This window comes from Thermobia domestica, chromosome 16 (genome assembly GCF_964235325.1).
Source record: "Thermobia domestica chromosome 16, izTheDome1.hap1.1, whole genome shotgun sequence".
NCBI classification, from domain to species: domain Eukaryota; kingdom Metazoa; phylum Arthropoda; class Insecta; order Zygentoma; family Lepismatidae; genus Thermobia; species Thermobia domestica.
This window is the reverse complement of record NC_137469.1, coordinates 72,313,868-72,589,625: the sequence shown is the minus strand read 5'-3', so window position 1 is coordinate 72,589,625 and position 275,758 is coordinate 72,313,868. Positions and strand designations below refer to the sequence as shown.

The window sequence follows — 275,758 nt, the reverse complement described above, 5'->3', positions numbered from 1 at the left end:
TTTCCGCAGAGACGTGACGCTTGGTTGTTTCCAGTAGGTAGCTTGAAGGGCTTTTCACATATAAATTAATTAATTAATATTGCATATATAAAAGAAAGAAATATATATTTATTTATGCCACTCGCTGTTCCTTTAAATTACATTTTTTCTGTATACATCTCTACACACCCTATACATACTTATTAAATAGTGGAAAACCCATTCCTATAAGGAATAAATGAATTCATGTTCTGCCATGCAGTAAGAAGAATCTTTCACATTTTTAATATACAAATTTGCAATACACGAATTCGACATGTAAATTATACATCTATTAGATAAATGGAAAAGTTGCCATGCCTATCTTATATGTAACAACAGTGGTGTAATTCAACTGGTTGTCAGGTTCCTAGAACCTATTGTTAAAAGTCTCTCTTCACCTCTAGATACAGTACTTAAGAAAAAAAAAAATAGTTCTCCCACTACTACAATTTTCGAATACCAATATTCAAAATATCAATCAATATAAAGGTTCTATATGATTTAATCGTAGTCACTATTACTGGTATCACTGGAATAAATAATAATACAATCATATGGAACTTGTCATTACATTATTTGAATAACGCCAGTGTGTAACAGTCATATAAGTCGCACAGTTTCTGTAGATTCAGTTGTAGCCATTTTTACTATTTAATTCCGAACATTAAATCACGATTTCAGTTATCCTACGTAATCTAACTTAAGTCAATGAATACTTGTATTGTCCCTCTTTCTCTGAAGGAAGAAGAATAAAAGAGGTAAAATTTAACCTAAATCTAACTTACTAGTTAGCCGAATAATTTTGACTTTAGATTTTAAAGATATATGCTCCGTAGCATATACGAAATATGTTAGAAAAGTAATGAAATTGATTTTGTACTAACTAAAGTATTTATGTTTTTCAAACAACAATGTTATCCCCTTCAAAGTAGTTCGCTTAGGCAGCTATACACCGGTGGAGTCGTTCCCACTCTCGGTAGCAGCACTGGAAGTATTCAACTAGGGCTAGTATGGCTTTTAACTGGTAGGTCACAGTCTTTTGAATGTTCTCCAGAGCAGTGTTGGGTAAGTTACTTGTAAAAATGTAACGCGTTACAAGTTACTTTACTTTCTCTTAAAATGTAATGCGTTACTTGCCCCCAAAAAGTAACTGTTACTTTACTTCGAAAGTAACGCGTTACTAACGCGTTACTTTTAGGTCCGAAACTTTAAAAACGTGGAAAAAAATATGACTTCAATTTTCCGTACTACTATTTCTACCGCTATTATTATTATTATTATTATTATTATTATTATTATTATTATTATTATTATTATTATTATTATTATTATTTTAACAACACAGTATATAAAACGCAAGATAGGCGGTTTGTATTTGAATACCAAAAACTAATTGATTGCCAACCTCGGTAGTCGTGAAGTCTAGGAGTCAAGGACATTGTTCACGAGCTTCTGAATTTGGGTTGAGGGTCAAGGTTGAGTATTCGAGCTCGAGCCAAACACTGTTAAAAGTTAGAGGACACTGGCCAAATATCTTCAAAACAGCTCACCCCGGGTTTAGAATTGTCAACGACTCGAGCAGCTAGGGCTCGAGTAGCTCATTCACTATCGACCCGAACCGAGAAGTAAGCCCAGCCAACAGCTCACCCAACCGACTCGGCTAGAGCCCTCGGCTCAGTTGAGGCGAACCGAGCAAATGGCTCATCTCTACCAAGTCAGCTCGAGCCGATGGTTCACCCCGAGTGAGCCGACTCGAGCCATCTTCTCAGTTGAGCCGAGCCGAGCTGAGCTTGTTATAAAAAATCTCTTGTGGTCTCGCTATCGAGATGAGACGAGATGCAAGCCGTGTCCCTTCTCGTGAGCAACACTAAAAGTATTCCATATTACTGTTTAGCTTACATTTCTCATGACTTTCGTTTTCCAGTGTAATCAGGCCATGATTTCAGGACGACTTAAAACGAACAAGCCATTATTTAAACTCGACTGGAGTCGAAACTCGACACGAAAAACTGAATCGGCTTGGAACTCGACTCGAGGATATTACCCTTGACTTGACTAGAAACTCGACTTGAATTCGAGTCAAGTCGAGTCGAGTCTTAGCTTGACTCATGCTCATCCCTATACGTTAGAAAAAATAGTTGCTTTCTGTTAAACTAATTATATAATAATAACAATGTTGTCATGTAAAATTAAAAATAAAGAATATAGAGAAACATTACACTACTCTATAACCAACGGGACTCTAGGATAAGCGAACTGATCTGAAAGAACTCCAATATTACATACCATCAGCAAACTACTTTCTAGTAATAAAGTAGGCCTGCTCATCAGAACACAGTTTATTCACATTAACCCCTTACTGTAAATCGTTAATTATGGCACCCTAGTTGTTGATAAATATTTTCTGCCAGGGCACTTCAGACACTTTACTTTTAAATTCTGTCCACCATCATCCTCAGCTCTTAAGAAAAAAGTATTCTTTCAAATGTTCGAACGGTAAAATATTTTCGTTCTCCATGTTTATAAAAACAACACCAATCAAAGTAAAATACACTACCGGTATTATTGCACTCCTAGTTCACTCACTGAATGTATTGATTTGGAGCTATCAAAATCTACGACAAAATCTTCCAGGTTCTTGCAATCAGTACACGTAATTTCCCTAAGGCTGTCCTCATCTTCAAAAAACAGCAAGTGGCACTAAGAACATATCTGTTTCTCTGTGTGTCTGTGACTGTCTGTCACTGACATAGTAGTTCATGCTCGATTGTTTCATTCTGAAAAATTCACTTACAGGAAAGAAACATTTGTTTCCGAAAAGAAAATACATATATTGTAGTTACTCATCCGAAATGTAACGCGAAAAAAGTAACGCAAACTAGGTACGTTACTTAAAAATTTGTAACGCGTTACCGTTACAGTTACTTTGGGAAAAATGTAACGCGTTACTAGGAAACGTTACTTGAAAAGTAACGCGTTACTTGCGTTACGTTACTTCCCAACACTGCTCCAGAGTTCCAAAATGACGTCCTTTTAGGACATGTTTCAATTTTGGGAAAAGGAAAAAGTCACAAGGTCTCAAATCAGTTGAATAGGGGGGTTGAGGAACAACAGTAATGCGTTTTGAGGTCAAAAATTCACTGAGGGAAATGGCCGTGTGATGTTTGTGTGTGCATGTAGTCCGGGATCAAAAGTTAATACACAAAAATTTAAAGACCTGTAGCTGCTCCCAAAAGCCTGAAAAAAGTCGTAAAGTTGAAAAATTATGTCATTTAGCACATTTCGCTGTCCAATATCTCCGATGGGACTGGATAAAAAATCTGAAATTTTGGGAATAGTTAGTCCTTTGGTATAGGACTAACACACAAAGGCTCGTTGTGTGTTTTTGAGCAGAAGGAGGTCAAAGTATTAAGTAATGACGTCATACTCTAGGAGGTGTTTTGTTTATAAAATCTACTGGAAATTTGTTGTTGTGAAGTAAAATAAAGTAGGATGAATGGTTAGTCCCGTCAAGGCTCTCAAGGTCGTTTCTTTCCTCTAGTTGTGACACTGTCTTATCGCACCCACAGCAGCCCTGTTGAAGAATGCCGCTATCAGCAGAAGGCGAGGAAAGTCAAAATCAGGGCCCTGCCGTGGGGGGGCGAGCAGGGCGACAGCCCCGCGCGCCGAAGTAAGGGGGGCGAAGAATTCGGGAGAAAAAAGGAAAAAGATGGGAAAAATTGCTTGGAATATATGTATGGGGGCGCCGTCGTATATTCTCGCCCCGGGTGCTGATTTTTCACGGCATGGCCCTGGTCAAAGTGCACCCTTGACAAAAAGTCCGTAAGTACTCATTGCTGTTTCTGCTTGCTATGTCAATGATAGTCAATCATGTTTATTCTTATTTTAATTGTCAACTCATGCAGGAGACTGTTGTCCTTTCGTTTGATCTACATTCTCAAGACAGTGAACACTTACTCGCTCTAAAAACTGACTGCGGAATGTAAACGTCATTATTTAATACTCTGACCCCTTTCTGCTCAAAAACACGAAACGCGCTTTGTTGTGTGTTATGATATACTAAAGGACTAACTATTCCCAAAATTTCAGATTTTTTCCCCTTGATGCTGAAATTACCTTGATACTGACCCAGTTCTCTCTTTGTTCCAGGTGATCTAAAATGGGTCTGACACGTGAACAGAAGATCGAAATCATATCAGGGGAACGCAGCTACCGAACAATAGCAGCTGACTACAACAGACGGCACCCAGACAGAGAACCGGTATCGCACAGCACGGTGGCTCACGTGATCACCAAATTCCGGGAGACGGGCTCTGTTCAAGATAGGGCACGTAGTGGGCGACCAAAGACTGCCACCAATGAGAAAACTGCAACGGCGGTTGTTGCGTCGTTTGTGGAAAGTCCTAAACGAAGTACCCGTCGTGTGTCCCTAGCATGTGCAATAAGCCAATCCTCCGTTGTCCGGATATTGCACGCCAATCAGTGGCATCCTTACAAGCTGCACATGCAACATAAACTGAACGAAATGACCCTGATCGCCGGTTGGAGTTCTGCATGTGGGCTACTGAACAACACGAACTGGATCCTGCGTTTACCAAGGGCATACTGTTCAGCGACGAGGTGTATTTTACTTTGAACGGGGAGGTTAATCGACATAATTGTCGATACTGGTGTGACGCAAATCCGAACTGGGTTGACCCGAGTCGAGAACATAGTCCAGCGAAGGTGATGGTGTAGTGTGGCATATGGGACACCCGCATCATTGGGCCATTTTTCATTTACAACACCTTAACTGCACCACAGTATCTGATGCTGCTGCAGGACCTTGTGTTCCCTGCCACACTGAACGCAGACGGCATTTTCCCATCTTACTTTCAGCACGATGGAGCCAGTCCACACTATGGACTTGGTGTCCGTGAATGGTTGGATGAACAACTGCCAGGGAAGTGGATTGGTCGCCGTGGTCCCGTAGAGTGGCCGCCCAGATCCCCTGACTTAAGCTGGATCGCTAGTCACCTTTAGGGCAAAACTTTCTCACTAGATGGCAGAGCTCATTGCGATACATGCGATGTTGCCACATGAGTTACGGATAGAAAAGTGTTTAGACACGGCCGCATTTTATACATGATTTACAACAAAGAGAAATGAGAGCTTTTATTTCCATTTTACTCAATACTGCCTGCTTTAAAATATGAATTAATTATATTCTTTGATCAAAAGTGATTTTTAACTTATGAAACATTATGTGGATCTCTCAAACTAGATGTCTTTACAGTGGAGATTAAGAATGCCTATACTAATACAAAATAATTACATAAATTACATCTTTTGGACAAATCAGACTCTCAGTACGCTCAAAAATGGCGTTTTATACGCCTAGTTGTAATCCTTGGTGTAAAACTTATCTCTACTTTAGAGATTTAATATATCATGGCTAAAATCCCCTTGTTTTTTGGTCAAAGAGCAACTCAATTTGCATTTAGGGGGAAATCATATCATTTCTATGGTAATAGTTTTTTAGAAAACGGCAGTTAAACGTTATACATTTATTTATAATTAGATGCCTCTACGGTGCAGATTAAGGATACGTGTACAAATACAAAATCATTACGTAGGTAGATAGGACAAAACATATTCTTAGTAGGTTCAAAAATGTTATTTTATAGGCGAAGTTGCAATCCTTGGAGCAGCTTTACTTTAGGGGCTTAAATATCATAGCTAACATTCCAGCGTTTTGGGGGCAAAATTCGACTCCAACTGCATTTAGGGGTAACGAAAACTACTTGCATGGTAAAATTTTCTTGCATGTCCAAATACAATAATAAGTATCCAAATACAAAACCATTAAACAAATCCGATCTTTTCAACAAAACAGACTTAGTTCCTTCAAGCATGGTATTTTGTCAGTTGTATTCCCGTGCAGGTATTTTGTAAGTTGTGTTCCCCAGTGCATATATTTTGTAAGTTGAATGTCTTAGTGTAACTTTACTTTAGATGGCATAATCATCAGGCCCGTATCCAGGGGGGGTCTAGGCGGGCCGGCCCCCCCTAAAATTTTCACCGTAGGCTTGTAAATGAACTATAATATTGTTGGATCGAGCCCCCTCTAACTTCAGCCGAGCCCCCCTACAATTTTGGAGTGGCTGCCGGGATGATATTCATTATGGCTAAAATTCCAGCGTTTTCTGGACCAAACATGGCTACGTTAAATGAAAACTATCACCAACTTTTACTAGGTTCCTTACTTACATACAGATTTGTTCCACAATCCAGGTGGAATACGGAAACTGAGATAGGGCTTTATGCAAAGTCGTTTTGACGTATGATTAGAGTCATACTAAAGGCCTGACTACTGCAGGAAACATATATTAGTCGAACTCTTTAGTAATCACGCGTCAGAGTGACTCTGCATAAATTCTCGCAGCGAGTAAAACCACGCGATTAGCATGGGTGTTAGGGTGCCGAAGGCGCTATTTGAAATTTTCTAGTTTAATATTCCACGATTATAGTCTGAATCTAAAAGAAGCAGTGATGATGATTATCGAAATGGTGGACTGAAGGAAGTGGGGAAAAATCCTAGAAAATCCACGCACACTGTGGGTCCTACAGAAAGTCTTCCTGGCGAAAAGTGGGATCGAACCAGCGATCTTGTGCACCAGAGGTGTTCGAGGTGTTCTACCTACCAAGCTATTTACAGCTAATTTTATTAAAATCTACTAGTATATTTAACCTACTTCATTTCTCCATGTGTTTTGCAAGTATTTGCTTTTGAACCTTGATTGATGTACTTCATATATAACACGATCTTCAACAATAATAAGCTCAAACATGAATTCTGTGATTCTTGTTTGTAGTGGCATATATTCAAAACAATTTCACGCTATATTTTAGTATTGGTTCATACTTGATACTATGCACACCTGAAGATAACAACAGTTCCGAATAAGAACACTTTTATCCAGAAACACCCGCAGGATTTTCCCAAGGCCGAGGAAGGGGCAAAAACCCGACATACATTGATGCGCATAACGCATGATGCAAAACAGTTATTATTCAGGCATATTGTATATCTTTGTGGACTACATTAAATAGGTCTATATTAAATATTTTAGTAGGTGTAACGAAATATAATGTTCCTTCATGTGTGTTTCTGGGTAAAAGCGTTTTGAAACAACCAAACACCTTTCGAAAATGCAGGATAAAGCGATTGTCCCCTTGCCTCCACTGCGTACGCTCATAGTATGATCGTTGACAGAGCATACGGGTCTATTGTTTTACTCAATGGTGTCATTCACCTAGTTCGTCCGAACCGGTTATTAAAATTTCTCAGGTTCTTGGAACCGGTTGTTAAAATCGTATCTCCACTTCCATATCCGGTACTTACGGAAACAACAATTTTCTAGTGTTACGAGGTGTCAAAAAAATCTTTAAAACTTAAAAAAGGAAAATATTGAGAGAGCATGGAACAAATTAATTTCATTTTTCTACATAATCCACTCTACGCTCAATATAAGTTTCCCATTACTTCCAAAGTGTCCCAATGCCTCTAAAGATCTTTTATTATTATTATTATTGGATATACAATCAATCATACACCATTCGTTGCACCTCTTCATCAGATTGCAACTTCTTTATCTTTAGTGCCTTGATACCTCCCAACATGGAGTTATCATGTTGAAAATTTTCGAACGCCCTGTATAATAATGTAAAATAATATATATAATATATGATATGTAAGGATGTAATGTTGTCATTTCATTTTCTCGTAATATTAAAAGGTAGAATTGAGTTAGGACGTGCATTAAAATAGGTTTAGGATTTTTATTTCGTATTTAATGTCTATGTTTTGTTTATTTCTATCTTAATTTCCTATATTTCTTTAATAATATTCTGCTTATTTCTTTTATTTTTATCTGTAGAACGCTTTTCCTATCTCCGATCATTCTGAAATGATCCCCAAAATTTTCTTAAAAATTTTATTTTAAAATTATTCTTCATAAAATTCTTTAGACTTTCAGCCATTTTGATAGAAAATCGTCAAGATTCACTCGGTTTTGGTGCATCATCTTCAATCTTGTCTTGTGTGACGTCAGTAGCACAGATTTACAGAATTCTTTATAATTGGTCGCTTTCCTTTGAACTCTATGATAATTAGCTCATCTTCAATCTTCAGACTGTTACGTCACATTGTTGTCGTACTGTAATGGCGTCAGCCTAAGAAAGCAATCCTCAGTTAATGCCCGTCCGATATTATCGGCATAAAGTGATAAAGAAAACCGCTCCAGAGCTGATTTTTTACTACTAAAAGATTTAAAAGGGTTCGATTGCAAAATTTGCGATAATTTCTGTGCTATTGATTAAACGGAACGGAGCGAGTAGCGAGGGGAATTAGTGAAGCGAAGCAGCCCAATGTTGTAAGTTGCCTGTATGCATTATGGACGAGGTCTGATTTCTGTATGATTGGATCCTGAATTTTTTTGGAAGAACCATGATAGTTAAGGGTCTTTTAACTGGTTCAAAATAGACTGTATGTTGTGGAAGATGTGAGTGATAGTTGTTTATTCTGGAACTATGAAATCCATCACAAAATAAATAAGAAAGGTAAACAGGAACGGGTGCTTGTAAGGACAACATTGGATTCTGCTTGTACACAAACTCATCCGAACTGTAAGTAAGTTTTCTTTATTTCTAAAAGTGGTTTCAAGCGAAGTAACTTGGTAGCCTGGATTCATGGATATTTTTCTTTTAACCTCAAAATTCACCAAGTTATCACGTTGGAATATGGTGTTTAGTGAAACATAATAATATAACTATGTCTTCGTAAATTCCTTTCCCGTAGGATCTACACAATTACTGAGACAATATGTGACGGCTTAGGCTTATCTATAAAGGGGGGGAAATAACAGGCAGAGCAAATACTGACGGAATATACATGCAAGTGTAAAATTTTCATTTAGAGTGACCATCGAAATTCCTGTTATTCAAAGAAAGAAAAAAATCTTGTGAAAGGCTATATGCAGTATTCTTTATTATTGTTGTTATTTATTTTTTTTTTATTTGGCTATGCATCATTTGGCTGGACATTAGAACAACGCTAACCAACTAGGATAGGAATGACGTTCTCCAGTATAGAACATATATTCAATATATTTTATTCTTTTAAACGTTTTTTTTTAACCTTAACGTATCCGTGAAGTATGAGAAAGAAACCGAAGCTGTACTTTGATAAAAGAAGCACGATGGGTCGTTTTGTCATAAATTTCCGATAGGGGCAATTGGTTTTCTACACCGTGCGAACATTCATATATTTTTTTTTATTTTTTTTTTTTTGTAACAGAATCTCATTAAAGGAAATGTGGCCTGGACTGCCAACCAAAGCGTTTTTACGTGATAAAATAAATTTGTTGGTGTGAGTGTGTAGTGTGAATGTGTCTTAGGTTAGTGTAGGTTAAGGATTTAGTGATTTCATGTGTATTTTGTTGTAAAATATGTAGGCAAGAAATGAATAAATATAAGAAAAGGGTGCCTAGTAATTGTAGCTGCTGTGAACAGCTAAAACGTCAGATTTACTTTTTTTTAAATGAAAGATATGAATGCCAATGAGAGGCACTTTCCTTAAGATAGTCGAGAATGAGTAACTATTTAATAAAAGTAATAAATATTGGGAATATGTGAAATAAATTTTGAAAGTCATGAGAGTAGGTGTGCATGTGATATTGTAAATGGTTGGTCACGAATTGTGACACGCACGGTAAAAATGATTCGGTAAAGTGTAATGCGATGTATTGTTGTGCCCCTAAACTCAATGTAAACCGTCTGTATAAAGCTTCGGTAAAACAAGTAAAGCTTCAGGTGGACAATTATGTTTTATTCCATATAACAGAGATACAGTAGAGTAGATTTTTTTTTTATAGTAAAACATGATTTAGTCGAGATCAATAGTGCGTCTTCCTGTCAATCCGATAATGAATCATCGAGGGGAAAATGATATGAGTGAAACGTTACGGGGAACCCATCAGTGAATGTCACGAATCCTGAGATTTATTTTTTTATTTACTTTCCAAATTCTCGAGTTTATTTATATTTTTTTTTTTCCGTTGCACAAACTTCATTTAGATAATACACTTGTAGGGCAGGTCTTCTGAGTTCGATTCTTTCTCCCATGACTATGGAGCGAGTGAGTGCATCCCCGGTTGCGAGCTACTTTTCTGTGATGGCCACATAGACTTGTAGCTGGTTAAACTGGTGATATACTCAAATGCACCTTGGTCCCGAGAAAGCGAACATCTGAGAACAACAGTAGACACGAATACATAAACAAACAAATAAAGTTATTTTGCCTAACAAATTTGGCTACGCCAGCCAGGATGATATTCGGTGATGGAACTTGTAATGTTTCGATTATATCATTCTCAAGGAAGGATGGTCACAAAAAAAAAAAAAAAAAAAAAGCGAGTTGAAGAAAGTGGTAAATCTTTATAGATGAGCAGGAATAGTTGCATATTGTCTGAGTAATTGGTAGATCCGGGGAATTTTATGAAAGTTTGTAAAAAGGAAGAGAAAATATGTCGTGTAAAAAGTTAAGTGAGACCAATCAGTCTGTGGACAAGTATAGTTGTTGTGACGAGCTAATAGAAGGAGTAAGCGTCTTTTGTGACGATTGTCAATTGTGGATTCATTCCCAATGCCAGGGATTGTCGGAAACGGAAGTCACCGAACTGCAACAAAGTGTGGAACTGTGGTATTGCAAATATTGTACTGTAAAACGTGCGGCACAGGTAGACTTGCCGGCGTCCAATGGAGAAAATGACACAGAGAGGGGTTCACTGGTAGTTCTTCCGCAGGTGACCGAGGTAGAGAATGATACTGTAGTGCAGGAATCGGTAGAGTCACAGTCCACGTCTAACTTAGCTGAACTTTTACAGCAATTTACTCAAACATTAAGTCTAAAATTTGATCAGAAATTTGGAAATGTTAGTACTCAGTTAGAACAAGTCAATGCTAATATGAACACTCAGTTAGAACAAGTCAATGCTAATATGAACACTCAGTTAGAACAAGTCAATGCTAATATGAACACTCAGTTAGAACAAGTTAATGCTAATGTAAACACGAGATTTGAAAATGTAAACTTTGCGTTAGGGCAGATAAATGACAGATTTTCTAAAGTAACTGATAGCATTCAAGATCTCAATAACCGGTTTGAACAGTTTAAGGTAGAGACAAATACCACTATCACAGAGAAGTTTGAGCGTGTAAGTAAAGACGTGGAGGAGGTACGTCAAGACGTCCAGGACCTTCAGTCCACTTTCACCAATTATCGCGAAACATTGGATGAGCGCGTAACGGATGTGGGAAGGGAGTTGCGTCTGTCGGAATGCACCGTGAATCGTAGATGTGACTCTCTAGCTAAGGAAATATCACGTCTCGAATCACAACAAAAAGACGACTATCGGCAACTTGAGATCAAACCCTTACGAACCGCGTCATGAATAGAGTACCTAAGGGAAATAGGAAACGTTTGTATACTGGATCCGTTGATTCAGATGGCTCAGATTCTGATGCTTTAGTTAAGGTTCCAGTATCTTCGGTTGGGGAAACTGCAACCATCACTACAGTGACGGTGTCAGGGTGCCTGTCAACGGCCTGGGATACAATTTGTGGAAATGTCACCCAACTTTCCAGTCACATGCCAAATGAGGAGGTGAGACGGATGAATGAAAGAATTGATGGAAAGAGAAATGAAGGGGTAATTAGGCGCGTTCCTTTGACAAGTGTGACCTGTCTGCCTCATCAGTGTTGCCAACTCACGCATGTTCCACTAATGTCAGCTCAGGTTATTCCGAGTGGGGTGCGTACGAGCGTTGGAGTTCTGGAGGAAGGGCACAATCATGCGGGGACTACCATCTCCGAGAAATCTTCATTAGGTCAAAATTTAAATAACCTTGTAACTTTTGGACAAAATTCACCGACGGAAAGGGGCCCCGTATTAGAGTGTGGCACTCCTCAGAACACCAATGGACGTGCGGACACAGCAAACGGCAACAAACATATCAGCATCCGATTGTCAGAAATTCGGAACTTACCCATGTTTACAGGAGAATTCGGACAAGCTAGTTTATTCCTTGAAAACTTGGAACAAACTTTTCAATTATTAGAGGCTTCTGACCGAGAAAAATTATTACTATTGCCACGTTGTTTGACAGAGGGGGCTAGAGCTTGGTATAAAACGGTCGAAGAACAAATACCAACCTTCGATGATTTTGTTCGATTATTCAGAGACAGTTTTCTTTCTTTACGGATGGAGCGCCTACAGAAGAAATTTGTACAAAACATGCGATATGACCGGACGAAATACCCTCGTTTGAGAGACTTCGCTTGGAAGGTGATAGCGGAATATTATGCGGTCGTGCATCATCCGGATGAAGGGGAGCTAATCGAAATCCTGCTTGACTGTTTGCCTCCGAATGAGTTTAAGATATTAAGAGCTGTGGAACCCAAGTCCACACAACAGTTAATTTTAAAATTAACCGAATTAGAGGGTTACCCAGAACACACTGGAGCCGTGACTGAGAGAAAATGGAGGAAACCTTTCGTACGACAAGTAGTGGTCCAAAAGAGGTTTGGAAAAGGAGGGAAACAAACCAAGGAGTCGTCCTCACAAACCGAAGAGACTAAGGAAAAAACTCTGATGAGTAATTCACGAGATTCCTCCAGTACGGAAGATCGGAAATCACGATATCCTTACAGGAATCGATGGAGGAATGGAAATTCCTATAACCGAAACATGAGAGGTCGTGGCCCGGGAAGACCGCGGTATGACCCATACCGAGAGGGACCAGGAGTAGCCTATGGCTATGGAAATAATGGAGAATACGGGAATTATCCAAGTGGATCCCAGGTTTTCCCAAATGGAAATGGAACTTCTGGTGGGATGCGTGCCAGTCCGCCATATGCATCGGGTGTACCACCACCTGGAGGGGGTAGTGTACCCCAAACAACACCTTCCCCAGGGGTGAACATGGCGACTGTGGCGGGATCGTACCCATCTCACCCGACGTTCGCACCAACGTCAGTCGGAAGTCAAACGAGTGAAAACTGGACGGGAAATGCATATCGCAGTTCTCAATAGGGGAGATTGCGAACTGCGAGATGGATTTCCTGATTCAAGAAGAAGAAGACAAAGATGAGATAAAAGAAGGTATTCTCAAAATTCATGTTCACATATCTCGGACCATATTTGGTAACAACTTTTTAGGAATTCAGCTCAACTTCAAACATTATCAGGAGAGAATATTGGAGTGCAAAGCTACGACAACCTAAAACTTTTTCGATGTTCAGATCTCAAGCGACGACAACTTCTTGGCGAGGCAGAGAATCCATAAAAGCTCGAAGGCGAAAATAAAACATTTTAGGATTTTAATTAGGTTAAGAGATTTAGATTAGTATAAATGTCGTTTATTTTCTTTTAGTGTAGATAAATGTTGTTAGTGTATTCATGATGTAAGAAAAAAAAATTTTTTTTCTTCCAAGGACCGCGGAAGATGATACCTCCCAACATGGAGTTATCATGTTGAAAATTTTCGAACGCCCTGTATAATAATGTAAAATAATATATATAATATATGATATGTAAGGATGTAATGTTGTCATTTCATTTTCTCGTAATATTAAAAGGTAGGATTGAGTTAGGACGTGCATTAAAATAGGTTTAGGATTTTTATTTCGTATTTAATGTCTATGTTTTGTTTATTTCTATCTTAATTTCCTATATTTCTTTAATAATATTCTGCTTATTTCTTTTATTTTTATCTGTAGAACGCTTTTCCTATCTCCGATCATTCTGAAATGATCCCCAAAATTTTCTTAAAAATTTTATTTTAAAATTATTCTTCATAAAATTCTTTAGACTTTCAGCCATTTTGATAGAAAATCGTCAAGATTCACTCGGTTTTGGTGCATCATCTTCAATCTTGTCTTGTGTGACGTCAGTAGCACAGATTTACAGAATTCTTTATAATTGGTCGCTTTCCTTTGAACTCTATGATAATTAGCTCATCTTCAATCTTCAGACTGTTACGTCACATTGTTGTCGTACTGTAATGGCGTCAGCCTAAGAAAGCAATCCTCAGTTAATGCCCGTCCGATATTATCGGCATAAAGTGATAAAGAAAACCGCTCCAGAGCTGATTTTTTACTACTAAAAGATTTAAAAGGGTTCGATTGCAAAATTTGCGATAATTTCTGTGCTATTGATTAAACGGAACGGAGCGAGTAGCGAGGGGAATTAGTGAAGCGAAGCAGCCCAATGTTGTAAGTTGCCTGTATGCATTATGGACGAGGTCTGATTTCTGTATGATTGGATCCTGAATTTTTTGGAAGAACCATGATAGTTAAGGGTCTTTTAACTGGTTCAAAATAGACTGTATGTTGTGGAAGATGTGAGTGATAGTTGTTTATTCTGGAACTATGAAATCCATCACAAAATAAATAAGAAAGGTAAACAGGAACGGGTGCTTGTAAGGACAACATTGGATTCTGCTTGTACACAAACTCATCCGAACTGTAAGTAAGTTTTCTTTATTTCTAAAAGTGGTTTCAAGCGAAGTAACTTGGTATCCTGGATTCATGGATATTTTTCTTTTAACCTCAAAATTCACCAAGTTATCACGTTGGAATATGGTGTTTAGTGAAACATAATAATATAACTATGTCTTCGTAAATTCCTTTCCCGTAGGATCTACACAATTACTGAGACAATATGTGACGGCTTAGGCTTATCTATAAAGGGGGGGAAATAACAGGCAGAGCAAATACTGACGGAATATACATGCAAGTGTAAAATTTTCATTTAGAGTGACCATCGAAATTCCTGTTATTCAAAGAAAGAAAAAAATCTTGTGAAAGGCTATATGCAGTATTCTTTATTATTGTTGTTATTTATTTTTTTTTTATTTGGCTATGCATCATTTGGCTGGACATTAGAACAACGCTAACCAACTAGGATAGGAATGACGTTCTCCAGTATAGAACATATATTCAATATATTTTATTCTTTTAAACGTTTTTTTTTAACCTTAACGTATCCGTGAAGTATGAGAAAGAAACCGAAGCTGTACTTTGATAAAAGAAGCACGATGGGTCGTTTTGTCATAAATTTCCGATAGGGGCAATTGGTTTTCTACACCGTGCGAACATTCATATATTTTTTTTTATTTTTTTTTTTTTTTGTAACAGAATCTCATTAAAGGAAATGTGGCCTGGACTGCCAACCAAAGCGTTTTTACGTGATAAAATAAATTTGTTGGTGTGAGTGTGTAGTGTGAATGTGTCTTAGGTTAGTGTAGGTTAAGGATTTAGTGATTTCATGTGTATTTTGTTGTAAAATATGTAGGCAAGAAATGAATAAATATAAGAAAAGGGTGCCTAGTAATTGTAGCTGCTGTGAACAGCTAAAACGTCAGATTTACTTTTTTTTAAATGAAAGATATGAATGCCAATGAGAGGCACTTTCCTTAAGATAGTCGAGAATGAGTAACTATTTAATAAAAGTAATAAATATTGGGAATATGTGAAATAAATTTTGAAAGTCATGAGAGTAGGTGTGCATGTGATATTGTAAATGGTTGGTCACGAATTGTGACACGCACGGTAAAAATGATTCGGTAAAGTGTAATGCGATGTATTGTTGTGCCCCTAAACTCAATGTAAACCGTCTGTATAAAGCTTCGGTAAAACAAGTAAAGCTTCAGGTGGACAATTATGTTTTATTCCATATAACAGAGATACAGTAGAGTAGATTTTTTTTATAGTAAAACATGATTTAGTCGAGATCAATAGTGCGTCTTCCTGTCAATCCGATAATGAATCATCGAGGGGAAAATGATATGAGTGAAACGTTACGGGGAACCCATCAGTGAATGTCACGAATCCTGAGATTTATTTTTTTATTTACTTTCCAAATTCTCGAGTTTATTTATATTTTTTTTTTCCGTTGCACAAACTTCATTTAGATAATACACTTGTAGGGCAGGTCTTCTGAGTTCGATTCTTTCTCCCATGACTATGGAGCGAGTGAGTGCATCCCCGGTTGCGAGCTACTTTTCTGTGATGGCCACATAGACTTGTAGCTGGTTAAACTGGTGATATACTCAAATGCACCTTGGTCCCGAGAAAGCGAACATCTGAGAACAACAGTAGACACGAATACACATATAAACAAATTAAAGCAAAAAACAAATTTATTTTGCTAACAGCCTTTCACCACTGAGGCGAGGTTCGGTACGAAAGGAGGATGAAATGAAGATTTTCAATGATCGCAGCCATTGCACAGGCAGTAGTATGAGGTCGAGTATTGTTATGTTATAGAGGAAATTTGTTTTCAGAAGTCCGTATCGTATAGTAAGTTTAGGACCTTTTTGGCGATCGGAATACAAGATATTATTGACTATGCGTTCCCTATACTGTAACGCTCCAAAATGTCACCCTTTTGGTCCCAGAAGAAAGTACTAACTTCCCTGTAGATGGTTGTGTCCGATAATGGATATTGCCATTGCATGCTCGCTTTCTTACTTCCGGAATGTAGTAGTGCACCCATGTTTCATACCCAGTAACGAATCTCTTCTGAAAGTCACTACCTTCTCGTTTACGGCGTAGCAAAATCTCGTGACACATCAACACATCGCTGCTTCAGTTCGTCTATCAACTGGCGTGATACCATCCTGGCACACACATTCCGAAATCTGAGAACAGCGTGGATAATATTACAGATTGAACAGTGACTTATGCCAATGATTGTAGCTATTTCATCCAGTCATTCTGCATTGCCCCTTATCACACTTTCAATTTACATAGAGCAAAACGGTAAGCGATAACAAGAAATTATTTGTTGATATAGATTCAGCGTCCCAAGCATGGGTTCCATCTCCGCTCCTTATTCTTATGTTGAAACCGCAAGCGGTAAACGTATCACTTACAAATCGGAATTCACGGACAATATTCGTCAGAATATTGGATCAATAAGAGCTAGACATAGATCACTCACTTCTGGTGGGTCAGGTTTTTGGCTGGATCCCAGCTCGCGCCAAGTAAACTTTGTGGTGAAGAAACCATGAGTAGAGTTTCTTACGGGTCCCTCCCTTTCTTTCATTCAACAATTTCATTCGTTGTCATCATCACCTTCTATCTTTCCTTCGAAGCACAATGATAGGACGTTACAGAAAAAAACATTCATGTCTCTCGGTTATGCCATATAGGTTAAACGAGACGGTGATGATAAGAATGAATTAAATGGTAGAATGAGAAAGTAGGAGCATAAAGAGAAACTGAGAAAATCCACACACACACATGGTGTGTGTCCACCAAAAAGGTCACCTGGCTAAGCTGGGATCGAACCAGTGACCCCGCATACAAGATGTCAATGCTCTACCACGGGGTCACTGCAGCTCCGGAGTAGAAAAAGGATTTCTACATGAGTGGTTGCGTTTCTCAAGTGAAGCTATAGGGTGTGAATACTTTCTTTTCATTATAGAAAAAAAAATCAAGCTTTACGGTTTTATGAATTTTTAAGTACTAACTAGAGAAGGCCGCGGGATATTTCTCTGACTTCGTTTCGATATTATGCTCATATGAAACAGTTAGGCAACCGGAGAAATCCTCGATCGCAAGCGTATTCGAATTATGAGCGTTAAAAGTTCAAAATTGAACAGATTTTGCAGAAAGTTTGAAGAACCATTTCTTGAGATAGACGCTTCAGTTTTAATATCAGGGAGTTCTCCTGGATACCCAACACAGTAGTAAGTTCAAAACGTATGCATTTTGCAAGATAAGGGCAATTATTTGGAATGGTGTGAAGGGTAATGGCGTCTTACACCATGCAAATTGCCTCCCATTTGACATACTGGGCCAACCAATTGTAAAAGTGGATCTGAAAGGATGGGAGGACGGTAGGTAGCGGCATGACGCCACGCCGTTCCCCTGCCTATCTATACCCATTATAGTTTGTTTCAGAACTGGGGGACGCCTTAACTTTTTTTCGAGGTAGGGTACGGCGTCCGCGGATTCTCCTTCACTTTTACCCCTGGGGCCAATAGGCTAATAAAATGTATTTGATACTCCTATTCGACTATATTGTTATTCAAATATCACTATCCTGTGTGGCCACCTTCAAATTTAACAATCACATTTGTCTTGGGAACGCTTTGCCAGGCGTGCAAAATTCAATGAAAATATTCATAATTAAACTTGTGATGATCTATATTGTGGTTCTTCCCAGGCCCGTATTCCTGGGGATCTAGGGGGCCGGGCTCCCCCTAAATTTTTACTGCTCCCCTAAAATTTTCACGATAAGCTTGCAAATGAACAATAATATGGTGATGAACCTGGATCTATGGTTGGATCTGCCCCCTAACTTCTACCGCTCCCCCGCATTTTTGGACTGACTACTGGCCTGGTTCTTCCCCTTCTGCAGCTAGGTCCAAACAGCTCGAGCAGCGCCAGGCAGGCTTGCACTGTCGCGGTACTCCGAATCCTGTCGGCCTATGCTTATGCATCGCAGAATACGGTGTTCTAATACATCATCGCTAGCCATGTGCTTAGTTTTCAGCAATTAGAATATCAGTATTATTGGGAAATATTGGTCAAACTCCAGGAAATATTTTAAGATATTCAATGAGAAAATAGACCAAAAAATTTAAAGAAGAAAAGAATGGTTAACGGGAATGTGCGCTCAAAGCTGTGAACTAGGTGACTTTTATTCTCGAGAAAACCGCTGTTTCAATACATCACCTCTAGCCGATTGTTTGTTTTTTGGTCACATTTCTTGCGAAATACGTAAAATATTGTCTGAAGTTTGGCCACTATTTTCAAACAATCGCCATTGAAATCCGTTGAAAATTTTAAAAAATGGCTAGCGATGAAATATTGAAACACCGTCTTCCACAATGGATACCATCATGTCTATGGGTTTTCTCGGGGTACTCCTGTTTCCTCCCTTCTTTTCATTCCATCAATTTTTCCATCATCATTCACTTACCTTAATCATCGTCTTCCTTAGCCTAAAGGGTATAATCATCGGATGTTAAACTGAAATATTTTATTTTATCCACAATGCACAGAGGCCGGCTGGGTTGAGTGTGGCGTTGAATTTAGTCCCGCGGCAAAGCGTTTCGGAGACACATGTCATTGTTTAATGTTTAGATGGCCACACAGAAAGTGACATTTGAATGACAATACAGTTGGTTTCAAATAAATTTTATTAGCCCATTTATCCGGTGTGCCAAATAGGGTGCAATTTGCAAGTTGTAAGACGCCATTACCCTTTATCCCTTCCCCAATAAGTTCCCTTATCTTGCAAAATGTGTACGTTTTGACCTCACCATTCCGTCGAGTATCCAAGAAAAACACCTCAGTACCAAAAATGAAGCGTGTATCTCAAAAAATGGTTTCTTTAAACTTTTTTTCAAAATTTGTTCAATTTTGAAATTTTAACGTCCATAATTCGAACAAGCTTGCGATCGAGGATTTCTCCGGTTGCCCAATTGTTTCATATGTAAAAAGGAGTCGACTGAGCATAGTATCAAAATGAAGTCAGAGTAACACCCCACGACTTCCCTAGTAAGTGGAATTAATTACTATTTTCCACTAACGGGTTCAGATACTAACGGGTATGTGTGAAAGCTCAAAAACATACATAAATTATTTTCTAGAAGATATAATATTTTACCTAAGCAAAATGAGTTTCAGAAAAAATAAAGAAAGAAAGAAAGAAAAGAAAAGAAGAAAAAGAAAGAACACATATTAAATATTTAACGTTCAAAATGATCGTCAAAATAAACTATCTTCGTATTACACGTGTGTGTAATATTTACGTGGAAACAAACAGTTAAAAATTGAAAAGCGCTTAGCTGTTTCTTCGAATTATTCTCCCTTTCTCTTCGCTTCCCTTGGCTCTTCAATCTTTTACTTTGAGTTGGATTCTTCTTTTTTGTGTATGATTCCTTCCGTTTCCCCATTTTTCACTTTTAATATTTGTAATAGTTTTGTCACAGTTCACAGGTTCCACCTCTGGACTTCAAACGCTAACAAGGAATTGCCCTACTACTGTGACTGCAACAGTACACATGGGCGTCCTGCGTAAGCATGAGACTCAGCCGCTAAAACTATTTCCGTAAACACAAAATAATATTTGGATAAAATGTAAAACATAACACGAAAAACGGTAATATAATATTCATGTTCCGTAATGAGACAACTACTTGTAAAATAATTTATTCTTGTAAGTAAAAATTTCGTAAAACTGAGCACAAGAGTAGCAAAATCTAACAGCAAGCGCCATCTTGCGTACTCATCTTAAAACTGATCAAATTTTCCTCTTATATTTTACTTTTTAAGCTAACAGAATACATAAGCACAGAAAATAGTATCTCAAGTTGTAGCTGACGCATAACTCTATTTTATAGTGTAATACTTATAATATGTGCCATTTCTTTACGCGTTGGTTAAGGCAATAAACTAATGCTTATACTGACTTCCGGGTAGTGATCCACCTTAACGCCCCTTGATTTTTATCTATGGGGACATCTTAAGCAGATAGTGTATGCTGAGACAATCCGTGATTTGAGACACCTGGAGGAACGCATCCAACAAGCCTGTTACCAAATTTCAGGAGACATTCTTATCCGTGTGCAGTCAGAGTGGTTGCGGCGACTACAGTTGTGCATTGCACGGGATGGACAACACGTAGAACATGTGTTGTAGCATTCAGTATCAAGTTAATTTCCCACCTTTCAACATTAATAACTTCTAAACTGTACAAGATAGAAAAAACAAATTACACCACTAAATTCCTTAGCTTAAGCTAGTATTATTTCCCGTTTAAAGAAATTGACTTGAATCCAAAATGAGGATTTGAATATGGCGGCCATGAATGACATACACTCGAAAAGTTGAGGCCCCTCATCAAATCTCTGTTCCCATCATCACTTTTTACTTTTCCCGTCGATTTTCAAACTTATGCAGGTGTCAAAGGACTTTTGACTCACCCTGTATTTTCCCTTTCGTCTCGTATTGTTAACTTACTTACAAAATGAATGCCCTGAATTTTTAATTTCACTTAAAAGTGATCATAATCCTTCCGCGTTATGAGGGATCCACGAAGTGTGTGATACACAACATTTAAACAATATTTATTACTGGAGTGTATCGTGTAATGACTTACGTACCTTTAAACGTTGAAAAATACACTTTCATTATGTTCGTACAATTACTTCATCATTTTATTTCTTATACTATAAATTACGTAGCACTAAAACAGTGTCTCGTCTCGAATTTTAAAAGGTATTTAACGTCTCGTGGGAAAAATTATTCTTGATATGCTTGATACAGATGGTGATCAGAAAAATGGAAACACCTGTAGTTGGCAACACGTCAGATGTATGGGTTGGCAATGATGTCGTGGCGCCCGCAGCGCTGGATTGCTGGTGGTGGTGTGTTAGGTCGGTCTCCATACTACGTCAGGCGCAGTGGAACAGCAGTGTCCAGTGGCTGCAGCAGACGGAGGTAGTGTAAAATGGGAGACCTCTCAGATTTTCAAAGAGGCCAAATTATTGGTTGCGCGGTTACGTGGAGTAAGTGTGACGGCAGTGGCTACTGTGTTAGGTGTATCCCGTGGGACAGTGTCGAAAGTGATGACGGCCTACATAACACACGGGAAAACCACATAGGGGAAGCGGAACAGTGGGCGGAAGGAAATCATGAGTGACAGGTCACGCCGGGTATTAAAGCGCATTGTCACGCAGAACCGTCGTGCGACTGCGGAGCAAGTGACGGAGGAACTCAATCAGCACCTTCCACACCCTGATTCGACAATCACAGTCCGCCGCGAATTACATGACATGAACTTACGGGGTTGTGTTGCACGGGCCAAACCGCTCATCAGGGACCATAACGCTTTCACACGCCGTAAATGGTGCCGCGACCATGCAACTTGGACCGTTGAGGACTGGAAACGTGTGATATGGTCGGATGAGTCATCCTCCACCCTATTCCCAACCACGGACCGTGTTTATGCGTGGAGAACGCCCAAAGAAGCTTATGATCTGCTGTGTCTCCGCCCAACTGTGAAACATGGCGGCGGCTCGGTGATGCTGTGGGCCGCCATATCATGGTTTTCATTTGGTCCTGTAGTCACACTTAGCGGACGAATCACTGCCAACGATTATGTCGCAATATTAGGAGTCCACTTGCATCCTATGGTCCGGATGTTGTTTCCGGACAATGACGCCATCTTCCAGGATGATAATGGACCCATTCGCACAGCTGGCGTTGTTGCAGCGTGGTTTGAGGAACATCGGGATGAAGTTCAACACCTCCCCTGGCCCGTCCAATCCCCAGATCTCAACATTATTGAACATCTGTGGTCCGTCTTGGAAACACGACTCCGGCGACGATTTCCACTTCATCCTCTCTCACAGAACTGGCCGATGCCCTGCACGAGGAATGGTGTAAAATTCCACTTGCTACCATTCACGACCTCTATGTCTCCATCCCACGTCGCATCAAGGCTGTTCTGAAGGCGAAAGGTGGCCCGACATCATCTGGTAAGTTGCAATTTCGTTCAGGTGTTTCCATTTTTCTGATCACCATCTGTATATCACGTACTCATGATGAATTACAATGAATTTCAAGTTTCTTTTCTTTTTTTCTTTTCTCGTTTTTTAGTTAGAAAGAGGTTCAAAGTCACTAATTATATTTTAAACCCCATGCACAAAAGTCAATGAGAAACTATATGTTGTTTTCATTCCACATTCAAGTAACAAAACCAAACTGAAAACTTTTTTCTGCTAGAGTACACCATTAACAATATGACTATATCATTAAATGTTTCTTAAAGTAGGTAATTCAATTTGTGTAGATGAAAGTTTAACTCCTGTAAACTGAAAACATTAATTTTATATCATTATTTTTGAAAATAATTTATTGCATTACCTGGAACCTCTCTAAACAATAAATGACAGTACACAGCAGTAAGCTGAGAAGCAAATTGCAGATTTTTTTTTAAATAAAAGTGAATCAAATGTTCTTGTCATAGTTTTAAATAAACTTTCGTTTTATGGTGATTTGGCGGTCATTAGTAGAACGAATTCTTCATAATCTATCATCCCATCTCCATTTAGATCAGCCTTGGTCATCACTTCAGCCAGTTCTTCATCCGTGATGGCTATTCCAAACTTTTCAACAGTTGTCTTGATCTTATCTTTTGTAATAAATCCAACTCCATCTGTATCATATTCTTTGAATGCTGCGATTAGTCGCTTATGCAAAGATGTCTCCACTGTCTTTCCCTCCATTAGGGCAAGAAACTGACCCAAATCAATTTTCCCATTACTTTGATCATTTGCATTTTTAACAATTTGATCAAGTTCTTCGTCAGTAAGGGTTGTTTCACCTAAATGTTTAATTATTTTACCTAAATCATTCGCTGATATCATCCCATCATTGTCCTTATCAAAATACGCAAATACGGTTGTTAGTACTTCGGAGCGATCTTTCTTTTGGTCAGTCATTTTGATTCCAAGATTTGATTGCGTCTAGCTACCAAGGCAACTTACATTTACATTTTTCAACATTGTTTAAACAACAATATGCCTTGCTATGACTTATTTGCACGTTTCACAACAATTATTTTGCGACGCTGTAAAACATTACAAAAAATTATCTTATAATAAATTTTATATTATCGTTGTTCTAAGATCATTTAGTTGGTAACCATTACGAAACCAAAGCTAGAAAATAGACTGTCTATCAATTTCATCTACATAAAGAAAATAAAGGTGACAGGTTTAAAAATATAAAAATAAAAATATTTTTACTGTATTTGGATATGAATATAAAAATCGCACATACGATCTCAAGTGATAAGATCCTGGGTCTCGAACTTCCTTGACGAAATTCTGCATACACCATTGCGCAACACTACATACTTTTGTTAAGGGTGTTGACAATTTTGCCAATTGACATTACTTTTCACCATTGGATCACTCATTCACTTAAAAAGTGAATCTTTATAATATAAAACAATGGTCAATATATAGGTTATCAAAATAATAGAAACATCTAGAGTTGGAAACAAGCTGGATGCAATGCCGGACTATTGATGCTGGTATGTTTGAGCAAACTTCCGTACTACGTGAGGAGAAGTAGAACGAAAATATGGAGTAAACTTAGCAGACGGTGGTAATGGTGGTAATGTAATGAGAAAAATTGTTGGTGCTCTGTTATGTGATTCAAATGTAATGAAAGTGACAAGTGAATTGTGTCGCGAGGAACATTGTCCAGTGTGATGACGATCTACAAAACTCACTGCAAAACCACATGGGCGAAGACGAACAGGATCGGAAGGAAACGTTCAGTGACAGGTCCCGCTTTGCATTTAAGCTATTGTCGCTCACGGTCGTCAAGAACTCAATCAGAACCTACCACAGCCTGTGTTGACAATCACAGTCCCCCGTGAGTTACATCACATTGATATACAGGGTCGGGTTGCGTGGGCAAAACCACAGATAAGGGATCATAACGCATTAGCATGACACCAATCATGCTGTGACTATTGATGACTGGAAAATTGTGATGTAGTCAGATGAGTTATCTTTCACCTTTGATTCAATTCTAAGGCCGTGTTTATGTATGGGGACACCCAAACAGGCGTATGTCTCCGACCAACCGTGAAACATGGTAACGGCTCAATAACGGTGCTGTGGACTGCAACATCCTGGTTTTCACTGAATCTTATGCTACTGCTTACCGGTCACATCATTACGCGTAATTATGTCACCATTATAGGAGACCATGTGCATCCTATGATTCAGATACTGATCAATGACATCATATTCCAGGATGATAATGTACTCATTCACACACTGGAGCTGTTGTGATGTGGTTTGAGGAACATCAGGATGAAGTTTAACACCTTGAAACACTCTCATAATAAAAAAAATGTGTGTGAAGATAACGTTGACTTTCCTTCGGACCATGGACTGTGTAAATGTATCACTGACTGGTGGTCGCGAACCTACTGGACCCAGTGCAGGTATGCCACCAACAATCACTGATCCATTCACCAAACGTGGTCACCGGAAAATGGAACTCAAATTTGCCCAAAGAAGGTAATCCCCGAGCCTCTTCCATCACAACTCACAGCCCGGCATCCAGGCCTGCAGTCCGTCATCTGCAACCCCTCGTGAAAAAGGTTGCAAACCACAAACTACCGACACAGGATGTCAACCTCCAAGTTATGCTGACAATGAGGACTACGGAAAACATGATGTTCGTGTTTGAATACCCTACAAGAAAAATCATAACGTTCAAAACAGAATTTCTTTTAGCGCAACGAAAAAAAAAAGAAAAATCACCCAAATTTTGAAAGAATAAAAAAAAGGATTGAAGATTTTTAAAAAATCTCAGTATTCGGTCCTCTCTTATGTCGATCACTCCAAGAACCTTTTCACTCGAAACTTATAAAATATCATCCTCCACTGGAAGTTTAAAATACCTTTAATACTGCTCATGCATTTTGCACCTTGACTACATATCTAAATTTCACTATAAATGCTATTCGATATTACTTCATTCTTAAAAATTCCCAATTCTACTCGAAAGAAAACGTTCAGATTACAATTTCTACATTTTATTAAAGAAAATCTTTTGTTTTGTTCACACACATGCTACAGCTCCATCTTCAGCAATATGAAGATTTTTTAAAAAAAATCATTTCTTTCAATATTTCTGCAATATTCGATTTTTCAGTCGGTCCTCTCTTATGTCGATCACTCCAAGAACCTTTTCACTCGAAACTTATAAAATATCATCCTCCACTGGAAGTTTAAAATACCTTTAATACTGCTCATGCATTTTGCACCTTGACTACATATCTAAATTTCACTATAAATGCTATTGGATATTACTTCATTCTTAAAAATTCCCAATTCTACTCGAAAGAAAACGTTCAGATTACAATTTCTACATTTTATTAAAGAAAATCTTTTGTTTTGTTCACACACATGCTACAGCTCCATCTTCAGCAATATGAAGATTTTTTTAAAAAAATCATTTCTTTCAATATTTCTGCAATATTCGATTTTTCACTTAAATAGGAAAACTCTGACAACATAGAAATAATGTTTCATTTCATACTGAATTTCTTCTGAATAATTTTCAATGAATAGTACTACTGATAAACTATTGAAATATGTTGACATCTGAGAGTATTATAATACTTGGTATCTCGACTTCAAGTTGACATCAATACACTTAGTCCTTTCAATTTATACTAAAGTTTCATACAGTGGTGATTAGGCTAGAACTTCTCATATTAAATGTTTCTTATTTTGCTGCCTTTGGGCCTCTGAAAACAAATAGTGACTCCGGAGACAGGATTTATACACATTTGGTCACCTGCCCTCTGTGCACGAAAAACATTATCACTTTCTGTGTCTTTTCTCCCTAAAATTTTACTTTACAAACATACAGGAACACAGAATCAAGATATTGGCACATACAGTAATCTTAACCTACACCTATCCTAACCTACACTATTCTAACCTAAATTACCTTAACCTAGAACAAGAAAATATCACTCTTTAAACATTCACATTGGATTCATAGCCCATATCACATCTGAAATACAAAGACGTAGAAGGATGTCTAAAACTAAACAGAATAAAATTGTTGATTTCAGACAAAATAAAATAAAATAAGTTAAACTAACTAACTCTATGGTCTATGGAACCCGGAGGTTCAATGCCGCGTTCACAAAAGCTCTCTACTGACTTCTATCCTTAACTAACTGCATCCAGTTTCTACAATGTATTCTTATTTCTGCGAGATCCATCTTAATATTGTCCTCCCATCTGCGCCTAGGTCTTCCTAATGGTCGTTTTCCGATTGGTCTGCCAGTCAAGACTTTGAAAGCGTTTCTACTTTCTTCCATTCTAGCTACATGACCTGCCCACCTAAGCCTCCTAGACTTGACGACCCTAACAATGTTGGATAAACCATATAAATTATGTAGTTTCTCGTTATGAAGTTTCCCCCATTCCCCATCCCCGTTCCTCTTGGTTCCGAATATTCGTCTCAGGATCTTGTTCTCAAATACTTTCAGTCTATGTTCTTCACTCAGAGTAAGTGACCATGTTTCGCAGCCATACCAAACAACAGGCATGATTATCGTTTTGTATATTTTAAGCTTTAAATTCCTCGACAGAATTCGCGACGACAAGAGATTTTGAACCGAATAGTAACACGAATTCCTTGCTTTTAGCCGGCATTCAATTTCTTCGTGAATATGATTTTTCTCTGTTAATATTGATCCTAGATATTTGAAAGTATCCACTTTATCAAAAGTATTATTTAATATTTTAACGCATCCATAATTTTCTGTATTCCGGTCCCGACGCACTTCCATGTATTTAGTTTTCTCTACATTTACTTCTAAACCCATGTCCCTACAAACGTTTAATAAGATCTCTGCATTTCTTTCTATTGTTCTCCTATCCTCACCTATTAAATTTACATCATCAGCATATGCCATAACCTGGTGAATACCGTTCAAGTCTAGGCCCTGGTTGCTATCTTTGATTTTCCTTATAGCGTATTCCAGAACGAAGTTAAATAATAATGGCGACAACGCATCTCTTTATTTCAGGCCATTTTCGACGTGAAAGCTCGTGGACAAAAATTTTCCTAACCGGACTTTACTTTGGGATTCATTTAAACATATCTTAATTAATCTAATTAGCTTTCTCGGTATTCCAAGTTCTGTAAGAACGTTGTATAATGTTTCTCTCCTAACCGAGTCGTACGCCTTCTAAAATCAATAAATAGTTGATGTACCGGGGTATTGTATTTCCACTTTTTTTCGAGTATTTGGCGAATGGTAAATATTTGGTCGATAGTTGATCGATTTTGTCTAAATCCGCACTGATAATCTCCAATAATTTCATCTGCGTATGGGGTCAGTCTTGCTAATAGAATATTTGAAAGGATTTTATAGGATGTTGACAGAAGAGAAATGCCTCGATAATTATTACAGTCAGTTTTGTCGCCTTTCTTGTGAATTGGAACAATGATTGATTCTTTCCACTTTTGTGGCAATTTTTCCTTGTTCCAGATAAGGAGAACGAGTCTGTGTATCTTGTTCCACAATTTTTCGCCTCTAGCTAAAATTAACTCAGCCGGAATTTCATCTACACCCGGAGATTCGTGTTTCTTTAATTTCTTTATAGTGGTTTCTACTTCTATTCGGTTGGGTTCTGGAATATACGGTTCTGCGGTGTGTATCTCCTTTTCTCCACGCACACTAGTTTTTGGTTGCGTGTTAAGCAAATCGTCAAAGAAATATTTCCATCTATTTAAGAGGCTATCCGTGTCAGTGAGAACTGTACCGTCAGATTTCTTTAATATATGAGCCGAGGTCGATAACCTTTCTTAAATTCGTTAATTCCCTTATACATGTCCCGGATGTTTTTATTTTTACTATTATCTTCAAGTTCCTTAATTTTAGCGTCCAGAAAATCGCGTCTCTTTGTTCTAAAAGTTTTGGAAGTTTCCCGCCTGATATCTGCGAAATTTTGTGTAGTTGTTTCATTCGGATTTTGTAGCCATCGTAATTTTGTTTGTTTTCTCTTCTCTGCTAGTTTTATGCATTCCTGGTCGAACCATGGTTTGTTCCTACGTATTTCCGCGTGTCCCCAATTTTTCTTTTGCTGAAATTTTAATGCTCTCTCTAATTTCAATCCAGGTATCCTCAGAAAATATTAAATGTTTAAGTCGTATTCCTATTCGTAGGATAGCATAATTTCCGCGAGGTTTCGAAAGAAGATCTGTTGTCAGAAGTTATCAAGATGTACGTTCAAAGTATATCTGTACCAGGTTATTGAGGTAAAAATAATACATAACTGGGAATCGTACATGTTTTCTTCGAATTTCTTATTACCAGTGGCGGTTTCTCTTAATGTTTGCATGTTTTTACAAACCTCCTTCCAATATTTTCATTTTTTATTTGTGCTAAATCACTTTTCATTCTATTGTCAACATCATCTTTTCTTAAACAAGTGCGTTTGAAACGGGCTGGCTAGTTGCTTTCTGCTTGAGAGTTTGCCAAACTCCCCAGCTTGAACAACTTCTGGGCCATTGTGGGGGTTGCGCAGTAAGAGGGAGTTATCACGCCATGCACTGCCTCATAAGGATCCATATGCTTGCACATCTTTTGCAAACAAATCTACCAAACAAAGACAGCCTTACCAAAACATAACGCTTTGGAACTGGAACTTAACCACCGTCCCTTCCCCTGCAGTATTGGTTGACACGGTTCTCGCCTGAAGAGGAATAGTCTGTTCCTTTGTGACAATGTTACATATCGTAACCAAGTCGCTACAGAGGGGGGGAAAAAACTTGCGCCTTGCCTAAATGCGAGATTGCCAAGTGGTCATAACTATTGGTTCTGTCAATTAAGTAAGGTCAAGGCAGCTATGGAGACAGTAAAGGCGACCCCATGAAGAGTGAAGACAAATTGAGGGTGTCGATATTTAATACACTCGTATCTGAATAAGTAGAAATATGGCAGCATTGATACGTTTTCCTTTTCATGTGTGCATGAGTGAATGAGAAAATTGGAAAACAGTTTTTAGAGAAAGGGCGTTAATTGGGGAAGGGGTGAGATTTTAAAGCGAGTAGCGGACTTTGTAGTGTTGTATGTTTGTGTGTGTTTGTGTATGTGTATGTGCCGGTCTTTGTTGTTCATTGGAATATTGTTGCTGTAATTGCATAATTACGTGTCTGCACTGATATACGTGAACTAGCAATGCAGTAGCAATGAATTCTGTAACGTCTCTGTTGAATTACCCGTTTTCGAAAAGACTTCAGAAGCAAACCTACTTGTGAAAGACATCGGAAGACCAATTCCGACTCTCAATATAACGCAAGTAATTAGAAGTCAGAAACGAATATTTACAAGGAAGTTAAATCTCAACTTGTACGAACAGCGTAAGTGGTTATGTGAATGTGAAATTAAAAATGCTTTGTTTTGTTTTCCCTGTTTGTTGTTCGGGGCGTAGGAAGATGCATGGAGTAAAAAAAGGTGCGGATATGCAGCATCTGCACGAAAAAAAAAAAAAAACTCGTCAGGTCATATAAGACACGTTCTGATCTCACTGTGTTGGGAAACGTGAATATTGCTGCTCAACTAAATGCTGGTTATAGGTTGAGAATCACAATCAAAAAGTGAAAATGAAATCTTTAGGTTTTACGTCCCATGGTTATGCCGGTTAGACTAAAGGAGACGGTGATGATGAGAGATGAGTGAAATGGTGGAATGAAGAAAGTGGGAGGAAACGGGAGAACCTCGAGAAAACCCACGAGTACGGTGTTTGTCCACCACAAAGTCCACATGGCGCGAGCTGGGATCGAACAAGGGACTTGAAGCACCGGAGGTGAACGCTCTACCACTGAGCCACCGCGCCCCCAATCAAAAAGTGACTCAAAACAGGTACGTGCTCAATATAATCATCAATTGCATTTGGTTCCGTGGTACCTTCGAATTGGCTTTAAGAGGACATGATGAAAAACAGACTCTTCTTCAAATCGAGGCGTTTTTTGTAGATTAATTAATTTCAGTGCAGAATTAGACAGCGCTCTCAAGAGTCATTTAAAAAGCGCAATAATTTTCAAGAGTATGTAAAAAATTATACAAAATGAGCTTCTCCATTGCATGCTTGAAGCATGCCATGAAGTAATCGCTATTATTATTTATACTATCAGTGGCGTATTTAGGGCGGCTTCCAGGCTTAAGCCCCCCAAAATCTTACTTACTATAGTAAAGTATATGAAATATCTTGCAGAATTTTCACATTTTCAGGCAAAGCTTCCCCCTGAGTTAGCAAAGCCCCCCGAAACAAAATCGTAAATACTCCAGTGCTATTATTATTATTATTATTATTATTATTATTATTATTATTATTATTATTATTATTATTATACTATTATTATTTATAATAATAATAATAATAATAATGAAAAAGGAGAGGTCATCTATTGTGCACCATCTAAAATTCAAAGCACGAGCCGCCACTGCTTATTACCAAGTCAGAAGAGGTTTTATTAGATTTTTAAAATTTATACTTTATGAGCAGTATTTTGTTCCCAAAATCAATTGTAGTTCCGAGTAAAATTTGTTTTCTTTTAAAATTACATTACTGAAAAGTTGATACATGAAGTCGGGATGGGACTTGCACTCACAAGGAGCGCAAACCCATCTATTGCGACAATCAAGTCATTCTGTTTGTGATACTTTTACCGACTAATACGAGTAATATCCGGGCTCACATGACAGAAAAATGTGATTGCAGTCTCTGGGGAAACTTAACTTTAGTTTAAAACTGCATGATGATCTTGCACACGTACCATTTACACAGACAAACCATCATTGTTTTCCAAACCGAAATTTCTAGTTGATAAGACCAAACTGATAAATTTCGTTGAATCCAAACAGTTGCACTAAATCCTCATAATTCTAATTACTTACTTGCAATAGTTGCACCGATTTTTTTTTTTTTTTTTTTTTTTTTTTTATATCCAAAAATCAACATGGTGTGTAAAACACGAAAGTTCACCTTATAGCAGCTATCCCTGCATCAACTGCATCATGGTTGCCACCAATCAGCTTCCCCACGAGTTTTGCTTGGGTACTCTGCTAACTGTCCATTGAGCTTTGCAAAAATCAAATTTTCAACACTTAATCCAATTTAGTCAGTCACTAATAACACAATTTCCGCTAACTTTAATTAATTTTGGTGATGATTTTCGAATTTTGCACAATTTATGGACGAGGAACTGAAATGCTTGTCCTATTTTCAATACAGCTTCTGTAGAAAGACAAAGGAAAACAAGGAGAAGAGCTCTAATTGGCTCTCTCATGACACAACTAAAGGATAGCACCTTAAATTTCGACACATCAAAAGAAACCGAACCAATGATGATATCTGGAATGAGCCTCAAACGAAGCTGAGATTTCTCTGCTCCAATGAGAAAATAATTACTACCTAAACAAAGGGATGTGCCAAAAGACATCATGGCTGAATTTTTCAATGATAAATTTTGAAGAAATTTCGGAATTAAAAATTTTGAGTTTCCTTGCGAAGATTCCCTACGTTAAAATTTCCTTGAAAATAATACAAAACCTATGAGAACTTACAGAATATACACTTTTGAACCCACATAAAATGATAATAAGGACACAATATATAATATTACTACAATATCAGGTTATATGTAATTTTTATAGACATTACTTAACTACGATATTTTTTTGACTGAATATTACAATTAAAACTACACCTTAAATATAATAATTGATATAAAATAATTCTCGATTATATTTTCAACGCTAAGCAGGAACCAATATATATATATATATATATATATATATATATATATATATATATATATATATATATATATATATATATATATATATATATATATATATATATATATATATATAGAGAGAGAGAGAGAGAGAGAGAGAGAGAGAGAAGAGAGAGAGAGAGAGAGAGAGAGAGAGAGAGAGTTCCAAATTTTTACGAACTATAGTACATTATACTTGTGTATAATGTAACAACCTTCTTCCAATTCCCGGTCCTGAACAAAATTGAACATCTGTGGTCCGTTTTAGAGACACGAATCCGGCGCAGATTTCCACCTTACCCTCTGTCATAGAATTAAGTGGTCCGAGCTATTCTGAGGACGAAAGGTGATCCAACCCCATATTAACCCGGCAAGTTTCACTTTCTTTATCTGTTTCTGTTGATTTGATAATCATCTGTTTCCTAATAAACATGGTGTTGTAAATTTTTCTCCTGCAACATCACATACGCAATTGCAAAATAAGTTGATGGTAAAGGGCAAGCAGGAATATTGTGTTCATTACCAAACTAGTGATGAAAGTTGCGATAGTGGATGCTAGAGAACAATCTGTGAATAGCATTTCTTTGTCTTACCTTAGGCGAGAAAACATTTGAGTGATAATACTTACCTAACAAATTTCCAAATATATTCTATTAGCGTTGCTCACGAAATAAAATTTTGGACTGTCGAGTCTCAAAAAGTGCTGTCTTGTCTTGAAAAATGCTTACGTTTCTATTGGACTTTCTTACGTTTCTTGAATACGTAAGAACCGTCTTTGGAAATAGCTTATTCGATTAATGAAAACCGCATCGAAATATGGCCAACCGTTCTCGATATAATCGCGAACATAGGGGAGACCGGGGCTATTTGAGTCAAGGGGCTATTTAGGTCAAACTTAAGAAAAAATGTAACTGCGCGCTAAATATGCGCTTCAGTGCGCTGAATTTGCATTCATTTGTGAATTCGTTGGTAAAGGAAACTTTGTATGTGTCGTTGATCTGCTGCTTTCTTACCAGTTGCTGTAAATATGAGATTATTCTAAGCAAAGTGGATTGCAATACTTCGTATTTTGGCCTGATATAAAACAATGTCTGTATAAGTAGTAATCGCCCCACTTGAGGCAAATTTTGCCGCCCCCTGGAGCATGGCGCCCGCCGCCGCCACCAAATTTTGCGCCCCGGGCGCCCGGCGCCCATTTTTGGGGTTACGTGGCCCGGGGTCAATGACCTAGGGGCGCCCGCCGCCGCCGCCAAATTTTGCGCCCCGGGCGCCCGGCGCCCATTTTTGGGGTTACGTGGCCCGGGGTCAATGACCTAGGGGGCGCCCGCCGCCGCTAAAATTTTGCGCCCCGGGCGCCCGGCGCCCATTTTTTGGTGTTACGTGGCCCGGGGTCAATAACCTAGGGGTACATAGGACCAACCCCTCTAAATTTTGGTAGGGGTACCATAGCCCACCCCTAAATTTTGGCAGGGGTACATAGGACCACCCCCCTTAAATTTTGGAAATTGCCAAATCTAAAAATTTGGTGTGGTAGCCTAGGACCATAGTATGTACCTTTATCAGTATTGGGTATCTATGTCGTTCCCTTTCATGGGTAAAAAATTGCCAAAAATTCAAATTTCGGGGGTTTTTGACCTTATTTATCCCCTTTGATGAGGTATTATTACCCTATATAGTTATATGGGCGTATACAGGGGTCCATTACCTTTCACAACATATGGGTATATTAATGCACCCCTTGAAAAATTTGGGAGGGGTAACTTGGCCCACCCCTTAAATTTTGGAAATCGACCAATTTCAACGTTGGATATTATAGTACAGGACCCTAATATGTATCATGATAAATTTGGGCGGTCCATCTCGTTTCCTTCTAGGGGTACAAAATTGCCAAAATATAAACGTAAGCAATACGTTATACCACGTGTTTGGTTTTTGGTCGATTTTATCCCCTTTGATGAGGTGTTATTATCCTATATAGTTATATGGTCATGTATAGGGGTCCATTACCTTTCATAAGATATGGGTATATTTGTGCACTCCTTTAAAAATTTGGGAGGGGTACCTTGGCCCACCCCTTAAATTTTAGAAATTGCCCAATTTACATATTTGGTATTATAGTACTGCATCCTAACATGTATTATGATAAATTTGGTTGGTCCATCTCGTTCCTTTTTAGGGGTACAAATTTGCCAAAATATAAACGTAAGCAATACGTTGTACCACGTGTTTGTTCTTTTGGCCCAATTTATTTCCTTGGATGAGCTCCTATTACCTTATATGGTTATATGGTTATGTATAGGGATCTATTCCCTATCATAAGACATAGGTACATTTGTGCACGCCTTTAAAAATTTGGGAGGGGTACCTTGGCCCACCCCTTAAATTTTAGGAATTGACCATTTTACATATTTGGTATAATAGTATAGGACCCTAATATATATTACTATAAAATTGGGTGCTCCACCTCGTTCCCTTTCATGGGTACGAAATTGCCAAATTTTAGTACAACCACGTGTTTCGGTTTTGACCTAATTTATTCCCTTGGATGAGGTCCTATTACCTTATATGGTTATATGGTCATGTATAGGGGTCCATTACCTATCATAAGACATAGGTACATTTGTGCACCCCTTTAAATTTTTGGGAGGGGTACCTTGGCCCACCCCTTTAATTTTGGAAATTACCCATTTTATATATTTGGTATTATAGTATAGGACCCTAATAGAGATTACTATAAATTTGATTGGTTCACCTTGTTCCCTTTCATGAGTACGAAATTGCCAAAAAATATAAACGTAAGCAATACGTTATACCACGTGTTTGGTTTTTGACCTAATTTATCCCCTTGGATGAGGTATTATTACCCTATATAATTATGTGGGCGTATACAGGGGTCCATTACCTTTCATAAGACATGGGTATATTAATGCACCCCTTGAAAAAAATTGTGATGGGTACCTTGGCCCACCCCTTAAATTTTGGAAATTGACCAATTTAAACACTGGGTATTATAGTACAGGATCCTAATATGTATTGTAATAAATTTGGGGTGGTCCACCTCGTTCCCTTCTAGGGGTACAAAATTGCCAAAATATAAACGTAAGCAATACGTTATACCACGTGTTTTGTTTGGCCCAATTTCTCCCCTTTGATGAGGTTTTATTACCCTATATGGTTATATGGTCATGTATATAGGTTCATTTCCTATCATAAGACATGGGTACATTGATGCACCCCTTGAAAAATTTGGGAGGGGTACCTTGGCCCACCCCTTAAATTTTGGAAAGTGACCAATTTAAACATTGGGTATTATAGTACAGGATCCTAATATGTATTACGATAAATTTGGGTGGTTCACCTCGTTCTCTTTCATGGGTAAAGAACTACCAAAAATTAAATTTCGGAGGTTATTGACCCCTTTGATAAGTATTTAACACGTTATATGGGTATGTACAGAGGTTTATTACCTTCATATGTTTATGTGCCCCTTTTAAATTTGGGAATTATCAAATAACAAAATTCGGTAAACGTTTTCTAGGACACATTGGTGTTCCTCTTATAGCCAAATACTCAAATTTTGAAGGCTATTGACCTATTTTTTTGATACGGCTTTATTATTGAATAAGTACAGGATTTATTACTTTTTCGTAAGACACAGGTGTATTTGTGTACCAATCTTAAATTTTGGGAGGGGTACATTTCTTATTGTCATATCAATAATTGGTAATTGTTCTTAGAATTGGGTGGTATCTCTTTCTTTGGGTAAATCATTGTCAAATATTAGTATGATCACGTGATCAGTTATTGACCTATGATGGGATTGGGAGTCCAGGACATTGGTACATTTAACCTTTGTAGGATAATTTGAGAATGCGTCATTGGTTTTGATTATTCCAGCCTATGGACCAAATATAAACGTAAGCAATACGACGTACCACGTGATTGACCTTGATGAGGTAATGTACAGGGATTCATTTCCTTTGTTGTGGTACTTCTTAAGTTTGAGTACACACTTAAACAGTTGGTTCTACTCAGGTAAACAAATGACGGACATTATTGACCTTATTGAACATATAATGATATGATTAACTCTAAGACTTAGGTATATCAAGAGAAGTATTCTTTAAATTTGGGAATGGTGATAAACAGAATTTTAACATAAGGTGCGAAATTTGAAACAATACATTGAACTTTAGTCACTGCTCATAGTCTAAGATCATTGGTGGTGATTGATTTGAAATCTGATAGCTAACCTTATTGAATCTTATGACTCATAGACGAAAGGCAATACATGCTACAACAGTTTGAAATTTAATCATAAGGTGATGTAATCTGACACTAGCAAAGTTATTGTTAATGCAATTTGATTGGATGATCACTATCTTTCCTGCAATCTGATTGGTTGATCACTATCTTTCGTGCAATCTGATTGGTTGATGATTTTCAAATCTTTGCTGTATTCAGTTTTAAGTTTTGTTTAACATTTAAGAAGCTTGGTTTCGTTCAACATTTTGCACTCACTGATAAATATGATCAAAACCGTTTATTTGTTAATCGAATAGTTAAAAACCGGATAAAGTTTGACGGTTAACCGTGAAACGTAAAATTTTTAGTTTGAAATTTTTTTGTTTGAAACTTTGTTTGAAAATTCTTGCTTTCAAATTTTTGTTTGAAAATTTTCAAAATTTTGTTTGAGATTTTTTTGTTTAAAAATTTTTCGTTTGAAATTTTTTTCGTTTCAAAATTTTGTTTAAAATTTTTGTTTGAAATTTTTCGTTTCCAAATTTTTTGTTTGAAATTTTTTGTTTCAAAATTTTGTTTCAAAGATTTTTGTTCTAAATTTTTGTTTCAAAGTTTGGTTTGACATTTTTAAAAGTTTGTGCACTTATTAGTAAAGAACTGGAACTGTTTAGAACAAAAACCTCTGGCAACATTGTGGTGCAATAGTACACGTCAGAACATGATAATGCAACGTCATCAGTTTTTCATCATATAAGTATCGTTCGAGTTAGTATTCATGATAACGTCATCATGGGTACTTGTCTGCAGTTTCTAAACACGCGTGATGTGATGAAATCATTTACCAAGATTACTGATTTACAACAGAATGTACCTTATAGAATCTTAGCTAGCCAAATGATCCCTACAAAGTTTGGATTATGAATCGTAGTGAAGCTTGAAAATGATAAGAATATAATTTTACCAGCAAGATATTTACCCATGGAAGCATCAAAACAAGAAGAACTGTTACGTTTCTTAAATACTGGATCTGTATCTTTATGTTACAAAGGATTCTTGGGTCGAAGTCATCAACTTGAATTTAGTACACAGCCAGATTCGTCAGCAATTGTGATGAAATCATGAATTCAAACGTCAGCACGTCAGCCGTAGTTGTATGAATTTGGTTGGTCGGCATGACGTCAGCAACTGTGATGAAATCATGAATTCAAACGTCAGCACATTCCTTTCCAATGACGTCAGCAATAACTATAAACCAGCAAATACAGTGTCATCCCACGAAATCATTTGAGCAAGTGCTTTTCAGGAGGAAAGATGTGTACTTCTAACGATAAAGAGTTCATCTTCGCAAGCTATTATCCAATAAATATATTTCAAACAAAACATGTGATGATTGGTATCAGTGCTAGAACATTTGAACCAGTAATTCGATTGGGCAAAGCAGAACAATTTGGTGTACAACTGACCTGTGAAGAATGGCAAATATTATGTTCACGAATCGACCAAATGAACGATTATTTTCATGATGAGCTAAATGTGACCATAGTCAAATCATTAGGCTCAAATCATGAAGTGGTGCTGCGTACAGTCCTCGAAGAGAAGATGGTGCTGTTACGTAAAAAGAGTACATTGCATGTCCCTCGCAACATGGTGTATCTAACCCAAACGGAATGGAACAAATTCATCAGCGTATTTCAGTGTGCGAAACATGCAGTGGAGGTGTGCAACAAAACTAGTATATTCCTGAAAAAGTACTATTTTGAAAAATGTTTTATGCATATTGTACAACATGTATCTAGATATTGTGATGGTTGTCAACATCGTTCGTGGGTGCATACCTGTATTGATAAACAGTTTATTTGTGATCAAATGGACATTGAGTTTCCACCAATTGATATTGCAATAGACCTTAAAAGACTTCAACTGGAATTAAAATTATATGCTAAAGACAAACTAGTGCAAGAAGTTCAAAATACATTGTATCGACAATATCCAGAACCACTATCTGGTATGGATGTATGTGGAGTGTAATAAAATGATCCATTTCAATGAATTGTGTTTTTCATTTCAAGTACAACCCCAGGTTCTGACGTGTACTATTGCACTACAATGTTGTCAAAGGTTTTTGTTCTAAACAGTTCCGGTTCTTTACTAATGGGTGCACAAATTTTTAAAAATGTCAAACCAAACTTTGAAACAAAAATTTAGAACAAAAAATCTTTGAAACAAAATTTTGAAACGAAAAAAAATTCAAACAAAAAATTTCAAACGAAAAAAAAATTCAAACAAAATTTTGAAGCGAAAAAATTTTCAAACAAAATTTTGAAAAAAATTTCAAACAAAAAATTTGGAAACGAAAAATTTCAAACAAAAAAATTTAAAAATTTTCGAACAACAATTTTCAAACAAAAAATTTCAAACGAAAAAAATTTTCAAACAAAAATTTCAAACGAAAAAATCCCAAACAAAATTTTGAAAATTTTCAAACAAAAAATTTTTAAAACGAAAAATTTCAAACCAAAGTTTCAGACAAAAAAAAATTCAAAAACTTTTAAAATGTTAAAACAAAACTGAATGCAGAAAAAGATTTAAAACTCATCAACCTATCAGATTGCACGAAAGATAGTGATCAACCAATCAGATTGCAGGAAAGATAGTGATCATCCAATCAAATTGCATTAACAATAACTTTGCTAGTGTCAGATTACATCACCTTATGATTAAATTTCAAACTGTTGTAGCATGTATTGCCTTTCGTCTATGAGTCATAAGATTCAATAAGGTTAGCTATCAGATTTCAAATCAATCACCACCAATGATCTTAGACTATGAGCAGTGACTAAAGTTCAATGTATTGTTTCAAATTTCGCACCTTATGTTAAAATTCTGTTTATCACCATTCCCAAATTTAAAGAATACTTCTCTTGATATACCTAAGTCTTAGAGTTAATCATATCATTATATGTTCAATAAGGTCAATAATGTCCGTCATTTGTTTACCTGAGTAGAACCAACTGTTTAAGTGTGTACTCAAACTTAAGAAGTACCACAACAAAGGAAATGAATCCCTGTACATTACCTCATCAAGGTCAATCACGTGGTACGTCGTATTGCTTACGTTTATATTTGGTCCATAGGCTGGAATAATCAAAACCAATGACGCATTCTCAAATTATCCTACAAAGGTTAAATGTACCAATGTCCTGGACTCCCAATCCCATCATAGGTCAATAACTGATCACGTGATCATACTAATATTTGACAATGATTTACCCAAAGAAAGAGATACCACCCAATTCTAAGAACAATTACCAATTATTGATATGACAATAAGAAATGTACCCCTCCCAAAATTTAAGATTGGTACACAAATACACCTGTGTCTTACGAAAAAGTAATAAATCCTGTACTTATTCAATAATAAAGCCGTATCAAAAAAATAGGTCAATAGCCTTCAAAATTTGAGTATTTGGCTATAAGAGGAACACCAATGTGTCCTAGAAAACGTTTACCGAATTTTGTTATTTGATAATTCCCAAATTTAAAAGGGGCACATAAACATATGAAGGTAATAAACCTCTGTACATACCCATATAACGTGTTAAATACTTATCAAAGGGGTCAATAACCTCCGAAATTTAATTTTTGGTAGTTCTTTACCCATGAAAGAGAACGAGGTGAACCACCCAAATTTATCGTAATACATATTAGGATCCTGTACTATAATACCCAATGTTTAAATTGGTCACTTTCCAAAATTTAAGGGGTGGGCCAAGGTACCCCTCCCAAATTTTTCAAGGGGTGCATCAATGTACCCATGTCTTATGATAGGAAATGAACCTATATACATGACCATATAACCATATAGGGTAATAAAACCTCATCAAAGGGGAGAAATTGGGCCAAACAAAACACGTGGTATAACGTATTGCTTACGTTTATATTTTGGCAATTTTGTACCCCTAGAAGGGAACGAGGTGGACCACCCCAAATTTATTACAATACATATTAGGATCCTGTACTATAATACCCAGTGTTTAAATTGGTCAATTTCCAAAATTTAAGGGGTGGGCCAAGGTACCCATCACAATTTTTTTCAAGGGGTGCATTAATATACCCATGTCTTATGAAAGGTAATGGACCCCTGTATACGCCCACATAATTATATAGGGTAATAATACCTCATCCAAGGGGATAAATTAGGTCAAAAACCAAACACGTGGTATAACGTATTGCTTACGTTTATATTTTTTGGCAATTTCGTACTCATGAAAGGGAACAAGGTGAACCAATCAAATTTATAGTAATCTCTATTAGGGTCCTATACTATAATACCAAATATATAAAATGGGTAATTTCCAAAATTAAAGGGGTGGGCCAAGGTACCCCTCCCAAAAATTTAAAGGGGTGCACAAATGTACCTATGTCTTATGATAGGTAATGGACCCCTATACATGACCATATAACCATATAAGGTAATAGGACCTCATCCAAGGGAATAAATTAGGTCAAAACCGAAACACGTGGTTGTACTAAAATTTGGCAATTTCGTACCCATGAAAGGGAACGAGGTGGAGCACCCAATTTTATAGTAATATATATTAGGGTCCTATACTATTATACCAAATATGTAAAATGGTCAATTCCTAAAATTTAAGGGGTGGGCCAAGGTACCCCTCCCAAATTTTTAAAGGCGTGCACAAATGTACCTATGTCTTATGATAGGGAATAGATCCCTATACATAACCATATAACCATATAAGGTAATAGGAGCTCATCCAAGGAAATAAATTGGGCCAAAAGAACAAACACGTGGTACAACGTATTGCTTACGTTTATATTTTGGCAAATTTGTACCCCTAAAAAGGAACGAGATGGACCAACCAAATTTATCATAATACATGTTAGGATGCAGTACTATAATACCAAATATGTAAATTGGGCAATTTCTAAAATTTAAGGGGTGGGCCAAGGTACCCCTCCCAAATTTTTAAAGGAGTGCACAAATATACCCATATCTTATGAAAGGTAATGGACCCCTATACATGACCATATAACTATATAGGATAATAACACCTCATCAAAGGGGATAAAATCGACCAAAAACCAAACACGTGGTATAACGTATTGCTTACGTTTATATTTTGGCAATTTTGTACCCCTAGAAGGAAACGAGATGGACCGCCCAAATTTATCATGATACATATTAGGGTCCTGTACTATAATATCCAACGTTGAAATTGGTCGATTTCCAAAATTTAAGGGGTGGGCCAAGTTACCCCTCCCAAATTTTTCAAGGGGTGCATTAATATACCCATATGTTGTGAAAGGTAATGGACCCCTGTATACGCCCATATAACTATATAGGGTAATAATACCTCATCAAAGGGGATAAATAAGGTCAAAAACCCCCGAAATTTGAATTTTTGGCAATTTTTTACCCATGAAAGGGAACGACATAGATACCCAATACTGATAAAGGTACATACTATGGTCCTAGGCTACCACACCAAATTTTTAGATTTGGCAATTTCCAAAATTTAAGGGGGGTGGTCCTATGTACCCCTGCCAAAATTTAGGGGTGGGCTATGGTACCCCTACCAAAATTTAGAGGGGTTGGTCCTATGTACCCCTAGGTTATTGACCCCGGGCCACGTAACACCAAAAAATGGGCGCCGGGCGCCCGGGGCGCAAAATTTTAGCGGCGGCGGGCGCCCCCTAGGTCATTGACCCCGGGCCACGTAACCCCAAAAATGGGCGCCGGGCGCCCGGAGCGCAAAATTTGGCGGCGGCGGCGGGCGCCCCTAGGTCATTGACCCCGGGCCACGTAACCCCAAAAATGGGCACCGGGCGCCCGGGGCGCAAAATTTGGCGGCGGCGGCGGGCGCCATGCTCCAGGGGGCGGCAAAATTTGCCTCAAGTGGGGCGATTACTACTGTATAATATAAGGTGCTGAATCTGCGTAAACGCATATATTTGTAAAATTATTACCGTACGCGTAAAACAGAACGTCCGCATGTTATAACCGCTACTTTTGGCTCTCTCCTGTGTTTCATGTGAAAATAGTACGTTCCTACGTAAATATGTGCAAAACGGGGTTATTTGAGTCGAAAATATTGGGGCTATTTGAGCCAATGGGGGCTATTTGAGTCAGTGAAAACTTACGTGAATATCTTGGATTTATGAATTTTAGTTTTGTATTTATGGTTCAGCCTGCTATGCGATGCACGTATGTAAAACAAAACACTTCGTTTTCTTTTTAAATAGTACGAACATGCAAATCAAAACATAAATACAGCAAGTGGAATAATGAAGACATGGAAAAGGCCATGCAAAGTGTAACAAAAAGTAATTTGACTTTACGTGGAGCTGTGCAATTTTTCTTTTGACACTTTGCGAAGGACAGGGTGAGACTAGCTTGGGTGCTAATAATGGAACAATTCGATGTATAAAACCGAAAGTCATAGGACACTCCACAAATCTGACAGAAGTACAGGAGGAAGTTGGTGTTGCAAATTATGACTCTTACGGAAAAAAGGAAAGCTGCACCATGGGACGATTCGTAAAGCAGTGCATCGATATGTAACAATAAATCAAATTCTGCAACTTTTTAGATACTAGCTAGTGAAGATTGGTTTTTAAGTTTGATGAAAAGAGAACTGAATTTATCATTACGAAAGCCTGAGGGACTTTCAAGAGCTCGTGCTGAAGTCGTTAATAAGGAAGCAGGAGTCCGATTTTGAATTCTTAATATCCGTGCTTCAACGGTTGGTCTCAACACAAAAACAACAGCGTATATACAATGTGAATGAAGCAAAGTCATTGCCGAAAAGGTGGAAGAATGGGAGGTATTTACGTTGAGACAGGCGAAAATGTCACTGTGATAGTCGCTTGGATCGTAGTTGGACAATACATCCCACAATTTATTGTTTTAAAGATCAGTGTACGAAGGAAGAATTTTAAACAATCTACCACTGGCGTCTCAAATTTCCTTATCAGATTGTAGTTATGTTAATAAAGAGTTGTTTGTTCGCTGGATCAAGTTTTTTCAAACAAACTGGGCTGAGGGAAAATGTTTGTTAATTTTGGACGGACATATTTCTCACTATTCGCTACAAGCTCTCAAATTTTATGAGAAACATGACAATTTACTTTTGTGATTGCTACCTCACACCACTCATGCATTACAATATTACAACCACTGGATAGAGCAGTGTATTTTCATGACATCAGTTCATCAGAGCCCGGAAGTCCAAGTGATAATCGAATTTAAAAATCCAGTCTGGGAAATATAATTAAGGGTACATAGGATGTACAGCATATGATGGAGCAGAAATTTCATCGTATGCTGTACAGTGATGTAAATTCTTCGCACTCTTACATAAAATGTTAAACGTATCTCCACGAAGAAGGATCAAAGTACAGGTCTACTTACTTCTCCCGGAAATTCCAACAGCTTCGCACGAAACGGAAATTATAAACGGAGGGATCTGGTAAAGCTTGCTCCAAGACGAAAAGCATCAAGAAGACAAAAATAAATAGCCCTGCACCTTCAAATGTTACATATGTTACACGTTATGATGATAATTATTAGAACGGATCTGAGAACAATGTACCATGCGGATTCTGTAAGGTGAAATATTACTCTAAAGAATCAGTGAGAAAATAAGAATGTATTCGCTGCCAACATTGTAAACAGTGGTACCATGAGATATGTGAACCTTATGGGAAAAAACAGTTTGTGTGCAACAAGTGCCTCTATTTTACACATTCGTTGATAACTTTCATTGTCTCGTACTTCAGAAGTTTGAGAAATTAGTGATTTATCATAAGTTTGTATAAAAAAATAATGTTCATGCACCTTGCTTTCCCCAGCACAGGTTTTGAATTTTATCTTACTATAAACTTAATTTTAATTGACAAGACTACTTGTTAAATTGATTTTGAACATAAATCTTACTGTGAGTTCAATTTTTATTTTAGAAGTTAAAATTTAACTATAGTTTTCATCATTGTGTATTCTTTTATTTTCTGAAAATTGATGTAGAAAATGTAAAACTATCCGAAGTTTATTTTTATGTTATTCTGTCAGGAGTTCCTTTTTTTCTCATTTGCTTTTACAAGTGTATTTGAAAGAGAATAAGTCAAATCACTCTAAGATAAATGTATACGTGTAAGGTACTATATAACATAAGAAAATTAATAATCTTGTATTATTACAACGCTGAAGAAGCTTTAGCTTATCCTGAACACCCTTTCCTAAAGGATTGCTTCACTTATTTTCTTTCACTATAAAGTATTTTTTTTTTTTTTTACAAACTATATAGAAAACGGTATAATTTAAGAATATACATGAACACTAATGTAATTAATCTAAACAATGTTGATACAGTGAAGTACCCAAATAACCCCGTGAGAAACCCAAATAGCCCCGTGATTTTTACTAGTCTCGAATTCTGCCATTTTTATTGTAAATTCGTTTCCTGAATTTCCATGATTTAACAGGTTCTTTATTCTTTAATATGTTGTACTATAATCATGTACGTAGATTATGGCCTAATTATTTGAACTCTAAAGTGCGTAGTTTTTTGGAAAATTTGAGTTTTCCCTTACTATACTCAAATAGCCCCGGTCTCCCCTACATACATACATACATGCATACACACATACAAGTCGAACTCAGAGCCCCCTTTTTATTTGAAGTCGGTTAATAAAGTAACTAGGACCCCAAATTGCACTGTTCTTCCACTTGGCCCTCGCCCATTCCCCACAAGAAACTGAAGCTAGCGTTGTCACTGGTCATAACTATTAATACATGAAAGTGGTGAATGTGCGAGTAAATAAATGGGGAAGAAGATAATGTAAAGTCACTTGAGCAATGTACACTCATGTTCAAAATGATTGTCGCATATTCACTGTCTTCTTGTAACAATATAATTTGATAATGATTTTGCAGGGTACATTTAATACTGATACTATGTGTATAATCGGGAAATGTATAGGGTCTATTTGTGGGAAATTTCGTAGGAAAAGAATTATAAATACGAAAATTAGAGTGAGTAAAACAAAATGTTGCTAAATAGACAAGAAATTTGTATTGTTCTTATTCACTGCTCCTTTGACTTGAAATTTGCCACATACATGTCTTTGCATATTATACACATACTAACATTATAAGAAATACCGGGCGAATTCGTTATTAAATTATATTCCTACAACAACATATTTATAGTCATGCGACAATAATTTTGGACATGAGTGTACAAATTGATCAGATTTGACCCCGTACATCCATGTGACCACCATGATAAAAACAAACATTATTGCTCTGGTTCACTATCGCTGATCGTGTCTTTGCTTCCCTATATGTCCTATTATTTTTGAATACCGATGGTCAATTTATAATGATGCACTACTGGCCAGTGAAAAGTAAGAACCATAACTTGGGAGCTAATTCCCTTGCTGCCTGAGCTGGGGTTCGCTAAATGTGCATAAGTCGTGCATTTTATCAATCTTTGTGTTCCTTCCTGTAGTATCCTGCTTCTTGTTTCATAAGTCTGGGTCAAAATTAAATTAAAGAGCTTGAGCGACGAACATTTGAAAGTAACCACAAGAAAACAGCAATTTGCTTTAAAATCGGTCCAGTGCGAATGGCCTGACATATTTGCAAGATGGATTTTGTACCCAAAAAGCTAAAGAAATTACTTTCACAGTTAAAAGTCAAGTCTTGACTAAAGCTACCATATTTTCGCAGTATGAAATCGGGACTTTTTGAAAATCGCTTCCTGAGCCCAAAATCTAAAATTTTTTCGTCTGTCTACTTTCAATCCATAAGTAAACAACTTTATATTGGTCGTTATTTATTGACCTCTCCTACTTTCCCCATATTTTATTATTTAACTGGGAATATTTGGTGGCTATAATATTATTGTGGAACTTATCTCTCGTTTGGGTTTGGCACACTCATTAACTTGATAATCACTATATATGAATCGCTTTCTGTTAAAAGGGCGTATGTGCAAGAAACAAAATTTTCGGGAAATGATAAGAAAATCGATTTCTCACGATTAGGTTTGGTTTATGAAAAAGAAAAAAAATATGTGTAAATGCACATGATTACTGAATGTTTATTAAAGTTTCGGAGGATGTAACAGCAAGGTATCGTTAATCTACAAAAATAAATAAATAAATAAACTTTGTACATACGCTCTTTTAACAGAAAACACGGTGACAGGAAATGTGAAACCAGGGGGGTTTCTGAAATAAATCTAAAAACTGTGAGGGCAAAGAGAGTTTGATCTTAAGGTGGTCTAACACCAAGGCCAGTAATTGTATGTGTAAGTGTTTTTCATGTTTGGAGTAGGAAACCCATCTTAAAAGACAATTGGAAATGCAAGGAAGACGCATTCAATAACAAACCTTTTAATGGTAGGGTTTTCATTTCCAAGCTACGAACTAGCACAAACCAGCATTATACAATATAGGGAAAACAAGCAATGAATTATGAGTCACTATCTTCCATGTTACTAATTGGACGGCAGAATAAGACAATTGATTGATAAAAATGTTTATGTTTATCCATCACATAATACACGCACTTTTGCAAATCTTTGATCTTTTTCACCTTCAAAAGGAGAACTCCTGTTGGTTTTCGTTTCCGTTTACAAAGTAGTACATTTTTCGTAGTATTGAATGACATAATAAAAGTGCGTTTCATTACCCCACGATCACTTGAAAGACCTGTACATACTCCTGGTTTGTCCGCAGAATATATGAAGTGGTTGAGGTTGCTGATCCCGAACGTTATTTTATCCTCTCTCTGTTTGTTCCAGGGTGGATCCAGGACGGACTTCTGGGGTGGCGGGGGGTGGATTGTAATACTGCTACTTAGAGCTACTTTTGAGAGCTCCAAACTCTGGAATGGGTTTTATTTATATAGAAAATAAGAAAGTTTCCTCTTCTGAGGGGAGGGGGGAACGATCGTCCCGATCACCCTGATCGCCCCTGGTTGTTCTTTTGTCTCCGGAGACACTGGATTTTTATTGTAGTAGTAGTATTGTGACCACCATGATTTCAAACCGATAACATCTTCGCCACTGAATTTAACACAATTGAATTTATCTGACATGCTACTGTGAATAATCAACTCCATCAACTCATGTACAGTGTACAGGTGATCATGTTCCCTCAGATCTCGTTTTATGATGGCAAAATTCCGGTCACATGGAAGGTAGTTGTGACCGCGAACAGGGAAAAATTGTTGGACACATTTGAATCGGTGTCGGTTTGGGCCAGAAAAAAATTATTTACACAATGATTTTTATTTTGACAATACAATTATCAGAGTATACTTGGGGCTCATCATATCTTAGCAGCAATGCTTCCAGATAGTGCATGAGAATTGATATTCCTCTGTAATGTTCCTCTCCTGCTTCCTTAATTTTCAGTTAAAAGGGCATATGTGTGGATTTACGTTCTTATAACAGAAAACGCAGATTTCAGTGTCTTAGTATATTGTCAACACTATTCAAGTAAAAAGGGTCCTTTTAACCAAATGGGGCCTATACGCAAGTATACGGCGTATATCTACCTAATACGAGGGTCACTAAAAAAGTTTTGAGATGTGAAATAACTTACATACTTAAAATCAATTTAACACTTACATTTTCTCAAAGTATTCACCATTACACTGTACACACTTTTGCATACTCGAAAAACCACTTTTTCAAGCAGTGTTGCCAGTCTTTTTCTTCAAGTGTTGAAAGTTCATTCTCGTAAGCCACTACAGCTTCTTCAGGGCTGCAAAATCTCTTCCAACGCATGCGATCTTTGATTCTGGGGAACAGAAAAAAATCACACGGGGCCAGGTCAGGGCTATACGGCGGATGAGCCATACGTTTGACCTCCGTAGATTCTAAAAACTGAATTGTGATGTTGGCCGCGTGTGCGGACGCGTTGTCATGATGAAGCAGGATCCCATGCAATCCAGTTCTTCGACGCCGTTCAAGAAGCTTCTGGAACACTTTTGTTAGGCAAACAGTGGTGTACCACGGAGCAGTAACAGTCCATTGTTGCAACATGGCCAGATTTGGAGAAGAAAGTTGCGACCATCTTCTTCCCCCCCCCCCACACACACACTTCGCGGTCGCTTCACTTTCGTAGCTGATCCAAACTGTAGACTGGCGTTTATTTTTAGGGTCAAATTAATAGATCCAAGTCTCATCACCAGTAACAATGTCAGAGACGCGTTGAGAATTGCCTCCATAAAATCTTGCAAGCATTTCTTCACACCATTCCACACGCATGCGCTTCTGCTGTTCAGTCAAAGTGTGAGGCACCCAACGAGATGAAACCTTCCTAGCCGAAGATGATCATGAAGAATTTTTGTTACTGCTGGCGATCACTGTAGATTCAATGTCCTTGAAAGTTGTTCGAGGATTTTCTCGAATCATTTGTTCCACAGCGGCAATGCTTTCATCTGACACAGCTGTTGCCGGACGTCCAGCTCTCTCTTCATCTTTAAGCGATGTCTGGCCTCTTCTGAATTCACCAAACCACCGAAAAATTGTAGCACGGGAAGGAGCAAGGTCCCCAAATGCACCCTGCAAACGGTCAAGGCTTTGTGTCTCGTTCAAACCATTTTTAAAATCGTAAAGGATCATTGCCCGAAAATGTTCCCTTTCAAGCTCTATTCTAGACAGCCGAATACTGCTCACATCAACAAACAAGTGAAGGCGATACGGCCACGCCGATAAGCGAGGCGAGTTGAAACTTGCTTCGCTTCTTCGCTCTAGATACCACTACCGAACGCAATTGTTGGAATTCAAATACTGTGCCACAACAATGCGTATCTCAAAACTTTCGTAGTGACCCTCGTATTTTTGTAGTCAAGCTTATACTCACCTAAATTCACAAAAGAACGAGCGTATACGAGGAGTTTACACTATATTTTTGAAAATTGTCGAGCGCATATGCACTAAAATTTCTAGCATTACGTCACTGCTTTTAACACAAATCATTACATCTGCCTCTGAAATACTCATTTCTTTCTTTCTTTTTTTTTTTAAGCAATAATCGTAAACAAATATTACATACGCCCTTTTAACAGAAAGCAATTCATATGACACAGAATGGAGGGTGCGCAGGGAAGAAGAAGTGGAATGGCTAGATCGTTGGCAAAAATCTTTAAAAACGAAACTTAAAAAAAAAAACTATGAAGAATCCTTTTCTAATTCACAATATTTTCTATATGAAGAGCACTTAACATGTTTCAATGAATGTTTAAAAATTAAGGACATTCTTGCGCCCCGACTGCAGTCTGAAAGAAGTCGGGACAGGGGTTGAATAGAAAGGTCTATTTCGGCTAAATCGGGACGTCCCCCGTGTTATGTATGGACTTTTAAAAAACGAGCAAACACATCTTTTTAAATTCATGATCGAACTGAAACAGACTCACGGGTCGCCATTAGGTAGACACTGATTACACAACAATGAATATTTTAACCCTTTCAACATCCCTACAACAATTACCTTCAGAACAAGAGCACGCTTTCAACAGTCTATCCTCAGACCACCTGGTACCTTTTATGGATTACATCTTAAGTATTCCGGAAGATTCAACGACAACAATAATAATAACTAATCGAAAGCAATTCAACTCATTAAATATGTCTTTGATGAAGTATTTTATCTTTAAGCAAAACAGTCGTAATTTATACGTGTCTCGTTTTCAAACATCTAATTATTTCTGTGTCAATTGTGTTTTTCCTCTCTCTCTCTCTCTCTCTCTCTCTCTCTCTCTCTCTCTCTCTCTAATATCTAGCAACTAATTTCATTGGTTGGCGACAATTTCACCACGCACGGACCTCATTTTATCATTAAATACTAATCTAAATAAAAACAACCTGTCTTACTACTCCGTATACAAATAAAAACTAAAATGCGACAGGAAAATATTGAACATAATCTGGTAACTGATGCCAATGTTGTCGGCAAGTAAGAAAATATAAGTAGGTTTGTGTACTCTTTACATAGATTGGAATTTTCGTCAGTTTTCGCGTGATATCTTTAGTGTGCTTCTCTTACTGAATTATTGACTATTGAATTACGACGGCCGTTCGGAAAGTAACTTCCGATTGATTAAAAAAAGAAACATCAAAGTAAACAAAAAGAAATCATTATATGCATCTGAAAACTACTTCTTTGCTCTATTTTTAAACATAGTTTCTATAAACGTTCAAACACCTATCATATCTCTGCACTAGCTTAGAAATTCCATCAGCATAAAAATCCCCCGCGCCTGTGCCTTGAGCCACAGTATTTCCTCTAGCCCAACCTTTGTGTCACTACGTCATATAACACAGTAACGGAAAGTTGTGGAAATTCATCAAAGAGCTCCGACGTTATGAAACGTCGATTTTCACGAATTTTTTAATCTGAACGAATTCGTCAATGACTACTGCTCTTTTCGTCATAAATGTTTGTTCGTCCACTTTTAAATGAACGAACTCATTTTCACGAACAATTCCTTCACTCATCACACTTGGTCCATACACGGCACAAAGTTCCCGATGAATAGTTGATGCCGAATATTGTTTTGCTGTAAGAAAACGTCTAACAGCTCGCACCTCACACTTGGCGGAGTTTTCTATTGCAGCACATGCTTTGAAAAAATCAAATGAAATCTTCGAGTTTTACGTCCCACGGTTAGGCCGGTTAGGCTCAAGGAGACGGTGATGATGAGTAATGAATGAAATGGTGGAATGAAGAAGGTGGGAGGAAACGGGAGTTCACTTGGCGGGGACTGGGATCGAACCCGGGACCCCAAGCAACAGAGGTGAACGCTCTACCACTGAGCCACCGCGGCCCCTAGCACATGCTTTGAGACGCTACAAAAGTGGAACTAGTGATCAGGTAACCTTCACTCTGTCACAGCTGGATGCAGACTGATCTACTGCGCGCACGTCTGTGCAAAGATGGTAGAACTGCCCCCACTACTTCACGCACAATGACCAATTGGAAGTTACTTTCCGAACGTGCCTCGTATTTAATCTTGATACATGTTCGAAAAAAAAAACACCATCGTATTCAAATCGTCGTTGTCAGTCGAATGAGCGGGAGGAGGTTTAGAATATTGTATTCTGCGTTCTTTACAACAGGGATTGTGATTAACAGTACCCCAGTGGGGTCCGAAGCACGACTAGGGATGTAATCCAGTACAGTCGCCAGCTGCAGAGATTATATCATGCAAGAACAGCCTTCACAGTATATGCTGTTCCCCATTATAGTATCTTGCCTCCAAGAGAATTTGATTCCAGGACCACACAATCAGCACCGGTAGGAGGAAGGAGGATTCGTTGATTGAACATTAACTTTGGTTCGAAGAATTCCTGCTTTGTGGGCCACTTTAGTAGTGGTGGGTGGCATCATGTCCGTGTGTTTTCTTCTACTATTTTCATCCTATAAACTCACCCATCATTAATCGCTTTATTTGTCATCCATATTCTTTAGTCTACAGGATATAAGCGCAGTGGCGCCGATTTCTATGTAACTTTGTGTTTGTGGTAGGGAAGGAGTTCAGATAGCTTTAAGTGTGTTTCATTTAGTGGTGGGCACGAAAACGGTTTTTCGATTTTCACAGAAACCGAGTTCGGTTTTCTCCAAAACCGGTTCGGGTTTTCATCGGATCCAGTTTCAGTTTTCTTCAAAACAGGTTTCGGTTTTATTTCCAAAATTTGTTCTATTTCTGACCAGAACAATGTTTCATTGTTTTTCGGAAACCGATTCCGTTCCCACAGAAATAGTTTTGTGTGTTTTCCAAAAGTTTTCCAAAAGAAAACCGAAACCGATTTCGGTGAAAAACTAGCCGGTTTCGGTGAAAAACCCGACCGGTTTTGGAGAAAACCGAAATGTCGGTTTTTCGGATTTCGGTTTTTCTAGAAACCGGTTTCAAGTTTTCATAAAAACCGGTTTTGCCCATCCGTAGTTTCATTGTCAAATATCGTCTAACAAGATATCAATGAGGATTTTAATACTAATAGAGGGGCGCAAACAGACTTCCAGGGTCGAAGGAGCCCCTCGCCCGTGTATAACGTGGGACTCTAAATCAAATCAAAGTTTTTTTTTTTTTTAAAAAAAAAAAGAAGAAACAGATACATCGATTTTAATTTTTTTCAGGAGGTCTAAATCTTTACAGGGGATCCAAATTTAATATGAAGATAATTTATAAAATCACCCCTAAAATTAGACTAAAGGCGGATTTTCATGTGTCCTTTACCTCCGTGAGTTGCGAGCGATTGTGCTAAACAGCCAATGAAATCACGCATCGGAGATGGCGCGCTACACTCGCGTCAGAGTAGAAATTTGTTCAATTCTGACGGAAGTAGCGCGCGTATACTATTGTATTCACTGACTAACATGGCGGAGGTAAGAACAACGTTTGAAGAACTGCTCGTAGAACAAGTAAGAGAACAAAATTTGGAAAACCTTAAGTATCCGAAATACAAGGATTAAGTATTAAGGACAAAAACATGCCATCAAATTGCTGAAAATATTGGTATCGATGGTTAGTACTTTTATATTTGTGTAATTAATTAGTTGTATTACCGGGAACAATAGATAGTTCATACAATAACTGGTATGTACAAATTATCAATCCCTATATAAAGTAAAAGCAATGTAATTTGAAACATGCTTTAGTATGATTTATAAATATTTTTATTTGTTTTATAAAATTTATCCGGATCGGATTTTAATTCAAAGAAAAGGTTCCTGTATATTCCGTATTCTCGTCGAAGCTGGAAAATGGGGTGAACCCACCACATTTTCCTAACATACTTCTGACGGCGGCGTTTTGAAAAATAATATATTCCAGCTAAAACGATAGCTCTCCTTCGGGAATCCATTATCACAAACTAAAGTCGCAAACTTTCTATTTTACGCATGCGCATTAGCTAGCGAGTAGTAATTTGGCGCAATACACGCACGGATGTATGAAAACGAAAATAATTTACGATGAATACGCTACATGTGATGCTTCCGTTCTAACGCGGGCATGAAAATCCGCCTTTAATTTACAGAAAAGTTGGGATTTCGAGAGTCCTGACTCCCAGGATCCAGCCCTGCTTACGTTTCTGTTTTGAAGTACTAATACAGGGTGGCGCTTATTGTATTTACCATTTACACTTGGCAGCCCTGACCAAATGTACGTACGAATGTTACGCATGCGTATATCGCTGAATAGGAGGGAATCAGGCTATTAGTATACCATTGTCTGTGCATGGACCTGTGGTCTGTGTAGATGCGAATTGCAGCGGTGGAATCTTTATCCGAACTCGTTTTGTCACGGAGGCTCAGCGGATACTACGGCGGAACAGTCATGATTGCCATGGCTATACCTGAGAAGCACAATACCCTTACAGTGAAGGTCTACTGGTAGTGTTTTGAACCGGCAATACGAGCCCGGGGTTCGTGTGTGAAAGCCTGGAACGAGTGCATCTATCACTTGAATGCAGTCCCAGACCTTCAGCACGGCGATATGCACAAACATTACAACTGTCGCGACGTTCATTGGGCCGCTTGCTGGATGATTTGAAGTTCCATCCGTATAAATTGCAGGTAGTTCAACAGTTGAGAAAGTTAACGGGTAAGCAAAATAGATTCGCCAACTACACTGACATTCTTGCATTGATTAACTGAGAACCATTGTTTCTTCAACAACTGCTGATGTCCGTTGAATCAAACTTTTTCGTTACTGGACATGTTAATAAACAAAACGTCTGGTATTGATGTCAGGAAAATACACTATGTTTATATGAAAAGCCTTAGGCGAGTCCAAAAGTTATAGTATCGTGTGCAGTTGATATGTGTAGGATTTTATTTCCTTTTTTAAAGCATGACGCGTAACATTATGAATGCCGACCGCTACTGCAAAATGTTGCAAATTTCCTAGGGTTCCTGAGTACTATTCGGTTTTAATAGGATAGTGCAAAGACACACACACACACACAGTATGCCAAAGTATAGCTGTACCCCAACAAACTTTCCAAATTGTGTGATATCCCGCTTTGGTGATGTGACGTGGCCATCCCGTTTCCCAGATTTAACAGCTCAGAATTACTTCTCTGAGGTCATGTGAAGGAGAGGGGTTTTGCCAATTGTTTGCAGACAATTGACGAACTTAAGACTCCCATTCGCCGTTAAGTAAGCGCCATTTAGCAGGATATGTCAAGGCGTGTTTTGGAAGTTTTCCTGTGTCGCCAGGGAAACAGGAAACATTTGAAGGAAATTATTTTCAAGGTGTAGCTAGGTATATCGATATGTGTTACATCCTATAGCAAGCACGTAGCCAGGATTTCGAAATAGGGGGGGGGGGTCCGTAACGAAATACTGTGGTTATCATACCAGGAGCTCGATCGTTCTAAACTATTTTACTGGCAAAATATATTCGTTCGTTTATCCAGGATTTCGTAATGGGAGGGGGGGGGAAAGTGACATGAAATACTTACACACCAGGGAATCGATCAATCTAAACTATTTTACTGGCAATATGCCTATATTGATTTGTTAGGATAATAAAATGAGGATATGTTAGTATCTTAATATAAAAAAAAAGCTGAAAACTATGAAGAAATCTTGAGTAAAAGCATATAAAAAGTATTGAAAAAGATATAGTCTTCCAAGGTATTCGAACTCGGTTCTACTTGTCTTTTTTCTTTTTCTTGTTTTAATCTTCGTTTAATGACATCAAGGATAGCAAAGATCTCTCTTTCGGGAGTACCGGTAAAGACATCCTATAAAATGGATTAGTGTTGCCTCGAAATTCAAAATGGTTCATGTTATTGGTGATTCTGGGCATTTCTTAAGTTCTACTTGAGAGTCTATCTGATCGAACCGGTTTATCGATCATCATTTGTAGTCCATAGGATTAGCATGAAGCTAGATGGAATTCAGAATGCTTCCTTACAATAATATCCATTTTCAACTTGACCCCTCCCCGTTTCCACCACACAAACTCCTCATAAGAAAGAGTAACCAAACGCTTGCTGTAACTTTATATTTTTGACGCTGATTCATCTTTTGTTCGTTTGTTTTTGTTTCACCCTACCTTAATATTTTTCATTTCTGGATCCGAAGGGGGGGGTCCTGGCCCCCCGGACCCACCCCTTGGCTACGTGCCTGCCTGTAGTAATTGTCTGTTTATGTACTTGTATTTCATAACTGCACTAAATAACTACTTGCATTCACCATGTGCCTGCCTGTAGTAATTGTCTGTTTATGTACTTGTATTTCATAACTGCACTAAATAACTACTTGCATTCACCATGTTTCTGTTATCATTTTGATACGCATCACCAATTTAAAAATTTACAATAATTAAATAATATGTCCTAACTTGTTGTTTTATAGGAATTTTAATATATGAAAGTGCTATAGACACAATAAATATAGGGTGTTTCAAAACAATACTGACAACGTTTGGGAGGTGATTCCTGATACCAAAATAAGACGAAAAATGTAGACCAACCTGAGTCACAAATGCTTCCTTTCGGAGTTACAGGCTGCCGAAAACATGAAAAAATGAACTTTAAAGGTTCATAGCTCCAATACTATGGGGCCTACCGTAGTCGGGTCAAGACTTCATTTAGGAATTAATGTGCGCTATCCAAAAATACATGTTTCAGAATCCTGAAGTACTCACGCAACAATTTTTATACAGGCAGTTTGATTACGGGCATAGTACTCATCAACTACCTCTATAAAAATTGTTGCAGTAGTACTGCGGGATTCTGACACATGGATATTTGGATAGGGCACGTACTAGTTCCTAAATAAAGTCTTGACCCGACTACGGTAGGTCCCATTGTTTTGGAACTATGGACCTTTAAAGTTCATTTTTTCATGTTTTCGGCAGCCTATAACTCGGAAAGGAAGCATTTGTGCACCCAGGTTGATCTATACTTTTCGTCTTATTTTGGTGCTAGAAATCACCTCCCAAACGTCGGTGTTGTTTTGAAACACCCTGTATAATTATTCTATAGTTTTTCACTTATTTTATTCAGAAAAAGACATATAGCGAAAAAAATTCTATCCTTTGTCACTAGAGGGATTACACGCAAAATTAGCGATTGCGTTCTTACCTCTCCTGACATCTAGTGAACGTAAGTGGAACTACTATGAGAATTATTCTTACGTATTGAAGATCAGTTATGAAATAAAGTTTACACTTTAGGGAGACAGATTCCAAAAAAAAAAAAAAAAAAAAAAAAAAAAAAAAAAAAAAAAAAAATCAAATAAAAATTAAATAATAATGATAATTAAAATGAAATAAAAAATGATGGAAGTAGAAAAAATCTGAAAATATTTATATACCTTCCTGTAAGAATATTTATTTTATGTAAGATCTTAAGGTATACAATAGAATTGGATAACTCGGGCCAGAGAAAAGCTGTGTTACCATATTATTTTTATTAAGCATTCTGCTCGGGGTAGAAGTCAGACGGAATGCACAAGGACGTCATCCCCCACTTCCATAAATATTTATGGCGTTCCCCCACTAATGGCATTCTCAATATTTTTTTTGGCTTTTTCAAATCATCGATCACTTGTGTTCCTTCTCTTGTTCTTCTTCTTCTTCTTCTTCCTGCTCCTCACTTTCTTTCCATTTGTTTTCTTTGGCGTCATGAAAAAGACATTTAAAAAAAATGTGTCCAATCAATGCAATTCAATTTTAACGGGGATGAATTAGAACACATTTAGCTATCATATTATCTAATACTTAGGCCCTACCATAAATTAGCTAACTTCCGATATGTTTGCGTTTAAGAAAAAAAGTAAATAATGAATATATAATTGATTATTGAATAATGAAATGAAATAATTTTTTTCGGTTTAACGTTCCACGATTATGCCTGTTAGATTAAAAGGGGTTAAGTTCCAAAGTTGGGCGTCCGTTTCCAGCAATTTTTTTTTAAAATTTACAGGAAAGATATGGATAATTTGATCGTTTGCGTGCTTGATAATTAGTGATGAGCGCAAGAGTCTTGGTCTTGCAGTTTTTGCAAGAGTCTTGCATGCAAGACCAAGACCAAGACCAAGACCAAGACCAGGAATCCCGATGCAAGACCAAGACCAAGACCATACCTGCAAGACCAAGACCAAGACCAAGACCATATCTGCAAGACCAAGACCAAGACCAAGACTCTTGCGCAAGAGTCTTGCACAAGTAAGGTACTACTTGATTTTTTATAGAATGTAAAAAGGAAGGGGAAAAATCATTACATCTTTCACGTGAACTTCTTGGCTCCAGTAAAAATACTGCCGGAGTAAATTTGTTCCCAGTAGTTTATGCAATCCATGTGAGTCAATTTGCTCCTGTAACATATAGCTACAGTATGTCGTTTTTTGAATCGGTTGTTCACGAGACGACCGACAGCATAATTCTATGAATTGTTACAAGCTATAATAACTTCAGTGTCTGATTTACTTTGGTCATCATTTGATCATTCACGACGGCCCATGGTTGGATTTTGGGAAATCATACGAAGAATAGTTGTGTCCTTAAGAAGTGGATAAGCAAAAATAAACTAGAGCATGTTATGGACACGGTAACTCAGTGGCAGAGCGTGCACCTCTGGTACATGGGGCCCTGGTTCGATCGCAGCTTGCGCTATGTGAGCTTCTTTGGTGAACAAACACCCTGTGCGTGGGTTTTCCCGTTTCCTCGTACTTTCTTCATTCCACCATTTCTCATCATCACTGTTTCCTTTAGCCTCAGTGTAATAATCGTGGGACGTTAAAGTAGATATTTCATTTTATTTCAAAACATATTAATGGTGTTCTTCTTCCAAAACTAAAGAAATGTAATATTGAACATCGGCAATTCCGTACACCATAGGTGCCGACTACATGGCCTTGGCTCTGAGGTTCAAGCATCCGTTGGAAATTTTTAATGTGTAATTATAAAATTAATATTGAAATAACATTTTCATGACATTGACAAAAACTTAGCGCATGTGACCGCAAGTTTGATTTCATAGATGGATGCTTATACGTTGAATAATTGTTTATCAATATAACTTATAGCCCCCTTAGGTATACGGCATATCTAGGATTCAACGATATAACATTATATAACAATAAATAATCTATATTCACAACTGAGAGTAATTTCGTACTTATTTCAAATAACTTGAAGTTTGATGCCGTTATTATGTATTTCTAATGTAGGTCAAAAGTATTTATATAAATTGAGTTTACACAAAAGACATAGACAGTTGAGTCGTTTTCAGTTTTCACTCAAATTATTCTAAAATATTGTGGCCGCGGTGGCTCAGTGGTAGAGCGTTCAGGTGTTTGGGGTCCCGCGTTCGATCCCAGCCCCCGCCAAGTGAACTTTGTGGTGGGCAAACACGGTGTGCGTGGGTTTCCTCGGGGTTCTCCCGTTTCCTCCCACTTTCTTCTTTCCACCATTTTCATTCATTTTTCATTATCACCGTCTCCTTTAGCCTAGCCGGCATAATCGTAGGACGTAAAACTCACAAATTAAATTTCATTTCATATTCTAAAATATTGAGGTTTAATTATTATTATTTTAATTTTTTCTCTCTATTTTGGTCAATATTGCAAAACATATCATCATCGTCATAATAATAGCTATTCTGCCATTATTGGCAGGTCACTTGCTGCAGCTGAGAAGCTTCGATGACTGTGGTCCTCAGCTAGTCTCTTCGTCTTAACGTAGCAATATTCTGTCTTAATATCTTTCTTCAACTACAATCTCCTTCGTCCCCTCCTTCTAGCACGTCCCTCATAATACAGTTCCTCCTCAGTCAATGTCGTCCTCTTCATTACATCTAAAATTCTTCTTTTCTCCCCTACTGCTACTATTTCTAAAACCTTCGCATTCGTTTTCCGTTCAACCCAGCTGATTCTCTCCTTTTTTCTCCATGCCCACATTTCGAAAGTCTAACTGTTTCATCGTTTTTGCGTAATGTCCTTGTTTCTGCCCCATACAGTACATATTAGAATCAGTAAAACAAAATCTCAATATTTAATTGGAAGTTTGTTTAATACAAGGATTAGCTAATCGTGGTTGAAAAGAAAGATCTGACGCCTTTAGAGTGTAAAAATAATTTTGGAATTTATGGTATTTCAGTGATCTGTGCCGTCTTGGTTTTCTTTCATGCGTCTCAATGTCAGGGGTAGCCTCCCCAGTTTGGAAACCAGTGGAGTATTGGATCTGTTAAAACATAAAAATATTACGAAATGTTGTGATTTATCTTATAAGTAGTGAAGCGTGATCACCCATTGAAAAAAAAAGTAAAGGTCATCGCCTATGTTGTACAGTATCATCACACTTACACGAAGGTAAAATATATTACATTTAGAAACGTACATTGTATTTCCCTCACTATTGGCGCAATGTAGGATTTATTATCCCTTATATCCAGAGTAAAATTTACTTATGAAAATCATAGATTTCTTAAAAGCAAAACTTGCAAGACTCTTGCAAGCAAGACCAAGACTGGGTGTGCAAGACCAAGACCAAGACCAAGACTAGGTGTGCAAGACCAAGACCAAGACCAAGACCGAGGGTTCCAGTGCAAGACCAAGACCAAGACCGCATGTGCAAGACCAAGACCAAGACCAAGACCACCCGGGTCTTGGTCTTGGTCTTGCATTTGCTCATCACTATTGATAATATATAAGAGTCTCGAAAAGTCTGTTTATTTGTTATATATAAGCGGTTATAAACATGGGACTATACGGCGAGCGGAGGGAACTACTTGGCGCAAGGTAACCGAACAGTTGCATTATGGGAAAGTAACGAGCATTTATGTTATCAAAATGGCGAATGTACAAGGGCAATGAACGAACAATTTTAACATTTGTGAAGCAATAAGTCGATAACGAGCAAAATCTTTTAAAAATTTGTGAAGAACACGGAATAATGAACCTAATAACAAATTGCAGAAAATGTGGAAAGGAGATAACAGCGAAAAAAAACGTGGCCAAAGCGGACGCCCAACTTCGGAATAAATGCCGGTTAAGAGAGGTGGATGATTAAGACAAGTGAATGATAATGGAACAATTGGTGGGAAGAGGATGTGCGAGGAAATGGGAGTATCCCGAGAAAACCTACAGACACAATGTTGTCTACTGCAAAGTTACGTGGTCGGGAATCGAACCAGGGACTCAACGTACCAGAGGTAAGCGCTCTACCACTGAGCCACCGTGTCCCCGGCAGTTAAGAGTAAACGAAAGCGGAACAATTCTTTGTAAGATATATTGAAATACCTACAAATACATAGTAATACAACATTAAAAACAGATTCATGTGAGTCTAATCTGGGACCGATTTCTGCGTAAGATTAGCCATCATTTCAAAGGGTCCAGATGTTTTCCCGTGATTCGACCACATACAAGATTAGATTCACTTTTATAATTACATTAGGTTCCTTTTTTAAGATTTAGGTTCCCTGTGAGATATATAATTCACTTGACTTCTATTTTTTTCTGTCCTTTCTGGACTCATATTTTGACCAACGAGGACTACAAGAGTAGATGTCGAGGACCACAGTTAGAAAATCATTGGCATAACCTAAATTAACACTTACCTTGGCTTTCCTTCAGGTGGGGACGATCGTCAAGCATCTGCTAATTTTTATTTAACGTCTGTTAGATATGTTGTTCTTTTGTCATACGCCTATGTTGTATCTTTTATGGAAATTTGAAAGAGACAAGTTCGCTGAGAAATCTAGGCCTTATATCATATACGATCAACTATTTACAAATAATTTTCGTTGTTCACTTGCAGTATTAATATTTCTTCGTTCCATTGTTTATTCAGATAGCTAATTCCATAGACTTTATATAAACATATAGAGCCCCCTTTTTTATATCATCAATACTACCGAAGTGAAGCAATCACATTTGATACATAGAGAATACATACCGGTACACGAATGTGCATTCCACCATGTTGGTCTTTTGAATTTATTTCATACTTTAAATTTAAACGCTGAAAATACTTTTTCATACTCTAAATACACCAATATTACTTCTTATCAGTTTTTTTTTTTTTTTTTTTTTTTTTTTTTAATCCACCTCTCGGATAATTCTATGTCTGTGGAGAAGAAAGGGAATGGACGTGATGATTTAAATATTTTAATCCAAGAGCGATGCTGAAGATATTAGTTCTTTTGCGAAGCGCTTTTTGCATGTTTTCCTTGAAATAATGTTGAATAGCAACATAACAAATATTATAGAGATGTTCTCGGGTTATCAGCCAGGTGAAGTCCGACGATAGAGCCGACGTTTCAAGAACTGACATGACGAGACGATGTCAATTCTTGAAACGTCGGCTCTATCGTCGGACTTCACCTGGCTGATAACCCGAGAACATCTCTATAATATTCGTAGCTAGGAAAGCTACAATTCTTATAACAAATATTGTATGCAACTTCAAAAATGCATACAATTTAGCATCATATATGTTCAATCTTTAGTTTGATAATACCCTATCTTTGAGACACTACTGTATACGATGAGAATATGATCTTGTCTATACTACCTAAAGATGTTCATAGATCTTCAGCATAGCTGTTAGTATTACGCACAGATTGTGGGATAATTTTCAAAATATAGAATAATTCTTGAAGCTGTAGAGGGAAAGTTATGTCCATATTTCGCACTGAAAATCCTCATTCATCACACAGATGTTCTTCTGGCTTCTTTTCCAGTTGATAAAATAGGAGTGTTTTTTTCGATTTCTTATAGGAGTACTTCAGTAAATTTTGAGGTTAGTAGGGGGATACAGATGAATCACTGATAACTCCATAAGTTACTGGATGAGTATTTATTTTTATTATTATTATTATTTTGTCAGAAATTGTAGTTTTAGACACCTGAAACTGGAAGATTGATTAATTTGTTTGTAGGCTTGCATCCTTTATCACCAGCATAGACAAAGAATCTCAGCAATGTTGCTAAATGCATCAAAGTCACATGCACTAATCATTAGAATAGCTTAGGTTACCACACATATGGTCTATACTTTTAATTTTACCTTTACGACTTTTTATTTTTTCATACTGTGGAGCGAATATTTTAACAAGAATTCTTGGTACTAGAAAAGCAAATTGTTCTTCACGAAGCTCTACAGCCTTTGTAAACAATGCAGTCTGTAGCATAGAAGTGTTGCCAACTAATCAAATAAAAATATATGTTGTGCTAAGAAATGAAGAAACAAACCGAAGAGGAGGAACAAGGAAATTAAAAATGAAATGGCATGAACTTGTAATAGTAGGATCAGAAGCCATTTTCTCTCGCTTTCAGTGGCTCAATATGGTAAATGTTTACTTGTGCACAATACCTTGCTCAAGAGGGGTTAAAACCCTAAACATCTTGGGTACATCACTGCTCTCCTAGATCTTCGATCTAGTACATTGTAAGGTTCCATACCCTCATGTGTAAACAACTACTGTAGAAACATGCGAACAAGTGTTACTGTGTTCAAAACATAAACATCAGCAGACGATGGAAGGCAGATACGAAGAGGACACGAAGATGAGTCGGAGGAAACAGACATTTAAACTGGAGAAAGGAGTTGGTAGGTTAATATTCAGTTGTTAACTGCCGTAGCTCTTGAAGTCCTCTTTTATGGATGTCCTCTGAAGGGGAAGTCCGTGAGGTAAGGGTCGGCAATCTTCGATTTTCCTTCGATCCATCTTCGTGTCCTCTTCGTATCCGCCTTCCATCGTCTGCTGATGTTTATGTTTTGAACACAATAACACGTGTTCGCATGTATTTAGAGTAATTTACACGTGCAGGTATGGGACCTTACAATATAAACATAGACACGCGTCAGGAGTAAGAAGGGCAGAACGACACATTAAATTTCTTCTACCAGCGTAAATTACAGCTAATCGTGACTGATTATAATCCTTTATCCTTTGTGTATCATAGAGTTCACTTTAAAGGAGCCCATAGACGATCCACGGTTTGTGCAAACACTGTGTTTGCGCAAACATTCGGCCATACACGGTTCAACTGTTTGCACAAACTTCAGTTCAATTTTGAGTTTGATCGCGTAAACATGTCCACTGAAGGAGCTCGTTTAGCGATAGTAATTGCTTGAGCTTTGGAAGCAGAAAGACCTGCGAAACCAAAACGGAAGAAAAAAAATGAAAATGAAATCTTTGAGTTTTACGTCCCACGGTTATGCCGGTTAGGCTAAAGTAGATGGTGATAATGAGAGATGAGTGAAATGGTGGAATGAAGAAAGTGGGAGGAAACGGGAGAACCCCGAGAAAACCCACGAGCACGGTGTTTGTCCACCACAAAGTTCACTTGGCGGGGGCTGGGATCGAACCCGGGACCCCGAGCACCAGAGGTGAACGCTCTACCACTGAGCCACCGCGCCCCCCCAAAACGGAAGAAGAGGGTGTGGATGAAAGAGTGGTGCAAGAAATGGTCTAATTTTAGTTATCAAAATTTACCTAGGTAATATCCGAACTTGAGATAAGTTCGACTGTGGACTATAAAAATTATTTACGAGTGGATTCAACTACATGTGGTGAAATACTGGAAAATTGATTTTATTCCTCACTGACTCTCTATGCGCCTTCTAATCTATTTTCTTCATTTTATCCACAATTTCTCATAAGCCGCATTTTTCAGATTCCTGTTTTTATAATCTTCACTCTTTACCTTCCACAGTTCAGATAAATTTCGATAAAGTTCAATAAATTTCTCCAGAATTCTTGATTCCTATTCATTGACGCCATAACGCAAGAAATAAGCATCTGTACACTAGGCCTCTTACTCGGAAATAAAGCTCGTGTTTGCACAAACATGCCCATACACGGTCCACGTGTTTGCGCAAACATCATGTTCGTGTAAACAATTTTCGAACGAGTTCGATGTGGAAAAAGTTTGCACAAACGTTTGCGCAAACAGTTCATACAGCACCATACACGTTCAAACTGTTTGCACAAACAGCCTTGTTTGCACAAACCGTGGACCGTGTATGGGCCCTATAATGGCTGGTGCTAGGGGTCCCGGATTCGATCCCAGCCCCCGCCAAGTGAACTTTGTGGTGGACAAACACCGTGTGCGTGGGTTTTCTCGGGGTTCTCCCGTTTCCTCCCACTTTCTTCATTCCACCATTTAACTCATTACTCATCATCACCGTCTCCTTTAGCCTAACCGGCATAATCGTGGGACGTAAAACTCAAAGATTTCATTTCATTTTGCCCTATAATGGCCAAAAAGCTACAGTTTACCACAACTAAGCATTCATATGCCTACCCCAAGCGTTTCTCCTAGCTGCAAACCAACATAAAATGTTGGATTCAGACCCACATTTATATGTAGGCTTATTAGCCCAACTAACAGATCTATGGTTGGATGAATGAGTTAGAATTTAGCGCGCTTTTCAGCAACCAGGCCTATGAGGCGTGGACATACAACCTAACGGTCGATACAAACTACATGAACTCCTCCCTGGAATCGAACCCGGGTCTCCCGAGACTTTGATGTGTACGCTAACCATATACCCATGGATGAGATCATTATCAAATCTAAAAACATGCGCGCTTGTACTTACCATTTCCATTCAAAATATTGAGCTCGTTGTAATTTTCCATTACAAGCGAGCGACTGTTTGGAACAAACAATATTGTTCATTCTTTAAGAAGTTGAAAACTATTGGGTTTACTTATTTATTGAATAAAGAATTTATTCGTTTATTTCCTTTGTTATATGTAATATGTAGGTGTCTTCCCGTTCTGCCTACAGGCCCTCCAGCAGTTTGTAGAAAATATTTTTAATGATCTTATCTTTAGGTAGAACGGTAATTCCCGTTCTGCCTACTTCCCGTTCTGCCTAATCTTTCGAGACGGGGAATTCTGTGCAGTGAGGGATCTTTTCTAGGGAATTTTTCTTTAGTAATTCTAATAGATTCTGTAAGAAGAATAACTATTTCTTCAAGTTTCATCATAAGTTTAAGATGTTATTCTACTTGTTCTTCTCGGAAAAATGACTAGGTACAGTTCTGTTATTAGCAGCGTTATTCACGTCTACTTTAGTAAAGATGTGATTTTTTAATACTTACAAAGAAATGGAAAATTAATTGATTTAGTTACAAGAAAGTCGTTTGACATTGTAACTGAAACGAACATAAAATAAACTTATTTCGGTCTAATATCAAGTCATTTCACAACAAAATTTCATGGGGTCCATGGTTCCATCCCAGTTCGAGCCAGGTGAGCTTTGTGGTGGACAGACACCGTGTGCGTTGCTTTTCTCGGTGTTCTACCGTTTCCTCCCACTTTCCACTATTTCATTCATTTCTCATCATCACCGTCTCCTTTAACCTAGCCAGCATTACCATAGGACGTAAAACTTAAAAATTTCATTTCATTTCATTTATACTGTCAATGTAAATACTAACAATACTAAATAGGCCTCTTCCACATATCGTCAAGGTAGCCAATACAATTTAAAGATCTCATCATCGCTGTTCAAAATGTAAACAGTATGCAACCACATCTATGTAAGCCACCAAGCCTATTACACGTGGCTTCCCCTTCCTAATAATCGTAAATATCTGTGATTTTATTCTGTATGTGACCACACAAATAGCATTTTTATTTCGATTCTTTTACGGTAAAAAATATTCTGTGAAATTGTAATGGAAATTCAGAAGGAGCCTTCTTTGCGAATTTCTCAAAGCCTTCATTCTCACCATCGTGAGTAATCCGATTGGGTAGAGAAGCGTGATTATCTAAGCAAACTCATCACCAACAAAACGCCGAACACGTATTCCAAACTTTGACCGTTTCTGATTTTGAAAACACTCCTGCGTAAACTATGTCATTACTCGGCACCTTGCATATCACACTGACATTAACAAATCATATATAATAACTTTTTAATGTAACAAGTAAAAGCTTGCTGTGATTCTTATTGAAACGTTTACGTTGCAAGCGGAGCAAGCAAGAAAATTATCAAATCTATTTCTTTGCAAACTAACAACAATATTGATTTAATAGGACGCCAATACGTTATCAGGGCGACGCGTCGTTTACTGACTTCCAATATTTTTTCTTTCTTCTTGCTCGTTCGGCGACCCCTGCTGTTAGCGCCCGGGGCAACCGCCTCGCTCGCTCCCCTCTATTTTAGCTACGCCTCTGATTACTATAACAGTCTTATGAAATGGTGCATAGTGTCTTTAATGGAGTGCGGTAAGCGTAATTATTATTCTCATTCCATAAAAATAATTTCTGAGATCTGCATGCCAATACGAAATTTTAATCTGCTTATACCAGAGATCTGAAATTAACTCCATAGCTACTAGTGTAATGATTACAAAACTAAATACTTATAAATTTACCGTGTTACTAACAACAAACAACAGATATTATCCTTAGTCAAACATCCAATCGCTGTTGAATGTCTATTGTCAAGCTTTGATTTGTTTTATGTAATTAATGGTTCTCTCTTTTCCAGAGATATATGGAACCATTATGATAATGTTGAGGAAAGAACAACTAATGTTGTAGAGGGGTGGCACTCTAAATTAAACAGAAAATTGACAAGAGAACATCCGGATATTTTTACATTTGTACAGCTGTTGCAACAAGAACAAAGTGAGAATGAAGCTTGTATGCTAATGATGGAGGTAGGAAAAAAGCCGAATGAACCAAAGCTGAAATATAGGCGAATTGAACAGAAAATAAAATCATTGAAAAGACGTCTGGAATCACATGTAATAGACTTGATGGCTTACACAGATGCAGTTGCATACTGTTTGCATTTAGAACAGTGATGATGAGATGTTTTAAATATGTTGGCTATATTGATGATATGTGGTATTTACATTGACGATACGTAGTAGTTACATTGACAATATAAGTATATGTAACATTGCATGTAGTATAGAATTGTGTTAGAAGACAAATCACCTGTTAAGGTAATGCCGAAGAAGGAGCTGTGATGTACAAGACAAAGGCTCTTTTATCGATTCCTGAGTCGATACTTTAGGAGTTATCAACCTAAAAGTATTATGATTTTATACGTTTGCTTTTGAAAATTGCGACAGCAAAAAGGGATGATAAGAATATGTCTAAATTTGCAGCATTTGCACAGCATTTACGACATACGACCCATTGCAATTTCACTGGGATGGAACTTTGTCCTCAGGTCATTCCCCGGAATAGTACCGAGAAAGGGCTGATTAAGCAGTTTTTATGCAGTCAAACGTGTATAAGGGAATAGGAAACTTGTGGGTAAGTGTCATAATGCCTCATCGACCTCAAAGGACGCACAATAAACAAGTGATTTATTTGGACCTAGCCAGCTCACGGGAAAGTGGCATCTCGAACCCCGAAATTGGTGTATGCACAAGGAACACCGCAACGATAGAGATGTCTGTGTATGGAACCAATGGACGGAAGAAAATCGAACATAGTGACGGTTGAGCAATGAACTATGCAATGTGACCACACCTTCCGCTGTGATGAGAAAAGACGAATCTAATTAATCAATCAATAAACAGAACCATAACAGCCAGGCACGTAGGCAGAAATTTATTTCGGAGGGGGGGGGGCAAATTCAATATGAGGATAAATTATAATGAACAAACTCCATGGCTCTGGATAAGTAGAGTAACAAATAAAACACAGTTCTGACCAGAGCAGAATGAAATATATTAAAAACTATACTTATAATGTTTACTGTTTCAAGGACCTAACGTCCTCTTCATCAGACACAAACACATGACACGAGTGTTTGTGTCTGATGAAGAGGACGTTAGGTCCTTGAAACTGTAACACATTGTAAGTATAGTTTTTAATATATTTCATTCTGCTCTGGTCAGAACTGTGTTTTATTTGTTAGGATAAATTATATTAACATTTTTAAAAATCACTCCTAAAATTATACTAAATTTACAGAAAAGTTGGGATTTCGGTGGAGGTACAGACCCCCATGACCCACCCCTTGGCAACGTTCCTGATAATAACCCGTCGGAATTCACAGTCTCATGATTGAACGTGATCAAAAGAGAACCTATGTCCGAAAAATTTTGAATAGACCCAAGGGCGCCCATGTTGTGGTTTCCAAGGGGGGGCAAGTATAAGCGACTTTTAAAATGTAGTATCAAATTTTGTTGTAACTATTCTAAAATATCTATTGGGTTTTCGATCTTCCGAAGCACAATTTCCTCTAAAAGGGGGGGAAGACAAGCGCCTCCTTGCGCCCCTTGATGGGCGGCCTTGAATAGACCCACTCATATGCGTCACTATGGCCTTTTCTATTATTAACATGTCTCTGATTCATCCATAGATTAAATCCGAGTTATACAAATGTGTATACAAGAAATACAATACAAGAAATACACATATACAAATGTGTATATGTGTAAAATGTGTATGTATTTTATACAGTCTTTTGCATTTAAATATTCAAAAAAGATTCGAAGTTTGTTTATAAAATACTTAGTCTATGTTACAAAAGCAACCTATGTAGAAGTAATAGATTGGTGTGAATGAATTATTCACTCTAAGTGCGTAATTTACAAAGGATAAAAATAATAACTACAACACTGATTAATCAAGATAGAAAACAGGAAATTCTTAGCATGTGCGGGAATGCGGGAAATTCTGGTTGAAAATGGGAAATTCTGTCAAATCTTCTTCCTGTTTATGTCTTTTCTTTCTCACTTCTTGTCTTCATCTCTGGGGTACATGGAATAGTAGATGAATTAGAACCGTCTTTGAAGGTTAGAAAACAGTAAGAGAGGATAATAAACCGAACCAAATGGAACTGATTGTTAATCGGGCCAATATCCATTTTCTGCGAGAAGAAAGAAAGGAGGAAGGGTTTATGGCCCTTTACTTACTATATTTGTTACAGGCAGTCATTCACAGAATGTTAGGGAGAAGAGAGGGGAAGGAGGGAAGTATATAATGCTTGGAAGTAGCACACACTCACACACACACACACACACATTCACAGACACAATGTATATTTCTCTCTATACCAAATAAACTAAAGATAGAAAATGGAAGGATGGCCCTATAATAGATTTCTCCTCCCGCAGAATAAGATGTACTTCTGATTGATTGTTCATAGTTATTGAATTTTAATTTGAAATCATTAATACTGTATAATGACTAATTAATTAATCATTAATGATTAATTACCGTATTTAATTAATGATTGATATTCTTTCTTGGCGGGAAATTTTGCAAGCGATTGGGAAATTTCAGAGCCTTTTGAGCGGGAAGTCTGTTATTCTGAATCTGACAACACTGTAATAGCCCCACCTTTTGCCATCACTTTGCAATTGATTGGATTCCGAGACGTTGTACTGCCTGATCAGGGGAGATATTTCCTTTCAAGAAGTGATCGAGATCATCGAAGAGACGGTAATCGGTCGGATGCAACTCATGGAGAGCCTACCTGCGCCGTCCTTGTGCGAGATCTGTGCGTCCAACATGAGGACGCCATTTCTTTCGAACATTTCTGGATGCTTGCAGGCAAAATTGCGGTGCATTTAATGAAGTTCAACACTATAAAAATTGGTAATAATGGTTACGCCTCGACCAAGAAAAAATGGATCACTCTGACTATAAAGTACCATACCAGCAAAAGCACTTCTGTGCGGAAACCATCCTGGAAGTTGATCACGACAGGGGCGGATCCAGGGGGAAGGGGCGATCGGGGTGATCGCCCCCCCCCCTTAGAAGAGGAAACTTTCTTATTTTATATATATAAATAAAACCCATCCCAAAGTTTGGAGCCCTTAAAAGTAGCAGTATGACAATCCATCGCCCTCCCCCGCAGAAGTCGGTCATGGATCCGCCCCTGGATCGCGATCTAACCATTCTTCTGATCTTTTATGGTTGTCATAGAAGGCACATTTCTCATCTAAAGTGACAACCCGATGCACGAAACTTTCCCTGTTATTTCTCACAGAGAACTGCACACATCCAGATTCTTGTTGCCCGGTGCCAATTCAAGTGTCACCGATGAGCCCAATTTTTTCACCTTACATATGCCTATCTTTTCTACAATGGCAGGAACACTTTTCGAGGAGCACTTCCACAGTGTTCCTGAGGAGCACATCCGAACAAGATGTTAATCGGCCAAAGAAAAATTAACACGCAGTTGTGCGTTCTCCATGATTAACTTTCATAACACGCACTTCAACAACGCACTGTCTCATGTTTGCCTGATGTGTACGGAGTTTGTGAAAGGGTTACCATCCGTCATGAATTTTGTCGGGACAATACAGATGTCCCGACGTAGCTCTGTCGGGACTTTAAATTGTTTTAACTTTTACGTTTATTGATGGAGTTGGCGACATTATTATTATTATTATTATTATTATTATTATTATTATTATTATTATTATTATTATTATTATTATTATTATTATTATTATTATTATTATTATTGAAAATTATTTTCTACATTATTATATAAGGGGGTCTAAAACCTATATAATAAGTGGAAGCAGCGGCGCAAATCTGTCTTCAACAGTGGGGGGGGGGGTAAGACCGTTCCCATATTTTTTCCTCTTCTTTTAAGCGATGTTCAAAACAATTATTAGGTTGAAAAACAATCTTGTGGAAGATCAGGAGAGCAGAATTGTCTTCAGCATTGGGAGGCGGGCATATTTGAGGCTTATTCTAGGGAGACATGAATTTCATCTCACTTTCCTTTGTGGCAGCCGGAGACAAATCATCACATTTTTCCCCAAAAAACCCATTTCAAATCGAATTGTGGAGGGGGACAGTCCCCACAGTTCCAAGATTGGAGGAGACATGTCCCCCTTATCCCACCGAGATTTGCACCAGTGTTGCTAAGATGGAAGTATTTGTGGATGTATACGATTTAGGTGCATGTAAGAATGAGATAAATACGTGCTACAGCTAAACCTCCAAATTGTCGGTTTAGACTACTAGCCCATTTAAGAAATCCGTCTACTGAAACGTGGCGAGGCGATGATCACATGCCGATACGCTTTCGCAAAATTATTTCTATAAGGCCACCACGTCGCCGGGAAGAAGGACCGCCATCAAGATGATGGCATGCCTTTCTAGAACCGGCATTGCGGCTGAAAAGTGGTTTCATTACGGCAACATGTCGGCAGGAAGGTAGGCAGCCAAGTACATGGTTGTATGTAGTAATGTGGCCCCGAGATGGTGGTTCAAAGGGTGTGGTATCATTATCACTTTGACGAGCATCCCGACGGCGAGCGTCGCTGCTGGGCTCATTATAACAGCTAGGAGCCGGATGCTGAGACGACAACGAATTTCTCAAGGGGACAGCTCCCGACTTGAATATTGGTTCCCAGATAGTAATAATTGTAAGAGATAGCGGGAAACTTTTTTAAAATATGCATCAGGCTTTCATTTCTGATACAGCCATAACTTCTAGATCTACTTCTTAAGGTTTCAGCATTGAATTCAAATAGTTTAGAGATCTAGGGTAGGTACACAACATGAAACGAAAATCATTTGAATACCACTAAAAATCATTTTGTATTATTTCAAATTGTTATACAGCAATAACCTTTATTTAAATTGAAAATTTGTTAAAATAGAAAATGTTCATACCTCGAAATTTTTAACTATTTATTTTTTATTTATTTATTTATTTATTTATTTATTTATTTTTTAGAAATGGGGTTTATAAATTAACAACGAATTAAAAAAAATAACACCAACAATCAAACTGTTGCTAAGAGTTAAGTTTTTCTTATTCGTGTGACAAAATTCAGTGAGTGTATTCAGGTAAGTACTTTATTCCCCTATTTCCCCATTTTTTTTTTCTAGTGGCGTTGAGGTTAAAAACGTTACTAGGAATGAGGAAACAGCATATATACAAGAACTAGCATGAATGTTAAATCAATATGCTAGTTTGTAACTTGGCTGTTAAGATTACTTAGGGGTAACGGAGGGAAGGGGAACAGCGCCCCGGAACAAGACCCTCTATGAAAAGGAAGCTTTGACGGTTGTTTACCTTAATGGTATCTTCCTCAGGTTCCTTTCCCCTTTGTAATTTGCAGGCCATGGGCGCTGAGGGCCTATACACAATCAATTGGCATCTTTTCAGGCCCGGCAAATTCCCGAAAGATGCCTGGATGTTTATGTAAATGTAACAATTTATCTTCATATTTCTCAAACATTAGTATTTTAAAGCATGTAGATACTATTTAAGAGCACTGAATGATTTATTTTTAATATATATATCTTTTCTTTGTTTGATTCTTTGTTTTAAGCAATTTATTCTTTCAGCAACTTCTGTTCTTCATAGATTCATGCAACCTATAAAGTACTAAATCGAGAGTATACATTTCTGAGTTTTAAAAGAAGTTCTGTTTTGTTTCAAATTGTCACAGCCAGCGGCGCAAATCTGTCTTCAACATAGAGGGGGGGGGGGAACGGGTAAGATCGTTCCCATATTTTTTTTAAAGCGATGCTAATATTTATGAAGTTGAAAAACAATGCAGTGGAGGATCAGGGAAGCAAAGTTGTCTTCAACATTGGAAGACGGGCAGATTTGAGACTTATTCTTGGCGGGACATCAATTTCATCTGTTTCCTTTGTGACAATCGGACACAAGTCATCATATTTCTCTCCAAATAAACATATTTCAAATAGGATTATTGGGGGGACTGTGTCCCGTTCCAAGATTTGGAAGGGACATGTCCCCGTCATACCCCCGAAATTTGCGCCAGTGAGTGGAAGTCTTACAACGTCGGTAGGTAGGCAGGCAGGAACATATAGGCCTATATGTAAGTGGCATAGTATCTGAATTTGTCAATTTTTATTATATAGTTTATGATATAGGACCTATGCAATTTAAATCGTCTTTCCCTTTTATCAATTAAACAAACATGATATGCTCTTCATTAGAAGATTTATATTACATTATTATGGAAAAAGTACCACTAAAACTTTTCTCCCCTCAGTAATTGCATGAAATGTTCCTACATTTTATTTTAAAAAGATGTCAGACCTAGTTTGTGAGTTAGATTCCTGACTTTAATCTATCCCTGTGTTGTGTTACTGAGGTGAGTTTTACAACAGACGGGAAAGTGGACGTTTTATTCACACCAACCTAATATTATTAAAGTCTACCAGCAATGTTTATTCTTAAGTTGGAACTCATAACAAAAAGGGATTTAGACCTCCGGACACTGTCCAGAGTGCCTGGGTTTGAAATACAAGGGGTAATCAGAAAGTAAGGTTACAAAGCCTGCAGTGGAACATGTATATATTTTTTCATACAACCAATACAGCGAACAGATAGTACAACGTACATACATTAGGTTATTTTTCGACATAATCTTCATATCAGTTGAGGCACTTATCGCATCGTGGGATGAATTTGAAGATTCCTTCCTAGCAAAAAAATCCAGTTCTTGCGTGTTCATCCACATTTCATAACGTGTTTCACTTCCTCGCTGAATCGAAGCGACAGGCTCCGAGGTGCTCCTTCAAGTGCTGGAACAGGTGAAAGACGCTTTGAGTTAGATCCGGGATGCAAAAAAGGTGGTCGGTGATATCCCAGCGAAACTGCGCTCCTCCCCAATAACGTTTTCTCTACTAACCGCAAACTTTTGACACCATTCTACGACATGCTGACGAGACATCACAGTCTCTCCGTAAACCTCTACCAGCTGTGAATGAATTTCTGTCGCGGTTACTTGTTACACCCAAAGAAATCGAATAACTGAGCGGACTTCTTTGCGAGACCAGTTTTCCAAACGAGTCGCCATTTGCATTTAACTACAACTAGCGCCGTAGGTGGCAGGCAGCTGAAACTCTACAGAGTTGCTAACTCCATGTATCAAAATTCCTCTTTCCTCTTTAACAGACAAAACTCCAGAAATATCGGCAGTTTCGGATCCTTCTTCGTATATTCTTTCGGTCAATGAGCTATATATGGGCTTAAATATATACCTATAATTAATTATTTAAGCCATTTATGTCCTATAATGTATTTTGTACTTAGTTGTTAGTTATTTTCAAGAAATATGATGCTTTGATTATAACAGAAGGCAGGAGTGCTACGAAGAGGGTTACCATGAGCACAGAGCGTCATGAGTAATTATGAAGGACGGTACAGATATATTTCAAGTAATTCTATTTTCTGTCTCTAATGGGCGTGATCAGTGGCGGCGGTTGGACGTCAAAAGTGGGGGGGCAAGACATGATCTCAATATTTGTATATCAATGTTAGTTTTTTGGTTGCTTCTAACATTTTGTTTGACAAAAGGTTGTATAACTATTAGGATACTGTATTTTCCAGTTAAAATACCGTATATCTTGTTTTATATTTTACAAAGTAAATTGACTAGAGCAACGCAAGTAGATACTAGCTCTTTGTACTCTTAGACAACGAAAGTGTAAGAAGAGATTTGATTCCTTGCTCATGAACATCTTAAAATTCTGTCTGGAAAATTGTGTGGTCAGATTAGGGGCTTAATTCGCAAAACAAACAGAAAGGATAATATTAATCGAACAGTAATGAAAAATAAGGCTTGTTTCGCAAAAGTTATATTGAAACTGGGAATATAGGAACAACTTACATTTTTAATTCCATGCATGTTATTACTCTTAGAAAAACAGTAAATACTACAAGCATATGCTGCGACATTTAAAGAAATACTTTTGCAGCTTCCCGAAAAATGTTCGTTGCCATTAGGTACAGTTTTCACTTTCTTGGAATACATCAAAACTCAACAATACTTAGAATCACTCCACATTCCAGTTATGCAAAATAATCCTAAAACCTAGAATTCACTAAATTTAATTGTATATACAAAATTGTATACAGTATGTTTACCCCTAAATTCATATATTACACTGCAAAACAATGCCGCGCCTTTGACGTAGAAGACTCGGGTTCGATTCCTGGCGAGAGCTCATGTGGTTTGTATTCCACGTTAATCAGTAGGTCCACGTCTCATATAGCCTCACTGCTGAACGGGATGTTAAACTCAAAAAAATCAAATCAAAATATTCCTTACCATTAGAAAGAAGAAAAGACATTTTAGGAACTGTCGATTTTTGTGAAATTAAACAATAATAATTTGGGAACAGTGTTTCTTCCAGACATGCTTTTGGGAAGCACTGCCCCCCGAAGCTCTGAGAGTATCCCACTCCCCGAAGGAGACCAAAATAATACGTCTATAATATAATAATAAATAGAATGCGCGCCCCGGAACATTGTTTCTGAAAAAAAAACACTGCTTGTGAAGATTTATTTATTTTTTTATTTTTTATTTTATTTATTTATTTATTTTTTTTTTTTTTTTCGAAATGTTATCTCAATTAGTTCTAAAGCGACTGGCTAACATATCGAGCCCTTGTAAGAAGAAATGAAAGTACACTCGAATTGTGGCACTCCAATAGGTTAATTTTGGGGCCATTTTTCGTGTCAATTAAAACGCAATTCATATAGCTTTGTTCACTGTATGGGAAGACAACTAATACGTACTCAGGGAATGGCAAATATTTTATGGCACCATTTTTATTCTATGAACCATTAATACATACAAAAACTTTATATTTCCAAATGAAATTATATACATTAATGGGTCATTTCAAAAAAAGTGGGGGAACAACTGCCCCCCTTTGCCCCCCCTAATCGCCGCCCATGGGCGTGATGATGACTATTCATGGGAGATATTGTTTGATTTGGGAAGGGGGGTTGTAAATTCATTACTTCGAGCATTTTTACTAATTCTGGGCGATTTCTAGAAATACTTCATTTAATTTTTATTCATTATGGGTTGAGGGGAGATATTAACACTAAAGAAGAAAAAAAATATTGATTTAACTTAAAAGTGGCCACTACTTACGATTTGAAGAGGGGGTGCATTCCAGAAAATAAGGGAGGCGCTTCATGAGCCATGGAGTGTTGGGCAGCGCTGACAGAAGGCAAAGTTCAAATTATTTTAATTGTTGAGCTTGTATTATTACGTGGCACCAAAACTGTTTCCATTTAATGATTTGACAGAAATGGGGATGAAACTTAAAGTTAGTTTCGATGGAAATGAACTATACAAAGAGTCTTTATCAATACTTGATGAGGAAAGATAACAATAATTGTAGATTGTGGAGTGTTTTTGGAGAAAGAAGATGCGCCAAACATGATCCAAATCATGCAGTTTACACAATGGTATACGAGGGGCGTTCAGTATGCTCTAACACTCACCAAGAAAGCAAAATATAATAGAAATGAAAAATGTTTATTTTTCAACATAATCCCCTGCCCTTTCAATGCACTTAGTCCATCGCCGCTCCAAAGCTTCTATAATGTCTGGCAAGATAGCCCTCCCCCCACTTCAGAAAATTGAAACAATGACTAGGTCATTCGTTTGTACTACGTTTGTACCGTTTGTACCGAAAATACTTTCGTTTGTACCATTTTCCTTAAGGGGTTACTTGAGAGGTCAACTGGAAAGCTATCTTGCCGCCAAGATAGCCCCCCCCCTATCACAGCACAAAAAATGAAATACACCATTCGAAAGCAAATCGTTTGTACCGAAAAAAAGTTTCGTTTGTACCCTGATAGTTTTCGAGAAAGAAAGGATGACATTTGGGGGACTATCTTGGCGCCAAGGTAGCCCCCCGTATCACAGCACAAAAAATTGAAATACACCATTCGAAAGCAAATCGTTTGTACCGTTTGTATCGAAAAAAGTTTCGTTTGCACCCTGATAGTTTTCGAGAAACAGGGAATGACATTTGGGGGGGATATTTTGGCGCCAAGATAGCCCCCCGTATCACAGCACAAAAAATTGAAATACACCATTCGAAAGCAAATCGTTTGTACCGTTTGTACCGAAAAAGGTTTTGTTTGTACCCTGATAGTTTTCGAGAAACAGGAGATGACATTTGGGACGGGGGGCTATTTTGGCGCCAAGATAGCCCCCCTGTATCACAGCACAAAAAATTGAAATACACCATTTGAAAGCGTACCGTTTGTACCGAAAAAAGTTTTGTTTGTACCCTGATAGTTTTCGAGAAACAGGGGATGACATTTGGGTGGGGCTATTTTGGCGCCAAGATAGCCCCCCCCACTTGACATCTCAAGTAACCCTATAAGGAAAATGGTACAAACGAATGACCTAGTCATTGTTTCAATTTTCTAAAGTGAAGTGGGGCTATCTTGCCATACGTGCTTCTATACCGTTGGAAGAAGATGTCCTCTTGCTCCTGCATCCACGTATTAACAGCATCCATGACGGCATTGTCATCTCGAAAAACCTGTCCACGGAGACGCGGCTTCGAATGGGGAAACAAGTGGAAGTCATTTGGGGCTAGGTCGGGTAAGTAAGGGGAGTGAGGCACCAATTTAAATCCAGCTGTATGAATTGCAGCCATGGCAACACCGGACTTGTGAACGGGAGCATTGTCCTGATGCAGCAACACTCCACGCGCCAACATTCCTCGTCCCTTCTTTATTTCAGCTCGCAATTTTGGTATAAGGTCAGCATAATACTGGCCCGTCATTGTGGTTCCATGTTCCACATAATCCACCAGCAGTATTCCCTTGGCATCCCAGAAAACAGTTGCCATAAACATTTTGGCTGACTGTTGAACACGAAATTTCTTCGGGGTTGGGGAACTGGTGTGCTTCCATTGCATTGAGCTTTGTTGGATTCGGGGTCAAAGTGGTGTACCCATGTTTCGTCCAATGTCACAAATCGTGTCAAAAAGTCCTCTGGATCTGCACGATACCTGTCCAAAAGTTGCCTTGAAAATATCAGTCTGCTCCTCTTCTGATCAGCATTCAGGTTTCGAACTTTATACTCTCTGCTAAATACCTGATGGTAACTCGTCTGTCTGCCATAACCATGTCAAGGATCTCCGCAATGTTTTCTTCGGTGGTCACTGTTACTTGTGGCCCACCTGCATGGGCATCTTCGCATGATTGTCTGCCACGTCTGAACTCACGGTACCATCTCGCAACTGTAGGATATGATGGAGCAGACTGTCCTAATGTTTGTATCAAGTCGTCATGAATTTTTCTTGGCTGTAAACTTTTCAATTGCAGGTACTTGATGACTGCACAAACCTCACTATTTTCCATTTTCACAGAGTTCTTACAGATGCTCTACTGCAAACACCTGCAAAGAAGAAAGTACATGCTCAAATAACTTGCACTGGGGCATAAAGTCATCATAAGATGTCTACTTCCTACACATGTTAAAATCATGATCCTACATGAGGGGGAAGGGTATACTGAACGCCCCTCGTACCAGTCAGTAATACACATGTCGAACGAGTTTTTAGTATAATGAGAGCTTAAGTATCAATATGTCAAGAAAACTTGTGATATGCGTGTTCAGGTTAACTTGAAAATGATCTGATGATTTCCTCCTTGAAAAAGTGGTAAAAAAAAAAAAAATAGAATTCTTCTTCAGCAGGGAGGAATTCCAATACACTGAAAGTAGACGTCTATAAACACTAATGTTTTATGTTCGTTTTATTTAGGTTATTGTAGAATTTATTTATTTAATAGTAACATCAGTGTTAGTAGTTAGTACTAGTCAGTGGCGTATTTACTATTTTATTTCGGGAGGGGAATGCTTTGCTAACTTTGGTCCTGGAAATGTGAAAATTCTGCAAGATATTTCATTTACTTTAATACAGTAAATAACATTTCAGGGGGGGGTTTAAGCCCGGAAGCCTTCTTAAATACGCCACTGGTACTAGTGGTTTTAAGCAGGGATATATACTATTCAGGATATATTTCTGGGGGTTTCAATTCAATATGAGGATAATTAAAATTTATAAATGTTAAAATTTATAAATATTACCCTTAAAATTTGACTACATTTACAGAAAAGTCGAGACTTCTAGAGGTCCAACCCTTCCCCTGCGTACGTCCTTGCAGGCCGATAGTCAGCCCAAAACTGTAGGGGGCGGTAGAAGTTAGGGGGCCCGATCCAACCATATTAAAGTTCATTTGCAAGCCTACCGTGAAAATTTTAAGGGGGCTGTAAAAATTTAGGGGGTTCCGGCCCCCTAAACCCCCCTGGATACGGGTTTGCGTCCCTGGCTATAAGTGTTAGAAGTAACCAGGCACGTGTTTAGATATTTATTTCGGGAGGGATCGAAAGTTTTTGGGAGAATCCAAATTCAGCATGAAGATTAATTACATTAAAATTGGTAAAGTCACACTTAAAATTAGGCTCAATTTACAGAAAAATCTGGATTTTTCCCAGGCCCGTAGCCAGCCTCGAAATTTAGGGGGGGCTAAATGTAAATTAGGGTGGGCACACACACAGATATATATATATATATATATATATATAATGTCTGTCTCTGTGTGTGATGATGAATAATTTCTTATGCTCTTAAAACTAAAACTACAGCCTGAAGGAATTACTATTAAAATTTTCCTCTATAGCGTTAGTACAATTGTACCTGAAAGCTAGAATACTATGTGTTTCCTTTTTATTTATTTGTTATGGCAACAAAATATTTCTTCCGTTTTCTCATCTTCAAGGAAATAAAAAAAAAAAAGTATTTAAAAAAAATAGTTGGCCGAACGAACCAATCATTAAAATTTCCAAAGAATTAGTACAGGAAATACGTTTTTAAATTTTTGATGGACTGAAAAAATATTTGTGAAACTCGAAAACATCTAGAAAGTAATGAGATTTAATACTATCTTCAAAGAGATTCTACAGAGGAGGATCTCAAAATCTTAAATCAATATTTTGAAATACATGTGGCCTAAACAAATATATGCATATTGGAAAAATGAAATTAACATCTCACCTGTATTATTATTTACATGTTCTTAGATACGAAACTTTACATTTCTTCAAATATTACGGGCTTTATTTTACACTTGTACTTCTAAACATTTTTTGATCAGTTTTTTATGGTGATGTTCGAAAGAAATAATGATATGTTTATGGGTTTTTGCTATCTACAAATTTATAAATTTTATAAGATTAAGAAACACAAACACAACACGCATATATACACTCCTCATGTTGGCACAGTATAATAGAAACAAGTTGAACATTTGAACAATCACTAACAACACAATCACAGTATAAGTCTCCTTGTTTTGGATGCTGCCAATCTTAGAACAATTGTGTCCAGATCGAGATTTCTGGTTATGTCATTGTTGTAACTTAACAAAACAAGATCGGCACGGTGCAGTTAATGTACAACTCCTTTTGAGAAAATGCTCTAACAAAGAAGGAATTCCTCTCACCTGAAGTAGTCCTACATAACGGTTGACAGGCTTCAGGGCAGAAATTTAGAAAAGAAAATATTCAAATTTACAAACGTCGGTATAATTTCTAATTGCTGTCTTTTTAGTAACTGAAAAAATACATTTTGCATAACAGCTGTGAGTTCCATTTTATCACAACACGTTTCAATTTTTACACGTCGCGGACCCCGTAGCCAGGTCACGCGGACCCTCGGGGTCCGCGGACTCCAGTTTAAAAACCACTGCTCTAGACTCTTTGGAACATACTATCAACAATCATTTAGGACGATTGCTACTAAAGTCATGTTTAAGTAAAAATAATATGTTATGTTTTGGTACTCGAGCATTCAAATAAGAAATAACTCCAAAAATGTTCCCTGTTCTAGCGCAGTTACCTTCTTTCTCGAAACGAAATTGACAAGAGAAGTAACAATTTATTAAATTTTCTTTATATAGTACAATTCATATCAAAGTATACATGAAATTCTTCTTTACATTGTACAAATAAGAATTCGACATCAGTTGCTTTCGTAGGTACTAAAAAAGTTTAAGTTAAGAACTAATGATTTAAACAGCTATTTACTTATTTCTATTGAAGATATCTCTTCTTCAAAATGAAACTACATTAGCAAATTGTTACTTTTGTAGGCTACCCCGTAGCCTCATGGGTACAGCGCTCGCCTTTGGCGCGTCCGGTTTCGGGTTCAAACCGTACTGGGAGTCCTCGGATTCAAACCGATAGTGATTTGGATGTTACTTTAAGCTATAGGTCCTGTGTCTACATAGCCTCCCTGTTGAAGAGGGACGCTAAACTCCCCAACGCACCCTGTTTTAAGTCAAAGGTCAAATTTCAAATTTATAAAGCATTATACATATTATCATCCAATAAGGTTCAATTTTTAATTGAAAATTCTGTTTTTCCTATAAGTGCAACTACTACCTCCGTTTAGTTTGCTACATTTTTTGTTTACATACCAGAAGATTGCAAGGTATTCTTTTACAAAATAGTAACTTTGGATGATTAGGTTTACGTCTGATTATCTGCATGAACATTTGATTCTGGCACCAAAGATTGGCAACAATTATTAAATTATTTTAATAAAGTATCTAATAATTCATCCCCGAGAAAGATTAAGTGAATCGAACTTATCTTTAGTTTAAAGATATATTAAAAGTATTATTTATCTATTCCAAGTTATTTAACAAATAGTCAAGTTGCTGATACACTACAAATCTCATTCTTCAAGTCAACTTCGGTGCATCTTCAGAAACCTGTATAGATCAACTTTCAATTACAACCATGTTCAACAACACAACAAGAGTAAACACAATTCAGAAAAGGAAACTTTTCTTACTCCGTTATCACGTGACATAAAACGTAGTCAAAATTCCCCCCTCTCTCCATGTCCAATATACACAAAACAAACCCATACACCTATGTGATGATTAGAACGAAGCAGTTGCATCCCCCTGTTGAGGGATGCTGTCTTTTCAATCTCTTGCATATTGACAGAAAGCCAATGACTCACAGCAAAAGGATGTTTTCAGTTGCAAATTCCAAGAAGGACAGGAAGAAGTAAATCATAGCCATCTTTAGATAGCTATGAGTAGCTATGAGTAAACTCTTCACCCGCAGATTAAGGTAAAACTATGTTGTTTCTGAACACAAATGCATGTTTGCCGATAGAATAACCATAAATTATTTTTCTCCTGCAGCGAGGGTCGTTTGCACATGAAGCATTAAAAAAAAGATAAATAAACCAGTTTCACGCTCAAAGAAATTAAAGAAGCGTAGCGCATAAATAGGCCAATACTTTAAATGAGGATAATAAAAGTAAATTTTAATTTAGCACTCTAGTACATTTGGAAATACAATTTCTTCCAACATTTCAGTCAGGGTTCGAATTAAACTTTCGAACGAGAGGGTTATGTTTATGTATTATTGCTGTAAATGTAGAAGACGAAAATTTATCCCAGAAATGGATGTTATGTTACTTCTGTGATACGAGCCGGACATACATTTTTACCGAAGGGGAATTTCCCCGGCATCCCCCGTTAATTCGAACTATGACTTTAGTAGGGGACTGCAAAAAATTTAGGGGGGGCTGAGCCCGCCCTAGCCCCCCCTTGACTACGGGCCTGATTTTTCCCCTAAGAGTTACCCCCTGTGTACGCTCTTGGAAGTAACGGTAGTAATAACATGACAAAAAAAAGTGCGTGCCTGAAGATCAATGTGAAAGTTTCGAAAGTGGCAATTTTAATAACAACTCATAGTAAGTTCTTATGAACAATATTCACAGTAATAAAAAAAAAGTCAATATATTATATCATCTATTTGAATAAGAGTATTTGAAATGTGTCATAAAAGTAAATTTTTAAAATTTATCATTATTGTGTTTCTGGGCTTCAAAGCTATAGCGGTAATAGTAACGCGCTGTCATAATTCATTTGTTTTCACACATTGCATGATGGGATAGTTTACAGATAAATCGAGTGCGAAGGTCGGGAAGTGAAGTTCGAAAAGTGCGAATGCTTTGTGTAATGTGTTGTTATTACGTGATTATAAGTTTAAGTGTTAGTGTGTGTGGGAGATTTGTAAGCCAGGTAAGAATTAAGCAGTAACATACTTGAAATGTAAGTGTAATCTTAACAATATTTTGTTTTCACCTAGCGATAAATGGTCCACTGTTTTGTTTAGGTCTCCTTGTGTTGTCTGCTTCCTTTCAGTGCAAGATGACATTTTCCAAGCGTATTGTTTATTTTCATGTCGAGTTCGGAGGCGGTAGCATTGAAACATCAGAAGTAGATTCATTGATATATTTGTGCTTACAAAATTTATTTTTGACAAACAGTTAGTGTTTACTAAATACGAATGCGTAAATTAAGTTTTAAGCATTGCGAAATATAAACGACGCTGGATTTTCTCCCTAAAGTGATTGAAAGTCAGTTTTTTTTTTTTTTTTTTTCGTATAGCATTATTGTATAACGAACAAAAAGAAATACAACAAAACCATATGTTGACAATTGATAGCAGTCATTTGCTCTGTTGATACAACACAATATTCAGAAATCTTAATGTATTGTAGGAGCAAATTCCTTATTGTGTTCCAAATACGCTTTTGTCGGCAGGAGTACAGTACAGTATAGCCAACAGATGATCAGAAGTCAGTTATTGTTCATTTCTGTGTAAGACACAAGTACAACTCTACAAGTCGTTGTGGCGTATGTTTAGCAGAAGAGGTCCAGCAATTAAAAAAAAAAAAAAAATTCAGTAATTTCTGTTCATATAAGGTTAGGTTTCGATAGCTTAGGTTCGTTTGTATTAGATTATGTTAGGGTAGGGGTCCAGCATAATTTTCCAAAAAATGATAGAATTTCGCTTATTTCTACTAATATTAGGTTAGTTTAGGTTAGATTTGGTTACGTTATGTTCGGTCTAAGTACTTGCATTATCCATTTCTCATGTAAATTTTGTATTTTGTACGTGATTCTGGACCCCTTCTGCTAAACATGCGCCGAAGTTGTAAAGTAAAATTTCAATTCATAATTCACCACTAATAAGCCTAGCAAAATATTACAAATTAAAATTATGCTTAACTATATTAGAACATGAGTAAAATAAAGCAGACTAGATTTGATCTATTTATACACACGTTCTACGAATAATACATATAATTCAATTTATGTAAGTGCATAATATTATTAATTAACAATATGTAGTCTTAACGTAGGAATCAGATTTAACCAGTTCATTCAAGAGAATTAATCGGAGCAATTTAAATTTTAAATAATTATAATAATAATAAACAAGTACAAATATTTACATAATTTAGCACGAAACCTTGAAGGACGCAAGCCGACTAGCTCGTGATTTGAAATTCTGATGGCATAATAAATATCGCAGATCTTATCATCGTTATTCCTTGCTTCCTTAATTGAAGTAACCTAACTTTACCGAATTTTATGTTACCCTTAATTTAAATGACTGGTTCCAGTTCTTTTCGTTGGATTTGTTGCGCTATATTCTTGCGAAAATCTAATAGTAAGCAATGCTAATTAAAACTAATATATTCTTATATTAAACACGTCGAACAATAAATTATTTTTCTTCTAATTATCTTCAAAGGAGTGCCGATGACTATGCCAGCAAAATAACAATACATATTCAAACAATATGTGAATTGCAATATAAGTGCTTCGTACAGTTGTTTCACCAAAAGACATTTGCCATGTTTTTCTGTTGTATTATATGAATAGAATTCTATGTGAAGCTAATATTGGTTGTTTTCGAAAATAATCGTAAAATTAACTTTTGTGCTATATTTCTCTTAGTAGGACATTCCGATTAATTTATATTGTTTGATAAATCATTCCTAGCTATTCATAACTCACCCACATTTCGTACTTTAAAAAAAAAAAAAAAAAAAAAAAAAGCAAGAATTCTTTGTAAAAGATAAAATACGTTTTCCTTTCTTATTAGGCCATAGTATATAAGGATGTTGGTATGTGTCCAAGTGAACATACACATATTGCCATAACGATTCAAGTTTTCTGTATAATCAATGTAAAAAATAATTAATTTTGATACATTATGGTGTATATATTTTTAGAACATTTCAACCATGTAAATTGAAGTTGAAATCAGTCAAAGATAAGCGTGTAAAAGGGCGAATTTCCAAATGACCTTATTTCAATAAGATAAGAAAATAATTTTCACCGTTAACTTTTGTAGCAGATTTTGACACAGTATGACGTATATTTTCTTTCAAGCTTCCCAGTCATCCTCAGAGCGTAGAGTTGGAATGTATCAAGAATGAAGGAGGAAAGAATTGACCCTTCACTCGACTTTTCTGCATAAAAATAGATTCCACGATTATTTTCTTGAAAAATATATTCGATTTTGGCATATTTTCTTTGTGGCATCCCAGTTAACACCCATTTCGTGGAGTTAAATTTTTTTCTAGAAAGAAGATTTATCGTGTCCCTTTTCCCTGCTGTAACTATTGTACACGTTTAACTTGTTTACCATAATTTCCTAAAAAAAAATTCACAATTTTTTTATACATATTGCAAATATTTTCTTCCAGATTTGTTGTGGTGCCTATTGCTTTTGTTTGACATCGCTTCAGAACAAGAATGATGACATTTCCATTTTTTTTTTTTTTTTTTTTTTAACGTTCACTTCCTTCTACAATATACATGATCACTACGATCAATTCTTCGAATAATAAATTTAACCAATTGCTTGATTGTTTGATTGATTACTTAAGAGGATCTTTAAAAAGTCTCTGATTGGTTGGTTGATTTCGATTTTAGCACTCCATTTAGAAACAAGGCTATACGAGACGTTGGCGTAGAGCGTAATATGGGATCCGAACTACTTAAATTCCTACTGTGAATCTAACCCGCGTACACGCTTACCATATAGGCACGAGGGAGCTTCAGTGTCTGAGTATGAGCTTTCGTGCGTTATGTAACATCGAGGGTATGAAGGACGAGACCTATTAACGTATACTCTGCACCATGACTGGGACTTGAATCTGGTCAGTTGGCAGGTGTATAGACCATTATTGAAACCTTCACACTGAAAACCGTTTCCCACTATACTGTTTCATCTCCGAGAGGTGAATTTCGGATTACGCCACCGGCTTCAGTTTCAGGTGTTAATACGTAGCCTATTTTACTACTAATAGTGTAGTACAAGGAAGTGTGTGTTGGACAACGTCGGTTGTTGAATTGAAAATTGCCGAATTTATAAAAAATAAGCGTATTTTCAAATTTTTTAAAAAATGTACTCTATAGAGTATAATATAATGTTCCTAATGCAGAAATTATTTAGCTATTATTTTATATTTTACCAATCCATTTATAATACAAAAATATCTTAGTCTGTGAGTGATGCTAATTTATAGTAGATCCGCTACATTTAGTTTATGATTATCTGTCTGCCTCTCTGTATCTCCCGCTCTCTCTTTTTTTTTTTTTTTAAATCGATAGTGATGTGCTGAACATAACGTGCTTTGGCTTTTGATTATTAAAACAAATTCCGTATTAAATTTAAATAAGGTTGTAATTACTTATATAAAAATCAGTAAGTATTTATTCCATGTCAAGCATAACATAATTTAATAACTAAGCAATATGAACACAGTATGTAAAGTACAGACAGTTGTTACCGTTTACTTTTAGGACAATGCGGTATTTAACAAAACTTTACGGCTAACCCACATGAAACATACTTACTATTAACAAGCCATAACTATATTTAAATATTAGTATTAATATTTAAGTAGGTTGGACCAACTAAAAAAAATGTAAACAATTAAGATTTAATAAATCACGATTTTAACCTACATCGTATAGCCAGCCGAAAGCTTCGGGGAGGGGAAAACAACTAATAATATACAAGAACATAAGGTAAATGGTTCCACTCCATTCGGAATTGGCCGAAATAGGTGGTCAACATGTGTAGGGAAGACTCTCCGATTTCTTGACTTCGGTACGTACACTCATGTCCAAAATTATTGTCGCATGTCTATAAATATGTTGTTGTAGGAATATAATTTGATAACGAATTCGTCCGGTATTTCTTATAATGTTAGTATGTGTATAATCGGCAAAGACATGTATGTGCCAAATTTCATGTCAAAAGAGCAGTAAATTAGAACAATAAAACGAAAATAAAACTTTCTTGTACATTTATCAACATTTTGTTTTACTCATTCTAATTTTCGTGTTTATAATTATTTTCCTATGAAATTTACCACAAATATACATTTCTCGATTATACACATGGCATCAGCATTAAAAGTACCGTGAAAATCATTATCAAATTATATTCTTACAAGAAGACAGTTATAGATATGCGACAGTCATTTTGGACATGAGTGTACATGAGGAGACTTCATCATAACGCCCGGACTACCTTCATTCTCTCCTCCCAGGTACCCCTAAGCCGCTTTAAAATGATAGTTGAATGGGGACGGGGATCGAACCCAGAAGGTCTGCTTACCAGGTACACCACTGCTGTTTTGCATTAATTTATGTGCATATAAGTCTTAGTAAGAATTATTTCTACAGTATCAAAACTCAGTATCCTAGCTACTTATAAAGCGCTATAAATGAAAACGAAATCTTTGAGTTTTACGTCCTACGGTTATGCAGGCTAGGCTAAAGGGGACGGTGATGATGAGAAGTGAATGAAACGGTGGAATTAAGAAAATGGGAGGAAACGGGAGAACCTCGAGGAAACTCACGCACACGGTGTTTGTTGTCCACCACAAAGTATAAAGCGCTATATATCATATTCTTTATTCTTTTCTGCATTTCCTCGGAATCTCCATGCAGCTTCACCCTGCGACACGTGCAAGTAGCGCAGCGTGAAATGCAGTCCTTAAGTGTGGATTTGCAAGTATGCTTAATTCTTCCTGGTAGTGTTTTAACAAGGATACACTGGTATGAGACAAGGACACTTGCGTTGTTTTTTCTTCCTTCTTTATTTTAATAGCTTACTTTCGTGTTTGTTTATTGAAATCAAATCGTGCAATTTAAATTTCACACACGTCTATAATTTTGTACAAATACGTGGACTCGATGACAATAAAATATTTCCGCATCATACCGCTCTAGTTTATTGTTTTACTGTAAAATTAATTAAATGTTACAAATATATTGAGATTGTCCCTAGTAGCAAGAAAGCTTTGGGATAGTTGGCGCGTGCTTCGCTTTTGACTTTACATGCTTGCACTCGAAACGGATGCTTCCATACGCCTTTCATCTGCCTTTTGTTGTACTTGCGAGCGATGCTTTAGACCCTTCGCTGAGCGTTATAGCATCTTTGGCCGTTCATTGGCTATTGATTTGACTTGCAAAACGCTTGTGTTAAGCTTGAATGGATCACTAAATGCAAGGTTGCCTCATGTAACTTTGTTACTGGAATCCAGCTTGCGTCATGCTTGCACGTTTTTGGCCTACTTGCAATTCAAGCTTACAGCAAGCGGTTTGCAAGTTGTCTCTGCTACTATATAGGGGCATGTATGCGTAGGCTGCGTCGCTTAACTAAACATTATTTCAGTACCTACAAAATGGTTCAGTGCAAACTAATACCTTTGTGTGCCACCTTTAGTAGAAAAGGTAGGAGCTATTGCCTTCCATAACTTTTTCATCAGATGTTGAAAATCGACGTTCGTGTATGCATATACGTGCAAAAAGCGCAATAGTGCAATATATGTTTGTATTGATATTTTCTTCTTTTTAATGCATTTTATAAAAGCATTATTTTTAAAAGTGCATTATTATTACTATTATTATACTTCGTAACATGAATCCCAAACCACGCGCGCGTTAACCAATCGGGCACAAGAGATATATTTATTTAAGTGCACATTACATATTAATAATAAATAGCTTAAGTGGATTAATACAATAATTTCATCTTGTTGTAGTATTAGTCAGTTGTGTCTAAAATATGTATTTCCGGAATGTTTTGCACGCGATATTGATATTAACCTTCAGTGAGTTGGACTTCATAAAGTGGATATCCTCCTTTTCTCATGTCTTGCACATCTGCAGTTCAGAACCAATGGGGATAAAGTGATTCATTTATATTGTTGGATTCAAAAATAGGTACTTAAGTCAAGCCTTTAGTCATACTACAGTAATAAGAGAAAAGATCACAAAATAGTAAAGTGACAAAGTACATTTACGTATATATTATGTAAAACGTACAAAGTGAGCGGAAAGTTCCACTACCCTTTGTGTGTTTCACATATAGAAGTTGATGAATCCGAAGTGAACATACTGCACAAAAAAAGAAAGAAAAAGAAAAAAAAGGAGAAATATGAGGATGCCATAAATAACACCGGAAAATGTATAATCCAATCCAGTGGTTCTTAAACTTTTCTAACCTAGCCCTCCCTTGGATGAATGAGATTGACCTGAGCGGCCCCCGTGATCTTATCCCAATCCACAGATGTACAAGGTGTAAGACTTAGACGAAGAAGTCTAAAAAGCTTTTCTCAAAATCATCATGTATATATAAGTATAATATATAATATTATAAAATAAATATAATAAAAATAATATATATAATAAAAAGGAAATCGTGTTTCTATACATTATTTCTATTATTCTGTATTTGTAAAATGAAATGAAATCTTTGAGTTTTACGTCCCATGATTATGCCGGTTGGGCTAAAGGAGACGGTGATGATGAGTAATGAATGAAATGGTGGAATGAAGAAAGTGGGAGGAAACGGGAGAACCCCGAGAAAACCCACGCACACGGTGTTTGTCCACCACAAAGTCCACTTGGCGGGGGCTGGGATCAAACCCGGGACCCCAAGCACCAGAGGTGAACGCTCTACCACTGAGCCACCGCGGTATTCTGTATTTGTGTTACAGTGTTCATCTTTTCTCGTACATTTTTTTCGCGAAAAGTGCAATTTTTCCTTTCTTTTTAAACACCCAATGGAAAGGGACCAACGAACGTTTCATTGACCGATATTTTTAAAGGAATCTAAATCCATATTATATTATTATTTGTAAAATAGTCTACTAAACTTCTGATAATTTCTAAAATTCATAATGTATTTCGTTCCGTAATAAGAAAAATGTTTAAAGCCAGGTTGTCATTTTACAAGAATACAAGCTGTCAGTATAAAAATCTTGCAACTCGATCTTTGTATTTACTGTTTAAAGCAAGAAAGATAACTCCACCCATGCAGCATTTGCACTCTAGTGGACAAATAGTGAACCTTCTAATTGAAAACGTGTATTTTGGCGCGCTTCACCTCTCCTTCCAAAAGAATCCGTCGTTTCGGAAGCGGAAAAACGGTTTTTTTCTTTAAGTCAGCGGGAGGTCGATAGCAGGTAGCAAGCAAGACGATCCAGAAAGTTGCACATAAAAGGGGGGAAAAAAGTTGTATGTCCCGTTCAAGACTGTTTACGTGGAGAAATATGGTAGGGTTGCAAGATTTTTTTAATGATAGCTACATGATTCTTGTAAAATGACAACTTGACTTAACTGGTCATGAAATCTTAAACGCACCCTAAATAATCTGTCGCGCTATTTTGTTCCAGCACCCCTTTGGAAACTAGAATGCCTTCTAGAGGGCGTTAACGGTCACGTTGAGAACCAGTGATTCAACCGGTGGAATGTTTGGATGCCTGGTTTTTTCCATTCTTTTCATGGGCACGGACAAGTCATATAAACAACGGTCGTTTGAACAGAGATTCACAGGCTTAAAATATTTTCCAGCATTGCCATAAAGGGAGACATTAGAATAAAAGAAAACCAATAACGGCTATTAATTGGGCTTGTGAACCAAAAAATTCAGAAAACTTAATTGTTTCAATATGTTAAAAAGCATGTTTATAAAATCTAAAATTACAATAATACTTCAAAAGTGTAATTAGTTTCATGCAAGCACCATCTGTACGACAATTGTATTCAATACTGTAAACCTGTATAACTGTCCATATAGCCATTGTTCATCTGCTATGGATATTTGCTTACGAGACATTAGTTGAGGCTGCTCTGTCTCGAAGAATGAGAATGTTTCTATTAGAGGAACGCTTATTTCGTATCTCGTCAGGAAAATTCTGTCTCGTCTCGTCTCGTGGGGAACCGTAATGTGGTATCTGTTATTAGTGGTAATTTTTCAAACAGTACATGCGCGCTAGGAGGTGAATGATGGAAGAGTAAAGCTGAAAAAAAAATGAGGTTAGACTTTACCAGTACCACTGTTTCTTCCTTTGTTTTTCCACTATCTGCGAAAAAAAAAACTTGGACCTTTTTTGTGTTGATGTAAGGAATATAATAATATTTATTTTGTAAAATATCACCTTCTTTTCCCGTAATTTTTGCAGTTTAAGTTAAAATGTGTTGGAAGTAGTGCATTGAAGCCAAGAGCTTGTTTTAAGCCTATAAAAAAATGTAATATATATGCATTTTTAAAACAAGTTGAAGTTAATGGATATATTTCTATTTTAATTAGAGAAATTATGATTAATAAATGTACTGCTTCACTGCAAAAGGCGATTCGTGCAAGTGGATGATATAGGCATTGTGGCATTGGTTACCTCGTGCGTGACTTTCTCCAGTGTTATAAACGAACATTAGTAAGAATTAATCTATGTTATATAAAAAGCTTGAATATTGATCTTTTAAAATGTGTGGGCGTAGATAAGTAATAAGGGTTTTTGCTTCATAACCCGGAGGTTCGGGCTTCGATCCCTGTTACCGATCATCCTGATTATGTTTTCTCTCGGTACTAATGTTACTCACAAGACTAAAATTGGGTCTGTCTCATCTCGAAAAAGTGTAGTGAAAGTGCTTTCTTACTTCGAAAAGTATATTTATTTCTATTTGAAGGGCTTTTCCTCGTCTTATCTGAGCAACAGTCTTTCGCACTATCAGGCGGTCGTCAGGATAGTTCCTTTAAGAATGGGCCGTAAATACTTTCAATTCTCAATGAAAAAATGAAGAGAAATGAAACCTTTCAGTTTAACGCCCCACGATCATGTCCTTTAGGCTAAGGAGACGATGATTAAAACAAGTGAATGATGATATTGGAATGAGAAAGTGGAAAGAAACGACTACCAGGAGAAAAGCCACAAACACGATGTTGTCCACTACGAACTTACTTGGCTAGATCATACCAGGGACCCCACACCAGAGGTAAGCGCTCAACCACTAAGCCTCGTTCTATATGAAGTGTTTGGAAAAAGTTGCACCATAGTTCAATGTAAACAACAAATGCGTTAGTGCAGGAAGCTTCATAGGCATACTAAAGTTGTTATTTACTACAGGGTTATTCAAAAGGAAAGAACAGATTTTAAACATTTATTTCTTCCAAACTACAAAAGATAGAAACATGATTCGAACGTTACTTGATTAAGAAAAGTTTACAATTTAAACAGCCCGGATAGAAGTTCCAATCACGGCCGCATTGGCGCTGTTTTTTTGTTGTTTGTCTGTAGTGAAATGGCGGCGTCACCTCAGGAGAAGTCTTTTTGTGTGCTACAATTGGCAAAACTTGAGTCCATTGTTGCAGTTCAGCGAGCATTTCGCCGTCAATTTAATAAACAACCGCCGCATCATAAGCAAATTTACGAGTGGCATCAAAAATTCGTAGAAGATGGTTGCATCTGCAAAGGGAAAAACACGGGACGTCCACGCACATCGAACGAAAATATCGAGTGTATTCGTACACTTTACGAAAGGAGCCTAAAGAAACCCACATCACGAGCAAGCAAAGAACTTAACATTCCTCAACCAACGGTATGGCGAGTTCTAAAACATCGTCTGCACATGAAGCCATACAAACAGTGAATTCGATAACTAGAGACCAGCTGATTCATGTGTGGCAAGAAATGAGCCACCGTTTTGACATTTGTCGTGTAACACACGGTGCTCATATTGAATGCACACCATAATTACTAACAATAAATTGTAAACTTTTCTTAATCAAGTAACGTTCGAATCATGTTTCTATCTTTTGTAGTTTGGAAGAAATAAATGTTTGAAATCTGTTCTTTCTTTTTGAATAACCCTGTATATTAATAATCGAAAATTCATAACTCATGAGTTCGATTATTAGTATAAAAAATGCGTTACTTCTCACAATAAACTATATTGCATTTGACGGGTCCTGTCAACTTTTTTTTTATCTAAATAAAATTCGTACTTAAATTTAATAGCTTTTCATTAAATTCACATTTATAGAGGATATGGTATGAGAAGTTGTTTCTGTCCTCCGTTTAATATTTAAAAAATTAAATGTAGTTTTTGGAATAATCTATTTTATAACCTTGTTCATAGTGTTCAATGTTAGCTTCTAAAATTCAGCACTACTGTGAACTAACTTAAAAAAAAAAAAAAATCATCTACCAGTCTAAACTTGCTTTCTGGATCAGCGTTAAGAGTGTGCTTCTCATTTTGGATCTGTAAGTGTACCAAAATGTGAAAACTGCATATACAAGGGCTTCATTTCTTCGATTTCTTGGCTCTTATAAAAGTGGAGTTGGTCCTCCATATATTCAGTGCATGTGTAAAATGGAAAACGAATATTTCCAAGGCAATTTAGATGTAAAACTATTGTCTTTCGGAATATTCACTTTAAACGTTAATTCTTTTTATTTCTTTTCTCCCCTTCCGTACAGGATACCATTATTAGTCATTTTTTTCACTTAGTATTTAACATTTAATTAATATTTTGCTGTTTCCTTTGACAAGCCATTTTGACTCTACACTGGCTATTGTATGCAAAGATGAAGTTATTTCCTTTCTTTCTTCTTTCTTTTCTTTTCTTTCTCTTTCTTTTTTGCTAGTAGTTTTTTTTTTTTTGAGTTAATTATGAATTCTTAACTTCTTACAGATGTGCATTATACACTGAAAAAGTTCTGAAAAAATATAAATGAGAATATAATATACGACTTAAACGGAATTGTACTAGTAGTCAGTTACACATAAAATGGAAAATCCATTGATGTATTAACATGCATAAAAATCAAAACAGACAATGTAGGTGTGTCAAATGGTTCAAATCATCTCAGAAAGGTTTCATTGCTTACATTTCGTATTCCGTGTGTTGTAATCAGTGGCGTTGGAGCCGGGAGCAAGGGATAGATGTGGGAAAAAGAATACGAAATCAAGTGCGCAACACTTAAATACATGTCAGTGCTTATCTTATCACTAAGGGTCAAGTATTTCAACTGTTTCTTGCACTTAAATGTTCGTTCCGGAGCTCGGTTTGTAATCGGAAAATATATGTTTTCCATATTTACCAATTCTGCATTGAAATACAATAAAATACGAGGGCACTATCCAGAAATTTACTCACGTTTCGGCAGGATCCGCTAGGAGTAGGGCGAACGTCGCCATTTTAGCAGGGACTTAAGTGCATATCCAGCTGTGGATATAAGAAGTTCGTGTTGCTTCTACTCTGTTCACAGTGTATTGTTAACATAAGTGCTCCAATTGAAAATCCCGCCAGTTGTGAAGAGAGGCCGATCATACGCTTACTGCTGAAAAATATTTTGAAACATTACAGAAGTTGCGAAGAGCATAAAGCAAACGCCGAGTTAAATTGAGTGCGAAAGTTTTGGTGTTTTATGACAACGCTCACCCGCACTCGGCCAAGCGGACTTAGAATCTCTTACAGGCCTTCCATTGGGAAGTTTTCGATCGCGGAATCGGATCTCGTGCCAAGTGACTACCACTTGTTTACCCATGTGAAGACCTTGCTGACAACACAGCGGTGACGCAGATCTTTATGCTGGCGTACAGGAACGGTTGAAGTCACAGGCGGCAACTTTTATGACAGTGAAGCTTGTTCATCGCTTTGATGATTGCCTAAACTTGTACGGCAAGTATGTCGCTTCAAGTATATAATAAAAATGTATGCTTTTACTTGTCTTCTTTTTATTCCAAAACATGAGCTAGTTTCTGCATAACACTCGTATTTAATATTCTGAGGTTGCACAATGTAGTCCAAAGGAAACAGATAATACTTGCAAGTGAATAATAATAATAATCATAGTAATAAATATAAATCGGTGCTATGAACATTGTATGTGCGGGGAGAGACAGGAACATGATGTCCACAGCAAATCCATGTCACTTGAGACCAAAGTACGGATCCCTCGTGCTAGAGGTGAGCGTATTTCTACAAAGCAGTGTCGCCATTCATTTTGTTTCAGGAACTTGTGTTCGACTCCTGGTGGAAGGTTATATGGTTCAGATTCCCTCTATGCTTTAGGTCCACATTTTATATTGCTTCATTGCTGGAAAGTGAAAATGAGACCCATAACACGCCAACCAACAAACAAGCTAAGGCATGGGAAATAGGTAACATATAAAACGCTTGCACTTTCTTAGTCTGTAAGTAGTATATTCTGGTATAAGATTCCAGGAACAAAAATGATACATATTTACATTGTATAACTATAGGATAAATGACTATTATTCCTTGTAATAGTTAGTGTTAATGACATGTCTGCCCGAGGTACACCATTTCCAATGGGGAAAAATAAGCCGTATAATATTTGGTATATCATATTTTGAATGAAGCTATGATCTCCAGCCACACACTTGTGCCTTCTTCGCCCGTCCAACGATTGAATTCCGTGGCGAAAGAAGTCTGCGATACGAAGTCCTCAATCGCAAGTTGCACCGCCCGATCATCAGGGAATGTCTTTCCTCCCAATAAATGATAGACAGGCCGGAAGAAGTGGTAGTCAGTGGAAGAGATATCGGAAGACGAAGAGTTCTATTCTGCAAATCATAGAGAGCCTGCCCACACCGTCCTTTGCGCAATGGCATTGTCATCCAACGTGATGACAGTTAACGATCTGCATTGATGGTTTTATTTCGCCTAAGAAATACATGATGAATCACTCCCTGAATTGCCAATCCGGTGAAGGAAGCTTTCCTGGTTAGTCCGTACACTCAAGGTAACTACATACCTCCAGGCGGCGATTCTTCTTGATCGGTGTGTCATGTGACCCATGAATCCTGCTTTTTCACCTTACGGAATGTGCGCAGCCATATGGTGTATGCCACTAGCACAAACATTTTTCTGTGGGTCCACTTCCATGGCGTTCCTCAAGAACAGTGGTCGGTTCCCATGGAGCTCATTTAGCCATGCTGTGTAACCGGAAAGAAATTTGACAGACCAATCGCAAATGGTGCGTCGGTTGTGATTTTTATTTATTTATTTATTTATTTATTTATTGCGTCGCGCTGTGCAGAATGCGTAAAGAAAAATCACTCTCAGTTGTTTGTTCTCTGTGGTGCACTTTCATACAACTCTGTCCAACAATGCACCGTCTCCTGACTGTTTGGATACCGCAGGCTGTTTGCTGGATGTGTGCAGAGTTTGTGACGTTAGATACGTGACCTTAGTCTATCCCTGTGTTGTGTTGCTGAGGTGAGTCCCACCAGCCTTTAAAGGAGAAATTTTATTCGCACGAACCTAATATGTTGAAAACGGTTAAATACAGCACATCAATAAAATTATTTTTAATACAAGACATGCATTGTATTTTTTCAGACGATGTTTGTTTGTCGTAATTACTGGAGATTTAATTTGTCTCTTTTCTGAAAAAGAATTTTGCAAATCGAAAGGCCAGAGGTTATCAATTGTCTGCTCTGTAAGGCATCTGCTTGTGGAAAATAAGAAATTTGTTGATTATGACAGTTGGACAACACTATAAACGTCAGAATGAAACACTTCTTTTTTATGTCTGTATTTAAATGATGGATGTTTGATATGCTATCTTGTGTCTTTTGCCCTCCACATAGTAATTTGTACATTTTTATTTCGACGTAGTAAAGAAAGAAAAAATGAACTAGGTCATTATGTAGGTTGGTTTATTTTCTTTGCATTTTGTTTCAAAACATTCTGTGTGCTAATAAAATTGACCAAAGTGTTTGGAATTATTCGTTAATTATTTTATCTCTTGATGCGACTTCCAAATAAATTTATACGGATATGTCCATTCCTCAGTTATAATACCGCTATGTTTTGCTAAGTTGTCAAATATTCAGTTAGATTTCGTAATGTTTACACCAGAGATAAGTTATCATAGGAAGGAAAATGTTATTCTGAACCGTTGTGAGCAATGTAGATGCTTCGCGTTCTCTCCTTTTACACATATAACCATGATTCGATTCCCTGTTCAGGCATTTGTATTTCCTGTTCAGACAACTCTAAGCATTTTCAAACATCTAATTGCAATGGTATGCGACTTTGATTTGAGTATCTCAGATTCATTTTATATTCTTCGATCTTCACACTAAAATTATACTTCGATGATTCTACGAGGGCGGTTTGATAAGTAACTTAGTTCGTATTTCATTCATTCTCAACACCACCACCTCCTTTAGCTTACACGGCATACTCGTGGGACACAAAACTCAAAGATTTTATTTTTTATGAATAAATAATCTGCGGTCTCAAGTCATTGTGAGTAATTCATTATTTGCTTAAAGAGACGTGTTTCAGGTAACAATGAAAAATGGATAAAAATGAAGTCTGGTGTGATTCAATTATTTTTTCTGAAGTGGAAAGCAGCGAAAGGATTTAATGAGAATATTATGAAACTTCTGTTTGAGTAAATGAATTTAACCGTGACCGAACAAGCATTGAAGATATATCACATCCTTTAGGCCCAAAATAGCTTTGACATCCGGAATTGTCGATCAAGTCCGTGATTTGGTTTTATGTCCGTGATTTGGTTGTGAGTGAGTTAGCAGAAGTCAGAAGCATATCAACTGAGTTGATTCACTTAATTTTGCTTATAGAATTACACATGAAAAAGCTTTGAGCAAAAATTGACCGAGAGTTTTTTGAACTTCTATATCCTGTCAATTCACCAGATTTAGCTCCCATGGACTGCCATCCATTCCCAAAACTCAAAACTTTTCTGTTAGGACGAACATTTAAGTCAAATGAAGGGGCTATACAGAAAATGACAAGCCTCGAGAAAACTAATTTCCGCCGAAGGAATCGCGAAGTTGAAGGAACGTTGGGGTAAGTGTGTGAAGTTCGAGGGGACCATATCGAAAAACAAAGTACGTTTAAAAAAACACACACACACAAATTGATTTCTTTAGTAACAAACCACCCCTCATAATATGCATGTAAGATCTGAGTGACTCTTCCACTTTTCAATTTCATGAAGCACACTTTCTTGTAAATGGACAGTGACGTAACTAGGAAAGGCAAACGGGGTTGTACCCAGGCGTCGGATTGGGAGGGCGCAAAATTGGACATATATTTGGGGGAGCGTTTTGGTTTGGTTGGTCAGGGGGCGCTAAGTCGAGTTCTTGCCCCGGGCGACAACTAGCATATTTACGTCGCTGTAAGTGGATCGTCGTTACCAAATGAAGAGTTGTTTACCACATATTTGATGTGAAGCACATTTTAAAAGCTGGATTAAATTTCTGTTCTTTTTACTTTCGAGCGACGATGAAAAAATATGGTGAAGAGATGACATATTTATTTCTCGTAATAAGTACATAAGTGATATTTTATTCTTGGAGATGAGTTTTCCTTGGACAAAGTTGTCCGAAAATATCTATTACATACCATTGACCATAATTACAAGTATATTTACAATAGGACACTGTTCACTTGGATCATAATACTTCGTAAGAGTAACAATATAACTTCGTTGATCGTCGATACAACAGTGACCTTATTCATTTGAACTAGATGGAGAAGATGAAAAGGATGGCTTTGAATATTAGCACTAGAGCACGAGCGCGTTAACTTCTCTTTGGAAGTAGCATTTCTAACGGATAAACATGAAATGAAAATGATAATTTTCAGTTTTACCCTCCATGGTTATGCTAAAAAAGATGGTGATGATAAGAATGATTGAAATGGTGGAATAAATAGAGTAGGAGGAAACGGGAGAGTCTTCAGAACCCTCCCCCACATAAATGGCGTTTGTCCACCACAAAGGCCACTTGATGTGAGCTGGAATCAAACTCGGGATCCCACGCACCACAGATGAACGCTGTATCACTGAGCCACTGCGACCTTAATGAGTCATCATCTTACGTAGAATTTTCATATGTGTTGATACGTGGAGAATTTGTAACTCATATGTTTTAACATGGTTATTTATAGGTATAAGTAACAATATTGACTCATATTAACAGTGTGTTAACGGTTTAAAACTGGAAGAATAGGAGTGCATTTATGTTTTATGTACACAACTGGACTGTCACTTCATCAAGTAATTTGTTCGTACGAGGAACAAATTGAGACGAAAGTGAACTTAGGAGAATGTGTTGTCATTTTTTTTTAAAATAGAAAGTTAAGACCACGTCTGGAAAATTTTGTAAACATACACTGTGCGGGAGTGTGGTCATCATATGATTGCGCTTAGACCGTGGTTGTTAATTATTTGTGTCACGTGGTGTTTCTTGTTTTTCGTCGAAAGAGCAAAACTCCCACTGGTTGATATCCTGAGTTCGCTCGAAAGACGTTTTAAGAAATGTTTCTCAGAAGTAATTGCTATTTCTTGTTGAGGAAACATGATCTTAGGGAAGTGACCTCATTCAAGTTAACATCAAGTTAAGTTAAGATCTAAATATTATATAAATGTGGTAAGGAACTTCGCTGGGATCATGTAGAACTGACTGTGGTAATCCTGTTCAGTGGCTGTTTTCAGGCAAACTACGGACGGAATAGTAATTAATAGCCAGTACTCAGATCCCGTACTCGAACCCTTCAGTTGATTGTTTGGATTTAACATTCCTTTGCAGTACAGAGGCTAGCAGATTTGGATCTATAGAATAGATAGGAAATAACTTCCTATTGAAAATTGTCTATAACTCTTTAAATCTTTACCGTAGTCGGTAACACTCTTGGTGCGAGCTGTCCCGGGTTTGATTCCCTGTGAGGACTGATCGAAAAGGTGTAAAAGCTTTTTCAGGTCAGATATCCTGAGTGAGACCGTCTTCATTCACACCAGACAAATGCCGGGATTGTACCTAACAATAGTTCCAGGCCACTGCCTTTCTTCTTTGTTCCTTTTCATTTCCCAGGATTGTGTGATTGCCGAAGAACATTATCTCTCATATCTTAACGTGGCCATAGATGCCCAAAGCCCAGAAACCTAATGCCTAATCCTAATCTTCAGATCCTTAGTTAGACTTCATGAAACAAAAATCATTTTGCTCCTTACCATGGTAGAATTCATTACATAATATTTCATTAATGTCATTGCGTGTGTCAATGGCGGAGCGTGGTACAACATTTAATCTTGTGTGGGCGGACTCAGCTGGCATCCTGGTGCGAGGTATAGTGTGATCTGTGGTGCAAACTCAGAGATGATGGAGAAGTGTAAAATAACCTTATTGCTCGATAGATGCGAAGACTATTAGGAATTTCCATTTCAAACTAATGAACACAGGTTCTGTAGCAGGTAGGGAGACGCGGTCGTGTCTTTAACCCTTTTCCGACTGAATTTATTTTTTTACTATAATGTCATATTATAGTAAATTATAGTATATTGAGTGTACATTAGACTATATAAAAATAAATTTTGTTTCTATTGCTCAACAATGCTGAGGGGAAAGGGGACTCAGGAGTACCGTCAGGCGGTTAGGCTTCGACATTATAATACACAGGAGAAATAATGTATGTGCAAAGAAGACCCATCAGTCGGAAAAAGGTTAAGTTCCAGGACGCAGGAAAGCGGTTTAACCTAACACACAATCCTAACTGTTCTGAAAGGAAGATTGAATATTTTCTATGAAAGCCACTTTACTTGAATATTTTCTATGAAAGCCACATTACTGCCAGGAATTATCGACAGAAGACTGTGCTCATCATTCGGAGTATGACGACATGATGCTTGCTTGATATAAAGATTGGTCTTATTCTTTCAACAATTTCCTGTGATACAGGCGAGCAGTCTTTCATGTTGTTGGTTTGTTAAATGCACAAAACCAAAACGCTTGACGAAATGGGGAAGCAAATTAGAATGTTGCTAACGTACTGCTAGAGCCCGCTTACGCAGGATTAAAGGCTGCACCGCGCTCCATCACTGATACTTGCAATGTCATCAATGAGATACCGTGCAATAAATTTTACCATTGGAAGGAACAAAATGCTGGTTTCCTTCAAATTGATTAAGATATTAAAGACTAATAAACAGTTTTCAATAAGAGTCGAGTTCTATTGCCGGTGAGAGCTCATGTGGTTCGGGTCCCACGTTAAGCAGTAGCTCTACATTTCATTTAGCCTTGCTGCTGAAAAGAACACTAAACTTCAAAACCTCAGAACCAAAAACAATTTTTAATTTCCGGTCACCCTGTACAGTTAACGAAGGATGCGAGCTATATGTTCACACTGAAAGTAGAACGCAATCTCTCACACCAAAGCTAATAACGTCAACAATTTATTCACGAGTGAGCTCAGTCCAATATTTTGGTGAGTTTTTAGCATTACATACGTTGTTCCCGTGAATGAGAGAAGTTGAAGAACACAATACCCGAGTGAGAGAATGTACGTGTCTAATGTAAAAAGAACCAAGTTCTGTTTCAGTCTAGTTTCTTTCTGTGTAATCACCCCATTAGTTTCTTCTTTACTTACGTTTGCCTTACATTTATATTTTGTGTAAAATATGCCTTTGAATAAAAATTAAAAAGAAAAACGTAATATATTTTGTGTGAAGTATTGTACGTGGATGGGACAGAAACATGGACACTACAGAGAAATTGCAAAATTAAGACTTGAAGCTTTCGAAATGTGTATGTAGAGAAGAATGGAGAAATTGAGATGAATCGAACGAAAAACCTATGAAGAAGAGTTAGAAAAAAAAGGATTGGAGATAGTGATTATTAGATGTTCTGTAATTAAGAGAAAGGAAAGCACAATAGTTTGTCCATTGGCTAAGACAAAAATATTCTGAGTTATGTGATAGGAGGTACGGTTGAAATATGCTATTCTACGTAGAGACGGAGAGGTTTTCTGAGAACTTTGTTGCATGGAAGCTCCTTAGTTGCGGTAGATGGCATGTCAATAATGGTACAGTCTATGATGATGATGATATTTCCGTTAGCTTACATGACATAGTAGGCCATGTCACTTATTATTATATTATTTTTCTGTGAATGGATTTCGAATATACATTGGAAGTTAATTTTATATTTTGGAGGGGATTATTACATTCGTTTTTCATCTTCAAATTCTCAGCTGCGCATATTTCGACTTCCTTTCCAAGATCAAGGATGAAATGTGTAGAAAGGAGATAGACTGATCTGCCGACAGGGCATTGCCAAGCTCTGTTGTGGAACTATACAAGCAAAATTGGCGTCCGACAGATAGCTGCAAGTGCTGTAAACAGAATGAAGAGGAATGATGATCATCAATCACTGTTGTATTCTTTCAAACTGGTTCCAGGCAACCAAGGTCATTTACTGTGCTGTTGTCTGTAGTTGATTGTTGAATCTTCTCTCAAATATTGGAGATAGTATTATTTAGACATCATAATTACAAATCATCGTGTCATATGATTACGATTATAGAATTATGACTTGTTAAATGTTCTAAGTTCATCGGCATAGCGGCTGTCTCTACAACTACAAACTTTTGCAACAGGTCTGTAACGTACCAAATATTCTGACAACTGTCAGACGTCATGTTTCCGTAAACGCACAGTAGCTATGGTCCTGGTTCAGCTTATCAAAATTGTGTTGAAATATGAAGTTTACAATTGCCTGTTATTCTAAAATGTTAATATTTTGTCTTTTTGATCACAAGTGTGCAGGGTTGGCTGGTTTAAACCAGCTGTTTAAAAAAAAAAAAAAAACTGGTGTAAACAACAACAAAAAAAACTGGTGTAAACAACAAAAAAAAAAAAAAAAAAAAAACTAAAAACGTTCGTAAAAGTGTGAGTGTTCGTAAACTCTTGATGAACACACATTTGTGGGTTATCACGTTTCACTCCCGTATATTATTGTATTATGTTCAGACCTAAATTCCCTATTCATTACTCAAAGAGATTATACTACAAAAGCAACATTTTTTTTAAAGAAGTTTATGAATGTTTCTTGGTAATTTTTTTATAGTTTGTTATTATTGTTTTGCAATTGCAATCAAATTCTAAATATTGTTTAATACCGTTTACTATTGATAAAATTCATCGAAATACCATACCGTTTACTATTGATAAAATACCGTTTACTATTGATAAAATTCATCGAAATGCCATACCTTTTTTGGGGGGGTCATACAAACCCCACGAGAGGCATTTATTGAAGTCAGAAAGATCTTCGGTATCTATTTATGTATAAATGGGTCAGAGCCAAAGTGAACTCAAATAATTCGTATATTTTTTTCACTTTTATTGATATGCAAATTAAGTCGTATTTCTTTAACTTGGACTAATAAAAATCGTAGTGAACTAACTAGGACTAAATTAGTTCTTCTGTACTCTGCAGTACTTTGAAATTGTCTATATGTAATTATGTATAATGGTTTCACTTGTGCAGTTGCTTATCTTTTTGTCCTTCTGAAATTACTCTTGACAATTATATTAACAAGCATGTAAAAATTAGTACAACGGATTTTTATCACGAGTCCTTCGTGAGTGAATCGGCAGACGTATCACATTTTGGGCCAATTAGTCCCAGTTTCGAGTTCAAATGGAGGACAATTTCTCTCGGATGTAAGCCGAGAAGCGGTTTGGATTCCGCTTTCAGCTTATGTGAACCCTTTCAACATAACCCGGTTGTTGCATAATAACGCCAAGGCGAAACAAACTTATTTCTGTCCATATGTGATATAAATACGCAGAGCAAATTATTAAAAAGAATGGTTTAACCCCCCCCCAAAAAAAAAAAAACAGATTTTTTCAATAAAAACCATGGTTTTTTTTGCCAACCCTGCAAGTCCGCTAAAATGTTACATAAAGTGTGACCCCATTATATGGACCACAATAGGAATATTCCTAGTATCACAAAGTATACATACAGTAAATAGTGCTTGTTTCTAGGAAACTGCATCTCTAGGGGAAGGGTTGTTGTTTCCACCACTTTATTCATCAATCTGAAAGAAAAAGAGAATCACTTCTTTAATTTACATTAAATAATCAATCTGTAGTAACGATTAGTTTAGGGTCAACTCAGAAAGGATTGATTACAAAAATTGTTTGAAAATAATATATATGATTGTAAAAATATTACCTAAAGCACAATTTCGGCTGAACAATTATATCCTTCCTATACGTGCCTGTTATTTATCTGATTCATAAGTAGGTAGCTGTTCTCCCAAAGCACGTTGAGATTGTAATTTAAGTGGTGAGAAACACGTTTTCGTTTTGTTTCATTAATCTAGCGTGTAAATGTGCTAAATAGATTTATTATCTTTAATCGTGCTTGGGTAAATACAGTAGTGCAGCATTTTCAGAAGGCATATGAAATGAAAAATGACTGGCAATGAATTGTTCGCTAATTCGGAACCCACGTAAAACTAGGTCCACTTCACCTACGCAGTGCAACGAGATGATGTGGACCACATTACTTTTAAATGTAATTTAACAAAATAAGTGAATACAAGTCTGGTTTGTTAACGGTACTATAAAACATTCAAGGATTGGGTCCTTTTTCGATCAAAGATACATTAGTCTTGAATAACGAATGAATTAATATAGTTTTAGTCAGTTAATTACATTTTACCAATAATATTTTTTTAAAAGAAATAATAAAAATAAGCGAGTAAGTATCTATTCACAGTATGAAGCTCGGTAGACCTCCAAATTATTCAATATTCATATTTGAAGTAGTACATCCACAATTACAGGTTGCAATAAAGAAATAAGATTAAAGATAGAGCATATTCTTCGTACGCTGAATCCATATCAAAAAGCCATTACTTGCTGTCTCTTATTGTTTTGGTCGTATGGAGCTTAACAGTAGAACTGGAAGTGTTGAGAGACACTATAAACGCTGAAAGATATCTGGAGATGTCAGAATATTTTCTATGGCCTACAATTTCTGAATGAAACGAGCCACACGAACTGTTATTTATGCAAGATGGAGCTCCTTCTCATTACGCCTTGCCTGTAAGACAGTGGCTTAACGAACGCTGGATAGATCTCCGGGGTCCCACAGGATGGCCAGCGCGAATAACCCTATGCGATTTATTTTTATGGGGGTGGGCTAAGGAAGAAGTATATTGCAGCAAACTCTTAGCGAACGTGAGAATAAGATCCGTGAGGCCATAAGTTGTGTTCCTGCTGAGGTCTTGAGGAAAATTGTAGCAAACGTCCCTGTTCGTTTGAGATAGTGTCTAGAATATACTGGAGCACACATTGAGTTGTAACTTACATGCGTGGAAAAATAATGGCATATAATAAACTACATGTATGCAAATATTGAGTTTATACCTACAATATTTTAGGAGGGAAAAATTAAAAATAGGGAATTATTTCCACCCACCCTGTATATTGTCAATTTTGATTAAAAACTATGAAAAATTAATCTTCTTCATAATTATAACTTCAGAAATTATCCCTGACAAATCTTTTCTACAATAACTGGTAGGTAAGACGGAGAGAGAGGGGATCAGCAAGGAAGAGGATCACCCAAGTTTCTTGCAGCACAGATCCCAACTTTCTGTATTCACAGATTCGTTTTTGACTTTTGTTACTCTCTGCCCATAATAATATTGAACCCTGTACCTAACCATTTTGCCAGATTGGGTTACAAGTAGCGGGCTGGGCGATTTTTAAAGTGTCCTTACCACAATAATTTCAAATTGGGCGACACACTAATGCTATTTGTTTTATTTGCAAAACATTATTAATTTTGTATAATACAAGGGAAATTTTGTGTGTTGAATATATTTGTTTACAGTGAACGGTTGTTTTACTAAAACGTCTCTCCAAACAAGTCATTTGTGGGTGGAGCTATGCGTAATAAAGTAATTCGTTCTTAATTCCCTAGTTTCCATTTATACTCAAAAACAGATATGTAGATTCTTAATCTAATATAAATAAAATGAAGAATTTATTTGTGCGTGTGTCTGTGTGCGGCCTGGGGACCAGACGAGTAAACTGAGAGTTACGAAATTTGAGTCACGGATACCTTGACCCATACCCCAGACCAAGACGGAGCGTTTTTTTTTTTTTTCAAATTTCGAACCAAGGGGTGTCAGGGGGGCGTTTACCGAGACCAGCCTGGGGACCAGACAGGTTTACCGAGAGTTATCAAATTTTGGTCACGGACACCTTGGTCCAGGCCCCAGACCAAGGCGAAGCGTTTTTTTTTTTTTTTTTTCAGAATTCGAATCAGGGGGTCTCAAGGGGGCGTTTACTTCGGCATGTAAAAGTACTGTAGTAGAAAATGACCGATGTTAGTTTCGAATTCATAGTTTTCGCGGTCGCTGTGATCAATGATGAAACTCTGATCGCATCTAATTTCAAATTCACCCTATTCCGCTGTGGGCCGGGGGTCGCGGGGGGATACCAAGACATATAAAAGTAATCCAAAATGACCGATATTAGTGTCAAATCCATAGTTTTCGCGGTCGCTGAAATCAATGGTGAAACTTCCATTAGCGATGACTTGAAATTCAGCTATCATTGTATGCGAGCGGGGGAAATTCCGAGACATGTAAAAATATCCTAAAATGAACGATATTAGTGTTAAACCCATAGTTTTCGCGGTGCTGAAATGAATAGTGATACTCCCACAGGCGTTGACTTCCAAATACAGCCTCTATGCGAAGAATGGGTATATTCAGCTAGTTGGTAATAATTTTGGCAGATTTTTTTTTCAGCATGAAGGATTGATTTTAGATAAGCAAAAACATACGCAATTCAAAACTATTGTAAGTTAGTGAAAAATCGGTGGAAATATTTTCGGTGTACAGTTTGCATTAAGAATGTCTTACCCTACCACTTTTAATCTAATTATCCTAAATAAAAGTAAAGTGACATATGAGTCGCTAGTTAAAAAATGAGTCGCTCCGCCCCTAAATGACTTGCAGTGACAAGAGTGAGAACATTGACACAAGTACACCGAATGTCCATATATATTCTTTATTTACACATAAAATATGCAATTTTCTGAAAGTCTTTTTGTTATAATGGAATTCACAATGATCATACCGATAAAAAGATTGTGTACTGTACATTTTCAGATGAATATTTTTTAAAGAATTAAGATTAGACAAACGGCTTTGTGTCAATAACCTTAACTTTATCGAATATTTTACGATGAATGATGATTCCTATATTTGAAAATAAACTGATTATTTGATTTATATTAAATTATTGTGTTATTATTAATGATCCCTATCGCTCCAAGGTGCAGGGATTAGGTAGCAATGTAGTTGTTACGATTTTTTTTTCGGTCTAGCATCCTTTTGGTAAATCTGAATCTATCTTGTGCTTATTAAAGTCAAAAGAAGGTTCTAATAAAGCGTGCGATAGCTAACTTTACATGAAAAAAAAGAAAAAAAAGAAAGAAAGAAAGAAAGATAATACATGATTTTCGTTAGGTGGTACCCATTACTTTAGTCTTTCCTATATTTTATTCTCTCGGAGGTTTCTTAGAATCCATAAATCACATTTGGCTAATAGAAGTTTCAGATCTTTGGGAAAGGGGTGCACTATGAGTACAGAATATGCAGAACTTTCTTTGCAACTTAGCGAAAAATAAGTGTATGTATTCTTGAAGCGCAGGAGAAAAAATTAACTGAAATAAACTTCCCTAGAAATTGCCATTTTCTAAGTAATCTGAAGGCCGTGCAAGAGTGAGCAGAATACTGAATAAAACCATCGAAGAGCTCGGTACCTAACTGAAGATAGAGTAAGGATATTTGGAGTGTTCCACTTTTTAAAAACCTCTTGTCCAGTTCTGCATTTTTATGAGCTAATCAACTGCATCTAGTATCCTAGTCATCTGCTGTAGAAATGTAGTTGGTGGCTCTACTCAACCGCATCACGCTCTTTTCTTAACGATTATGTCTCACAATTGAAGGTAGAAGATGATTAGGAACATACATTTACAGAGACTTAAAGAGAGAAATTTTAATCTGGGAGGTTGAATGAAACGTTTCTCTGATTACTAAGCACGTTGTTTTCTCTTTAGATTACAAAGATTTCATGTTACTTGTTAGGTCTGGTCTCCAGCAGACTGATGATATTCCAGCACATTATTATGCTGACTCAAGAGCATATTTTCGTGTAATATCCCCGTGATAAATAAATTAAAACATTGTCTGCTCACCTTCACCTCGCCTCCCAATGCATATCCCCTTACATGAAAATGATTGTATTTACCCAATACTTTTTGCTCAGATAATTAGTGAATATGTATTATATCGAGTATTATTTCTTTGATAATCCGAATTAGAAGGAGGAAGCCAATTAGACACGTTGTAGTTTGTTTCATTCTGCGTAGACTATTAAATATGTATTAGGAATTTAACAAAACTTGGTTTTAGTAATTTAATAAACATCTAATGTAACATTTCTTAAACTATGATGCGCGGAGCATATATAGTCCTCAAAGTGTGCCCTTGTGATCGTCTTAGTTTAAAGATATAAAAAGAACATAAGAAGTAAATTTTAATTGAACTGTATATCATGCAATATAGTGGGGAATCTCAAAGATATATAAATTATACAATAATGGATTATACACTTTAATAAGATAAAGATTATAGAAATTCTAACAGCTTATGTATACATGTAGATGCATTATTATGAAATATTATTGATAACCTTCAGTTATTAAAAAATAAACTAATATATGTACTTTCTTGTGTTAATACCAACATAAAATTAAGTGAATTTTATTTATTTATTTAACAATAATCAGATACAGCTCAGAGACCATTTTATATGGAATATTTAACAATACCAGTGGAAAGGATTCGGGGAGGTATCGGCCTGGGACTGGGTAGTAAGTACCATCACGGCATTTGCCTGGTATGACTGAGGGAAACCACAGTCAGGATGGTCAGCAGCGAGAATCGAACCCACGACCTCTCGAATGCGGAGCCAGCACTCTACCATTTGAGCTACTTCGCTCGGTGGTTAGAAATACGTGTGTATTGTTACAAGATCAGGGATAAGAATGTGTTGGTCTGTCGAACATTTTAATAAAAATGGATTCCACTTGAAAATAATTTGAGAAACTCTGATGTAATGTATGAAGCTTGCTACATACTAGGGATGGCCAATTCCAGAATTCGGAAAAAAATCCGAAATTCGGAATTTAAAAAGGTCCGATTTCGGAAAAGTTCCGAACTTCGGAAAATTCTGGAATTTAAAAAGTCTGATTTCGAAAAAACATCCGGATTTTTGTCCGATTTCCGGAATTTTTCCGAAATACGGAAATAAAATTTCCGATTCCGGAAAATTTTGGTCATCCCTACGACATGCTAATAGGGCGTCTTAGTCGTCAATGACAACGAGTGGTTCAGTGATGATAGTATTGACTTTAAGAATATCAAACGCGAATATGTATAATTATATTAACTCGTACTGTGTGGGAATTTGGTTCTTCAGTATGCTTGTAGCCGGAGCGTTTGTTTCCCATGCACGTTTTTGTAAATCAAAGTCTGCTGGAATTACAGTGCTTTTTGTTTTCTTACTGTGAAAAATCTAACTGCTTGACATTACATTTGGGCGCAAAGCCGTTTGGGTGCCAGACGTTTGGGCGCGAGGTACATAGTAATCACAATTTACGACATAAAGTAAGCTAGGCACTGTAAACTAAGCGCGAATCAAGATATATATATATATATATATATATATATATATATATATATATATATATATATATATATATATATATATATATATATATAATATAGGCTATCCTACACTTCTATCTTTATCTCGCCTCATTTATCTATCTATTTTCTATCTTTATCTTATTTATTCATCTAAATTAAATAGTTTAATGTGTTTGTGACATTTGTTGCCTAACCTCGTCATGGAATGATATTTCGCTTGTTCACGATTCTTGTACTTCAACATGTTGATCGAATTTTGTATTATATAAGAAAGCTAGGAAATGAAGGAATCAGACGAACTGTTAATAATTTTGTTAATGTTAATTAAAACACATTGATTTAATTTTTATATATATTTTTAAAGTTAATAATTACATACTTACGAATATTAAAATTTGTTTTCTTTCGTATTACGTTTGCTTTAAATCCAATAATGAACTACAAATAAAAGATTTCCGCGCACTCGAGTTGAAGGAAAGATGTTAATACAGGGTGTCTAAGACATTGCGTTTCGGAACTGTAGTATGCCGGTATCACTTTTCTGGTATCACTTTTTTTTAAAAAAAAAAAAAAAATTAACATTCCAATATAAAAATCAAAACTTAACACACTTTTTTTTTCGTCCCTTGGTAAGCATTTAATCTGCATTAAAGAAAATGGCGAAAGGAAAAAAAGAACGATTTCAAAGTGAAAAATAATAGTTAAGTGTACATATATTGATCATTTAGCCACTAAAAATGTGTTTGACATTCACACCGATTGCATAATTACAGTAGTAGACCTGCTCTAAGTTCTTTAATAGAATAGGCTCACTACGTATGTATGTAATGTAGTCAATCACATCTAGTCTGGTCTACTTACCTTTGGCTTGAAAGTTATCAAATAAAAAGCACACTTAATTTTGGTTGAAACTTAAATTTAGAAAATGTAATTGTTAATTAAGTTTTTAGAATTTTGAAATTCCAGTATTTCTAGTATGTAAAACAAAATCCAGTATAATTCCAGGACTTCCACTACAGTAGACACCTTGTGGTATCTTGATTCGAACTTAGTATTTAGCGCCCAACATAATGACTTTTTAATTTAACTCGCGCCCAAACGTCACGTACCGAAGTCAGGGTGCCTAGTATTGGACAAACATTAATTGGTGTACAAGTGACTATCCATTTCTTATATACGTGGTATTCGTAATCCTAATTATTAACCTATTTCTCTATTCCAGCCCTCAATTTTCAATTTGTCATTAACCTGGTCACTCTACCTTTGCTCTATTGGTTTAGTGATTTCACCTTGCTACGTTAAAGTAAGTGAACTAAAACTGACTTTGGAGTCCTCCCGCCTAGTGTAGTGATTAGCGAGCGCGTGTCTTTTGCTGCACGGTATCCCAGGCTTGTTCCCCGATAGGAAAATCCTTAAAATTTGAACACATTACGGCAGGATTCCAACGTAAAAGGTAGCTCCACATCTCATATAGCTTTGGTGCTGACAAATGACGCTAAACTCATTGGACCAACTAACTAGAACGTTCTTCGGATACTAGTTCCGAAATTGGAGGTGTGGTTCAGATTTGTGTTGTTAAAATTCGAATAATTTTAACATCGTTAAATCATATTTAGTTTTAAGAGTAAGCCCTATTTTTCATGACCTCACTTCTACACAAGAACATAAAACAATTTGATCTTGAGAAGTGATTTTTTTCTGAATATATATTTTTTGATTAATTTGGCTGTAAGTATTCGTTCTGTTCATCATTATTAATCATTTTCTAGGAATACCATGACAGATACTGCGAGTCTTAGTGAAACATCATGTCCAGATGAGACAGATAAAGAAACCAAATCGTCAATGGAGTCCGATGTAACAGATGGTGATTTTCCAATAAGTGGTGGGGGGATAAAAGAAGTCAAGGATGGGCCGAAAAGATTGAATCTCAAGATGAACTTCAAAAACATTACCTCGCCAAAGAAGGTCGAGAAAGGTAAGTAAAAATTCATGTTTATTTATGTAATAATTCCTTTCAGAGCTGGGGTACGACACGTATTACATTATACAATTACTAAAATGGGTATCTATCACAGATCTAATCTGTGATAGCAATGTTGTTTTTGCTTTATGGGACCAACGGTTGTCTGTGTGATTCTTCACTGAACCTTTCAACATATATTGTGTGGTTGAGGAAAGCTAACGTGTGACAGTTGAACCGAATACGTACTCTTCTGCAGGCGCTGTTGCCAAACGCTCCGCAACAATGGGGACAACAGTTTTAGCAGAAAACTGAAAACGTTTAACACTTCGTGATACTATATTTGTAATAATATAATACGATGAGTTGTAACGTGTAATTTTCAAGTATCAAAAATCATAGTATATTTGACAAAAAGATACCGGCAACAAAACGATCAGTGTCCTTGGTTACCTAGAAACCAAGGGCGCCGATGTTGTGGTTTCAAAGGGGGGCAAGTATAAGCGACGTTTCAAAAATAGTTTCAAATTTTGCTGTAACTAATGTAAAAATTCTATTGGATTTCCGATATTCTGAAATATAATTTCCTCTAGGGGCGAGCGACCCCCATTGCCCCCCCTGATGGGCGCCCTTGCTAGAAACAGTGTGAAAGAGTAGTGCACTGATTGTCGAACAATCTTCCCCTACCCTTCCTTTTTTGTTCTACAGCACGTGCAGTTATCTGTCATGCCAGTCCAAATTTGAATCAAAATAAATATATATTTGTAAACATTAGGCTTCTGCATTTCTTTACTTGTCTTTTTTAAGGCATGCAAAAGTGTGTCGAAGTGTTCCATCCCTTGTTTGTTCTTGAAATCACATATTGTACATTTAAAAACATGTCTATCACAGTTACTGCAAATTAAAACACAGTAAATTTCTTTGCAGCAAAGATAAGTGTTGTAATAAACAAATAACACATTTAATGGCTAGATAACAATACCAAGGTTACCGATGTTATACAAAACAGGAAATATCATTCAAAGTGGGATTCGAACCACCACTTGGGTTTGTGTTCGAGACAGGTACCTTTCATGGGACTGAACCCTGGGTCACATAGAAAGTACTGTACATACGATAGGCATTCACTCATAAAGAGGTGCAACATTCTAATAGAGTACTGTTAGTAAGAAGGAGTGTGAAGTATTATGAAGATTCAGTAAGTCCAGACTCAAGAGTTCTTTGCTTTAATAGAATTTTGATATGCGGCCAGCGTAACACGAAGATTTCATAAGAAGATACTAAAAACAGATTCAATTTATGAATCTTAATGAAACACGATAATTCAAGAAAGGACACAAAACATGTGCATAAATAATACGATGTTAGTAAGATATGATTGTGTTTTGGATGGATCTCTTGTGCTCTGTCGGGTTAGCTATTAAAAATGACTCCTTTGTAAATATTTTAAAACAAAGGATCCCGCACTTTTCTTACGGAAAAATGGTGTCTGTTAAATTTCTTAAATGTGCAGTATTTGATTCTTCGCATCTTTCCGAACATAAGTCATAATAGGCTCAGCAACTGAAAAGCCTTTATTAAGACCTTAGAGTTTTCTACCAACCAATCTGTGTAATTCTCAATATTATTGTTTCTAGTTAAATTTCACTTTCATTTGACAAATCAGAAATTCGAGTTGTTCAAGATAGTTAATAATATAGTTGGAATTTTTAAATTATTAGATGAATGGGCGTTTTAAAAAATCGCTGGAATCTTAATTACAGAAATTAAACTTTTAATTTCTGAAGTATATGATGGTTCTTAATGTCTCCAATGTTTGCATAACGTGAAATCTGAGTTTTGTTAAGTTATGCGGCATGTTATTATTGCTGTCAGAACGTGATATTCGAATGCATAAGAACCGTGAATAAGTAAATAAACCAATCAAGATAAATGGTGCAATGGCAATTTATATGTATTTTTTTTCATCTATAAGTCATTCCCATTTAATACTAAAAGTTCGTCTAAAGACTTTTGGTGTTATCTTAATTACAGACTTACAGGCATTCAAGAAAATAATGAATGCATGCCTTCTGTATCTTTATTACCAAATGAATCTTACTACAATATTAAAAGCTAGAAAGTTTTGTTATTATTTATTTTCGGTATAGTAAATTAATTAAAATGGCAATTATACCTGAATACTTTTTACTGTCTTATTTATGTAGTCCACGTTTGTTATTTTCATCTCATGTTATAATTCCAGTCCGTATAGCGTTTAAGAAGAATCTGCATTACTGTTTCTTTCTGTAATGTATACACAGTATATAAAGAAAGTTCTGATTGACTTGAGTGGATAGTTGAGTGATCAAAGCCCGGACCAAATTGCTTAAGCTAGAAACTTCAGATTTTGCCGGAGCAGCCGGGGAGATGTTTCACCGACATAAGAATTTCACGTTTTAATTACTTTCAAACTATGCTATGCATCAAGTATCGGAAGTCTTATACAACGGCTTCGTATGTCCGTCTGTCAACAGATATCGGAGCAAAAATGGTAAGAGGTATCGAGATGCGGTTCTGCAATCGATTCAGCATCCCAAGGATAGGTTCTATCCATCTCCTTCGTTAACTCTCTATTAAAAATCCGAAGTGGTTAAAAATAGGTACTGCCGATTTGAACGTTTATAGCCATAAAACGGAAACGGTAACATATAGCGAGAAGCAGATTTTTTTTTTCCCCCAACGATTTAACGTCTCAAAGCAACGTACCATGACTGTCCCTAACATTCTACCAAAACTAGGGATGTGCACGAGACGAGTCGAGACAGAATTTTTCTGACAAAATTTGAGTCGAGACACACCCCTTTCAATAGAGAAATATACATTTTTTGAAGTCGAGACATCGCTTTTATAGCACATTTTCGAGACGAGACAGCCTCAAATCTTGTCTCGTTCGCATCCCTAACCAAAACCGGAAGTGGTTCGAATTAAATGTTACTTCCTGTTACAGTACTGATTTCCACAGAGCAAAAATGGTAAGAGATGTCAAGATGCAGTTTCCTTCAATCGGTTTAACTTCCTAAGAATAGATTCCATTTCCGATTTCAACGTTTATCACCGTAAAACAAAAACGGTAAGAGACATCGAAATGCGGTCTTTTGCAATTGATTCCGAGTCCCAGAAATAAGTTCTGTATTCTCCTCTGTTCAAACTGGAAGTGCTTAACATAAACTTTTCCGTTTTTAACATTCATCGCCAAAAACAAAATGGTTATTAAATAGTGACAGCGGTTTTCTACTAACGATCCAGGGTTTCAAGAGAACGTATCTTCACAACCGCAAACTCTTCCAAAGCCAGATGTGGTTGAAATTTACTACTTCATCCGGTTTTAATACTGATTTCTATAGAACAAATACGGGAAGAGATTGATTTTTTGCAATTGATTCAGTAACCTAAAAATAGGTTCCATTCCATCCGTTGATTCTCTATTCAAATCGGAAGTAATTAAAGTATATCATTTCCGGTTTCAACATTTATCGCCATAGAACAAAAATGGTAATATATATAGCGACAAGCGGGTTTCTGCAATCGATTCAGGATTACCATCACAACCTACAGTACTATACCAAAACCGTATGTGATCGAAATTTGCATTATTTCCGGCTTCAATACTAATTTCCGTAGAGCTAAAACGCCAAGAGATATCAAGATGCAATTTTTTTGCCATCGATTTAACTCGTGAAGAGTACGTCTATCTCCTCCCTTAACCATCAGTTGAAACCGGAAATACTTAAGATAAACAAATTCTGGTGTCAGTCTTTATTGCTACAGAACTAAAACAGTAAGGCACTTCGAGTAATGGCTTCCTGATATGAATTTAGCATCCGAGGAAGAGGTTTTATTATTGATCTTATTATTCTATTGCAACCAGTAGTTATGGATGTGCTACTTGAAGTTTGAGTGTTGATATCCTATAGTTTGGAAAGCTACCGTACTTTCACACTTTGAAACGAAACTCACTTACTGCTTTATTCGTAAAGAATCAATTAAATTTTATTGACGTATCAAACTCAGGGAAGAGACGATTGACCCTCCACCTGCTACTCCAAATAATGTATGGTATACTTTAGCTTGCGATGTAAAGTACCATTGAAGAAGGATTTTTTAAATTCAGCGTAGAGAGGGGAGGAAAGGATAGCAATTACTATAATAAGATATCTCTATACAGTAAAACTCCTCTAATCTTTCACCTTTGGGACTGGGGGTATGGTAGGAACGCAAAACAGGTCAGATTATACAGAAAATACAGAAAAATGCGGGTTTACAGTAAAAATAAACAATCTCTGAACTCAAAAATGACTCCATTAATCTCTACAGTAAAAACAAACGAACAGTAAGCGCTAAAAACTGAACAATACAGTACAGAAAACACGCACAACGAAGAAAACTATGCAAGAGATGACGGAGCACTGAAGCGAATATGCGGTAACAGCAAGTAAACAACAATGCCGCGACGGCAGTAAACGACAGTGGGCCTCGTGAGCCACCGACGAATTGGGACAAGTTCGGCTTGAGGACGGCAGGCCATCCGAGGGCAGATGAGAGATGTTCTACTGTATCTCAGAATGCCGTAAAGTTAAAGTTAATGGGATAAACTGTTATTATCGTACAAAGTCATGTATATATAAATGTAAACACTTTATAATGAGGTAAGTTTTTAAGTTGAGTATTTGAAGAATGAATTACGCTTTTTTATGTGTGAATTTCCAAATTTTAAATCTGCAATTTATTTGTGAAGGTCTAGTGCATACTATTGAAATTATGTTTGTGGTGAGGTTTATAGGCATTCCTCTTTCAACAGGGAATGGAGTCACAATATTGTGTATTATTGCACAGACCTGTTGACTTACATTAGGAAGTAGTTTTCTCAAGGTTAAATGAATGGATTGCACACGTGTATATAGTTTAGCGTCCCTTTCACAGCGAGGCTATATGAGACGTGGACCTATAGCTTAACGTAGAATCCGAACCCCATGAACTCTCGCCGGGAATCTAACCCAAATTTCCCACGTCCAAGACGTGTAAGCTAACAATATAATAGCAAGGGAGCTCTTTCAATTTTAAATACTTAGAACTTACAATATTTGATTTAAATGTATAAATTTGTACCCATAAAAAGAGGAAGCCATTAAAAAGAAGATTAAAGACATGACATTTTGTAGTTGGACTTCTAAATTAATGTACCGGTAGTTAATTACATACTTCAGCTTTTTATCTAGAAGGAAAGAAAAGAGACTGGAAGGAAACGGGATGGGTTTTCCTATTATTACAATAAGATATCCATATCACATGAAATTTGTTATTTGGACTCTTCACGTAGAATAATTATAAAACGTGTTTCAACGTTTTGTAATGTTTGCCCCAGAATGGTGGAAAAAGGGGTGAGGTGGTTCACTGAGATGCCCATACCAGTGGTTCTCAACCGATGTGTCGCAACACACTGGTGTGATGTGTCGCGAAACTTTAGAATTTAAAAATTATGAAGAAATTAATAATAATTAGTTAAAATTGAGATAGACTGTACCAGTCAACAACTCCAGTGGTAGCAATAATGTTCAATGTTATATAGGCTTGTTATAAAAACTAACAGGTTTCACTAGTATAATAGACATTATTATTATTATTATTATTATTATTATTATTATTATTATTATTATTATTATTATTATTATTATTATTATTATTATTATTATTATTATAGTAAAACCTGTCTTCAACGGACCCTTTATTAAACGGAAAACTATCTTAAACGGAAATATTTCACGGTCCCATGAATTTTGGAGAACAAAACGTGTAAAAAGTCCCTTCGTTAAGCGGTACTGTGTTACGCGGACAACGGAAAGAAAAATAAACATTTAACGGAAAATTCTGAGTTCCGGACTACAGCGTTTAGATGTTTAGACATTTTGTGAGACATATACATTACACTGTCTGCGATAAAATGTTCGTTCTTTTGTTAAATATGTCTGGACAGTGTTGGCCTTCCCCAACCACTACTCATATTCACCCCCACAAATTGTCCTTAATCCCCGCAACTTAATCAAAAATCATACGGAATGTCGGAAAGAATAAAACGAGATAGAGGAAGAAGAAGAATACGATACCGAGTTCGGAGAAGAGTGTAGAATAAATACATATCAAGATGCTCTCAGAAGTTTAAAGGAACTGCAAAAATTTGCATTACGGAAAAATGATTCTGATTTACTTAGTATAATTTCTCAGGTTAAAGTGTATGCGGAAAGTCAAGCAGCAATGTACACAGAAAACCCTGCTTGGCTATTAGAAATATAAAGAAAACGTGTGCATAGCAAATTTTGTGTTCATTTTAATTTTTTGTGTATTTATTCGTAGAAAAAAGAAGTACTGTAATCGAACAATGTACGTACAGCAATATAATGGGCATACTGAGAAAATATAAGCATGTATTTGAAAAAAAGAAAGAAAGAAAGGAAAGGTCTACCTCCAATAAGCGGAAACCTGACTTTAACGGAAATTTTTTGCAAGTCCCGCTCGATTCCGCTAAAGATAGGTTTCACTGTATTATTATTATTATTATTATTATTATTATTATTATTATTATTATTATTATTATTATTATTATTATTATTATTATTATTATTATTATTTATAATAAAAATATCAAACAAATGTGTCGCAATGTCGTGGAGATTCAATAAAGTGTGTCGTCAGTCAAAAAAGTTTGAGAACCACTGGCCAGTGCGAAGTGCTCGAATTTCGTGCGACTTCGAATTCAGACGAATTCCATAAAAAAGGGGCAGAAACCAGATGGCGTCGCAAAACATTGTTTACAGTAATACGTGGGGACACTAGTCCCTAACTATAGATTTGCTGAATTATTAATAAATAATGTAATAATCTTAAGATCATTCTTATTGCATTAAAGGTGCACTTTTACTTGATAAAGTGTAACATTACTTGATATCGATTAACTTTGTTTTCTTTCAAGACAGCAAAAATTCCTTTGAAAGGAAGTCTAATATTTTTTTTTGTAGAATATGAATGTCATGTTATTTGTTCCAGTGCTCATTTATGGGAAAGTTTCACTTCATTATGACCTTTTTATGCAGTGCATAATATACAATAGTGTTATCCCATATTATATTGATTTAACTATTTTACTTCTGTCATGTTCTATAGTTAAGTGGCTTTTCCTTTTCAAGTCAATAACTCTTTTTTCATATCTGAGATGTTAATTGCTTTCTTTTAGGCAATTAAAACTTGTTTCATTTTGTGTGTAACTTGAAAAGGAGAACAAAAACAAATCGAAGTTAATTAGTGTGGAAAAAGAAAGAAAAGCGGCGTTTGCCATTGAAAAGCGGAAATCGAACTCCCGTTGCAGTCTTCCGAGTTTGCACGTGTTTCTCTGCTATTTTCTACTATTTTTATTCTCTGCAGCAGTGAATTCGTCTGTACAGTTACCCTGATGTCTCGTTTATTTTAGTAACAAACAGGCGTCGTTTCGTTAACACGGAAAATATTTTGCTTCTCGAGGGGTCAACGTGCTTCTTTCTGGTAGCAAATCAATTAAGTATGAGGAAATCCTTTTTTGTGGGCAGCCCAATTTGCTTCTCAATTACATTTTTGTCTCTTAACCTTAAAAAAGAAAAGCTGGATTGTGTTCCATTAAAATACTGTATTATGTCATGCTTCGCTGATTGTCTAATAATGGAAAAGATGTTGGTTACTTCTAGGGTATGTCAGTGGAAAAGATGTTGGTTACTTCTAGGGTATGTCAGGCAGGTAGGCAAGGGGAGAGGTCCGGACCCCCCTTCGAGACCAGAAATGAAAAAAATAAGGAAGGATGAAACAAAAGGAAACGAGAAAAAGAAGGATCAGCGTTAAAAATTTAAAAAAAAAAAAAAAACTACAAGAAGCTTTTGGTTACTCTTTCTTATGAGGAGATTTGTATTACTTGCAATATGTGGTGGCGAGGTAAATGAGATATCCTGGAAGAGTTAGAGAATTTGAAATTTCTAGAAAAGCTACAGAATTCTCAGAATTTCTGCTACTAGCAGTGGCGTAGAGAAGGGGGGGCGAGGAACGCCCCCCAAAGATGTCCGACAATGTACTTTGGTACTTTGATGTTTATAATTTTTTAAATATATTTTTATGTTTATATGTTTTTTGTTTGTGATTTTTCTATATGTACCTATAACAGCACTTGCCCTCCCCCAAACACACATCCTGGCTACGCTACTGGCTACTAGTCAGGAAGATTTCAAGTTTCCGAAAGCATAGTGCCGTTGAGTAACAGCGTGGACATTTTTTATCATAACTTTTCGTCATCGCATCCTTGCAGAATTAAACATGTTATTTCAAAAACAATTTTCTAGTGCTCCTTTAACCTGTCATTTGGAACCGACAATAGTTGACGGAATAATAAAAACAAAAATTTATATGGAAAAGGAGTTCTATTAGCATTTGATTCAACAGAAAAAGGAACGCAGATATTGTAAAATATTTTACAAGACATTATTGAGTATGTACTTTTTATAATAGTGAATATGTACTTTTCATAATAGTTGAGATCATAATGAAAGGAAAATTGTTATATTTGAATGAACACAGAAAGGAACGTAAATATTGTAAAATCTTTTTCAATACTTTTTTTATTCTTTTATTACTCGAGATTTCTTCTTACTTTGTTATTAAAATACTTACCAACATATCCTCATTTTATTGTCCTAACAAACCAATATATGTTGATAGTAAAGTAGTTTATATTGGTCAAGCTCCTGAGCCTTCAGTATTTCATATCACGCCCCCCCCCCCCCCGTTACGAAATCCTGGCTAAACGAACCAATATATGTTCCAGTAAAATAGTTTAGAATGATCGAGCTCCTTGTGTGATGATCACAGTATTCCATGTCACGAACCTCCCCCCCCCCCCTTCACGAAATCCTGGCTACGTGCCTGGGTTTGTTGTTATAAATAGTTTATTACTAAACAATATTTACACCTTATCTTGTGCAGACATTTCACAACTATGCATTATAACCTATGGATGAATAATAATATCCTCATAGGCTGTATTATCAGCATTCTGTGTAGGAAAGAATCTACGCAGTGAGAAACGGAAAAGATCAATATTTAAATATAAGGAATGATAAAGTGGAAAATAAATATGAGTTCGGTGACGACTCTTCCCTGCCCTAAATGGTGCGATCGTCTCTCGAATTTGCAATATTTTGTTTTAAAAGGACAGACTGGCGATAAATTGTTCTTGTAATTCTTCCTAAAAATTTCGATTCCTTTTGATAACAGCATAATTTAATCTTGAGTGTTATAGTTTTAAAAAAAGATTTAATCTTTGTTATATTATTATTAATAATAAGATTTATATCCCCCCATTTTCTTTAATATGGGGATGAAAAGTGCCTTTGCCTAAACAACTAGACTTGCTAAAGAGCATTATACAGGGTGTTTCTAAACAACACCGACAACGTTTCGGAGGCGATTCCTGACACCTAGATAAGACAAAAAGTATAGACCAACCTGGGTGCACAAATGCTTCCGTTCGGAGTTACAAGTTGCCGAAAACATGAAAAGGTCCATAGCTCCAAGACTATGTGACTTACCGTTGTTGGGTCAAGACTTCCGTTAGGAACTAATATGTACGCTATCCAAAAAATCCATGTTTCAGAATCCTAAGGTATTCACGCAACAATTTTTGGAGAGGGAATGTCTACGGGCATATAATTTGAAGTACTCACCAACTATCTCTATAAAAATTGTTGCGGAAGTATCGCAGGATTCTGAAACTTGGATATTTGGATGGGGCACATACTAGGTCCTAAGTGAAGTTTTGACCCGACTACATTAGGTTCCACAGTTTTTTAGCTATGGACCTTAAATTTCTTTTTTTCATGTTTTCTGCAGCCTATAACTCCGAAAGGAAGCATTTGTGCACCCATGTTGGTCTATACTTTTTGCCTTATCTTGGTGTGAGGAATCGTCTCCCAAACGTTGTCGGTGTTATTTTGAAACATCCTGTAATTTTTTGTAAAACAAATACTGCTTAGTTTGAGGATGCGTAGGGCTTCCTAATTGTAGTAAAATCTTGTCTGTATTGGGTTACTGCAGACACGATTGATAGGAAATGGTAACCATAGATCTATTTCATACATCCTAAGTAATGGCCAAAAAATATTGTTACTAAACGGAAGTTGAAAGAAGTTTCACTGAAAAATTATTTAAGAGTTTTGTGTGTGTGTGTGTGTGTGTGTGTGTGTATTGGGTTTTACGCCCTTAATGTTATACTGATACTATGAACGACAGGATGTACTACTACCGGGGCTTGAATCCTGTGCAGTTGGTAGCTGTACAGTCCATCATGCAAAATCAAACTTCATAGGATAGGCCGCCCCCTACCATACTTATCTGTCTCCAAGAGAGCAAGATTACGAAACCACGCGATCTGTTGTGGATCGTCTAAGAAGACAGGAGAGACTATCTCAGTCTGGGAAGGCAGGATTAATGTAGAGGTAATGAAACAAATATGTAGAAACAGGGAAGTTTCCTGGCTTTCCTCTAAATTTAAATCCATTCGTAGAAGCAATTAAAGAATATGAAATTCCGTGGAATATTATTACTTGAAGTTATACTGGAGTTTACTTCGATACCGCAAAGTTTTCAGATCTTACAAATTTCAAACGGTTCTTACGTAACATTCAGAATGTTAACTCCCTTTTACATTACAGTTCCACATGACTTGTGAGCATTGCGCAACATAATCACCGGGTTGCCCAGCACATGAACTTGAAATACTAGGTCTACGGCCTTCGAGCTTGTAATTTACCCTTATACAGTCGAGAAACCTAAGCTTGTAGAATAGAGGTGTATTTCCATTGAACAGTCTAGTATTACATATCGCTACATAGGTTTCTGTATGGCAGCGTTTTTCAAACTGTGCTGTTTTTTGTTAGATGTAGAAGGGGAGAAAGAAGGCAGAATTGTTGTAATAAGATGTCCGTATCTAGGAGTCTCTTAAGGTTATTGCCATGAAATTTGATATTTTAGACTTTTCATTTAAAATAATAATTAAACACGTGTTTGAGCGGTTTTTGATATTTGACCTAGGAGGAAGGAAAATGGATGGGTTTCCAACTATTACAATAAAATGTCCATATCTCGGAATTCCTTAAGTTTAGAGACATGAAATTTGGTATTTGGACTTTATATCTAAAATAATTATAAAACATGTCTCAGTTTTTTTTTTTTTAACGTTTTACCAAGAAGGTAGGAAAAGGGGATGGAATTGATCACTAAGATGCCCATACAAAGTGTTCGAATTTCGTGTGAGACTTCGATTTTAGGCAAATTCTATATGAAAGGGGTAGAAACCACGGTGCAAAATATTGTTCGCAGTAATAAGTGGGGGCATTTGCTAGTCCCTAATTATGGATTTGCTAAATTATTTAATAAATAATTTAATAGTCTTAGGATGATTCTTATTGTATTAAAGGTGCATTTGTAACTTTGACATAAACTAACTTTGTTTTCTGTCAAGAGCAGCAAAATTTTAGCGTTTCTCAAACTGTTTCGCAGAGCATCATTGATCCTCAAAGTCTGCCCTTGTGATCGTCGTAAATTGATCTATAGGAATACCACAGGGTGAATTGAAGGCCGACGGAACTCACTAATACACTGAACATTTAGTGGAGAGAATAATGGGAATACCTTTATTCATGGTGTATGTGTAGGGACATGCAGTTTTCGTTTTATTTTATCCCTGAAAACGGTTATTTTTGCCCAAAATCGGTGTTATATTTCGCGATTTAATAAAGCAAATAGGGGTTATTTGTTTTATTTTGTAATGGTTTTGAAAAGCAAGTATATTCTAAACATAGAGAAGGTGGTCAGTGAAAGCTAATTAAAATAATTTTAAAATTAAACGAGTAGTTTTAAGTTTTAACATCTTAAATTTAAAAGAATAAATTATATTTTTGGACTTATCATCTGAGAACAAACGATATCCCTCCTAAACTTGGATTTATTTAATGTATCATTTGAATAAATATATCGATTAAAAATCACACTGCAGTGTTTCTTAACATTTTCTTCATAAAAAAAAAATCACAATACTCTTGTCGTAAGTATATAGACCTGAAGCAAATTCGCGCGCGCAATCAAACGCATTTACATATGGTTTAGATATGTTCGTGCTTGTCCTTCGTATAACTTAGAAAAACTACTTCTGCCTCACATTTGATCCTCGGGGAGCAGTGGACTAAACAAAGTGTAGAATTTACCTCAAGGGCAAATTTTCACTAACCAACCGGTCAAAAAATAGGACTGGTGTCTTCTGTGAATCACATTTTGTTGCAAAAGGAAACTTGTGTTATATTCTTACTGTTACCGGCCAACATGGCGATTTCTTGAATCTATCGCTTTATGCAATGCATTTCGGTGTTATTTTGAAAAAAAAGTACCAAATTCGCGTTATTTCGCGATTTAAGAACACCAGAAACCACTTTCTATCATACATTTAGGTATATCTATATACTTTAATTTTCGTTTTTCAAGTTTTAGATGTTATCGTTAAAACGAAAACTTCACGACCCTAAGTATGTGTTAGTGTCCTACAGATGGTAAGCTTATAGAAGTGTAATCGGTTTGATTATTCGGAATTTTCGTAGCTTCAAAATTTTGTTGAATGACGCAGAACCTGTTGTCCATAAATGTTTAAAAAATCGGAAGTACGAGGGTTGTACTGAAAGTTTCGGCAATCACTTACTGGGAACAATGTAATCTGTTATATTTTGTTGTAGTTATAAACTTCCATCTTAGTGTAAAATCTTCAATGCAAAACCGCATGTAACTCGAAATCTTTGTCGTTGCAGGGCACAAGTTTGAAATGAGATGGCTGTGATCAGAATTTTGTCGTTGTAGGGCACAAGTTTGAAATGATGTGGCTGTGATCAGAAATTGACTTGATGAGAGAGCATTTCCGTGTCATAATTTATTAAGATTTTCACCAAGGATTAACAGCAAAAGTGTGTTCGTCGAATGACTGCTACTTTTCCTGATGAAGCTTCATCCCCAGACGACAATTTACAGGTAGTTTCAGGAATTCAGATTAGTCGGATCAGCCTGAGTGATGAGTTCGTGCAGGTCGTCCATCGACAGCCAATGTGTCCAAAAACATTGAAGCTATTCGTGAATTAATTATCACTGATCGACATGTGACTTATCGCGAAATTCAGGAGACCTTAGGCATTGGCATGATCCAAATACAAACAATATTACAGGATCATTTAGATGTGAAAAAAACTTTGCGTTCGTTGGATCCCACACAATTTAACTCCAGCACAAAATAACGCCCGTGTGAAGTGTTGCAAAGCTATGACGAAACGGTTCAAGTCTGGGTCATCTAATTTGGTGTTTAATATGGTAACAGGTGATGAAACGTGGATGAGAACCAGAAACAAAGCGACAATCTGCTTAGTGGTATTCCGCGATGAACCTAAACAAAGTTGTTCGTGCACGCAATGTCTCCAAAAAATGCACTTTTTTTTTTTTTTTTTTTTTTTTTTGTAAATCAAGCCATATTGCAACTGTTCCACTGGAGAATCGTAGGATAGTCAATGCAGAATGGTACACAACCATATGTCTACCAGAAGTACTGAATGTGAGCAGATAGTCCAACCCCAACCCTCGAATCATTCTGCATCACGACAATGGCAGTTCGCACACAGCAGCTGCCACAAGTAATTTTCTGGACCAGAAAAACGTTGAAGTCATGACACATTGGTTTATTCCTCTGATTTAGCTCCCAGTGATTTCTTTTTCTTCCCAACAATCAAGAACATGTTGCGTGGGAAGCGCTTTTGCACTCCAGAAGGAGATATCGAACCATACAAACTGCATGATTCACAGGTACTAACTTCATTTGGCATATCTATTTCAAGATGTAGTTCTATCGCGTGAAACAGTGCATTGCTGCACAGGGTTTACTTTGAAAATTGCTGTACTTTGATGTTCTTGCGTTCTATCATTTTCCCGAAACTTTCAGCGTAACCCTCGTGTTACTCTGAAGTGCGGGGCTCTGGGCTATGTAAAGGTCGTCACTGTTTGAAGATAAATAATCAGTCCTAGTTTTTGAAAAAGTCGAATATAGAATTTTTATGGCGTTTAAACGTATGATGTTCATAGTTAATTTTATAAACTTTATATTTTTGATTCTCCTGGAATTGATTATTTATTTATTTATATACTTATTTATTTACATACCATATATAAAAATATACATTTAAGTAACAGATTGTATCTATTGCTGTTTGATTTCTCCTAACAGTGACACAGTTACTACTTGTGTGAATATATGTGTAGTCAGGTTTGATATAAGTTTATTTCTATTAAAAATGTAAGAATGTTGTTTACGTTATACAGAACGTTCCTCACGTCAGCAAGTTTTGATGAACACTGCTCTGTGGTGTGGTATTACTGGTCTAATGCTTCTAGGAATAGGGCCAATACGTTTCTTGTAATTATAGTTTACACATGCGTGAAACCTAAGCAGAAGCGTCATTTAGGGGGGCAGGGAGGGGCATTCCCCCCCTGAGTTTGAGATTTATATAGATTTTATCAATAGAATAGTAGTAAGTCAGTGAAAAACGCGAAATTTTACTTATATCGAGGGGTCTTGCCCCTTCCCCCCAAGCCAAATCTGAAATGACGCTACTGAACGTAAGGCGAAATAAGTAAATTCGATTGTTTTCCAGTTAATGTTCTCGTAGTATAGATCTATGAGGGTTCTGTATTCTCATTTATAGAACGGGAAGCAATAGGTGAATAGATAAAGCCGTCAGTTAGTGTGGAGAGACTAGTGTCCTCCATTTAATCTCAGCCCATATCCTGCAGCAAGAGGTATGCGTTCGTTTCCGCTCAGCTGCTGGCAGATAACTGAAGCGCGGGAATAGATAACAAAGCCAATGTCCCGCTTTTTCATTGTTCTTCTCATGAACGGAAACAAACAATAAGAAACTTGTATTTTTCATTACTTTTTCAGTCGAATATTTCAATATCGTTGCTGATTTCGTAAACTCCAAATTAAGTTTGCACATTAACATCAAATTATTGCAATACATTCATATCTCGGTCTTGTGGACCTGTATTTAATGGATTTCGGAAGCATATTCAAACTCTGAAGCAGCTGATTTAGTTTGAAAATCGTGATTTTAAACTTAAAATGTGAACTGACACTGTTATAGTGTATATTTACAATGTGCCAGGTATTTTACAGTATCACATCATGCTGTGTGCTTGAATAATTCTGATTCTGCCATCGATCCAAAATACCACCCCATTTTTTTTTTCCCAAATGAAACCCTGTTGTAATTCCTCTGTCGCATATTAGTCATTATACGAAATTTTAAAATAAATCATACATGCCAGGAAGTTTGTAGGAATATTCTATAGAGCTGGTTCAAATTATATAAATTTCCCAAAAGTAAAAGTGATGTTCAAGCCGCCATCTTGAAAAAGAGCTGACTTCCGGACGGTTTCAAAGGAAGTCGCAGGTTTGGATTTAAACAGATATAGCAGGGATATTAATTGGCCGATTGGTACAAAATATACTTCCTTGAATTCATAACAAAACAGACTTTCATATTATGTATAGCAATTGTTTGTAGTACCTAAAAAATTAACGAGAAGATTAAGGCGGGAAATTTTAAAGATTTAACGTCCAAAATTCCCTTTCTTCGATTTTTTTTTCGGCTATACGTATCAACACTACGTGGAAACCCAACCCAAACATTGTAAAAGTACACTAACACATATTAAAGATATTCCAACGAAAACAAAGGGAATAATAATTTGCAGTTCTTGTAATTGTGCTTATCAGAAGAACTGCTTATAGACTACAACTATACAAGAGCGTTCACAAACATAGTTGCTTTCATCATTCTACTTGCAGCTGATATATGTGTCATACATGCTTTAAATTACGATACAACAGATATTGAATTAGTGTACGGTTGTTGTTTAGCGTTTAATATAGAGAAATAATGGAGGGAAATTTTGGAAACTTCATTCTAAAAATTCGCTCTTTTTGAATCATTGGTGTTATTGAAAGACAACACCGCATGGATAGGAGATCTAAAATTTCTAAATATGCACCGATAGATATTAAACATAGTTTTATGGTGTTAGTTCAACAACAATTAGAATGATCAGAATAGTCAGACTATTCACCATACCGTAATGAAGGAAAAACATAATAAAGAATGGCGATCAAAACGGCTTTAGGTCATTTCTGATTTTTATTTCAAAAGTTTGGAAGATTTTTATTATTGAATTTATTCATTAGTTCGTAGCTACTAGCTCCCGTCCTGGTTCGCGGGATCTCGAGTTTAGTTCCTGGTAAGAGACAGAGCCTTGATATTTGAACGCATTGGTTTGAATTCTGCCCTAAACTGTACGTCCGCGTCTCATATAGCCTTGCTATTGAAAAGGACCCGAAACTCCAATCCAAACAACCAAAATCTTATATATTGAACAGGCACGTAGCCAGGATTTCGTGAAGGGGGGAGAGGTTCGTGACATGAAATATTGTTGTCATCACACCAGGGGCTCGATCATTCTAAACTATTTTACTGGAACATATAGTGGTTCGTTTAACCAGGATTTCGGAAGGGGGGAGGGCGTGAAATGAAATTCTGAAGGCCCAGGAGCTCGATCAATCTAAACTACTTTACTATCAACATGTATTGGTTTGTTAGGACAATAAAATGAGGATATGTTGGTAAGTGTTTTAATAACAAACTATGAAGAAATCTCGAGTATAATAATAATAAGAAAGTATTGAAAAAGATTTTACAATATTTACGTCCTTCCTCTGTTCATTCAAATATAACAATTTTCCTTTCATTATGACCTCAACTGTTATAAAAAGTACGTATTCACTATTATGAAAAGTACATACTCAATAATGTCTTGTAAAATATTTTACAATATATGCGTCCCTTTCTCTGTTGAATCAAATGTTAACAGAACTTTCTTTCCACATACATTTTTGCTTTTATTTTTCCGTCAACTACTATCTGTTCCAAATGACACGTTCAAGGAGCCGCAGAAATTCTTTTTGAAATAACATGTTGATACTGCAAGGATGCGATGACGAAAAATTATGATAAAAAATGTCCACACTATTATATAAAAGTACTATGCTTTCGGAAACTTGAAATCTCCCTCACTAGTAGCAGAAATTCTGAGAAATCCGTAACTTTTCTAGAAATTTCAAATTCCCTGACTTTTCCGGATATCTCGCTCACCTCGCCACCATGTATTGCAAGTAATACAAATCTTCTCATAAGAACGAGTAACCAAAAGCTTCCTGTAGCTTTATATTTTTAACGCTGATCCTTCTTTTTCTCATTTAAATTTGTTTCATCCTTCCTTATTTTTTTCATTTCTGGTCTCGAAGTAGGGTCCGGACCCTCCGGACCCCCATGGCTACGTGCCTGTACTGAATGCAATAATATATTGCCGAAACTGTAACACAAGATTCCAACTAACCCATTATGGACGTTTATTTTAAATCAGTCTTTCTTCAGATACGCAAGAAAATAATAAATAAATAAATTTAAAAATTAAAAATAATAATAAAATAGAAATTAACAAGAATTTCAGGAATGATCCAAAAAATAGGTCAAGAGATTGCAATGTTGGCCAAGAATTTTAGGAATGATCCAAAAATGTATCAAAAGATTGCCATCTTGGCCAATAATTATTCTTTGAATCAGAGGCCACATAATTTTTGAACAGTCCCTAAATCGAGTTTTCGTATTTTTTTTTATGAAACAAGTACATCATACTGAGTTAAGTGATAGTTTGGGTTTGACTACATTACGTATAGTTCTCCAGATATAAGGCCTACAGGAAAATTTTTGCCTGAAATATATTGGATCTTTTGATACGAAAATAAAAATAATAATTACAAATAAACAGTTCCAAACTGAATGTTTATTATATTGCAATACATTGAATGCCATTGACAAATTAGACGCTAATGAGACTTATAAACCACACCCGTCTCTAACAGGTAAATATGAAGTGTTTTGCTTTGGTTAGATTTTGGAATCTTCTTACATATTAAACCAAAGTAGTGCTAAAGCTAAATTTATGTTAAATAATAATAATAATAGCAATAAACAGTTCAGTAGTTTTGACTTAATAGGTGGACATTTTTATTTATAGAGGTTGGTGCGGGATATCCGTACCAGCATAATCAATATCGTTTCGCTAGTCCAATAGTAGAATATGTTTACAGATGTTGTTTGTAGAACCCATTCATTTCAAAGCAGGAAATGGTGTTCTAGATAATTGTGTTTGATATGGTGTATAGGTACAAAGTAAGAAAGGATTAATGACGCGAGAGGGGAGGAAGCAATGTGGAGAGCGTCTCCCAGTCGCTACGCTTGCCTTTTTCCCCAGACATGTTATATTGTAATGTAGATGAAGTAATCTAAAACTACCGACATAAAAAAAAAAAAAGTTTTCTGTATATATAAAAAAGGTCATCCTAAAAGTTTCTTTATTCGTCCGTTTTCCCCTTCCCACCAAGAACTTAAAACTGGTGTCGTTTGTGATGAAGATATCCCCAAATTACTTTTTTTTTAATCTTTATGTAACTAGATCAAGACATATTTGAATAGTAACTTTTATATTTAGAAGCCAATAATTATAAAGTTCACTACATAATCACTAAACTTCGTAGAGAATGTGTGATTAATTCCAAGTCTTTTATTTTATTTATTTATTGTCTTATTCTTGGTAACCAGATCGTTCTGAAATTGCGATAAATTAAACATTGCCACTTGAGACCAGGACTAGTTATAAAATTATTTATTTATTTGTGTTATTATATTCGTTGTGTTTATTGTTTGTTATGATATTAATACATATTTTTGTATTGCTCTTCTGTACATTTTATTCTTTGAATAAAATCAATAAACGTTAAAACTTTACTTTCCTGTTCTTTTGTATGAGAAACATTGTACTCCTGAGGGTCCTAGGTTATTCACGTATATATGTATGTGTCTGTGTGTGAGAGAGAGATTGTGTGTGTTTTAAACTATGAAAGGAATTAGCAACAGAGAATACTGGCAACAGTGCTTGTGCAGCCTAGCAGATAGAGTGAATGTAATTGACAGCAACCAAGCTTGGCAGTTTCCCAAAAATAACTTCCAGCTTTTCAGGCAGTTTGTCTGTTTCATTTTATAGTTAATTATACGACGAATATACAAGTTTTAAAGAAAAAGAAGAAAAAAATAAAACTTGGTTTTCGTCCCAAAACTGATCGATTGCAGTGTACTCAATGAAAGGGAACGAATAAATTGGTTTTATCATAAGGATGTAATAGCTTAACGTTAAAGAGGATAAATACAACCTATATGTTACATTAATCTGTTTATTTTGACTACTGTTACAGTTCTGTTTTTTTTTTTTTTTTGTTTTTTTTTTCATAAATACCATCTACTTAGGGATGCTTATCCCTTCATGCACTTTGGGGTCCCTGGTTCGATCCCAGTTCGCGCCAAGTTGGTTTTGTTTGGGATTGATACCGTGTGCATGAATTTTCTAGGGTTTTTCTCGTTTCATTTCATTCGTCATTCCACCATTTTATTCATTAGCACCATCATTTCGTGGGACGTAGAACTGAAGGATTTCATTTTCATTCCCCAGGACTTGGGCGTAACCCTTCAGTTTAATATTCTTCCTCTCAAATTTACCATTCTGCTCCCAAATATACCTTTCTCTTCCCCAAATTTATCACTCTCCAGTTTGTACCATTTTCAATGAAATTACCACTTCAAATATTCTCATTGATTGACAATATAGTTGACACTGGAAAACTATATGGAATTGAAATTAACATCGGAAAATCGAAAGTTACGGGAATAGCCCGTGGAAACGCGCTCTCACAACTTTAAGAGGTCGATAATTGCAAATATCTGGGAATATTTTGACGAAAGACGCTTACTGTACCAGAGATATCAGGACAAGAATTGCTATAGCCAAAGAAGCATTCAACAAGAAAAGATCATTCTTAACTACTGTGCTTCCAAAATGTCTTGAGCCGTGGCAAAAATGCGAACTAAAGCTCACACCCTCATACACCCACGCGTTGAGCCAATAAGGGTTCAGCTGTTGCTAAGCGAGAGAAAGCGAGTGGAATTCCTTCAACCGATAGCAGCGCTTGCAACGAAATACTAGGGATCAGGTCAATCTGGTATATCTTTAGCAGGTTTAATATTGGACTATGGAAGAAGTTGGTCAAATTCTATGGATGGAGTATTGTACTGTATGGTTCAGAGACTTGGACATTACGGAAATTAGAGAAGAAATATTTAGATAGCTTCGAAATGTGGTGTTGGGAAGAAGATGAAGAAGATAAAATGGACGAGAGAGCAACAAATGAAGATCTTCTAAAATGGATAGGAGATAAGGGGACGCTTTTAACCAGCATCTTCGTAAGAAGGCCAATTTGATTTGGACACATTTTGGAGAGAAATTGTCTTCTTTATACCGCCATAGAAGGAAAAATAGAAGGAAAGCGAGGAACAGGAAGAAGGAGAACATAACTGTTTGATGATTTGAAGAATAAAAGAAAGTAATGGGAGTTAAAAAAGGAAGCCGAAGATCGAGAAACGTGGAAGAAACATTTCCAGGCCTAAAGGTAAGTAAATAAATAAGCCTCATTAGTCCCAGAACCTACCAGAAGGTATAATATTTAATAACAATAATAACTATTCTCATGGGCACACACGCGCACTAAAATTCGCTTGTGGACACATCTGTGTGTACTAAATTTGTCAATGCTAAGGATTTTCATTTTTTACTTTTGCTCAACTGAAAAAGGCAGTATCATCAATTATCAAATACACTAAAGAGAGGAATTATTGATAGAATCCTTTGTTCATTGGTAAATTGCATCTTGAAAATGGGCCTAATAATTTTCACGAAATGATGGGGAATCTACAACTTTCGGGTGCTTAAAAAAGCAACTTAGATAGGTGTTCGGAAAGCTGAGTGAAGTTACAGTTTCCAGTTGCGAGGTGATTTAGTTGGATCTCGATTGGAAGGCGGAAACCTACCTACAATGGAAATGAAGTAAATCATGGAATGCAGTTCAGTACAGATTTCACTAATGTGAACATAGTTAAGACCTTACTTCAGAATTTAGTGGTTAGGAACCAATCAGAATTCAGGAAACGCCGAAAGTTCCTGTTGATTGTTGCTGATACTTGTTTTACTTAAATTTAAATTGATAAAATGTCAGTTTCAACAGTTTGTAGGTAAGTTCTTTTGATATTTAGCCACGTAATTTGACGTCTTCTGTTTTTAACATAAAATTATGTAAGTATTTTTGTTTAGCTCATTTAAAATCTGCTTTCGATAACTAAGTGAATTTTATATACTATTTCTGTGTAACTGGCAATTACGTATTTATAATACGATATCTAAAACGTAAACAGAATCTATAATATATGCGTTAGTATTGAATAAATCTACACTGAAATCATCCACGAGCGCACAGATTTATCTGATACTGACAAGTGTTGTCAGTTGAAATAGTGGACCTTTATATGAGATGGATTGCCTAAGGTCATGTTGTAGAAATGCTGTCACTTAAAAAGAAAAATGGTAGTTTATGCGAGATGATAAGGTTGTTTCGTAAGCGTCTGGAAAAAAAAAAGAGAGAGAGAGAGAGAGAGAATGTTCTCATATTGACCTTAAGAACCAGAGTTATGTTTCAGTTTGCCCAGAATACTGTTGAATGCTTGTACTCTTAACTCTTCTTTACAGTGGTTTTTATTAAGTTAACTTGTCTATTTGTTGAAGTTAGGTCTTGCAACTTCACACAATTCCATTCTAATTAGAACTGTGAAGTTTTGTACAGATACATAAACGCGATGACTGCAATATTTTCAGAATTTTCGCTGTAAGATATCGTTTCACTGTAGTGTTGCCCATGACACGAGACGGGAAATAAGATTTTCTCGTTTAGTCTCGCAAATTTTATACAGGTCTTATCTCTATCAGTTATATAATAATTCTGTCTCGTTTCGGTTCTCGAAAAAGAATTTATCGTCTCGTTTTGTAAATGTATATACAGAACTAGCTGAAATATTCATTCTTCGCATGGGTCAAGTAAAATATCTATGTAAACAAACTGAACAACAAAAGAAAAAATATCGGTCATTTTCTACTACTTTACATATCCTGGTAAACACCCCCTGATTCGAATTTTGTAAAAGTAAACGCCTCTGGCCCAAAGCCGATGGGGATTGTATTTGAAAGTCAGTGCCTATGTGAGTATCACCATTGATCTCAGCGACTGCGAAAACTATGAATTTGACACTAATATCTGTCATTTTTTACTACTTTTACATGTCCCGGTAAACGCCCCCCTGAGAACCCCCCTGGTTGGAAATTTGAAACGAACTCTTCGTCTTGGTCTGGGGCCTGCACCAAGGGATCCGTGACCAAAATTTCATAACTCTCGGCGCATTCTTCTGATTCCTAGGTCGCACACAGACAGACACACCAAAATTTTGTTTTATTTATATTAGATTTATGTGCTGATTTTTTCCTCTTCATCTGGAAGTATCAGAATCCTTTCGAGTCACGAGAGGTCCATGAAGGGTGTGATATAACAACATTTATATCATATTTATTATTGGAATATATTGTGTAATGACTTGGATATCTTTAAACGTTGATAAATGTTTTTCATTGTGTTCCTACAACCACGTTATTAATTTATAGTTTTATACTCTGCATTATGTAACACTGAAACAGTGTTTGAGAACTAACGTACGACTAGGGTGAATTGTGTTGCCTATGAGACCCATGAAATTTCTCGCCTCATAAACGAGAGTATCATTGTCATTCTTCTCGCCTCGAAGCTTTAAAAAAATGAAATTCTCGTCTTGTTACTGTAAAATGAATTATTTGGAAATAATTATCGAGCGCCTGTTGTTTATACAACCCGAATTCTCATAGAAGTTCAACTAGCTGCAGACAAATAGGCGTTGTGTTTTCATACCAAGTTTGAGCCAGTGTTCGTAGTTTGAGGGAAATTTCGTAGGTAAAATTAGCAAAAAGGGAATTTTTCGATAAAACATGAAAACTCCACGGAAATTCCCGTCCTGACTGATTGACTAATAAAATAAATGCTTAAATTTTCCTTTTTATTCACAAATAAATCAATTCAATAATAATATTTTGTGTGTATGTGTTTGTGTTCAAAGTAGCATAATTTCCACTCATTGTTGGCTGGGTGCATTAGTATGTATTTCTTTTGTTAAAAATTAAAAAAAAAAAAACTTTCAGTTACATTCCACGATTATACCGGCTAGTCTAAACGAGACGGTGATGATGAGAAATAAATGCAATGTTGGAATGAATAAAGTGGGAGAAATGGGAGAACCCCATGAAAACCCATTAAATACTGTGTTTGTCCACCACAAAGTCCACTTGGTACGAACAGGAATCGACCAGGGACCCCGCATCAGAATGGTGGAATGAATAAAGTGGAAGGAAATGGGAAGGGGAGAACCCCATGAAAACCCATGAAATACTGTGTTTGTCCAACACAAAATTCACTTGACACGAGCAGAAATCGACCAGGGACCCCCGCACCAGGATGGTGGAATGAATAAAGTGGGAGGAAATGGGGTAATCCCATAAAAAAACCACGAACACTGTGTTCGTCCACCACAAAGTCCACTTAGCACGAGCTGGGATCGAACCAGGGTTCCCACGCATCAGAGGTGAGAACACTCTACCACTAAGTCATCGTCCTCCTTGTTAAAAATAAGTAAAGGAAAAAGAAAAAAAAAGCAAAAAGCAAATGAATAAAACAAATGTGGTTGGCATTTCCTTTAATATAGCCAAATTATATGTAATTTTATCACATAACTTCTCTCTTAGGAATTTGACACTCAACAAAGTAGGGAAAATTTGATAAGAAAAGGAAAAAAATTGTGTCAACGGAGGGAATTTTTCTTAAGAAAACCTACGAACACTGGTTTGAGCATTTTTCTTTTCGTAATAAGAGGAAAGGGACTATTGAATTCCGCAATGGAATTGAAAATGTTGAATATATACTTAAAAAGTGTTTAAAAACAGTATTAACTGTAAATAAAACTTTAGAGAAAGCATTGCTTTTATACAATGCAGTATAAAGATTTTTTTTTTTTTTTTGGTAAGGTATGCTGCTTTATGCTATTTCATGTTTTTGGTAAGAGTATACATAATATATATTTGCCTAAGGCAATACTAAATTACCCCACCAAGAAGAAACTTTTTAAGTGCATTTATTAAAACATTGTTTTTATTTTTTAAAAAATTGTTATTTTAAGTGCCGTCTATAATTTTTGACGTGAGGTCTTTACCACATTGTAAACCGGGATTCAAAACTCAAACCAATGAACACATTTTTTAGTAACATTTTGAAAGAGCGCTTTTGTTGCTTTCGACTAGTTGTAAAACTGGTTTGTTTTCTTGGTTACGAGATACATACTGAAGGATACAACTCTGACTGTAATTAGAATATATTGCTGATAGTGATTACGAATGAGTACAAGAAATAGTCCCAGCTATAATGACTGGATACTTGAATCGTATAATATTTTGAATGTGTATAACCTACGTTTATTGGCGGCTCATCCCTTATTCGAGGGAGTCGTATATGGAACGTTTAAAACCACATACTCAGAACACTGTAGAGATATATTATGGTCCACTATATACACCTCGACTAAAAATTAAATGTTCACGACTAAGTTAAATGTAGGATCCGAATCACTGTAGAACGTTCAACGCTTTCGAATTCGAAATCGATCCCAGGACAACGTGCATCAAAGGCGTGCGCGCTCTAGTCACTAGACCAACAGAAAGGGCTGACATGTGGTTAGGATCATACGTTAAACTGTAAACCCGTGTCTCAAAAGCGACACTGCCGAGAAAGAGACGTTTTAAACAAGTCCTCATAGACAGATTTTTGGCACTGACCTCATACCAAGTAGTAGGTTGATTACTGAAGCAGGATGGGTTGCCTATTCTCTCTTGAAGAGGTTAGTCTATAGTGAAAATTTTCATAATTTTACTTGCTATATGCAAGTTCTCGAGAATTAACACTATGCTAAGTTAAACCATGATGTTAAAACAAACGATTTGCATATATGATGAGCAAAATGGACGTACGTTAAACTAGGTGAATGGGTGTCCAGCCTCGACTTTTGGCGACAATATTTCGGCTTTCTCGATCGGCATTCTGTGCCTCTTCCACTAAATAACTGTCCAGTTCTTTATTGTGCTGCACCAATGCCGATTAAAAGCAAAAAGAAGAAATTTTACGTCATAACAAAAGCTTCTAAACCTCAAATTTTGATATAGAACTGAAGAAGAGACTGATGAAAGCATACGTATGCAGTCTGGCGTTGTATGGGTGTGTGTGATATGAACTCTCGGAGAAGAAAAACGGAAGCCATCGCAATTTGGTGCTTTAGAAGAGTGTTAAAAATTAGGTGGGTAGGTAAGATACCAAATGAAAAGGTTTTGGAAATGAAAAGAGAAAAATGAGTATACTTAATATAATTTCAAAAAAAAAAAAGTGTTAGAATGATTTGACGCATTATGAAACATGGAGAAATCACTCTGTTAACTACGGATGAATGGCAGAAGAAAAAAATGCCTAGAGGAAGACCGTGATTGTAAATATCCCAATGTATAAAAAAATGCTGACCCGAGATGGAGTTGTCATAATAGATACGTTTATATTAGGGATGGCCACATTTTCCGGAAAAACGGAAAACGGAAAATATTTTTTCCGGAAACCGGAAAATTGAAAACGAAAGACTGAAAATTTTCTGGAAAAACGGAAGACTGAAAATTTTCCGGAAACCGGAAAACTTTTTCCGGAAATGGCCATCCCTAGTTTATATATATAACGTGTGTGTGTGTGTGTGTATTTGTGTGTTACTTCTCTGTGTGTAATTTTTTTATGTAACAGCAACTACACGTTCACTTAAAATGATAATAGAAAAAAGCGATGAAAAATGTAAACGATGATTCATCTCACCTACGTCTCCGAGGGGAGATGATGTGTCATCATGGACAGAAGTGGTTTGCGTGACATTTTAAAAAATCCCTTTTTATTACGAGACAAGAATGCTCAATTGTGGTATCAATACAGAAGGATTGTGTGAATTTTCTCCTAATTCATATCAGTAGATACGCAATATTATTGTTTGGAAAGAGAACAGATAAATGTCGTTAAGGGAGTTTATTGGTATCCACAAGATATTCCCTAATTTCTCCAAAGCATCACTAAAAAATAGAGAATAGTATTAAACCTTCCATTATCAGAATTCATAGAAAATAATTTTAACAATGGGCGGTTCCAGCGTTCAACAGGGTAGTGCATGGTCAGGCATCAGCTTCCAGGTTTCTAGACTAGAGTTCAATACTTCTTAATTCAAGTAGCCCTCTGATTGTCCCTTAATGCTTGACCAGCACGGAAAATTCACCTGTACTCGAACCTGGGACCACATATATAAAACACACTAGTGGTAGAATATTTTTGATAGCCTTCAATTATTAAAAAAAAATATTTATTAATAAAATTAATGGAACTTTTATTTTACTGGTGTTAACATTGCTCAAACAAAATCAAAGTAATAATAATAGCCAACACTCCAGTCGTACTTGATACCGCTTCTTGTGAGGTCAGGGAAGTCAAACAGTGCTAGGTTTGGTCAGAGGAAAAATGAAAATGAAATGAAATCGTTTAAGTTTTACGTCCCACAGCTATTCCGGCTAGGCGAAAGGAGACGGTGTTGATGAGAAATGAGTGAAATGGTGGGATGAAGAAAGTGGGAGGAAATGAGAAAACCCACGCTCGTGGTGTTTGTTCACCACAGAACTCACTTGGCGCAAGGTGAGATCGAGCCAAGGACACCCATGCACCAGAGATGAGCGCTCCCCCACTGAGCCATCGCGGCCCCAAAGGAAAAATGAGTTACCGTTTGTACTCATCGGTTGGTTTTGGCATTATTACTTGGGGCTGCTTGAAATAAATAAGTAACGAACTCTGATTTAGAAATCCAGCATTAACGGCGAGGGGAACCGATGTGTTGACTAAACATCACCCCAATATGAATACCACAAGCCAACTGATCGGGTCTGTTGCTCTAGGCGTGCACTTTTAATAATAATAATAATAATAATAATAATAATAATAATAATAATAATAATAATAATAATAATAATAATAATAATAATAATAATAATAATAATAATAATAAATTTGCAAGACAAGTGTAGGTTGATCTGTGGAACATTCTGACAAGTAAACCTTACGTTTGGGTGAATCGAGTTGCTGACGGAGACACATATGAGAAAGTAGTACTAAATGTGGTCAGTATTTCAGTGAAGTTATAGGTGCGAAGCTCCAGGGGTTTAGGAGATATAGCTACCAGAACATTACATGGAAGTACAGAATAGTCTCCATACAGTTGGAGGTAAAAGCTCTATGAGACCTCTTGTAACGACAAAAGATGAATAACAAATATATGGGTACATATTAGGACTAGGGGGAAGTCATATAGTAAGGGTATACCTGACGGCGGCCATCTTGAAATCCGCCATTTTGAATTAAAGTTAAGTTTTTAAAATAGGAATAGGGTCATGTGATACATGATTTAAGACTCGAATTTAATCAGAAGAACAATGGTGACGTTAATTTTGATTTACGGGCAATTGGTAAAAAGTTATAGGGAAATTAAATATTGTTGCAGCATATGTATTAGTCTTTTACCTCACCTTGTAATTTTTTTGTTAATGATAATAATTAAATAAAAAGCAGGTGGATAAATATTAGGTCTATGGTAAGAGTTTCCTTGATGGCGGCCATGTTCAAATCCGCCATTTTGGATCAGACAAAAGTTTTAAACAAAACGCATAACAGTGACATCTTATTAATAGCAAATTTGCCATAAATCCAACGGTATAACCATTTTTGCTTTATCATTATTCAGCACAAAATTAAATGGGAATAGAGTAATGCAATAGATGACTTCGGGCTAGAAGTTAATCAAAAATAGAATGTTGGCGTTACAATGTTAGTTGTTTGATGCTGCACTTGCACGCCATTTCGTTGTTTTTCTTGTATCCTGTTCACATCTATTTCTCGTTCGCTATTTAAAACTTTGTCTGATTCAAAATGGTGGATTTGAACATGGCCGCCATCAAGGCAACTCTTACCATAGACCTAATATTTATCCATCTGCTTTTTATTTAATTATTATCATTAACAAAAAAATTACAAGGTGAGGTAAAAGACTAATACATATGCTGCAACAATATTTAATTTCCCTATAACTTTTTACCAATTGCCCGTAAATCAAAATTAACGTCACCATTGTTCTTCTGATTAAATTCGAGTCTTAAATCATGTATCACATGACCCTATTCCTATTTTAAAAACTTAACCTTAATTCAAAATGGCGGATTTCAAGATGGCCGCCGTCAGATATACCCTTACTATATGACTTCTCCCTAGTCCTAATATGTATCCATATATTTGCTATTCACCTTTTGTCGCTACAAGAGGTCTTATAGAGCTTTTACCTCCAACTGTATGAAGACTATTCTGTACTTCCATGTGATGTTCTGGTAGCTGTATCTCCTAAACCCCTGGAGCTTCGCACCTATAACTTCACTGAAATACTGACCACATTTAGTACTACTTTCTCATATGTGTCTCCGTCAGCAACTCGATTCACCCAAACGTAAGGTTTACTTGTGAGTAATCAAGGTGGACCCCACTTGGAAGGAGTTTGAGAAACACTGTTCTGTGGTAAATAATTATTTTAGATAGCTGTTATACCCCCATTTGTTTTCGCATGAGTGATTACATGAATAAGTGAAGGGTAGGAAAGGAAGGTCTCTCCATATTAGCGTACGAGATTCTGTACTTTGTAGTGCATGCGTTTGTTAATAATTTCCGCCAATGAATTACAAAGAGGAGTTTCAGGGTATCAATGTGGAAAGAGTATTGGAAGATCTGATAACGAAATGCTTCTCATCTCTTTCTCCCTCATCTCGCATCTACATCCACACACACACACAGCGTGGTTGACGCTTGTTCTGGTGGCGTTCAACGTACGAATCAATAGTTCAATCACGTGAGAGGAAGGGCAGCTGAACGAGTTTTCGCCCATGAGTCATTGAATACGTTGCGTACGAATAGATCACTGTGTTTCTTCCTTCATCAAAAAAAAAAAAAATGTTCCAACCTGCCAATCCATTGGTAAATCTACTTACCTAATATGAACCAAGTCGGTGGTTTGAATTGCCATGTCGATAATTTTGATGGAGATTTTATCTGCTTTTCACTCTTTTTCCCCTATCACTTGACATGACATGCATTTGGAGGCGTCTGTTTGTACCACGATAACTTTCGTATAATCCATTCGACTTTAATTACACTTTTCGAATTTTTTCTTTAAGGTTTCGGGAATAAGATTATTCTGACACCAAACTTGGAAATTTTGGACATGTGATTTTAAAAAACTATAATTTCCATAAAATTTATTCGAAGAAAATGATTTTACATAACCTCATATGTCGCGATCTGTAAAAAGTTTAATAATCATTTTAATTACGTTAATAAAAATATAATTTATAAGCATACAAAGCATCTAACAAGTTGTCAATTAGCAGAAGGAGATTTTACTCTTATCATTTGCCGTTACCGACAAATTTATTGCCATGAGCTGATCGTAAATTTCGGTACTAGAGGAGGTTAAGATATAAAGCTTCTAAGTTAGGGGAAAAAAAAAACTAAAATTAGTCAGTTAGCAGGAACTCATCCATGCTGCAACACGACTACATGAAAAGTACATCAGATTATTACGCAAAAACATTTTAGCTTACATGTTTTTATCTGCGTAACTAAACGATTTTCTTCCTCTTGCCCATTCGTGTTCAGCTAAGCAGCCTCTCCTACCAAAGACAATGCTACAATGTTAAGGCGAATGATGATAGATCTAATCTCTTTTGTATTCATAATTATCTCGTTAATTAGAGCTTTATTTGTTATTTTGATGATTTTAATAGAGATTTTCCCTGAGATTTTAATTTCTAGTATCGGTTTCTAACTTTTATTTCTGTGGTCGTTGCCCTGCTAATCGTCCTTAAAATTATGATTTTCGTATCTGCCGTGGGGAGGATTATTTGGTAGTATATCAGTTGACATTCATTTACCTCTTTATCATTCAGGGTTTCTTCATTAATAACTCTTTGGCCTGTTATAGTATGCACTCAGTTTACATTTTCAAAAATATTTATCTTTAAAGCTATTCTTTTTTTTTAAATTCATAATTCCAACACACACACACATACACACAAAAAAATCGATTTTTGGTTAAATATGACATACGGAGTACTTTGTCTGGAACTGTCAAATCATTTTCATTTTTTAGGTTCGAAATACTACTTGAAGATAAAAAGAATAAATTGCTTCTAACTTTAAAATTCGTATATATGCTTAAAATATATGGAAATACACATATTGCTTTGGGTAGAATTCAGTCAAAGGCGTGTAGATAGATGTATCCCATGTTAAAAAGTAAAATAATGATTTCAGTAAATATTATACGATATTCATAAAACATGACGTGCATTTTTTTTATTTTTTTTTTTTAGGCGTAACAAATTGGGTCGATCAACATGAAGGAGGGACTTCGTCCTTCGAGTTAATATTTCAGCTCCATCTATTCATGTTAAATAGATGGGGTAGTATTTGTTTATGGAAAACAAATAAAGTCACACTAGTGCAAACAACAACAGAGCGTTATTATGGTGGAATTACAAACTAAACTAACTTATTTAATTACCAGTAGTAAAAGTATTAGAAGGGTATTAGGGAGTCAAACGGATTGTTAATGAGTCAGATGTCACCGTTAGAAAGAGTTAGTCGCTTGCCATTGTCATCTCACCAGAAGACTCAATAAGATTGACTTGCTCTTTCCATAAATAATATCATCTGTGGATCGTGACCTTCAAGGGAAACAAAATTAGTTTTTTCGTGTGCTAACTATATGAATATTACGCTATTACTGATAGTCTTGTGGCCACAAAGTAAGAAGGGTATCCATATGTTCTCGACTCTTCGACTTCACACAGATCTTAGTCTATTCTTAGGCCGGCCGTATACTGACCAGAGGAGAGGGCAGGCGAACCGGGGTTCAGTACTGTGAGCAATGAACAAATGCCTCTCCAACGTTAAGACTGAGACGCACAGCCAATGTACTCAGGTTCCTCTTCTACAACCTTTTCTGTCTCGGTTTGGCTGACCTTCCTATGGTCAATTTGTATCCGACCTTATTCTGCTGTCAGTAGTCCTTCCCTCCCTTTTGTACCGTTCATACATCCTCTATTTAGTCTATTATACCACTCAGAGTTGTCAGTACTTAATTTGTTCCGAAATATTTTCCTAATTTTGTGCCTTTATATATATATATTAAAGTTTTTTCTACTTCTTTTTGTTCCTAACACTACCGTATTTCGTTTTCTGGTTGACTCTTCTAATGTTCTGTATTCTGCTCCACACACACACTGCGTTTCTACGTTATTCCATACTTTCACTTTTTCCGTAACTCTTTCTTCAGAGTTGAAGGAAGTTAAGCGTAATCACTTTTTCCAATCTTTCCTTCTTTTTTAAAAAGTGCACAGAAGTCACAGTGCATCGAACGAAGATTTGATGCATTGATATCCTTCAGTTGAAATATTTTGGTATTGAAACAAAGCTTTCATTTCTGATCGAGTGACAATTTTAATCTAGTTAAGCGAAGAAATAATGCACATAAATGCATATAACGGAATAAGTTAACGCGCCAATCAGACATAGAACCACCTACTTCGGTTGCATAAAGCTGTATCCACATGCCGGAAGTATAGCCCTAGGATATCAGAGTGTGTTTTTAGGGCTCTATTGTGACCCGATATGTTTTGTATAATGCGATTTGACTTTTTTTCTCATGTGTATAGAATTCACTCCAATGTTAAAGCTAGGGATGGCACGAGCGACTTCGAGCAAGTTTTCATTGAAACTCGACTCGACTCGACTCGAAATGGACATCTTTGAGCTCGACTCGAGAACTCGGCTCAAAGAATTTCCTCCAATTCAACTTGAAACTCGGCTCGAAAAATTTCCTCCAACTCGACTCGAATTTGACTCGAGTTTTGAGTCGAGTCGAGCCAAATGATGCATGTAGTTTCAAGTGCTGTTTTCAATTATCCTACATAGACAATATAGTTATTATCAATGATATCAATGACTCTTACTACTACAAGTTATTATTATTATTATTATTATTATTATTATTATTATTATTATTATTATTATTATTACAACACCGTATATAAACATGAAAAATAGGCTGTTTGCATCTGAATACTAAAAACTAGTTGACTGCTGACCTCGGTAGTGGTGAAGTCTAGGAGGCAAGGACATCGTTCACGAGGTTCTGAGTTTAAGTTTCGGAGGAGCGAATATCCGACTCGAGCCAAAAATTGTTAAAAGTTATAGGGCGCCGGCCAAACATGTTCAAACTGTTCGACACGAGGCTAGGGTAAGGCTCGGCTTACAGCTATTTCACTATCGAGCCGAGCCAACAGCTCACTCAGTTGAGCTGGCTCGAACCGATGGCTTACCTAAACAGTGTCACTACCTCATCTCAACTAAGCCGGCTCGAGCTGTTCGCTCAGTTGAACCAAGCTGGCCCGGTTGACATCACTACCCGGGTTGGGCTTCTGCTTGGGCTCAAAACTTCGACTGTGCAGGTCTCGAAGAACTACAATATCTTCTTATATTGGAGCTCATGACATTTGAGGGCGACCCGTTATAACAATTCGTTGTTATCTTGTTAATCGAGACGAGACGAGATGCGAGCAGTGTCTCATCTCGTGAACAACACTCCACATTAATGCTTACATTTGTCATGGATTTCACTTTCCAGTCTTATCACACAATGATTTCAAAACGAGTTAAAATGAGCTGAAGGAGCGAGCCATTTATCAAACTCGAACTCGACTCGAAACTCCACCTCAAAACAGTGACTCGGCTCGGAACTCGACTCGAGAAAATTACTTTTAACTCGACTCGTGCCCATCCCTAATTAAAGCCAAAGATGTCTTGTGTAAACGAAAATCGACAAGGGGTTAAAAGGAGAGAGGGAGAAACTATTCGAAAGAATAAATTGGTTGGTGCCACTTTTATTCCCAGCATGTCGGTAAAGGTTTAAATTTATTATTGTGAGCGGTAGTAAATGTAGAGACATATTTGAATTTTTTCAACGTTAGTGCACGTATAGTTTCTATGACTATCGCACTTGTATTGCAGAGAACTGCGCATTGGAATATTTGAATGTTACACGCATTCTATGAAATTGCATATTCGTACATTGAAATAAATACATTTAGAAGTTCTAAATATGTCAGGCGTGATAATAACCTAAAACATTCTGCAGAGCATCCATGTTCCTGTCCAGCACATGAAATGGAAATATAATCGCATGTTTATCAGGTCAGCGACTCTTTCGAAATTGAATTTGAGCTACCCTGCCGAGAAAGGGTCGTTCGCTTTGACTTCAACACGTATCGCTATTTTTTTTTCTTCTAAAATATGAGCTTGCCTATTCGTATCAAAAGCTGTCGTGTTCATATTACTTCTTTCTTTTCTACATTTTTCAGTGTAACAGAGAAACGAATATCATACCGCTACCGCGCATTGTTAAAAAGAAAAAAAAGTATTAAATCACTTTTTTGAAGTAACTAAATTTGAAATTGAACGCTCTTGGTTAAATAAAGTTTTTTTTTTTTTTTTTTTTTTTTTTTAAACAGTAATGTAGCCGTTTACTATCTCGTACGTGTATAACGTGTCAGTGGCGATTCTACAATTTTGAAACATGTAGTTCCATTTTTTAAAATTCAGTTCTGACTGACATGTACTGCACTTCCATTCCTTCACTTTCTTTGATGTTTCATGAATTTAAATAATTAAATTTACAAATAAAAATGCATTTCTTAATCATGTTATTCTGTTAGATTTTGTCACACGGATCATTAAAGAAACTGGAAAATACATGTAACATGAATTAGTTATTGATTGGACTGTTGTAAAATACCCATAAACTCGATAAACTTCGTCTCATCTCAATGGTTGTGTTATTCAAACCAAGAAACCGTGTCATGTGAAAAGTAATAGGATGTATAGTTTCATTGTATATACTGTATCTTTTAGTTTCCTATCTATAAAATATTTACCAAGATATAATAGTGTCAAATCGGTCGTTATTTTTCGACATCTTCTTGTAAGTGTTAGTGTATAAAATCATTACGTTCATTTTGTTAAATGTGTATACATATAAATATTTTTTCCACTGTGGATCTGCATCGTACCAAGCTATACACCATCCACTTCTTTTTACCATTCTTTGTCACAAAGTTCCAGAGTTACGTAGGTCAAATTATGCAACTACCATGAAAACCCGTACAGTACTCGTCGCAAACAAGCTGATATTTTCATTTCTTTACAAAAAGATAAATGACAAATTAAACCGTTACTATGTACTTCCGGCACTTAATTGCCGAGTATCCATTCGCACTACACGTAATGTAAAAGTATTCTATATTCCAAAACCTATACTTGCAATAATACAAAGATCGCTGATGTTTAGGCTTTTTGCTGAATTTAACAATTTCCATCCGCTATAGTTTTTTTATTCCATAAATTTTTTCCGATCGGCATTGTACAAAATTGAAGTGTAAATATTGTGTATAAATTTTGTATTTTTTGTTGATTAATATTGATGTTAAATGTTTCAGTGTAAAATAAACAGCATGCTGTATCTGAAACTACACAAATCGGTAGTTCAGGTCGCTTGTCTAGTGGCTAGCGCGCGCGTCTTTGATGAACGGGGCCAGGGTTCAATTCCTGGTGGAAGATCCTTGAAATTTGAACCCATGAGATAGTTCCGATTCTACCTTATATGTATATCCTAGAAAACTGTGGTGGTTTCGCAGAGAAATCAGCGTAAATTTTACAGTTCTTTAACCAGAATGGATATTTCAGGTGAAATTTCAGTATTTTAGTACAATTACCCAGAATTCGACAAATGCTGTTTTGAGATGTTTGAATTTGTTAACACATTTTTCTAGTATCTGAATCCGTATTAAGTAATGATGAAATGTAACTTCTACAATATTGTTTATTGTTTATTCTGGATTAATCGTAAAACAATAACTCATTAAATAATTTAATCTAACATCTCGTCGAACAAATGTCGTGATGTCCTAAGACTCTTCTTAGAACAAATGGAGCCCGCTTCTGGTCTGCAAGCCCGCGCGTGTCCTCCTGAAACACGTATAAACAAAGAAACAAGAAAAGAAAAATCATATATATATATATATATATATATATTGGAAATTTTCCGGTGAAAATGTGGCGTTTCCGATTGCCAGATATTTTATCGGAAAAATTCCGGATTTTTTTAAAAAAGAGTGTAGCTCCCCGTCTGTTATAACCTCGGTGCTGAAAAAGGTCGCCAATCTCCAACCAACCAAACTTACTTATACAAATCAGTAAATCAAGCATGTGGAGAATTTTATAAGGAACACTACTTTTTGGACGTAGAAGTTTGTCCATTGTAAAATAATAATAATCTCTTGGGTATATGCATATTATAGGTTTCGTTTCATATATCATCATCATCATCATAGGTATTCTGCCTTTATTGGCAGGTCACTTGCCGCAGCTGAGAAGTTTCCATGCTCCACGGTCCTCCGCTAACCTTTTCGTCTTCGCGTGTGATCTTTCTGTTTTAATATCAACCATTAATTGTAGTCTCCTTCGCCCCCTCCCTCTCTTTTCCGCCACCATACCCTCTAGGATGTCCCTCATGATACAATCTCTTCTTAGGCAATGTCCCAACCAGTTTCTCTTCCTCTTCCTAATAATATCTAGAAGTGTTCTTTTCTCACCCACCATTTCTAACACTCTCTCATTCGTTTTCCGCTCGACCCAACTAATTCTTTCCATTCTTCTCCACACCCACATTTCGAAGGCTTCCAGTCGATTTTCGTCACCTTTACGTAATGTCCACGTTTCCGCCCCATACAGTACAACACTCCACACGAAGCATTTTATGAGTCTTTTTCTCAACTCTTTGTTCAAGGTCCCACAAAACAGACTTTTCTTTCTTTTAAAGGCTTCTTTCGCCATTCCTATCCTTGCTTTTATTTCACGTTCGCATTTCATGTCATTACCAAGAATACTACCCAGGTATCGAAAACTATTCACTTGTTCTATTTTTTCCTCTCCTACTTTTATATTTGACACAGACCCCTTCGTTCCAATCACCATGGCTTTTGTCTTTCTAACATTTATTTTCATCCCATATTCTTCAAAGCCCTTTCTCATTTTTTCTAACATTTTATTGATTTTCTTTTCAGATTCTGCAACAAGCGCCATATCGTCTGCAAATCTTATACATCTAATCATTTTACCTCCTACCGAAATGCCATCATCATCATGTAGGCTCTTTTTCACTATCTCTTCTAGATAGACATTAAATAGTGTTGGCGAGAGGCAGCATCCTTGTCGAACTCCCCTTCCAATTGCACTCTCTTCCGTCAGTTCTTCCCCTATCCTAACACTTACTTGTTGGTTCATGTATAAGTTTCTTATTAGTCTTCTATCTTTCCATTCCAACTCTATCTTTGTTAGAACTCCCAACAACAATTCCCAATTCACACGGTCAAAAGCCTTTTCTAGATCAATAAATACAACATACACCTCTTTTTTTCATATATGAGTTACTGTAAAGAAACACCTTAAGAATGAAGTTATTGCATTTTTCATGTATGCGTGTTTGCGTTTATTTTTTCTATTATTATTATCTATACAAGAAATAGACAGCAGAATTATAGTTTTCAGCATACATCATATAGGATACGAATGATGAAACTACAACTTACATGGCTTCGTATTCTTTAAATACTCAAATATCCTGTTCTTTCGTAAACGGAATGACAACATAACGTGATGTCATACACTTTTTACCGATCTCGGACGAATGTCGAAAATGACCTATATTACAGTACATTTAGTTTATTCATAAAGAAGTTATGGACAATAATGCAACAATGGTGCATATTCCTGAGATACGACATCGTAAAATACGAAGTTTTATAACTTCATGTGACAACGTAATAGTAAATCTCGTATGTGTATTTATTCATCTGTGATGTAGTGCATTAGCAAATTTTAGACGAAAGAAAAGGAGGAAACAACATTCAAAACATGATTTAGAATCAATAAATAGTGAGAACTAATGTGTTCGTATGTTTTTGTGTGTGAAAGGGAATTCAGATGTCTTTATATGGCCAGAGTGTCACTTTTGGTGAAAGCAAAATAAGTTATTTCATTTTTAGTTGCTGTTTTCAATAATCAGTAAATATACGATGCCCTTGTGGCGCCGGTATCGTTATCGAGCTCTTCAAACGATAGAGAAAAATAAAATGTTTCAGTTTAACATTCCAAGATTGTGCCATTTAGGCTAAGGGAGATGATGATTATGGAAGAATTAGTGGAGTGAAAAAGTGGGAGGAAACGGGAGTACTCCGAGTAAACCCACGGACACGATTTTGTCCATCATAACTTACTGGGCCGGGGATCGAAGCAGGAACAGCATGCACCAAAGGTAAGTGCTCTACCATTGTGTCATCGTGTCCCCTTCGAACGATAGAGCTAAGGACTATAACATACTTTCGTATATCGCAAACGGTTATCACCGAAATCGCTTAACTTCTTGCCATGTTGTTGTTATAATTAAGTATTGCTTAAGGCACTGCTTCTGATTCCCAATATGATAGTAAATAATAAAAATAAAAATATGAGAATTTGGTTGAGATTCGAAGCAGAGGAAACATGACTATTGCACTAATTCCCCTTCACAGGTAATAATTCCTCGTATAAGTTGCAAATTCAACTTCATGTGGAACGTGGTGTGAGTACATGAAGGTCGACATTCTTAACCTTGGACAGCTCAAGTAATCACTTGGATGTGGTATATACAGCTTGTCTCAAAAGCCTCCTGAAATAGGGTAACTCTGTTATTATAAGAGTTTCAACAAAATGTAAGAGAGGGAATCATGTCCAAATATGATGTTTTCAATCTGAAGTGAAGGATTTTTTTTTTTTTTTTTTTTAAATCGGACTATCCGTTTAGACTGTACACTCTTTATGCACCCAATGTTAGCATTGCCATTTATCTGGACCCCACAACATAAGTGAATGAAGTTACTCTCTTTTACGCTAATGTGTCGATAGTCATCCTCAATTTCAAACATGACCCCATACACCATACTTTCACAAAATTTATTTACCTCACCCAGCCCCTCTACTAATGGCAACGTTACATTTTTATTTAACATTGGGCGTATAAAGATTGTACAGCTCAAACGGCTAGTCCGATTTAAAAAATTCTTTCACTTTAGATTGAAAACATCATATTTGGAGACAATTTCCCCTCTTACATTTTGTTGTAATTCTGATAATAACAGAGTTACCCTATGTCAGGGGACTTTTGAGACACCCTGAATATATACTTGACCCTGTATACTTGACCGTCAAGGGGAAGCTATAGCCCCTGTAGCCCTCCCCTTGGATCCGCGCCTATATATATATATATATATATATATATATATATATATATATATATATATATATATATATATACATATGTGTGTGTGTGTGTGTGTTAAGCTATAGTCTAATAAAGTAAGAAAAACATGAATCTATTTATATCAGAGGAGAATATTTACACCCTCCCACAAAGCGAAACCTGAAGTGATGCTGCTGGTGTGTACTATCCCGTTCCATTCAGAATAATTCTGTAAGGTTACCCTTGGATAACTCAAGTGATAACTTCATCTTTCCTTATAGGTTTACATATAATCCAGTAGGTCAGATTTCGTCACAATCTGTTAACTTTTGTCTTATATAGAATTGATGCTGAAAGAAATTGAGCAAACCATTACTGGATTATGATATTAAATGTTATTTATTTCCTGATTGTCCAGATGTGTGTGCACAAGCTAGGATAAATTCTGAAAGTAAATGCTTGTTTGTTGTGTTTAGGTCATGTATGCACATCCTCCCATTGCTACGCCTCTCGTATCTTTTATAATCCCTTGTCAGTGGTTTAGGGTTTCGTCATTGATGCATTACACATGCAATATAGAATATCAAACTTAGTATCAGGTTTATAGTGATCGTCTGAGCGCCATAACTCCTCTCTTCAGTGACAAAAAATTTATATGGAATAACGCCTTTTTCCTGTATCATCAACGCATATAGTAATATTTATTTCAAATCTAAACAAAAATAACTTTATATATACACATTTTACGGTGAATATATCATTCGCTTCTATCGACCAGATTTTCCTTAAATTTTCCGTGCATTCTTAATTACGTTTTATAATACAAGGTGCTTCCCAAAAATTCCGATAATTCTCTCGTAAAAAGCAGAAAACACTTTATACATATCCAAATTTCCGCATTCATCTTCAAAATTGTCATTTCGAGCTTGTATGGAATCGATTCCAATGATTTTCCCATTGTGTTCAAGTCCGCTAGCTGAAACGTGTTCAAAAACTCTTATGATTTTGCTTGGATCTCTTCGATGGAAATGGCGCTCCTTCAGCTGGAATTTCGTTTTAGGGAAAGGGAGAAATCTTGCAAGAGTCTAGATGAGATGAGCTGGATGATTGGAGGAGAACTTTTTTCCTCTTCTTTTTCATCCTATGGCCTCGTTGATCATCGTTCAAGAAGCTAGTAACAGACTTCTCTGCGATTCGTCTCGTGTTTATTGCATACTTTCGATGTTTGACGAACTTTTGATATTCTTAGTGGTCCATAACGCTACTTGTTCTATGATCGTTTCGGGCTTGACTCTACGATAGTTCCCATGTCTCATCCAGCGTAATGATATGACGTAAGAAAGTATCTTTCGCACTCATGTCGCTGTAAGTAGGTTTGTATCCTAGTTATTTTCACATTATGATTTATTCAGGATACAAGGCTCAGTCGTATGCCATAATTCTGTCTCGTTCTAACTCACTAGTCCTTTACTGGTGACCCTGCCAAGGCATATCTTCCACACTTTTTGCGACCCTCGTTGAAAACTTTTACTCACCGTTCTTTGAGACAACATAGCTTGATTCCTCAGACGTCTCACGAAGGCCTTGATTACACCGTCACGCTGTACGGGCCCGAGTACATTCCGTCTTATTCAATTCTGCTGTCCCTGTTTCGAAAACATCGTACCTATTCATCATTAGATCATCAACTCACAGGAAACTATTCTTTCCATCGTGGTGCATGCGCGTAAAATTGTAATGAAAGGTCCAATTACAGTAAAATAGGTTAGGTATCGTAATATAATCGAGAAGCATTAGTTCCCTACTTTTGGCATATACAGTAGTAGTAGTGTTTAAGTCTCAATCCTCGCATATTATGTATACAGAGTGGAGCACGAAATAATGCTTTATATGTTTCTTGCATAGAAATTTATATTTTTTTCTTTCTTTTCATTCGTTACATCAACAGAGTATATGACCGCAGACCTAAGTTCAAGAAACCTGTATTTAAGTCTTACTTGCATCAAATTCAATTGTATCAAATGGTTTCAGTAATTGCAGCATATACTGCAACCAAAATGGCAAAACAAATGCATTAAAGTATTTCACAGGAAACGCCAGTCTGGATAAATTATTCTGTTACATCGCGCGTTTGTTGAGGCTTTCCTGTAGATTGTCTTTCAGACATATTCTTCAGCTATTCTTCTACACAGATCCTACAATTTATCGCTTGCGCAATAGAATTTTACAGCATCCCTTAGTTTCTGCGAAAATTGTTCATGTACTTTGTATGTAGCTCTCTAGTGGATATCATATGAACCTGGAAACGTATTTGCCAACACAATACATTTCGTACTTTCAGAGTGCTGTTAGACAGTAAATATAAATTTCTCTGACACCGTAGATGGTGTATACTAGTCCACTCTAGCACAATAACCACCTATAACATAATGGTGAGGACAAGACTTCGATTACTAATGCATGTGTTATGAGCAGCTAAGACTATATCATATTATCTGACAAGTATTACGAAGAAACAGACCAGTTTTGAATATGAGAAAGTAAAAACGCAGGTTAAATTTCAAAAGAATATAATAAATAGATCGCCATCCCTGAGTGAAAAAGTGGAACCGTTTTTAGGGAGACTTAAAATTTCACGAATTCACACAGATTAGCTTTCTTTGCTGGTTACTTACTGCATTTGTGTATTGAAAAATATAAATTCTATTTAAGAAACAATTACACTTATTGGAAGCATTTTACATGTGGATATTTTACATAGCGATGTGCACCCTATATTCAAGATATTTTCGGACAATAATGTGATTTTCCAAGATGACAATTAGCCAACTCACATTATCAGAACTGTTGAAACGTGGTTTAATGAATACCGGGATCCCCTGGCCCGCCAAATCCCCTCCAGAGCAAATATCATCCTTTCTCTTTCGTGACGAAACTGAGTGTTACACTGCGTAAGAAATGTATAATATTCCTCTGGAAATCATTCATGCTTCCATTCCACGACTAATCAAAGGCTTATTAAGCAGGTTTGTTACATTTTCTTTTCTATTTTAGTTTAAAACATCCCATGATTATGTTTTGAAGCTAAAAGGGAAACAGTGATCATGACGATGAACAAAACAGTGAAATGAAGAAAGAGGGATAAAACGGGAGAAATCCGAGAAACCCTGAGGGAACACATGGTGTTTTTCTGCCCACTTGTCAAGATTTGGATCGAACGAGGATTTACCACTGAGCCACCGCGACCCTTCGGCTGTTTCTGTTATTTTGATAACCACCTTGCGTTTTATTTTCTGTCATTGTATCACGTGTAAAATAATCACATGTTGGTATAGTGTGTTCACTCAATAGGAATGCAGTATTTGAAGTTTTCGTGCTGAATTTGACAAATTACTCCTTCCTCCCTCTATCTCTTTTTTGACCGCATTTCCGGGGTTGCAATTTCTTAACACCCACTATATTAAACAGCTATATTGTAATCACTGACTGAAAGGGCAGCACTTGAAACTGTGTCAATTAAGAGTCCACGTGGAGTTGACAAGCAGCTGTGAATTGTTTGAAATGAAGGTTCTGGTTGGCCATTTAGTTATCGGGGGTGTTTTCTACAAATTTCAATGGACGATGAATTATTTGTGGCACGAGCCACCATACGTAGAAGGCGGCATCCGTTGTATACGAACTGCACTTCGGTCGAAGAAACAAACTATACATTAATCTCATACCGTTAAAGATTAGGCCATATTGTTTAGTATCATATTGTAATTATTACCAGCAATCTGTATAATTATTACGTAGATATTAGATCTAGTAGAAAATGTTCATTTCCGAATGTCTGTATTTTGTTAACATTAAGAGAAACAAAATTTAAACACGTGAAAACATAGTATAAACAAATAGATTTTGCTTTGTTTGTAACTACCCTGTAGTTTGTTTATGGTGACTAATGGTTACACACAACCACCGTGAAAATGTATTGCGTTAGTCAATTGTTACAAGAAAAGTACTTCCGTTGTGACATACTTCGTATAATGGCTTTGATCGATTTTACAATCACTGCTGGGTGACCTCATACTTCTTTTGCCATTATTACTAGAAAACTATAAAGAAAGCTATGTTTCGTTTTTCCTCTAGGAGAACTATGTTGCCACATTGTTAATTCCTTCACAACTTACAAAATCTAGATTATTTACGAGGCGGTAATAAGAGAAATCATAGGCGAATGGATAGCAATCCTGACTGCTACAAATGGTTACGATTTCGATTATCGGTGGGGATATATAAATTTTGATGTTGACTCAATATTATGAGGCTTTTGTAGGAACTATTAATATTAAGTACTAATGGATTGTGGGTTAAGACAAATAGCTTTCATTTCACAATTGTGAAATTATGATGAGACTTCTAAAATATGCAAACTCAATACTGAAATAGGTCTATAACTTCTGGCTGCAATGGAGGGATAATGTGAGAGATGGAATTTTTAATTTCAGGCTGAATCAAGATCAAAAAGAGTTTTTAGATATGCCTTAGAATTATTACTGTACAGAAATCAATATTGATTCTTAAAGTTGCACTGTTTATTGTTACTTCCAGTTTTAGTGGAAGAATAAAGCTGAGATAAAATCGACTCACTGGGCATCGAATCCATTAAAATGGATTCGCGTTTTAGTTGTCGCCTGCTATGTGTTTTGCTTCATGAGAATCAACATTAAAACCGAAAATAACCGAAGATTTCTATCATTTCTGTTTGCAACAGAGAAGTAAATGAAATGAAATCTTTCAATTTTACGCTACACGATTATACCTGCTAGTCTAAAGGAGACATGATGATGAGAAATGAATACAATAGTAGAATGAATAAAGTGGAAGAAAACGGAACAACCTCTAGAAAACGCAGTGTTTGTCCACTACAAAGTCCACTTGAGGCGAGCTGGGACCAAACCAAGGACCCCACGCACCAGAGGTAAACGCTCTGCCACTGAACCCTAACACAGGAGTAAAATCGCAGATGCAAACTATTCTTGAGGTATTGAACTCAAAATCTCACTATTTATTACTGTTTTTCAGTATAGTGATCAGCATTGAAACTGGAAGCCATATTCCTAGGTAGTTCTACCACTTTCGGTTTCAATTGAGGAATGAAAATGGAGATAAAACATCCTTGGGGGTACAAAATCTATATCCGAAAGCTATTACTTACTATATTTTACCGTCTCCACTCTATGGTGATCAGCATTAAAACAGAATATACTTGTTCATTTTACCACTTTCGCTTTTAGTAAAATAATATGATTAAAGATAACTTTCTTCAGATGCTGAATGGATTCAAGAAAATTTCTTGTCGCAACTTATTTACTGATTTTTCTATGGATCACCGTTGAAACTGGAAACGGTTGATTTCACTACCTCCGGTTTAAATAGCAGGTTAACGACGGAGATAAAACCTATTCTTGGGACACTGAATCGATTCCAGGAACGCTTCTCGATATTTTTTTTTACCATTATTGCTCTATGAAAATCAATATTGAAGCCGGAAGTACTAGTAAATTTATACCACTTCCGGTATTAGTAGAGTGTTACGGGTGGAGATGGTATGGTTCTTGAGACATTGAATTGATTCCATAAAACAGTTTGTTGATATTTATTACGGTTTTTGTTATATAGTTATCAACGTTGAAATAGAAAACAGTTGATTTCTACCACTTCTGGTTTTAATAGAGGATTAAAGGAGGTGGAATCTATTTTCGGGACACCAAATTGATTTCAAAAGCAGTTTGTTGTTATCTGTTGACGTTTTTGTTCTACGGAAATCAACGTTGGGAGCGGAAATATTTCATTTCAGCCACTTCCAGTTCCAATATAGGGCTAACGGAGACAAAATCCATTATTGAGATGCTGAATCGATTCCAGAAAACCGCTTGTCACTATCTATTACGGCTTTTTGTTCTCTGTCGACCAACGTTGAAACCCGTTGTACTAGTAAATACGTGTATACAACATTTCTAGTTTGTTAGGGTGTTATGGGTGAAGATGGTTTCTTTACTTTAGACCCTGAATCGATTCCAAAAAAACATTTCTCTGTCCCTATTACCGTTTTTGTTCTATGGCGATCAACGTTGAAAGTAGGAACGTTTGATTTCTACCAATTCCAGTTTGAATAGGATGTTAACAAAACAGATGAAACTAAGTAGTGGAACGCTGAACCGATTCCATAAAACAGCTTCTCAATATCTCTTACCATTTTTGCTTAATGGAAAGCAATATTGAAACCGGAAGTACTAGTAAATTTCTACAACTTCCGGTTTTAATAGAGTGGCATAGGTCGAAATGGTATGTTTTATTGAGACGCTGAAACGGTTCAAAAGATCGCTTATCGCTATTCGCTGACTTTCTTGTTCTGTGCCGATCAACATTAAACCGGAAACGGTTGATTTGAACCACTTCCTGTTTGAATATTGGGTTAATGGGGAAGATTATTGTTTGGACGCTGGTTCGTTTTTTTTTCTTTTTTTCTTTCTTTCTTTCTTTTTTTTTTAAGTTTCTTGATATGTCAACTGTTTTCTCAACAGACGGACATAATCGTTCTACGTGCGTAGATAAGACTTCAACATTTATGCATAGCATAATTCGGAAGTCTAAAAGGCAGAAATAATAATAGCATTAGAAGTCAATGGGCTAAGTAGATGTCGCTCTTTTGAATGTGAGATATTCGACGTGTAACTATTCTGGGTGTAAAAATAATTAATAGTAATTTTGGTCATTACTAACACAGATATTATTTATTATTTCGTAAGCATCTTTAGGTAAATGCCTGAATAAAAACTAGGCTAATTGCCTTTATTTCAATAATGTAAACTTTGTACCAAGATGCTTGGAAAAGAGGTCAAAATGATATTTTATTTATTTATTTATTTATTTATTTATTTATTTATTCATTATTTTCGAAACCCCGCCTCTAGAGAGAATGTTGAGAAGAGGCCTGCATTGACTAAGAGTGGGTTCTCTATTTTCTTAGGTGCATCCTAAACTTTCATCATTATCAGTATCTGTAATATTCTTGTCTCGTAGCAATGTTGTGTAGTGTTAGTAACATTTAGTTACCACCTGTTTCAGTCATTTATATTATTAAAATTAGTAATATAATAATAATAATAATAATAATAATAATAATAATAATAATAACAAGAAGAATGTCTTGACTTCGTGAAGAGACGTTTTTCAAAATATGTTTATTTATCGGAATTTTGAGATTTAACACTTCAATGCTTTAGTGTGAGCACCTCTGAATGGCTCATATGCTAGGAAATATTTAAAAGATTTTGATCATGGGTTTTCTCGGTTGCTTCCATTTCCTTCCACATTCTTACTCCAACAATTCATCATCAAGGGCATAACTGTGCGACGTTAAACAGAAATATTTCATATCAAGGCGCTAAAAGTGTACGTTGCCGTGAATTATCGCCGAACTAACTTTTAACATTTTGATTTGTATGTGTTGGCTTAATCCAGTTTAATGAAATAAGTGAAAAAACATTTTGAATTAACAGCAACTTCTTTCTTTTTGCTTTTTAATTTTAGTTTGTTTGAAAATGTTTTATTTTCAAAGTGTTAGTATTCTTTGTTTTCATAAATTAAGAAAGAAAAAATATTGTCCGTACGATCATTTACCGTTATTTACAATAGATGGGAACCAAAACCAAACTTCAAATTGTATTATTAAAATTTCTGCAGGTGAAGAAAACACTGGTATAACTGCAGTGCAGCATTTGAAGACGCATTATGTTGTGTTTAATAAACCATTATTTTGGCAAATCTGCCTTATAAGTTAAACGGTGGACGACGTAAATTCCCTAAAACCAAGAACTTTCAGACAGGATTTAAGTGCTCGGGCGATATGTGGTCAACATTACGAGTTATGTTCATTTCTTATTATAACCCTTAAAAAATGTTACTTGGATTCAGATAGCTTCTGTTTACCTTTCACGTTCAAGACTGAAAATGTATGACTCCGCAAGGAATTAAGTCTGAAAGGGGTAGTCACCGAAGCCAGGTGGACTGTCTGTCGTATTGTTTCTTGAAAATATATATATGTACAGAGAGAGAGAGAGAGTGAGAGACCTTAATTTAATTTTCTGTGGTTTTCTAACGCATCGGAAAACGAGCGGGAAACTTAAAAATTTGAAAGAGAAGGTGATTACTTTAAGGCGACTTTAAAAGGAGCTAATAATAGATGGCAGCACGTGACCCATACCTTTCCAATGTGCTTTGTAGGGAGCAACAATATTCAAAATAAGTTCAGGAGATGAAATTTCTAACTTCATCCTAAGATAACTTGAATCAATAATCAAGTATGATCCATGCAGTTTTTCATATATATTGTTCCTTTCATTATTGAGACCATGTTTCTGAAGAATAAGATTAAGTGCTTTCAACAATGACGAAAACAAATAATAAAAGAGGCACGTATTATACATTGACTATTGATTTAGCTTGTCTTTGAACGAAGCTTGAATATGAATATTTATATTGTGCATATGGCCGCTCTGTGCAAATTACATTGGAAAGATATGAGTATGTGGTGTACTATACGTATGTTGGTGATAGTTGAAAAACAATTTTTCTTATATTTGCAGTATTCTTTATCGATGGTTTTATTGTTCGTAACTCCATTTCCAAATACAGAAATTTAAATCAGACCATACAGTACATTATAAAATCTCCTTTGTTGTGTTAAGTTTGTGGGTAGTATTTCAAGTGCAATTGAAACTACTAGTGTCATGAGAGTAGAGCTTTCCTTCCATCTTTCTTTCTTTTTTTAATTTAATCAATCTCACGCTGATCACATCTTGAACCATCAATAAAGTGACCAGAATTATAACTTGCAGAAACGGAACACATATGAATCATGGGAAAAAAGAGGTGTAACATTTGCCGATTGAATTTTGGACGCCAGTAGTATTTTCAAACTACAAAATACACAAGTAAAGGTAATACCATAGCGTTTCTTAATACCCAATAATATTGACAGTTTCAGACACGTCCTAAAATTTTTAAATAAGTGTTGGTACCAAAATAGCTCTATATTCAGTCATTTAACGAAAGAGTGTAGAATTTACTTTGATCATTTATATTTTGAATAAGAATTATGGAACACTTTGTTCATATTTGCTCAACAACGGGACATTTAGGCGTTCCGTTAATCAGAAGAAAAAGGACAACGTTTCAAAAAAATGGACAGTTATGAACGTCACCCTCAGTATCAAATATTAATATTCAGTGAGTGAATTTTAGATAGTCGGACTTCAAGAGAATGTCTACTTCTAGAGTTAACGATTTTAACTTGATTCATCTGACGCGCAAAATTCGGGAGTTGATCCGTAAAGCGTTGTTGCCACGTTATTTTTGTAGACAAAATTACAAACAACTAATTCTGACAGACTGTATGGCAGCGACGAATTTTAACCAGAGACTGATCACTTTAATAAACCTGCATATGCATGACAACTAAACGTTGAACCTTTCTGTCAAACGCCAGAGGATTAATTTCATTAACTGTCTCCCGAACGGTGTTATCTACTTCTCAGCAGTAGTCAAAATTCACTAGAATAATATGAGCAACATGTTCTGTGAAAACTACTTACGAGGGAAGTATCAATGAGCTCATATCGAAACCTACCGTAAAATTTCACTCAGAGGAAGGAAGTCCTACAGAAAGACCACACACAAAAAAGCAGCTGCGTTTTTAAAGTGGAATTAACCAAAATGGCAGATTGAAATGTCGCGTATCCATGTCGACAATTGCATAATACTTTCAGTACCACCCCTTGTAAACGGCCTGTTAATAATAAAAAGTCAATAACAACAATATGGGTACACACTATACCTAAGGGGAAGTCGTATGGTAAGACGAACCTTGAGGTAGCCATCTTGAAATCCGTCATCTTGAATTCAGGTCAAGTTTTGTAAATAGGAATAGGACAATATGATACATGATTTGGGGCTAGAATTTAAGCAGAAAAACAATGGTAGCAATAGTTCTAAAATACGTGTATTTGGTGAAAAGTTACAGGCATATTTATTGTGTATATTTCCATGTGCACAACTCCCGAATGAAGCAGCTGTCCAACAATTTGTGAAATACAAAAATATAGGAAACACCCTCTATATTTTCCCAATTTGTCCCAAATGTTGTTGAGCAAAGCTACACACTTGTAGGAGATTAGTCGGCAAATTTGATCCAAATTGGTTGAATAGGGGCGGAGATAAAAGCCGCGAATGTGAAGGGCAGTGTGAAAACAAAGTGCTTATGCGTTGTGCCTGTTGTCAAAGGAATTTGTGTTTCTCCCATTCCATCGATTAGCCTTATTTCTGCTTTACTTTCGTCCATCATTGAAATGTATTGTGTAACTATCGAGTAGGAGTTATATTTCAATAGCGATAACTTATTTTTGGACAACTGCTTCATTTGGGAGTTGTGCACATGGAAATATACACAATAAATATGCCTGTAACTTTTTACCAAATACACGTATTTTAGAACTATTGCTACCATTGTTTTTCTGCTTAAATTCTAGCCCCAAATCATGTATCATATTGTCCTATTCCTATTTACAAAACTTGACCTGAATTCAAGATGGCAGATTTCAAGATGGCTGCCGTCAAGGTTCACCTTACCGTATGACTTCCCCTTAGGTATAGTGTGTACCCACATTGTTGTTATTGACTTTTTATTATTAACAGGCCGTTTACAAGGGGTGGTACTGAACGTATTATGCAATTGTCGACATGGATACGCGACATTTCAATCTGCCATTTTGGTTAATTCCACTTCAAAAACGCAGCTGCTTTTTTGTGTGTGGTCTTTCTGTGGGACTTCCTCTGAGTGAAATTTTACGGTAGGTTTCGCTATGAGTTCATTGATACTTCCCTTGTTAGTAGACTAAACATATTCTTTGCCTGAATGAGGGTCTAGTATAATCTACCTTAGTTATGTAATAGTTATTCGACTACGTGGGGACTACACATGTTTATTTCTCTTAGTAAAATTGGAGATATTTTAAAAATCAATTTTCATCTGTCGCTAAACGCAATGTGAAATTCGTTTAAAGAAATAGAAGCAAAATAAGTTTACAGGTAAACGTGACGGTAGTTCTGTTTACGATTTATCAGCAATTGAATGATTGATATCACATAAGTTAACTGTAGCTCAGGAGGCAATACATGCACGTATCAGTGTTTCTTTGTTGTCTCATTAGAAGGACCCGTTGTTGGACAGAGTTCTTACGTACAGGGAGAACATTTTTTTTTTTTTTTTTTTTACGATACTCCAAGGCTACCTCGTCATTGATTAGGACCAGATAAACTAACTTGCAAACGACCAGAACCACCACTGCGTCAGAAAACACTTATACCCTGAGTTTGGTGGACTGCTTGAAGTATAGCGTATCGCAAACTTGCCAGACAAGCGATACAACTGTGTACTCACAGTAGTAGGAATGTTTGCATAATTCTGCTTCAGGGCAACGTAAAGCCAATGTGATGCTGCTAACGTCACACCTGAAAACATTATTTGACTTGATTGAGAAGTGCCATTGCATCCCTCACATTCTCCGGACTTTGCATCATCGGATTATCATTTATTACATTCGTTTGATAACTAGTCGCGGGTACGATGGTTTCGAACCGTCGACGAGACGACGCACGTCCCGTTGCGTTCCATCACCTTGGGGGGAGCCAAGCGTTGGAGAGCTAGGTTATTGCTTCTGGTAGAGACTTTTTTTTTTTTTTTTTTTTTTTTAAGATACGTCTTGCTTCATATTTCTCCTCTTTTATAGGGTCAAAATCCAACATAACTGTTTTTCGTACTTAAGACATTCGTATTATTTTTTAAATTGGGTTTCAGGTCTGAACAAGCCACACGCGTTTTGTGGCGGAAGTTGAAAATTCCATTTTAATATTCTGGATTTTGTTGAAGTAATAATTTGTTTTGGCCAAAATTTACGTTGTTCAACTTTAAAGAAGGTGAAGAAAAAGTGGATGAAATGTCAATATATTCCCAATGACTTGCCTGAGATGTGTAGTTTTAATTAGCAATGTTTGTTTTTACTGTTTTATCGCTTCAAAAACATCTTGTCCTTTATTCTTCGATGTTATGGTCTAAGGTTTACGGTTAACGAATTTTCGTGTTGGTAACGTTACAGTTTATGCTTTATAGTCATTGACGTCACGAAAGCAAATCACTCTGTAAGTAAACAAAATGAAATCATTCTTCTGAATCATAGTGTTGCAGGTGATTCTTTTCCTTGTAATCACTTGTTTTACGTTAATAAAGACTTCAATTTGGATAAAATATTAAATTTATCTTTTTTTTTTCTTTGAGAAGAGGTTTAGGGGTTTGATTCGAGGTACCTCTTCGCGTTTAGTTAGTTCGTCACAAGAAAGGTGAGGAACCTCAGTCAGAGAGATTCGCACGAACAATTCAACTATTCATTTTCACATTATACGACGAGATGAAACTTATCCTTATTTCGTTACACGTGCATGTGGCTTTGATGCGCGAGGTTATGGTTCGATTCCCGCTGGGATAGCATCGAACGCGCTACAATTATTCAGTTCAGAACTTTAAATTGTAGGTCTTGTCATATATACAGGTTGTTAACGAAATCAATGTCATAAATTTAGGGGTGACTCCGTATCTATATAAATGAATATGAATGTAACGATGTTTGTCCGCGAACTCCGTCTAGACCGTTGGATTAATTTTGATGAATTGTGATACATAAATTGATCCTAGACTAACTGAGGTTTTTATTCCATTTTCAGCATGGTTGGTGAAAGAGGGTAAGGGTGGGTGGGGGAGAGAATAACATGTAAAAGTCTTTAAAAAAACGATATTAATGATTATTCGTGGTTTTGGGGATAGTTGAAATGAATAGTAACACTTCCGATGCGGTGTAAGTCCAAATTCATCCCCATTGGCATGGGGTGAGGATGGAAAGGGGTGATATGTAAAATTTATCAGAAACGACCGACGTTAGTGTCCAGTCCATAGTTTTAGGAGTTACTGGGATGAATAATGACACAATGCCGTTTATCTCCAAATTCATTTCCTATCATTGGGGAAGGTGTATCATTACGGATCTTGATCGTTACATTTGTATTGAAATTCGTATCGTAATGGGGAAGAAGTTTGAATACTTTTCATAAATCTGTCCTTTTACGAGGAACGGACATATTAGCTAGTACCAAATGAAAGAAACAAAAGCTCTAATAACGTGGGTCTAAATACGCCTTCTTTCAGAGTTATAAACGGCCGAACATGCGAAACATCATGCTCTAAAATTTCCTGGCTTGAAAATTAAGGAACCTCTCACAAGCGGTTTAAGGAATTACAAGCGGAATAGTTTATGTTGGAGTGGGATTTAGCGTCTCTTATAGCAGCCAGTGTATATGAAACGTGGACGTAAAGCTTATCATGGAATCCGAACCACTTGAGCTCCCACCAGAAATCGATCTCCTGCATTGAAGCTAGTATGCGTTCTATCTAAATATCTATATTCCACCATCCCTCGGTACTGATAAAAGGAATTATGTAAATTGGAGTAGGGGGACACACTTTTAAATACTTATAATTGAGAACTCGTTGTGTGTGAACCAGAGTATTGTAAAACATGGATATTTAAGTAGATCGCACTAGTTTGTATAATTCCTTGAACCACTTCCGAGGGGATGCATAATTTTCAAGTCAGTGCATTTTAAAATGTAATGTTTTCGCATTTTCGGCGGTTTATGACTGAAAAGGAGCGTTTTCCGATCTATGTTTTTTAAAACTTTTTTCCTGTTGTAAACATAAATTTGAGGCATAAGTAAGTAAATGATGAAACTGTTTAGTGGTTATGTTGTAAATATAGTGTGTGCTTATAGTACAGATGTGCTTTAAAGAAAAAGTACAAGACGAATTTTTCCACAGTTGGGATACGTACGAGTGTTGAATTTCTATAAGATACTCGTCGTTTAACGCTGTTAAAATGCAGTTAAAGTGATTATCAGAAATTTGAAAACTTGACAGTGATAATGGCACCCATAGATCTGTAGGCTGTAAGAAAAGATTTGAGATTAGTAATTAGTTTATTGAATACCATTTTATAAATACTATGTAGTGACAATAAATACTATATAGTAAGCCAATTTCTGGTAATATTCATAGTATTTTCATTACTCTAAAAGAATTCCCTCATACATGCCTTTGGCGTTAGAGACCCGTGTTCGAGTCTCGGTGGGAGCTCATGTGGTTTGAATTATACGTTAAGCTGTAGGTTCACGTCTTATATAGCCTTGCTGCTGAAAGAGACGTCAAAATCAAGTCATTATTGTAAAAGATTGAAAAAAGGAATTGAGAACGTTGTGAAGGGTCGTAAGTAGAAGATTATTTGTTATTGAGTACATTTTTCACCAAGTAGAATAGCAAAGATTGTCTCTTCGTATCGGGAGAATATTGTCTCTAGGTCGTTTCACCAAGTAGAATATTGTCTCTTCGTATCAGGAGAACACAAATTTTGATTCAGTATCCAGCCATTGTTAATATAAACACTAGAATCGTGCTATAACCTTAGAACTATCTATATACGTATTAAAATGTTATGTTTATATGTTTGTGGCTAATCTCTTTTGTGAATGCAATCTCGAAAACCACGAGCTCTAGAAACGTGCTGTTTTCAGTTTTGTAGAGATCTGGCAGTTCTCATTGAAAAAAAAATAAAATAAAATAAAAAAATAAAAAGCCATTATTCTTCTATTCAACATTTTATGGGTAGTTTTGAGCATAAGATTTAACATTGTTGCTAGGCCGAAACTAGGGTTCGTATCCTTGTGTTAGACAACCAGTAGAGGAGGTGTGTATGGCGGGTTGACGGACATTGTAGGCGCTTTGCTTAGATCTGAATGGCAAAATCTATTGCATGCTGGCAACTTCAAAGACCTCAAGGGCCGCAACGAGACGTACCCGAATAGTTATGGATCTATAACGGGTGGGGGGAACCCAATTACAGCATCTGTTACTTCTCCAAGTTTGCCACAAACTGAGCTCATCCATCTATATATTAAAAGCTACGTTTATATTGTTCCTTCCTTTGTAAGTCGTTGTGTCCTTTACTTGTGTGCGTAAAGGAAAATAGATATAGTGAGGAAATGGAAACGAGAACCATGGTTATATCAGAATAATGCGCTAAGTAGACAGCGCAGGGTCGGCTAGTATTATTTAAAACTTTACATACGTTCATTATTTATAAGAAGTTATTAAGTACCTTAGATTGGATGCCACTGCGCTTTCTAACTTTAATTCAGTAATCACTTTTTCTTATTTCCAAGTGCTAATGTATGCGTATTAGGTAGAACGACCTCCTTCCGGCTGTGTCAGGTTCTTTGTTAAATAAAAAATGTAAGAAACCAACAATAATAATGTCTGCATCTTTTTCATACTGATGTTCACTCGAAGTATCTTGAGTTCTCCTATTTTTTTCTCGCACTTGAATATATTAAAAGCTTCAATTGGGAATTGTGATAGTAGTCCGTTTTGTGTAAGATATTCCCTGACTTCAATTAAGCGTGTAAACATAAACCCACTTTCTACTGAGGTATTATTTGTTTAAATGTTCTTGCTTAGTTGTACAGCAGTTAGACACTAGTAACGTAATGGATCGTTGCTTCAAAAGAACTTATAGTTAAACCTGATATCCAGCCAACCTGAACTTGAGTTGTATCTTGAGTGTGGAGATGACGTTATAAAAGTAAGGTCAGAATACTCTGGAATCACGTAGGCACCAAAACTGTGTTAACTTGCAGTTTCTTAGCAGTGCATGTGTCTTAGGTATCCCGCCTATGTATTGTGAAACGGTGTGAATGGTTCTTATAAATATCAACGGCGCGGCGGCTGGTGCTATAGGTTGCATAGTTGTGCAACCACATATTTTTAAATATTAAAATAGTGTTTCAATAAAAAAAAATCTTTGTTTTCCACCCCAAAATAGTATTGATGAACCGCTAGAAACATAATTTTAAAACATGAGCGAAAGGAGAGAGGTTTACATTTCCAGTTGCAACGAGCTTTACCACTGAATTCATTAACATTAAGCTTATGGCAGGAAACTCCTGTTTCTTAATATAGGCAAGCGAATTTATACGTGCATCACTCCTATCTTATTGTATGTCCCACTAGCGTTGCAGCCACTTCGGCAACCGCTAGTTCGCTTTTGTAATAGTACGAATTCCTCCACTTGTCAGCGGTTGACTCAGTTGGTAGGGTGATTGAGATTCGGCAACCAAGAAGAGACTGATTTACAAAACATACATTCGCAAAGAAAACGTATCTGGTGGTGGCAGTGTTTCTTCTAGGCATAGTTTCGGGGGGTTTGCTACCCCGGAGTAACAAAGATTAAAATGCTATTATCAATATATCAAAATAATGCCCCGGTGTAGCCACCTTATATTTTGATTTTGCCCCTACCCGGGAATATTCTTTCGAAGAAAGCCTGGGTAAAGGTCAAAAAGATAGGTATTAGAGCAGCGGTGTAACGTAAGAGCCTGTAAAGCATGCGGTCTGCTCAAATCTTACTGGCCCGCAGATTCTATTCTTTTCTGATTGAGAGAGGTCAAATTGTGTGTTACGGCGGTTTTGTAGGATAGTCTTAAGTATTCATTATGGGTAAAACAAAGTAATTATCAAAATATAAAATAATTTTGTATTTTAATTTTATGCTCAGTTCGGTGCAGGTTTAAGAATATGCACTGTGTCAAAAGCTGTCCAATATTCGCTTTCTCTCAAGCAAAATGTTTTCCTTTCTCTTAGTATTGCCGTATGTACCAACGATAAAATCAGAGATTCCAATAAGATAAATCAGGAAGTGTGTCCAATAAAAAAAAAATAATAAAAAAAAACTGAAAGCGTAAATGCAGTTAACAATGCGCAAAACTGAAATAGATGTAACATTTATGATGCTCCTTCTCATTGCACCCAATTTAGTAATTTATAATTAATCTCCCGTCAGTATTTTTCATTCCCATATACAGTAAATAACTATTATAAAATGAAATCGTTGTTTTTTTTTTTTTTTTTTTTTTTTACATTCCATAATTATGATCTGTAGGCTAAAGGTGGTCAGGATGAGAGTGAACGAAATGGCGGAGTGAAGAAAGTGGGGGGAAACGGAAGAACTCCCCCAAAAAACTCATGCATGGTGTTTGTCCACCACAAAACCCACTTGGCACGAGCTGAGATTGAACCATGGACCTAAGTAACTTTTAATCTAGGAAATAATTAATGACATTGAGGGAATGATGCTGCGGATTTTAATAATATTCTCACCGTGTACAATAGAAGTCTACATATTCTTTTTATGCTTAATCGGTACCTTCATTTTGCTTTAATCGAATTACCTTGTTTAAAATATATTTACACTTAAGAATTCAAATTAGGAAGACTCAATGGGCAAACATACATGTATTATGGTTTACAGAACGAATAATAAATAAAATCAAATAAAAGAAACACTGATAATAGCAGAAATATCTAATACTTGCAATCACGATAGTTTTCCTTGCTACCTGGAAATATACTTCTGCCACTCAATCAGCAATAGAAAAATTCGCAGCTCAGAAAAAAAAACGAAGAATAGATTTGGATTTTAAATAACGTATGATTTATTTAATTTTAAATAGCATATAATTTAATTAATTAAATTAACTGGTTTAATTTGGTGCGTGGATAGCTATATGCATTTTTTTCTTTTCCCGTAACGCCCTCGTTCATGCGTTACAGTATATACTGTATACACTACTTATCTTTCTCTTTTTAGTTCAATGTCGTACAATTATGCAGCGAGGCTAAGGGAGGTGGTTAGATGGTAAGATGGTTAACATTGATGGGATGATGAAAGTGGGAGGAAACGGAAGAGCTGCGAGAAAATTCACGCACACGGTGTTTGTCCACTACAACCCCACTTGGCTGGAGCTGGAATCTAAGCAAGGACTCCGTGCGCCAAAGGTGCCGAGCGCTCTAACACTGATCCATCGTGCCCCGATATTTATATCTTATTCAACAACATCGGTATGGAAGTTTAATATATAAATAACGTATAAACGCACATTGACAGTGATTTTTCATTTTATTTTTTTTTTTTTAAAAAGGAAATATACAGTTATAGTAAATCAATGTGACTGCACTGAAATCGATAAATATAAAAATTGAACTGGAAGGGACTTTCCTGTTCATATCTGCCAAATATTGTTGGATAAGACTCAAGAGCCCCGGGGGGGGGGGGGGAGTGAATGTTTGCGCATACGCACATACCTTTAATATTGCAACTGCTGCTTCTGCAGACCACAAACTACTACTGATAAACATAAAAAAGGCCTTTTTTTCCTCAGCATTTCAGTCAAGATGTGAATTTTACTAAAGTTCTATCGTATAGATATTCCTGTTACATTTCAGTAAGACCTAAATTGTCCCGTAGAAAGACCTGCTCAGGCTCACATCGTCATTATGAAGAAGTAAGATTGAGGGAGGTATGAAATACATGGTTTTGAAATTAAGGGTTTATGATATTGAATGAATTATCTAAACATTTGCAAAAATAGAGGCGTAACTGTTCATTTTTTGCATTGCTCATATTATTTTACATTTCTTTTTGTTTGTTAGAGTCAAATCTTGCAACTTTAATTTTACGCACTTTCATACTAACTAGAGCACTGGAATTAGCACAAATACCTAAACCAGACAGCAGTACAATATTTTTCACATTATGTTTGCTTTACCATATTGTTTCACTGTAAAGTTAACTAATTTGTGTTTCAAATGTATTTAGATTGCATATACAGATGGTCGTTTCACGACCATGGTAACGAATTTTGAATTCACCTCACCTCAAGAAAAACCATGACGCCACCAGCGATTGTGTTCCAGTGATTATGTCCCTACCTTGCAGCGGATTTTCTATTGCAGGGGACTGCGTTGACGAACACTTTGGTCCAAACTAGCTCATTCCTCCTGACAAGCTTTCCAAAGACCCTCAATTGTGTGGGAGCGTCTGCTTCCCAAGGCCCGTTTCCACACCGGAAACCCACAAAAGTGCATGGGAGCGGCACCGGGGGATTTAACAGGGATGTCTGTAAAGGGTATTGCATGAATGCTCGTTTCACATGTCATTCGATCCATGTATGCCTATGTGGACTTTGCTGAATGATTGGATGCCTTGTCCTGGTGTATGACAACACGTAATGTGTCGCTGCATAAAGAGAAAGAATGTGTCCGTAGGTAGGCCAAAATGTTCTGGTAATGGAGAGCATTGATTTTAGCCTTTTTGTTCACCCTGCGCAACGGAAGTTTGCCATTCTAATAGTAACCACCAACAACCATGAATCCACGTGGAAAATTTTCAGCACATTCACAGTCAATCAGATCGACCTCTGGAATCATGCGAACGATAGTAGATGGACTTTTTTTTTTTTTTTTTTTTTTGTCGTTCTGACATACACCCATGCTTCATCCATTGACAGATGCATACTTCCAACGGTCACCAGCCAGATGACGTATGTTGAAGTATTGACTTTATTTTATAAGAAACCGAAGATAAAGAAAATATACGGTAGAAAACAGGGTAGGCCCGGCCTCAGAGCCTCATAGTACCCTTCGCCACTGGTGACTATAACACCACACATTTGGTTCATACACCTAGGCGGCTCGATTACCGGCGGAAACTCATGTGATTCGGATTCTTTGTTAGCCTATAGGTCTAGGTCTCATATAGTTTGCTGCCGAACGAGACGTTTAACTCAAATTCACTCCAATTCGCGCACACTCTATCTTGTTTTAGAAAAACTAAGAACGGAATGCGCACGTGTGTATTTTAGTATTCCTAATATCTCTGTGAGCTTGAAAATAACTAAATAACAATACAGACCAAATTTCGTTCCTCTCACCAAAGATGTTTAAAAGATTGCTAAATCCATATATTTAAATTAATTTTGTTTAATTTAATCTCTAGGAAAGTTATGAACTATTAACACATACACGTACACAAATTATTACATCTCCTTCCGAAGGTCCGAGTCCCCATTTGTCGAGATTGCTACCCCCCCCCCCCCACTTATGGGTGGTCCTGATGATATGCCTGGATTTAGTGTTGGCTACACATTCGAACACACACAAATTGTACGTCATATCAGTTTTCAAAAAGCATTTGGGGAGTTCCTAAGCACACAAATGATTACCTCGAATGCTTAAACTCAACTCGAATAAATTTAACTGTAGCGTTAGCCGATAGCACGTAATTACGTGCTTGGGACCGTTTGTACGGTATATATTCTGTTTATAAATATAATAGATTTGATTGTTATAATGTAGTCATTTGGCAACTGTCGGCTTACGAGTCGATTTTGTATAAATCTTCACGATTATGATATCAGATAAATCAGAGAGAATAATACCGTGACAAACAACACCAAAATCGAGTCGCGGCAAACAAGTTTCTTGAATTCTATTTTTCTGACTTTTTTGGCTAACAGAACTAAAGGGAAAACTTCGAGGACTACTTGTAATTCTTGGACTACAGTATAAAAAAACTGCTTTATGGGATTTGTTCTTGTAAGCATGAAACAGTTGGAATCCGATCTATAGAAGACCAAGACCTATTTAGCTAAAAGCTATTTGGTAATCTTATTCTTCGTGTACTGTTATGATAGATGGTTTAGTTTTTAGTTTAGAAATAATTTCTTTCCATATAGTTGGAATCCTCAGATTAAGGCATATTCATTTTATTTCTTTCGTAAAACTGGGAACTGTACGGCAAGTAATGCGGCAGTAGTGCTTATAATTTATTATTAATACTTATATCGTGTACGTCAGGGGCGTAAATAAGGACCCCGCATTGCGGGGTCCCAAGCCCTTACGGGGCCCCCAAATCGTGAAGTAGGACATAGAGAAGGGGCCCCACTCCACGTTATCTGCGGGGTGGCCCCCAAGCCCTTAATTACGCTACTGGTGTATGTATGCGTTGCGAAGCATAAGAGGATAAATCTATGTAACATATTTTCTGTTTATAGTTCGAGGTGTTGATTGTTTAAATTTTTAAAATGTTTTTAAGAAAGGAAAATTTCAACACTTCGTGTGGGCCCATCTTAGTAAACAATCCCCAACCCCTTTTCTTCCCTTTTAGGTCAAGTTTTAAAATGCGCTGGAACACGTGTTTATTTGTTTTAAACGAGAAGTCCAAATAAGAAATTTCAAGGATTCCGTGATATAGATATAATAATTGCATCTTCATTTCAACTCTTCCACGTCGAAATTTCAATCCCTTTTTCTAGGCCTAATATCAAGAAACGCTTAAACGCAGTAATTATTAGAGGTGAAAAATCCAAATATTAAAAATTATTTCTGTAACCGTAAGAGATTCCGACATATGGATATCTTATTATAATATTTCCTACCCCTTGTTATCTCCTTCCACATCTATTTTTTTTTAATGTTCTTTAGTGGTATCTTACGTCACAAATCCTCTGTCCAAGTTTCAAGCTTCTACCTTAAGCACTTCGACCTAGATTCTAGGCGTTGGTAAGCCACTCAATCAGGAGATTTGTTTGTGTAATAACTGAAGATACAGTAATAATTCTTTTTAAAACGTATTCTTTAGATATTTATTTAGTCCGAATTTCCGTGGTGTGGTGGTGAGGGTTATACATTGAATTTATGTTTCCATGTTTAAGTTCCTTGTAAAACGACCCTGATTATATGATATGTAAATATACCATAAATAATGAACATATTTTGTGAAATCGTTACGTAACACACTATAGTTTCCTTCCTTTGCATTAGTTCCAGTTTACACTTAATTTTCTTCTGCATTGTTTACGTATTGCGTTTCGAATAAGTTTATGGTCCTTGACGATGGAGTACTAAACTAATTCGTTTTAATTTTAAGAAAATACAGTGACAATCACATAAGCAGTAAATGAAATTCACTACTACACTGTGATTTTTAAAAACTTGTGTGCGTTACACTTTTATGAAGTGCATCTAAAATTCCACAGCTTCCTGTGTTCCTGCAGATGAGATGTATAGATAAGGAAAGCTATCTTTCTTATGTAGTTCTTATAGCTTATTTACACAGCGATGTGTATAAACTAACTAGATAACAATATGTGTTTTACTTACTGATTTGAGAAGACGTGTCCTGTCGTTTGGTTTCTTGATTTCACTGAAAAATTAAGATAATGTGATGAAAACATCTCCGAAACTATGAAGCGAGGGTTGAATGCTATTGATCAATATGAGACTCTAGAGCAACCAGTTAGAGTTGTCCTCCTCCCCTTTCCGTAGATCAATGGAACCCCCTCAAGGGTCAAAATCAATGTAGATGGCAGTGTTGGAGAATGCCTGGTAGTGACGTTGCTTTAATAGTAATACTGCAGAAAGTGTAAAAGAAAAAAATTAAAACATTTTTTTTAAATGAAGTTGCACCTGTATTTCTGAAATTATGGTGTGTGTGTTTTGTATAGTGGCGTATTTGCAAGTGTGCACCGAGTGGTAGTTCGTAGCTGCATTTAGTATAAGAAGAAGCAACATCTGTTCAATGTTAGTTCGTGGTGTAGTTCGTACGGAGAGAAGACACCATCACCCCATGCAAACTCTACGAAAGAAGACCAGCCCTTGTAAATGTGAGTAAAAAAATTATTTTCAGAATAAAACGAACGGTAGCAAAATACGCTACGTTGCCAAGTGTTCTTATTAGTTGTGGTTGCACTGGATACGTGTGTAGAAAAATTAGGTTACCTCTATGAAACTCGATTACATAACTTCTATGAAAACTCGTGTAGTGAGTGATTTCAATATTTGGTACCGTTTTCATTAGTTAATTTATCTCTCCGTTTTGTCATCAGTTAAGAATCATGGAGACTCTCTCATTTTCTCTTGTTTACTTTATTTCTGTTACGCACTTTACCCTCCAATTATATGGTAGTTTTCGTCTACCCTCAATTTTGCACGCGAAACTAAGTGAGAACATGAAATATTAATTTCGTTTACAGCCTCCTTTACGTAGAGTCCCCATTCTAAAATAGATATTGATTCAAGCATTCAGGAAACTAGTTCTAAAACCGATTTACTCTTTTCATTTGAGCTATAGTAAATAGTAGCATAAGAATAGTACTAGTTCTATTCTTCCATTTTTTAACAGATACACATTCATAAATCCGAAGAGATATTGTGTATCATAATAAATTTACATATAATTTCGGATAATTATTTAGTATGTTATCAACGTAATTCAAATACACGAACAAAATAGAATTCAGCCGACGAATAATTTAGTTTTAAGTTAAAGCGTTGAGCTGAATGTTGTATAATCACACCCCGTAAGCTAAAGGAAAGTATTATAAGTAATTGATGCAATAATTGGCAGAATCGTCCCTTTTCTTCTTTGAAAATAGACTCTGTACTCATCATGAATATGCCACTGCAGTAGCTTCCACACTTCTCTTACATACAATATCCTCTGACATACCCTAATTTCTCATTTCATTTACTATATTGTCAGTGCAAGAAATGTTAATGTAGACATTGGAAGAATGTATAATATATGTACAGTATTAAAAGTGCTTAGGGAAATAGAATTTTTAACTTCAAGAAAAGGTGCCGATACGGCGTGCCATTTCATACGCCAGTAAAAAATAATGGATAAAATCAGGGGTAAAAGTGGATCTGAAAAGGTAGGGGGACGCATGACGTCACGCCGTCCCCGTGCCTATCTTTGCCCATTGTAACATTTTAGGAAGTGGGGTGGATGCCATAGATATTTTTGGAAGTGGGGTAACGGCGTACCCCTCACTTTTACCTCCTGGGTAGAATGATAACAGGGTTCTAAGAAAGGACTATCTAGAAAAAAATCCATGGGCATGTGTTTGTCCACAGCAAAGTCTGGATATGACCCTATAACTTGTAGTTGAAAATTTTAATGCTTTATCAGTAAACCATACCTTTTTTTCGCTTCTTCCTGTAATGTGTTCGTTTCACTTATCCAGTTACGTTTTCTAAGAACGGAAGTAAGTATGAATGAAAGTAATGAAAAGATATTAAATCTTTAGTTTCAGATCTCTCGATTACTCTTCTCTCGTTAGAGGAAACGAATGGCAAATGTATGCGAATAATGTGAGAACGGAATGCCCAAAACTGCTGTAATCTCCACCACAAACTTATGATAGATGCCCTGGGATGGAACAGAGGTTTCTTGCAGGAAAGATGAGCAATTTACTTTCACTGAGTTCTATGTATACAATCGTGTAGATGAAATCCCTCGGTGTGTGTGTGTGTGTGTGTGTGCACATGTGGTTCTTGTTCCATACTAAATCTTAGGTCTACATAGGATTCAAATATTGTGATGTATTGTTACACCCTACAAAATATATTGGAAATATAGGGGATACGAACTTCTGTGTTGGTGGTTAGTCTTTTTTAATCTCAAAAGTCTAAATACGAAATGTCATATCTCTAATGTAAATAAAGCCCAAACGTTTTTCCCCAGTGGTGGTAAAACAATCTAATCTAAGATGCGTCTTGAACCCTATAACTCGTTCTTATCTTTATGAGTTCTAAAAACCAATACACACTAACACACATTGCATATGTACATTAATCAAAATACAGTCGTGCTTTATAATACGGGTATGTTTGAAATTACATTTTGTGGATAAAATGACCTCAGACATTCACATTGCGTTCAAAAACTAAGAATCCGACAATAGCTACTACTTCTTCGACTGAACCAGATTTGTTACGGCATTTCATGGTACAACAATAATGTGAGTCAAGGTAAATATAAATAAACATAATTCTCACTATAAAATTGTAACACAATTCTAAAGACCTCCACACATATTACGTTTTTTTGAATACTTAATGTAATTAATTTCTCTACGAGTATTCATTCAGCCTCACAACTGAGTAAACATCCTTACATTTACAAAATAACTGACACAAAAGTATTACAAAAGACTTGACTAAAATACAAAAGTTATCTATAAAAATTTCCAATAATAAGAATAAATAGGTTTTATACATTTCTGCTAAGATACAATGACAGGACAATTAAAATGATGTAACACATTAATATGTCAGAAAAAAAACTGCCAAAATCTTCATTTTAATTAGATGACCAAACTGTTTGCTTCAAAAGCAACTAAAATACAATAAGAGAGTCGAAAATCAAATCCAGTTTTAATTTGAATTTTTGCGTGAACAACAAATTAAAGTAATTTAATTTGTTGTTCAGGCAAAAATTAGAATTCGCTCTTATTTACATTCTCATAATACCAGACAATACGATAAAATTATTTTAAAATATTCCTATCTTTAAATGTATAAAATTAATTTGCATAATCTAAATGTGCGTGTAAGATTTCTATACTCAATTTCAACATTTACGGGATTCTAAGATATGGCCATCTTAATATTACAACTTCCACACCCTTTTCTTCTCTTCTTGGTAAAATATTAAAAAAGAAAAAAAAAATCCTCTGAAACATGCCTGTATTGTTTCGAATGAAAAATCCAAATATCAACCTTCATGTCTGTAACCTTAAGGGATTTCGATACATGGACACTTTATTGTGTCAAAATTTCAAAATTCTAGCTTACGCAGTTTGCCCTAGACGTTGATCAATCAGGACTTCTTATTTTATGTACAAAGCAAACATTGTTAGGGGGAAATCGTTCGATATGTTCCACAATACTAACAGATGAAAATGTTACCAACCCAACATAAAGTTATATTTTTTCCGAACGGCACTACGCCAATTTATTAGATATTTTAATATTTTTTCCGAACGGCACTACGCCAATTTATTAGATATTTTAAATATTCATGTTAAAGTGAAAACTTAAAATACCATAGTTATTATTCAGTATTGCAAAATAATTATTCTACCGTTTCACAAACTTCCAAATTTTGGCAACCTTTATCACTTTAACAGCGTAACTCAGACGGATGGGACAATACACATCCATAGTACCTTAGCGTTGCATATCGATGTACGAACAAATAGGAATAAAGTTACAAGGGATTGAAAATTTCACTTGTTTTGAAAGGCTTTATTTCGAAGAAATACTTCAGTAAACTGTGTATCTAAGTACTTATATGGTTTCTGATACACAAACAAATTATTTTAGCCTTTACAGAAATTTGATAACTCAACATGAGCATTGGTAAAGTTTGTAACACTGATTAAAATGGTATATTTGTGGATTTTTTTAAAAAAATGATTGTCTCTTTCCTTTGCTTTTGTATCAAACAGCATTTTTCGAAATAAAGCCTTTAAAAAAAAAATCAAATTTTCAACCTTGTGCAACTTCGTTTATCTTTATTAGAAGTACGTCGTATCATGATCATAGTATCATAGTATCATAGTACTACTAACGTACTTTGGATAGACAGTGAGTGGCCTGTCCGTCTCGATTGTGGTGTTAGTGTGGTAGAGGCTTCAAAATTTTTGAAGTTTGTGATACTGTAGCATTCTTAGTTTGCAACACTGAATAATAAGTGGTTTCGTAAGCATTTCTCTTAACATGTAGATTTGAAATATGTAATAAACTGATGTAGCGTCATTTGAAAATATAACTTTATGTTGGGTTGGCGACATTGTTCACCTGTTGGTATTGTAGAGTAGAGTATGTCATACTATTTCCCTTTATTAATATTTACTTTATACAAAATTTCATTTTTTTCTATTAGAGTGTTTCAAAACAACATCGACAACGTTTAGGAGGTGATTCTTGGCACCAAGATAAGACACAGGCCAAGCTGAGTGCAGAAATTCGTCATTTCGGAGTTTAGAGTGCCGAAAACATTAAAAACTAAAATTTAAGGGTCCATAGCTCCAATACTATGGGATCTACCATAGTCGGGTCAAGACTTCAGTTAGGAACTAGTATGTGCTCTATCCAAATATCCATGTTACAGAATTCTACAACAGTTCCTACAGGTACTTCCGCAACAATTTATATGAGTTGAGTTGATTTTGAGTTTTACGTCCCGTTCAGCAGCGAGGCTATATGAGACGTGGACCTACTGATTAACGTGGAATCCGAACCACATGAGCTCCCGCCGGGAATCAAACCCGGGCCTCCCACGCCAAAGGCGCGTACGCTAACCGCTTAGCCACGGATGAGCTCAACAATTTATATAGAGGTAGTTGCTGAGTACTTCAAATTATATGCCCGTAGCTAAACTCTCTATGTAAAAATTGTTGCTTGAGTACTGCAGGTTTCTGAAACATGTATTTTTTTGATACCACACATATTAGTTTCTAAGTGAAGTCTTGACCCGACTACAATAGGTCCTATAGTATTGGAGCTATAGACCTTTAAAGTTCATTTTTCCATGTTTTCGGCAGCCTATAACTCGGAAATGACGGATTTTTGCACCTAAGTTGGTCTATACTTTTTGTCTTGTCTTGGTGTCGAGAGAGAGATTTACAACTTTTGTTGAGATGTTATCCATTGTTGCAGTGACACACTGCGATGTTGTTCTTCAATAACATTCAAATTATTTAGCATTTTAAAAAATCAGATGACAGCATTCCGAATCATGAGCTTCTTAAATATACAGCATTTCAAATTGTAAACTGATTAAGTATACAGCAAACAGAACATAGCAATCGAAATTTTAAATGTGAGAATATATTTAAAGGCGTTAAATGACGTGGAAAAACGCATTTCGAAATTCCTCCTATTTATCAAACCGGAAATGACCTTCATAAGTTGTTACTAAGGGTTTGTGTTTGTATAACACTATCAGTCGGACAGAACGAAAAAAAAAAATCAATTACACCAGTATGATAAAGCTTCTTCCACATTTCAATGTACTAAACGCACCTCCGGACGTTACTCTTGAGAGTATAATGAATACTTCCTGTTTGTAGAGATAACGCCAATACTTCAAACTATGATTTCAATTGAATTGCTTATGTATTTGTTTACAATATTGTAGATACAGCTGTAAAGCCAGTATATGCTCGAAATATTAACAGTTGAGAATAGAAGGTATATTTTTGGAAAGAAAATCCGTTAGAGCCTGAGTATTAAAGCTGCATTTCTCAAACTGTAATCGTGCACCATAAGTGGTCTTCGAACTCTGTCCTTGTGGCCCTTTTAGATTGAACATTAAAAAAAAAAAAAAAAATGAAAAATTAAAATTGAAATCTGGATTTTCCCACTATTTTTTAATTTAAAAAGAACAGCCTATGAAATAAATAAATATTTATTTTTCTTTTTTTTTTCATTTGCAATATTAACGAAGTAAATGGACTTTAAAGATTTCTTTAATCTCCACCCACTGAAAACGACCCCGTACCATGTTTCTACCGAAATGATGTAAGTAGTGCCCAAGAGACTATCGGAAAAATGAAATGAAATGTTTGAGTTTTACGTCCCACGGTTATGCCGGTTAGGCTAAAGGAGACGGTGATGATGAGTAATGAATGAAATGGTGGAATGAAGAAAGTGGGAGGAAACGGGAGAACCCCGAGAAAACCCACGCACACGGTGTTTGTCCACCACAAAGTTCACTTGGCGGAATCGAGCCCGGGACCCCAAGCACCAGAGGTGAACGCTCTACCACTGAGCCACCGCGGCCCCAAGAGACTGTCGGAATCTAGGGGATTATCAACATATAGAGTAAATAGAAGGAGTTTATTATTATTATTATTATTATTATTATTATTATTATTATTATTATTATTATTATTATTAATTTGTGGACATATAAACTTTCACGTATAATGCTTTCCTTCTACCACTTACGTACGTCAAAGCGAAGTCAGTGTTGCTGTAAAATTTTTAATGATAAGCACCCATGACTAAATTGGGGAAAGTTTGATAGGGTACAGTATGTTGTTGTCCTAATTTTACGATTACAGAGACAAGCTTAAATTATGTGACTGTTCTAGCTGTTGAACTTCGTCACTGTATGCAATATTTAATTATTCTAGATACAAACTGTGACGATGTCGAATCAAGTTACGAATGATTTGGCAGCAAATTAGCTTTGCACTACTCATCTAATTTATATTGGCTTCCACTGTAACATCTCATTTCATGAAATAAAAAAATAATTTCAGACTAAGTATATTCATAGTTATGAATATTACATGGTTTGTCAGTAAGGAATTTATTCACATACATTTAAGATGGCATTATGTCTTGAAGATGACGTCAGTAAGATGGAAACAGTTACACGTTAATAATATTTATAATGAACGTATTGTTTTGCTCAGGGAATAATTTAAATCCTAACTAATATTGTTTTGAAATCCGAGTTTACTGATATTAACATTTTTTTAAAAAAATGTTGATTTGATTTCGAAGAACTGGAAGGAGCCAATACTAAGGTGGTCTGTACAACATTCTGAGTAATAAAAGTGGTCTCGACTTAAGAGTTTGAGAAACACTATATTAAATGAATCATCGACCATTCATCTATAGTGGGAGTGAGAAGAAGTCTACAAACACGGCAGTCAGTAGGCTATTGTCATCCTCAGGATTTGAATTTGGGACCTTCCTATTCAAAGCGAGGACACAAATCGTTCATCTACGCCGGCTTGTTATGTTAAGGGGTATGATATGCTTTCACCCCCTCGTATTTGATTGATTTATTTATTTTAGGATTTCATTATGTATTAAGCATGGGAAAGCCAAAAATATTTCTGTTGACATACAGTACGTAAGATTTAAAACGGTAAGGGATATCAAGAAATGTTTTTAAAACCATTATCGAAACGCAAATGGGAATTGTAGAGGTTAAGAAGACCAAAAGGCTACCTACGGAATAAATATGCTCAATACAGACTTGAGTATAAAGAAAAACATGTGTTTATTGATGCTAACAGTTTGCAATGTTCTTATGTATCTCTGAAATACACACGTTGAAAGAAAATACCGGCTGTTAACAACGTGCATGATAATATTATACTGTGTGCGACAAATATGATATTTTCGTGGCAACTACAAATCTTCAAGATCTCCATTATTATTTAGTTATTCGTTCTCTCACTAGCAGACCGAGAACCGAGAGAAGTGTAGAAAGCATGTGTTTAAGAAAAGTCATGCGCGTTCCTTATAACTCGCACTGGATAGACTGTATCTTAATTGATGCCAAGTGTTCTAAGAGACGTGGTCTCATCAACGAAGCAGTTTGGTTGTAAAACACTGATGTTATCTTTAATGAATATGTTTTGCATTGCGAACTGAGACCTTACAAACTTTATTTTACTTCTATTGGAGCATCAGGAAATGTTTGAATTAAGTTAGGAGAAAGGGAAAATAAATTTATTCTTCAAGAGTGAATTTCCCATGTGTCTATGTGATACCGCCACCAACATAATATGCAGGTATTCATTTTATATCTACTAGTTGTTCCTCTCAACCTTGTGGGTCGTCTGCTAATTGGTTTTACGCTACTGTGTCGTACCTTAAAAAATTAAAAATGTTTCTCTTAAATAATATGAGATGGGTATTCGTGATGTATTGATTGGTTGATTTAATGATTAATTTATGTGAAATGACAAGGTGATTATTCTAGCTAGAAAGTATTTAATTGACAAACATACATAAGTTGATTGTACATAACAATGAATAAGTAAGAGTGTTCTTTATGGAGGTATATTAACAGAGAATAGATTCATTATATCGTCAATGCCTTTTGCTATTTGAACATTCAGTCAATACACAATAAATTTGTACTTGCAATTAAACAATAAACTAGTAATGATGAGAAATAAATTGTACTTATAATTAACTACATGATATCATTTATGTGAACAAGATACATTTTGTAGTATAGTGCAAATATTTTTAAAAAATAAAACGTGAGTGACAAATTATAAATAAGTGCTTATCGGGAAACCAACCAAATCACATCAGCTTGGTCAGAAACCAAAACATCTAAAGGAAAGTAAGCCATTTTTAAGGTGATGATGCTGAGACTAGAAATTGAAACTAGTTTAAACAGAGGAATAAGCCAAGATCTAGCGTAACTTGTGGTTTTTAAGCTCAATATTTATACATAATGAGGCTGCGCAATTTTTATTTTCATTCTCAATACGTTATTTGTTGTTTACCATTTCTGTATTTCTCTCTGATTTAAATTTAAATATCCAAGTTTTTGACTATGAACTACATAAAATTTTAATTTTTAAAAACATATTGTAAATAATGGCTTGAAATTTTATTAAACATGACACTAGCGAAATCTGTTTTGACGTAAGATAGGAGACACCGCAATATGCAACAACTATTATCCTGACTGTGAATTATTAGGAGCGTGACTGACAGACTGAGACAACTTGCTTTTAAATAAGGATTATATATAATTTGCCAATGCTTAGCCGCACTGGAATACCTCTTCTCTTGAGATCAGTGAAGTCAAGTAGTGTCCAATATCGTCAGGAGAAAGGTGGGTGACCGTTCGTACTCACCAGATAAAGTTGGCATTTCGGTACGCGGTGTCCACCCAGCGTCATGAGGACAATTGAGGAATTATTTTAAAAAAAAAAGAATCAAACTCGTGTCTAGAAACTCATCATTAACGGTGAGCGGAGCCGATGCGCTGACCACACATCGCCTCAAAGGCATGAGCTCCACAGGCGGACTGGTAATATTAAATTCTGGACCCCTGGAGTTTCTAATTCATGTATGATCAGTGTTTTCTTTCTTCTTGCATGCAGTAGGCAATAAGCAAATGCATTACATACATAATCAATTATAATGTCAGTGATATATGGTTTTCGTTGGGCAAAACACTCCAGACAATAAAGATTCATCTTAGACTAGAGAAATAGTTAGGCCTATCCTTCGTTTTGGGTCAATCCATATGAAATGGTCCAAAAATGGTGAAAGTGGTTGGTCGACCATCTCCGAAAATTATAAGACTTTGAGTGTGATGAACCTTGTGTATGAGAAGGTCAATAACACTATTCACGTTGTCGTATGTGCAAGTGTTCCTGAATGCTGGCCATCTTTGTTGTCGGTAGAGTGCCAATTTTTACATTTGCAACCGTGTACGAAACCTAAAGTTGCACAGGAAATACGAATCAGACGAACACCAAACAAAAACAAGTGTTTAGAGGAGAGACTGAGGTACACGGAGAATATATATATATATTTTTGCTTCTAAATAAATATACAGGGTTGCAAACCAATACATGAAATCACCAGAACAAGTACAGAAAATCACATTTATAAAGGGGTTGTATGTTGGAATGGCGTAAAATGGGGAGGGGGGGTTTATAAGTTTTGTGCTGAATACTATTGCATGTAAAGAGTCTGCAGAAATATCCACAGGTATGGTACTACTGGCACCGTAGATTTATGGGGGTCCGAAAGTTGAAGTCTGTGATTTTGATCCTATTTTGGGGGCGTTCAGGAGGGCGTAGTGCTAAAAATTGCTGGTTAGGCCACAAACTAATTCTGTATATGAATAAACTATTACAAAAAGATCAGGACTGATATTCCATGAAGAAAAAAGTGAAAACATGATAAAAATGCGAAGAAAGCACGTGTGTGACGATAGTCGTAGCCCGGAAAAAATTAAATGTGTGGATATTTATCATGCTAGACCTCAAAAACTACGCATGTTTCAGCAATTAGGTCTGATTTCGTTTGCGTTCAGTTGTGCAAAAGCTTGTGAGTGGCGTTTGTTCCGTCTTTCTAGCTCCACGATCATTGCCACATCTATATGGGAATTGGGGTTAGCTCCCCTTTGCACCCACGACACCCATCGCCTAACTGGACTGCGGACACTTGGATTGCAAAGTGTCATTGATATCCAATCCCAGTTACGGAAGTTAATGTGTTCCTAATTTTGTTTTCTATCTATGTATCCTATATAACGCAACCTTAATTTTCTTTACATCTATGTATCCTATATAACGCAACCTTAATTTTGTTTTACATCTATGTATCCTATATAAGGCAACCTTGTGAAAACATTAACTTCTGTAACTGGGATTGGATTTCAATAACACTTGGCTGATACATTGAGTGCCTTAATACCGCGGTCCAGTTAGGCGATGGGTGTCGTGGGTGCAAAGGGGAACTAACTCCAACTTCCATATAGACGTGGCAATGATCGTGGAGCTAGAACGACGGAACAAACGCTACTCGCAAGCTTTTGTACAACTGAACGCAAACGAAATCAAACCTAATTACTGAAACATGCGTAGTTTTTGAGGTCTAGCATGATAAATATCCACACATTTAATTTTTTTCCGGGCTACGACCATCGTCACGCACGTGCTTTCTTCGCATTTTTATCATGTCCTCACTTTTTCCTTCATGGAATATCAGTCCTGATTTTTTTTTTTTTTTTTTTTTTTTTGTAATAGTTTATTCACATACAGAATTACTTTGTGGCCTAACCAGCAATTTTTAGCACTACGCCCGCCTGAACGCCCCAAAAATAGGATCAAAGTCACAGACTTCAACTTTCGAACCCCCATAAATCTACGGTGCCAGTAGTATCATACCTGTGGATATTTCTGCAGACTCTTTACATGCAATAGTATTCAGCACAAAACTTATAAACCCCTCTCCCCACTTTACGCCATTCCAACATACAACCCCTTTAAAAATGTGATTTTCTGTACTTGTTCTGGTGATTTCATGTATTGGTTTGCAATCCTGCATATTTATTTAGAAGCAAGTATATGTATTCTCTGTGTACCTCAGTCTCTCCTCTAAACATTCGTTTTTGTTTGGCGTTCGTCTGATTCGAACTTCCTGAGCAACTGTAGTTTTCGTACACGGTTCAAATGCAAAAATTGGCACTCTACCGACAACAAAGATGACCACATTCAGGAACATTTGTATATGCGACAAACTGAATATTGTTATTGACCTTCTCATACACAAGGTTCATTACACTCAAGTTTTTATAATTTTCGGAGATAGTCGAGCAACCTGCTCTGGACCACTTCATATGGATTGACTCTTTTTCATTACCATTTTTGGCCATGAAACAAATGTCTGAGAGATATGTAACCCCTGTATACAATTATGCGGTTTTGGAACGTATAATTCGGAGGATATGATGCTTTAAAAAAAAAATCAACGCTTTCAGTGTACCCCTAAAAAATGTAATAAAGAAATAGCTACCATTTTTTTTTTTAATATTCAGTTAGAACTGGACAATCTACACAAAATTTGGAATCGACCATTGAACATTGCACATTTCTAGCACTTGTGGTTTTCGAGATCTCATTTTCGAAAGAATTGGAGACAAACATATAATTTATCCTAAACAATAATAAAATGGACTTCGCTACTCAGGAGAGAGAAGGATATTTTAAATTAAAACGTGCGTGAACCTTGCAAATCAAACCTAATTGAACAAATTTAATATGATTACAGTTGTAAGAGTAATTGCTCAGAGCCAGAAGCAAAAGAATAACCAACATTATATACACACTTAGAATCCCTTATCTCTTATTTCGAGATTCTTATTTTGTACAGTTAGTATTATTAGTAATAATACCTTATTAACTTGCCTCTGAGTTTTAAGTTCTTTATTTTGTTATATTGAAAAAAAAAAAAAAAAGAAAATAAGAAAGTCCGTACAGTGCTTGTTAGCCCAAAGATTTAAAGAAATCAATGTTCCACTTTAAAAAAAAAAATCAAAATAATGGTTCGTCTTTAATATATAAGCTCATCATTAACTTTTAGTTGTGTGTGCCTGTAAAAAAAAATATTTTTTAAAAAAGAATCTGTTCAATTATTCAATAAAATATGTTCCAATTTAATACGTTATCTCATCAGTACGAATACCTAAATAATTTTATCGTATTAGATTCTGAACTGCAGTTGTTCAGTGTTGAGCTCGAAGACAGAATAAAAAGTAAATAGATCTACTCTGCAAGGGCATACAATTTTAATTTATTTATGAAATTTAAATTCCAGAAAATACTGCAAATGGGATGTTTTCCTACTAAGAAAGATACTTATCCATATGAGCAAGTCATTTATTTTCTCCATCTTCTCATTCCGGCAACATCACATACATATTTTGTATTATATGTATGACGAAGAAGATACTCGAAGATACCATCAAAAACATGTGAGGTTTAGCATTTCCTTTTCCATTGTTATGGATTTCACATACGAAATTATCAATTAAATATAATTCAGCAATGTCTGTAATAAAATTGTTTTGCCAATTATGAAATAATTTAGTTCCAGTTCTAGCAAAGTCACACTATGAATCAAAGAAAGTGTTTCTTCTGCAAATATGAACTGTAAGATTAGCCCTGTGACCACAAAACCTACTTGACGCTAGCTGGAATCGAACCTCATACCCGACACATCAAAGGTGAGCGCTTAACCACTGAGCCGCCGGAAACCGATTTTCGTAATTGTAGATGTCTTCCGCCTAATCATGGATTATGGGACGCAGTTGATGTACCACGTAATTGAACGCATTATTTTCGCCCTGTGGAACAGCTTTCGCAAGAATAATCGTTGATAGTTATTTGCCAGTATCATCATCTTCACATTTGCAGACTTTGTTTCAATTTTTATAAACTTAGTGAAGACGGTTCACGCTATTATTTTGATTACTATTTAATGAATTCAGGTTCGGAGATCTAGCCCACGTTTCGTCATTTTATAAACTCAGTGAAGCGTATGTATGTTTGTGAGCCATTCTTCTTAAGTTCAGTAACACGACTTATTTCTAGATTTAGAGTTTAACCTTCTATGTTTGTTTTAGCGAAATATTGTAAATTCAGGAAAGAAAGGAAACCTTGGGATCTGGTATTGACTCGTCACAAATCCCACGTATGTGCGATCTTACTTGAAACATAGTTGCATCTTGCAATATCATATAATTTGTCTTTGGATCAATAGAGTTGAAATATACATAAGGATCCCACGAAGCCTATGGGAAAAGATCTTTTAATAGGCTAATCCAAGTTGGAAGTTGAATGTAAGATAGATATGAGGAAAGTCGGTAGCAACAATTGTGACTTGGCTTGCCGTAGTCACTCTTTTGATCAATCCAATCCGTCATTCAGACAGTTAGTCCAATTATGCGCGTATGTTTCAGCGGCGATGAAGTTTGATTCTCTTAAGTCGTAAATGTTATATATGTTGTTGATCTAGATTTATAAAGGTTATTTAAGTTAATAATACTACGATATGGGTGTTTCAAATAAAATTATCAGTGCTTATAAATTAGAAACAGTTGAAGGTAAAGGGATGAAACAAAAAAAGATGGGAAAATGTCATATGCAGAGGCGGATCTAGAAGGTAAAAACTGGGGGAGCAGCTAGAACCCAGATTATGATAGGAGGGAATATGGTGAGTTTACGCAAATCACTTTAATTTGAAATCAGTTTACACACAGTTAACAAGAGCTAGGAATAAAAAATAAATCACCAGTTACACGAAGTACGAATTAGCAATTAATAAGTTGTAGGCATTTACATGTAGTTAAATGGATTATTTACAAAACATTACGCTGTATATGTAAAAAAAAATGTAATTAACATTCAAATTAGAAATTGTAGGAGAAAATAAATGTTGAACATAAATATTCAACTCACCACTATTAATGTTATCCTGGAAGTATCGAATAAACAATAAAAGCAACGCTTACTATAAACTTTCGAAACTGTATAAATAATAGCTTCAATTATTCTGTCATTCAAAAAACTGTGAAGCCTAGGCCCCTCCGGGCCCAGGCTACATCCGCCACTGGTCACGTAGTGAATTGAATGGAATGATGTGTTTCCCCTCAAAGCCCCTAATCATGGGATTCCAGATGTCACTTGAAAAATTTAAACAACAAGGTATGTAATTGTTTACATCATTAAATAAACGGTGAAAATCAAATAACTTTTGTAGGAAAATTTTCTTCGTATGGGACAACGCTTACGAAATAGCCACAATTCCGTAAATAGTTAAATAAAACTCACAGTTAAACGATGTGGAAAAAAAATTATCCTCTCAATGATAATTTAAAATGCATATCTTTCTATTAAAAAAAATTGAGTAACCCCCCGGGACTGCTTCATTTTGGGGGCCCTGTGGGTCAAGCGGAGCACTTCATTCGTTGCACCATATGGGTGGCCCAAAAGTAGGTATACACCCCTGCATTGATCAAGTATAACATTCTAGTACATAGATTTATTTGCTTCGATTGTTCCGGGCTTAAGTTATAAGTAAAAAGACCTTAAAAACAAATATAAAGAAACTAGGTCTACCTGTTCGATAACAGTAAGAAATTATATAAAATACGGGTCGGAATTCTATACCTACTTTTGGGCTACCCTGTATTTCCCTATCTTACTTTTAGTTTCATACTTTTATCTCCAGCCATTAGTAATTTGTAAGCATTATAAGCATTGAACGTTTTATCTGAGTGTGCAAGTACTCAAAATTAAATAGTGATCATTTCGTAAACGATTTCCCACACGAAAAACTTTTTGTTACAGAAGTTGTTTGTTTTTTCATGTTCTTTTTAATGATCATGAAAGATACATAGGCTACTTTTCTATTCAAAGCTTTCGAGTGAACCCTGGAGTTCCGTGGTTTAAAACCTTGTGGGGCAAATAAATAATTTCATTCGCTGCACTATATAACATTTTTTTTTTTCACCATCTTTTAATTCTCAGATTTTCTGATTTATAAATACTGGAGGTTTTATCTCTGAGATATCCAGTATAGTTGGTCACTTAACTAGTTTCCGAGTAATCTGTGGTCTTCAGTAAATGCATTTAACTGGAGATAACATTCAAAATCACAATTTATAAAATATCTCATCTATAATAACATCAGCAGGCATATCCGTCAATATGCCAAGAACGCTAATCTTCAGCATACTTTCCCTTATTTAACCACATTATTATACTTTCTAAACGTTTAGCATTACACTTTCCATTATTTACATCTATTGAATGTAAAAACCCAACTATCGCTAAAACTAAACAATCTCATAACATTTACAAGTTTAGTACCAACACTTTGAATATTTTCCGTACAATCACACAAACTCACTCAACCCATATTTGCCATCTTCAACAATTAATAACATTCCATTATGATATGTACTCTGTAAATTAAAGGAGACAGACGATAAATCAAACTGAATATCCCTCGAAGTAAACCAATGGATATCCATACGAGCTGAAATCGAACCTGCGAATTTACGTTCCTGAAAAATAAAATGAAATACGTCCCTCGATTATGTCGGCTAGGCGAAAGGAGACGATGATGATAAGAAATAAATGCAATGGTGAAATGGATAAAGTGGGAGGAAACGGTAGAACCCCAAGAAAACTCATGAACACGGTGTTTGTCCAACACAAAGACCACTTGGCACAGGCTGGGATCGAACCAGTTACCCCACGCACCAGAGGTGAATGCTGTACCACCGAGCCCTTCTTACGTTCCTGAAGTACACGAGACTGTTCAAATAAGAATGCTTGTGAGTATCAGTTAGGGTCTAATACTGACAATAAGTATATTAAAGCTTCTCAAATGTAAGAAAGAAGGGAAGAAAATAATGTGCATGACTATTAATTCTTTGATATTTACATCAATATTCCTTAAAAGCGTTCGGCGCCATATTTGGTGCCATAGATCATCGTTATGCGCCCGGCTTTAGCGTAATTACTATTCCAATAAAAGTTGATTGTTTATGGTACCGGTACGTCAATTTATCAATAGTGGGATTCCATTCCCTTGCTGCTTGGTGTAAATACGAACTCCTCAGTAGTAATACATTGTTTACCACATCGGAGTTTTCTAACGGATAACGTGACTGGCTGTATCAATGCTTACCAAGGTATACCATGGAAATACTAAAACAGAAACAAAATGAACATTACATTGAGTCTTTAGGAGGGAGGAGATGAAATTAAATTCAATTTTCCAAATGAAGTTAGTGGGAAGAAGCAGGAAAACTCACAGACAGAGTGTAACAAAAATTCGTCGCGAAAGAGGTAGTCATGTGCTATGAAATAGGTCCAAGGGAAACATCTGTACAGTGGTTTTTGGCTTTATAAATAAGTAATTTAAATAACTTATTAACTGTATTAATTATATCCATACTTCTATACGCCTCGCGGGTGTATAGGTTTGCCTATATAGTGCTTGTTTTAAACTTCGTGAAACTTTTCCCAGGATAAATAGCTGGAATAAAGTTGACTGGGAAGAAATTCCATCGAATTGGATCGCACATTAATAACTTGGCTCATGTGTGCTCACTTATAAAGCCCATAAAACATTTTTTCCCTTAATTTATACTTGTTTTGTCTTTTCTATGCACGCTTTCTGTGTATTCTTTGTCTCTCACTTGCTTTCTATTTTCCACACTCTTTAAAAATTTCTTGCAGAGATTTTTCCGCACATTTGAAGGACACAATCAGTATTTCTGTAGCTCCATGAGTAGATCGTTTCACTTCGCTAGATGTGGTCGCGACTCAATCACTTCCCAGGGAGTACAACACCCTGTACATAGAACAACGAGTGAAGTTGAGCCTGAATGAAGGAGAAACCAATAGTGCTTAGATTGAAAAAGGAGTCAGACAAGCCTGTTTGTCGCCCCAATTATTCAACATTTATAGTGAACGTTCATTGAAGGAAGCGCTAATGGGAATTGGAGATTAGAGGATTGGAGGGCAGATCATTAACAAGATTGAGTATGCAGATGTTTATAATAGTGAGTATGCAGATGATATGGTTATTATAGGTAAATCTGAAGAAGGACTATAGGAGATGATTGACAAAATAGTGGATACTGGGACACTATATGAAATGGAAATCAACATCGAAAAATCGAAAGTAATGGAAATATCCCGTGGAAATGCGCCCTTACAGATCAGAGTAGAACAAAGAGAACTTGAAGAGGTCGATCATTTCAAGTTTTGGGGAAGTGTTTTGACAAGAGACGCTTACTGCACCAAAGAGATCAGGTCAAGAATAGCCATAGCCAAAGAAACATTCAACAAGAAAAGATCACTCTTAACTAGCAGGCTTAATATTGGACTAAGTAAGAAGTTGGTCAAGTGCTATATATGGAGTATTAGACTGTATATTTCAGAGATTTGTCATTACGGAAGTTAAAGAAGAAATATTTAGAGACCTTGGAAATGCTGTGTTGGAAAAAGATGGAGAAGATAAAATGAAAACAAATGAAGATGTTTTAAAACGGATATGTGAGAAGAGGGTGTTTTCAGCCAGCATCTTTCGTAGGAAGGCCAATTAGATTGGACACATCTTGCAAAGAAATCGTCTTCTTCATGCAGCCAAAGAAGGGAAGATGGAAGGAAAGCGAAGAATAGGAAGAAGAAGAGTTGATTTGATTTTGAGTTTAACGTCCCGTTCAGCAGTGAGGCTATATGAGACGTGGACCTACTGATTAACGTGAAATTCGAACCACATGAGCTCCCGCCGGGAATATACAACTGATAGATTATGTGCAAAATAGAAGAAAATATTGAGAATTAAAAAGAGGAAGCGGAAGACGTGGAAAAAACATTTCCTGGTCCAAACCTAAAATTTAAAAAGACACAGAGAGAGAGAGAAAAGAAAAAGGAAAGAAAGAAACTCATTAGTTCCTGGACCTGTCAAAACGCAGAATACTTAATAATAATAATAATAATAATAATAATAATAATAATAATAATAATAATAATAATAATAATAATAATAATAAAATAGATGTAGTTCATTCAGATCCTCTTTCTTTTGCCTTTAAATTATCATTCTATGAAAAAAAAGTATTCACTTCGTTACAAATTCCCAACCATATTACCAAAATTAAAAGAATGACAAAAAATAATGAAAAATTACCGAAGCTTACCAAAAATTATTTAAAAAAATCACCGAAAATCAGAAAAAAAGACTTGAAACCTCAAAATTGGCTAAACATGAAAAAGAAATGCACTTGAGAATTACTTTGTGTGTGTGTGTTTCAGAACGAAGTATAATATGGTGTACTGTATATTTGATGAGCGGTGTGTCCACAGTACCAGAAAAAAAAGAGTACATTTCATGAACTTATGGCATCTGAAAATGACATATACCGCAGTATGGATTTGAAAATGAAATATTAATGTACAAAATAAAATGGTTAGAGCCATTTTGGAGATTTTTTTTTTCACTGTTCAATAAGCTACCCTTGTTTATGGGAGTAGGAAGGAAATTATTAAAAAAAAAAAAAAACTACGGAATCTTATAAAAACCTTAAGATCAAAATTTGGTGTTGATAGGCTGAACGATATGGTCTCTATTCGAATGTACTGTAGATACATCGAGACGAACGGACTAATATTCAAAAATAAATTTTTTGGTATGTAAGGACCCATTAAAATTTTGAATTCGATTTTTTCACGATTACCATACTTTCTTCTCCCCTGTCGTTGCTAAAAGGTAAAATGAACCGAAGTGAATTGTAACCTTTTCAAAGGTGCGTTCTAGTAATTTTTTTCTACTTACTTTTGGCGCTATTGTTAATTTCAAGTACTTAATTAGGGAATAATAATGTTACTCCTTTAGTACTCCAATTCTTATCGGGGGTCCGTGGTGACTCAGTGGTAGAGCGTTCACCTCTGGTGCTTGGGGTCCCGGGTTCGATCCCAACCCCCGCCAAGTGAACTTTGTGGTGGACAAACACCGTGTGCGTGGGTTTCCTCGGGGTTCTCCCGTTTCCTCCCACTTTCTTCATTCCACCATTTCATTCATTACTCATCATCACCGTCTCCTTTAGCCTAACCGGCATAACCGTGGGACGTAAAACTCAAAGATTTCATTTCATTTTTTTTTTCAATTCTTATCGTATGTTTCGGAATTCATCTATTTGCTAATATTTTTTTCTCTAAGAGCTGTGATGGTATCTTGCAAATACTTTGTACACAGCAAACAAGAACTGGAAAGTCTCCAGAGAATTGTTACCATCGCTTGTTACGATGACTATAGCGCACGATGTGTGGGCAATGGAGTACAACGCATATCGCATCATCGTTGATTTCGTGCAGTTGGAAATAGGATGTGGGGCTGTCTGTAATGCGGTGTCGTTATCGCACAAAGCCTTACCGACATGCGAGAAGAGAAATTTCTTAAATACAAAAAGCATGTGTGAAGCGCGTGGAATATTAAAAGAAATAGGGTTCTTGTATCCTTAGTTATCAATTTGTCCAGCAACTGCATAATATGATCTAGTTGCAGTTTGCTACTTACTAGATAAATACTAGCTTCCGAAATGTCAAATTGTCTCATTCTTTTTTTCAGTATTTTTTTTTTCATTAATTTTCATACATGTCCATCACGAAAGAAAGTTCTGTCTATACCTCAGAGTAGAGTTCAAATCTTATTCAAATCAGTCATTTTAATTGTAGTTTCGTAATATCAGTGTGTTATGGTAAGCATACACAGTGCGGCAATTAGGAAACGATACTTTTTTTTTTTTTTTTATATTCAAAGTAAGTTTTGACACAGAAGTTCTTTATAGTGCTGAATATTACAGTAACCTTGAAAACACATGCAGGTTTCCAGTTGAGAGGTCGCCTATGTGATGCGGCTAAGTATAGACTGAATCAGTGATGCCAACTAGTGCAAAAAAATACATTTTGTGGGATTTTTACATTTAAGTTTTCAAGTACAGTTAAAGAAAATTTTTGGCAGAAGTGGCAGCATGTATATTTCGTATATTTCTTTCATTAACTCCAAGAAAATTCTCTATGAGCGAGAAGTAGGCTAATGACGCTTCAGTAAATGTGAAATCAATACTAATTGTCAACACGGGTGTCTCTGGCATGTAAAATTTGGGGGGGGGGACATCGAAGAAAGTGATTAAAATGGTGCTACCTAGCCCAACCTATTTATTATCTTCGATTCCATTTGTTACCTGTCTGCTTACCTTCACGGATCCCCTAAGGTATATCAAGAACTCTGATATTTCTATAATCGTTCCACAGCCTGAATAATATATTCCAAATAAATATGATGATAATGGTGATTATTATTTATTTATTTGTTATTCTGTCGTTAGTAAATAAATTAAATTAAAATGAAATATTGAATATTTTGTACTTCAAAATATTGGGGGGACGCGACCCCCTCGTCCCCCCCGCCAGAGACGCCTATGATTGTCAAATTTTGTTATTGGAAAGTGCTAGTGTGAAATTGATTTATGCAAAAACTTGCGAATCTCAAAAAATAAACAACAAGAAACGTTAGTTGTGCTCTAAAGTTTCAAAAAGAATCATAAACGGAAGAAGGTAAATTATCAAACGAGAAATAGTCAATTTTTAAAACGTCCCACACAAAATTAACTGGAGAATGAAGTTTTTCTAGTTTCATAACGTTCAGTAGAACATTACAGCACAAAAGCGTGATGGAAATCCTAAATTCTGACAACAAAATGTTCTTGTTTTCACCAACATTTCCAATAGTCTCTTTTAATTATAGAAAATATTTAATAGAAATTCAGAAGATGAAATTTACGTTAAAAAAAAAATCGACTCAAATATTGAAGAAAGTACCGTATTTTAGAAAATTTTGTAATTAATATAGCGCGTGGGAAGTTTAAGAGCAAAATGGGAATTTCTCTCTCTCGATATTGGATTTTAGAAGATTCTACCTTGGCATCACTGCACTGAAGTTACGAGACCTTGTCGCTGGGACAGAAAATGGTTTATGCTTGGACTTTTCGTGTGGGAGGAATGATATATTAAGAGTTGCCAGCATAGTGTAGTGAATTTACAGTACATTGAAATTTACCCGTGGAAATCACTAATTCGAAAACGCAATCGTAATTTCAAATAATAAGCTACTGCTTCTCAAGGGCGCCGAGCCTGCCCTCCCCCCCCCCCAAAGCTCATGTGGGCCCTCCTATTTTATTTATGAATATACAATATTTGGCATAATTTGAATGCAATTTGTCTTAAAATCTATACCTATATACCTTCTGCATCTGAATGGGCCCCCCAAATTTACAGAGAAATCGGCGCCCTTGCTGCTTCTGTGTACATGATTTTCTATTAATGCATTTCAGAAACTATGCATAATTGAAGTAAATTGACATGGTAGTTGAATCAAATTGTTGTTAAAAAAAATAAATAACTTAGTACACTAGATTGCAAGTTACTGATTTCCAACAATGAGCTGTTAGAAAAGTTTGAAAGAACCAAAGAGAGGTCTTAGTACTACAAGACTTGCATAGCTGATAAGGAAATGTAAGGAGATGAAGTGTGGCGAGTGGTAACGACTTTGTGTTATTTAGTCAAAGGCAGCAGTGTCGTAAACTAGGGGAGAAAAAAAGGAAAGCGATATAACAATGTGTTTTGAAAAGACGAACTACGTCACGTGGATCAAGATGGAAGTGGCACAGTGCACAACAATGTTGTCAGGAACTTCATAACGATCTTTTCGCTAAAATGAAGAACTCACTTAATGGGAAGCACTACGACCTTATTCGTGCCATACAGCGATTCCTGCGGGACATAGACAAAGATCGACGCACTGACTGTGTACCGGTACGACACCTTCCACACGTGTAGCAGAAAGTGATCGAGATAAAAGGCGACTACGTTGGGAGAATGTAACAGGATTCTTCTGTACATAAAGTCGCTTACGAATTATAACAACGTTGTCATTACTTTTTATCTAGCCCTTGTAGAAAGAAAGGAATACCAAAAAGAAGAAAGAAAGAAAGAAAAAGAACCGGACAGTGTTACGAGAACTAAAATTGAGCTTGTAATTTAACGTCCTACAAGTACATCCTTTAGGTCAAAAGAAGGCCTGGATGGCTAGTGAAAATGAATGATTACAAAAGAATTGTGAAATCAGAATGGGAAAGGAAGCGGTAGAATTCCGAGAAAGTCCATAGATACGATGTTGTCCACCTGGGATCGAACCAGACACCCCCTCGCACTAAATATTGTGATAGTAACAAATTCGATAAACAAAATCATCTAATATAATTTAAATCCAAAATAATTCCATTGTTAAAAAGTTAACGATTATTATAACAAAATAAAACAGTATAATCATTGAATGTGGTTATGTACCCCTGACGATGCTAGTGGAGTAGCAAGCGAACTAATCGTAGGAAACAAATATAAAATTATTCACACGTAATCGTCATGTAATTAATCACAAATTAGTAATATTTTAATAGCAAACGTTATTAATCATTTACATGACTAAATGGTCTTTCACTCGATCGATATACCTAAATTTTTGTCAATCGGTGGACAGCATTATAAGAAAATGAAAAACTAAATGCAAGATAAAAGGGGGGGGGGGATGTTGCATAAGATAAAATAACGTTTTTTTTTTTTTTAATTCTGATAAAATATGTGAGAAATATTTGTTACTTACCTCCGCAAACACCAATGCCATTTCTGTTCAGCGTATCAGTTAATTACATCATCTTTGGGAACATAGGCGCCCACAGAGGAGGGCAAGAGGGGACAATCGCCTCTCCCTGAATTTTCGAAAGAGTTTAATATTTATAGGCTCTTCTGGTGACAAAAGTTTGCTTTAAAAATCAACATTCAAATAAATGATTAGGAGCAACAAAATTAGTCCAGCCTATCCACAAGATTTTAACCTACTCCCCTCCCACGTGTCGTGTATGATTATATTAAGCCTGATGAATGTAATGGCAAAGTATTTTAAATGATAGCATCCGTCAGTTGAGTTGAAAAGATAATTTCGCTCTTTGCTGTTTCTTTTGCAGACGTGAAGTTATACTACGAGCTAAAATAATTGATCAGTTTGACATGAAGGATTATGTGCACATCCATCTTAAAGTGATTGAGTGAGAGAAAATGGAATATATATATATATATATATATATAATAAATGTGTGTGTGTCTTGCCCCCCTTGGAAAAAATCCTGCGGGCGCCCATGTTTGGGAATTAGATGGATGAATATTGTGGGTATATTGTAATAGTAATTAAACGATTCCCCGACTTCTGTGCGCTTTTTTTCTTCGTTTCTGTTATCTTATATTTGACTTGATTGTTTTGATAATGTCATTCGCCAAAAGACGAAACTTCTGCTCCAAGATTGGTCTACATCCATCTATGACTGGTAGATCGTTTAAGGTATTAAATTTCCCTCTGTGTGATAATATAAAATAGGAAACATTTTCAAGAAGAAAAGCATGTTTGTTCATTTGCGGTCTTTTGGCCTCTTAAAAAAAAATGGATTAGGTACCTACTCAGAAAAGAAGGTCATTTTTTCTTGTATTCTAGCATTGCATTTTCTTTTTGCGATCTCCAAATCAACTGATCTTACAGTATTTTCGTATGTATTATTTCGCTGTCAGATGCTGGATTCCCATTGTTCTTTTGCACTCACACTGCTCTTGTGAAGAAAATTGGGAATATTTTATGAAAATTTTCGCTAACATTTCGTTTCTTTTACTAGGTCAAAACCTGGGGAAATTTCCTACATTAGACTTTATCACCAATTGTTGACTGTTGATCGGATATATATTTAACTTTGAGTGCCAAAACAATATTTGGAGGTAGTCGAAATGGACTTTAAATATTTTTCTGTGAGGAGTTTCAGCTTCTTACTATGGAGGAAGTTCAACTTCGACAATTATTGTATACAAACTCTCACATTCTAAATCTCAGAAATGTGTAGTGATCCTGTCTCCACCGGATATTGGTGTGTAATTTTTGGGACGACAAATAAAAAAATCAATGATAAACATGTCCCAAAGATATCATTTTTGTTTAATAGTAATTTCTGAGTAATAGTAAGTGTCTATAGAAGAGTAATAAAAGCTTTAATTTTTGTCCATTGTTTTTCGTGATTTTCATATAAAAAGAGTTAAGTTTCATGATGTGAAGCTAACTTGCAAACTATAAGGATCCAAGATCAAAGCCAGAAAATTTTGATTTCAATTGAGGGAAAGGATGAATATCGAACCTATTCTTTAAACGCTGAATCCGTATAAAAAAAAAAAAAGCACCATTTTTGCTGTGAAACTTGCCTTCAAACAAACGACCAGACAAGGTCATTTTTCCATACTTGCACATAGCATAATTTGGAATTTTAAAAGAACAAATCCATATAAACCTCCTCGTGGGAAGATTATGTTTACAGAGGGGATTGACGCATGAATATGCTTATGGATAGATACTTTAAAGAAAGATCCTTGTTTCTGTCGACTCAATAAAGAATGAATAATGAACAATCTGAAATATCATGTAGTATATGATTCTTGTGCATTAACACTTATTTATTATTATAACCATGATTCTGACCGAACATTTAAACTTTTTTTTTTTTTTACTGTCCTTAAGAGCTTCCTCATGGCTAAGTGGTTAGCGTACGTACCTGTTGGCGTGGGAAAACACAGGTTCGATTCTCAGCGGGAGCTCATGTGGATCTCATCCCATGTTAAGCTGTAGGTCCACGTTTTATATAGCCTCGCTGCTAAACGGGACCCTAAAAAAAAAACTCTTTCTTCTTCTGTTGGCATATACCTGTATATAAAATTATTTCGTATATTACTGTATTAGACATGCATTAATGAAAAACATTATTGAAGTATACTTAAACTGATGAAATAATTTAAAAGAAAAAATTAACAACTCTGTGATATTATTGCATTCGTGCCTATAAATTGCAATATATAAGGATAAGGATATAGTGATTTGTGTAATTTCGTTCTATTTAGCTAAAGGCTACTATAATTAATTACCTTTTTTATTATTATTATTACAGACAAAAATGAACCTTCTAGATTTTTGGGAGAAGGGGTAAGCTTTAAAGCCAAACTTATTGGTATTTTGGAGGTGAATGAGGCGCGTGGAGACAGAATGTGCCAGGAGGCGTTAGCAGATCTTAAAATGGCAATAAGAGCAGCAGGAGAACATAAACAGAGAATCACCATTAATATTGCCATTGATGGGTTGCGGATACGAGATGAAAAAACTGGGGTAAGTTACTGATGTATATTTTATGCTTTTTTCCTTTTAAAAAATCCTAGTGAATAGTCATAAGAAATAACCGTCAGTGATTTTTCTTATTTTCAGTAACATGCCAATTTAATGTGCAACATGTTCAGTCTGTAAGCTTATTTCATTTTCTGTAAACTAGAGTATATACAGTGAAACCTGCCTATTTTGGCGACTGTCGTTTTCATTAAAACGTATTCAACTAGATAGATGGCCAACTTATAGAAAATAAGGCGAATAGACGAATAAAAATATTCTGAAATATGCAAATGTTCATATGTAAACATTACATGTAAGGAGATGGATGAACACACACCACTATAAATATATAACACGAGAAAAAGGATTTTTTAAAAAAAATTGTAGTTTTAAATGTGTTTTACTGTCAATTGCAACAGTACATTATAGTATAGGGCAGGAACACGTACCTGTGGGACATTTTAGAGTCCCTCGAAGTATTCTCCTAAAGAATCCATCACACACTGTCATGGAGTCAGCATAGTTTGTAATATACTACTGTGTGCTGTTGCAATTGACAGTAAAACATGTTTGAAACGACAAAAAAGATTTTCGTCTTTTTTTTCTTGTGCTATATATTTATGGTGGTGTGTGTGTTCATCCATCTCCTATATATAATGTTTACATATGAACTAACCTTCCATTTACATATTTCAGATTGTTTAATTCGTTACCATTTTCAAGAAAAAAATAATTGCCATGAATTTTGCAATGGCCCTCGTATATTTTGAAGTAACAACTACATATTACAGATCGTGGTGTATACATTTCTAATATAATCATTAATTAATACCTGCGTATCAGTTTGTATCTGAGATGTAATTGTAGTTACATCTCAGATCAGAGCTCATTTGTAGCTATATGATTAGCGTACGCAGCTTTGGCGCGGAAAACTTGGGTTCATTTCCCGGTGAAAGATCATGTGTTCCGCATTTCACCTTAAACTGTTGGTCCACGTCTCATTAGCCTTCATGCTGAAAAGGGACGCTAGGCTAAACTTCAACCAATCATCCCTAACGGTCCTTAGTGCTAGATTTTCAGATGCATCCTGCTAATGATTTAGACCACCAAGAAGTGGGAACGATCTGTTACTTTTTTCGTTCTTTTTTATACTTTGCAACATAAGTTCGATCGTCATTTGTTATTTCTTTATTTATTTTTTTATTTTTTATTTATTTATTTATTTATTTTTTTTTTTTTGCAAGTTTTCCAATTCTTCGAACACGTGACGAAGATCAAAAACACCCATAGCTCAAAAAATCAGTGCGGATATAGACTGGACTAATGTGAAATATGAATGGGATGTTTCTATACATTCACGCACCGATATCACACACAATAGAAACATTCAGCAGTACAATCGCCCCCTGTATTTTTGGAAAAAATTCATTCTGTGGCTAAATTTCTCCTTTAGACTCATTGGCCTTCCAAAACATAATAGTAAAATATGTTTGCGAGGCTACGTAAGAAATGAGGATGATCGCGTATAATGCCAAATGTAGGGGGGTCCAACATGCGGAGGTATATTTAACATTAATAGTAAAGGAATAACTTTGCGTCAATGTGGCCCTATTCCAAGGTAGACAGGTGGCCAAGTTAGAGAGTAATAAGTAATGCATACATATCTTGAGCAGGTTCATCAGTAATGAGTCGAAGTTAAGCAGGCGGTCAATTTAGAGAAAGACGGCCAAATTAACAGGTTTTACTGTGTGCAGGGATAAAGATGCGGGGGGATGCTGTCCCCTCACCTCCAAAATATATGTATGGCGTCCCCCCAGTTCCTAACAAAACTATAATGAGCAAAGATAGTCAGGGGGACGGCGTGACGTCATGCCGCTTCCTACCATCCCCCTACCTTTTCAGATCCACTTTTATCCCTGACTGTGTATGTATCTATGAGACGATGGCAAGATATACGTATATAATATTATGTACGTTTGTACGCAGGCAAGCAATTACAACCGTATGAGATAAATTTGAAATGCTTTTAGAACACTGGTGAAAACGAAATATACAGGATGGATTATTTACCTTGATGTCCTTGTAACTTGTAAACTAATAAACTAAAAACGCTGAAAGTTTGTACCTTGCAAATATCGGCAGGAGGTATTGCTTGGAACTTCTGACTTACCAAAAGAAATAGGTTTAGTAGTAATATTTGTCACCTTGAGCTGCTTTGGGTAGAGTTTTATGACTTAAAAACTTGTATCATTGTAGCACACAAACATGATTCAGATTCACTGTTACCATCATCGCCACTTTGCCTATAATTTTTAAAAAGTTGAAGTTCTGCTTGTACTATATCAATATTAAGTCTGTTTCTAGTATCTGTCTATAGATATTTCAGTTTTGAAAATATTTTCTCACATTCAGTGTTGCAGTTAGATATAGAGAAAAATATGAAAGTCTATTATTTTGTAGTTTTTAAAATTTGTAGAACATTCCCTAAAAATGAGTCTATACTTTTCTTCGTCTCATATATACTTTTCCTTATATATATACCTCAAAACGAAAGGTCCAAAGAGCGCATATAGTGCCACCATGAGAAATCAGTTAAACTTTTGGGTACCTAAGTTGCTTCTATATTACGTACTTCACTAAAGATATTTCAGTTGCATTTGTGTTGCCTTTAATGAAAACAGGAATTAAGTTTGCTAAACACACCTGCCTGTAACAAAAAGTAATACGCAATTTCTTGGACTTTTCTGCCGATTTGTTGACATTAAGAGCCTCTTTTTATTGAGTATGCTTTATGAAACCATTTGCCATTTTGTTTTCAAAATTAGAATAGGGCTAGTATGTTAAATACTTACATTTTCTTGCTATTGTCACAAATAGAACATATATTGACAGGAAAGTACGAGCTGATAACTGTTGTTGGTATCCAGCTTCCCTCGCAAAGGGCCTATCTGGTTTTCCATAAAGAACCCCTGTGTCATGTGATCAGGTCAAAAGTCTCGTTGTGCTAAATTGAGTCTGGAGAGTTCAAATCCAGATATGTGATATTTCAAGCACGTAATTTCCGCATGGGGTGAACTGAGTAATTCGCAGAAGATGCAAATACTTTATCATTATTATTGACTTTTACTCAAACAACTTGACTTTTGACACTGTTCTATCTGTATTTACCTTACGTGCTATACATCGTTTTAAAGCTCTTCATTATGTCTTTTGCAATAAGCTTTCAATTAGGCATCTCATTATAGTTTTTGAGATATGTAGACGACTTCATCTTTTCGTTGATTTTCCATTGGCATTACTGTTAATGTTTCGTGCTTTTAATTTTTTCCTTTCTTTTTACTATGTTCCATCCATTTTAGGACAATTTGCTTTGGAATATAGAATCTACATTGTCTCTTCTACATTTGAGCTGAATTTCAGCCATCTCCCCATTGCAACCGTATAGGCCTTTTGTAGATGTGTTATTTCTTTTCAGGATATTAAATGAAAAGTTAAGACTGGTCAACTTATCTCTGTGTTGAACTTCTATATACTTTTTGAGGACTACTAGAAACAGTGGTCTATTTTTTATGTTTATTTATTTGTTTTCAATGTAAATATTACATAAAAATTCATCGTTCATTATTTGTCAGGTTAGTGTTCATAAATAATTATCTGCTTGGCTGTTAGTATCTTTAACTAAATGAATGTTTTTCACCGGGAACTTGACAAACAAATTGAATCGGTGAGTTGAAAAAGGTACACATTCCAAAAATATAAACTTTCGGAAAACTAAGAAAAACTGTTTTGTGAGAAAACTAATTGTTCTACCAAAATATTTACTATTGTCAATTTGTGTCGTTTGGTGTAGCAAACCTATTGCACATGGTACCTGTACATATATTTTTATATATATACCATATAATTGTGTAAAGATGTTTAGGAATATGTTCCTTTTTCAACTCAATGTTTTTAAATGCACAATACCTTATCCCAATTAGTGGATTATGTTAAACAGGTTTCAAAAATAAGTGAGTAATATTATTCAATCTTTCTATAAAAGCAAACAAATGTATTTGAAAACTGTTAGCTACACATATTGACAAAAATAACAATGTTTTCCGGTAAAACAAAGGTCATTGTTGAATTTTTCAGAGTAGACAATCGTCAATCATCTTGATCTAGCGGATCAGCAGCTGAAAAACAAAAGCCTTGATCGAAAAACTTTATAAAAACATGTTCCCTTTCAGTTTGACCATCGTTAGTAATTTTTTTGTGTGATTAAAACACACCGAGCTGCGAAAAAGTGCTGAGATAATAACATTGAAACGATTTATTTTACTTTGCCATTGCAAATCAGTCTTTTTTGGTTACATACAGGGTCCAATATCATAACCTACCATAAAACATGTCTGTAATAAAGATAGCAATACTTAGGCTAGGTTAGGTTAGATTGTATTATGAAGTTTCGTGTTATATTCAGACTGTAGTTAGGATAGATAAGTTCAGGTGAAATGAAAATAGTCTAAACTAATTTACAAAATATAAAATACTGAATATAAAATTTACATGTTTTTCATTGTCATTAAGCGTGTTTGATTTAATTTTGATCTTCAGGTCTTCACAGGTACTGCAGGCACCGACCTGAGGCCTGCCAAATCGGTAACCAAAGTTTTTCTTGAAATATTCCAAATAAAACTCATACTTAATAACATTCTTCAACTCAGGACATTTTTCTATGAAAAGTTCATGCATTTTTGCCACATTAGGCTGAGCATCGAGATATATGGTTGATGTAGACGTATAATGTGCGACATATTTATGAAATTAATCAATATGTTCATGTATTTTAACTAGATGTGAGGCTGGAATAGCATTAGCATCGTGTTTACCTCTCATGTCAATAGGGAAATTCCAAGAAGCCAAAATCTTTGTCAACCTAATAACAACTTTGTGTGACACCGCATGAAGGCTTATGTACGCATTACGACATACTTCAACTCTGCTCGTCCCTTTCATGGCAAATTACTTGAAAGAGGACTCGTATTGCTTTGGGTTTTGATTTGATGGTCTGAGCCTTGCAGCTTCATGCCTCTCAATTAGGCTCACTAATAATGTGTCCTGCTCGTTCTTAGGTCTGCCACTATATAGAGTTTTAATAATGTTCTCCTTTTCCTCAATAGAGAAACTATCCATGCATTTTCTCACTGCTTGGGCCGGTTGTTTTGGCTCGAACAAGAACGCCTGCTGAAGTTACAAACTCGACGCCTCACCTCGACGCCTTGCTAACTTTTCCATCTTCCGTACAAGTTTTTCTTTGTTAAGTCCACCCTTTTTACGGCTTGGTTCACCACTGTCACTGTTTCGGACATTGATACTAGGTTAAAGCAAAGAAATACTAATTAACTTCACTACACTACTTTTCGCAATGATCTTCACTTTCCACTTTTAACACAACCAACATGACCTTAAACAACAGTTCACCTGTTAAGTCATAACACATAACTGAACACTAGCGCTGTGGCGAGTGCCGCCGGTACTAGCGCGGCTGTGAGTTGAAGAAGGGACATATTCCTGGAATATGTTCCTTCTTCAACTCAATCGCATCTACATATTTTTGGCAAGCTCATTTGCAATAGTGAAATATGTTTCTTTTTCTGCTGTATGGATGTAAATACGTTCAAAGAAAAAAATGGCTATCTCAGTTTAATTTGTGATATTTTTGGAAAATGTACCTTTTTCAACTCACCCATTCAATTGGTGATTTACTATAGTAGTTCCAATTTCTTTTTCTTTTTCTTTTTTTTGATTGTTTGTTTGTTTGTTTTTAAATATTATGTTGTTGCGTTTTATTTATGTATTTATTTTTTTATTCATTCATTTTCTTTTCTTATGTTATTTTTTCAGTGTAAAATGACTATATAAGATGTATCTCAAACTTGAATAAATAAAAGTAAGTTATGTTGATAATTGTTCTCGTAGCGAAAATGAATTTTCTTCCTTGTGAAATTTTTCAAGTCTCAAGTCTGCGATTAATATCATTGTAGATAACTATAGGTGGCCATTCTAAAAAGACTGAAGTCCCGTTGAACCTCACTTAATTTCATTATTAGTAATGAAGTTGAGAGGTAAAGACCTCATGAGGTTCAGTACCAAAGTGTGAGATTAAATGCCAAATTATTACAATTTTGGAGGTAAATATGATACCAGAACAAAGCCAGAAAACGTTAGTAGATCCTAAAATGTCATTAGAAAAATCAGAAGATAATGTATATACGAGGGTCATTGCTAAAGTCGTGGGAACTATTTTTTTCTCGAAAAAGGTACGAATAAAAAAAAATTGAAATATGCAAATGAAAGATTAGTTCTTATGTAAACATTACATGTTGGGAGATGGATGAACATACTACCATAAAGGTATAGCACGAGAAAAAATTGTCGTTTCAATTGTGTTTTACTGTCAATTGCAACACAATAGTACAAGGCAGGAACACGTACCTGTGACATCTCCTGCCATCTTGTGGATTCTTGAGAAGACTCCTGATGCCATAAAATGCACGTAGTTGCAATTGACAGAAACATTTTTGGAAAGAGAATTTTTTTTTGTCTTTTTTTTCGCGTGCTATATCTTTATGGCGGTGTGTGTGTTCATCCATCTCCCTACATGTAATGTTTACATATGAAGTAATCTTCCATGTGCATATTTCAGAATTTTTTTAATTCTTTACCATTTTCGAGAAAAAAATAGTTGCCATGACTTTTGCAATGCCCCTCGTATTTCTTGTTATCCTAAAGTTTGTAAAGGATACTGAATATATTTTATTGATTTTAATCAATATGGACAAAACTGTCGGTCATGTATGTAATACTAGTGCTATATTCTTTGAAAAGTTAGTCCAAATTTTAAGGACTGTATTATTATTATTATTATTATTATTATTATTATTATTATTATTATTATTATTATTATTATTATTATTATTATTATTATTTATAAAATTTGAAGCCTAGAAGTACTGACAGGCTGAGGTTGAGGTAAAGTGAGGTTTGGAAAAATTGACAGTTTCTAAAAGGGATACACATAAAGAGAGAAACATATTGAATTTTTTTGTTAAATATTGCGTTTTTCGAAAATTAACTTCAGCAAAAATGAAGCAAGCCACGTAGTTTATTATTTACTTATTTTTTATTTATTTTCATTTTAGGCTGTAATTTGGATGATGAATATTTTTCAATATATTTGTTTTTTTAAAGGACTGCTTGTATCATCACCCCGTTCACAAAATCTCCTTCATCGCTCAAGATATGACGGACTCAAGAGCGTTTGGCTATATATTTGGATCCCCAGATACTGGACATAGATTTTTTGGAATCAAAACGGACAAAGCTGCCAGTCAGGTAAAGGAATACTAAAAGTTCACTATTTTAGGATTAGGCAAAAATCTTGATATATTTTTTGTTTTCTGACATTTCTCATAGTATTTTAATCAGTGGTTTTAAGCGCTAAAATATATATGTTAAAATTTCGAATGCATGCGCAACTTTTTTTTTTTTTTTTAATTGTCAGACACCTAATAAAATTCTGATTATATATATAGTCGATTCTGAATACGGTAAATTAGGTAAATACCGTATTGACCTCAGTAGTAGTAATATAAAAATAGTTCTGTAAAAAATTATTCTCGTATTGTGATATATACAGGGTGTTTCAAAACAACACCGACAATGTTTGAGAGGTGATTCCTCACACCAAGATAAGACAAAGTATAGACCAACTTGGGTGCACAAATGCTTCCTTTCAAAGTTATAGGCTGCCGAAAACTTAAAAAAAAAATGAATTTTAAAGGTCCATAGCTCCAAAACTATGGGACCTATCGTAGTCGGGTGAAGACTTCACTTTGGAACTACTACGTGCTCTATACAAATATCCATGTTTCAGAATCCTAAGGGACTTCCGCAACAATTTTTATAGAGGTGGTTGGTGAGTACTTCAAGCTATATGCCCGTAACCAAACTCCCTCTAGAAAAATTGTTGCGTGAGTACCGTAGGACTCTGAAACATGTATTTTTGGATAGCGCACATATTAGTTCCTAAATAAAGTCTTGACCCGACTACGGTAGGTCCTATAGTAGTGGAGCTATGGACCTTTAAAGTTCATTTTTTCATGTTTTCGGCAGCCTATAACTCCGAAAGATAGCATTTGTGCACCCAAGTTGGTCTATACCTTTTATCTTATCTTGGTGTCAGGAACCACCTTTCAAATGTTGTCGGTGTTGTTTTGAAACACCCTGTATATGCTTCCCCGGTATTCAAATCGATCTGAGTATAGTTTTCGTATTCAATATGATCCTGACTGGGATTTTAATCTTAAAAAGAACTTTATGTTTTTCCTTATATAATATTTTCAAAGTGTGTATAATATTTCATGCTGAGTATTTTTTTTTTTTTTCATCAAAATCATCTCAAAAACTAGATATCGTATTATATTGAGGTAGTACGTACCGAAAGACATGGGAATTAGTTGAAATAGCGGAAACATCGTGGAAAACCGATCGAACGACTCGAAACAGTTCTGGTGTTGTAGCTGAACTTTTGTGAGTGCAGTGAAACATCGTGTACCATGATGATGACAACCAGTTGGGAATTGGAATTATTGGTGTTTGAACGGGGAAGATAATTGGTGCTAGACGAATGGAGTATTCGACTTCCGGAGTATTTCTTACTCTACAGTATCAAGGGTGAAGTATCGCATCGGAGGCATTACGGCTCATCCTGGATAACGCAGTAGCCGCTCACGTGTGTTGAATGACTGCGACTTACGACTTCTGGGTAGACTCGTTCGGGCAAACAGACAAGCAACAGAACATGAACTAACAACACAAGCTGGCCATCGGTAGTAGTGATTCATGTAGAATTGAGAATACGTGGATTAGAGCTTAGATGACTGACAACGTGCAGCGTGATCAAATTAATTATATTTTCAGTTGGTAGGGGCGGATGGTAGGATCCGGGTGTGGGGCAGACCCCATGAAACTATGAACCCAGGTTGTAAATAAGGCATTCTATAACCTGGTGGTAACTCTATAACTGTTTGGTGCGTGTTTACGTGTCATGGTTTGTGTCCGCTGGTCTGCTTGAACAGGACATTGATCGATTATCGTCTGCTCAGTTACTTGGTGACCTACTCCAGCCCTTTATGAACTCCGTGTACTTTGCTGACAGTAGGATTTTCCAGCATGACAGTGCGTCATGTCAAATGTCATCGGACCTCATTGGTGCATGACTTGTTTGAGAAACATTCTGGCCACTTCTATGATTTGAGTCCATAGATTTCCGGACATGAACCTTATCGAAGACATGTAAGACATCATCGAACGGGCCATACGTGCTCAGAATCCTCTACGTGCAACAACCACCGAATTGTAGGTGGCAATCAAGGCTGCACGGCTGCATATCCCTCCAGAGGACTATCAGCGACTTCTCGCATCCCTGGCATTTCGAGTTGCTGTATTTCGCCGTGCTCGAGGAGGTCCCACACGCTATTTAGTAGATAGCCCATAATTTTTGGGACTTAAGTGTATATTCAGCCAGTACGGTACAGTAACTCTTTTATCAGATATTCGTATAATTCGTTCCTCTTTTTTTCTAAGAACTTCTTTCGTTTTTCGTACTCTTTATTTTCTCTATTTATTGTATTTTTTCTATTGATTGTACCAATATAAAGATGGTACTTAATATATTTACCATCAATTTTACTTAGGTAAGAAAAACTAGTCATCTGTTTAACTTCGTTTTCCTGCTCAACTTCTGTCCTTGACGCAGTCCCCTTCGTTCCATTAACCATTTATTTCGTCTTTTTGCAATAACTATAAATATCAATGTTGCGTGGTAATATTTTTGTTAATTTTTGGCTCACCGAAATGAAAGTCTGTATGTTAATCACATTGTAAAAATCAGTTACTTCTGTTTAAATAATGATTTACAATACGATCAAAAAGTGTGTAAAATGTCATAAAGAGGAAAATCAATATGGCCATGTAAGTAAGGCTACGTGCGCTTTTCATATTGATGTCTTTTTTTATGTACTTTTGACCCTAGTTTCATTTCGAAGAAGTGTACCAGAGTTACACGAAGTGTACAGAGACAAATATTTTACGTGAATACAAGACGACGAATGCGATTCTGTATGAATGGAAACAATGCTGAATTTTTTGGCCCAATCAACCGTTAGTTCTCTTGAAGTCATTAGTCAAGTCAGGTAAATAACATAAGAAATTGCATGGAGACAGGTGAAGGCTGTAACCTGTATGGACTAAAGTCCCAAGTCTCATTTGACTGCTTCATAAAATTTAAATCTTTAATGGGGCATATAGTAGTGTGTGGTAAGGTTATTTATGTTATTTACCCTTCGTTTAAGGTGGTTATTGCCATGAGAGACTTATTTCAAGTGGTCTTCGAACTGAAGAAGAAAGAAATCGAGATGGCGAAACAACATATAGAGCAGCAGCAGATCAAATTCGGCGGCGGAAAATCTGAAACCACTTCGACTAGTAAGGTAAGAAATAATTTATTTTTCTGTGTATATACACAGAAAGATCGAGCATTAAGATGTAATCTAAATGTTCACCTAATACATTTATATTTCTGTGTGATTCTTTTTGCCATGTTTAAATTTTTAATTTATTTTGGATTCGATATTCAAGTGTATGTCTCATCAGAATTCATTTGAACTTTAAAGATTTAACAATGAATTCAACTTCTTGTCTTAATTGTTTATTAAAAAGAAAATCAAAGTTTTGTTGTTATATATAAGCATTTTAGTCGTAAACTTCAGAAAATACCTTCCATAAATATTAAGACAGTTATGGTTTCCGTATATACTACTTAATACGTAACTAGTGGATTTTCAGACTATAATGATTATAGTAGCTTTCTTTTTGCTTATCATTATTTAGAAGATTTTATGTTGAAAGAATCGTTCTAGAATTTAAAGAAATACGTTATTCAATTTTGAAAATGTTTTCTGGACACCTCTAGGTAGTAGCACGATTGATTAATTTCGTTATTCAGTATTTTAATTCATAAAGATCCATTATTGAGCTTCTTTTTCTTTCTTCTTATCCACGTGTTTTTTTTATAGAAAAGTTGTTTTTAATATCATATTAATTATTTGATTTGTTTATCTTTGAAAGTATAAAAAAAAGGTTAAAAGATTAAATGATATGAAGTTTAAATTGTCGTATTTTTATTTTCAGGTAATAATTTTGTGCATAATTAAGATTGTATTGTTTTATGTGTTTTTGCTATTATTATTAATACATATTTTATTTATTTATTTTTAATACTCAGACCTTAAGTTGTGATCTGTACTCACTGCAGCTTCTTTGCATTTTTATTTATTTATTTATTTATTTATTTATGTATTTATTTATTTATTTGTTTGTTTGTTTGGCTGTGTTGGGTTTCTGCTAATTATCCTTACGCATACGCCTTTAGCTTTTTGCAGCATATGTTTCTTCTATTTCTCATTTGCTTGGTTGTGTACTTTAATGTTGTAGAAAGAGTGCATAAACGAAAGATTGTGTTTTATAAGAAATTTTGTGTGTGTATGCTTGTGCATTTCTCGTTATGAGCTATATCGTAAAGATAATAGTATGTAGAAGAAAGAAACCAAACGGTTAACAGAGTAAAATTTATTGAAGAAAAGTTAATTCAAAAATAATTGGCAGAAGATTAAACTGTGTTACCGTATTGTCTCGAACATTGTCCGACCTCGAATATAATGCGATTTGTTATGGTTTCAGTAGAAAATTTTTAAAAAATAGTAGAAAACTTACCAAATTAAAATAACTTTTTAAGTTTTAAATTCCATCTAACATGACACATTACCAATAGCTGTTTCTTACACACGTCTAATCTGGACGAGTCAAACAATGTACAGCACGGTCACAGCAGAGTGATGTAAATGGTATAGTCATTCGCTGTATGAAATAAGCTTTTTTTTTTTTTTTTTTTTTTTTTTTTTTTTTTTTTTTTCAAGTGTACAAGGCTAGACTATACTATATTCAAGTCAGTTCATTTTCTCTATCAATCTAACTATAATTTGAATACGTACGCTGAGCTTCCGTTAGTTCTTGCAACATAATCACTCAATACTTAAAGAATACCACAGGATCTAGTTAAATACTGAGTGAATGGACATTTCTCTTATGTTGTATTTCAGTACTTTTTTTTTTTTTTTTAATCCCCATACAAGGGTTAAGCCCTTTTGCGGGAAGAGAAGGAGTAGAAATATGGGAAAGCGGTAGCTATATTCGTCTGTTCGTTGGTAACTATTAGAGCAAGAACGGTAAGAGATATCGAGAAGAGATTTTTTTTTTTTTTCAATCTATTCAGCGTCCGATAATAACTTCCATCTCGTCCGTTAATCCTCTGTTCAAACTGGAAGTGGTAGAAATCAACCGTTTCCGGTTTCAACGTTTATCGCCATAGAACAAAAATGGTAATAGATAACGACAGCCTTTTTTTGCAATCGATTCAGTGTCTCAAGAAGACATACCATCACCACCCGCAACTCTACTATAACAGGAAGTGGTTGAAATTTACTAGTATTTCCGGTTCTGATACTTATTTCGATAGATCAGTAAGAGATATCGTAAAGCAGTTTCTTGAGACAGATTGAGCGTACCAGGAATGGGTTTTGTCTTGACTTTAATCTATCTGTTTAAACCAGAAGTGACGAAATTTACAATTTCCAGTTTCATCACATAATGGATAAAATGGAAATAGATAGTGACAAGCAGTTTTTTGTTATCGATGTAGTACCGCAAGAATATGTTTCACCTTTATTTCATTCCTCTATTGCAAGCAGAAGTGATAGAGATCAATTAGCACTTTTGATTTCAATATTAATAATGTCTATAGAGCAGGGACAGTAAGAGATAGTGAATAATGGCGTTTTGATACGAATTCAGCGTCCGAGGAACAGGTTCTATCTTTCATTCTATTCGTCTATTGCAAACAGTAGTTAATAGATGTACTGCTTTAAGTTTGAATATTGATTTCACATAGCTAAAAGGTCTGCCGTAGTTTCGCGCTGAAAAACGAAACTCACTTGTTTTAAATATATTTATGGCTTTTTGGCACGTAAGGTTCAAGTTGGGACAGGGAATGGTTAAGAATGATACGAAAAGTCGCCCCGACGGCTGGTTAGCATCGTATGAACGCTGTATTCATGGTATAGTTTTCAGCTAAAAGATAAACGATGGTCTCAGGAGAGAACATGAGAATTCCATTTTTTTTCAGTTTTCGGTTTAGTAGTGGTTCATGTTGGTAGAATTAGGACTTAAATGATGATGAAATATTAAAGGGATCAGCTTGATAACTCCGGAGATATTTAAGAAAGAATAATATGATCTCAGAGAAATAACATAGTAAGCGCCTATCTCGTTGTGGCTCTCCTGTGAACTTTGAAAATGGTGATTATCAAGTTCTTCCCCTGAACCCTTCGAGTGCTTGTGAAGGCTATTTTGCTGACCGCCTAGTATTCATCATATAATAAGTATCTTTAGAACAGAAATCGGAAACTGAAGAAGCAATGAAAATACACTCATCTGTCTTTTTAACGGACAGAAAGGGAATAATGGTAATCCAATTCTGCCGATTGTTCGTCTAAGTTCTGACACTAAGTCAGCAGTTGCTAATATAGACAGTTATATTATAAAAGAAAGATAAATAATGCAGTATTGTACATTTAATCAAGCATACTGTTCAATCTGACCATGTAAAATACCTGTACAATGTAAATCCAGAATTAAACAATTTTAGTTTAAAATCAAGACTAACTCTTGAATGAATCGGGTGCTCAAAATTTTGTTTCTTGCTTCCGATATCCGTTAAAAGGAGTTCCGTAAAACCCAGGAATGATTGTACTGGAGGACTAAATTTAGAAAATACTGCTCAAGCCCGGAAACCTGATTCGAATTGTTGATTCACTTAAATTCCAGGAAGAGACTATGACCCTTCCTTGTCCCCCTCCTTTCTCCTCCTATCTGACGTCCATATGGAGGACAAACTGTGAACTCTTTCCCTACTTAGTGGGGTCGCGGTAGCTCAGTGGTAGAGCATTCACCTCTGGTGTATGGTGTCCTCGGTTCGATCCCATCTCGCGCCAAGTGAACTTTGTGATGGATAAACACCGTGTTTGTGGGTTTTCTCGGAATTCTCCCGTTTCCTTCCACTTTCTTCATTCTACAATTTCATCATTTCTCATCATCACCGTCTCCTTTAGCCTAGCCGGCATAACTGTGGAACGTAAAACTTAAAGATTTTATTTTAAAGATTTGTTTCCCTACTTACACCACAAATAAACACCATAGTAATGCAAGGGACGGATATTTACAATTTTGTCTTGTAGAAGTTTTCTTTTTACCCTGATGTTGCTGCATTTAAATCTGCCCTGTTGTAAATTAGAAAAATACAACTTCAATACTTATATTAATTTGTTGTTTGTTAATTTTGACTATGTAGGTCTTTTTTACTTGTTTGTTGTAGCTCGTTTTAAAATTTTTCATCAGTACGCTCTCTTGATACTAAGCTTTTGCTATATTAGATGACTCAAACTAATTGTTTCGTTGGCTGTGTGATGTTCGATCGTGTATAGTTATATTACGTTAGTGCGTGACTTATAGTTGTATAGTAGGTATGAAAACCATTGCAATTAAGTTAGTGTGAAATAATGGGTTTGTACTAGTTTCTAATATGAACTTACTGTTTATTAACAAACGATTTATTCGTTCGCTATGTCATTTCTTTTATATCTTTTTAATTAGCACGTTTGTTTGTGTTGGGTAGCTTGATAGTTGTTGGTAGTACTATGTTGCAAGTAATATATGGTAGTAATCGCATTTTTAACATCTCTTGTTTTTTTTTTATTTATGTAATGAAAATTCGTTTCGTTTTAAGCTTTGATAAATGTTACCTTATTTGTTATGTAATAATTTTGTTTCCGAAGGTGTACGTTTGTAGTTTTTATTTACCAATATTTCGTTCATTTAGGTATGGTCTTCATGAAACGTTTAGTTAGTTCTCATTCGTAATAGAAATTATTTTTGTCATTTCGTTGAGTTCCTTCATGAGCTAAAAATGAATATATTGAAGTTTTCTAAAATTACATGATAAACAAATTTCTTACTTTTGGTTTTTTATTCTGTATAGAAACTTCGAAGTAATAGTAGTAGTAGTAGTAGTAGTAGTAGTAATAATATAGACTAAGATTCTCACTGTAGTTCAAAATATAAATGAAATACTGCATGCAATAAATTAATACAGAAACATATAGAAAATTATCTTTCTATATTAACTACTAATTGTATTAATAGGGTGCATATTTAATATAAACTTTTTTTTTTTTCACAGAAGTACCCATAAGTAACAATGGCACACTCGACCGTAGACGTTTCAGTGACGGTTTATAATCTTCTTCAGTCTATTTCTTTAAAGAAAGAACATTGCTTGAAGAATTACATTGTAGTCGAAATTTCCTTCACATGTAAACAAATTAAAATATTCTTCTTTCACTATGTATATGCTTTTTTGCCGTAGAAATAAAATGTATTATAGTATTATAGTTTTAGATGTCCTTCGTCTTACATTTGTGATACTTCCTCCTTATGTGTATTAAAGCTCGCTGAAAAAAGCAATAGATATATATTGTATATCTACACCCAAAATCAACTTATTACACAGTTTTTAAACATTGGAAATAAAGAAGTTATTTTGATCAGAAGAAATAATACAGTGAGTGAAATCTAGTATTCATTGTTGTTGAATTTTGGTAAACGTTCAGTGAGTGGGTGTAGAAATAAGTAATATATCAACTGCTTCTTTAGCATTCTTCAACACACATAAGGAGGAGCACAAAATGTTGGACGGAGGATGCCTACAACTATTCTACATTAACACATTAAGTTTTTATTTCCATAGTAGAGAAGCATGTACATAGTGAAAGAAGAACACTTTAATTTTATGATACACAAAGAGCGGAAAAGTGCATGACTAGACCGAGATTGGAACCCGGTATCTTCAGCGTACCGTGCCGTTATGTTAACAACTACACTACCCAGTTCGCCGCCAGAACAGCTAAATACTCTCTCACTCGTGAAGCCAGTCTCCTTTGACACAGACCACATTGTTCGTACCACAACTTCCTCTTGTGCTTGGACAATCTATTGTCCATGTTCAGAACACCTCTGATGGTTGTATTATCATTATATTAACGGAAGGAGAAAACAACAACCGTCACTGAAATGCCCGCCGTCCATTGTTACTTGTAAGAGTGCCATTGTTACTTGTAAGTGCTTGCGTGAGTAAAAAAAGCTTTGTTTATGTATGGTATCTCTGTATACTTTATCGCAGTAGCTTAGTCAGAAACTTAAGCCCCGTAAAATGTTGCAATTTACTTCTTGAAAAACTAGAAGGATTAACATTCAAACGATGCGGCAATTTCATGATTAAAATAATAATATCTGCCTACCAGTTTTATATGAATAAAGCCAGTTTAGAGCACGTATGTGTCAAGGTGCTAAAACCACGTGGGCTTGTCAGAAAAGGAAACCCCAAGACTAGAATCAGAAAACATATGGGAAATCAAGGAAAAGAATGATGACATTTCTGTTTCTGCGTTTTTAAAACATTCATTGGAATATGGATATAGCATTGAAAGTGTTAAAACACTAACAGTAAACAAAAATTCTCAGACACTAAAACATCCAAAAGATTCAAAATCTCGAACAGTTTTGAGGTATTCCTTACGTCTTCGTTAGTGCTTTTAAAGAAAACTTTTAGCTACATAGAAGACATTATATATATATATATATAATTCTTTGCTTGTCTGTTGTGTAGAATAAAAATGATAAGTTTGTAGTTCGATAGTGAGATTTCCTTTTCTTTCTAATTTATGAGTAATGCAACATTCTTGGTATGTTCTTCTACATAATATCACAAATAACATCCAATAAACAATCTTGAACTAACACAAATTGAGAATACAAATAGAGAGATACATTTTCAATAATTTTATACTGTAACGATTAGATCAAAGTAATCTCAACAAAAATATTTGTAACATTATTGATAATTACTCTCGAAAACACAAGCGCTGTAACTTTTCTTCATAAAAAGATTCCCATTCATGTGATTTGATTAATTGAAGTGTTACTGAGGACGTCAGTGTCGAAGGTTACTTACTCCTATTTGTTCCTTTAACTATGGTTCGTTACTAATTTGTTTTACGTAACATGGTAGTTTGTGCTTGCGATGTAGTATTTACTCATCATCGTTACAACTTCCTTTTTTTTTTTTTTTTTTTCTTTTTAATATTGGAAACAATTCGTATACCAGAGCTATATAATGGAAAGTGTTATACTATACACCATGTTAAAATGAATCTTTTAATCTACACTAACTGTATCCACTCCTGCCCACCCTGCTTCCCAATGAGGAAAAACGGTAAATCTTTGGTTTTAATTCAACTCTAGTGATTCTGTATAAATAATCTATCTATTAAAATGCTACAATAGCAATAAAAGCGCCTGATCTCCAACCTCTAACGTTTGATTTCAAACCTTTGATTTACGGTTATTTGTGATTCACGGTTAACAAAGATAAACACTTTTAAAGTATGTGTACTTTAAATAAATCATTTAAAGCTCTTTTTCATTAAGTTTATCTTTTTAAATTATTGTTCAAAGCCTTTGTATTTTAATAAGCCTTCTCCAAAATCAATGCAAGTGAATTGTGCTGCCATCTTTGGAGTTCTTTTAAACTATACGTTTGTGGACGTTTATATGTTTATGGCCAATCCTTACGACAATGAGATCTCGGAAACTACAGGCTCTAGAAAGATGACGTTTTCACTGATCGATTGCAAATTTTGTGTACATTGTCCAGTTCTAATTGAATATTTAAAAAAATATGGCCATTATTTCTTTATTACATTTTTACAGGTGCACTGGAAAAGCCCAAATTTAAAAATAAAAAAAATAAAAAAAACTAATGCATCATGCACTACGCATTATACATTCCAACACCACATAATTGTATACAGGGGTTGCATATCTCAGACGTTTGTTTCATGGCCAAATTATAATGAAAAACGAAGAATAACCATTTCTCCAGTCTAGTTGAACTTTTATTGTTTGGAATGTTCTGCCGAATGAACACCATATATCACTGACATTATAATTAATTGTGTGTGTAATATATTTGCTTATTACATATTGCATGCAAGAAGAAAGAAAACACTGATCATACATGAATTAAAAACTCCAACCGGAAGCAGGCTCAAATCGTGAAAGCGGTGCTAGATGTTGAAAAAAATAACCGAAAAAATCTCTCCTTTACGGTATCTATTGCCGATTTTTATAAACACTTCTTTCAGTTGTGTCTGTGAAGGGACATGACAAGGAGATTCATGCTCATATGTCAGCGTTTCCCAACCTTTTTCAACTTGCGGCACGCTACGGGTGTAACTTGAATTCTCGCGGCACACTCTTAGATATTACTATTATTTGCAAATATAAAATACCATGGTAATTTTTTTCTGTGATTACTGATTATCTCACAGAAATGAAAGCTCGATCACTGGTTTTTCCCTATGCTAATTCATTATGCTTATTTTTTATTCTAATTTTATAATAGAAAACAATTGCAATGAAATATAGGACTCAGATTTTTAAAAATACGCTTTCTTTTTCGAAAACTGTATCCAACCTTTCACTAAGAACGAAGATCACTAAATAACGAACGATGTATTAACCATTATTATTGCAATTATTATATTATTGCATATTATTGCAATCACACAGCTTGCAATGCGTCGAAGTCAAAACACACCTGTTGAACAAAATGTTGTTCTATCATTCACGTGCGAATGAGTGTTCTACGAACATTCACTTGACGCGTACCGTACAAGTGCTTCCATTTCTCGGTGCTAGTATGACACTCAATTGAAGCGTAACATAGCAGCTAACCGTGGAAATGTGTACGAGCCGAAATACTGTCTGCTACACAGTAATAGATGTAGAATAATATATTACAATTACAGTATTTTTTTCCATGGTAGAAATTCATAGTAATGTGAAATACAAAAATATACATTTTTTCCTATGTCTTGCAATTTGGTTGATATAAAATTGATAATTTTGTTTCGATTTTCTCGCGGCACACCAGTGTGCCGTGGCACACCGGTTGAAAAATGCTGTAATATGTGAATGATGCGCTGTGTAGAGAGCGCAGGTTCAGCTTGTCTATATATTAAAATGCTAGGTGTATATGTTTTGTCCACAATCCTTTCCACAATGAGATCTCGAAAACCACAGTGCTAGAAACGTGTCGTTTTCGCTGGTCGAGTCCAAATTTTGTGTAGATTGTCCAGTTCTCATTCAAATTTTCAAAAACTCTGTCGTTATTGTTCTATTCAACATTTTAGGGGCCGTTTTGAGCTCATAAGATTAACATTGTTGCAGGCCGAAACTACGGTGTTAGGCAAACAGTAGAGAAGTTACCTATGGCGGATTAACGGGCATTGCAGGCGCTGTGCTTAAATCTGAATGGCAAAACCTATTGCATGCTGGCAACTTCAAAGGCCTGAAGAGATGCAATCAGGCGTATCGGACGGATATGGATTTATTAGAAAAAAAATATTTCCACTTGATATCGTGTTACTTCTACAAATTTGCTACAAACTCACTCCAACATCTATGCATAGCAATTCACTTCCTTTGTGAGTCTCCTATCCTTCATATTTGTGTGAGTAAGGAGACATATACAGTGGGAAGGAGATTCATGGTCATAACAGACCGATGCGCTGAGTAGACAGCGCAGGGTTCAGCTAGTAGTTGATTAAAATATTAACTCTGAGATTTTTAAGGTGGTGTTTTGTAATTCGTGTTTCATTATATCCTTTAGTGTTTATTCTTTTTACTTATCATATATTAATATACACTGCCTAAGCATAAGATTAACTTCATTTCGAGGGTGACACGGTGGAAGAGCGCTTACCTCTCGTGCATGGAGCCCCTTGCTCGATCCCCGGCCAAGTTCGTGGTGGACAACATCGTGTTCGTGGGTTTTCTCGGGGTACTCCCGTTCCCTCCTACTTTCTTATTCCATCACATCTTTCATCTTGTCTTAATCATCCTCTCCCTTAACCTAAAGGGCTCAATTGTGGGACGTTAAACTGAAAGATTTCATTTCATTTCATTTTCACTTCATTTCGAACGTTAAGTTTCGTGAATGTTCTATTTTGTGTGATTAAGAATTGATTTCAATTCCAGACGAATATGCAATAACTCTTAATTCTCTCAATCTTTTCTCCTTTTATCGATTTGTGATGTATTCCTAACCGGGTAACCAAGAAAGTTCCTGGCCTTTGGTGAGAGTGTCGTGACTACGCGGACAGTGTAAAGGTGGTTTAACAAGTTTAAGGACGGTAATGAAACACTAGAAGACGCACCACAAAAGATCAACACCTGTACAAAATGAAGATCTTCAGGCAGTAATTGAGGCGAACAGTGGCCAGACATGTGAGGAAGTGGGACTACAATTCAGTGTGAGTTGAGAAACCATTCGGCATCATCTTCATCAACTTGGGAAGCACAACTAATTGGGTCGACAGGTCCCACATGATTTCACTCCAGGCCAGAAGGAAGCGCGAGCAGACACCTGTGTTTCTTTGCTGTCTCGTCTGAGAAAGGAGCCATTTAGTCATTTTCTGGACAGGGTATTGACATGTGATGATAAGTGGGTCGTACACGAAGCTCCACGGCGCCGTCATCATTGGTTAGCATCCCATGAGCCGGTTCCGAAACAGGACTGCAGCAGAAGGTCCTCCTGTGTGTTTGGTGGACTGCTCGCTGCATCATGCATCTGGAACTGATACCAGCAGGTCAGTGCATCAATGCAACTGTGTACTGTCAGCAGCTGAGCCGTGTTCAAGAAAAACTGAAAACTCTGAAGCCATCACTTCTGAATCGCAAAGGGGTCCTCCCGTTACAGGACAGCGCTAAGCCCCACGTTGCTAGGATGACCCAGGACACCATTCTATCCCTTGGATGGGAAACACTATTGCATCCGTCATAATCCTCGGACATTGCACCGTCCGATTATCACTTGTTCCTTCCTGGGAAAATCACCTTAGAGGACTCCAGTTCAAATCCCTAGTAGAGGCGCAAAATGCACTTGATACCTTCTTCGCTTCACGACCCACCAAGTTCTACCGTGATGGAATCCATGACCTTCCAGAACGTTGGCAGAAGGTCGTCGATGCTGCTAGGAACCATTTTTGATCTTCCAGGTAGGTCTTAGGTGACATATCGATGTTCGAAGGTGGTGGATGAAAAAGCGACAGAACTTTCTTGGTTACCTTTATAATATATTGTGTCTCGGGGAGGAATTTTGGTAAATTTTGAAAATCACTGCTCCAATAACTCTTTAATACGATGTATTCGCTGAATGTAAGGATTTTGATTTCCATGAAAGTTCTTTGTTTTTCCTTGTAGTCAACACTTCTGCTTGAGTGAGAACTTGTATGCTTTTCCTTATTCTTTAGAATGGGAAAAATGATCTTTCCTGGTTTTGTAAATTCCTTCGTAGTACTGAATCAAATTTCCCTCCTATATCAACTATTCTTAATTTTGAAAGAAGAAACTAAATACTTTCTGGGGCAACCTGAAGACCACTCTGATTTTGCTTACAGTGAGTAACAGGCAGTCGACGGTATCATTCGAGGATTAAGCTCCAGTCTCTCGATAACTATCGATTCTTGAGCACGTTTTTCCTTTACATCGTAAAATCAACCACTCATGAATATAATCCAACTATCAGACTGAGTGAATAAGTTGGTCTTCTTCAAACACTTCAAGCACTTAAGTTTCCATCCACTAGCTGGCTAAGTTGTACCATTCCATAGATTAGAGCTGCACTACATCATAACTCCAAACTAATGAGCTAGACACTTCTAAACGCCTTTCAAGCACCTCTGGTTTACTATCATCACAAATTGTTCCTTGTATTCATTCTTCAATCTTCTGGAGTTTTAGATGTTCGATTTTTATTGCCACGGTGTCTTCAGAGATACCATAGGATGTTGTTCTTATTCCATAAGTTTCAAACAGGTAATACTCCTCCTATTTAGCACAGGTCTGTTCTATATTTTGCTTGTGCCTTTCACGAGTAATGATCTTTAAAATATCTCTGGACTTCTGTTCTCCTGCAAAGAAAAGAACAAAATATTATTTTTTATCCCAAGCAAAGTAGGAAGGTTGGTGCAGGCAGATGTTGATTAAAAGCCCCACAACCTCGTCAAGCTCTCTACCTCTGTGAGGCCCTACTTTTGACTGGAGAGGGACGTAAGATCATATGCACCATTTGATCGTACGCCAGAGAACCAGATTCTAGAAAATTCCTTGATATTTCACTTAGTAAACCCTTGGGAATTCCTTTAATGTCAAAGGTTTTGCTGCGATACTTTATCAAGTAACTTGCTAGTAGATGATGATGAGGTGAAGAGTGGGGGAATTCTAACAAATTCCTTGGTATTTCACGACGCAAACCCTTTGGTATTCTTTCAATCCCAAAGATTTTGCTGCGATACTTTACCAAAGAATTTGTTATTATCAGAAAAAAAAGGGGGAACAGAGAATGATGAAGTAAAAGTATGCTAATGTTTGTGTGTAGAGGATGTTTGAAGATGAGAAAATAAGGAAATTCGAAAGAAAGTATTGGTGTAAGCAATGAGGGAAAATGAAAATAAATGAATAAAATGCTGCTATGGTTATAAAGGAACATTGTTGTATTTTTTATTTTATTTTTTGCTCTTAAATCGACATTTTCTTGTAATTATTGTTTCATCACTATTGTTGTTAATTTATTCAACGATTAGAGCAATAATGTGTTGGTTCTTCTCGTGTATTCTAACATAAAAATACACTTTCTTACGAGGTTTGTAATTGATCTCTTGCAGTGCTCCTAGTATTTCTGAGACAAATTTCGCAATAACGAAACAAATTTTTCCTTTTAGAAGTTAAATCTCACGTAGGTTGTAAATGGCGGTATTTCTGCATTTATGATAACTGTTTTACGCGTGCTTATAAAGAAGTGCATTTCTATTGTATTTGTAAAATGACATATTCACTAAAACACTATATCAGGTAGTCTAAAAATATTGAGCCTTTTTCACACGAAATGGCATCTGTGTACAAAATCTTAGAGTATATGAGACCCAGGCTTGCCAACCATACGATAATAATTTATCGAAATATAGTCATTTAAGCCTTAATGATATATACGATAATAGGTGAATATACGATAATTTTAGAATACATACGTTTTTGCAGTCTTTGAATGAGCAAATAAATTGCAAATGTGCACTAAATAATAATAAAACACACACACTAAGGTTTTTAACAGTCAATTCTGATCAAATAAATCGCTAACGATTTGCGAATTGGCAAATGGCAACCTTGCTTACCTTCTTTAAACTATGTTTAGGAGGGAATGGAAATATTGTTGTTGTTCAAAGTACAATAGTGTTTATAAGGATCAAAAAAAGAAAAAAAATGAGGACAGCGACGCCGATTTAAAGTTGGAAACTGAAGATTGCTAAATAAGTTTAATATATATTATTAGTAGTATTATACTTGTTTCTTCACTTATCACGTGCACAACGAATATACGATTTTTTTTGGTAATATACGATAATTTTAGAAACGAAAATTGATAATTTTGTTCTCTGAGGTTGGCAACTCTGGCCAGATTTAAAGTCATTTGTCAGCTTCTAGTCTATATATTAAAATGCTAGGTTTATATGTTTGTCCCCATTACTTTTCGACAATGAGATCTCGAAAACCACATGTGCTAGAAACATGCCGTTTTCGCTGGTCGATTCCAAATTTTGTGTAGATTGTCCAGTTTTCATTCAAATTTTCAAAAACCCTGTCGTTATTGTTCTATTCAACATTTTAGGGGCCGTTTTGAGCCCATAAGATTAACATTGTTGCAGGCCGAAACTACAGTGTTAGGCAACCAGTAGAGAATTTACGTATGGTGGGTTGACGAACATTACAGGCGCTTTGCTTAAATGTGAATGGCAAAACTTATTGTATGCTGGCAACTTCAAAGACCAAGAGACGCATTGAGACGTACTCGGACGGATATGGATTTATTAGAAAAAAATATTTCCACTTGATATCGTGTTACTTCTACCAATGCTACAAACTCACTCCAACATCTATACATAGCAATTCACTTCCTTTCTGAGTCTCCTATCCTTTATATTTGTGTGAGTAAGAAGACATGCACAGTGGGAAGGAGATTCATGGTCATAATAGAACGATGTGCTGAGTAGACAAAGTAAAGCATAATATCCTATGAGTTATACATTCTAGCACAACATAGTTGTATGTAGGGGTTATATATCTCTCAGGCGTTTTTTTCATGCCCAAATTATAATGAAAAACGAAGGATAACCATTTCTCCAGGCTAAGATGAATCTTTATTGTTTGGAATGTTTTGCCCAACGAACACTATATATCATTGACATTATAATTAATTGTGTATGTAATATATTTGCTTATTACATACTGCATGCAAGAAGAAAGAAAACACTGATCATACATGAAGTAGAAACTCCAACCGGAAATAGGCTTAATGTTGCGAACGGTGCGAGATATTGAAAATATAATCGAAAAAATCTTCCCTTTATGGTATCACTTGCCGATTTTTATCAAGACATTTTTTACTTGTGTCTATGAAGGGACACGTACAAATTGTAAAGAATGACAAGGAGATTCGTGCTCATATGTGAGTGATGCGCTGTGTAGAGAGCGCAGGTTCAGCTAGTGATAAAATAATTGGTGGACTAACAAAGTGAAAAGAAACGGGAAGACACTCATAGGGATGATGATGTTCGTTACGAGTTAACCGATGACACTAGACGTATGTAAATTCTCTAGCAATTGGCCATCGTGCTCCTGCGAGGAAAGGTTAAGAATTTGGGGTGAAATTATAAACTGTGGGTTTAATCTTGTTTATCCTTGTAGATAGTACATAAATAGAAATTTAAATTAAACCAATAAACAGTGATCAAAACGCAAATTTCTAATACATCATGGAAATAACGGGAATTCTAAATTGTAAGGTTCCGCATGTCCCCATAACATGCGATAACCATGTGTACTAACACGTGCTGATAGTAAATAAAAACAAGTAGACGACGGTCCCGAAGAGGAATCGCCCACCATCGCCAACAGTCGTGAGGACGAGGATCACCGAAGGAAGCCGACACTTCAGGATAAAAGGGAGCTGCACGCCTCGACCAGTATCAATCTGCCCAGGTTGATCAAACCACCTAAAACCCCTTTTATGATGCTTGGTCACCGAGAGGTACCTTTCTTGGTCACCGGGTTCCTGTCTACAACGCTTGGTCACCGGGTTCCTACCCTCTCTCACGACGCCTGGTCACCGAGAGAAACCTCACCAGCAAAAGCCCACGACGCTTGGTCACCGGGTTCCTATCTTAATCTAACCCAATATATTAGGGAAACTACTTATTATAACTTTTGTATTTAAGAAGACTTTTTATAATAAAAGGTGAAGGGAAAGTTCAAATCCCGAGTACATTAATTGCTCTACCCAAGAAATTTTACAATATGCATGTGGAAAAATTAACATTTGTTTTGGGATACTTAAAAAAGAGTAACTTTTTGAAATCTAACCCACAGATTAGATTACTAGAAGTCTAAATGGAAGTAACTTGTATACCTTATAAGTGTAATGTATGTTTTGATTAGGAACGAGTGAGAAGTTACTTGTATGTTATCTATGTAGAGTATCTATAAAAATATCTATTCCAGAATGGTGCTGGAGCCTTAGATCAAATAGCATCTAAAATGCGGACCATTAAAGAGGACTTCAAGGAAGGTAGCTCCATAGCTGCCTCTTCAAAGTCAGCACAACAGACATCCGAAGTGATCGCCGATCTTCTAGATTTGGAAATCGAATTAAACAGTATACAGCAGGGTATACATCAGATGGAGAAAATCACCCCGTCAGATCCGTTTGGACCAGTAGCAGCTAAAGAGGACCCATTTGGTTCAGATCCTTTTGGGGATTCCTTCACCCCACCTTTTACAGCTACAGAACCACCTGTGAAAGATCCGTTCGAGACGATCAAGTTTCTACCACCTCCTCCTTCTGCTAAAGATTCAGGACGTTCGGATCATTTTAAATCTTCCAGAGCCTCACGATCGCAAGCAATACATTCTACTTCTTCTGATCGATATTCTGCCCTTTCTGAAATAAAGCAGGAAGCTCCTGTGCAAGATTCGTGGTTTGACCAAGATACAGATGCTTTATTTGGAGATAATGCTCTATCACCTCCACCAACTGCAACATCTATAACTTCTCAGAACGAAGCAATTAGTACATCTGCTGAAAGTGTAGAGAAAATTGATCAGGTAAATAGTTGGGAAAATTGTTTCATACATGTTTTGTTCTTATTACAAAAGTTACACTGTACGAAGAGGAGTTCAGGTAAAGAAGGTAAGCAGTGTTTTCATCTCGATGTTACGCACAGAGCAACCATATACGTAAATGATATTCCATATTTTCTTACTAAAGTATCAGTGCATTGTGCATTGTAGAATATGTTGCACTTTTTATTATGTTCCCACTGGAAATATCAGGGAAACACACTGTAACACTGTACAGCGTGTTCGAATCATCATTAACTTGATTAGCTAACGTGTTATTTCCACTATTTCGGGAACTATCTGTACATTCGAAAACAACAATAATAATAATACGCTTTGAAGTTAAGCTGATTGGAAAAGGAATATTCCGTAAAGCTGTAATTTGTAAATAGATAGAGGTACCAGTAGCCTTCGAGTGATCGCTGCTCAGTAGTTTCTCAAACTGATGCCTTATTTTGAATGAAAGATATCAGGAAATAACGTTAAGGTGAGTGTAAAGGGACAGATTTTGCCGATAGATGTCACTGCAGTGTTCGTATCTCTCCCATGTATTTTTTACCCTTGACGAAAATTTACAATTTCTTCTATAAATTTCATGCTAGAGATTTCAAATTTTTGGAGGAGGAACTTCATAATCTATTAAAGGGAACAATCCGTGCCGATTTTTTATTTAAAATTTTCGTCATTGCTGAAACAGTTCGAACTGTTCGATTGTTAAAGGTTTGGATATCCATTTCAACAATCAAGCCATTTCAACAATGAAAAAAATTCTAAATAAAATATCGGCACGGATTATTGCCTTTGGTAGATTATGAAGTTCCTTTTCTAAAAATTTGAAGTCTGTAGATTGAAATTTGTAAGAGAAATCGTGAATTTTCGTGAAAGATACAAAATACATGGGAGAGATAGGAAGACTGTAGTGCCATCTATCGGAATAACTTGTCCCTTTAAACCAACCTTAAGTAGAATTGCTAATCACACGTCACTTCACTTAAAATGGCGGGCTAGCCGTAATCCGCAGTAATTGATAATATCATTGAGTTTAATATGGATACGATTACAGAGGTTTCTGAAAAGAGCTGATCAGGATTCTTTCAGTATGATTTTACTACTTCTGTAGCTTCTAAATTTTTTTCTAAAAAGTCACCTCCTAAATTTCTTTCTTTCATTGAAAATTCCGGAATAAATAATGGTTTTAAAGAGCCCTTTAAGAAAGATAGATACATATATTAAAATTGCTTTCCACTTCTCATCATAAATGTCAGTACATACAAACTAAAGCTTAAGTATGCTCGCTCTTAATACGGCTTAATATTCGTCTCACAGTTTCAAAATGCTTATTACTTCTTTTAGAATTACGTCAGAGAGAAGAGTAAAAAAGCCGGAAAGAATCCAATTTGCTTCGAGCACCTAGTTATTTTCAAGCATGCCAGGTCAGAACCAACTAAAATATGCATGAAAAGAGAACGGTAGTATTAGTGACTTAACTGTTTTTTACATGACTGAAATGTACATCGGTCTTTTGCCCAAACCTAATGACTTTCATTTTGCTGTAGAGAAAAAAAAAAATAATAATAATAATAAAATAAAATTTACTAAGTATGAAAACGTTTAGGAATTGACAGTAAGTATTATTTGTGTGTGTGTGTGTGTGTATCTGTGTATTATTAGTAGTAGTAGTAAAATAATGCATATTTATATAATTCTTTCCCTTTCATGTCAGATGCAAGTTGTTGTAATTTGTGTTTTATTTGACATTAAGTATTCTTTTCCTTGTACGTAGTGTTCTCCCTACCCCTACTTCTATCTTTCTGACGAATATAGATGCTAGGCACTAAGAGCCATTCAAAGCAGTGACGTACGCAGTGATCTGCATCAAGGGAGGGTCCAAGCTTCCAAGTTCATATTGTTTCAGGATTTTTGTATAGTATATTTTAATATGGTAAATATTTATATTTTCATAATATCTTGTTCAAGGTTGTGTTCAAAAACCGTAACCTCCCTTTGCGTACGCCACTGATTCCAAGTAAACATTATGAGATATATATATGGAATGTCGCAATTTTTATTGAAACTATTCTAAATTCGTAATCACTCATTTTATGCTAGTGAACATATCTGTATTTGTGTCAGTGAGAAGTCACACGTGATCAGCTTCTGATTACTGCAAATACACTGCTTGTAAATTATACTTCGCTTCCGCCTTAGTAGTTATATGTATGCATTCTTTGTAACATAGCGCACTATGATGTGAGGCTAAGACTTCTGCTTATCTCTCGGAATTCTTCATTCTTACTACAAGTATGTTTTGTGGTGGACACGTGTGTGTCACGTACCGTAGCATTGCTTATCAAAGCTTGTAAATAGCTTTCCTCTCTTTTCTATTAGATGTGTAGTTAAACTATCAACTATCATTGTAATATATCTTCTTGATCTTCTTGAAACTTGGATTGAAGAATGATAGCAATATGTAGTTTGATTATCTCTCAAAAGATGTCCTTCCGTACATAACTGTACATAACATAACACTACATATACACAACTGTTACTTTACGTAACTGTAAAATGAACGCAGATTGCCGGCGCACGGTTGTCGTTTGAAGAGCGTTAAGAGTATTTAAAAGTGGTATTTCAAGTCTGAGAACATTGTTCACGCCAACGTGTTCATTTTATAGTCATATAAGTACATCTGTCGAGAGATAACCATAGTACCCATTGCTATCAAATTCAATCCAACTTCGAGATTCTTCCAGATATTATGTTGAAGCGTATGTGTGTGTGTGCGTTTTTAACGGACTCTGTGTATATATATATATATATATATATATATATATATATATATATATATATATATATATATATAAGCTGGTTACTGAAGAGTAAGTAGTAGAAATACTTTAGTAGTTGTTTCCTCGTCTTCCTGGGTCCTGTGATGGTATGGTCCTGTGGTGAAGGTTAGTATTAAGTTTCGTTGATTTATTGAGTTTCAGATCACAACTGTCATTTGTTATTGTACGTTCATGTGTTATCTGTTACAATAGTCTAGCACTGTACTCCAGCACAATACCTTGCTATTACATATATTTATATATACAGTGTTATTAGAAATGATCTTTCCGATTATCAACCTGAACAAATCTCTCTTAACAACGCTCAAAACGTGAAAGTGGTATCAAAAATTTTCAGCGGCTGGTAAAGCTGTAGTGTAGTTATTGTTTTCGCCGCTAGGATGATAGGAGAGAAAATGGCGGGTCAATGCAGATAGGAAGGCGTTTTGGGTGTTGTGTTTTCACGTCTGCCAGTCTGTTATCACTGTAATTTTAGAAGGGGGTTTGGTGAAGATATACACACTGGGCACAGGATCCGTGAGTAGTATTTCGATTTTAAAGCAAAGTCAACCGGCCATCCACCAGTAAGTGAGGTAGCTGTGGAGCGTGTGTGGCAAGAAATGGACTCCAGGCTAGATTGTGTCGAGTGGCATAGGGAGTTCACACTGAGTTCATGTGATGTTGTGAATCAAATGTAAAACAAAACGTTTTGAGTTTCCATTTTCTTTGATACCACTTTCACGTGTCTGAGTGTTATTGAGCGAGATTTGTTCAGTTTTTTTTTCAGGAAGATCATTTTCAATAACATGGTGTGTGTATATAGTATATTATTGGATGTGTCAAAAGTCCAGAGCCATAGATTAACTCTGTTACGAATACAAATTAAAAAAAAAAAAAAAAAAAAAATGTTGGAAACAGATGGTTTTCAATCTAAAATTGTGGAATTCTCGCAATCGTAATAGTCGTTTGAGCTCTACACTGGTAAAGCATCCTATGTTAAATGAAAAAGCAGTTTTCATTTCAGTAGGCTGTTCAAGCGAATCGTAAGGGCACGCAAGTGTCTCGTGGAACCTAGCATGCTGAAATAATGTGACATAAGGCGCCTTAGCAGTGTAGATCCCAAACAGCTGGTCTGATTTGAAAAATTCCACCATTTTAGATTGAAAAACCATCTATTTTCAACAACTTTCCTGTCTTTCCATTTTTTCGTTTCTTTGCCAATAATGGAGTTGGCCTATGACCTGGCATTTTGATACACCCTATATATCTCAGTCAAATATGATATCTAAGTTATTAATATTTTTCCGAATCTGATTTCTTTCTGTGCTTTTGTAAGTGTGAAAGGTAAGCTATTGCTAAGATGAAACTACGTTTACAAAATAGGTAGGGAATAAGTGTTAAGGATCAAGGAATTCGAACTGAGCTTATATATACAATTAAATTGTTAATTAGGCTTGTATTAATGGTAGATGATTATTTAATAAATAGCACGAAAAATAATCTTCAAAGCAGACGGTGTAGGCCACGTGCATTTTGCAATGCTATGGTTGGTTAATTGCTTCATGGGGACAAAAATCGAAACTTTCGCTAGAAGTTTACTAGAAGTTTATTATTAAAGTTTTGTTAAGCATCTGCTTGAAAAAATGAGTTTTTTCGCCATTATAGATATATGTGTACCAGTTTAACTGCATACTTCAGGGAAATCCGTAAAAAAATATATATCCCTAATTTATTTTCGAAAAGCAAAATGTGACATTAAAAATTTAAGAATAAACCAAATATTCGATAAGAATTCTTACATTTTAAGTCTAATATCTACATTTTCAAATTTAGTGAAATTACTAAATGCGCAGATTCAATTCACCTTAGTTTTCGAGTATAAGTATTCGACCCTACTGGGAAACTCGATTTAAAGCTTTCATTACTGCTAATCAGCAGTTCACTGTACTGAATTTGTGTATTTCAGGTTCATTAAGAGCAGTTTATCGTGCGTCATTACTTTTTATTAATTTCAGTTGTTTTGTTTCTTACAGGTTTTACTACTATAGGCAACAAGCAAAAAAAAAAAAAAAAAAAAAATTTATGCTGTCATGAATTGGGTTTAAAATCCTCCCAATGACAGTATGTTTTTCATTAATGAAGTGAGCATATTACTTCAATTTTAATTTTGTAATGCCAGTTGTTTTCGGAGACATACACTATGTTAAACATTAAAATCACACTTGTTTGGCAATAGTATCCATAGGTTTGAATGTTCACAAGTTTCTGTTGAGAGTTTTTTATTCGGTGTTAGTGTGATTTGGATCTTATTCCTAACTACAAGCTTACATCTCGTGCAAGCCTCCATGATTAAAAAGGATCCTGCACGTAAAATAACACAACAGCCAACCGTTGTTAACTAACACAATGGAAAACACGTTTAGATATTTTACTAAGGAAGAACTAAAGCACAAGTATAGTCCGATTTAAGTGCATAGAGGAACTTCTTGTTTAGGCAGTATTAGAAGACGGAAGAAGTATATTAGAATTATATTCGAAAACTGTGACTTATATAAAACACATGGAATGCGAATGGTTCCATCTTAGCGTAATTGACACCCTCTCCGATTAAAATAAATACTTGTCCAAGAATGTTCATTTCAGTATGGCTTTTAAGGTCTTTCAGAAATTAAAGACTTTCATTATAAGTACAGAGCGAATACTTATCGTATTAATATCCCAAAATCCAACTTTCCCGTTGTTTGTAAAGATGAAAACGTTATTAAAATAAGCAGATTCTGCTACCTAATAGACCATTCTCCTCCTAATAAACTAATAGAATATCTAGTATTAATATGTCTTAGCATATAGCAAATATATAAATATGTACCTATTTTTTTAAAGTAGATTAATGAATAAAATCTTTGAATTAACTATTGCTACAATAATGTATCTAATATTGTAAGGAATATAATTGACTTCAAAAGAATTTATTTTAGAAGGGCTTCAGCATAACAATAGAGTTTGCATTATTCTATTGTTGATTTGGTAGAGAAATTGTGATTAATAATAGTATACAAACCCATGATTTTCTGTTAATTTACGATGGCTACATTTATTATCTGTAATAATTACACTTGGTGTATTATTGATGTCATTTTAATTACGTATTCTTTTTCTTTCACTTTTTAGTCTGCACAACAGATCAAGAGCCCCGATCCTCTCGATGTATTTACGGAATTGGATCCATTGGGAACAGGCAAAATCAAGCCGTACGTTGACAAGAAGGACTTCTTTCAAGATTTGAAAAATCCTCCGAAAAAGGTCTTAAAAGATCTAGTAGGGGAAAAGGACAAAACACCTGATGCGTCTACTCTTGGGGCCACAACAGCATTGGCTCCATTAGCAAAACCAGAAAGTGACATATCGTTGTTTCAAACCAACTTTGATACAGGTAGCAACCATCTAAACCTAGGTGGAGACACTAATGGTGTTTCCACTACTCAAAGCAGTGGTGTGTCTAGTTTTGTCCAATTGGATCTGTTAAAAAGTGGCGTTGCGACTCAGTCTAATGATGTGTTGTCTAGTACAGAGCCTACTAACACGTGTTCTTCCAGTATAGTGTTTACTACTACTTCTGCTACTGTTGTTAGTTCTAGTTCTACCACTACTGCTGCTAATGTAGTGTCTGTCACAAAATCGTTAGATAGTGATCCATTTGTAGAAACTGATCCATTTGTGAAAACTGATCCATTCGCTGATGAAGATATGAATGGAACTTTTCATATTTCTGCATTTCCACCTGTTGAGCGGGATCCTTTTGACACAAATTTTGCCGATTTTACCATGTTTGGATCGAAGAAATTAGAGGAGTCATTCATTAGTGAGAAAATTGATACTGAAATAAAGAAAACATCTTCGTCTCCTGAAGCTACAACTGTATCATCACAATCTCTTTATCACGGTCCGTTACGTGTTTCCCTTCCTCCTGAAAAGGGTTCCAAATCTGGTGCAGAAAGTCCCGTTCCTACTTTATTACCACCTCCGCCGTCATCGCGCCATTCATCAGCCAGAACATCGCCTAGTCCTCCTCCGCCTAGTATGACTGCAGGCGCTTCTGGTGATAGCAAGTCTGGAAGTAAATCGCCTCGCCTTCAGAAGCAAACTAACGTAGGTGATGTAGTGAAGCTACCTAGTCCAAAATACTCTCAAAAATCAAAGAAATTTGTAAAACAAATGACTATTGATGTATGCACCAAAAGCTCTGCATTTGACACGCAAACGTTTCCAGGCCTTAGCCCACCGCCAAGTGATTCCCGAATGAGATCAAGGCCATTAACTCCTCCTCGTTTAACGAAACAGAACACAATAGCATCAGGCACAAAATCTGACGGAATTGGATTACATCGTTTTGGGGAAGATAGTGTGTTTTCATTAACAGATAGCACGGAACATATTTTCTCAGCAAGCAAAACTAGATTGTCAAGCGAAGAATTTGGAGAATCAGCACCGGAACCTCCACCACGACCAGCAACAACTAAGCCTCCGCCATTACCTCCCAAACGACAGCAAACAGGTGTTATTTCGAAACCACCGCCAAGACCGCCACCAAACGATCATCCTCAGTATGATTATATAAATAATTATGAATCGTCATCACCGCCGTTTGGTTCGGATCTGAAAAGCCCTCCCATTCCTGTTCCTGCTCGACGCCCTAGGTACGGAGGTGACTTCGATGGCAGTGCGCCTCAGAGACCAAGAAGACAGCATTCCACTGCGATATCAGGGAAGCATGGCGGAGAAAATCATCCGTTCCCATTATTGCCACCGCCAAAATCTCAAAAAGCATCGTCACGTGCTGCTGCTGCAGCTGCCGCTACCACTAAAGTGGACCCTTTTGCAGATGACTTCCAACCAAAATCTGAACTTCCGGCTACTACAGTATCATCGTTGTTTCAGACAAGCAGTTCTGCGACTATTACAAGAGGACAAAAGAAGATAGCTAAATCATTGAACATTACACTTAGCCAACTGACCAAAATGAGTATTCCAGAATTGTCCAGTATGCTAAATATGTCTCCTGATCGTTTGTCAAAAATGACGCTTCAGGAACTCGCAGAATGTCTTTCGGAAGTCTCTCGTAAAGCGGAAAGTGGTCCTGAAGTTCTCCCATATGAGATTCCTATAGAAAGAAGTAGTATAACTTCAGTTACAGATAGTACCAGTGACAGGGAATTTCTTCGGAAAGATTCTGACTCGAGAGAGATTTCCGAAAGTGTTAGGCGAGAAAGATATGCCACCCTTAAAGAATCAATTGATGATGAATCATTCAAAGCTGATTTTGAAAGTAATTTTGGCAGCGATTCATTTGCCGATAAATCAGATGACGTGTTTCAAGAAGCTCCCTTTGACAAATATGCAGTTTTCCGAGAACTGGTTGAACAAGAAAAAGTACAGAGTACGGACGAGAAGCCGTCTGTTAGTGAAGATAGTGAAGCACTTCCTGTTTCTTCTGAAGAGACGAAGGACGAAACAGCGGCTGCTGGTATGGATCAAGAAGATAAATATGCTGCGTTACGTGAAATTTCTTTGACAGAAGTAAAAGAGAAGAGCGATGATGAAGGTGGTGAGGAGAAAGGTGTTGATGAAACAGATGCTAGTCCAGCGGATGAAAAGAAGCGTGAAGAAGAGGAAGAAAATGTGGATCTTCTGGTACTATCAAGGCAACAAAGTGAAGAGACTGAAGCCTCACCACCAGCTGAGGGTCCGGCGAAAGAACCACAAGCAATCATTGATAGTGTGATTCCTGAAGAAGATGCTGAGGAAGCTGAAGCAGAGGCGGAGCAGGCAAAGGAGAAAGAGGAATCAGTGAATGGAAGTCAGGAGGTAGTGAGATCAGAAGGCGAAGCTGAAGACAGGGTGAAGTCAGTAACCCCACCAGCTGATACACAGGCAAATGTGACATCATTACCCGAAACAGAAGCGTCACCTAAAGAGTCACCCAAAGAAGATGTAAAAGATAATGAAGAAGCTTCTGCTGAGAGTTGGGCTAAATTTGATGTCACTTTCGACACTGAGAAAAAGAATGGACCAGATGATGAAAGTGAAAAGGACAGTAAAGAAACTTCAAACGGTAAGGAAGAAACTGTACCTCAGTGGACAACTTCTGAAACAAAAGAAGAAAACATTCAGCCGTCTGGTACTTCCACTACATGGAAAGAGACTTTTGACGAAGAAAGTCCAGTATCAAGAGCTAAATTCGAGGCAAGAAGACGAAGAGCTCGACGAGAAGCTCCGTGGCGAGAGGATGATGATTTTGAGGAAGGTTGGGAGCCTGAAAGACGAGGTGATACCTGGGAGGAGCAACCTCGACGGGAGAATGGTTGGCGAGAAAGTGACCGGGAGTCTTATGAAGGTCCAGTTGAGAGAGTGTATCATGAAGAAGGCAGAAGCCGACGAAGGGAATCGCCGTGGAAGAGAGGTCAAAGATCACGAGAAGTATCACCGTGGAGTGAAAGGGAACTCGATAAATGGGAAGGACCAAAAAGATGGAAAGATGTTGATGAAGAGGAAGAAATGGAAGAGGAAGAAGAGATTGAATACGAAAGATCATGGAAGGTAAGACCCAAGAGAGGTTCCAGGGATGAAGGGCGAAGGCGTCGCAATCCATCATGGGAGGAAGAGAGACCAGAATATGACGAAAGAAGGAAGCGAAGAGTTTCCCCATGGGGTGAAGATAGAAGACATGAATACATGCCAGATGGCGACGTACGACATTGGAGTTATGGCCGTGGTGAAAGGCGAAGAAGAAATTGGGAGGAAGAATATAGAAGACGCGATACATCATGGGAACCAGAATTTGAAGATAGAGACTATAACTGGGGAGAAAAAGGTAGAAAAATGGGTGGACAAGGTAGATGGAAGCAAGATGGACATTATGGCTATTATAAAGATCGATCGCAAGAATCACCATGGGAAGATGAATACGGTGATCAAGAAGAATCTTTTGAGGGTTCTGGGCGATATCAATCTAGGAAAGCTATGTGGCAGAAACGACCGAGTATTCCTTCTGAAAGCAGAAAAAGTACAGAGAAATCTAGTGATGGATATATGTTTGGTGAAGAGTACCAAAAAGGAGATTACAAAACTCGGTCTGATAAGCATAATTTTCCGAGTCCGCGACAAGAAGTTCGAGAGCCATTTCCTGAAAGAAGATACCGTACTTCTAGTGGAGATCAAGTTCGACGAACGTGGAGAGATGATCATGGATTTAACTCCGACCAAGAACATGAATACTACTACGGTGGTAGGCATGAAAGGGAATTATCGTACGAACAGAGATCACGAACCCTTCACACAACACGAGCACAAAAATATAGAAAATCTTACGGACGACCTCCAAGCGCAGAGGGTTATCATGCGAGATCACCTTTTGATGACGATTTTGTGTCACAGTCAGGTGATACGGAGTTTTCTTTCGATTTTCCAGCTCAAGCATCTGATGCTTCTGATGGATCGAGAAAGAAGTCGCCGATGTCAAAGAAGCATTTCGGAATACAGACCTCGCCATTCTCACAAGGGGATGCCCATACAAAAAAGAAAGAGAGTCTTTCAGCGGAAACTGGTGCGAGATCTAAAGAGTACGTACCCAGTAGTCCACAAGATCAGTTAAAAAGTAAAGATTCTCCTACGTTGGGGGACGTTGGGAAGGGAAGGACGTCTAGGGGATCTAGTCGAAGGCAATCACCGTTTGAAGATGATTTTACTCCACCAGAAACGCGTCACGGGAGTGCCAGGCTTCAATCTAGTGTATCAAGTGATGTCAGTGATCATAGACGCTCTCCGTTTGACGACTTTAGAAGTAGTACTCGTGTCGAGAGTGTGGTAGAAGAAAACGTGTTCGATAGTGTTGCGGACCACAGAAATGGCAAAAGTTCCATGGTGAAATATGCTAGTGATGATGTTTTCTTGCCATCAGACAATGGTGTAGAAGGTGCAAATGTAAGTGGGGACAGCAGGTTCTCTGACTTAGACAATAGTGCGTTTCCTGACAATAGTGAAACAACAGTTACATCACATATATCGGACTCGAGACATTCTGAGAGGAAATCAAGCCCTTGGACTGAAGATAAATTTGATAAGCCCATGCCGTTAAAGTCGCGGTTTTCAAATTTGTTAAGGGCAGACTCCACCTCAAGCCTTCGGAAGTCAGAATCTGTAAATATATTTTGTCGTGATAGTGATCCTTTTGATGACGATTTCTTTAGTGAACCCACTATACCTTCAAAAGGGGACTCGTCTGGTGGAGCTCCTGTTAAAGATAAACCAAAGAATTCTAGTGATTCATTTGTGTGGACAGAACCTTTTGATACGTTCAACTTCCAAGAGGAGAAGTGAGGTATCAATTTTTTCTTCTTCTATATTTTGCTTAATGTTTTGTGTAACTTGTTTTGCATGCATTTTGTCGTATATATCTCTTTATATTGATATATGTTTTTAATGTGGGTTTAACGTATTGACATCCTAATTTTCTTCATAACAAATGTTTCTCTCTATATATTTGCTTTTATACAATTCAGTACATGAATAGCTTGCGTAACACAGTAGTTGGTTCCAGGAAACCTCTGTACTATGCAAAAGCTGCAGTGTTTGAGAGCTATTTACGGTGGGTTTAAATTGAATCTGTTCACAAAAATTTAAGATAAATAAGTGGCAAAATGAATATATATACCGGGTGTATAACAAGTCCGGAACCAGGAAAATCAGGATATGAAAAAATGGTAAGGGAGGAAAGTTGTTGGAAATATGTGGATTTCAATCTAAAACTGTGGAGATTTTTCAATAGTACCAGCCGCTTGGGCTCCACACTAGTAAGGCGTCCTATGTTAAATAAAACAGCAACGTTGCCAGCGCAGCAGGTTGTTCATTTGGGTCCTTACCGTAACAACAATCTTGCATTGTTGGGAAACTTATTTGAAGTGTTCTAAATGTGCTCGTCACTGTGTCATTTTTGCTTTTGTTTTTACATTCCGTTCGAACCGCCTGCTGAACAGGAAACGTAACTTTTTAATTTAACATAGGGCGCTTTACCAGTGTGGAACGAAAACGGCTGATGCAGTTGGAAAAATTACAACCATTTTAGATTGAAAACCACAACTTTCCTCTCTTTCTATTTTTCCGTACCTATGGCCCCGGACTTTTGATACACCAAGTTTATATATATGGTATTAGTCTTTCTCTATGTAATCACCATGCCTAGCGACACATGCCAGTGCTTCTTCACTTTTCGTAAGCCCATTTGGTAAAAATCTGCAGTTTGGCTTTGAAACCACAGTTCAACTTCAGAAATGACGTCATCCTTACTGTCAAAATGGCGTCCTCAGAGTGGATGCTGCGAAGAGAAAGCATTCACTTCGTGCTAGATCCGGCAAATATAGGGGTGGGATAATATTTCATATCCTGATTTTCTGCCTTCATCATGGATGCATGGGTGGAATAAACTGGTGTATTGTCTGCCATTTACAGCACTCCTTTCCTGACCAATCCATGATGTTTCTTCTTCAGTTTCTCTCGCAACTTAGGAGATAGAATTAATAGATACTAGTAACACTTTGCTTCCTTGTGGCAGGTAATCTGCCGTAATGATCCCTTCACAGACTCAGAAATGGAAAGCGTCATCTTGGCGGAAGACATCTGCACGAGTGTCTTTTTAGGGGTCGGCGAGGAAGTGTTTCCTCATTTCCTTTGTTTCTGGGTAGTAAAGATAAACCCAACTTTCATCCATTGTCACTAGTCAGCCGAAAAAGTCCTCTTCATCCACCTCACAGCGATACAACATTTCTCTTGCAGCGTCCTTGCTATTTCTTTTCTGGAAAGATATGACCAGTCGTGGCACCCACTGTGCTGGTGCTTTCTGAAGATGCAACTGATTGTGAATGATATTCCAGGCAGACTCAATAACACTTTCAGTGGTTATTCTCCTGTCTTCCATTATGATCTTCTCAGCTTTCTCCTTCAAGGCGGCATCATCAGTGAAAGATGGTCTTCCAGATCTAGAGGTGGCCAAAGTGGTCATTGTGTCCGGTTTGGAATCGCCGTTTCCACTTGGATACCATCTCATAGAATTACTTTCATCCCCATAGGCTTCTTTTATTTCATCGTGGATCTGTTTTGCTGATTTCCCCTGAAGATAAAGGAACTTAATGATGCTTCGTGCCTCAAGCTTCTCAATCATCGCACCTTCAGTAATTTATCTGCAAGAAAAGAAAGAAAGAGTTGTTCTAACGAGTCCATAATTTGCATGGTTAATACAAGGATCTAACTATTAAATGCATGCCCGAGAGGGTTCGTAGTTCGTCATCTTCTATGTGATGGTACGAACTTTTTGATACCCCCTCATACACTATTTCTTCAAGTGTAAATGAAAAACGAAATCTTGCGATTATGCTCAGTAGGCTAAAGGAAACGGATGGTTAACGAAAATATATAATTATAAAAGAATTGGTGGAATGAGAATGTGGGGGAAATGAAGTAATTCCGAAAATACTCAAGGGGGTGATGCTGTTCACCAGAAACTTAATGGGGTGAAATCTAAGCACAGACCCGATGCATCAAAACACTACAACTGAGCCACTGTGCTCCCATTTTTCAATTGGGTCAATCCATCTAAAGTGGTCAAAAATGGTGAAAATGGTTGCTCGACCTTCTCCAATTATAGACCGACCAAAATTATAGAAATTGGAATGTGATGAACCTTGTGTATGAGATCAATAACATCATTTACGTTGTCGCACACTATGTGATCAAAAGTATCCGGACACGTGGCTGAAAATGACTTACAATTTCGTGGCGTCCTCCATCGGTACTGCTGGAATTCAATATGGTATTGGCCCACCCTTAGTCTTGATGATAGCTTCCACTCTCGCAGGCATACTTTCAATCAGGTGCTGGAAGGTTTCTTGGGGAATGGCAGCCCATTCTTCACGAAGTGCTGAACTGAGGAGAAGTATCGATGTAGGTCGGTAAGGCCTGGCACGAAGTCGGCGTTCCAAAACATCCCAAATGTGTTCTATAGGATTCAGGTTAGGACTCTGTGGAGGCCAGTCCATTACAGAGATGTTATGGTCGTGTAACCTGTAGTATAAAAATAAATATCTCTTGCTCTTTGCGCCATGAGAGTGCCACACAAACCAACAAGGGGTGCAATCCTCCTCCAAGAAAAACACGACCATACCATAACACCACCACCTCCGAATTTTACTGTTAGCACTACATACGCCGGAAGATGACGTTCACCGGGCATTCGCCATACCCACACCCTGCCATCGGATCGCCACATTGTGTACCGTGATTCGTCGCACCACACAACGATTTTCCACAGTTCAATCGTCCAATGTTTACACTCCTAACACCAAGCGAAGCGTCGTTTGGCCTTTACCTGCGTGATGTGTGGCTTATGAGCAGCCGCTCGACCACGAAATCCAAATTTTCTCACCTCACGCCTAACTGTCATGGTACTTGAAGTGGATCCTGATGTAGTTTGGAATTCCTGTGTGATGGTCTGGATAGATGCCTGCCTATTACACTTTACGACCCTCTTCAACTGTCGGCGGTCTCTGTAAGTCAACAGACGAGGTCGGCCTGTAAGCTTTTGTGCTGTACGTGTTCCTTCACGTTTCCACTTCACTATCACATCAGACACAGTGGACCTAGGGATGTTTAGGAGTGTGGAAATCTCGCGTACAGACTTCTGACACAAGTGACACCCAATCACCTGACCACGTTCAAAGTCCGTGAGTTCCGCGGAGCGCCCCATTCTGCTTTCTCACGATGTCTAATCACTACTGAGGTCGCTGATAATGAGTAGCTGACAGCACAATGCACCTAATATAAAAAACTATGTTTTTAGGGTGTCCGGATACTTTTGATCACATAGTGTATGTACAAGTATTCCTGAATCTTGGCGGCCATCTTTGTTGTCGGTGGTCCCAATTTTTGTATTTGCATGCGTTTACGAATCAGACGAATGTACGTTACTCAGGACGTACGAATCAGACGGACACAAACAAAACGAATGTTTACAGAAGAGACTCAGGTACACGAAGAATATATACTCTTGCTTCTAAATAAATATGCAAGGTTGCAAACCAATACATGAAATCACCAGGAAAAGTACACTTTTAAAGGCGTTATATAGGATAGATAGATGTAACGCAACCTTGCGAACACATTAACTTCCATAACTGGGATTGGATTTCAATGACACTTTGCTGATACATTAGGTGCCTTAATACCGCGGTCCAGTTAGACGATGGGTGTCGCGGGTGCAAGGAGGAGCTAACCCCCTTTCCTACACAGACGTGGCAATGATTATGAAGCTAGAAAAACGGAACAATCGCCACTCGCAAGCTTTTGTACAACTGAACACAAACAAAGTGGGCCTAATTGGTGCACCATGTGTGGTTTTTAAGATCTAACATGAAACATATCCAAACATTTAATTTTGTCCGAGCTACGACCATCGTCACACACGTGCTTTCTTCGCGTTTTTACCATGTCCTCACTTTTTTCTCCATGTAATATCAATCATGATTTTTATGCAATAGTTTACTCACATACAAGATTACTTTGTGGCCTAAGCAGCAATTTTTAGCTCTTTGCCCTCCTGAGATGTTACGTCCCAAAAGTGACATCAAAATCACAAACTTTAACTTTCGGACCCCCATAAATCTACGGTGCCAGTAGTATCATAGGTGTAGATATTTCTGCCGATTCTTTACATGCAATAGAATTCAGCACAAAACTTATGAACCCCTACTTTATACCATTCCAAAATACAGCCCCTTTAAAAGTGTACTTAATTTTCTGTACTCTTCCTGGTGATTTCATGTATTGGTTTGCAACCCTGCATATTTATTTAGAAGCAAAAGTATATATTTGCCGTGTACCTGAGTCTCTCCTGTAAACATTCGTTTTTGTTAGGTGTTCATCTGATTCGTAAACGCTTGCAAATGCAAAAATTGGGACTCCACCAACAACAAAGATGGCCGCCATTCAGGAACATTTGTACATACGACAACGTGAATGATGTTCTTGACCTTCTCATACACAAGGTTCGTCACACTCAAATTTTTATAATTTTTCGAGATGGTCGAGCAATCTGCTCTGGATCACTTCGTATGAATTGACCCAATTGCAGTTCGTATCAATACAATTGTGTGTTCAAGCCAATAGTGGATTTGACTTATGCAATATTTCTATGTATACATGTGTACGTGCTATTTTCAGCTTTTTTTTTTTTTTTTTATGTATTGGCAAATCTCTTACCCATTCCTAAAATATGTGTAATAATAAAAGTTGCGTTATGCAAAGTATTCCTGTTCATAGTCTGGCTACTAGACTTGCCATTCTATCTTTTTGCAAATGAGTTCCCTTTCGTTTTAAGTTTAACGTTCCAGTTTTAAGTTTATGCTCCGAGACTAAGAGAGACGGGGATGATGATAATGAATGAAATGGTAGAATGTTAAAAATGGGAGGAAACGAGAGAACCAACGCACACGGTATTTGTCCTCCACGAAGCCCACTTTGCGCGAGCCAGGATCGAACCAGGAACATCGCTTAACAGAAGTGAGCACTCTGTCATTGAGCCATCGCAGTACCCAGTGATCATTCGTAGCCAAGTGGCCCATGCTTCCTCTGCGTTTAGTGCCGCCAGAGATCCCAATAGAATTCAAATTAGAGTAGTGGTTCGGATCCTCTTTAAGTCGTGAGTTCCTGTCTCATATAACTTCGGTGCTGAAAAGCTTTAACATCATCAATTAATATTGACAAAACATTTTACTTAAATCGATGAGGAAGGCCATGTTTGTAAAACACTGAATGTCAGACAACTTTGCGTGAACTAACGTTGTAAACACACAGCTTAGCAGGTGACTGATTATGATAATTGGTTGAAGAGTTATAATTGCACCAGAACTTCGGATAAAAGAATGACAAGAGAAAGCTTTTTTTTACGTGAGCTATTTTTTATCGATAACAATAAAAGAAAGAACATTTTCTATAAAATGCTAGAAATGAGATAAACATATTCAAAATATCTATCAGAACATGACATAATTAATTCATTACAAGTAGTAAATGCGTCACCGTCAGAAGTATATGTGTCACCGGCAGAAAAAGCAAACAACAATAGATACTCTGTAGTTAACTTTTTAATTTTTTTTTTACACATACTGTACCAGCGTTTTTTGACTGGTATCGCATCGCAGTTTCAGATTCAAAAACGGAAATGCGACACAAATTGAAAAAATTATCACAAATTGCGATGCAGCTTCGCATTTTTTCATTATTACTACGGAAGCTAAAAAAAAAGAAGAAAGCTAAAAAAATATTATTTCAAGAAACTTTTCTTTGAAGGGTCGGTTGTTGCAAGAAAAAATGTCTCGACTTCGGGTTACAAAACAGTTTTCCACTCTGTCTTTCTTTTCCCTTGTCGGTTCGTTGCTAGTAGGTCATCGTTCAAACCTTCTCAGATTTCGGATCATCCTATCCTTGTTTCGAGTGTGTAATAAAAAAAAAAAATGTCCCTTGAAGAAAAGGCCTTTTGCCAGCAGAGAAAAGTTCAAATTATATTGGACCTAGCCGATATATGGTGTAGTATGGATGGGGCTTGGATATGGTTAGTAAAACGCAGAAGTGCGAACAGTAGATGACTGAAATAGTAACAGTATCCTCCAGCGCTAAGAATCTAGAAAAATACACTCGTCTTTCTCTCTCTTTTTCGTTTCGCGTTAATTTGAAGTGATGATATATCGAATGATACACCGGGTGATCATTTACGCCCCTTGTAAAACCCTACACACGGTATTTGCAAGATTTCTCCTTGCGAGAGACGCCACGAACCTAACTCAAAAAACATCCCGACCAAAGGAACTCTCACTATATATATAATTATTTTATATTTATTCATTATAGTACAAAAAATGCGATACAAATTGAAATTTGTATCGCAATTTGCTACACAAAATATACATTTTTTTAAAAAAAAAAAAGAAGAAGGCTGTACTGTACATAAATAAATAATTTGTTTCAGCAGAATAAAAACCATCAATTACTATTGGCAACGACCAACATTCCCATTTAGCAAAAAAAAAAAAAAAAAAGTCCATTTTTCTCAATTTTCCGGTGAAGTACACATGAGAATTAACAAGGCTGTCATTTTGTTCAGCTGGATGTCATCTATTCATTGATATGTGTCTCACCCAGGGTTGGCAAAAACAATGGTTTTTATTGAAAAAACAAAAAAAAACTTTTTTTAAACAGGATTTTTGGTTTAAATAATTTGCTCTACGTATTCATATCATATATGGACAGAAATAAGTTTGTTTCGCCTTGGTGTTATTATGTAACAACCGGGTTATGCTGGAAGGGGTCACATAAGCTTAAAGCGGAATCCAAACCGCTTCTCAACTTACATCCAAGAAAAACTGTCCTCCATTTGAACTCGGAACCAGGACTGATTGGCCACAAATGCGATACGTCTGCCGACTCACTCACGGAGGACTCCTGATAAAAATACGTTGTACTGATCTTTACGTAGGCCTACTTGTTAACATAATTGTCAAGAGTCATTTCAGAAGAACAACAAAATAAACAGTTGCAGAACATTTAACATTACATATGGACAATTTCAAAGTACTACAGAGTACAGAAAAACTAATTCAGTCCAAGTTAGTTAACAGTGACTTCTGTTAGTTCAAGTTAAAAAAATACAACGACTTAATTTGCATATCAGTAAGAAAAGTGAATAAAAATACAAATTATTTGAGTCCACTTTGCCTCAGACACATTTATACATAAATAGATACCAAAGATACTTCTCATTTCACTAAATGCCTCTCGTGGGGTTTGTATGACCCCCCCCCCCCCCTTCATACACACGCACAAAAGTACGGCATTTCGATGTATTTTATCAATAGTAAACATTATTGAAACGAAACAATATTTAGAATTTTTCTTTAATTGCAATTACATAACAACAATAACAAACTATAAACAATCACAAAAGAAACATTCATAAATTGATAAAAAAACGAAAAAAACAAAAGTTGCTTTTGTAGTATAATCTTTTTGAGTAATAAATGGGGAATTTAGGTCTGAATATAATACGAATAATATACGGAAGTGAAACGTGATAACCCACAAATATGTGTTTATAAAGATTTTACAAACACTTACACGTTTACGAACATTTTTCGTTACCAGCTGGTTTAAACCAGCCAACCCTAGTCTTACCTTTAACGAAACAAATATAGGGTGGCCCAAAAGTAGGTATACAGTCCCGTGCTGGTCAGCTCACTGCATTTTATATAATTTCTTATTGTTATCAAACAGGTAGACCTACTTTCATTATTATTTGTTCCTAACGTCATTTTACTTATAACTTAAGCCCAAAGCAGTCAAAGCAAATAAATCCATAAATTAGAATATTATACTTGATCAATGCAGGGGTGTATACCTACTTTTAGGCCACCTTGTATTAAAGAGTTAATCATAATTTCGGGTTAAATCTCAATAACCATACTATATTCTGTCATGAGCTATGAGATAACGAAAAGGTTGATGACAGTTTACTCCATTATCAGTTTTATCTTAAAATGATTGATATGGTTATCGTACAGTATAAATATTTAAGTTTTTTTAAAAAAAAAAAAAGCTCACCGAGCGAAGTAGCTCAAGTGGTGGAGCGTTGGCTTCGCATTCGGGAGGCCGTGGGTTCGATTCCCGCTGCCGGCCATCCTGACGGGTTTTCCAGGGTTTCCCTCAGTCCTGCCAGGCAAATGCCGGGATGGTACCTACTAAAACGCCTTGGCCGATACCTTCCCAAATCCTTTCCATTGTTGTTGTTGTTAGATATCCAGTGTAAAATGGCCTTTAAGCTGTATCTGGTGATTGTTAAATAAAATAAAATAAATTCGTCTTCCTTGGCTTTCTCGAGAAACACATGAGGATTTACTCAGCCATCTTATTGTATGCAACTCAGTAAAATCTAACGATTGGTATATGTCGCATCTTTGGATATATCTATATTCGTTAAACGCTAATATTGTAGAATTACTTTTATTATGTTACACTAAAGTTCCGTTTAACCAACGATGCTTCGTTTGAATGAAAATACGGTTAAACCGGAATAAAAGTTCTTTGGTATATATATATTTCAACTGGCAGGCATTTCTTGACCTCTTACAGTACAGTCAACATGGACGGGGATGAGGAAGTGGGTGAATGCAGCCAACACATCGGAACAATGAAGTTACTCTAAAAGTTACTCCTTGACAAATAACTGTTATACCAAAACAGATAAAATACTCATTATTTCTACTTTAATTCGCACACGAGTAAAAACTTTAAAAAAAAAAAGAAAAAAGAAAAAAGAGATTCGGTTAAACAGGACTGTAGTGTGCGCGTCTAATCTTAAACGATAATTATGCCTGTTGTGCTGTATGTTTGCGAAACATTGTCGCCTGCTTTGAAGGAAGAACGCAGACCTTAAATATTCGAAAATAAAATCCTGAGTTGAATATTCGGACCCAAGAGGGACGAAAATGGAGAATAGCGGAAACTTCATAACGAGGAATTGCATAATTTATGCCGTTTACCTAACATTGGTAGGGTCGTTAAATCTAGACTCATGTAGGCAGGGTATGTTGCCAAAAGTAGAAGAAGTAGGAACTGATTTAGAATTTTAACCAGAAACCCAATGGGAAAATGACCATTAGAAAGACCTAGACCTAAATGGGAGGACAGTATTAAAGTATATCACTGTAATAGGAATACAAAGTAGAAACCGGACCCAGTTGACTAAGGACAAGGTGCCTTTATTGTAGAATTATGTAGGAAATTTTCTTGATTGTATTGTTATCAGCAATAATAATAATAAAGTTCGACTCAATAATTGACCAGATCCTGCAGCAGTTCTCCCCTACATATAGCTAACTGTTAAAAAAGAAGCACATATATATAGTTGTTATGTTGAAATTAGTGCAATCTTTTTTTGGTAAGGGGACAGAGGTTATGATATTTACTCAGCAATCAGAAGCGTTGACGGACCTTTGTGAAATATTTCTGAGCTTACTCTGCGTTTTGAATCACATACCACTTGCTATTAGTTCCATTGCTATTTTTTCTTTAACTTTTCTGTACCGCTTCCATTTAACGTTTTCTTGTTCGGGACACAAGTAATAAATACAGTTATTATATCAAATAGGACAAAAGAATAGCTATAATTTTCGAACCCACAAAAATAGTTGAATTAATCATGTAAGTTGGTGGAAGTTCAAAAAAAAAAAAAAACTTATTCCCACAAAAGCAAAAGCTTGGATAGGAATTCCTTACTTTCCACAATTATTGACAAAAATTCAACGTATTCCCAAAAAGTTTAGAAAAGCATCTCATCGGCTTTAAAAGATTATTTTGTTGATCCACGAAATAAAGCAGATACTTATTGTGCTCAGTGTGGTCATAGGTCAAATCAGGCGCAATATTAACACCCGAATTAAATAACACATTAGACAATCAAAAAATTCACAAAGAGAGGGCTTGTTGGGATTGCCACTTCACCTGAAGCAACATACAATAACATAAAATATGTTAATGTAATAGGTTCAGGAGATGATAGGAGAACAGTAGAAATAAATGCAGAGATCTTATTAAACGCTTGCAGGGACATGGATTTAGAAGTAAATGCAGAGAAAACTAAATACATGGAAGTGCGTCGGGACCGTAATACGGCAAATTGTGGAGGCGTTAAAATATTAAATAATGCTTTTGATAAAGTGGATACTTTCAAATATTTAGGATCAATATTAACAGACGAAAATCATATTCACGAAGAAATTAAATGTCGACTAAAAGCAGGGAATTCGTGTTACTATTCGGTTGAAAATCTCTTGTCGTCGCGAATTCTGTCGAGGAATTTGAAGCTTAAAATATATAAAACGATAATCATGCCTATTGTTCTGTATGGTTGTGAAACGTGGTCGCTTACTCTGAGGGAAGAACATAGACTGAAAGTATTTGAGAACAGGATCCTGAGAAGAACGAGAATGGGGAATGGCGGAAGCTTCATAACGAGGAACTACATAGTTTATACGGTTTACCCAACATTGTTAGGGTCGTCAAGTCTAGGAGGCTTAGGTAGGCAGGTCATGTAGCTAGAATGGAAGAAAGTAGAAACGCTTTCAAAGTCTTGACTGGTAGACCCATAGGAAAACGACCATTAGGAAGACCTAGGCGCAGATGGGAGGACAATATTAAGATGGATCTCGCAGAGATAGGAATACAAAGTAGAAACTGGTTGCAATTAGCTAAGGATAGAAGTCAGTGGAGAGCTTTTGTGAACGCGGCACTGAACCTCCGGGTTCCATAGGCCATAGAGTTAGTTAGTTTAGTTAATAGGTTCAGGAAAAACAAGAAAGAAAAAAAAAGAGAAAGATTAAAGAACCATTCTTTATTTAAATATGAACCGACTTTAAATCTGGATTCTGGCAACAGTGACGTAGCATAGACACCACGCTTCTTTCAAGCTCAACTCTTTTTTTTTATTTCTTCTTTTTTTCTTTCTTCCACTGTGGTCTGATCGTTTCTTTTAGTAACAATTTTATATAACGTTCATTTGATGTTATGTATTTTTGTTCCCATACCATAATATATCTTATCCATTATCCTTGTTATCTTAACATTAAAGATGGAACTAGCTTGTTGTTCCGATACGTCTGGAGAATATTTAGTTTTCCCACGGGAGGATAAATTTGTAAATGACCAATTTATCGTTAATTTGAATCATCCTCTCATGCACCTACTTAAGTTTATAGTTTACCTCTGTTTTAATTCCATTATTATTTTTTTTTCTCAGTATCACATATTTTTCCACGTTCCGTTATCACCGATGTGCTAGCTTCATTATTACAGTCAATTTCTTTTTGAACTTGTGGCTTGCAAAACTTCATAGTTGCTACGAGTATTAGTCTGATACCTTGCTGAACCTATAAGTTCTTTCGATTACTGATATCCGATTTTTCTGTCGTTTAAGACGTATTTTCTTTTTTATTATACCTAAAGCGTCTTTGCCATATCGGGGCCGCGGTGGCTCAGTGATAGAGCGTTCATGGGGTCCTTAGTTCGATCCCAACTCGTGCCAAGTGAGCTTTGTGGTGGACAAACACCGTGTGCGTGGGTTTCTGGGGTTCTCCCGTTTCCTCCCACTTTCTTCTTTCCACCATTTCATTCATTTCTCATCATCACCGTCTGCTTTACCCTAGCCGGCATGACATGGGACGTAAAACTTAAAAATTTCATTTTTTTGCCATATCGTCTTTATATCAATATTGTGATTCAGGATATATTCTGCTTGTCTGTGCGGTCTGATAAATAAGATGTTGAAAGAAGTAGTCTTATTAAAGTTGATTTTCTGAAAGGAAGTGGTATTATCGTTATCATATTTAGCTTTAAACGCCACTGGTTCGTTAGCCACTTCTGTTGGCGCATATCACGTACTCCACCATTCTTGTATGTTTACGGTATCATTTTTTGGTGATGACAAGCACTGGTGTTCACAGAGTGAAGTGGTTTAATAAGTGGACTGCGATTTAATTAATTATTTCGTTGGTTATTTACCAATAGTGGTTTTTAAGAACGTGCTGACACATCTATGAAAACTCACAGTAATGATGTGTCTGCATTTCAATTCTAAATAACGTTTTCGTATTTGTTTCTTATCTTGTATATTTATTTTTATTTTTTGTAGTTGTATTATTTTGATTATATGTTTGCATGTGAAAATTTATGTGTACAGCAGGCACGTAGCCAAGGGGGTCCGGACCCCCCTTCGAAACCAGAATTGAAATATTTAAAGAAGGATGAAACAAAAAGAAACGAGAAAAAGGAGGATCAGCGTTAAAAATAAAAGTGTATAGCAAGCTTTTGGTTATTCTTTTTTATGAGAAGATATGTATTACTTGGAATACATGATGACGAATGAGCGGGATACCGTGAAAATGTCAGGGAATTTGAAATTTCTAGAAAAATTACGGAATTCTCAGAATTTCTCCTACTAGTCAGGGAAATTTCAAGCTTTCGAAAGCATAGTACCGTTCTGTAACAGTGTGGACATTTTTAATCATAATTTTTCATCATCGTTTCTCTGCATTATCAAACATGTTGTTTCAGAAACAGTTTTCTACTGCTCCTTTAACGCAGATATTGTAAAATATTTTACAAGTCATTATTGAATATGTACTTTTGATATTAGTGGATGTGTACTTTTTATAATAGTTGAGGTCACAATGAAAGGAAAATTGTTATATTTGGATGAACAAAGGAAGGAACGTAAATATTGTAAAACCTTTTTCAATGCTTTATTTTATTCTTTTACTCTAGATTTTTTCATAGTTTGTTATTAAAACACCTACTAACATATCCTCATTGTATTGTCCTAACAAACACTATATGTTGCCACTAAAATGGTTTAGATTGATCGAGCTCCTGGTGTGATAACCACAGTATTCATGTCACTCCCCACCCCCACCCCCGCTATTACGAAATTGTGGCTATACAAACCAATATATGTTGCCAGTAAAATAGTTTAGAATGATCGAGGCCCTGGTATGATGACTATAGTATGACCCCCCCCCCCCCTTTTACGAAATCATGGCTACGTGCCTGTGTACAGATTAGTGAAATATTTTGGTATTGAGTAAAATTACTGAATAGAATGTTGTAAAACTTGCTGTGAAAATGTTATCTTAGTAATTTCATTCTTTAGGTTAAAGGAAGGTAGTTAAATACAGGGTGGTTCAAGAAGAACGGGAAATTTCGAAAATTAAATAATTTCATGAAAACAAATTTTCTAGACAATAATTTATCCCATTTAATAGTAAAAATAATGCCATTTTAGAATACATACAGTACAATTTTAGTAACAGGTGGCCACTGGCTAACTGGTCACTGGTTTGATCAGTGGCCAACGGGTACTGTTTGGTACCAAGATGATCACCATCCTCTTAGGTATTGATCAACACCAATATCATTTATTGGCCAAAAAGATTCAGTTTTCGGGAGATTTAAGAAACCATATCTCGGGAACGGTTAGTCATAGAGAGATGATATTGGAGTTGACCAACACCTAAGAGGAGTAGCGTACACAGGAATTTATTTCGGGGGGTGTCCAAACTCAATATTTTGTATCAAAATTCCTAAAATTGCCCCTAAAATTAGGCTAAATTTGCATAAAAGTCGAAATTTCGGGGAGTCCGAACCCCCAGGACCCACCCCCTGCATACGTCCATTAATGAGATAATTTCTTTTTTTTTTTTAAAAAAAAAACTTCGTTTTTATGAAATTATTTCATTTTCAAAATTTCTCGTTTTTTTAAATCACCCTGTATTTACTACAAATTTAGCTCGACTGAAAGTAATTAAGCTTTTATGTAATCATCATTAAGTGTTCTACCGTCATTGGCAAATTACTTCTGCAAATTTAGAAGCTTTCATGGACTCTCCGCTAAACCTTTACAATCATATATTTTAAACATTTTATCTTACCAATGTAGCTTCACTGGAAGTAAGCAATAACTTTCATGTATTAAATCATTTTTCATACAAGTTTTAACTAGGCTGGAAGTAGTTATGCCTTTACTTTAGACATCCATTAAATCATTTTTCTTATAAATTTAGTCTGACTAACAATAATTTGAAAGTAAGGAACACATATTGTAACTGACCTTGATAATAGGTATTTCATTTTCTTATATCTCTAGAAGGAAAAAAAGAACTAATCAAACCTACTTCGTAACACACATCTTAAGGTCAGTGTAAAATTTGATTGACTAAAAATAGTTTGAGTACGGTAGTTGAATCCTTACTATTTTATGGTCTTAATCATAACTAGTACATTTTAGTAATGTTTTATATACGTATTTAACTTATAGTGATACAAATTTCATGGTTAGTGATTGTTTTCGTATTATTATTTTTCAGATTTTTCTAGTCTGTTGTGACAAGTAGGAAGATGTACTGTGATTGCTGTTGTGACAAGTAGGAGAGATTTTTTTTCCTTTCCTTCCTGTGATTGCATATTACAATTTGTGCCACTACACAATATAATTCATTGCTGCCGGGTATGAACTTTCTTTGGTCTCTTCATCAAGGTGCCATGGTGTATGAACATGAAAATATGCGTTTCATTTCAAGATCTACAACTGTAAACTCCAAACTTGCTCATGAAGTTATCCATGTTGTTGGCTCCTCTATCTGTTTGAATATTTCTTAATGCCTGTGAAGTAAAGTTGACAACTCTTTTCTACCCTTTCTTATCATTCCATAATGAAATGTGTTTTCTACAGTTGTTGCAATTGTTACAGGTATTCGTGGCACCGTGGAGGTAATGTTTGTCAATCACTGCAATTCTTGGTCCACAAATTTTAAGTTCTGCCAATGAGTATAATGGTAGTTCAGGATCCAAACTATATTAATTATAACATTCCAGATATATATATATATATACAGGTCATACACAAATCTTTTATTTTTAGCGTATACAGTACCTCCAGTAGTGCCTATATGCGTATGTGATATTGTGCAAAGTAGATTGTAATACGCGAATCTTGCCGTAACTGTATGATTTACCTATGTTTGAAAGTATGTGGAAACAATTCTCTACGCATAATAATAATTATTATTATAAATGCTTATGTGAGGAATCTCATTTTAGATACTTTTTTTTTCTTTTCATAATACGATTTTTGCTTTTTGTTTGTTATATTTCAAATACATTTCAAACTTGTTTTTCTTTTACTCGTACATTGTATTTACTTGTGAATCAATTACATTTTCTAAACAAGCTAAAGCTTGGGTTACGCGAAACAAAGTTTAAATAATTCCTTAATAAAGATCAGAAATAGTAATGTGATAATGAGACAGTACAATATAACTTTGTCTCTTTTATATATTATGAAGTAGTTTTCTATTTGCTTTTGTGTTTTCTAAAACAGAATGTCACTGTATCTAATAAATATAGCATCTTTTGAAGTATGTATTTCAAGTTATGTTGAATATAAATACTCAAGTTACCAGTATTTGGCATTTTATATCTATTCTGGCAGTTCTCCTTTAACAGAAAGAAAAGATGTTTAAAAGCTTTAATAAATATCTCATTACCTGTCTTTCGTCCTGTTTTTTCCCAGGGGAGAGTGGGATGCAGTTTCTGTAAATTTTCATTTTTGTTATTAAAAAATAAATTCTATCATATATATGTATATATATTTATTAGATCTGTTTAAAGCATCACTTGAATGCATACCGAGCTCGCCATGACAACAATAAAAAGGATATTAATTTTATGAATGTGTAAGCCATTGGCTTATTTTTACATTGCAATAAAAGAAAAGGATGTTTGTGTGTGTGTTTATGTGTGTATGTATGTTTGTGTGTATGAGCATGTATATTGTAATGTTTGTATGTTATTCGTTGAATAGAACTTTTTCTAAAAATAAAAAAGGAAGAACAGTGATCATGTTAATTGGTAAGCAAATCATTTTTGATATGCTAATTGTATATAATGTACTCAGTTGTTAATAAGCGAATGAAATTAGTTGTACTCTATGAACAATGAATATAAGTTTGTTGAAAATTACATTTCGTTAACCCGTTGGCAAGCAAGTATATCAACAAATCCCTTACTACTTTTTCACCACACGATAGATCACTTCTTGAGCTACAAAACGCTATTAGACGTGTCATGTCATCTCTTGGCAAAACCCTTCAATGGAAAGAAACACTCACACTGACTCAGATTTTCTGGTAGGCAGTTGTAAATAAACCGACCTTGTAAGTGCAGTGGACTGTCAGGTAGTTATACATAGTAATGGGTTAATGTCGTGTCAGCATCATAAACATTCCAAGTTCCTATTTGGAAGATGAAGTTGTTCTTATGTACGAGTACGTGCCAGTGTTCTCACATTATGCATTAAGATTTGTTTGAAGGTCAAAAGTAATTTCAAATGGTATTTATGTTGTTTTGATTTGTTGTTTGCATACATTTTTCTTTATTTCTTGTGTTTTTTCTTATTGTACATATACGTGATTTTCTTATTCAGTTTTCAAGCTGCAGTCATTTTACCCTTATATAGTTTTATGTTGGTGAATTATTTAGAATTATTTATAAGACCAATACAGAATCACGTATTTATGTGATCCTATCTAATACCTAGATTTTTAAAAGTATTTGTTCCTATTTTAATTTGTTAATCATATTTTATAAATTGACGTTTGATGTAACAAAATACTTGTAATCTAGTTTGATACACTCTTTACTATATGCTCCAAAAGATAAAGCGTAAAAAGAGAGAGTCATCTTATTCAATAAAAATGAATTAATTGAATGGATATATTATATTATGATTTTTCAGTTCCTCCTGTGATTTGTGTATATATGAAGACGTGCAATACAAGACCATATTCAGTATATCTAAATTTATATACTAATAGAAATACATCATCATCCTCAGTTTGAAGGAAAGGAATCTAATAATACGTACAATCTCTGTCTCTGTTTTTTAAATTTATTTATTTATTTTGTCTCATTGATTTTTCAAATTCATTGTGATAAAATCTCATGCAAAATTTACATAAGAAACCAGATATATTAATACAATATTCATAGTTCAGTAATGAAAGTTTTTATTTTGGCTTGTACCTTTCTTCAAAAACCAACTCATAAGCCTGCCTTTTCAACCATATTTAGAGAATGTTCTGTAGTTGTGTATCTTAAATATTCTCATCATGTTCTGCGTAGATGAACGATCAAAAACTCTTTACGTGAACTAATAAATAGTATGTATGGGTTTGTTATTTTGATGTAACAGAGAGAAGACATAACTGTTGAGCAAAAAGTGCTTTTTAAATACGTATGCGTATGTTTGAATGTGTAGAAAAACATCAGATTCTGATATAGAGAAATAAGTTAAAAAATGTTTGTTGTGGCGAGATATGATAGTTTTGGTAAATAAATACTATAGCTGTTTAGGATCGTAAAGGCGAATTTGTCCTTATAAATGCTATATTGCCAAAAAGCAGCTTTGAATATTTAGGATTTTACAATAACGAAGTATGGCTGCATGCAGCTTTCGTTCAATGTTAATGATAACTCAACATGTCACTACAACATTATATTAACAACATAGCTTTATCCATCTAACTATGCCGTGGATTCCACGAACCGTGGAAAATATTGGGAGAGTTGGAAACGCGACACATGTTTCTATAAGTGATTACTACAACAAATAGTCTTGAATAGGATGTCTTTTAGAACGCACCAATCTCTTTCGATGTTCTTAACAAAAGATCAATAAATAGATAACGCTGAATTCCAGCCGCAAACCAGATCCATTCTCTTCATCCATCGTTTTAGAGATACAGCTTTTGTTTCTGGAACCTGACAAACTTATGTATGCTGAAATACACCATATTCAAATCTCGTGTAGCAGTTAGTTGTGGAGGCATATGCTGTGATTCGAAATCCCCCCCCCCTTTTATATATATATATATATATAAAAGGAAGAAGTCCATGGCACAGACACCATGTGATGCTAATGTAATGTTAAACACTTATTACAAAGATAAGTATGCAAACACAAGTGGCTATAAATATGTACGCACGTATGAACATTTTATCAGTTAATACCTTCTCTCTGTTATATGCGGATAACAAAAGGCATGCAGCGTATTACTTCATGACATTTTGGATAGTTTTTCAATACGAAATGTTGCTCACATATTTGAGGTACACATATCGGGACATTCTGTGTAATTAACAAAAGCAGTTTCGTTGCTGTTTGTGTCATCTTATTATTTTTAATTAATTAACTAATGAATGCGACAGCATTATAGTGTTTGTGATTCTCTATTGGTTCAAACCATGGAATTCTATACAATAAATCTTTTTCTTAACTATGGGATTTGACCTAGGTTACAATTTTATAACGATCAAGTAATTGTAATTTAATAGGCAAATGCATAATTATAAATTATGATAATGTATAAGATAGCATGGAGTATCTGTAATGTTTTTCATCCTACCTATGACAAGTCTTTCTGTCATGAATGTAACGCTATATGTATATATATACATATTATATATATATTGAGTTGTTTATAAGTCACTATTGTACCCTCGTTGTAAGCATGATAGCACATACAGTGCAATAATAAGTTGTCTATTTTGCTGCTTAACTTTCCCCGTGTTCTTGACAGCAAAACTGCATACACTTTTTTTTTAATGGAAAATATTTAGTTTCCAAAATAATAAAACAAAAGTTATATATCAGCTTTGGCATACTGTATGTTTTCACAAAAGTAAAGTTTGAAATCATAAAGTAGCAATCTATGCTTTATTATGATTTTTTAAATAAAATTTTATACAAATCTATATATATATATATATATAAAATTATATTATGGAAAAGACTACTAGAATATAGACTATATTGTTTTTGTCACAATAAAAATATGTGTACATATATATTAAGACTAAATGTCCAAGAAATGAACGTTTAACAATTTTTTTTATATATAATATATTTTGTTTGTTGTGCCATAGCTCAAGTGCCATTATAATGACTCTGGTAGAACATCAAAGTCATATGTGTAAGTGTATGTATAAATAAAAATTCTTAATATATATATACAGTATATACATATACAGAAATATTTCTTAAAAAGAATAAAATGTTTTGTAACATCTATTTATCAAAGATTCTTACAATTTACTGCTTAACAGACGTAAATTAAAAATGCATTCTTCAAATGAAATGGAACATATGCATATATATATATATATACTATCTGCTACCTGTCACAACCAATAAACACATTTAATATTAAAGAATAATGTTGAATTTATTTCTAAACTGCCCAGTACTTCTCTTAGCATTTGGTGACTCAATTACAGTTAAAAGTTTCTGATGGGTTACAAGTGAAGATTTTTTTTTTCTTTATCATCCCGGTGGATGCTTATATACGTGTATAAAAGATCTCGAGCCCACTTCAGCAACTGTTTTTTCTTATAAAAGTAATTAACTTCTGTTAAATGAAGTATAAAAGATCTCGAGCCCACTTTAGCAACTGTTTTTTCTTATAAAAGTAATTAACTTCTGTTAAATGAAGTATAAAAGATCTCGAGCCCACTTTAGCAACTGTTTTTTCTTATAAAAGTAATTAACTTCTGTTAAATGAAGTATAAAAGATCTCGAGCCCACTTTAGCAACTGTTTTTTTCTTATAAAAGTAATTAACTTCTGTTAAATGAAGTATAAAAGATCTCGAGCCCACTTTAGCAACTGTTTTTTCTTATAAAAGTAATTAACTTCTGTTAAATGAAGTATAAAAGTTCTCGAGCCCACTTTAGCAACTGTTTTTTCTTATAAAAGTAATTAACTTCTGTTAAATGAAGTATAAAAGATCTCGAGCCCACTTTAGCAACTGTTTTTTCTTATAAAAGTAATTAACTTCTGTTAAATGAAGTATAAAAGATCTCGAGCCCACTTTAGCAACTGTTTTTTCTTATAAAAGTAATTAACTTCTGTTAAGTGAAGTATAAAAGATCTCGAGCCCACTGTAGCAACTGTTTTTTCTTATAAAAGTAATTAACTTCTGTTAAATGAAGTATAAAAGATCTCGAGCCCACTTTAGCAACTGTTTTTTCTTATAAAAGTAATTAACTTCTGTTAAATGAAGTATAAAAGATCTCGAGCCCACTGTAGCAACTGTTTTTTCTTATAAAAGTAATTAACTTCTGTTAAATGAAGTATAAAAGATCTCGAGCCCACTTTAGCAACTGTTTTTTCTTATAAAAGTAATTAACTTCTGTTAAGTGAAGTATAAAAGATCTCGAGCCCACTTTAGCAACTGTTTTTTCTTATAAAAGTAATTAACTTCTGTTAAATGAAGTATAAAAGATCTCGAGCCCACTTTAGCAACTGTTTTTTCTTATAAAAGTAATTAACTTCTGTTAAATGAAGTATAAAAGATCTCGAGCCCACTGTAGCAACTGTTTTTTCTTATAAAAGTAATTAACTTCTGTTAAATGAAGTATAAAAGATCTCGAGCCCACTTTAGCAACTGTTTTTTCTTATAAAAGTAATTAACTTCTGTTAAATGAAGTATAAAAGATCTCGAGCCCACTTTAGCAACTGTTTTTTCTTATAAAAGTAATTAACTTCTGTTAAATGAAGTATAAAAGATCTCGAGCCCACTTTAGCAACTGTTTTTTCTTATAAAAGTAATTAACTTCTGTTAAATGAAGTATAAAAGATCTCGAGTCCACTTTAGCAACTGTTTTTTCTTATAAAAGTAATTAACTTCTGTTAAATGAAGTATAAAAGATCTCGAGCCCACTTTAGCAACTGTTTTTTCTTATAAAAGTAATTAACTTCTGTTAAATGAAGTATAAAAGATCTCGAGCCCACTTTAGCAACTGTTTTTTCTTATAAAAGTAATTAATTGCCGTTAAATGAACGGATGCATGAATGCTCAAATTACTGCAAGGCTTGTGACATAGCTATTAACATCAAATTTGATTTAAACTACTCGCTGAGCAAAACAATATGTTTATTGAAAAAATTATCAACTTGTAATGATTTCGCCAACTATCCACTTTGGCTTCCAGACTGAGACTGAGTAGAAGTAAATTGTAGATGTGTCTATAAATATGTGTGCACTTTCATCTGACATTTGTGGGCAAGTACCTCTAACGCGTTGCGCGTGGTGCAAAATCTTATTGTGTTCTGATTAGTTTTCCACAGATGTCCTTTTCTGTGAGAAAATTGAACCATAATCATCTGGTGACTTGTGTAATATTTTCATATGTGTATATCTGTGTACCTAGGTACATACACATAAATGTGTAGGAGCGGAGATATGTTTCAATCTATATATCTCTTTCTGTAAATACAATTTTTGTCAAGACATTTTCTTTATTTTCTATACTTTCTACAGAGGTTGTTCAGGCTACGTTTGGCCGGTTTCGTTCCTTTCCCCTCCTGGGCAGAATTGACTCACCCGACCTGGCTCGTGGCGTCCTGCAGTGTTGTGCAGTGGCTTCCTGGGAACGGGGTTGTTTTTTCCGCGCGGACGACAATAACGCATAAAACAGGACCATTGTTGTGAGTGTTGTGTTAAATTTGTTTCCAAGTGTGTGGGTTTCCGCTCTGTGACCAAAATGCCGCTCAAACTAAGCCGGTTTTGGGAAGGCTATGTTGTTGCTCTTTATGACGCCCACTTTAGTGTTTCTGTCATTAGAAAACAGTGCAAGAAGAATGGTTGCAACATCAGTTTAAGTGGAATAAAAAATGTTTTAAAAAAATACAAGGGCAACGAAGTTCCACCATTTGGATCACGAACGAAGTTGCCTAGGAAGCGGGAATGCACCAAGGCTACCTCCACCATGCAGAGGAAACTTCACAAAATGGCAATGCAAGAAAATCCGCCAACACAAAGGTGTATGGCTAATCGTCTTGACGTGTCTTTGGGGACTGTGAGCCGGACGTTACACCATCAACTCAAGCTGGTAAAAGTCATGAAAACTCGCGGCCATCTTCTCACGGATGCCCACCAAAAGGAACGAAAGTGTAACGCACGGAAGCTGTACGAACGGTATCTGGCAAAACAAAGGTGGATGTACGTCGTAACGCTCGATGAAGCATGGCTTTCCCTTTCCGACTGCGGCAAACCGAGAACCATCATGTATCGAGAGAAAGGCGCCAAGAACATCAGAGGGTGGGACCGTGTCTGTAAAGATCCCTTCCCAAAAAAGTTCATGGTCGTTACTGGCTACTATTACCCAGGTAAACTGAAGATTCGTAGCGTGGCGAAGAACTGCAAAATAAATTCACAGTATTTTCAGGAGCAGATCATGCGGCCGATCTACGAGCATGAGATTCCAACAATGTACGGAAATGACTCCATCTGGTGCGCATTCACATGGACAAGGCCTCATCACATACCTCACGATCGTCCCTCGCATTCTACAGGGAGATGGAGGAGGCAAGTGGTATACAGGTGATACCTTTCAATGAGGTACCTGTTAAATCTCCAGACGCAAGTCCTTTGGACTATTGTGGATTTGGATTGCTGAAGCGGGCTTTAGGAAAACGGCGTGTGACAACTGTGGAAGGACTTTGGAAAGCTGCGCAAAGGGAATGGGACAAGATTCTCTTTCCAGTTCTTCAGAGAAGCCTATTACATTGGAAATTACGCTGTCGGGCTATTGTTAGGAACCAAGGGAAACACATCGAACACTTACGGACCTGGCGCCATGGATTCTTTTAAATTATTAGGTAAGTCGAAATTGGCCAAATGTAGACTGAACAACCTCTGTACTTCCCAGTCTTTACTTCAAGTGTGCAATATGTTCGATGTTTGAAGAGTTATTTGCCTTTCCAAATAGCCGAGGACACAAACTAATAAGTATTTCCTACTTTCAACCATCTTTCACTATTTTAACACTAGCCGTTTCCTACCTAAACGTATTTTATAATAAAATTTCGGGGCGGGTGTGTGTTACTTTCTAACTGTTTCTCCGCATAACCAAAAAAGGGTCGATTTTTTAATGCTTATTGTTGATGTGCCAAATTTGAAACAAATCGGATGGGAACACTTGCGAAACACGTATTACCTTATTTTGCTATAAAATATCTATGCACAATTTCAGTCGCTTCGGTCCATCCTTTCCTGCGCTTCTGCGGTAATTACTTTTTTTTCGGAGGGGACCTTGGCCTCCACACAGTTTTTCTGCTCAAACTTAAAAAAAAAAAAATCGTGTTAGCTTATTTTTTTGTGTATTATCTCTAAACACAGTTTCGTTGCAATTCTCCATGTCATTTAGGCATTTCTGACGTATACTTTTAGCACTTTTGATATTTCGTAATCAACGGTTTGGAAGGTTCTGTGCCCCAACCAGTATTCCCTCATTTTACGTCTACAATGTCTGTGCACAATTTCATTTACTTCGGTCCACTTCTTCTTTCCTTTCGGGCGTCAACTTTCACAATTTTTGGTGGGAGGGGCTTTTGCTCCCTAGTTCCAATTCTCGATATCCTTTAGGCACTTTTGACATACTGTTATTAGCACGTCTCGAAATTAGTTTTCGATTAATCACATTTTCTTTTAATTTAATGTATATATGTCTACTGAAAGTGCACATATATGTTGTTTAAACCAAAATGAAAACAAGAGTTTTCTACAACAAAATTATAAATTTAATGTTCTTACATTTCTTGCTCAATTCCACGATTGTGGAGGAGTTGGGAGTATAAGCTTTCGCACTCTCTTTTGAGTACTCATGATTTGATGTAACTAAATATGTTCGCCTTTTGCGATTTATCGGTAAAAAGGGGAAAACAAAATTGTGTTTTCAGTTGATAATAATAATTAAACGATATTGCGCAGTTCGAACACAGTTCATCTTTTCATTCCATTCAACTCAAGCCACTTCAAATCAACTCAATCGTATAGTTGTATTTGTTTACGAAAAATTAATTGCTCAAAATCCAGACTCCGATTACAACCTATGTTGTTAAGATGCGAACGCAAGTTCCAGCAGATATCTAAACAATTTCTGTGAATAATTCGAGTATGTGCTGATTAAGGTCTTTCCAGCACTTCTGCTGCTTATAAATCTTGCTCACTCGAGTAGGAAAAAAAGGAAGGAGCAAAGATGGTACCCCTTAACAATGGACGGAAGGGATTAAAGAACTGACTCCAAAAACAGCAGATCAGACTAGGAACGTTGGAACCTTGACGGGTAGAAGCTACGAGTTATCGGAGACGCTGGCAAAAAGAAGAGTAAACATAGCAAGCATTCAGGAGACATTGGAAGAGTTAAAGATCGAAGAAATGAAAAAAATGACACAAACTTATATATACGGGAAACAGCAACAGAAAGAGTGGCGTTGGAATAGTTTTGGGTAAGAATTTAAGGATAAATTGGTGGACGTGAGGAGTAAGCGACATAATCATTATAGTCAAGCTCATGCTAGGAGGAGATAGCTTGAATACAGGTATAATCAGCACCTATTCCCCGCAAGCTGGGTGTGATGAAGAGACAAAGCAAGAATTTTGGATGGAACTAGACAGTACTCTGCAGGATTGTTCATTGTATGAGAAGCTTGTCCTAGCAGGATATTTAAATTGGCATGTAGGACGATCAAGATTATAATATGAAAAAATACCTGGAGGATATGGATTGGAAAACAGAAATAAGGAAGGTAAGAACATACTACAAGTGGCAAAAGCCTACGATCTGGCTGTCCTGATACCTTCTATAAGAAGAAAGAAGAACACAGTATTACATATAAGAGCGGCACCGCAAGGTCTTAGATCAACTTCATCTTATGGAGGAGGCAAACCTATATGATGCAAAGGACTGCAAAGTAATACCAAGTGAAAACCTAACGGAGCAACACCGCCTCGTAGTAGCCGATATCTTCATCAAAGAAAAAGTAGGAAGAAGACGACAAAATGTTCCTGTTCGAACAAAGCGGTGGAAACTAGATGGGACAAATACTGAAAAGATTCGAAAAGGAATTACCACATTCCAAGTACAGCAAATAAAGGAAGAAGAGTTGCTCGTGAAAGAGAAGTGGACCAGAGTTTCAGTAGCTCAGGGAAACAGCAACAAAAGTTGTGGGAGAAACAAAAGTAAGAGGCCTCACTGATAAGAAAACATGGTGGTGGAGTAAAGAAGTTCAGGCAGCAGTGAAGAAAAAGAAGGAACAATACAAAAAATGGCAGAACTCTGGCAATCGACTAGATCTGATAGATTACAAGAAAGCGAAGAAAAACGCCAAGAAGGCGGTTAGTATAGCAAAAGGCAAGGTAGGGTATGTACAACAACCTGGAGACAAAACAGGGAGAAATAATGATATACATGCTTTCAAAGGTAAGAGAGAGAGGCAAAAGAAAAGTATTTCGTATATGCGCTGCATTAAGGACGAAGATAACGAGGTCCTGACAAGTGAGGAAAAGAAGAGATGAAAGGAGTATTTCCACAAACTTCTCAATGAAGAAAACCCGAGGGAAAATTGCGTAAATCTATCCACGAATCAGGAACTAGCTCTGCCTATGAGCATGATAGAGGTAGAAAATGTCATGAAAAAGAGGAAAAGTGCTAAAGCTCCATGACCAGATAATCTTCCTATCGAAGCGCGGAAAAGTTTAAGTAAAAAAGATTGCAGTGGTTTACTTGTTTTAATAGGATATCAGAAACACGAAATATGCCAAAAGAGTGAAGGAACAAATGCCGGTTTTTAAAAACAGATGATGTGCAAGAATATGACAACTACAAAGGAATAAAACTTGGGAGCAATGCAAAAAAACAAGATTGAGGGAAGAGACCGAAATAACATAGAATGAATTTGGTTTCATGCCAGGACGATCGACAATGGATTATAAAAGTATTGGGTTCGTGTCCTGTGGATCCCTGTGAGGGCTTAGGCGATTATGACAGTTTGAGATTTGATTTTTTATGTCCCCTTTTTGGGAAGACTTTACGACACATCTATGTGTGCCCTGGATTTGACCGTTTATGTTTTGGGCGTTTCCTTTAGGCTTTAATAGCGATTTGGAGCTTGTATCAAAGCCGACCATATAACCACTGGACAGTACGGTTTGGAGTTTGGGTTAGAACATTTTGGGAAATTGATATAAAGACTGATTTCAATTGCATCTGTAATGCGAATAGAATTTTATAATATGAATATTATTACCTTGTATAGGCATTAATTATTTATGCTGGAAAGAAAAAGTAAATTAAATCCCTTTAAACTCTAAAACATAAATTTAAGTTATTGTAATTAATTTAGTAAATTATTATAAAAGGAAATTATAAAATCAAGTAATTATAATATCTTGATTTTAATTAATAACACTGAAATTTTACTAACACAAATTAAATTATACAATGGTACTTTGATTCAAATAATTAAATATGATAATGCAATTTAACACTTGACCCAATTATCTTCACTACGAGCGCGGATGACGCTGGAGTCGCGGGTTACCGGTTGAACTTCACTACATCATTTGTTTCCAATAGTTTGCACTTTTCCTGCTCACTCACATTGACATGATGAAAGAGGATTCCTGGGTGGTTCCGTGGATATGCACTTGAAGTCGGAAATGGGATTTTCCTCCTCTTCCCATTTCATGTCTTCTTTTTATACTGGATCTGTAGAAGTTTTTCCATTGCACAGCTAGCTCCTTGCCGTCAAGACGACTTTGCAAGCAGTAATTACAAACAAACGTTTTAAACTTGAACTTTTCTTTTCTCGGCAACATTTTCGTCGTAATTATATATTGATTACTAACGTAAAGTAACACACTACATGATTAGCATTCTTTACTATGGTCGTTCGTCGCTCCAAACACTATAATTGATTAAATTTCGAATGTAATATAGTTCCCGCAATGTTGTTCGTTCTTATCCTTAAGTCAGACTGACTTGGCTTTTCTCTCCATCTCCCCATGCTTCTACCAAGCAAAGGGGCTCGCAATGCAACCTGTTGATGTCAGAACTAAAAATAACTATGACAGGCTATATAGGCAGGAATGCTTGAACATGAAGTTCTCTTTTTGCGTTAAGATTTTAGCACCTTATTTGAGGGAGAGAGAGGGTTCATTTAGACTTGTCGCAGACGCGACACATATACACATATACATATTCGTTAGTTGGCGAAGAGAAAATTTTTTAGCAGTGCTCTTATACGAGATTCACTTAAAAAGTTAAAAATTTTCTTAACTGATATTTGAAGAGATGAGCCGTACAGTTACAGGATGCAATATTTACACTTAGGATGCTAATAGAAAAGTACAGAGAATACCAAAAGGACCTTCATGTGGTTTTAATAGACCTAGAGAAAGCGTATGATAAAGTGCCACGGGATCTTATTTGGTGGGCACTAAATAAGATGTATGTTCCCAACATATACATCTGTATTATTCAAGATATGTATAATGAATGTCGGATAGGAGTGAAGAGCGCGTGCGTAACAACAGAAGAGTTCAAAAAAAAAGCGAGACTTCATCAGGAATCTAGTCTTTAACTCATACCTTTTTGCAGTTGTGATAGACGAGCTCACAAAGAATTTCCAAGAGATAGCACTTGAAATATGTTATATTTGTGGACGACACCGTGCTAGTAAGTGAGGTCAAGGCAGCCTGCATGAAAAATTAGATACCTGGAGAGAAGCATTGGAAAACAAATTAGAATAAGTAAAACCAAGATAGAATATTTGCATTGCCCTTTCAGAAAAACAAGAGTACGTAATCAAAAATACAAAAATACGACTGGACGAAGAAGAGGTGGTAATGATGAGGAAATTCAAGTACTTAGGATCAATAATGCAAGAAAATGCAGGAATAGAAGAAGATGTAAACAGCAAAATTAGCAGACCTTGGACAAAATGGAGAGAAGGGACAGGAGTATTGTGTAACCGTAGGGTACCAATACGCTTTAAAGAAAAGATTTACAAAACAGTAGTGAGACCTGCCATATTATACAGAGAGGAATGTTTGACGACCAAGAAGAGAGAAGGAACAGAAGTTGCATGTTGTGAAGATGAAGATGTTGCGGTGGATGTGTGCAAGTAATGCGGAATGACAAAATTAAGAATAAAATGGTCTGAAGAACAGTAAAAGTGAGATCAGTAGCAGAAAAACTGCAAGAAAGTAGACGGAGCTGGTTTGGGCATGTAAGAACTTTGGAATATGTAACTCTCTAAGTGGATGCTATAGAACTGAATGGGAAATGAGCCCGAGGCCGGCCGAAGAAGATTGGGGAGATTGTGTTATAAGAACGATATGGTGCGGTGTGATGTCACAGCGGGTATGACACAAGATAGAAACAAGTGGAGGACAACGATCCGAAAAGCCGATCGTAGCTAATAGGAGAATAAAAAACCTTAAAAGAAGAAGATGGTGATGGAAGTTGCCTCTCTCTGCTTATTACACATTAATCTTGGTTTGAATATCATTCAATTTGCCGTCTTCTGATCGTGATTCTAGGAATACCTTTCTATACAATGGGGCTATATTGATGGCATATTACGCACTAGCCCCGCTTTTATTATCATTCGATATTCCGAATGCTGATTATAAATTTTTCTCGAGATATCTTAATACTTCTGTTATAGGAAACCTTCTGTCTTGATAATTCGCAAATAGGCGTAAGTTCAATGCTGGAAGAAGGTCTCTCTAACTTCACAATTGTCATTTTCTGTACCATATAATTCTTTTCCGAGGTTTGTCAATTATTTGTATCACATATCTCTCCACGCTTCATTGTATAATCTCCAAACGATGAATATCTTAATTTTGTTAGTATCCACATCTCTGGCCCGCGTATTAAACAAAATACGTTAAGAATTTTCTGCTTCAGACACATTAGTATTTGTCCTTTTGATATAAAACTGTTTCGAATGCGCTTCGCCCTAGTTTAATTCGATTTTTTATTATTATTTTAACGTTGTCCGGAGAGGTCCTAGGTGGACATATTTTCATTTCCTCCGGTATTTTATCCTTTATTTTGTTTCGATGTTCTTGAACATTGGTGTAATCTTTACGTATTGATTTTCAATCTGACTTGTCGTGTTCTTCAAATTTGGGATCTTGTGTTGTGTTTTGTAATTCTATTTTGGTTGTAAAGAGAACGATGTCACTAGTAAAATTAATATGGGTCAGATATTTGTCATTTTCTTTATATGTATCACTTCGTTTGCCGCCCAATTCGAAAGTCGAAACATATCTATTCAAACACGTTTTTGGAATAAGTGGTAGAAATTGTATTACCATGTCGTATTCCTCGATTTTTACCGGCTCTGGAAAAAGTGTCCGGTTATTTTCAGGACCGTACATAAATATTTCCAAAGCGTGCTAAAATTTCGATTGTAAAAGATTCTCATCAGAACGTCGGGAAAGAAGAGGTAGAATACAAGGTAATGAAGAGTAGTATTCGGAGAAGACAAGAGATTCTAACTAGGGATGATTCCATATCGGGACCAAATACCCGAGAGAAACCTATATATCGTCTGAAAGCTCTTGCTATGAGAAGTACAAAACCGTTTTCAAATCACGGGCAAACCTGCAACTTGACCCTATAAGGGGCCGGTTTGTTGGTGTTTTTGACCTTATGTATAGCATATTCGACAGAATAAAAATGAATGTTACGCGTAAGCGCCTGAAACCATCATGTTCCTGTTTGGCTCATTGCTAGAACATGACTCGAGCAAGGGTTTGATAATATAACTTTGCACCCAGACATACCCATTTGGTCAGTGTTGCCAACGAACTATAAATACAATGTGGTAGATGGTTTCTGTACCACTGAATGTATATAACAGACAACCTAAAATGGTTGGGAGACGGTAACACTCAACTCCTTTTTGCTATAGTGTCGTGTGATGTTTCTGTCAAGCTTGGTGTATAAACGTCTCATCGTACGGAACCTCCTTTACAACTTCTCATTTTACAATTGGTTGGCAACACTGACAAACTGAGGTACTTGGGAGAGGAATATGTCTACAGTATATTTTCTCGTATGACGAATGATGTTTATCCCACGTTTCATGGATATACATCTAGTGGTACAGAAATCATCTTCCACATTGTATTTATAGTTCGTTGGCAACACTGACCAAATGGGTATGCCTGGGTGCAAAGTGATATTATCAAACACTTGCACGAGTCACGTTCTAGCAATGAGACAAAAGGGAACATGATGGCCTCAGGCACTTATGCGTAACATTCATTTTTATTCTGTCGAATATGCCATACATAGGGTCACAAACACCAACAAACCGGCCCCTTATAGGGTCAAGTTGCGGGTTTGCCCATAATTTGAAAACGGTTTCGTACTTTTCATAGCAAGAGCTTTCAGACGATATACAGTATATTTTTTCCCCAGGTACTTCGTCCCGATATGGAATCATCCCTAGTAAGTTAAAATTATCCAAAACTAATAAATATATTTTTTTTAAAAGTTCAAATGGTGATACATTGCACTGAATGGCTTAAGCATGATTTACTTCCGGCGTTAATTTCTTTCGATAGATCCCGAAGGCATGAGCTACACATGTAACTTACAACAGTTGTGTTGCGTTGAATTTTTAACTATGATAATAAATAAGTGAATTTTGTTTGACAGTGTAAAACTATGGTAGACTTCCAACCTATGCGAAGTCAATACTCAAACTTGAGGTAGTATATATATAAAACTCTGGTTGCAATAGAGGAATAAGATCAAAGATAGAACCTGTTCCTCGAACGCTGAATCCATGTAAAAAAAAAAAAAAAAACTCGCTTTTTCTTATTGTTTTTGCTCTATGCAGGTTAATTTTGAGACCGGAAGTGCTAATTGATGGTTACAACAGAGAAATAAAATGCGAGATGAAATATATTCTTGCGATACTGAATATATATAAGAAAAAAAAAAACTTGTCAATATCTGTTTCCGTTGTATTCACTATGCGATCAGTTTTGTAACCTGGAATTCTAGATTTTCACCGTCTCCGGTTTGAAACGATATGGGACGCTAAAACTGTCAAAAAACCGCTTTTCCATGTGTCTTTCCGTTTTAGCTCTATGGAAATAAGTATTGAAACCAGAGATACTAGTCACTTTCAACCACTTCCGGTTTTGGTACAGCATTGTGGTTTCTGATAATATATTCTCTTGAGACGCTCGATCGATTGAAAAAAAAAAAAAAGTAACTATCTATTATTATTTCTGTTCTATGGCAATCAACGTCGAAACTGGAAAAGCTTGATTTCTATGACTTTTGGTTTGGACAGACGTTAACGGAGAAGATGAATCCGGACCTGGAATTGATTGCAAACAAACGCTTCCCGATCTCAATAACCGTTTTTATTCTATGGATATCAATATTTAAACCGAAAGTAATAATAAATTTTAAGCATTCCCTGTTTTAGTAGTGTTGCAGGTGAAAATGGTATGTTGTCTTGAGGCACTGAGTCGATTGTAAAAAACCGCTTATCGCTATCCATTACCGTTTTGTTCTATGGCGATGAACGTTGAAAATAGAAATGATTTATTTCTACCATTTCCGGTTTGAATAGAGGGCTACGGGGGAGACGGAACTTATTCTTGTGACGCTGAAATGAAATGAAATATTTCAGTTCAACGTCCAACGATTATACCCTTTTAGGTTAAGGAAGACGATGAGTAAAGCAAGTGAATGATGATGGAATAATTGGTAGAATGAAAAGTGGCAGGAAACGGGAATACCCCGAGAAAACCCATGGACACGATGTTGTCCACCACAAGCTTACTGGATCAGGGATCGAACCAGGGACCCCAGGCACCAGAAGTAAGCGCTCTACCACTGAGCCACCGTTCTCCCTCTTGTAACGCTGAATCGATTGCAAGAAACCGCTTATGGATATCTCTAACAGAAATTTTTGCCCTGATGCCTGTCGACGGATAGTCAGATGGACATAGCTGTTATACAACATTTCCAAAATTTATACATAGCATAGTTTGGAAGTCTAAAAAGGGAATTGTAAATGTTTAAATTTCCGAAAGAAAAAAAAAAAAAAGAAGAACTCTAAGAAGTATAAATGGATAAACATAAGGTAGGTGAGGTAAGGAAGGTATTTACAACGAAACACACACAGGGCTATACGTTCTTTACCTTGCAGATGTATTGTTTGGAACCCAAAATATTACTTTCGTAGGGAGCTGCAGTGACTTAATGATAGGGAGCTCGCCTCTGACCCGTGGGGTCCCTGCTTTGATCCCAGCTCCCGCCAAGTAGGCTTTGTGGTGGACAAATACTGTGTGCGTGGTTCTCCTACTTTCGTCATCCCATCATCACCGTCTCCCTTAACTTTGGTGCATAATCGTGGCATATTAAAAAAATGTTACTTTTGAAACTTTGCACTCAGATCGACAGCGAAAGTGAGAAACTTTAATAAAAGAAAAAATGCAATATTTTAGAGAAATCCGTAGCAGCTGTTATATTCATTATTAATATTTTTGTGCATGCAGTACTTTAGAAACACATTTAGAAGCACGTACAATCTAAATCTTAACGACTTACCCTTTAGTCCAAAATCTCATAGAAAAATCCAAAAGTAGTGCCACTTCAATACCTCACACATATGTACCCATGACACGCAATTTTTTTTAAACCATGATAGTAAGAGCCAATTATTTCCATTTTGACTAAATTTTATGTAGAGTTTAGAATGATATTGTATGTTTTATGTTGTACCCTTTATTTATATTAGATTATGAAGAGAGAAAGTGTGTGTATTCGACGTAGTCTCCGAAACTACTCAACCGATGTAGATAATTTGAAAGTGCATTCTTCCCTGTTTCTATTGTTATGCTTAACACAGTGAAACAAACCATAGTAAAAGTGGTGCAAGGCTGAAGGGGTGAGGGGGAGGAATTATTTCATAAGAGCTTTAGAGTTTCTATGTGGTGCTTTCCAACCATATTTAATCTCTTTTGATGCTCAAAATACAAGTATATGGGGGGGGGGGGTTCCAGGTAGTAAGGGAGATCTCAACAAAAATTACAAGAAACCTGAATGCCCGGAAATTACATTTGTGGTGAGTAGTAATACCAAATTGTGTGAGTAGTAATAACCAGTTTTCGTGTTATAACTCCTGCATTATAGTACATGGGAGTCATTCGTCTTTCTCTGGGAAAATACAGTTTCAAAACAAATGGACAAGTATTCTGACCGCTCAGAGTACATTATCAGGAAACAAGCCTTTGTTAATTTGCCCTTGCTACATGGAACGCCCCATATCATCCACTTACATGAGTCCAATATGGCGCACACGGGTGAAACGGTATAAGTTTTGAACCATCAGCCATTGAATGTATAGAGTGTGAGAGAAGTCCCATACCCTTAAATTTGAATATCACTGAGAAGAATATCAATGTAATTTAAGTTGTGGTGTTTGTAGTAGAGATGCAAGGACTCGAAAAAAACGGCTTTTTTTTAAAAAAACTCGGTTTTTTCTGCTTCGCTTTTTTGCTTGGGAAATTTTGGGCTTTTTTCAAAGCATACTTTGTTTCGCTTCTCTACAGCACAAGAACTCATTTGATTAGTGGTTGATGTAGATAAAAATATAGAACCTCTAAAATAAACCATGAATTTCGAAAAGATTTTTTAAAATTCTTAACATATTTACATTATGAATTCCAAAGGATTAACCAATATATATATAATAATTTTTAACTTCTTATACACAAAAATAAGTACTTTAAAAAAAAAAAAAGATACACAAATAACTAGCAAAATTGTATGTAGTATTTCTACTTCAAAATATCCCACACATTCTTTTTGAAACAAAAAATAAAACATGAGAGAAATACATTTATATGATAATCTTAAAAGCTGCACATCAAGAGCTTGGTTTCGGTTGGTTCTGTATATTCTTGAAATTTCATATACATTGTATGAATATTTCGAACAAATTTTTCATTCATTGATTACATACATAATAATGTTACCGCCTATCAGGTGCTTGGAATCTGCAAAATAGGTAAAATTCCGAATTCTATAATGCACTGACTGTTTCTTAAGCTTGCTCAGAATCGGGAAAGTACCAAATTTTCTGTTAATGGACCATATGCGTAATAGACTGTTCATCTGATCGTGTGGTTTCCTACACTTATAACCACCATTACGGTTTACCCAGTCCTGAAGGTTTCTGAATTTTTAACGACAGGAATTCAACATTTCATTACGAAAACTTTTTTTTAAGAGAAAAACTATGGAATACATTTAAGAAGAATGGAAAAAAATCAATCACTGTTCCGATTCACAAGAAAGGCGACGAAACTGAATGTAATAATTATCGAGGCATTTCTCTTAACATTCTATTAACAAGATTGATTCCATACGCAGATGAAATTATCGGAGATTATCAGTGTGGATTTAGGGACATCAATCAACTATCGACCAGATATTTACTATTCGATAAATACTCGAAAAGAAATGGGAATATATTACCGAGTACGTCAGCTGTTTATTGGTTTTAAAAAGGCATATGACTCGCATAGGAGAAAAACATTGTACAACATTCTTACGGAATTCGGAATACCGAAAAAGCTAGTTAATTAAAATGTGTTTAAATGAATCCCAAAGTAAAGTCTGAACAGAAAAATTCTTGTCCATGAGCTTCCACGTCGAGAATGGCCTGAAACAAGGAGATGCGTTATCGCCATTATTGTTCAGTTTTGTTCCGGAGTACGCTGTAAGGAAAAATTAAAGATAGCAACCAGGCCCTAGAGCTGAATTGTATTCACCAGGTTATGGCGTATGCTGATGATGTAAATTTAATAGTGGATGATAGGAGAACAAAAGAAAGAAATGAAGAGTCCTTATTAAACGCTTGCAGCAACATTGGTTTAGAAGTAAATGTAGAGAAAACTAAATACATGGAAGTTCATCGGGATCGTAATAGGGTAAATTATTGATGCGTTAAAATATCAAATAATACTTCCGACAAAGTGGATAGTTTCAAATATCTGGGATCAATATCACCAGACCAAAATCATATCCACAAAGAAATTAAATGTCGACTGAAATCAGGAAATTCGTGTTATTATTCAGTACAAAGTATTTTGTCGAGGAATTTGAAGCTTAAAATATATAAAACGATAATCATGCCTGTTGTGTTTTACGGTTGTGAAACATGGTTGCTTGAGGATAGGACGCAGACTGAAAGTATTTGAAAATAAAATTCTGAGACGAATATTCGGACCCAAGAGGAACGGGAATGAGGGAAACTTCATAATGAAGAACTGCATAATTTATACGGTTTACCAAACATCGTTACGGTCATCAAGTCTGGGAGGCTCAGGTGGGTAGGTCATGCAACTAGAATGGAAGAAGGTAGAAACGCTTTCTAAGTTTTAACTGGAAATCTAATCGGAAAACGTCCATTAGGAAGACTTAGGCGCAGATGGGAGGACAATATTAAAATGGATCTCGCAGAAATAGGAATACAAAGTAAAAACTGGATCCAGTTGGCTAAGGATTGAAGTCAATGGAGAGCTTTTGTGAAAGTGGCATTGAACCTTTGGATTCCATAAGCCATAGAGAGAGAGAATATATTTAAGTTAAGCACAACTGCACAACAACCATGAGTGAGTGGTTAGTTTTTGCACTTCTATCGGGAAGTCCGGGATTCAACCCCGAATTCGAGCATTTTGACAAAAGTTTTTTCTTAATTGCATCTATGAATGCAGAGATAGTGCGTGTACTGTGAATCCTGGCCGACTTCCTTTATTGTCTTTAAATCGTTGTTATTACTAATTACCAGCAGTGGCGGCTTTGCGAAGGGGGTTAGGGTGGGGATGTCTTACTGATTGAAGTCTGTACCCCGAAATTACGGAATTTCTAAAACAATCGAAATATTTGTTATGCCCTTACTCATAAACTTCAGGCTCTCCTCAAATAAAAATTAGGTATTTTTAGAAAAAACTCAACATTAATATTGAAAAACCCTCTCAAAATACTTTTCTAAATCCGCCACTGATTATCAGTATAAAATGATCTTCAAGGTTGTATCCGGAAGATTATTGCTGAATACAAACAAAACGAAATATTAGTTATGCCTATACTCATAAACTTCAAGCTGCTCCCAAATAAAAATTAGGAGATTTTAGAAAAAAAACAAACATTAAGCAGAGAAACACCTCCCAAAATACTTTTCTGAATCCACTACTGATTATTTCTATAAAACTGTATTCAAGGTTGTAACCGGAAGATTATTGCTAAATCATTGCACAGCTACAGTATAACAAAAATGTGGAAGTACACTCTGACAGATATACTGACAAACGTACGCTCTGACGGATATATTGAAAAACATAAGTTTAACTTATGTGCTAGAAGCTAGAGTAGGCCTACTAATCTCTTGGAAATGAAACACGGATGACTAAAAAGAAATGACGTAGGGAAGAAAAAAATGTCGATAACTCAGAAGTTAAAATAAAGTTAAATGTTCTCTACAATTGCCCTCAAATACTACGTACTGTATGTTTACTTTAATTCATAAAACATATGCTCCATCCATCATGATAGTGAATTCCAGAGCGAAATATGGTATTTAGGTCCTGAAATCTTATTTAACTTTAGAATATACTATAAGAAAACTATTCAAATAGGAAAATCATGAAAATGCAAAAAGCCAAAATTTCCAAAATTCTCGTTTTTTCCCCCCCAAAAAAAGCCGGCTTTTTATGTGCAAAAAACCATCGATTTAAAAAAGCCGGCTTTTTTGCATCTCTACTAAAGAGCTGTACACATATAGATCCACTAGATACATAGTTGGTATATGAAAATATTTGTATTAGCAAAATGCCCGTGCTATGGAAAAAATATTTTTCTGATTTCAAATACTTCTCAGTGAAAGTTTGATTTTGCTGAAATTATGCTCACATTTGGGCACTAAATTGTTCGTGAATAATAACTTTTCGTTACATCAAGGCCGAATCAAGTCGTTTTCTCGCATCCGGAAATAGTAGATTCACTCAAATCCACAAAAATCGTTAGACAAATTTTTAGTCAATTTTTGTCATCTCGAAATATTTAAAGTCAAAATTATGTTGTAAAATCGCTTTTTTACATCCAAAATCGGAAGGTTTTCTCAGTTTCGTAGAAATTGTTACTCAAAATTTATTTCCTCAAAATGAATTTCCAAAATTCAACCTTAAATTCAACCCAGTGTCGCAGGTCTTAAAAATACGTACATATGAATAATAAGGTACTAATCTGTAGTCAACCACTTGTTGCTATTTCTTTGCTTATTTCTAGTGTGTGTGATATTATCCTCAAGTGACCTGACTTTTTTTTTAACTTACCATAAGATTTACCTGAGATATTAAACGAGGTTTACTATGAAATACTAAATTCAGTGATGAAATTTTCTATTAAAACATTTTCTTGGTACTTCCTTTCAGTTTCTATATTAATATAATATAATCAGTAAAAACAATTCAGAATTCTTTGAATTACGTGAAATGAAACATTGTTATAATAATATTTTCCGGATCAAAACTGAAAAAAAAAAACTTTCAGTTACGAGCAAATTCTTGGACATGAGTAACGTGATGAAAAAGTCTACAAACAATTCTTCTTTGAGAATTTTAAGAAAAATTGACATTTTTACGTATCTTTTCTTTTTTATTTAAAAATAACCATATTTAGCCAGGAAAAGTTTTATACATTTGTTTTACAACTAATATAGTAATTATATAGGGGGGGAGCCGCAGTGGCTCAGTGGTATAGTGTTCACCTCTGGTGCATAGGGTCCCTGGTTCGATCCCAACTCCGCGCCAAGTGAATTTTGTGGTGTGCGTGGGTTTCCTCGGGGTTCTCCTGTTTCCTCCCACTTTCTTCATTCCATTATTTCATTCATTTCTCATCATCGCCGTCTCCTTTAGCCTAGCCGGCATAAACGTGGAACGTAAAACTCAAATATTCCATTTCATTTTATAATATAGTATATAATCTAATCTAATATTGTTCATTGTCTCAAAAGACGTTTAGATGTCAATTGTTTCTCCTTTTTCTTCGAAAAATCCTTGTTTATAAGGAAATAAACTTTCTATTAAAAGAATTCAATAAATAAAATGCATTGTTTTTTTTTTTTTTTTTTTTACTACACTAAACTTGTAAGAAATATGTGCATCATATACACTTTTTTATAATAAACATTGAATTAAGAATTGATCTCCAGGGTTTGACGAATCAAGTAGAATGGGAGTTTAAATTGCATGGTCATATAACAAATAATTCTTATTCAAGCATCTTTAATTAACAGTCCCATACCAATGAAGGGGGTGAGCGATTGACCCCATATAATATTTTTGACAATATCTCTGTTAATATTTCCAATACAGTTTTGACCGTTTTCGACATTTATTTTGAAGGTTTATTTCATCTGATGGGAACCTTATTAATTTAGCATGGCCAAATTAGTGTTGCCAAAAATATGATTAATTGGCCCATAAAAAATTATACTGATTACAGTGTTTCTTTATGAATTACAAGAAGGAAGAGCAGATGATAAAAAGAACCTGCATGTGGTACAGCATTGAATAATTACAGTAGAAGCAATAGATAATCAAAAAGAAAGGGGTTATGTTGTAAAAAATTTCCAAAAACCTAATGTACCTTATTTTTAGTTATTTTATAAACGGTGTTTCATTTTATAAATGATGTTCTTTCAGAAACCGGAAGTGATGTCATCGTACGCTATTTGACATCAGCATGCATGAAGTCGTTCATTTTAAATTTCATTTAAATGTTTGTAGCACTAGCAAAC

The 275,758-nt window shown here is 36.1% G+C and overlaps 1 protein-coding gene and 1 pseudogene across 4 annotated transcripts; one reads left to right on the top strand and one right to left on the bottom strand.

Moving 5' to 3' along the window:
- Positions 1–23,129: 23,129 nt before the first annotated feature.
- LOC145672503 (uncharacterized) lies at positions 23,130–23,585 on the bottom strand (annotated as a pseudogene).
- Positions 23,586–83,320: 59,735 nt separating this feature from the next.
- Positions 83,321–256,282, top strand: Dab (DAB adaptor protein). Of its 4 annotated transcripts, none has more exons than XM_081742583.1 (8): positions 83,321–83,619; positions 112,030–112,238; positions 198,811–199,025; positions 206,256–206,399; positions 209,420–209,557; positions 224,916–225,518; positions 231,533–236,738; positions 251,374–256,282. In XM_081742583.1, coding segments are annotated over exons 1-7 (6,516 nt in total). In that variant the 5' UTR covers positions 83,321–83,617; the 3' UTR covers position 236,738; positions 251,374–256,282. The 4 variants fall into 4 exon arrangements, with proteins under 4 accessions (XP_081598709.1, XP_081598711.1, XP_081598713.1 ...); XM_081742585.1 differs by having other exon boundaries at positions 83,323–83,589; XM_081742587.1 differs by lacking the exon at positions 224,916–225,518 and having other exon boundaries at positions 83,324–83,619.
- The last annotated feature ends 19,476 nt before the right edge of the window (positions 256,283–275,758 follow it).

Coding starts and splice junctions, on each gene's coding strand:
- Dab (XM_081742583.1), top strand. Junction 112,239..198,810: donor GCCAAAGAAGGTCGAGAAAG/GTAAGTAAAAAT, acceptor TTATTATTACAG/ACAAAAATGAACCTTCTAGA. Junction 209,558..224,915: donor AAACCACTTCGACTAGTAAG/GTAAGAAATAAT, acceptor TATCTATTCCAG/AATGGTGCTGGAGCCTTAGA.